The following is a 288,358-nucleotide window of genomic DNA, read 5'->3' on the forward strand; positions in this document are numbered from 1 at the left end:
GTGTGTGTGTGGGTGGGGGGGGGGGGATTAAGGATAGGCTTTGTCAAAGCGGTGGGGCTTCAGGATGGACTGAAAGATGGTGATGGACTTAGAACCACAGATTGCTGGAGGGAGGAGCGACCCTGGAGAAGGCCCTGCCGCCCAAGCTTAGCCCTGGAGCTTTGCCATGGGGATGACAAGGTGGCCTGCTGTGATTCACACAGGAGTGCACGTGTAGGTTGGTAGGGGAGAATCAAATCAAATGTTATTTGTCACATACACCTGGTTAGCCGATGTTAATGGGAGTGTAGCGAAATGCTTGTGCTTCTAGTTACGACCATGCAGTAATATCTAACAAGTAATCTAACCTTACAATTTCACAACAACTATATTATACACACAAGTGTAAAGGAATGAATATGAATATGTACATAAAAATATATGAATGAGTGATGGCCGAACGGCATAGGCAAGATGCAGTAGATGGTATAGCGTACAGTATATACATATGAGATGAGTAATGTAGGGTATGTAAACATATAAAGTGGCATTGTTTAAAGTGGCTAGTGATACATTTATTACATCAATTTTTCCATTATTAAAGTGGCTAGAGTTGAGTCAGTATGTTGGCAGCAGCCACTCAATGTTAGTGATGGCTGTTTAACAGTCTGATGGCCTTGAGATAGAAGCTGTTTTTCAGTCTCTCGGTCCCTGCTTTGATGCACCTGTACGGGCCTCGCCTTCTGGATGATAGCGGGGTGAACAGGCCGTGGCTCGGTTGGTTGTTGTCCTTGATGATCTTTTTGGCCTTCCTGTGACATCAGGTGGTGTAGGTGTCCTGGAGGGCAGGTAGTTTGCCCCTTGTGATGCGTTGTGCTGACCTCACTTCCCTCTGGAGAGCCTTACGGTTATCATCGGAGCAGCTGCCGTACCAGGCGGTGATACAGCCCGACAGGATGCTCTCGATTGTGCATCTGTAAAAGTTTGTGAGTGTTTTTGGTGACAAGCCAAATTCTTCAGCCTCCTGAGGTTGAAGAGGCGCTGTAATTTTCCTAAATCCCTCTTTGTGGCACCTGACCACACAACTGGACAGTAGTCCAGTTGCAACAAAACTAGGGCCTGTAGGACCTGCCTTGTTGATAGCGTTGATTAGAAGGCAGAGCTGCGCTTTATTATGGACAGACCGGTGCCCGTCTTAGCTACTGTTGCATCAATATGTTTTGACCATGACAGTTTAGAATCCATGGTTTAGTCTCCTCAACTTGCTCAATTACCACATTATTCGTTACAAGATTTTGTTGAGGTTTAGGTTTTAGTGAATGATTTGTCCCAAATATAATGCTTTCAGTTTTTGAAACAAACATATTTCTAACTTATTTCTTTCCACCCATTCTGAACCTGACTGCAGCTTAAGTGTTGCAGTGATTTCACTTGGTGTGGATTACAACAGCATGTTCCAGTTCCCACCAATATTCAGCAACTTCTCACAGCCATTGAAGAAGAGTAGGACAACATTCCACAGGCCACAATCAACAGTCTGATCAACTCTACGTGAAGGAGATGTGTCACGCTGCATGATGCATATGGTGGTCACACCAGATACTGACTGGTTTTCTGATCCACAACCCTACTGTACCTTTTTTTATTTTTAAATTTGCCCAATTTTGTGATTACGATCTTGTCTCATCGCTGCAACTCCTCGGAAGAGGCGAAGGCTGAGACTTGACAAGATCACAATTGGATATCACAAAATTCGGGAGACAGTCAGCTTTAATTTGCGGGTATTTTTTATCCATATTGTGTGAATAGTTTAGCAATTACAGCACATTTTGTACATAGTCTCCCCATTTTAAGGCAGCAAAAGTATTGGGACAAATTCACTTATACAGTATGTGTATTAAAGTAGTAAAAAGTTAAGTATTTGGGTCCCATATTCATTGCACGCAATGACTCTACAAATTTGTTGGATTTATTTGCTGTTTGTCTTGGTTGTGTTTCAGATTATTTTGTGCCCAATAGAAATGAATGGTAAATAATGTATTGTGTCATTTTAGAGTCACTTTTATTGTAAATAAGAGTAAAATGTTTCCAAACACTTCCACATTAATGTGAACGCTACCATGATTACAGAAGGTCCTGAATGAATCATTTATAATGATGAGTGAGAAAGTTACAGAAGCACAAATATCATACCCCCCCCAAAAAAACTTCCCCTGTTATTGTAATGGTGAGAGGTTAGCATGTCTTGGGGGTATGATATTTGTGCGTCTGTAACTTTCTCACTCATCATTATTCCCAATTCATTCAGGATTATCCGTAATCATGATAGCATCCACAGTAGTGAAGAAATATTTAGAAACATATTCTTATTTATAATAAAAGTGACTCCAAAATGACAGGTGAGACTCACGAACACGCACGTGTTTGTTGTTTTGCTGTAGGATGCTCACAGGCCTCACAAGACTGGTCTGAAGGTCCCCCAGTACCGGTTGAAAAATGAATGGAAGTATATATAGAGACTGTTAAGTGCCAAAAAGAAGAAGTTAAATACATGTAAAAAATAATAATTAAAAAGTGTTTCCTAATCGTTCTTATTTCTCTCAGATATAGAACAGACTCTTCCGAACAAACTTCCTTCAGATTTTTTTGGGGGGGACTATCTGTTGTTCCATGTAGTGAATCTGTTATTCAATGCGTTTGCATGGGCAGTAAGGCCAAAAATAATTTGTAATCAAACACATTTTTTATACAGTACATATATTTCTTAAAACAATTCCATATAGCTATGTAGTACCAGCCACCCATCCTTACAAACCCATGCTCCCACAAGCCAAGATTATCACCACCTCCCATCCTTGCCTTCTCTTACCCACCCAGGCCTAGTTTATCCCAACCTCCGCCCCCCCCCCTTCTTCTCAGACACATTTACACCCCTCTATACATTTACTTATACATTCTTCTTCAATCACACACAACATACACCCTATACCTCCGCACACCCATTCTCTCCCGCCCGCACTCCTACACATATTCATATTCACCCCCCTTCACTCTCCCATTCATATGCACATACATCACCTACACATACACCCACTCATACAAACACCCACTCACATATTGTCTCAATTTACGATAAGCTGGTCTTGGGAATCACTGTATGTAGCCTAGTATACTTATCGCTTTTTATGTGTTCCCTTTCATACCCATAGTACTGTCGTGAATCGGAGTTGAGACTTGATACCTTTTTCCTCCAGTGACTGTCTGATCAGAATGAATCTCTTGTGTTTTTTCCTCAGTTTAGCAGACAGGTCCTGGAGGAATCGAATGTACTGACCATGGATTTTGATTTCCTTTCCCTCCTGTGCCTTCAGAATGTTGACTTTGGTCTTATAGTTCCACAGCTTAAAGGTGACCATGCAAGGATATTTAGCGTTCTTCTGTTTGACGCTGATCCGATGGCATCGCTCCAGATCCTACGTTGATACATCAATGTCAAGCTCCTCCGATATCAGCATGATCACGTAGCTGGAAAGGTCTCATTTTTCCTCATCTTCCAGTAGGAACAATATTCTCATATTATTTTGTCTCATTCTGGTTTTAGAGAATTTGAAGTTAGGATAACCTGAACGTTTTAAAGTTGATCTTGTAGCTTGTAGGGGCAGGGCCATTTAGAATAGCAACCACTGTATTCCTATGATTCTCATTCAAACCCATGTTAATTTATGCCAATTTAAAATGTATAGTTCCAAAAGTATCATATATCCTTTGACAAGAAATCTAAGTTGGGCCAGTCTGAACATCTCAATGTCGGTTTGGTGTTGACAGCTTAAACCGTGTATGAGAAAGGTCTAGAATTGTAGCTTTTTTTTGACCATTCAAGTCTATAGGCCTTTTTATGCCATTGAAATGCATTGGGAGATAATTTAAATATTGTTATAGTTAAAAAAGTATAAATTCTATAATAAAATCCTCAAGCAATCTGAGTTGGGGCAGTCTTAAATATTTAAACTCCAGAGATTTAAGCTCTAGAGCTGGCTAAAGAAATCTAATAATGACTATGTAAGAAATCAAGAGTTGTGCTTTGTGTTCAGCAAGCACACCTAATGAGTAAACACTGTTTACTCATCAAGCATGATGCCAGCAGACACTCTTGCCCGGAAATGACTTTGCCTGTGACAATCTCAACTGTGAAGAACAGATCAGCTCCAATTGCTTGACTGTCTGAAGCTGCACCGATTGACAGCTTAAGATTTCAGGCAGGCAACCACCAATAATAAAGCATTGTAGAGGCATGCATGAGAACTATTCTGTATTGATGTTTCACAAGCACACAAGCACACAAGCCGTTGCAACCCGGACCCAGGGCCATGATACTGGTCTGTTCTGAAGGATATATGGTTGCCAGGCGATGGACATGAGTGTTGCTCCTGCCTGTGTCATCTACTTCTGTTGTGAGACTCACAGACAGTAACTGATGGCGATCAGAGAGAACACTATGGGCTACTCATGAAACATTTAGACAACATGTAGACAACATTTAGACACACCCACACCAATAAGATCAGAAAATATATTAATGTATTAAATCCTTCATTCATTACTCATTACTCTTACAAATGACAAAACCTCTATAGCAGGGGTATTCAACTCTTTCCCTACAAGGTTCCGAGCCTGCTGGTTTTCTGTCCCAGGTCTAAATCAGCCCCTGATAAGAAGCGAACAAATAAAAAGCGCAGTGGAACTGGCTTTGAGGTCCAGAGTTGAGTTTGAGGGCTCTATAGCATTGCGTTGCATACTGCATATGATTTGTGTGATCTAACTGTTGTTACACAGAAGTTGTGACAGTGTGGAGTCATAGCCTGTCATGGGTTAAAAAAAATTGTTCTGAATGAATGGTCTGTCAGCGCTTTCAAGCAGTGCTTCTGCGTCTTGAGTGCAGTGTTCCTAGGGATACTGTAGGGGCGTGTCGTGTGGATCATGATCATCTTTACGCGAATGTGTGCAGAGGGAAAACACGTACGTTTGTAAAAAATAATATGTACAATACGATTTGATGCTAAAGCTAATTGCCAGTGACGAACTCAACTGTGAAGAACAGATCAGCTCCGATTGTTTGACTGTTTGAAGCTGCACCAACCAATGGCACCGATTGACAGCGCGAAATAAACATAGAACAGTCGTGGCCCGTGGCTCGCCAAACTGCAAACGCACTATGCGACGAGATGGACAAAGAATGATTTCTATGTCTGATGAATTTTGGATTATCACGGTGTTTAGGTGAACAAGGCTACTGTCCGGTGTTGACATCTCGTGAATTATGGCAGTTCTGTGTGGAATCATATTTCTGTTTTGGTTAGTGGATGAGGTGAGTATCTGATATTTATAGTCAGTAATTCAATCAATATGAAAGTGAATAATTATTGCCCTCTTTTTGCTTCTGACTCGTTGGTCTCTCAAATATGAATTAAAGCCAATTAAATGTCAACATAACAATGTGCCTTGCTGCTGCAGAAATTGTAGGCTATTGAAAACTATTAAGGCGTATGAAAGTTAGGCAGTTATGTAAGGTTACATAAGTCAGTGGTATATCGAAGGCTATTCTGTAGTAATGTATTAAGATCTATTTTATGTTCTTGAAATTAAACATTCTTTTGAAAAATTCAGCATTCATAACAATCTTACTGGGCTCATATTTACATCAGCCTGGATCATATCATACCACAATATGAATTAGTTTGGCCTTGTCTTGCCGCTGATCATTTGGTTCCATCAAATAAGAGACAACACACACCAGTGGTGGTTGGTGACGTTTAAGATGAGGAAGGATGATTTTTGTTTTATGAACATGTCCTATTACAGCATATTGGATGACTGTCATTCATATTCCATTCACCCAGCTCAATGTAACATCGATAGGTTTAGGCTACTACATGATATTCGAATTTTCATGAGGTTGCTACAACCTAGCATATGAATGAAAGTTGACAATGTAGGTAATTCGGGTCGAGAGAATTTTGAGTAATCAAGGTGACAGACAGTGCCACATTCAATGCCGCCTTGCACACTCTTGCGTGCATCTAGCTGATCTAGGGTGTAATCAATAGTCCAACATCTGCAAACAAGTTTTGAGTGGACAAATTCAGATATGGTTATACATGTTTCGTTCCGTTTGCTTCCGTTTAAGAAAAGTTTTTCAACAGAAAAGGCACAATGAAAACACCCCTGATCACGCACAAATTCTTGTATATATAATTCCATCTATCTAGGTGAAGAAACCTTTCCAAGCCAAACCTTCATATCATGACCACTATCCACTACACACAGCCTACATCATTGTCACGTCATAGTCAACATAGCTACTAGAACAAACACTTTAGCACTTTAGCAGTTACACCGGTGGGCCCCGGTGGTAATAAATGAATAAAACCAAAACGTACCTTAACTTGGAAGAGTTCCAGTGTTGGATACCCATAGCCAGCTAGCTAACATAGCATCCGACCCTGTTTGAGCCGGGTGTTTGAGTAGGCTAAATTAGCTAGCTGCATTTGACGCTAGCTAAGTAAGTGAAAGTGAAAAAAATATATACTGTGAAATATAGTTAACTCTCTTTCGCTCTCTTGCTTCTCCTTAATTTTGAAAATTATTTATTTATTCAAAACTGTTCAACTATTGTATTTCTCTCTCATTTTATACACTGCAGTGCTATCTAGCTGTAGCTTATGCTTTCAGAACTAGATTAATTATCTGATCCTTTGATTGGGTGGACAACATGTCAGCTCATGCTGCAAGAGCTCTGATAGGTTGGAGGACGCCCTCCGGAAGTTGTCATAATTACTGTGTAAGTCTATGGAAGGGTTTGAGAACCATGAGCCTCCTAGGTTTTGTATTGAAGTCAATGTCCTCAGAGGAGGACAGAAGCTAGCTCTCCCCTGGCTACACCATTGTGCTAGCCTAAAGAGTGCTGCTGAGACTACTGTAGACCTTTATGGCAAAATAGTGTGTTTTAATAAATTATTTGGTGACATAAATATATTTAGTATAGATTTATCTAAAAACGATCACCTTTTTTAATGTTTCACAATGTTATTATTATGAAATTCGCTGAGTCGGATGGTCTTCCCTTTCCTCCTCTGAGGAGCCTCCACTGACACACACACACACACACACACACACACACACACACACACACACACACACACACACACACACACACACACACACACACACGAGGCAGCTCTTCCTCTGCTAACCATTGTTAATTGTCACTGAGCTGAAGCAGTGACAAACAGCTCTTTGTGGTCCTTTCCGTGACCACAAAGGCAGGCTCCAGTCCTGCTCAGGGGCTGCCTTTGTGTCCCCCTGCCATGACTGTATTTGGAAGGGACACCCTGCTAGCTGCAATTGACCGTGGACACAAACATCCACCTGGCAGGCTGGTGTGGAAAAAAGGCTGGAGTGTTTCCCACAATTACTCCCATTACACAAGGGCGAATGCTAGCTGGCTCGCCTCACAGGTCACACATGCTTTAAATGGTGATGGAAGGACATCAAACAGAGTGGACGTCTCATCATCATACAAGCCAGAGCCTCAGAAAAGAACACAGTGGAATAGCTTGTGATTATGCCCAGTGAGGGCAGTAATAGTGAGTCCACAGCCTGTTTTTCTCCAGTATCTCATTTAGAGGCTTGTTATACACAAAGCCCTGGGCCTGGTCTGACAGAGGCTGCATTGTATGTGTGCAGAGTGGGTTCTGGTCTCGTCTGGACTTTGCAGTCAGCGGTTCACAATCATCTTGAGTTGGCCTCTGAACACAGAGCATGAAATAGAAGCTTGGTTCATGAAATATGAACTTTGCTTAAGTAAGTGATATTTATAATACCAATGTTTATGACAAGACAACCAAGTCCTGTTTGGTGGTCACATTTGGCACATCACAGAGAAATTCAACTACAAGGAATTCCCATGGTTGACATGTTTACATGCCCAACACAATGGCCATTCAACATGTTCTCTCATTTCTTCTCTGCCTTTCAAGATTATTTTATCATGATGCTTCATTTTCCCTCTGAGATTGGTCTTTGATTTCCTACCAGCAACTATAAATCAATGACCAGTTTTCCTCTTCTCATATACAGTGCACAGCTTCCAAGAAGTACTGCTGGTATTTTGAAGGAGGCTACCCAATCTATTTCATGTAAGTATAGTGTACATATAGTGTAACATAATTCATCTGGGCACAGACAAAATTACATTGCAGCATACTGTATATTAATTGTTAATAGTAAGACATGAATATTTTATAAGACACATTTATTTGTTTTCAACCTTCTGCCATTCAGATTAAACTGTGAATTTAAAGAGTGCAGTCTATTGATTCCCTCTGGCTTGTTTGAAGGCCGGGTGGTGTTTGGTTAAAGAAAATGAATACAGAGAAATAACCCAGGTTGGTAACGTTATTATGAGTCAATACCAGCCTTTGACTCACTCCACTATCATAGCAGACTCATTTTGGCAGTCATTCAAAAAGCATGCTGTCGAAGCGGCGAAGGGAAATAATGAATAAGCTGTAGCTTTTCCAAATCCAATCATCAAATCCAACACAGCATCTAGTCTCGAGGACCTGACCCTAGGCATCACAGTGATTAGGGTTTGGCTTCTACGATGGACTCTTTTGGCATAGAATACCTACGTCACTGCCTACATTGATAAGGTGAAAAAAATCTGGGGACTCCCAACAAATTACCAGGCAGATATGCCAGAATGTCGGGATTCAAAACCAAAGTTTGCAGACAAAACCTTTGCAGTGGTTTTAGTTAAGGTAGTTGATGCAAACGAGCCACTTGCGAAATGCACTCATTAAAAATAAGCTTTGTGATCTCCATCTTGCTAGCTACTATTTCGTATTTTATTTAAGTGGAAAGGTAGTGACGTAGGCTGTGACGTAGTTCCTCTATGCCTAAAAACTCCATCAATGAAACCAGACCATAGTCACTGTGTTGCCGAGGGTCTGGTTTTTGAGACTACACAGCATCCACTGGGTTGAGAAATTACATTGGAGAAGCTCTTTGACTTCTATCTAAATCATTGAACTAATGGACTAATAATTAGTCTTCAGACAGAGTCTTTGCAATTATAAAAACATGTTAGCCACTAGGCTGGCTGCAGAATTCGAGCACTTGCTTTTTAGAAAGGCCTCATTTTCAATGTATGAGGAGCTTTTAAAAATGCACTACAGTGGTGGTGCATCAGTAGGAGTTATAAAAAATGTAAAGCGTAAGGATGGAGTTGGAGTTATGGTAGGAGAGAGAAGAGAGCATTACTGGGAGTTAGCATGCTGCAGTGACTGGGGGATTTGGATTGAATTGCCTCTGTGAAATAGTGCACACACAGATCTAATGAAATACAGTATATTGCAGGGCGACTGTGGAATTGAAATAGTGCACTATTAAGAGAATGCTGGCTCAGCTCTATGCCCTCTCCTAGCGGTGTGCTGCTAATGACTTGTGTAATGGATGGCCTTAATGCTGAAAGCCGGAAATTCAGCTCTCACACTTATAGTACTGCTGGTTTTAAAATGCAGTACAAAATACTGACAGAAGGAGAGGGAGTATTTCAAATGTTGTGGAGGATTTGTCATGGAAGTGGATTGCCGTTGATTTAGCCAGAGGATTTGGATGTTCAGTGCAGATCAGTGGATGATGAACATTTCTCTGAAATCTGTAATGATGCCATAGATCATATCTCTTCTATGTTTAAAACTGAAACTGCTATCTGCCCTTGAAAAACATCAGATACCGCGGCTCTCTGCGCATTGCAGATCTGAAGCCTGGAACTGCCAAATCACGTCTCTGCCTCATACAATAAGCACTGCCCCATCGACATAGAAAAAACTAGAAAAGTAATTTGTTAAAATCAATGAGTTTCTACTTACTTCAATGACTAAGTATGATTCATTCTTACCTAAAGGTTCCTATATTTGACATATAAAACATTTTGTGTGTGTGCGCGCGTGCGTGCGTGCCTGCGTGTGTGTGTGTGTGTAGAGTAGTCAAGTCACAATGAGAGCATGTAGCAAAAAAAGGAAGGGAAGTGCTGCCAGGGTAAACAATAGTAGGTCTTTGTAGATAGGTGTTCTTTGGTAAAATGGGTAAAAAAAATAATCAAAGAGAAAGGAGGACCAAGGCACTCTTCGTATCATTAATTAAAATGCCTTTATTTACATGGCATGTTCAATGGAACCAAGACTTGAAAACTCTTGGTTCCGTTGAACCTACCATACAAATAAAGGCATCACAATGAGAGCCATTCATCATCAGCTCTCCTGCATACAGATGCTGACAATTGATCAGCAGGGGGTTCAGATAGAGTTGAAGTCGGAAGTTTACATACACCTTAGCCAAATACATTTAAACTCAATTTTTCACAATTCCTGACATTTAATCCTAGTAAAAAATCCCTGTTTTAGGTCAATTAGGATCACCACTTTATTTTAAGAATGTGAAATATCAGAATAATAGTAGAGAGAATTATTTATTTCAGCTTTTATTTCTTTCATCACGTTCCCAGTGGGTCAGAAGTTTACATACACTCAATTAGTATTTGGTAGCATTGCCTTTAAAATGTTTTAACTTGGGTCAAACATGTCGGATAGCCTTCCACAAGCTTCCCACAATAAGTTGGGTGAATTTTGGCCCATTCCTCCTGACAGAGCTGGTGTAACTGAGTCAGATTTGTTGGCCTCCTTGCTCGTACAAGCTTTTTCATTTCTGCCCTCAAATCTTCTATGGGATTGAGGTAAGGGCTTTGTGATGGCCACTCCAATACCTTGACTTTGTTGTCCTTAAGCCATTTTGCCACAACTTTGGAAGTATGCTTGGGGTCAATGTCCATTTGGAAGACCCATTTACGACCAAGCTTTAACTTTCTGACTGATGTCTTGAGATGTTGCTTCAATATATCCACGTAATTTTCCTACAACATGATGCCATCTATTTTGTGAAGTGCACCAGTCCCTCCTGCAGCAAAGCACCCCCACAACATGATGCTGCCACCCCCGTGCTTCAAGGTTGGGATGGTGTTCTTCGGCTTGCAAGCCTCCCACTTTTTCCCCCAAACATAACGATGGTCATTATGGCCAAACAGTTCTATTTTTGTTTCATCAGACAAGAGGACATTTCTCCAAAAGTACGATCTTTGTCCCCATGTGCAGTTGCAAACCGTAGTCTGTCTTTTTTTTATGGCGGTTTTGGAGCAGTGGCTTCTTGCTTGCTGAGCGGCCTTTCAGTTTATGTCGACATAGGACTTGTTTTTACTGTGGATATAGATACTTTTGTACCTGTTTCCTCCAGCATCTTCACAAGGTCCTTTTCTGTTGTTCTGGGATTGATTTGCACTTTTCGCACCAAAGTATGTTCATCTCTAGGAGACAGAACGCGTCTCCTTCCTGAGCGGTATGACGGCTGCGTGGTCCCATGGTGTTTAGACTTGCGTACTGTTGTTTGTACAGATGAACGTTGTACCTTCAAGCATTTGGAATTTGCTCCCAAGGATGAACCAGACTTGTGGAGGTCTACAATTTTTTTTCTGTGGTCCTGGATGATTTCTTTAGATTTTTCCATTATTTCAAGCCAAGAGGCATAGAGCTTGAAGGTAGGCCTTGAAATACATCCACAGGTACACCTCCAATTGACTCAAATTATGTCAATTAGCCTATCAGAAGCTTCTAAAGCCATGACATCATTTTCTGGCATTTTCCAAGCTGTTTAAAGGCACAGTCAACTTAGTGTATGTAAACTTCTGACCCACTGGAATTGTGATACAGTGAATTATAAGTGAAATAATCTCTGTGTAAACAATTTTTGGAAAAATTACTTGTGTCATGCACAAAGTAGATGTCCTAACCGACTTGCCAAAACTATAGTTTGTTAACAAGGAATTAGTGGAGTGGTTGAAAAATAAGTTTTAATGACTCCAACCTAAGTGTATGTAAACTTCCGACTTCAACTGTAGATATCCAACTTCAGCTCAGGGACTCAAGACAAACTGAAATTAAATTGGAACAAATTCTAGTGCTCCCTCAATAGTTTACTTAATATTCACCTTAGACTGCAGAGCGTTTGTCATCTGCTTGATATGTCTATTCTCCTGGGCCTCTTGGTATTTGTCTCAGACATTTATCTCAGTACTGTGCATATGAGAACTGCCATTTGTCTGAATGTGTTTTGAGAGGGCTGTACTGTTTGTAGAAAAGCCTTCTCTCTCAGTTTTCTAGATGCTGGTGATTGTAAGGATTCCTCTCTCTCTCTCTCTCTGTGTGTGTGTGTGTGTGTGTGTGTGTGTGTGTGTGTGTGTGCGCGCGTGCGCGTGCACGTTGTAGATGCCGGTCGTATGAGGACTGTTGTGGGACGCGGTGCTGTGTCCGAGCTCTCTCCATCCAGAGACTATGGTACTTCTGGTGAGTTCCCCCAAGACTAGCTTGCCAGTCTAGCTTCTCATCCTACTCTATTTAATATACTCCCTCCTACTCCCCTCCCTGCTCTATCTCTCTCTTTTCTCTTTGTCTCTTTCGCTTTCTCTCTCTTACTCTTGATTTGATAGTGCTGGGCCAGGGTAAGACTTGCTGCGCTGTGTTAAAAAAAAAAACACGGGGTGACTGTGACTAGCATCCAGTTGTCTCTTTCTCCTTCCTCCTGCAGCGAACACCACAGAACATCAAAGTGTTTATTGCGCTGTCCATGTGGCTGAAGGTGCAACATAATTAAAGCTATTTCTGACTGAAAAGTTATGTTTCTGAAATCCCTAATTTGTTTAGGAAAAACATTCCCTATTCCCTCATCCCTTGCTCTCTTTAGACCAAAGACCTATTCTCACAGGACTAGTATTACTAGAGAACGTTGGTTATGTAACTATTAGTCCAGAATGTCAGTTATTCCAGAAGATGATTCGGACAGGATTATTATTTTTCAAACTGCTCCCTATAATTCTTTATTTTTTCCGAATAAATTGGCAGTTAGGATGCAAGCCTGGAGGTTTTTATTCTAGGCGTGAATATACAGTGGGGCAAAAAAGTATTTAGTCAGCCACCAATTGTGCAAGTTCTCCCACTTAAAAAGTTAAGAGAGGCCTGTAATTTTCATCATAGGTACACTTCAACTATGACAGACAAAATGAGAAAAGAAATCCAGAAAATCACATTGTAGGATTTTTAATGAATTTATTTGCAAATTATGGTGGAAAATAAGTATTTTGGGGCTGTTGCTGGGCAACACGGACTTTCAACTCCCTCCAAAGATTTTCTATGGGGTTGCGATCTGGAGAAAAAAAAAAACAAAAAAAAAAAGAGAGTCTATATACATTGTGTGCAAAAGGCATGAGGAGGTAGGCGAATAATTACAATTTTGCAGATTAACACTGGAGTGATAAATTATCAGATGGTCATGTACAGGTAGAGATACTGGTGTGCAAAAGAGCAGAAAGGTAAGTAAATATAAACAGCATGGGGATGATGTAGGTAAATTGGGTGGGCTATTTACCGATAGACTATGTACAGCTGCAGAGATCGGTTAGCTGCTCAGAATGCAGATGTTTGAAGTTGGTGAGGGAGATAAAAGTCTCCAACTTCAGCGATTTTTGCAATTCGTTCCAGTCACAGGCAGCAGAGAACTGGAACGAAAGGCAGCCAAATGAGGTGTTGGCTTTAGGGATGATCAGTGAGATACACCTGTTGGAGCGCGTGCTACGGGTGGGTGTTGCCATCGTGACCAGTGAACTGAGATAAGGCGGAGCTTTACCTAGCATGGACTTGTAGATGACCTGGAGCCAGTGGGTCTGGCGACGTATATGTAGCGAGGGCCAGCCGACTAGAGCATACAAGTCGCAGTGGTGGGTGGTATTAGGTGCTTTAGTAACAAAACGGATGGCACTGTGATAAACTGCATCCAGTTTGCTGAGTAGAGTATTGGAAGCTATTTTGTAGATGACATCGCCGAAGTCGAGGATCGGTAGGATAGTCAGTTTTACTAGGGTAAGTTTGGCGGCGTGAGTGAAGGAGGCTTTGTTGCGGAATAGAAAGAAGACTCTAGATTTGATTTTAGATTGGAGATGTTTGATATGAGTCTGGAAGGGTGAAAGGTATTTTCTGTATGTTCAAATGTATATTTTCTAGGACGCTGAAAATACTAATTTTCCAGATGTTGAAAATACATACTTTACAGACGGGGGTGTTGAAATCAGGCTCATATTTGGTTCTGAATGAAAGTTGAATACGTCATTTATAGATGTCTATATTTAGACCAAAAACCAATGTCAGTGGATGTGGAAATCAAGGCCGGTCTGGAACTGCACCAAGAAAATATGTCCAAAAGGCGTTGGTGTTGGTCCATGTTTATTGAGGTGTAGCCTACAGTGTTGCCTGAAATGTAATTTTATGAATGCCCATCTATGTGGTAAGCCTACCATTTGTAAAACACCAAAAAACAAAGTCCGGACAATATCAAAAAAAGACATCCAAAAGATGTCTGCTTGTGCTTACTTGGTTGTAGCCTACCATGTCGGCCCAAGGGCATTTTATGGATGCCCATCCATGTGGTAGGCCCACCATTTGTAAAACAGGCCATTGCGTTGGCTTTATTTGTCCTGATTCCTGTGACTAATCAATTTGGCTATTTATGCACTGAGTATCAGTTACCCAACTTTATAAGGATTTATAGTGAGCCTATTCGCAATGTGTTTACACAGCGGTTAATGCAGAAGCAATTTTTTCTTGCTGTAATCAGCTTGTCAAATTTTTTTACAGAAACAAACTTGAAACCACTGATCATGGCAATGGGGTGAAACACCTGGACAACAGTGATTGTCCATTCCATAATGTCCATTTTACTTTGGCCTGTTCTGATTTTAGGATATGTTGTTTGTTAACATGACAGTTCACATTTTATTTGATTGTGCCCATATAGGTTAGGCTGTTTGATCTGAGGAACCTGCATGATGTAAAAAGCGTCCTTCTCATTACATTGTCATACATTTTATCTCCAGCCTGTAGGCCACATACTCTTTATACCAAGCTGCTCTGACAGCTGACGCTTAAAGTTAGTGAGGGAGATATAAGTCTCCAACTTCAGCGATTTTTGCAATTTGTTCCAGTCATTGTCAGCAGAGAACTGTAAGGAAAGGTGGCCAAATGAGGTGTTGGCTTTGGGGATGACCAGTGAAATATACCTGCTGGAGCGCGTGGGTGTTGCTATGGTGACCAGTGAGCTGATATAAGGCGGAGCTTTACCTAGATGACCTGGAGCTTCGAATATGTAGCGAGGACCAGCCAACGAGAGCATACAGGTCGCAGTGGTGGGTAGTATATGGGGCTTTGGTGACAAAATGGATGGCACAGTGATAGACTGCATCCAATTTACTGAGTAGAGTGTTGGAGGCTATTTTGTAAATTACATCCCCAAAGTCAAGGATCGGTAGGATAGTCAGTTTTCGAGGGTATGTTTGGCAGCATGAGTGAAGGAGGCTTTGTTGCAAAATAGGAAGCCTATTCTAGATTTAATTGTGCATTGGAGATGCTTAATATGAGTCTGGAAGGAGAGTTTACAGTCTAGCCAGACACCTAGGTGTTTATATTTGTCCACATATTCTTAAGTCTGAACCGTCCAGAGTAGTGATGCTAGTAGGACGTTTGGGTGCGGGCAGCGATCGGTTGAAGAGCATGCATTTAGTTTTTACTAGCATTTAAAAGCAGTTGATGGCCACGGAAGTAGTGTTGTATGGCATTGAAGCTCGTTTGGAGTTTTGTTAACACAGTGTCCAAAGAAGGGCTACATGTATACAGAATGGTGTCGTCTGCGTAGAGGTGGATCAAAGAATCACCCACATCAAGAGCGACATCATTGATATACACTGCTCAAAAAAATAAAGGGAACACTAAAATAACACATCCTAGATCTGAATGAATGAAATATTCTTATTAAAAACTTTTTTCTTTACATAGTTGAATGTGCTGACAACAAAATCACACAAAAATTATCAATGGAAATCAAATTTATCAACCCATGAATATTTTGGATTTGGAGTCACACTCAAAATTAAAGTGGAAAACCACACTACAGGCTGATCCAACTTTGATGTAATGTCCTTAAAACAAGTCAAAATGAGGCTCAGTAGTGTGTATGACCTCCCTACAACGACTGGGCATGCTCCTGATGAGGTGGCGGATGGTCTCCTGAGGGATCTCCTCCCAGACCTGGACTAAAGCATCCGCCAACTCCTGGACAGTCTGTGGTGCGACGTGGCGTTGGTGGATGGAGTGAGACATGATGTCCCAGATGTGCTCAATTCGATTCAGGTCTGGGGAACGGGCGGGCCAGTCAATAGCATCAATGCCTTCCTCTTGCAGGAACTGCTGACACACTCCAGCCACATGAGGTCTAACATTGTCTTGCATTAGGAGGAACCCAGGGCCAACCGCACCAGCATATGGTCTCACAAGGGGTCTCGGTACCTAATGGCAGTCAGGCTACCTCTGGCGAGCACATGGAGGGCTGTGCGGCCCCCCAAAGAAATGCCACCCCACACCATGACTGACCCACCGCCAAACTGGTCATGCTGGAGGATGTTGCAGGCAGCAAAACGTTCTCCACGGCGTCTCCAGACTCTGTCACATGTGCTCAGATGAACCTGCTTTCATCTGTGAAGAGCACAGGGCGCCAGTGGCGAATTTGCCAATCTTGGTGTTCTCTGGCAAATGCCAAACGTCCTGCACGGTGTTGGGCTGTAAGCAAAACCGCCACCTGTGGACGTCGGACCCTCACACCACCCTCATGGAGTCTGTTTCTGACCGTTTGAGCAGACCCATGCACATTTGTGGCCTGCTGGAGGTCATTTTGCAGGGCTCTGGCAGTGCTCCTCCTTGCACAAAGGCGGAGGTAGCGGTCCTGCTGCTGGGTTGTTGCCCTCCTACGGCCTCCTCCACGTCTCCTGATGTACTTGCCTTTCTCCTGGTAGCGCCTCCATGCTCTGGACACTACGCTGACAGACACAGCAAACCTTCTTGCCACATCTTGCATTGATGTGCCATCCTGGATGAGCTGCACTACCTGAGCCACTTGTGTGGGTTGTAGACTCCGTCTCATGCTACCACTAGAGTGAAAGCACCGCCAGCATTCAAAAGTGACCAAAACATCAGCCGGGAAGCATAGGAACTGAGAAGTGGTCTGTGGTCCCCTCCTGCAGAACCACTCCTTTATTGGGGGTGTCTTGCTAAATGCCTATAATTTCCACCTGTTGTCTATTCCTTTTGCACAACAGCATGTGAAATTTATTGTCAATCAGTATTGCTTCCTAAGTGGACAGTTTGATTTCACAGAAGTGTGATTGACTTGGAGTTACATTGTGTTGTTTACCCTAGGAACCAAAGGTACACTACTGATGATGCGCTCCCCAAATTTCACCAGGCTCACTGTTCATTAACTCTTGGAAGTGCTTGCACAAAGGATAGTAACATCTCATCCTGTGTTCTTGGAATCTAAGTGTTCCCTTAATTTTTTTGAGCAGTGTATAACAGAGAAAAGATTCAGCCCGAGGATTGAACCCTGTGGCACCCCCAGAGGTCTGGACAACAGGCCCTCTGATTTGACACACTGAACTCTATCTGAGAAGTAGTTAGTGAACCAGGCGAGGCAGTCATTAAAGAAACAAAGTCTGCCGATAAGAGTCGAAAGCCTTGGCCAGGTTGATGAAGATGGCTGCACAGTACTGTCTTTTATCGATGGCGGTTATGATATTGTTTAGTACCTTGAGCGTGGCTGAGGTGCACCCGTGACCAGCTCGGCCGGCAGGGATATCCTTGTCTCATCGCGCACTAGTGACTCCTGTGGCGGGCCGGGTGCAGTGCCTGCTGACACGGTCGCCAGGTGTACGGTGTTTCTTCTGACACTTTGGTGCGGCTGGCTTCCGGGTTGGATGGGCATTGTGTCAAGAAGCAGTGTGGCTTGGTTGGGTTGTGTTTCGGAGGATGCATGGCTCTCGACCTTCACCTCTCCCGAGTCCGTACAGGAGTTGCAGCGATGAGACAAGACTGTAACTACTACTAATTTGATACCACAAAATTGGGGAGAAAAAAGGGGGTAAAAAAAAGAAATTCTCGATTATTGTGAACTTATCGGTGATGACAGTGTTTCCTAGCCTCAGTGCAGTGGGCAGCTGGGAGGAGGTGCTCTCATTCTCCATGGACTTTACAGTGTCGCAAAACGTTTTGGAATTAGTGCTGCAGGATGCAAATTTCTGTTTGAAAAGCTAGCCTTTGCTTTTCTGTATATTGGTTCCTGACTTGCCTGAAAAGTTGCATATCGCGGGGACTATTCGATGCTAGTGCAGTATGCCACAGGATGTTTTTGTGCTGGTCAAGGGCAGTCAAGTCTGGAGTGAACCAGACTTTACTTTTTTTTCAAGGGGCATGCATATTTAAGAAAGCACTTTTAAAGAACAACCAGGCATCCTCTACTGACGGGATGAGGTCAATATCCTTCATGGATACCCAGGCCAGGTCGTTTGACCATGGACCCATAACGGACGCAGGCAATGAGGCAGTGATCGCTGAGATCCTGGTTGAAAACAGCAGAGGTGTATTTAGAGGGCAAGTTGGTCAGGATGATATCTATGAGTGTGCCCATGTTTACGGATTTAGGGTTGTACCTGGTAGGTTTCTTGATCATTTGTGTGAGATTGAGGGCATCTAGTTCAGATTGTTGGACGGCCGGGTTGTTAAGCATATCCCAGTTTAGGTCACCTAACAGTATGAACTCTGAAGATAGATGGGGCAATCAATTCACATATGGTGTCCAGGGCACAGCTGGGAGCTGAGGGGGGTCTATAACAAGCGGCAACAGTGAGAGACTTATTTCTGGAGAGATGGATTTTTAAAAGTAGAAGCTCGAACTGTTTGCGCATATACCTGGATAGTATGACAGAACTCTGCAGGCTATCTCTGCAGTAGATTGCAACTCCTCCCCCTTTAGCAGTTCTATCTTGATGGAAAATGTTGTAGTTGTGGATGGAAATTTCAGAATTTTTGGTGGCCTTCCTAAGCCACGATTCAGACACGGCTAGGACATCAGGGTTGGCGGAGTGTGCTAAAGCAGTGAATAAAGCAAACTTAGGGAGGAGGCTTCTGATGTTAACATGCATGAACCCAAGGCTTTTACGGTTACAGAAGTCAACAAATGAGAGCGCCTGGGGACACACAGGGCCTGGGTTAACCTCTACATCACCAGAGGAACAGAGGAGGAGTAGGATGACGGTATGGCTAAAGACTATAAGAACTGGTTGTCTAGTGCGTTGGGAACAGAGAATTAAAGGAGCAGATTTCTGGCCGTTGTAGGATAGATTCAGTGCATAATGTACAGAGGTAGAGTGCGAGTACAGTGGAGATAAACCTAATCATTGAGTGACGATGAGAGAGGTTGCATTTCTGGAGGCACCAGTTAAGCTAAGTGAAGTCTTCACATGTGTGGGGCGTGGTACAAAGGAGCTATCTACGGCGTGTTGAGCGGGACTAGGGGCTCCGCAGTAAATAAAACAATGAGAGCTACCCTAAACAACAGTATACAAGGCATATTGACATTAGAGAGAGGCAGAAAGCAATCACAGGTTTTGATTGGGAGAGCTATGACAACAAGGGTTAAGACAACAACGGGAAAACAGCTAAGACAACAGCAACGATTAAAAGGCTGATGAATGGGCAGAGCGGGTCAGTTAGCTACACACAGGGCCTGAGTTCGAGGCTGGGGCCGACAGATAAACAAAATGAAGTACCGTGTTAATGAACAGTCCAGTAGGTGATGAAACAGGGAGCCGTTCGGTAGTCGTTACTACGCTAGGCGAGAGGGAGACACGGCGTTCAGAAAGCTAGCGGGCTGGGGCTAGCAGATGGGTCTTCACTGACATCCACGACGCAGAGGCCGGTTGAGAGCCAAATTACATCAGCAGACCAGTCGTGATGGATCGGCAGGGCTCTGTGTCGACAACGGGTCCAGGCCAATTGGCAAGAGAGATATTGTAGTTGGTTTACATTGTTGGCTAGCCGGGAGATGAGGCTAGCACAAGGCTAACTGGTCTTATTTCTGTATATACAGTGCCTTGCGAAAGTATTCGGCCCCCTTGAACTTTGCGACCTTTTGCCACATTTCAGGCTTCAAACATTTTTGTAAAGAATCAACAACAAGTGGGACACAATCATGAAGTGGAACGACATTTATTGGATATTTCAAACTTTTTTAACAAATCAAAAACTGAAAAATTGGGCGTGCAAAATTATTCAGCCCCCTTAAGTTAATACTTTGTAGCGCCACCTTTTGCTGCGATTACAGCTGTAAGTCGCTTGGGGTATGTCTCTATCAGTTTTGCACATCGAGAGACTGAAATGTTTTCCCATTCCTCCTTGCAAAACAGCTCGAGCTCAGTGAGGTTGGATGGAGAGCATTTGTGAACAGCAGTTTTCAGTTCTTTCCACAGATTCTCGATTGGATTCAGGTCTGGACTTTGACTTGGCCATTCTAACACCTGGATATGTTTATTTTTGAACCATTCCATTGTAGATTTTGCTTTATGTTTTGGATCATTGTCTTGTTGGAAGACAAATCTCCGTCCCAGTCTCAGGTCTTTTGCAGACTCCATCAGGTTTTCTTCCAGAATGGTCCTGTATTTGGCTCCATCCATCTTCCCATCAATTTTAACCATCTTCCCTGTCCCTGCTGAAGAAAAGCAGGCCCAAACCATGATGCTGCCACCACCATGTTTGACAGTGGGGATGGTGTGTTCAGCTGTGTTGCTTTTACGCCAAACATAACGTTTTGCATTGTTGCCAAAAAGTTACATTTTGGTTTCATCTGACCAGAGCACCTTCTTCCACATGTTTGGTGTCTCCCAGGTGGCTTGTGGCAAACTTTAAACGACACTTTTTATGGATATCTTTAAGAAATGGCTTTCTTCTTGCCACTCTTCCATAAAGGCCAGATTTGTGCAATATACGACTGATTGTTGTCCTATGGACAGAGTCTCCCACCTCAGCTGTAGATCTCTGCAGTTCATCCAGAGTGATCATGGGCCTCTTGGCTGCATCTCTGATCAGTCTTCTCCTTGTATGAGCTGAAAGTTTAGAGGGACGGCCAGGTCTTGGTAGATTTGCAGTGGTCTGATACTCCTTCCATTTCAATATTATCGCTTGCACAGTGCTCCTTGGGATGTTTAAAGCTTGGGAAATCTTTTTGTATCCAAATCCGGCTTTAAACTTCTTCACAACAGTATCTCGGACCTGCCTGGTGTGTTCCTTGTTCTTCATGATGCTCTCTGCGCTTTTAACGGACCTCTGAGACTATTACAGTGCAGGTGCATTTATACGGAGACTTGATTACACACAGGTGGATTGTATTTATCATCATTAGTCATTTAGGTTAACATTGGATCATTCAGAGATCCTCACTGAACTTCTGGAGAGAGTTTGCTGCACTGAAAGTAAAGGGGCTGAATATTTTTGCACGCCCAATTTTTCAGTTTTTGATTTGTTTAAAAAGTTTGAAATATCCAATAAATGTCGTTCCACTTCATGATTGTGTCCCACTTGTTGTTGATTCTTCACAAAAAAATACAGTTTTATATCTTTATGTTTGAAGCCTGAAATGTGGCAAAAGGTCGCAAAGTTCAAGGGGGCCGAATACTTTCGCAAGGCACTGCACATTGATGATTTATAAATCCAGGGACATTTAACAGTTAGGCTATTGATTACATGTTCAACTAAAGAAATCTTGGTCGACCAACAGCCTATCGACCAAACAATCGACTAGTCGACTAAATGGGGTCAGCCCTAGCATACATGCATGTTAGTGATGCGCAAGTTGACTCAAACTGCAGTCCCCGCAGTTATATCCACAGGTCAGGCGTGTTTAGGGTCATTAAATATTGTGTGTTTGAAGCGTGGGTTGAATAAAGAGGAAACAATAGCCTACCTACAAAAAGCCATTAATTTTTATTCATTATTCTAGGCTATCTGGCATTAGTGCGTAAGCCTAAGCTTTAGGGTCTAACTGTACGTTTGTCTACACGCCATGGCTAAATGGTTTTAGGAACAGGCAGAAAAAATTTACATCGATCCACTGAGGCAAAAAGGACAATGTCGGAGTTTAATTCAAATATAGAGTTGGAAATAAAGAGAAGGGAGGGCCAGAAAAGTAATGTTTGGGAAAGAGTATGTGTGATGATTATGAGGTGTTATACAAATTCGACAGTCACAAGAAGGTGACTTCAAGTAGGCATATGAGATGTCAAGGAAACTGTATGTAGCCTACTCTTCAGATCAGACACTGACTGTAGGGCCTATAACCTATTATTTTTTATTGATTAACCTTTATTTAACTAGGCAAGTCAGTTAAGAACAACATGTTGGGGCTAGGGGGCAGCATTTTCACTTTTGGATGAAAGGCGTGCCCAGAGTAAACTGCCTCCTACTCTTTCCCAGATAGGAATATATGCATATTATTATTACTGGTGGATAGAAAACACTCTGAAGTTTCTAAAACTGTTTGAATTTTTTCTGTGAGTATAACAGAACTCGTGTGGCAGACAAAAACCCGAGAAGAAATCCAAACAGGAAGTGAGAACTCGATTTTGAAAACAGTGCCATTTGATGTCCATTTTAGATATGGATGTGCATGCACTTCCTAGGGCTTCCACAAGATGTCACCGTCTTTAGATTCTGGTTGTATGATTCTACTATAAAGGAGGGGCTCATAACCCCCTAGGGGAACGCTAGCCATAACAAGCTAGAACACTTTCTTATTTACAATAACCTTTATATTAACTCCTTCAGAATTAAGCATTTCTCGCAGTAAAATTATACATTTTGGCTACATTTTGACTCTGGAACAGGAGTGGAGAAATATGATTTATTTCTTTCAGCATCCTGAGAGAATGCAAATGCACAATTAGATACCTTCTGTAAAAGGCATTATCTGTATCAGCATCATTAAAGCTGATACTATTTAATCCAAATAAAATATGCATTCAAGCCAAACTGAAATATTATCAGAAACATGGATTGTTTTCACAGCTTTCTATTTCCAATACAAGCCGGTCAAACTGGTGTCATTTGGAAAATTTGCACAGAAAATCTTTACATTTTTTTGGGTAGAGTTATTGCATTCTCTCCCCGGTCCCTAAACGCCTTTGCTCTGCGAAAGTAGAGATGACAGAGAAAAACTTTACTGATGTCAACTATATATACCGAACAAAAATATAAACGCAACATGTAAATTGTTGATCCCATGTTTCATGAGCTGAAATTAAAGATCCCAGAAATGTGAGCATTTTTCCTTTGCAAACATAATCCATCCACCTGACAGGTGTAGCATATCAAGAAGCTGATTAAACAGCATGATCATTATACAGGTGCTCTTGTGTTGTGGACAATAAAAGGCTACTCTAAAATGTGCAGTTTTGTCACGCAACACAATGTCACAGATGTCTCAAGTTTTGAGGGAGCAGGCAATTGGCATACTGACTGCAGGAATGTCCACCAGAGCTGTTGCCAGAGAATTGATGTCAATTTCTCTACCATAAACCGCCTCCAATGTCGTCTTAGAGAATTTAGCAGTAAGTCCAACCCGGGCAAAAATTCACAGACCATGTGTAACCAGGCAAGGCCAGGACCCCCAAACCGGCTTCTTCACCGGCGGGATTGTCTGAGACCAGCCGCACAAACAGCTGATGAAACTGAGGAATGTTTCTGACTGTAATAAATCCCATTAGTGGGGAAAAACACATTCTGATTGGCTGGACCTAGCTCCCATTCCAGGCCCACCCATGGCTTCCCCCCTTCCCAGCCATGTGAAATCCATAGATAACCATAGATTAGGGCCTAATGAATTTATTGCAATTGACTGATTTCCTTATACGAACTAAACTCAGTAAAATCTTGATAAATTTGCATGTTTCGTTTATATTTTTGTTCATCCTAGATTGAAGTCCAGGGGCAGGCAGAAGGTCATACACAGGGGGTCCAAAAAGGCAACAGTACATGCAGGGAAAAGGCTAGTAACGTCGTCTGGGAGATCAGGCAATAGGTTGATAACAGGAAATCCGATAGGCTAAAGTACAGGCAGGGAATAGGCAAAAGGTGTCTTAGTGAGGTATGCAAAAACAATCATACACGGGAGGATTAAATTACAGGAAAACCAGCGTGCCGACTAGAAGTGTGTCACAAAACAAACTATCTCACAATGATGGGGTGCAAAGAATTGAACTAAATACTGTGTGATAATGACATACAGGTGTGTGAACAGGTGATTAGAATTCAGGTGATTGGGATCTGGAGAGTGAGCTGCGTTCAGGGGATCTACGTTTTTGAGAGTGTTAGCTGGAAGCAGATGTACCAATATTCTGGTGAGCTAGGGTTTATTTAGTCTTCTTTTTTTTCCCCAAGATGGCATAGCAGTTCAGACGTATTTTTGTCCTCGTCCTGTCGTGTCCCGTATATATACAGTATATATTTACAACTTTTTTTTCACATACATTTTTAATTTTCCAAAAACTCATCTTCAGAACACTCTCCTGCAATCCGCTTCACCAATTTATATTTATATAAAAAAGTATTATTTACCTCAGATCTGTGATCCTCCGAGAGGCTAGCCAGAAATTAGCCAGAAGCTATCCGGGAGCTAGCCAGAAGCTGGTCCAGAAGCTACTCTGAAGCTGGTTCAGGGGCTAGTTCAGAAGCTAGTTAGCTTATTTACTGGCTAATCGTTGGTACTCAGCTGACCACGGTTTGTGGTCATCGGCTGTCCTTTGGCTCGAGAATCTATCGCCAGTTTTGTACGGCGCGGTGCAGCGCAGCGCGGCTCGGAGCGGAACATATCGGACCAATTTTTCTCTCCATGTCCCTGGATTTCGACCGCTGGCTCTGGACGTCCATGCCTGGATCTCGCAGCTAGCTAGCTGCTATCCGTGTGACTATCGGCTTTCGTCGATTCCGGAGCTAACATCAATTGTTCCGGAGCTAGCCAGCTGAAGAGTTCCATCAATCACTCCTGGGCTGCAGTCACCTATCCGGACCCGTTTTGCTGCCTACGCGGAACCCCACCGGGCCTTCACGGCTAGACTGCCGACGTTGTCTACCCGAGGGAATTGTCCGGCTGACTCCTCCGGCGCAACGTTGCCTGGGCGCCCATCTGCGGCCTGCTAGCCGTTGGCTATCTTATCGGCTGCTATCTGAATAGACAATCGGACAATTTTTATTTTATTTTATTTTAATTTATTTATTTATTTTTCTTCTTGGGCCTCTATAACTATATCTATTGTTTTTATTTTTGTTGTTGTTGTGTGATTTGGATTAATCCCCTCTACCACACGGAAACCCACTAATCTACTGACGGAATGCAAGAGTTGGCTAATAACAGACCTCCATCCTATGCTAGCTTGCTCCTATGCTAGCTTGCTACCGATTTAGCTGTCTAAATCGCCGTGACCCCCAACCAACCTCTCCACTCACTGGACCCTTTTGATCACTCGACTGAGCATGCCTCTCCTTAATGTCAATATGCCTTGTCCATTGCTGTTCTGGTTAGTGTTTATTGGCTTATTTCACTGTAGAGCCTCTAGTCCTGCTCATTATACCTTATCCAACCTATTAGTTCCACCACCCACACATGCAATGACATCTCCTGGTTTCAATTATGTTTCTAGAGACAATATCTCTCTCTTCATCACTCAATACCTAGGTTTACCTCCACTGTATTCACATCCTACCTTACCTTTGTCTGTACATTATACCTTGATGCTATTTTATCGCCCCCAGAAACCTCCTTTTACTCTCTGTTCCAGACGTTCTAAACGACCAATTCTTATTGCTTTTAGCCGCACCCTTATTCTACTCCTACTCTGTTCATCTGGCGATGTAGAGGTGAATCCAGGCCCTGCAGTGCCTAGCTCCACTCCTATTCCCCAGGCGCTCTCTTTTGACGACTTCTGTAACCGTAATAGCCTTGGTTTCATGCATGTTAACATTAGAAGCCTCCTCCCTAAGTTTGTTCTATTCACTGCTTTAGCACACTCTGCCAACCCGGATGTTCTAGCTGTGTCTGAATCCTGGCTTAGGAAGACCACCAAAAATTCAGACATTTTAATTCCAAACTACAACATTTTCAGACAAGACAGAACTGCCAAAGGGGGCGGTGTTGCAATCTACTGCAAAGATAGCCTGCAGAGTTCTGTCCTACTATCCAGGTCTGTACCCAAACAATTTGAACTTCTACTTTTAAAAATCCACCTCTCTAAAAACAAGTCTCTCACTGTTGCCGCCTGCTATAGACCACCCTCTGCCCCCAGCTGTGCTCTGGACACCATATGTGAACTGATTGCCCCCCATCTATCTTCAGAGCTTGTGCTGCTAGGCGATCTAAACTGGAACATGCTTAACACCCCAGCCATCCTACAATCTAAACTTGATGCCCTCAACCTCACACAAATTATCAATGAACCTACCAGGTACCTCCCCAAAGCCTTAAACACGGGCACCCTCATAGATATCATCCTAACCAACTTGCCCTCTAAATACACCTCTGCTGTTTTCAACCAAGATCTCAGCGATCACTGCCTCATTGCCTGCATCCGTAATGGGTCAGCGGTCAAACGACCTCCACTCATCACTGTAAAACGCTCCCTGAAACACTTCAGCGAGCAGGCCTTTCTAATCGACCTGGCCGGGGTATCCTGGAAGGATATTGATCTCATCCCGTCAGTAGAGGATGCCTGGATATTTTTTTTAAATGCCTTCCTAACCATCTTAAATAAACATGCCCCATTCAAGAAATTTAGAACCAGGAACAGATATAGCCCTTGGTTCTCCCCAGACCTGACTGCCCTTAACCAACACAAAAACATCCTATGGCGTTCTGCATTAGCATCGAACAGCCCCCGTGATATGCAGCTGTTCAGGGAAGCTAGAAACCATTATACACAGGCAGTTAGAAAAGCCAAGGATAGCTTTTTCAAGCAGAAATTTGCTTCCTGCAACACTAACTCAAAAAAGTTCTGGGACACTGTAAAGTCCATGGAGAATAAGAACACCTCCTCCCAGCTGCCCACTGCACTGAAGATAGGAAACACTGTCACCACTGATAAATCCACCATAATTGAGAATTTCAATAAGCATTTTTCTACGGCTGGCCATGCTTTCCACCTGGCTACTCCTACCCCGGTCAACAGCACTGCACCCCCCACAACAACTCGCCCAAGCCTTCCCCATTTCTCCTTCTCCCAAATCTGCTCAGCTGATGTTCTGAATGAGCTGCAAAATCTGGACCCCTACAAATCAGCCAGGCTAGACAATCTGGACCCTTTCTTTCTAAAATTATCTGCCAAAATTGTTGCCACCCCTATTACTAGCCTGTTCAACCTCTCTTTCTGAGATTCCCAAAGATTGGAAAGCAGCTGCGGTCAACCCCCTCTTCAAAGGGGGTGACACTCTTGACCCAAACTGCTACAGACCTATATCTATCCTACCATGCCTTTCTAAGGTCTTCGAAAGCCAAGTCAACAAACAGATTACCGACCATTTCGAATCTCACCATACCTTCTCTGCTATGCAATCTGGTTTCAGAGCTGGTCATGGGTGCACCTCAGCCACGCTCAAGGTCCTAAATGATATCTTAACCGCCATCGATAAGAAACATTACTGTGCAGCCGTATTCATTGATCTGGCCAAGGCTTTCGACTCTGTCAATCACCACATCCTCATCGGTAGACTCGACAGCCTTGGTTTCTCAAATGATTGCCTCGCCTGGTTCACCAACTACTTCTCTGATAGAGTTCAGTGTGTCAAATCGGAGGGTCTGCTGTCCGGACCTCTGGCAGTCTCTATGGGGGTGCCACAGGGTTCAATTCTTGGACCGACTCTCTTCTCTGTATACATCAATGAGGTCGCTCTTGCTGCTGGTGAGTCTCTGATCCACCTCTACGCAGACAACACCATTCTGTATACTTCTGGCCCTTCTTTGGACACTGTGTTAACAACCCTCCAGGCAAGCTTCAATGCCATACAACTCTCCTTCCGTGGCCTCCAATTGCTCTTAAATACAAGTAAAACTAAATGCATGCTCTTCAACCGATCGCTACCTGTACCTACCCGCCTGTCCAACATTACAACTCTGGACGGCTCTGACTTAGAATATGTGGACAACTACAAATACTTAGGTGTCTGGTTAGACTGTAAACTCTCCTTCCAGACCCATATCAAACATCTCCAATCCAAAGTTAAATCTAGAATTGGCTTCCTATTTCGCAACAAAGCATCCTTCACTCATGCTGCCAAACATAACCTTGTAAAACTGACCATCCTACCAATCCTCGACTTTGGCGATGTCATTTACAAAATAGCCTCCAATACCCTACTCAACAAATTGGATGCAGTCTATCACAGTGCAATCCGTTTTGTCACCAAAGCCCCATATACTACCCACCATTGCGACCTGTACGCTCTCGTTGGCTGGCCCTCGCTTCATACTCGTCGCCAAACCCACTGGCTCCATGTCATCTACAAGACCCTGCTAGGTAAAGTCCCCCCTTATCCCTGCTCGCTGGTCACCATTGCATCTCCCACCTGTAGCACACGCTCCAGCAGGTATATCTCTCTGGTCACCCCCAAAACCAATTATTTCTTTGGCCGCCTCTCCTTCCAGTTCTCTGCTGCCAATGACTGGAACAAACTACAAAAATCTCTGAAACTGGAAACACTTATCTCCCTCACTAGCTTTAAGCACCAACTGTCAGAGCAGCTCACAGATTACTGCACCTGTACATAGCCCACCTATAATTTAGCCCAAACAACTACCTCTTTCCCTACAGTATTTAATTTATTTATTTATTTTGCTCCTTTGCACCCCATTATTTGTATTTCTACTTTGCACATTCTCCCATTGCAAATCTACCATTCCAGTGTTTTACTTGCTATATTGTATTTACTTTGCCACCATGGCCTTTTTGCCTTTACCTCCCTTATCTCACCTCATTTGCTCACATCGTATATAGACTTGTTTATACTGGATTATTGACTGTATGTTTGTTTTACTCCATGTGTGACTCTGTGTCGTTGTATGTGTCGAACTGCTTTGCTTTATCTTGGCCAGGTCGCAATTGTAAATGAGAACTTGTTCTCAACTTGTCTACCTGGTTAAATAAAGGTGAAATAAATAAAAATAAATCAAATATGGAAACATAATGACAAGAAAAGCTACATGTATCTAATTATAGACAAGTTGACTAAGAAATAGCCTACCAAAATGTCTGGTTTTATAAGCAGAAACTTAGCAGATACTGATTGTACAAAACATTAGGAACACCTTCCTAATATTGGGTTGCACCCACTTTTGCCCTCAGAACAGTCTCAATTTTCGGACCATGGACGACAAGGTGTTGAAAGCATGCTGGCTCATGTTGACTCCAATGCTTCCCACAGTTGTGTCAAGTTCGCTGGATGTTCTTTGGGTGGTGGACCATTCTTAATATACACGGGAAACAGTTGATCATGAAAACCCCAGCAGAATTATAGTTCTTGATATACTCAAACTGGTTCGCCTGGCACCTACTATCATACCCCATTCAAAGGCACTTAAATCTATTGTCTTGCCCATTCAGGGATGGGTTATTAGCAATTACAAGCGGGTGTGGGTGGACAAACTAGTGCATGCATGACTGTTCATGCTTCAGCGTAGAGGTTCATCTTGACTTTGGTTGGTTCTTTAGTTCAGTACACCTGTTTGAGAGAAAGGTCCTTATACTATATTTTACAACAAATCCTTCACCTCAAATCAAATGTTATTGTCACGTAAAACAACAGGTGTAAACTAACAATGAAATGCTTACTTATGATATCTTCCCAACAATGCAGAGAGAAATAATAGAACAATTATAGCATGATAACTAAATACACAATGAGTGGGCTAACGATAACTTGGCTTTATACACTGAGGACCAGTACCAAGTCAATGTGCAGGAGTATGAGGTAATTGAGGTAGATACAGTACCTTCAGAAAGTATTCACACATTTTGCTGTTACAAATTGGGATTAAAATTGATTGACTTGACTTTTTATCAACCATCTACACAAAATACTATAACATTGAAGAGATTTCTAACATTTATAAAAAATGTATGAAAAATAAAACACTAATATATCTTGAGGAGATAAGTATTCACCCCCTTTAGACAATATATGTTAAACACCTTTGGCAGAGATTACAGCTGTGAGTCTTTTTGGGTAAGTGTCTAACAGCTTTGCACACCTACAATATTTGCCCATTACTCTTTTAAAAATTATTCAAGCTCTGTCCAGTTGGTTGTTGATCATTGCTAGAAAGCCATTTTCAAGTCTTGCCATAGATTTTCAAACCGATTTAGACAGAACTGTAATTAGGACACTCGGGAACATTAAACGCCATCTTGGTAAGCAACCCTAGTGTAGATTTGGCTTTGTGTTTTAGGTGATGGTCCTGCTGAAAGGTGAATTAGTCTCCCAGTGTCAGTTGGAAAGAAGACTGAACCAGATTTTCCTGTAGGATTTTGCCTTTTGCTTATCTGTATTCTGTTTATTTCTATCAACAACAACAAACTCCCTATTCCTTGCCGATGACGAGCATACCCATAACATGATGCAGCCACCACCATGCTTGAAAGTATGAAAAGTGGTAGTCAGTGATGGGTTGTGTGGGATTTTCCCCAAACATAATGCTTTGTATTCAGGACAAAACATTTTCTTTGCTGTATTACTTACAGTAAGTGCCTTGTAAACAGTATGCATGTTTTGAAATATTTTTTATTCTGTACAAGCTTCCTTCTTTTCACTCTGACATTTAGGTTAGTATTGTGGAGTAACCTCAATGGTGTTGATCCATCCTCAGCTTTCTCATTTCACAACCATCAAACTCTGTAACTGTTTTAAAATCACCGTTGGCCTCATGGGGAAAACCCTGAGCAGTTTCCTTTCTCTCCAGCAAATGAGTTAGGAAGGATGCCGGTATCTTTGTAGTGACTGGGTGTATTGATACACCATCCAAAGCCTAATTAATAATTTCACCATGCTCAATATTTTTTTAACACACATCTACCAAATTCACTACTTGATTGAGCGACCTTACAGATAATTGTGTGTGGTACAGAGATGGGGTAGTCATTAAAAAATCATATTAACCAATATTTTTGAACACAGAATGAGTCCATGCAACTAATGGGATTTTTTAAGCACATTTATTCTCCTGAATTTATTTAGGCTTGCCCTAACAAAGGGTTTGAATACTTATTGCCTCAAGACATTTTTATTTTTTAATTTTTTTTATGAATTTCCCCAAAATTCTACAAACAAAATTCCACTTTGACATTATGTGGTGCAGAGAAGTGACACAACATCTAAATGTAATCAATTTTAAATTCAGGCTGTAACCCCAAAAAATCTGGAAAAGTAAAGGGGTGTGAATACTTTCCGAAAGCACTGTATGTACATATACAGTGGATATTGTTAAGATAATTTTGTTCTCAATGTTCATAAACTGAACTTCAATTAAAATACTCTGTCTGTTACTAAGAATTTGTAAGGTTCTTATTAAAATGAAACAGACAGAGGCCAGTCTACCATAGTCAGCATGTTTATTTACAAGAGCTCTGCTTATCATTTCCTGTACATTGGTCTATATACCTCACATTTCGTCATAAATGTCCCTCCTCCTCTCAGAGACAATGACAATATAGTTCACAAGTCTTCTCCTACTCATACATTGTCTGCCACCTGTTATACAATCTACTACAAGCCCAAGGTCTTTCCCCTCCCTGGGTGGGGACAGAATGTCCTGTAAGGAACACAGTAGAACAGCTTGTCTGTCGATAGCTCTTCTTATCATTTGTTTCACACTTGCACCCTGCTTTCATATTAAAAAGGAACAAAAAGTCCTTGTTCTAATTCTGACTAGAACTACACACATCAGATTTAGATTTATGATTCTGATATATATTTCATACAATCATACAGTGACAGGGTAGAATTATGTTAGTTATAGTTCTATGTTATATTTATTTAGTCATTATTCATAAAATTCATAACAGGTATAGAAAGTCACCACCCCCTTTCAAAATGTTCACATTTTGTTGCCTTACAGCCTGAAATGAAACACATAAAAGCTTTATTTACACACAGTAACCCACAATCGCCTGGTAAATAATTATTTTATTTTTTTATCTGAAAATTAATTCAAATTAAAACAGCAAAATACCCTATTTGGATAAGTGAACACCACCCTGAGTTATTCTTGGTGGAACCACCTTTTGCTTGAATTACAGCCATGAGTCTCTTTGTTTTTGTCTCTACTAACTTTGCACACCTAGACTGTGCAATGTTTGTCCATTCTTCCTTGCAGAATTGTTCAAGCTCAGTCAAATTGCATGGTGACTGCACTCTTTAAGTCATTTATGTCGGGGCTCTGACTAGGCCACTCAAGGACATTCAAGGCTGCAGGTTCTCCTCAAGAATCTGTCGGTATTTTGCACTGTCCATTTTGCCTTTTATCCTGACAAGTGCTCCAGCCCCTGCTGAATAGAAACAACCCCACAACAGGATGCTGCCACCGCCTTGCTTTAGGCATGGTGTGTCAGGTGCGTGAATGAGGACCCAAAAGCGAATTAACAAAACAGAGTTTCTTTAATAACGAAACACACGTAGGCTCAGATGGACAGGCAGATTCCGACAGGACAGGACAAGGTTAGATGAACAGGCAGATTCCGACAGGACAGGACAAGGTTGCAGCAAACACGACGATAGTCTGGTTCAGGCATGAGTAACACAAACGAGAATCCGACAAAGACAGAAGCAGAAACAGAGAGAGATATAGAGACCTAATCAGAGGGAAAAAGGGAACAGGTGGGAAAAGGGGTGAACGAGGTAGTTAGAGAAGACAAGGAACAGCTGGGGGAAAGGGGGGAAGAAAAGGTAACCTAATACGACCAGCAGAGGGAGACAGGGTGAAGAGTAAGAACAGGAACAGGACACAACATGACAATACATGACATTACCCCCCCACTCACCGAGCGCCTCCTGGCGCACTCGAGGAGGAAACCTGGCGGCAACGGAGGAAATCATCGATCAGCGAACGGTCCAGCACGTCCCGAGAGGGAACCCAACTCCTTTCCTCAGGACCGTACCCCTCCCAATCCACTAGGTACTGGTGACCACGGCCCCGAGGACGCATGTCCAAAATCTTGCGGACCCTGTAGATAGGTGCGCCCTCGACAAGGATGGGGGGGGAGGGGGGGGGGGGGAAGACGAGCGGGGGCGCGAAGAACGGGCTTAACACAGGAGACATGGAAGACCGGGTGGACGCGACGAAGATATCGCGGAAGAAGAAGTCGCACTGCGACAGGATTAATGATCTGAGAAATACGGAACGGACCAATGAACCGTGGGGTCAACTTGCGAGAAGCTGTCTTAAGGGGAAGGTTCTGAGTGGAGAGCCAAACTCTCTGACCGCGACAATATCTAGGACTCTTAGTTCTACGCTTATTAGCAGCTCTCACAGTCTGCGCCCTATAACGGCAAAGTGCAGACCTGACCCTCTTCCAGGTGCGCTCGCAACGTTGGACAAAAGCCTGAGCGGAGGGGACGCTGGACTCGGCGAACTGAGATGAGAACAGCGGAGGCTGGTACCCGAGGCTACTCTGAAAAGGAGATAGCCCGGTCGCAGACGAAGGAAGCGAGTTGTGGGCGTATTCTGCCCAGGGGAGCTGTTCTGACCAAGACGCAGGGTTGCGAAAAGAAAGACTGCGTAAGATGCGACCAATAGTCTGATTGGCCCGTTCTGCTTGACCGTTAGACTGGGGGTGAAAGCCGGAAGAGAGACTGACGGAAGCCCCAATCAAACGGCAAAACTCCCTCCAAAATTGAGACGTGAATTGCGGACCTCTGTCCGAAACGACGTCTGACGGAAGGCCATGAATTCTGAAAACATTCTCGATGATGATTTGTGCCGTCTCTTTAGCAGAAGGAAGCTTAGCAAGGGGAATAAAATGAGCCGCCTTAGAGAACCTATCGACAACCGTAAGAATAACAGTCTTCCCCGCTGACGAAGGCAGTCCGGTGACAAAATCTAAGGCGATGTGAGACCACGGTCGAGAGGGAATGGGAAGCGGCCTGAGACGGCCGGCAGGAGGGGAGTTACCGGACTTAGTCTGCGCGCAGACCGAACAAGCAGCCACAAAACGACGCGTGTCATGCTCCCGGGTGGGCCACCAAAAACGCTGGCGAATGGAAGCAAGCGTACCCCGAACGCCAGGGTGGCCGGCTAACTTGGCAGAGTGAGCCCACTGAAGAACGGCCAGACGAGTAGGAACGGGAACGAAAAGAAGGTTCCTAGGACAAGCGCGCGGCGACGGAGTGTGAGTGAGTGCTTGCTTTACCTGCCTCTCAATTCCCCAGACAGTCAACCCGACAACACGCCCCTCAGGGAGAATCCCCTCGGGGTCAGTGGAGGCTACTGAAGAACTGAAGAGACGAGATAAAGCATCAGGCTTGGTGTTCTTAGAGCCCGGACGATAAGAAATCACGAACTCGAAACGAGCGAAAAACAGCGCCCAGCGCGCCTGACGCGCATTAAGTCGTTTGGCAGAACGGATGTACTCAAGGTTCCTATGGTCAGTCCAAACGACAAAAGGAACGGTCGCCCCCTCCAACCACTGTCGCCATTCGCCTAGGGCTAAGCGGATGGCGAGCAGTTCGCGGTTTCCCACATCATAGTTACGTTTCGACGGCGACAGGCGATGAGAAAAATACGCGCAAGGGTGGACCTTGTCGTCAGAGAGGGAGCGCTGAGAAAGAATGGCTCCCACGCCCACCTCTGACGCGTCAACCTCGACAACGAACTGTCTAGAGACGTCAGGTGTAACAAGGATAGGTGCGGATGTAAAACGATTCTTGAGGAGATCAAAAGCTCCCTGGGCGGAAACGGACCACTTAAAGCACGTCTTGACAGAAGTAAGGGCTGTGAGAGGAGCTGCCACCTGACCGAAATTACGGATGAAACGACGATAGAAGTTCGCGAAGCCGAGAAAGCGCTGCAGCTCGACGCGTGACTTAGGGACGGGCCAATCAATGACAGCTTGGACCTTAGCGGGATCCATCTTAATGCCTTCAGCGGAAATAACAGAACCGAGAAATGTGACGGAGGAGGCATGAAAAGTGCACTTCTCAGCCTTCACAAAAAGACAATTCTCTAAAAGGCGCTGGAGGACACGTCGAACGTGCTGAACATGAATCTGGAGTGACGGTGAAAAAATCAGGATATCGTCAAGGTAAACGAAAACAAAGATGTTCAGCATGTCTCTCAGGACATCATTGACTAATGCCTGAAAGACAGCTGGAGCGTTAGCGAGGCCGAAAGGAAGAACCCGGTATTCAAAGTGCCCTAACGGAGTGTTAAACGCTGTCTTCCACTCGTCCCCCTCCCTGATGCGCACGAGATGGTAAGCGTTACGAAGGTCCAACTTAGTGAAAAACCTGGCTCCCTGCAGGATCTCGAAGGCTGAAGACATAAGAGGAAGCGGATAACGATTCTTCACTGTTATGTCATTCAGCCCTCGATAATCTATGCAGGGGCGCAGGGACCCGTCCTTCTTCTTAACAAAAAAAAACCCCGCTCCGGCGGGAGAGGAGGAGGGGACTATGGTACCGGCGGCAAGAGCTACAGACAAATAATCTTCGAGAGCCTTACGTTCGGGAGCCGACAGAGAGTATAGTCCACCCCGGGGGGGAGTGGTTCCCGGAAGGAGATCAATACTACAATCATACGACCGGTGTGGAGGAAGAGAGGTGGCCCTGGACCGACTGAACACCGTGCGCAGATCGTGATATTCCTCCGGCACCCCTGTCAAATCACCAGGCTCCTCCTGTGAAGAAGAGACAGAGGAAACAGGAGGGATAGCAGACATTAAACATTTCACATGACAAGAGACGTTCCAGGAGAGGATAGAATTACTAGACCAATTAATAGAAGGATTATGACAAACTAGCCAGGGATGGCCCAAAACAACAGGTGTAAAAGGTGAACGAAAAATTTAAAAAGAAATGGTTTCGCTATGATTACCAGAGACAGTGAGGGTTAAAGGTAGCGTCTCACGCTGAATCCTGGGAAGAGGACTACCATCCAAGGCGAACAAGGCCGTGGGCTCCCTTAACTGTCTGAGAGGAATGTCATGTTCCCGAGCCCAGGTCTCGTCCATAAAACAGCCCTCCGCCCCAGAGTCTATCAAGGCACTGCAGGAAGCTGACGAACCGGTCCAGTGTAGATGGACCGACAAGGTAGTGCAGGATCTTGAAGGAGAGACAGGAGTAGTAGCGCTCACCAGTAGCCCTCCGCTTACTGATGAGCTCTGGCTTTTACTGGACACGAAGTGACAAAATGACCAGCGGAACCGCAATAGAGACAGAGGCGGTTGGTGATTCTCCGTTCCCTCTCTTTAGTCGAGATGCGGATACCTCCCAGCTGCATAGGCTCAGCACCCGAGCCGGCAGAGGAAGATGGTAGTGATGCGGAGAGGGAGGCAACGGAGAACGCGAGCTCCTTTCCACGAGCTCGGTGACGAAGATCAACCCGTCGCTCAATGCGAATAGCGAGTTCAATCAAGGAATCCACGCTGGAAGGAACCTCCCGGGAGAGAATCTCATCCTTTACCACTGCGCGGAGACCCTCCAGAAAACGAGCGAGCAAAGCCGGCTCGTTCCAGCCACTGGAGGCAGCAAGAGTGCGAAACTCAATAGAGTAGTCTGTTATGGATCGATTACCTTGACATAGGGAAGACAGGACCCTGGAAGCCTCCTCCCCAAAAACAGATCGATCAAAAACCCGTATCATCTCCTCCTTAAAGTCCTGATACTGGTTAGTACACTCAGCCCTTGCCTCCCAGATTGCCGTGCCCCACTCACGAGCCCGTCCAGTAAGGAGAGATATGACGTAGGCGATACGAGCAGTGCTCCTGGAGTAAGTGTTGGGCTGGAGAGAAAACACAATATCACACTGGGTGAGGAACGAGCGGCATTCAGTGGGCTCCCCAGAGTAACACGGCGGGTTATTGATTCTGGGCTCCGGAGATTCGAAAGCCCTGGAAGTGGCCGGTGGATCGAGGCGGAGATGGTGAACCTGTTCTGTGAGGTTGGAGACTTGGGTGGCCAGGGTCTCAACGGCATGTCGAGCAGCAGACAATTCCTGCTCGTGTCTGCCTAGCATCGCTCCCTGGATCTCGACGGCTGAGTGGAGAGGATCCGAAGTCGCTGGGTCCATTCTTGGTCGGATTCTTCTGTCAGGTGCGTGAATGAGGACCCAAAAGCGAATTAACAAAACAGAGTTTCTTTAATAACGAAACACACGTAGGCTCAGATGGACAGGCAGATTCCGACAGGACAGGACAAGGTTAGATGAACAGGCAGATTCCGACAGGACAGGACAAGGTTGCAGCAAACACGACGATAGTCTGGTTCAGGCATGAGTAACACAAACGAGAATCCGACAAAGACAGAAGCAGAAACAGAGAGAGATATAGAGACCTAATCAGAGGGAAAAAGGGAACAGGTGGGAAAAGGGGTGAACGAGGTAGTTAGAGAAGACAAGGAACAGCTGGGGGAAAGGGGGGAAGAAAAGGTAACCTAATACGACCAGCAGAGGGAGACAGGGTGAAGAGTAAGAACAGGAACAGGACACAACATGACAATACATGACATGGTGTTCTTTGGGTGGAAAGATGTATTGTGTTTTCACCAGACAAATCGTTTTGCGTTCAGGCCAAAAAGTTAAATTTTGGTCTCATTGTAACGGCCGTTGGTGGAAGAAGGTGAGGACCAAAGCGCAGCGTGGTACGTGTTCATAATTTTAATGGTAAAGCTGAACACTAAACAACAAGCAACAAAAGAACAACCGAAACAGCTCCGTCAGGTGCAAAACGCACTAAACAGAAAATAACTACCCACACCACACAGGTGGGAAAAGGCTACCTAAGTATGGTTCAACATCAACTGTTCAGAGGAGACTGCATGAATCAGGCCTTCATGGTCAAATTGCTGCAAAGAAACCACTACTTAAGGACACCAATAATAAGAAGAGATTGCTTGGGCCAAGAAACACGAGCAATGGACATTAGACCGGTGGAAATCTGTCCTTTGGTCTGATATTTTTAGTTCCAACCGCCGTGTCTTTGTGAGACGCAGAGGTCGCCTGTGTGGTTCCCATCGTGAAGCATGGAGGAGCTTTGCTGGTGACACTGTCAGTGTTTCTGCAGCGATACGCCACCCCATCTGGTTTGTGCTTGGTGGGACTGTCCTTTGTTTTTCAACAGGACAATGACCCAAAACACACCTCCAGGCTGTGTAAGGGCAATTTTACCAACAAGGAGAGTGATGCATCAGATGACCCGGCCTCCACAATCACCTAACCTCAACCCAATTGAGGTGGTTTGGGATGAGTTGGACCGCAGAGTAAAGGAAAAGCGGCAAACAAGTGCTCAGTATATGTTCTTCAAGACTGTTGGAAAAGCATTCCAGGTAACTACCTCATGAAGCTGGTTGAGAGAATGCCAAGAGTGTGCAAAGCTGTCATCAAGGCAAAGGGTGGCTACTTTGAAGAATCTCAAATATTAAATATATTTCGATTTGTCTTTTTTGATGTCTTCACTATTATTCTACAATGTAGAAAATAGTAAAAATAAAGTAAAACCCTTGAATGAGTAGGTGTGTCCAAGCTTTTGACTGGTACTGTACATGATTGTCCAATTTATATCGATACTGGGCTATTGGGATATTATTTTACTTGTGTAATAAGAGTCCAGACTGTCAAGGATGAACTCTCTAACTCCATTAAATTGAGCATGTAAGGTCTTTCAAAGACTACCATTGATGTCAGAGGACTCAATGCATGGAGGTCTCTTTCCCTCGTAAGGTCAGAAAATCTTCCAGCTCTCTCTTTCTTTCATGTATCCCATTCTGGCTGTAAGGCGATATACATATTACATTGGAGTTGACGATGCTCGTAGAAAGTTCTGAATAAACGTTCAAGTTTTGCTGTCTGTGTTTGCAGGCTCCTGCTGATGATGGGCGTATTGTTCTGCTGTGGGGCAGGGTTTTTCATCCGCAGACGCATGAACCCCTCCCCACTTCCTGAGGACACCTTCAATGTGTCATTCACCAGACACCCAATGACAGCTTCAGGTGAGTCACAGTCACACCAACCGCCTTGTGCCATGTCCTCTTCCTCCACTTCCTCCTCTTCATATCATACTTATACATCCAATCCCTCTCCCATTCTCCCTACCCTCACTATATATCCTATTTCTTTCCAAGTACACCTCCTTCATTTTCTCATTCAACTACCCACTCCCACATCCTCTCTCCAGATCTCCTTCACTTTATCTCCCACTCCACCCGTCTACTCATGTCCTTGTCTCCTTCTCATTTCATTGCTAACTATTCCACAGTAATTTATACACAGCAGTACAAAGGAACTTTTCTCAGTTTGCTCCAGTCCTCAGTAACTTCTGATATCGGGACAGATGGGACCTGTGTTTCTGATCTCATACAGTACAGTGATTGACTGTACTACTGATTCTGGATCTCCATCCCAAATGGCATCCTCTTCCCTTCTCCTCTCTCTCTCATACACACACACTCTCCTCCAAGACCCTGCAGTCACTGACCTGGAAATATTGGTATTAATATTTAATATTCTGGCTCCGGAGGGAATTGGAGTAAAACATAATGGTGCTAATATTCCATATGTTATCTGTGTTGAGGTGTAAAATGTAATATGTTCTAGTTCAGTCCTGCACCATGGTCCATCCTTGTCCCTGAGTGGACCAATGGAAACTGAGCTGTTGGAGAGAAATGCTGCTTATTCATATTCATGCCTGTAACACATACTCTCTAAACCCAAACATCACTCATCATCATCATCAGTTCAGCTTTCACTATAGCAGTCAGGAAATGTAGCAGTCACAATGCAGAAGTCTAGAGGATAGTGGTATTGTGTGTTGTGTGTGTTGTGATCTGCCCTGTATTGCTGGCCCCGTTATTTACGTCAACCTTACGAAATAAAACTTGACACAATACATAGTGCATAGATGGTGACCATGGTAAATTCCATTAATTTCTCTACTCTCTTTGTCCTCTAGGACTGCAGCAGCCCGGCATGCAAAACTATGGAGCCTCAGGAGGGATGATACTCACACCTACATACCCCATACAAGCCCATCCCCACCCAGTCCACCCCTCCCACATGGCAGCACCCTACCCACACCCTCCCCCTCCCGCCTACTGCAACCTCCCTCCTCCACCCTACGAACAGGTGCTGCAGACCTCGGAAAAGAGGTAACCAGGAGGAAAAAGACATTGGAATTAATTAAATGATTTCAAACCCTTTAGAGTTCTCAACCCTGCCACAACTGAGTGCAGAGATGGGTCACTGGCCCACGTTCGAGTAGAAAGCGAGTCTGGTATGGTAATGGAATAGCATCTCGGTGGTTAAAACGTCCATGCTCATTAAGGGCTGGTTTCCTGGACACAGAATAACCCTGATCCTGGACTAAAAAGCATGCATTGAAACATGTATTATAATAGCTTTTTAGTCCGGGACTAAGCTTAGTCTGTGTCTGAGAGCAGCCTCAGTTTGAATCACAATGGGTTTGTCTCAGTGTTTGTTTTCATGTCACCTCTAAGATGTCGACCAGAGGTGAGACCCAATGGTATAAAACAGACATGGATCCAAACAGTTTGTCTATTAACAACTAGCCTGCCTGCCTGCATGGTGCTCTGTCAACAACACTGTGTCAGCTGGAAGAGCAGCATCTATCTGAGCATAACTCAGATCACCCACTCAGGATACTGTATTATTGCCCACTATATGTTATGTTTTTAATATCACTGCTGTCAGAGCATTTAGTATCTCTAGTACAGATCAGTAGATTAGATCAGTAGCATTTAGTATCTCTAGTACAGATCAGCAGCCTAGTACAGATCAGTAGATTAGATCAGATTAGTAGCCTATAATACTGTGGACATACTGTAGAAATACCAACTCTGTTTCCCTTTGTGTCCCTCAAAATTAATTTTGTGTATGTCTTCCAGTGGAGGCTGCGGAGGGGAAAACGGAAATGGAATGGCATCAAACACATGGAAACCATGTTTGATGTATTTGATACCATTCCACTGATTCCACTCAAGTCATTACCACGAGCCCGTTCTCTCCAATTGAGGTGCCACCAACCTCCTGTGATGTCTTCTATATTTTATTAAAGTAGTGTTGCCAATAATCTATGCAATTTGCTAATGAATTCAGATGTAGATTGTGGTTGTTGTTTCTCACAATGTTTTCACGGTATCCTGAATTAGCATAGTACACAGTTAACATGTATCACCAGCTTGCCTAATAAAGTTTGGCTCTGGGGTAAGTGATTAATCTGGAAATGTATTGTGTTCCTTCCAAATGGTTCAAGATAATGTCACTACAATGCTCTGTACACAGATTCCAAATCTAATATTTCTCATCACAAGTTTCTGGTGTTCACTTTTCTCATTCAACAATAATCCTAATACATTACTTTAAACCACCAGGTGTCAGTCAACATCTGTGTAACATGTCTGATTTTCAAGCATGATCCAGCTCTTATATTCTGTACGTGAGGCAAGCTGTTGGGCTGTACTGATGTAGAACACAAACCATTGATTTCAGTATCCCATTAGTTCACTCATTTCCAATGGATTTTCATTTTAAATGGATGCCACACATCAAATCCTATAAATGGGTGTTTTGTACACGTCCTGCAGAGCTTTTTTTAATCGATTCATTTAAAAAGCTTAAAACATGTTAAATGAACCCTTTGTTTATTTCCAACAACTGTTAATACAGAACTAAATTAAATTACTGTAAGCCACACTCGTTACAGAAAACGGTTCTCTGAATGGAGAACTATAGTGAGTGTACACTATAGACATTGCAAGCACTGACAAGCTGACTTTCTAGAGATGTATTTTCCTGGTGTGAAGCAGCAGCACAGCAGCAGTCAGTGGCTCACAGGATTACTCTCTTCACTGAATACAAAACCCTGAGGATATTAGCATAACGTCCCCAATTGCTTAATGACGCGATTACATGCTATTTATCCAACATCCTAAATGTAATCCACCGACTCAAAATATTTGTTCACAGTAAGAGCTCTCTGTATCACAAGATACTGTTACACAATGATGCTCAGTAGTCCATACAACTTGTGTGTGTGTGCGCGCGTGTACCCGCACTACATGATTCACCTCATCCACTTTCAAACCTTACCTGAAAAATGTGCTCTGACTGAGGCACCTTCAATCTAGATATACTGGTTTGTTGCGAGTGCACTTTGTTCCGGGTCAATTCTCAGTTTTCTGAGAAAGCTATCGCTATACAGTGGCTTGCGAAAGTATTCACGCCCCTTGGCATTTTTCCTATGTTTGTATCATTTGATTTACACAACATGCCTACCACTTTGAAGATGCAAAATAGTTTTTATTGAAAAACAAACAAGAAATAAGACAAAAAAACAGAACTTGAGCGTGCATAACTATTCACCCCCCCAAAGTCAATACTTTGTAGAGGCACCTTTTACAGCAATTCTATAAGCTTGGCACATCTAGCCACTGGGATTTTTGCCCATTATTCAAGGCAAAACTGCTCCAGCTCCTTCAAGTTGGATGGGTTCCGCTGGTGTACAGCAATCTTTACCACAGATTCTCAATTGGATTGAGGTCTGGGCTTTGACTAGGTCATTCCAAGACTTAAATGTTTCCCCTTAAACCACTCAAGTGTTGCTTTAGCAGTATGCTTTGGGTCATTGTCCTGCTGGAAGGTGAACCTCCGTCCCATTCTCAAATCTCTGGAAGACTGAAACAGGTTTCCCTCAAGAATTCCCCTGTATTTAGCGGCATCCATCATTCCTTCAATTCTGACCAGTTTACCTGCTGATGAAAAACACCCCCACAGCATGATGCTGCCATCACCATGCTTCACTGTGAGGATGGTATTCCCGGGGTGATGAGAGGTGTTGGGTTTGTGCCAGACATAGTGTTTTCCTTGATGTTCCAATATGCTAAATTTTTGTCTCATCTGACCAGAGTACCTTCTTCCATATGTTTGGGGAGTCTCCCACATGCCTTTTGGCAAACACCAAACGAGCTTGCTTATTTTTTTCTTTGAGCAATGGCTTCTTTCTGGCCACTCTTCCGTAAAGCCCAGCTCTGTGGAGTGTACAGCTTAAAGTGGTCCTTTGGACAGATACTCCAATCTCCGCTGTGGAGCTTTGCAGCTCCTTCAGGGTTATCTTTGGTCTCTTTGTTGCCTCTCTGATTAATACCCTCCTTGCCTGGTCTGTGAGTTTTGGTGGGCGGCCCTCTCTTGGCAAGTTTGTTGTGGTGCCATATTCTTTCCATTTTTTAATAATGGATTTAATGGTGCTCGGTGGGATGTTCAAAGTTCCAGATATTTTTTTATAACCCAACCCTGATCTGTACTTATCCACAACTTTGTCCCTGACCTGTTTGGAGAGCTCCTTGGTCTTCATGTTGCCCCTTGCTTAGTGGTGTTGCAGACTCTGGGGCCTTTCAGAACAGGTGTATATATACTGAAATCATGTGACAGATCATGTGACACTTAAATAAAGTCCACCTGTGTGCAATCTAACTAATTGTGTGACTTCTGGAGGCAATTGGTTGCACGAGATCTTATTTAGGGACTTCATAGCAAAGGGGGGAACACATATGCACGCACCACTTTTTTTTGTTGTTGTTTGAAACAAGTAATTTTTTAATTTTCACTTCACCAATTTTCACTATTTTGTGTATGCCCATTACATGAAATCCAAACAAAAATCCATTTAAATTACAGGTTGTAATGCAACAAAATAGAAAAAACACCAAGGGGATTAATACTTTTGCAAGGCACTGTATTACTAGAGTATAAAAAGTGTATTTACTCATGCCTCAGGACAGCTGGCAGTGTAGTTTTGGGATGGCTATGTGTTTATTCATGTGTCATCCTGCATCCTCCACTACACATAATATTACCCAGGTTAAAAAGGGAGTGATAACATTTTACATAGCTTATATTTTTCACTCTTGATGTACTCATGCCTTTTGGTGAGTTGATCCACTGTTACATGATTGAACAGAGATGGGCAGTATTTCTGTTACCGTACATGTTTTTGAAATACAAAATACTCAAGAGCAATTGAAATGTGTATTTCACTGGCTTGAACTACAATGCAATGTATTTTGTAATTAGTTACAATTTAAATAAAACATACAGTACTTTTCTATAACATTTTAATAGTATCTCACAATTTTGTGGCCCTCTATCACCCCAAATTTACTGTGTGATGGAAGTGTGATGCCACTATGGTGTGATAAAAATGTCTGCTAAATGACAAATGTGTCAAACATTGGGTATTATTCTAATGATCTCCATCCCCAAAACAATATAAATGATACTGAACAAAAATATTAACGCAAGATGCAACAATTCATGATTTTACAGGAGTTATAATTCATATAAGCAAATAGTAAATTGAAATAAATAAATTAGGCCCTAATCTATGGATTCCATGGGTGGGCCTGGGAGGGCATATGCCCACCCACTGGGGAGCTAGGCCCAGCCAATTAGAAGGGCTTTATTACAGACAGAAATACTCATCTGTGGCATTGTCTTGTGACAAAACTGAACATTTTAGAGTAGCCTTTTATCATGCGGTTTAATCAGCTTCTTGATATGCCACGCCTGTCAGGTGGATGGATTATCTTGGCAAAGAAGAAATGCTAACAGGGATGTAAACAAATGTGCACAAAATTTGAGAAATAAGCTTTTTTGTGCATGTGGAAAATGTAAGGGATCTTTTATTTCAGATCATGAAACATGAGAGCAACATTTTACATGTTGCGTTGATATTTTTGTTTTTTGTGCCAATTTTGATTGAAATTGGTTCAGTGGGGACTGAGGGAGCACAGGGCCCAGGGAACATAGGGTGGACCCCGCTGGGGAAGAGCACATGATGTGATAGAATTGACTTGCAGTCGATCAATTTGTCAAGGAGAACAGAGACCATCTGTTTGGCTTTTTAAAAAAAACAAGGATTCTTGTTGCACAAAGTCTTATGAAAATGAAGTGCATTTGTGGTATACAGTGCCTTCGGAAATTATTCAGACCCCTTGACTTTTTCCACTTTATAACATTACAGCCTTATTCTAAAATTGATTAAATAAAAAAAATCCTCAGCAATCTACACACAATACCCAATTATGACAAAGCGAAAACAGGTTGAGAAATGTTAGCAAATGTATTACAAATAAAAAGCAGATACCTTATTTATATAAGTATTCAGACCCTTGAGCTCAGGTGCATCCCGTTTTCATTGATCATCCTTGAGATGTTTCTACAACTTGGAGTCCACCTATGGTACATTCAATTGATTGGACATGATTTGGAAAGGCACACACCTGTCTATATAAAAGGTTCCACAGTTGGCAGTGCATGTCAGAGCAAAAACCAAGCCATGAGGTCGAAGGAATTGTCCGTAGAGCTCCGAGACAGGATTGTTTTGAGACACATCTGGGGAAGGGTACCTAAACATGTCTGCAGCATTGAAGGTCCTAAAGAACATGGTGGCCTCCATCATTCTTAAATGGAACCACCAAGACTCTTCCTAGAGCTTGCCACCAGGCCAAATTGAGCAATCGGGGAGATGTCAGAGATGTGACCAAGAACCCAATGATCCCACTGACAGAGCTCCAGAGTTCCTCTGTGATGAGAGAAACTTCCAGAAGGACAACCTTGTCTACAGCACTCCACCAATCAGGCATTTATGGTAGAGTGACCAGATGGATGCCACTCCTAAAGAATCTCAGACCACGAGAAACAAGATTCTCTGGTCTGATGAAGCGAAGACTGAACTCTTTGGCCTGAATGCCAAGCATCATGTCTGGAGGAAATGGTGGTGGCAGCATCATGCTGTGGGGATGTTTTTCTGCGGCAGGGACTGGGAGACTAGTCAGGATCGAGGGAAAGATGAATTGAGCGAAGTACAGAGAGATGCTTGATGAAAACCTGCTCCAGAGTGCTCAGGACCTCAGACTGGGGTGATGGTTCACCTTCCAACAGGACAATGACCCTAAATAAACAGCCAAGACAACGCAGCCGTGGCTCTGGGACGAGTCTCTGAATGTCCTTGAGTGGCCCAGCCAGCAGTGGTGGAGAAAGTACCAGCCAAGACAACGCAGCCGTGGCTCTGGGACGAGTCTCTGAATGTCCTTGAGTGGCCCAGCCAGCAGTGGTGGAGAAAGTACCCAATTGTCATACTTGAGTAAAAGTATAGATAAAGTGAAGTAAAGTGTAAATCATTTCAAATTCCTTATATTAAGAAAAGCAGAGAGCAACATTTTCTTGTTTTTTAAATTTGCAGATAGCCAGGGGCACACTCCAACACTCAGACATTATTTACAAAAGCAAATGCATTTGTGTTAAGTGAGTCTACCAGACCATAGGCAGTAGGGGTGACCACGTGTTCTCTTGATAAGTGGTTTAGGCTGTATAACAACTGGCTGTGATTGGGAGTCCCATAGAGCGGAGCACAATTGTCCCAGCGTCATCCGGGTTTGGCCGGTGTAGGCCGTCATTGTAAATAAGAATTTGTTCTTAACTGACTTGCCTAGTTAAATAAAGGTTAAATTGAAAAATAAAAAAAATATATAATAAGTGCGTAAATTTCACAATGTCCCTGTCCTGCTAAGCATTCAAAATGTAGAGTACATTGGGTTGTCAGGGAAAATGTTTTCTTCAGGAATGTAGTAAAGTAAAAGTTGTCAAAAACATAAATTGTAAAGTAATGTACAGATACCCCCCAAAACTGCTTAAATAGTAGTACTTTATTTTTGACTTAAGTACTTTACACCAATGTCAGCCAGAGCCCGGACTTGAACCCGATCAAACATCTCTGGAGAGACCTGAAAATATCTGTGCAGCGACGCTCCCCATCCAACCTGACAGAGCTTGAGAGGATCTGCAGAGAAGAATGGGAGAAACTCCTCAAATACAGGTGTGCCAAACTTGTAGCATCATACCCAAGAAGAATTGAACCTGTAATCGCTGCCAAAGGTGCTTCAACAAAGTACTGAGTAAAAGGGTCTGAATACTTATGTAAATGTGATATAATTTTTTTTTCATAAATTTGCTAACATTTTCTAAAACGCTTTTTTTGCTTTGTCATAAAGGGTTATTGTGTGTACATAGATGTTTTTCCATTTTTCCCTCAATTTCAGAATATGGCTGTTACATGACTTTTTCCAACTATTAAGGGTTCTAAATACACTGCTCAAAAAAATAAAGGGAACACTTAAACAACACAATGTAACTCCAAGTCAATCACACTTCTGTGAAATCAAACTATCCACTTAGGAAGCAACACTGATTGACAATAAATTTCACATGCTGTTGTGCAAATGGAATAGACAACAGGTGGAAATTATAGGCAATTAGCAAGACACCCCCAATAAAGGAGTGGTTCTGCAGGTGGTGACCACAGACCACTTCTCAGTTCCTATGCTTCCTGGCTGATGTTTTGGTCACTTGAATGCTGGCGGTGCTTTCACTCTAGTGGTAGCATGAGACGGAGTCTACAACCCACACAAGTGGCTCAGGTAGTGCAGCTCATCCAGGATAGCACATCAATGCGAGCTGTGGCAAGAAGGTTTGCTGTGTCTGTCAGCGTAGTGTCCAGAGCATGGAGGCGCTACCAGGAGACAGGCCAGTACATCAGGAGACGTGGAGGAGGCCGTAGGAGGGCAACAACCTTGCAGCAGGACCGCTACCTCCGCCTTTGTGCAAGGAGGAGCAGGAGGAGCACTGAAAAATGACCTCCAGCAGGCCACAAATGTGCATGTGTCTGCTCAAACGGTCAGAAACAGACTGACTCCATGAGGATGGTATGAGGGCCCGACGTCCACAGGTGGGGGTTGTGCTTACAGGCCAACACCGTGCAGGACGTTTGGCATTTGCCAGAGAACACCAATATTGGCAAATTCGCCACTGGCGCCCTGTGCTCTTCACAGATGAAAGCAGGTTCACACTGAGCACGTGACAGACGTGACAGAGTCTGGAGACGCTGTGTAGAACGTTCTGCTGCCTGCAACATCCTCCAGCATGACCGGTTTGGCGGTGGGTCAGTCATGGTGCGGGGTGGCATTTCTTTGGGGGGTCACATCTGGGACATCATGTCTCGCTCCATCCACCAACGCCACGTTGCACCACAGACTGTCCAGGAGTTGGCGGATGCTTTAGTCCAGGTCTGGGAGGAGATCCCTCAGGAGACCATCCACCACCTCATCAGGAGCATGCCCAGGCGTTGTAGGGAGATCATACAGGCACATGGAGGCCACACACACTACTGAGCCTCATTTTGACTTGTTTTAAGGATATTACATCAAAGTTGGATCAGCCTGTAGTGTGGTTTTCCACTTTAATTTTGAGTGTAACTCCAAATCCAGATTTCCATTGATAATTTTTGTATGATTTTGTTGTCAGCACATTCAACTATGTAAAGAAAAGTATTTAATAAGAATATTTCATTCATTCAAATCTAGGATGTGTTATTTTAGTTTATTTTTTTGAGCAGTGTACTTCCCGAATGCACTGTTTGTAATAAAATCAGCGGAAGTAGGCCAAGCCAAGGCATGGAGAACTAGAACAAACCGGAAGGGAAATCAGACCAACTGTCAGAACATAACTTTTCCCAGAATGGAAATAATGCAGAAAATTTAATCCCAGAGTGAATTACCTCTGAGAACTATCATATCACCAGAGCATGTATAAGCACACATTTTTCAGATGGTAAATGTGTCTCCCTGTGCTCACTGTATTCCCACTGACCACCATTATCAAGCTTTCTAGAAATATAGCAATGTGGAAATGATGAATGGATGAAGTGAGGACAGAAGAGGGATAAAGAGATTAACTTGCCCAAATCCAGAAGGGTGATTTTATTTCATTCCAGACTTGATTTATTCTCTCCCGGTTTTGAAAATGTTCTTCCCTTTCAAATAGCATGTAGTCATTGTTAAATCTGTTACAATTAAAATGCTCAGCACCTATAGAAACCCATCATGCTCATGTCTTCCCCCTTCAAGAGTCCAATTACTGATTTTTCAAGTTTCACACTATAGAATTCCAGAACTCACCACCTTGGAACCCTCAAATTGGATTTGACAAATGAAGGAACACTGCATTGATGTCTGGATGAATTGTCAAGAGGTAAGAGATGGCTTGATGTTCTCAGTCTGGCTCCAATGGGTCAGAACAGAAGGATCTCCTACAGCCAGACAGGGTCTCCAGGGAATGTCTAGACTCTATAGACAGTCAGACCCTTCCTTATTTCCCCCTGAACACATTACTTATTTACATCCCAGACGTCATAAAAGTTTGAACACCTGATGGATTACATTGAGAAACAAGGAAACCCAACCCCCAATGCCATGGAAACCCAAACCCCTAATGTCATATCAAATGTTAGGAAATCAAAGTCAAATGGATGCATTTACAGTACTAGAATCTTTGAATGTGCTATCAGGTATGGGAGTAGTGTAAAGCTGGCAACTCATCACACTAGATGCAAGAATCCCTGTGGCCGTGTACTTTTAGGCAACACCACCATCTGTTGGTGGGAGCAGCATGGAAGGGGCAAATGTGGTCGACGTTACAATAATTTCATAACACATACACCACTTATATTAAAGCATTTATATTCAAACTGTTGGATACTTCTATATTGCAATACCAATTGAATGACTTGGCTGCAGTGCCTTATGAATTCACCAACAACAGAGCACCTTTGAAAGAGGGGGAAAAAAAGTCAGGTAATAAAATGTGTATATATTTATTCACAAAACATCTTACTTCACTATACATTATCTTCAAATAATAGTCAGTGTCCTCTGAATTCCTATGTCAAGCGCTCATTCTTTTAAACACTTTGTAAAAGGTAAATACAACATACTGTATCTTGAGGAGAAAATGCCGACCTCACAATTGGCACAAATCATCGATATACTGCCTTTCTATAAAACTCTGCAGAATTCTCAAGATGAAACATTCTCAGATTCTGGTTCAGGCAATAGGATTACTTCTTACACATATGGGACAAACAGTACACCGACTACCACTCTCAAATAAAGAAATATACTTTTTTGATTAGACATTTCATAAAAATAAAATGTAAAACGTGGTAGATAAAGTATTATGTACATTGAGGTAAATTATAATTGAAAAAAACATTGGTCTGTTGAGGTATAGTTAACATTTTTCGATTGTGTTTTTACTTTTTAGCCAAACTTCACTTTGTTCCATTTCCTCCCTTTTCAGCAGAATCATGGGAGCACATATGGTGTACTTTGAATATGGTTCCATATAATATTCTACATAAGTGAAAAGTAGGCATTGCTAGAAATAAGAAGGCTATTTTGTACTGGAGCCAGCATGTAGTAGCACATACTGCAGCTAATTGACACTTAAAAGCTACTGTAGAACATGTGATAAAGATGTCAAGGGAACTGTAGTGGAAATTCTAACCATAAGGGAAGAGAGACAAAATTGTTGTTTGAAGAATTTAATTATAAGATTTGCAAAAATGGAGCGGTCAACAATCCACTCAACAGTGCAGTTAAAAGCCCAACGAACAGTGGCTCTCATCTTTTAGAGAAATGTCCATCCTCTTTGTCTGTTGCAGTTAGCAGATGTGTGCAAACAGGGGTGGGGAACATGGTGTATAAGAGGCGTTTAGCTTGTCTGTGCAGATTAAGACAGCTGACGTTGCCACCATTGTCTGTTACTTCCTGCAAGTTTACACACAGAGGAGTTCTTGCAGATAGTACAAACGGGATGTCACATACTGCGGTTGCACCCAGCTCTTATCTGTACGCCCAGACTTATGACTAAGTCACACAAGACAAGGCTGCATCAGCAAGAAAAACACTAGCATTAAACACAAGAACAATTCTCTAAGTAAAACACAGGATAGCATGACTGATTTTGTCATTTTCCACAACAGAACTTTCAGCTTGGATCCCATTTATCAAATACTGTACGTTTCACAATGGCTTGCTTACCAGAAACATTTTTAAAATTCTTTCACAATCTGTACTACACAGCAGAGCTTAAATATCAATTTCCAATTTTGCGGTTGCATCAGAAGCCCACTACTAAATATGAATGCCTTGCTGCCTGCCTGCCTCACTGGTCGTTTTCCCCTTCTGCTAATCAGAGCATCTCATTCAGTACACAACTGCGGGGCACTTCCTCGTTTAGTGCTTGAGTTCAGGTCAGTGACAGCAGTAATCATGCCTGTATAATGATGGCTACATACTGTATCACTGGCAGAATGGGGAATTCAGTGACACACACTAGTTAAACTAAACTAATGGGGAATGGTACAGTATACAGGTATAAAGCACCATGCATGACATAAACAACACACCACATTTGTAGATTATAGAACAATTGGGAAAGGAAATATCGTAAAACATTGACATTGGAGGGGGTAAATACAAAGTTCCTGGTGAACACTACACTAGCAGATAGTGAGCATAGTTAGTGGAGTCCATAGTTAGTGGAGTCCTGCTGCTAGGGACTCAGAGGTGGTTGATGTTGCTGAGAGGAGTACCTGGATGTTTCTAGCTTCAGAAAAGTCAAATGCTGCTTCAGAAAGTGAAAGGCTGCTGGTGATTTGAGACAGAAGAATGCGGTAGAAAGTAACATTTTTTGATGAGTAAATGAGAACGGTTGCATCTTGTGTTCCACTGTAAAATAATAATACTTTTTTGGTTCAACACAAACAGTATATTATAGCAGCAATATTCTTCACCTCAAGTCTGATGAATGTGACCAAAAAACACAATCTATTGTTTTTCATCCACATGATGCCCGGTTGACCAGTTCCGCATTCATGTATGGCACAACATTTAAAGGGTGTTTTGGTTGGTTAAAGCAGGTTATGCTGTAAACGTGCTGAAAGACAAAAACCAACACAACACAGTAGCAGATATGAATACATGTGCCTTTGTCAAAAAATATATATTAAAAAATAGCACTACTCGTCAAACAAAATGCTATGGCACTTATTGAGGAGCATCCATCTGAACTCTCTTCATCGTACTGTAGCCTACTCCTATTTGGGATTTTTTTGGGGATCATGTAAGACAACAATGCCAAAAAGTGCATTCCTTACTGCTGAAGCGATACGAAACAATGTCTACAGAATTTCCTTTACTCGCTTAAATTCATGTTTACTGTGTTTTGTCCTATTGGAAAATAAAAAGTGAGGTCACATGATCAAATCTATAAGTTTAAAAGCATAAGGATATTACCAACTAATAAATTAACATTTCGTTTTTTCTTTCATGCCAACAACGAAAGATCCAACTACAGGACCTGTATAGGTCTCAAGGGGCTTTCTCACTGTCAAGGTAGAGCTGTACACATCTCTAAGATATACAAAATGTACATTCTTGTTTGAAATGTTATGCCCATAGATATGTGAAAACTCATTGACATAAAAGCAATAAAAGTATGCAGGAAATAAAAAAGCCTACATAATGTAGCTCCATCAATGCTTTCCCTTAAAACTGTACAGGATGCATTACTGCTGAGAAGAGTGACAGGTAAACTGGTATCATGGTGTTGCTTAGGCCTAATGGCAACCCTGGGTTTTATTCATTCGTGCACACCTTAGCAAAATGTTTAAAAACATTTATCTTATTAGATACATTTAGTCCAGGTAGACCCACCCTGTTTCAGTCCATTTCCTTCCGTTTGGTGCCTAATGAATATGACCCTGATCTCCACTGCTTCATTTCCTATGGCAGTGGGAGGAGCCATTTGTTCAGAGAACCTCCTACTACCACATTAACATATGATTGGATGACTGATTCAGAGAACTTCCTGGTTGTGGTTGAAATAACAAAAGAGCAGTTTGTATAAAATAGAGGTACATGTATATCTATCAGCGTAGATGTACTGCAAGTACACATGCATACAGAATGTACACCTGTATACACACACACACACACCAAATGCATTGGAATTGAGTACACCCATATACAACCACTCATATACAGTGCATTCAGAAAGTATTCAGACCCCTTGACTTTTTCCACATCTTGTTACGTTACAGCCTTATTTTAAAATGGATTAAATACATTTTCCACTAATCAATCTACACATAATACCTCATAACAACAAAGTGAACACAGCTTTTTCAAAAGTTTTGCACATTTATTAAAAATAAAAAACAGAAAAACCTTACTTACATAAGTATTCAGACCCTTTGCTATGAGAGTCGAAAATTGAGCTCCGGTGAATCCTGTTTCCATTGATCATCATTGAGATGTTTCTACAACTTGAACGGAGTCCACCTGCGATAAATTAAATTGATTGGAAATTATTTGGAAAGACACACACCTGTCTATATAAAGGTGACAGTGCACGTCAGAGCAAAAATGAGGTTGAAGAAATTGTCCGAGCAATCTGAGCAATCGGGAGAGAAGGGCCTTGATCATGGATGTGGCCAAGAACCCAATGGTCACTCTGACAGAGCTCCCGAGTGGTGCAGTGGTCTAAAGCTAGCTGTGCCACTAGAGATCCTGGTTCGAGTCCAGGCTCTGTCGCAGCCAGCCGCAACCGGGAGACCCATGGGGTGGCGCACAATTGGCCCAGCGTCGTCAGGGTTAGGCAAGGGTTTGACTGGCAGGGATGTTCTTGTCCGATGAGCCCTCTAGCAACTCCTGTGGCGGGCCAGGCGCAATGCACGCTGACACAGTCGCCAGGTGTATGGTGTTTCCTCCGACATATTGGTGTGGCTGGCTTCCGGGTTAAGTGGGCATTGTGTCAAGGGCAGCTTGGCTGGGTTGTGTTTCAGAGGACGTACAGCTCTCAACCTTCACCTCTTCCGAGTCTGTATGGGAATTGCAGCAATGAGATAAGACTAACTACCAATTGGATGCCATGAAATTGGGGAGAAAAAAGTTGTAAACTTTTAAATTATAAAAAAATATAGATATCTTTGCAGGAATCCACCAAATCAGGCCTTTATGGTAGAGTGGCCAGATGAAACCAAGATTGCGTCACATCTGGCGGAAACCTGGCACCATCCCTACGGTGAAGCATGGTGGTGGCAGTATCATGCTCTGGGGATGTTTTTCAGTGGCTAGGACTGGGAGACTTGTCACGATCAAGGTAAAGATGAACAGAGCAAAGTACAGACAAATCCTTGATGAAAATCCTTGATCCTTGATGCTCCAGAGTACTCAGGACCTCAAACTGGGGCGAAGGTTCACATTCCAACCGAACAAGGACCCTAAGCACAGAGCCAAGACAATGCAGGAGTGGCTTCGGGAAAAGTCTGTGAATATCCTTGAGTGGCCCAGCCAGAGCCCGGACTTGAACCCAATCAAACAATTCTGGAGAGACCTGAAAGTAGCTGTGCAGCAACACTCCCCATCCAAGTTTTTTTCCCCTATACATTTGCAAACATTCATACAAAAAATTGCTTCGTCATTATGGGTACTGTGTGTAGATTGATCAGTGGGGAAAAAATAATTTAATCAATTTTAGAATACGGCTGTAACGTAACAAATGTGGAATAAGTCAAGGGGTTTGAATACTGTCTGAATGCACTGTATACACTTTAAGGAACATATATATACATAGCAATGAACAAGATATTGCATATTTCACTGCATTTTGACAAAGCTTAATGAGGTCATGTTCTGTTTTGCTTGACAAAACACATAAAAAAATATGGATCTGGCATCTGTAAAATAAACATTTGAAGGTGAAAGATATTAAGTGAAATAAAGAAATTCATATAAGTAACACTTAATCATGTTTAAACAAAACACTTAAATAGACACTGACCTTGGTACTTTGAGAAATGACCAGAGAGAGGTATATCAAAATTTAGAATTTCTTTCAATGCATATTTTCTTTGATTCAGAATATTTGCAATGGAATTCCTACAGGAGGTCCCAATAAAGTCCAGCATTTCTTGCATGGGGTAAGAAAGAAGGGATGGATACAGTCAGGCAAAACAACGGGAGGGACAGGAGGTTGTGTCTCTGCATCCAGAGTCTAGAATGTTATTCAGAATCCACCCATGTCCTGATGCAATATCAGAGGAGAACAGAGAAGAGCAGAGAAGCAATCTCTCCAATCAGCCTTGAAGGAATGAGACATTGAAAGGTACACACACACACCTGAATTGTACTATCCCCTCCCTTCCTCTTCAGAGAAAGAGATGTCGAAGAGAACAGCACATAGCGATGGGGACAGAAAGAAAGTCCAGACAGACAGGTAGTCTTGACCCTCTAGTCTACATCTTGATGCCCTCTTGCTGGCTGAGCTGGGACAGGGACTTCTTGATGCGCAGCGCGGTGAGGCGGGCCGCCCCGTTGGAGTACCAGCACTCCCTCATGATCTTAGCCATCACTCGCAGCACCTAGGGAGGGGACAGAGGCAGGGGAGACAGTGGGTCAATATCACAAGCAGCAATAACACACCCACATTTTGTTTTGCAAGTTGTTGAGCACGGAGATAGTAGCTGCCCCCACCAATCGTTGAGTATACACCATGTCTGTAGCAATGTCACAATTAGAGTTACAAAGCTACTGGTAATTTACCAGAATCTTCAGTATTTTTGGTAATTAACAGAAGTTCTATGGCAACCTATCATAACTTGGTAATTTGTCATTTAAAAAAAAACAATGTTTTATTCATATTTGGTGTTAATTTTTTATATCTGTGTCCACATCGACTATGAATTTCTAGTAGATAGACCATATGGTTCCAGAGAAAATAGCCTAATTAATGAAAAAAAAAACATTAATTATAAATGGGATTATTTTCAATTACCTCTGAAACTTGTCCAACTATTTTCATAACTGCCACCAGTTTGAAACCAAAACATTGACAAATACATATTGACAACGTAAAATTAACAAGTGTCTAAAAATATTAAGCATATTTCATGCGGAATCTATCATATAAAACATAAATGGTATTCACTAAATGTATAGTTTTACAGCCTTTTCATTTTAATCATCTTGTTTAATTATTTCATATATTTTACCTGTGATAAAGCCACAGAGGGACAGAGATAATTACCTGTGATAATCTAAAGTACAACAAACAACCACTAGATGTCTTGTGATAGATTTCATAAAATCCTTGGAAGATACCAAAATGCTGGTAATTTATTGGTAAACTTCTGAATGTATACCCAGTAATATACCCTCCCTTTGCAACCAAAGTCAATGTCATTCTTTGAAGTAGAATCACTGTTGTTGTGCAAGAACTCATGAGCGTGAGAGAGATAAACAGTGACAGAGACTCAGAGGCATGGTGTTGAACCTGCAGCAGAAGTCTGAACTAAGACTTCAACCCATAGTGCGCACGTCTCAGCAATGACAACGTTACCCTGTAAGCAATGGAGACACAATGGAGCTCTGACGTGAAGAGGCTGGTCAGACTTACAACATCCAGGCCACAGCCACAAGCCTGAATACCAATCCACAACATCCCTATTTATCAATCCCCCGATCGCCGCCAAAGGTCCTGGCGGTCCTGTTGATGTGTCAGTGATTCTACGGTGTTGAATGCAGGGCTGTAATCAGCAGTATGCCCGGACACTGAACACCTACTGTGAAGCATGAGCCGAGGCAGCGGATCGGACAGTGACGACGGTGCAGGACGAATTGGCCAATAGACTTTGTGCAAAAAATAACAGACAGGGCATTGACATAACGATTTGGATAAATCAAATATATTCTCAGTAGCTAATAGACAGAGTTGATGCCTGAAAAGTTTATAACAAAACTTCAGTATGGCTCTACTATTGCCAACCTGTTACCTGCCCCACCTGCTCGCTCTCGGGAAAAGGCCAAATAAGCACCTAAGTAGGCCTAAGCAATAGCCCAAAATACATTTAAACCATAAACGCATCATTTTCCATGGAAATTTCAACACATCATAAACAACGTTATTCCTATCAACCAATACATATTCCTTGAAGACTCGCACATCACGCAAATGATTCTGCAATGGCACGTCAACAGGGATACAGTGCAGTGTTTCAAACAAACACATCTTTAAATTAAATAAACACTATAATTATTCTTCAATCAAGACTTTGATTGTTCTTCTAATAACATATTTCAGTTTGCTAGAGCATGTACTATTAAATGGGCAGCTTTAAACACAGTAGAAACATTGGCTGTGTGCTTAGGGTCGTTGTCCTGTTGGAAGGTGAACCGTCACCCCAGTTTGAGGTCCTGAGCACAACCTGGAGCAGGTTTTCATCAAGGATATTTCTGTACTTTGCTTCCTTCATCTTTGCCTCAATCCTGACTAGTCTCACTGCCGCTGAAAAACATCCCCAGAGCATGATGCTAGGCATTCAGGCCAAAGAGTTCAATCTTGGTTTCAACAGACCAGAGAATCTTGTTTATCATGGTCTGTGAGTCTTTCAGTGCCTTTTGGCAAAGCGGGCTGTCGTGTGCCATAAAGGCCTGATTGGTGGAGTGCTGCACAGATGGTTATCCTTCTGCAAGGTTCTCCCATCTAAACAGAAGAACTGCAGAGCTCTGTCAGAGTGTGACAGTCAGGTTCTTGGTCACCTCCCTGACCAAGGCCCTTCTCCCCCGCTTGCTCAGTTTAGCTGGGAGGCCAGCTCTAGGAAGAGTCTTGGTGGTTCCAAACTTCTTCCTTTTAAGAATGATGGGAGTGTTCTTTGGGACCTTCAATGCGGCAGAATATTTTTGGTTCCCTTTCCCAGATCTGTGTCTCGACACAATCCTGTCTCAGAGCTCTACAGAGAATTCCTTCGATCTCATGGCTTGCTTTTTGCTCTGACATGCACTGTCAACTGTGGGACTTTATATAGACAGGTGTGTGCCTTTCCAAATCATGTCCAATCAATTGAATTTACAACAAGTGGACTCCAATCAAGTTGTAGAAACATCTTAAGGATGATCAATGGAAACAGGATGCACCGGAGATCAATTTCGAGTCTCATAGCAAAGGGTCTGAATATTTAAGTTATCTGTTTTTTATTTTTAATACATTTGCAAATGTCAAAAAATTATGTTTTGGCTTTGTCATTATGGGATATTGTGTGTAGATTGCTGAGGAAAAATATGTATTTATCAACTTCATAATAAGGCTTTAACGTAACAAAATGTGGAAGAAGTCAAAGGGTCTGAATACTTTCCGAAGCCACCTTTAATGAACGGGAGTCGGCATTTAGCATTCAACTTCTTCTAAACTTGAAAAGGGACTACTTCTAAATGTTATGTAGCAAAAACAGCCAAATATCAAAATCTAACACTGGTAACCACATTGTGGGCCTGTTACAATACATCAATGGTGATGGATGACCAATAAACAGTTGTGTAAAGTACTTAAGTAAAAATACTTTAAAGTACCACTTAAGTCGTTTTTTGGGGTGTCTGTACTTTACTATTTATAAATTATTGACAACTTTTACTTTACACTACATTCCTAATGAAAATAATGTACTTTTTACTCCATACATTTTCCTTGACACCCAAAAGGTACTCGTTACATTGTAAATGCTTATCAGGACAGGGAAATGGTCCATTCACACACTTATCAAGAGAACATGTGGTCATCCCTACTGCCTCTGACCTGGCGACTCACTAAACACACAAGATTTGTTTGTAAATGATGGCTGAGTGTTGGAGTGTGCCCCTGGCTATCCGTACATTATAAAAACCAAGAAAATGGTGCCATTTGGTTTGCTTAATGTAAGGAATATGAAATTATTTATACTTTTACTTTTGGCACTTAAATATATTTTAGCAATTACATTTACTTTTGATATTTAAGTATATTTTACTCAAGTAGTATTTTACTGGGTGACTTTCACTTTAGTCATTTTCTATTCATCTTTATTTTGTACTCAAGTATGAAAATCGGACACTTTGTCCACCACTACCAATGTCCCATTTGTTAGATCAGATTTGTTGAATGTGCACCAATCCGACGTCTTTCTATCCCCACGGTCTCTGTTCCATTGACGTCTTTACCGCATCTTATAATAAACATAGTTCCTGAACCAACATTGCGTTTCATTGTCGAGATGTCACGGACATGTGCTCCGCCTCAGAACCAGCGGTCTGTGTGAATGCTTTGCTTATTAGAGGAGACCGCTAAACAACATGACCCTGGCTGGAACAGACCTGTCTAGACATCCAGATAAACTCATTCTCTTAACTAAAGGCTGCTGCTACGTGTATGTATGTATGCCGGCGGCTCACACCCACGCAGCCGAGCTGTGGAAATGTTTATGACTTTTAACATTGGCAACATTAGAGACAGAGAGAGAAAGCTCAGCACTGCTGAACGAACACCAGTCCATCTCCAGATTTAAAGTGACGAGCAGCATAGACAAGGGCAGAGAGATGGTCTCCTATTCATCTCTTTGAACGTGTCCCTGATGTGCTCTTCGTGTCAATTTAGCATATCAGCTTTGAGTGATTTAAAACCGCTCATATCTGCCTTGTTTCTCCAACTGCAGACAGAGTGAACAGAACAGACTGATGGGCCAGTTAGACTGATGGACTATAGACTGATGGGCCATTTAATATTCACAAGCTTGGCCATCAATCCAGTGGTTTGCTTTACAGCTGACCTGGGATGCTGATGCTCTGGCAGCAGCCATTGTAACCTTGCAGGGGATGATGATTTGATTAGGAAGCTTTATTACTGCAAATTGGATGTAATCTAATTGTCTGTTCTCCAGCAATACAAAGTGCATCAATAAAGACAGAGGAGAGGGAGAGTGGATCTAGTGATGATGAAGTGGGAAGGCTGTTTGCAGGAGACCGAAAGGAGAGTAGAGACAAAACAATGGAGAAAGATAGAGAGAGGGGGAGAAAGCAAGAGATGGAGACAGAGCAGAGGTAGACAGACCAACCGAGAAACAGAGAGTGGGAGCGAGAAACAAAATGGATGATATTCCTAAGGGCAGTGCCTAAAGGTAAGAAGTGCATGGTGTCATACCTCGCAGCTCTGCCACCTGTTGGGGATGTTGGCCCGTAGTTTCTGGTCACACACCACCCTCCTCATCTCCTCCACCGAGGGGTCTGGCTGGACCAGGTCATAGTAGGGCAGCTGGTAGTCCTCGTGGATACCTAGGGGGGCAAAAGACACAGGATTGGCTTAGACAAAGGCTTACACAGAATAAAGGCCAATGCCAATCTAAGAACACAAGCCAATGGCAATCTACGATACAATTCTGACAGAAAATGTTGAAAATATCAGAGAATGACAAATGTGATGACACCAAGCCTTAAAGGGACAGGTGAGAGAAGAGTCAGAGTCCCACAGATCCAAAGCCTTGTGTCAGTGGCTGGCTGCTCTGTGTAATGGACTTGATGCTTCAGAATTAGCCAAGGTCCTTGGGGCCAAAACAACTCGGAGCATAGTGTTAACTCACCTCCTATTGAGCATCTCCGTGCGATCTCCCAAAACACCAGGCCCATGGCGTAGATATCTGCCCGCTTGAATGACTCAAAATGCTTCATGTTTATGGAGTCATCCAGGACTTCAGGGGCCATGTACCTGAGGAGACATTCACCAGACAGTTCCCTTTAGCCTCTCAGACAGTGTGACAACATGATCTCATTATTCTCAGAGTATCTTGAGTGACCCATGTGTACACTCTCAAGTCTATTGTCCAATCCTTCACTACATGATGATCTGATCGAGGCGAGCCTTGCAGTGTTGTCAGGAGAGTGGGAGAGCAGGAGAGGGAAAGCGGGAGAGAGAGAGCGAGAAATAGCGCAAGAGAAATAGAGCGTGCGAGCAAGACCGAGCGAGAGAGAGGGGCTGTAGTAGGTTAGAGTTCACGGTCCATCACAGTGTACATGAAAGGACAGGAAGGGCAGAGTGTGGCAAGAATACAAAGCCAGGCGACACATTAGCACACTGTCACTGACTGCAGCGCCGCCTGGTGGGGGGAACATGTCGTTGGAGGCCCCAGGGGACAGTGGTGGTGAGATGGGGGGGGGGGGGGGAAGGGACGTTGTGTGTGTGTGTGTGTGTGTGTGTGTGTGTGTGTGGGTTCTTCTGTCCGTGTGGGGACCTAAAATCCTCAAAACAAGGAACATTTCCATGTCCCCATGAGGACAAAGGCTATTTTAAGCTTAGAGGTTAGGTTTAGGTTATGGGTTGTTAGGGTTAGTTTTGGGGTTAGGGAAAATAGGATTTTGAACAGAAATTTAATTTTAGGTCTCCACAAGGACAGGAGAACATAATGTGTGTTTGCACACGTCAGTGTGAGTGTGCATGTGCATGTGTGTATGTGTGTGTGTGAGCTTGTGTGTGTGTTGAAGTGGGGTTGACAGCACGCACAGAATGACCGCATCAGTGAGGCGGATTAGCTGCTGCCTGCTGGTGACCGCTGTGACCAGCCAAGCCCCCCAGCACTGCTCGACATGCCCCGCGCTGCAACACTTCAGCTTCAACCTTCCTCCCTCACACTCTTCCTTTCACACTTCCCCTCACACCCCCTTCTTCCATCCCTCTGTATAGCATTAGCCTGACACATTGTTGTACACGTAACCATTTTCACATCCTCATCTACTCTTTTACACATCCTTGTCCATTCCTTATATCATTGTGGGAACGACACTGGACACGGTCCTCTTAATTATGATACCTACAGTTGAAGTCGGAAGTTTACATGCACCTTATCCAAATACATTTAAACTCAGTTTTTCACAATTCCTGACATTTAATCCCAGTAAATATTCCCTGTTTTCGGTCAGTTAGGATCACCACTTTATTTTAAGAATGTGAAATGTCAGAATAATAGTAGAGGGAATTACTTATTTCAGCTTTTATTTATTTCATCACATTCCCAGTGGGTCAGAAGTTTACATACACTCAATTAGTATTTGGTAGCATTGCCTTTAAATTGTTTCACTTGTGTCAAACATTTCAAGTAGCCTTCCACAAGCATCCCACAATAAGTTGGGTGAATTTTGGCCCATACCTCCTGACAGAGCTGGTGTAACTGAGTCAGGTTTGTAGGCCTCCTTGCTTGCACAAGCTTTTTCAGTTCTGCCATCAACTTTTCTATGGGATTGAGGTTAGGGCTTTGTGATGGCCACTCCAATACCTTGACTTTGTTGTCCTTAAGCCATTTTGCCACAACTTTGGAAGTATGCTTGGGGTCAATGTCCATTTGGAGGACCCATTTGCGACCAAGCTTTAACTTCCTGATTGATGTCTTGAGATGTTGATTCAATATATCCACATAATTTTCATCCCTCATGATGCCATCTATTTTGTGAAGTGCACCAGTCCCTCCTGCAGCAAAGAACCCCCAAAACATGATGCTGCCACCCCCATGCTTAACGTTTGGGATGGTGTTCTTCGGCTTGCAATCCTCCCCATTTTTCATCCTAACATAACGATGGTCATTATAGCCAAACAGTTCTATTTTTGTTTCATCAGACCAGAGGACATTTCCCCAAAAAGTACAATCTTTGCCCCCATGTGCAGTTGCAAACCGTAGTCTGGCCTTTTTTAGGGAGGTTTTGAAGCAGTGGCTTCTTGCTTGCTGAGCGGCCTTTCAGGTTATGTTGATATTAGACTCGTTTTACTGTGGATATAGATACTTTTCTACCCGTTTCCTCCAGCATCTTCACAAGGTCCTTTGCTGTTGTTCTGGGATTGATTTGCACTTTTCGCACCAAAGTACATTAATTTCTAGGAGACCGAACGCATCTCCTTCCTGAGCGGTATGAGGGCTGCTTGGTCCGATGGTGTTTATACTTGCATACTATTTTTTGTTCAGATTAACTTGGTACCTTCAAGCATTTGGAAATTTCTCCCAAGGATGAAACAGACTTGTGAAGGTCTACAATTTGTTTTCTGAGGTCTTGGCTGATTTCTTTTGATTTTCCCATGATGTCACACAAAGAGGCACTGGGTGTGAAGGTAGGCCTTGAAATACATCCACAGGTACACCTCCAATTGACTCAAATTATGTCAATTAGCCTATCAGAAGCTTCTAAAGCCATGACATAATTTTCTGGAATTTTCCAAGCTGTTTAAAAGGCACAGTCAACTTAGTGTATACAAATGTATGACTCACTAGAATTGTGATACAGTGAATTATAAGTGAAATAAACTGTCATAACAATTGTTGAAAAGATGACTTGTGTCATGCACAAAGTAGATGTCTTGCCAAAACTATAGTTTGTTAACAATACATTTGTGGAGGGGTTGAAAAACTAGTTTTAATGACTCCAACCTAAGTGTATGTAAACTTCCGACTTAAACTGTAAACAATGAACATTAGTGATAAATGGCGATACTAACGCAAATAAAAGTAATGCAGGCGATACCTTAAAGCGGTAATCAGCAGTAGAAACAATAACAAAGGGGCCGTCTCACCCCTGGTTCAGTAAACAGCTGAGGGATGGGGCTGGAGAAATTGAATCACTCTCAAATTCATAGACCGAGCTATGGATGCAAGAATTCACCATTCATGATATCAAAATGATCGTTTTAACCATGTTTTACACTGTTACCCGAGAAGTGTAATGGATCAATCGGATCAGATAGCGATCCTTTGCCAACCCGCTCCTTCCACTGAGCGGATTAAGATTTCAGAGATAACGCTGTATCCACTCAGCAGTCTCTCTCGTCATCACTCCTCCGCTCTCTCTATCACTCACAGGCATCCAATGTCAACAGGCCCAATGACTCAGATGTCATTTTCCCTGAGCCTCAGCCCAAGACAGACTCAATACTGACAGCACTCCAATGAGGGCATACACAGCCGTGTGGATTAAGGGACCCGAGCAAAATAATGCAACCTAATTGAGTTCTACCTAATCTTAAGTAGTTGTCGCATTACGTGAGGTTTCTCTCTCTTTATCTGTCTGTGTGTGTGTCCATTTCTGTGTTTTCAGTGTATGTGTGTTTCTCCCTCTGTGTGTATTGCAGACACTTGTTTCTCTGGCCGTGCAGGCAGTCACCTCTTGGTTCCAACTCTGTGATTGGGGGCGATGTCGATGGTGTCAGTGGCAGAGTCATGCCGGACAGCCAAACCCAGGTCAGCGATGCAGCAAGTACCATTCTTCTTCACCAGGATGTTCTTAGACTTCAGGTCGCGGTGGGCGATGGCAGGTTTACCTGTGGGGAGGAGAACAGGGGGAAGTGGGTAAATGGAGAGAGAGCGCGAGAGCGAGCGGGGGAGAGAGAGAAGAGGAAAAGGAAGAGAGATGCAGAGAAAGGAATATCTGAGTGCAGAGTAAAACCACTACATTTCATAACTATGTACATGTTATGTGGATACATATGCTATACGAAGTACATTAAGAGCCACATTTTGATTGGTCCTCCTCACCTTGCGTGCCAACAATCTCCATGTGCAGGTGAGCCAGGCCGCTGGAGGTGGACAGGGACAGCTTGATCATGCCCTCCACTGTCACCGTGTACCTGTTCAGGTAGTCAAAAAGGGAGCCGTGCTCATGGTAATCTGATACCAGCCACAATTGGGTCCACGTGCCGTTATCTGAGAAGAAAGGAGAGAGAGAACAGTGAGAGAGAGAACAGTGAGTGAGAGAGATAAGTTAGGTGAGCTACACTTTACACAATGCCTGCATTTACAACAGATCATCAGAGAAACTCAATGAAACGCTAGTATCCTGACTATACTATCTTGGTCCCAAATACACAGTTCCAACTTCTTGTCAAATTAAGAGCATCATTGGTCATAGAAAATAGGATCAATACAGTCATGTGCAGTAGGGCACACTATCAAAACATTTTCCTACAGAAAATGAAAATCTGGGCTCTTAATTGGACAAGTACCTCCCTGTTTCAAAAATGTTTCTCCCTACTGAACACTACCCTGTTCCAATATTCCCTCGGACCTTTGTTGTCAGCGGCAATGAAGCCCAGGATGTTTTCGTGGCGAAGCATGACTGTCTGGTAGATCTCGGCCTCACGGAACCACGAGCGCTCCTCCCGGGATGAGAAGATCTTAACGGCCACCTCCTCTCCTCGCCAGCGGCCCCGCCACACCTCCCCGAACCTTCCCTTTCCGATGCTCTCCTGCAGGATGATGGTCCTGGCTATGGTCCTCTGCACCAATAGGGGCAGACCTGTGGAGGGGGGGGGGGGTGGGGGGTTGTATGGAGAGGGAGCCCAGTTATTAGGAGGCCAGGGTTTTAGGAGAAGTTTGAAAGCAGTTCTATACAGCAAGGTGAGAGGAACTTGCAACTGTGATGGTGGTTGTGTGGAAGAGACACTGAAGACACGGATTAAAAGCAGACCATTGGATCCAAAAATGGAATGACTCCTTCTGTCGACAAATCCAATGTATGCACAAGGCCAGAAGAACACTGAAGGAGACAGAGGTACAGTAGGAAGACTTCAACAGTCAGACCTGTAGCTACTCTCTGTTTCAAAGACGTCAAACAAAATATCTTCGGAAAATAGAGCAAATTAGTCACTGTCTGAAGAGTGTCTGTACCTTGGTCCTCTGTCTGTCTGGTTTCACCTGGTGTAGACCGTACATGTATATAAAACAGTCTAGAACCCTCAAACTCAACTCTGCTTTGAAGCCAGAGTTGGGGGGGGGGGGGGGGGGGGGGGGGGCAGGACAGTTTGGTTTCCCCCCCCCTAGTACTACACGGATTATTTAAATAACCAACTCATCATCAAACTTTGATTATCTGAATCAACAGTGTATTGCTAAGGCAAAAAAACAAAAGGTGCCTGTTAAGGGAATTTTTATCACTAATGACTAATTATGTATACATTTCAATCAGGACTGACTAATCAGAATACTATTATGTTACTGTATATGTACTAATCAGAATACTATTATGTTACTGTATATGTATGAATTTTCTTTTTAATCCTAGTACTGAATATAATGTGTGTAAATATAATCAAGAATTAGAACAATGACTGTCTGTTCCTTGGTAGAAATGAATGAACTATATCGCCAGACTGGCTAGAATGCTTATCTACACTGGCTGACCTTGGCTCTAGGCGAGGTGGGAAGGCTTGAGAACTATAGAGCCTTTCTACCAGTGTCAAGAAGAGACGGAACATTTAGAAAACGCTGACATCATTTTCAGTTTATAACCTGTGGTAAAATGTGTAAGGAGCAGTACTCTCGTGAATAAAATCTGCTGTTTGACTTTAAGACTGGGCTCTGTCCATTGTGTGTTTAATTTTAATTGGGTATTGAAACAGAGGAATTTAATTCCTGCAACAATTGGTCCTTCGAGCCGGATCTAAATATCCGTCCCTGCCATCTGGAGGTCGTACGCCGAATAAATCGTGCACGAGCGGGTCTGGTCCCGTTATTTAAGACCTGGCCTCTGAATTGAGGGAACGACTAGGCCGATGTACACCCCAGACCGACAGGAACGGTGACTAGATCCAACGAACAGTGCTTTTCCCAGTCGGCAGCAAGGTCAGTAGCCTTTATTCTCGAATTTGGGAGGGATTATTTGGGATATTTTTGATTGAATGTTCTAAAGGAGTTTGGATTTAATCAATGATAGGTGCTTGAATATTCTGAACAAATACAATGGGTTTCTACTTTGTGTTTTAACCAAAATCGATAGGAAGGAAACAGGTCTGAAATTGACCTGTGGTAAGGTGCACTACCATAAATAAACTAGAGCTTAATAAATCCTGGTTTTGCAAGCCGGAAGGTTATTAAGGAGAGATATAGTACGTATTGTTTGATGGGACGCTTGTTCTGTACAAATAGGATAGCCATTAATTCAAAAAACATACCTAAATAAAGTTTTAACCTGAGTAGTCTATCTGTATATGGGAAGTAGTCTGACTATGAAGAAGTAGCAGATAGATATATTAAAACAGGTGAGGATAAATTAGGCTTGGTGAGAAGGCAGGGTAATTCTAGGTGAACAGAATAATTGAACCTGTACAATGCTGAAAGAAATTAATATCTAAGGGGAGGAGAGGGAAACTTAGTCTAGAGTAGTGAGATATGAGATATTAACGTTGAAAGTCCCAAGGAGAATATCCTACGGGTAACGGTAAGGATTAAGTGTTTCATTTTAATTGGGTATTAAAACAGAGGAATTTAATTCCTGCAACAGTGCCCCTGGGGGGAGAGGCAAGAGAGGTGTTTGGAAAACCCTGTTCTAGAGCGTGCTTTTGCCCACGTTCCAGCTGCATGGGTGGTCTGAATTATTTTACCTTCTCTTCAACCTGGACATTAAACTCAATGAGCAAAGCGAATAACCAGTAAGTTGGTGCCAGGGCAGGGAAAAACCAAATACTGTCACGACCCCGCCATCAATAGAAGGCTGATATCAAGTTGCTGAATAACTTTTCATCTCCAGTTCTATGGACAGTTCATGTTAAAGCCATTATGGAATGATGGCCACAATTCTATTTTTCTGATTTAATTAGATTAATACGATTCTGTTTCCATGATTGAATGATGGTCCTTGACTGGTAGCTAGCTGTATGTCACAGTCTCACCGGCTGCTAAACGGATGTATTACTGATGAAACACTCAGGTCTCAATCATTCGCTGAAACATTCATAGCCAAGAACATTTCATTTACATCTTGCGGACCGCTCCATAGAAAACCACAGAATTGAAGAACTTCTTTAATACAACCCATTTAGTATGAGAAACTGTAAGCGTTCCCAAGGTCAGTATTGCAGCTCTATAGAAACAACTTCTAGGCATTTTCAGAACAACTTACATAACCCTGTCAGTAAATGTCATTTGAAAGTGCCTACAGTCAGACTTTGTGCATTGGGCTGATATAGCATCCCAATTTAAAATAGATGGAATAGGTAAATCTATCCTAAGGGAGATTCTAGCACCCCGAGGTGCTAAAACTGCATTGGTAGGGAGAAGGGACACTGTTATGTTAACTTTAGGAACATATGTACGAAGATAAAGCTTTGTACAAGATGTCCGGTTTTATCGGTACCATAGTAGAGCATGCTACACCTCCTCCATTAACCTCTTAGAGCTCTAGGGGCGCTATTTCATTTTTGGATAAAAAACGTTCCCGTTTTAAGCGCGATATTTTGTCACGAAAAGATGCTCGACTATGCATATTCTTGACAGTTTTGGAAAGAAAACACTCTGAAGTTTCAGAATCTGCAAAGATTTTGTCTGTAAGTGCCCCAGAACTCATTCTACAGGCGAAACCAAGATGATGCATCACCCAGGAATTAGCAGAATTTCTGAAGCTCTGTTTTCCATTCTCTCCTTATATGGCTGTGATTGCGCAAGGAATGAGCCTACACTTTCTGTCGTTCGCCCAAGGTCTTAGCAGCATTGTGACGTATTTGTAGGCATATCATTGGAAGATTGGCCATAAGAGACTACATTTTCCAGAGGTCCGCCCGGTGTCCTTTGTCTAAATTTGTGCGTAATCTTCAGGTGCGGTCATTTTCTCCTGGGATTCAGGAGAGAAAGCATGTGTCCAAGAACGATGTATCAATGAAGAGATATGTGAAAAACACCTTGAGGATTGATTCTAAACAACGTTTGCCATGTTTTCAGTCGATATTATGGAGTTAATTTGGAAAAAAGTTTGCGTTTTGAGGACTGAATTTATGGATTTTTTTTGGTAGCCAAATGTGATGTATAAAACGGAGCTATTTCTAATACACAAGGAATCTTTTTGGAAAAACTGAGCATCTGCTATCTAACTGAGAGTATCCTCATTGAAAACATCAGAAGTTCTTCAAAGGTAAATGATTTTATTTGAAGGCTTTTATGTTTTTGTTAATGTTGCGTGCTGGATGCTAACGCTAATGCTAACGCTAAATGCTAACGCGAAATGCTAACTCTAGCTAGCTACTTTTACACAAATGATTGTTTTCCTATGGTTGAGAAGCATATTTTGAAAATCTGAGATGACAGTGTTGTTTACAAAAGGCTAAGCTTGAGAGATGGCATATTTATTTCATTTCATTTGCGATTTTCATAAATAGTTAACGTTGTGTTATGCTAATGAGCTTGCTGATAGATTTACACAATCCTGGATACAGGGGTTTTTTCATAGCTAAACGTGACGCAGAAAACGGAGCGATTTGTCCTAAACAAATAATCTTTCAGGAAAAACTGAACATTTGCTATCTGAGAGTCTCCTCATTGAAAACATCTGAAGTTCTTCAAAGGTAAATGATTTTTTTGAATGCTTTTCTGTTTTTTTGTGTAAATGTTGCCAGCTGAATGCTAATGCTAAATGCTACGTTAGCCATCAATACTGTTACACAAATGCTTGTTTTGCAATGGTTGAGAAGCATATTTTGAAAATCTGAGATGACAGTGTTGTTAACAAAAGGCTAAGCTTGAGAGCTAGCATATTTATTTCATTTCATTTGCGATTTTCATGAATAGTTAACGTTGCGTTATGGTAATGAGCTTGAGTCTGTATTCACGAACCCGGATCCGGGATGGGGAGATCAGAAAGGTTAAACTCAATCTGTTTAAAACGTATCTCCCAAAGGGTGTGATGAATGTACAGTAGTACATAGAACTACAAAACCCACCTGATCCGGAGCCTGAGGTGGTCATGTCGTAGATGAGGTTTTTGAGGGTATGGCCGTCGGCCAGGAAGGGGTGGTCCATGGCAGGGTCTTCCTCGTTAGGCACGCGGTGGTGGATAATCGAGCGGCTGTGGCACACATAGAACACCAGCAGCAGCACGAAACACAGCATACACACCGGCCCCGCAATGACGGCCGCCAGGGTCACTGGGCTCATTGGAGGGGTACGGGCTGTGGGGACTGGAGGGGGGACGAGACTGGGGTTAGTGTTGTGCCATACTAACACACATGCATGGGACAGTGATAAAAAAAAAGCAGGAACTGATAAGAGTTCCTTCGAAAACATTGCAACGGTCCGGTTTAAATTCAAATGCATTTCCTGATACTGGCTAGACTTTCTCTAATTGATTTGGCTGAGAATCAGAGGAGTGTGATCTGAAACGTGAGGGTGATCAAATATTAATGGAACTTTAAGTCAGACACTTTCAGCTCTCAGAATAAGAGCTGTCGTGGAATTCCATTATGAAGCCTCAAAAGTCGCTTCTGGAGCTTTTCAAATCATCCAACTGCCTGGTGACTGCAACCTGTCAAATCTTTCCAATAGTCACAGCTGCACACAGAGGAAGGCTTAAGAACGGCCTTGCTATTACTGAATGACAGTATGGTGAGAGAGGATATCTGCTGACTACCATACTGAGAAGCACAGCATGGAGGCAGTTCCAGACCCATGATCAAGAATGGGAGCAGTGAGGTGCTTCTTTCTGACCACAAGAGCAGAACCCGACAGCGTGTCCAAGCAGAGACATTGCTTCAGATATATTCAGTGACATATAGTGCCAGTTTCCTGAACACAGATTAAGATGGTCTTAAACTAAAATGTTTGTTCAATGGAATGTGTGTCCGTGTCCAGGATACTGGGTTTCTAAATTGTAATTGTGACTCTCCCGCATGAGTGAGAGTGCTATAAAAGAAACAGGAAGAGCCTTGCGGGGAGAAAGTAAATAACTCATGAAGAAACATGGGTTGTTGCTGGGAGAATAGTATCACTAACAATCACCCCCTGTTCTTATAAAAATGACCTAACATCCAATAAATCAGAGCTGAAAAATGACTTGGGCCTGTATGTATGGGTTCATATTTAACAAAGCAGGTGACAGAAACTGAAAGAGGAGCAGAATGGGGGAAAAATTCAATTGTACTTATGCAGAGCGCGCACACACACAGTAACACAGACAATTCTGTGACATATTTCAAGGTCCATGGTCCTTGAAAGTACAGGGAATGCTTTGTGCAGGAGATATACCCTTATTCTATTGTAGAATAGTGAATGGAGGATCAAACATGCTTTAGAAATATATTGTCTCGCCATCAGTTCTCTGCTTTGCTGTTTAGATTGAGTCACCCAATACCACATATATACACCTAGCACCTACCCCCAAAACATGTTTTGTACATCTGAAATGATTAGGAAAGTATATGGTAATATGATGGGCAACATTTTCATATTATGACTTCCTCCTTTCAGATCTACACAGATGCAGTGCACATTAGGTAATTGCCTATGAGCTAGTAGCCAATTTAGGACATGTCATGCATGTGAAAGATGATAGAGACCTGAGACATATCAGACACTTACATGTCTCTGAGTAGTCTTCTGGGTTGAGGTCTTTGTTACACATGTCTCTGTTGCAGCAGACAGGGACAACACCGGTGTTCTCCTTCTTGGAAGGGGCGCAGAAGAACGGCCTGTCTTTAGGGATGAGGTCTGCTTCCAGTAAACACCTGCTCCCCTGTGCCACCATCTTACTGCCCGACTTGACGAAGGACACAAAGCACAGGCCATCCGTGTAGCAGGTACTGTTACTACACCACTGGCAGTCGCACTGCAACGCTGAGAGAGGAGAAAGGGGATGGGTTTTAGTGAATATACAGAATATAGAAACAAAATCTGATAAAAAGAAAGAAGTGCTTGTTCTGATAAAAGGAAGAAGTACATCTGATAAAAAAGAAACGCATAGCCAAGTCAACACATTAACATTTTCAATATGTCTGGAATATACACCAGTTCTGTCATATGAAAATTGTCACTCTTAGTGCACAACAGGTAGGGATGTTTTTTCAGAACAGTAATTGCAGGATAAATGTGATAAGAGCGGATGTGGTTTGTAAGTACACGATGTGGTTGATACTGGGTTGCAACTGAAGACACCATAGAACACAGTAAGGGCTCAGACACACCAATAGCGGTTTCTGGCCAAGAGGAATTAGCACCTCAGGTCTTCTGAACATAATGTGCGGCGAGTGAGCAACAATTTTACATGTAGAATCAGGTGAAAAATGGCATCAGTCAGACGTCTACAGAGGGGTGTCACTAAAACACTGAACAATCGGCAGATGAAGGCTCGATCAAAATTCTGTGCGTTGTGTGTGACCCTTAAGTAGAAGGAAAGACTTGCTAATGCCTTCACAGCAACAGGAGAATCCAGACTAGAGGGTTGTTATTGGTCAGCCTTTGGCCCCATAGCTCAGGTTACACAGGGATGGCTGGGGGAGGGGTGTGTATAGTTGTGCATGTGCACAAACGTGCCATCATGCAGAGCAGCAGCCAACACAAGCCAGATGTAGTGGGCCTGCCAGATGTAGTGGGCATGTAAATTCTGCCCAAGTGAATGTGTTTGAATGAGCCACATCAGACCTGCAAGTCACAATATGCTGGCTATAATTAAATGTATAATATATATAGTCAAAGAGTTAACGGAAATGAACTCAACACAGTCGAGTAACACCACCATGCAGAGGTGATTCCACTGGGATTCAAATAACGTGTACATTTCAATCTCACTGATGTTAACCAGTTAGAGCTCTAGGGGCGCTATTTCATTTTTGGATAAAAAACGTTCCCGTTTTAAGCGCGATATTTTGTCACGAAAAGATGCTCGACTATGCATATTCTTGACAGTTTTGGAAAGAAAACACTCTGAAGTTTCAGAATCTGCAAAGATTTTGTCTGTAAGTGCCCCAGAACTCATTCTACAGGCGAAACCAAGATGATGCATCACCCAGGAATTAGCAGAATTTCTGAAGCTCTGTTTTCCATTCTCTCCTTATATGGCTGTGATTGCGCAAGGAATGAGCCTACACTTTCTGTCGTTCGCCCAAGGTCTTAGCAGCATTGTGACGTATTTGTAGGCATATCATTGGAAGATTGGCCATAAGAGACTACATTTTCCAGAGGTCCGCCCGGTGTCCTTTGTCTAAATTTGTGCGTAATCTTCAGGTGCAGGCATTTTCTCCTGGGATTCAGGAGAGAAAGCATGTTTCCAAGAACGATGTATCAATGAAGAGATATGTGAAAAACACCTTGAGGATTGATTCTAAACAACGTTTGCCATGTTTTCAGTCGATATTATGGAGTTAATTTGGGAAAAAGTTTGCGTTTTGAGGACTGAATTTATGGATTTTTTTTGGTAGCCAAATGTGATGTATAAAACGGAGCTATTTCTAATACACAAGGAATCTTTTTGGAAAAACTGAGCATCTGCTATCTAACTGAGAGTATCCTCATTGAAAACATCAGAAGTTCTTCAAAGGTAAATGATTTTATTTGAAGGCTTTTATGTTTTTGTTAATGTTGCGTGCTGGATGCTAACGCTAATGCTAACGCTAAATGCTAACGCGAAATGCTAACTCTAGCTAGCTACTTTTACACAAATGATTGTTTTCCTATGGTTGAGAAGCATATTTTGAAAATCTGAGATGACAGTGTTGTTTACAAAAGGCTAAGCTTGAGAGATGGCATATTTATTTCATTTCATTTGCGATTTTCATAAATAGTTAACGTTGTGTTATGCTAATGAGCTTGCTGATAGATTTACACAATCCTGGATACAGGGGTTTTTTCATAGCTAAACGTGACGCAGAAAACGGAGCGATTTGTCCTAAACAAATAATCTTTCAGGAAAAACTGAACATTTGCTATCTGAGAGTCTCCTCATTGAAAACATCTGAAGTTCTTCAAAGGTAAATGATTTTTTTGAATGCTTTTCTGTTTTTTTGTGTAAATGTTGCCAGCTGAATGCTAATGCTAAATGCTACGTTAGCCATCAATACTGTTACACAAATGATTGTTTTGCAATGGTTGAGAAGCATATTTTGAAAATCTGAGATGACAGTGTTGTTAACAAAAGGCTAAGCTTGAGAGCTAGCATATTTATTTCATTTCATTTGCGATTTTCATGAATAGTTAACGTTGCGTTATGGTAATGAGCTTGAGTCTGTATTCACGAACCCGGATCCGGGATGGGGAGATCAGAAAGGTTAACCCCACTAGAATCACTCAGAACACTTACTGTATCTTAAAACCAAGACTGACACTTGCAAATTTACTGTGTAGGCTAGACACACTAAACACACCGCAAAGGCACGCACAAAACACACACACACACACACACACACACTGGATGCCCAACCTAGAATGGCCTCTCACCAAACCACAGGCTACAATTAAAGCAGTGTGGGACAGCAGGAAGTCTAGACGGACCTCTAGACCTCTGGCTTGAAACGAGCCCAGGAAGGGAGAGAGAGGGTGGCCATTAAAGGAACACTATCCGTAAATGAACTCTGCTGCATTCATAGAGAGAGGATCTGGGGTAGGGACTTGAGAGGGAGTTGTAATGGCAGGAGTACTGCAGAGAGAGTCAGGAGAGGAGAGTTGTTTGTGAGAGAAAATTGGCAGGGGCAGTCTAATCATTTATCCTGTAGCACTGACTGAAGCATCCATCTATCTACTGCTCTCTCCATCTGCTTGGCAGAGACTGCTGAAAACATAAAAACAAAAGTATCGACCTAAATCTCCAAGCCCAAAAGAGAAAAGTTAGGATAAGTTGTTTTTTTCTTCAAAATTGCTTTTTTCGATCCATTTATCAAACGCTTAACATTGTGTCATTATATGAAAGAGATGCACAGTGGAGTTGGGTTTCAATAAATATTGGGTTCTGTACTAGACCTTCAACTATTTAACAAAGGAGCTTTCTGAGGATCACGCATAGCCTTCAACATCTAATTGAAACACAGGCCTAGAGCATGCAACAGAATTTATCCAGCACAGCCAACTCCGCTTGATTTGGCCTGCATGCATGTCCTACACATGCCATGTAGCCTCTAAATTGGTTTGATCATTATCACACATCACACCGCCCTGGGTGTGAGGAATGAGGATGAACCCTGCATGGCTCGCTGAGTCCCACTTCATCCTAAAATGGCTCGATATTCCCTCATACGGGCCCTGGTCAAAAGTTGTGGACTACGGAGAAATATTGTACCATTTGGGATGCAACCAGTCCACTGGAACAGGCAGGCACCCAGGAGACCGATACGAGGTGGCAGGTACTCCGAGTCGCTCAAAGTATCGCTGCCTAGAGTGCTTGCCTAATTCATTCGTGAATCACCAGCCAGCTTCTCCTCCCTTCCTCAGACTCCTTCCTTCCACTCTGCACTCCTTGCCTTGGTTCTTTCACTCCCCCACAACCACCTTACTTACCCAATCTCTAGGGGTTATTAGACAAATCAGTCAAAAACTACTTATTCTCTCCCACAGCTTGTCCTCTATCTGTATTTCTGGCCAATCAATTCTCTATCAGCAGTGACAGGAGCTTCAACCTGGCTGGCCAATCAATAGATGGAAAGGCACCACTAATGTTTTGACACCCCTGATGTCAGCGCTGATCAAAACGAGTTACACTTCAAAGCAAGCAGCTGAAAAGCACCAAAAGATCTGAAAAAGGTGACTAGCATCAAAATATCTTTACGGAGCTGCTTTCTAGCTTCAAAGTAGCCCATCTTTCCTACTGTTTACAAAAAGGTAGCTGGCATTGGAGATTCACATATGTAACAGTCAGACAGTGGGCTTGGCAGACAGAGTGAGTTGCTCCATATAACCGAATGGCATAGAATTGAAGCCCCCACTGTGCCATCCAATCATCATAGAATAAGAACACCCTATTTATATCTCAATGGTGGAATGAAAAGAAACCCAAGGTAGAACTAGACATTTACAATCTAGAGACCAGCAGACGGAGAGAAAACGTCTACTGGACACACTGTACATGGGGATGTGTACAGGTTACAGGGGAGGCTACAGCAGAATAGAGCCAGGACAATAAATAAAGAACAGGAGGACAAAGAAACAACGATTCTCTAGGAGGTGTTCTCATAGGACTCAGAGCATTGGAAAAGCTCATCAGTATGGTCGCTGTAATACTGTGATCAGCAGAAGAAACCGGAGAGAGATCAGAGCTAAAGGGAATGAGAGGAGTGAATGATTGCCTGTTCCTTTCCCCCCAGGCACCTGCAGCCTTGATGGTCTTACAATCGCTCTCCTGCTCCCCTCATATTCTGGAGGCATACCTGAGGCTGTGGGTGGCGTGACATGGCTTGGGAGCAGGATGACTGACAGACAGACGGCCATAAGGCCTAACAGTATCAGACAGCACCACTGGCAACACCCGGCACCCACTACCCTGCCCCCAAGCCAGAAAGAGCAAGGCCTGCCAATAGGCGGGAACAGAATCTTAGAGAATGATGATTGACAGCCTCACTGGAACAGGATAATCACTACAACTCAGCTACAGCATCACTAAAAATTCTTTAACTCCAAAACACACAATGAACAAAACCCAATACCAGCAGGATTCCTCAAAAAAATGACAACCCAATTCATCCACTGCATGCTTTTATCACTAAAAAGTCATTCAAGGACACATTTTTTTTTCCACAAAATTGTATCCATAGAATGGTCCTTTGAAGGAAGAATTGTTGACATACCTAAAATCATAATAGAGAAATAATTCATCAAAGTTGGCATATTTATGACACTTTGGCCTTACCCAGGCCTGTAAGACTCCATAATGCTTCATCTGTAGGTGCTAAAAAGCTCAAATGTGGCATATGAAGCTTTACTGCATGCTCCGTTTGAGATCAGTAAAACAAAATATTTTACATTCAATTTATGAATATAGAAAATTAGAAACATGAAGAACAAAATATGTCAAATCAAAATTGTTTTTATCTTAATATACCTCCACACTCATATCAAAGTTCCAGGTTGGAATATCTGCACATGTTTTTGTTACATCCCATTTCATACAGAAAACATTTGTGTGTATGTGTGCAGAAATTGCTCTGCCATTTCCTTGTTGCTAAAATTCTAACAGTTCGCTTAATTTCAGTTTGTGACAAAACAAGCACGTATAGTGTAAAGAATAATTGTAAAACGCTGTGAAATATATTTTCCATAAGCGAAAATATTGAACTTCCAGCTGTTTTAAGCTGGTGTACAAAACAGAAAGTAAAAGATGCAGAAACAAAAATTCAGCAATGGAAGTGTAGAAATAAATATTGCACATAGAACAGATCTACAACTTCTTAGAGAATTCATTGAGAATGACAGATCTATAATTCACATTTCTAAGCGAATTTGGTCAGGTCACCCTCAAAGTTATATATTGCAGCTTAAAAAAGGAAGCCTGAGTAAGGCCAAAAATATAAATATGCCAAATATAAATATGCAAACTTTGATAACCATTTTCATCCTATGGGTACAATTTTGTGAAAATTCTCAAAATCATAGTATTTTTTTGTTGTGCTGGTTTCATATGGAATCACTAAAAGGCTTTAAGAGAGAAAATAAAATTGATTGTGAGCAGCAGCAGGTTGGAGCACAGAGAGACAGATGGAAATGCCTGGGTCTAAGCACACAGCCAGAGGAAATTATGGAGTGGGGAGCGGTAGAGAGCGGGAGTGAAAGGAAAGGTATGCGAGACGTCTCCACCAGCTGAAGGGTGAGGTAGGGCCTGTAGAGCCAAGGGCCCTGTTGCTGCAGAAGCTCTACCTCTAGTGACTCCCCGTCCCGCATGAGGGGGCGTAATCATCGACTGACACTAATTAGCATAACGCAACGGGCATAAATATTCATAGAAAATATTCCTATTCATGAAAATCACAAGTAAAATATATTGAGACACAGTTTAGCCTTTTGTTAATCACCCTGTCATCTCAGATTTTCTAAATATGCTTTATAGCCAAAGCTAGACAAGCATTTGTGTAAGTTTATCGATAGCCTAGCATAGTATTTTGTCCAGCTAGCAGCAGGTAACTTGGTCACGGAAATCAGAAAAGCAATCAAATTAAATAGTTTACCTTTGATGAGCTTCGGATGTTTTCACTCACGAGACTCCCAGTTAGATAGCCAATGTTCCTTTTTTTCCAAAAAGATTATATTTGTAGGCGAAATAGCTCCGTTTGTTCTTCACATTTGGCTAAGAAATCGCCCGGAAATTGCAGTCACGAAAACGTCGAAAAATATTCCAAATTAGCTCCATAATATCGACAGAAACATGGCAAACGTTGTTTATAATCAATACTCAAGGTGTTTTTCAAATATCTATTTGATAATATATCCACCAATTGGTTTTTCAGTAGGACGGATTGGAATAATGGCTACCTCTGTATTTTATGCGAGAATCACTCTGGGAGCATCAGGTGACCACTTGCGCAATGTAGCCACTTACGGGTATTCTTCACCATAAATGCGTAAAACTACGTCACAATGCTGTAGACACCTTGGGGAATATGGAGAAAAAGTAATCTGGTTGATAGCCCATTCACTGGTCAATAGGGACGCATTGGAACGCAGCGCTTTCAAAACATGAGGCACTTCCTGATTGGATTTTTCTCAGGCTTTCGCCTGCAATATCAGTTCTGTTATACTCACAGACAATATTTTTACAGTTTTGGAAACTTTAGAGTGTTTTCTATCCCAAGCTGTCAATTATATGCATATTCTAGCATCTTGTCCTGACAAAATATCCCGTTTACTACGGGAACGTTATTTTTCCAAAAATGAAAATAATGCCCCCTAGTCACAAAAGGTTGTAATAGTCATTGGCCTCGCTGGAAAAGGCTTCTCTCAGGTCCAAGAGAACACTTCGGGGGCCCTAAACAGTGGACAACGGTCACACTAAGGACACTAGCCAGCTACCACCAGATACTCTACCTTGCACCTTAGAGACTGCTGTCCTATGTACAGTGCCGTGAAAAAGTATTTGCCCCCCTTTCTGATTTTCTCTATTTATGCATATTTTTGATACTGAATCAGATCTTCAACCAAAACCTAATATTAGAAAAAGGGAACTTGAGTTTACAAATAACCTATTTTATTTATTAAATTAACAGAAGTTAAGCAACACTCAATTCCCCTGTGTGAAAAAGCAATTACCCCCTTACACTCAATAACTGGTTGTGCCACATTTTTTTTTTTAATTGAACCTTTACTGAACTAGGCAAGCCAGTTAAGAACTAATTCTTATTTACAATGACGGCCTACTAAGGCCAAACCCTAACGATGCTGGGCCAATTACGCGCCGCCCTATGGGACTCCCAATCACGGCTGGTTGTGATACAGCCTGGAATCAAACCAGGGTCTGTAGTGACGCCTCTAGCACTCAGATGCAGTGACTTAGACCGCTGCACCACTTGGGAGCTGCAATGACTATGGAGGAATTTTGGCCCACTCTTGCATGCACAACTGCTTTAACTCAGCGACATTTGTGGGTTTTCAAGCATGAAATGCCACAACATCTCAATTGGAATTAGGTCAGGACTTTGACTAGGCCATTCCAAAAGGTAAAATGAGCTGCTTTTTAGCCAATTTCATGTAGACTTGATTGTGTGTTTTGGATTATTGTCTTGCTGCATGACCCAGCTGTGCTTCAGGTTCAGCTCACAGACGGATGGCCTGACATTCTCCTGTAGAATTCTCTGATGCAGAGCAGAATTCATGGTTCCTTTTATTAAGGTAAGTCATCCAGATCCTGAGGCAGCAAAGCATCCCCACACATGAGGGGACCCATGTCATCCAAAAAGTTGACTCAAGTTTACCTAAAAGCACCTGGAAGAACATCAAGACTCTTGAAAGAATGTTCTATGGACAGATTATTCAAAAGTATCATTTTTGGGTCACGGGTCACGGCACTATACAGTCATTGAACACTCGTCACTTTAATAAACTTTTTTACCACTTTATATATATAAACTATATTCTAGTCATGGCTCATCCTATACAGCTTAGTGTTTTCCACAAGTACATAGAGTGAAACTGCTACTGCTGAAAACATAAAAACAAAAGTATCGACCTAAATCTCCAAGCCCAAAAGAGAAAAGTTAGGATAAGTTGTTTTTTTCTTCAAAATTGCTTTTTTCGATCCATTTATCAAACGCTTAACATTGTGTCATTATATGAAAGAGATGCACAGTGGAGTTGGGTTTCAATAAATATTGGGTTCTGTACTAGACCTTCAACTATTTAACAAAGGAGCTTTCTGAGGATCACGCATAGCCTTCAACATCTAATTGAAACACAGGCCTAGAGCATGCAACAGAATTTATCCAGCACAGCCAACTCCGCTTGATTTGGCCTGCATGCATGTCCTACACATGCCATGTAGCCTCTAAATTGGTTTGATCATTATCACACATCACACCGCCCTGGGTGTGAGGAATGAGGATGAACCCTGCATGGCTCGCTGAGTCCCACTTCATCCTAAAATGGCTCGATATTCCCTCATACGGGCCCTGGTCAAAAGTTGTGGACTACGGAGAAATATTGTACCATTTGGGATGCAACCAGTCCACTGGAACAGGCAGGCACCCAGGAGACCGATACGAGGTGGCAGGTACTCCGAGTCGCTCAAAGTATCGCTGCCTAGAGTGCTTGCCTAATTCATTCGTGAATCACCAGCCAGCTTCTCCTCCCTTCCTCAGACTCCTTCCTTCCACTCTGCACTCCTTGCCTTGGTTCTTTCACTCCCCCACAACCACCTTACTTACCCAATCTCTAGGGGTTATTAGACAAATCAGTCAAAAACTACTTATTCTCTCCCACAGCTTGTCCTCTATCTGTATTTCTGGCCAATCAATTCTCTATCAGCAGTGACAGGAGCTTCAACCTGGCTGGCCAATCAATAGATGGAAAGGCACCACTAATGTTTTGACACCCCTGATGTCAGCGCTGATCAAAACGAGTTACACTTCAAAGCAAGCAGCTGAAAAGCACCAAAAGATCTGAAAAAGGTGACTAGCATCAAAATATCTTTACGGAGCTGCTTTCTAGCTTCAAAGTAGCCCATCTTTCCTACTGTTTACAAAAAGGTAGCTGGCATTGGAGATTCACATATGTAACAGTCAGACAGTGGGCTTGGCAGACAGAGTGAGTTGCTCCATATAACCGAATGGCATAGAATTGAAGCCCCCACTGTGCCATCCAATCATCATAGAATAAGAACACCCTATTTATATCTCAATGGTGGAATGAAAAGAAACCCAAGGTAGAACTAGACATTTACAATCTAGAGACCAGCAGACGGAGAGAAAACGTCTACTGGACACACTGTACATGGGGATGTGTACAGGTTACAGGGGAGGCTACAGCAGAATAGAGCCAGGACAATAAATAAAGAACAGGAGGACAAAGAAACAACGATTCTCTAGGAGGTGTTCTCATAGGACTCAGAGCATTGGAAAAGCTCATCAGTATGGTCGCTGTAATACTGTGATCAGCAGAAGAAACCGGAGAGAGATCAGAGCTAAAGGGAATGAGAGGAGTGAATGATTGCCTGTTCCTTTCCCCCCAGGCACCTGCAGCCTTGATGGTCTTACAATCGCTCTCCTGCTCCCCTCATATTCTGGAGGCATACCTGAGGCTGTGGGTGGCGTGACATGGCTTGGGAGCAGGATGACTGACAGACAGACGGCCATAAGGCCTAACAGTATCAGACAGCACCACTGGCAACACCCGGCACCCACTACCCTGCCCCCAAGCCAGAAAGAGCAAGGCCTGCCAATAGGCGGGAACAGAATCTTAGAGAATGATGATTGACAGCCTCACTGGAACAGGATAATCACTACAACTCAGCTACAGCATCACTAAAAATTCTTTAACTCCAAAACACACAATGAACAAAACCCAATACCAGCAGGATTCCTCAAAAAAATGACAACCCAATTCATCCACTGCATGCTTTTATCACTAAAAAGTCATTCAAGGACACATTTTTTTTTCCACAAAATTGTATCCATAGAATGGTCCTTTGAAGGAAGAATTGTTGACATACCTAAAATCATAATAGAGAAATAATTCATCAAAGTTGGCATATTTATGACACTTTGGCCTTACCCAGGCCTGTAAGACTCCATAATGCTTCATCTGTAGGTGCTAAAAAGCTCAAATGTGGCATATGAAGCTTTACTGCATGCTCCGTTTGAGATCAGTAAAACAAAATATTTTACATTCAATTTATGAATATAGAAAATTAGAAACATGAAGAACAAAATATGTCAAATCAAAATTGTTTTTATCTTAATATACCTCCACACTCATATCAAAGTTCCAGGTTGGAATATCTGCACATGTTTTTGTTACATCCCATTTCATACAGAAAACATTTGTGTGTATGTGTGCAGAAATTGCTCTGCCATTTCCTTGTTGCTAAAATTCTAACAGTTCGCTTAATTTCAGTTTGTGACAAAACAAGCACGTATAGTGTAAAGAATAATTGTAAAACGCTGTGAAATATATTTTCCATAAGCGAAAATATTGAACTTCCAGCTGTTTTAAGCTGGTGTACAAAACAGAAAGTAAAAGATGCAGAAACAAAAATTCAGCAATGGAAGTGTAGAAATAAATATTGCACATAGAACAGATCTACAACTTCTTAGAGAATTCATTGAGAATGACAGATCTATAATTCACATTTCTAAGCGAATTTGGTCAGGTCACCCTCAAAGTTATATATTGCAGCTTAAAAAAGGAAGCCTGAGTAAGGCCAAAAATATAAATATGCCAAATATAAATATGCAAACTTTGATAACCATTTTCATCCTATGGGTACAATTTTGTGAAAATTCTCAAAATCATAGTATTTTTTTGTTGTGCTGGTTTCATATGGAATCACTAAAAGGCTTTAAGAGAGAAAATAAAATTGATTGTGAGCAGCAGCAGGTTGGAGCACAGAGAGACAGATGGAAATGCCTGGGTCTAAGCACACAGCCAGAGGAAATTATGGAGTGGGGAGCGGTAGAGAGCGGGAGTGAAAGGAAAGGTATGCGAGACGTCTCCACCAGCTGAAGGGTGAGGTAGGGCCTGTAGAGCCAAGGGCCCTGTTGCTGCAGAAGCTCTACCTCTAGTGACTCCCCGTCCCGCATGAGGGGGCGTAATCATCGACTGACACTAATTAGCATAACGCAACGGGCATAAATATTCATAGAAAATATTCCTATTCATGAAAATCACAAGTAAAATATATTGAGACACAGTTTAGCCTTTTGTTAATCACCCTGTCATCTCAGATTTTCTAAATATGCTTTATAGCCAAAGCTAGACAAGCATTTGTGTAAGTTTATCGATAGCCTAGCATAGTATTTTGTCCAGCTAGCAGCAGGTAACTTGGTCACGGAAATCAGAAAAGCAATCAAATTAAATAGTTTACCTTTGATGAGCTTCGGATGTTTTCACTCACGAGACTCCCAGTTAGATAGCCAATGTTCCTTTTTTTCCAAAAAGATTATATTTGTAGGCGAAATAGCTCCGTTTGTTCTTCACATTTGGCTAAGAAATCGCCCGGAAATTGCAGTCACGAAAACGTCGAAAAATATTCCAAATTAGCTCCATAATATCGACAGAAACATGGCAAACGTTGTTTATAATCAATACTCAAGGTGTTTTTCAAATATCTATTTGATAATATATCCACCAATTGGTTTTTCAGTAGGACGGATTGGAATAATGGCTACCTCTGTATTTTATGCGAGAATCACTCTGGGAGCATCAGGTGACCACTTGCGCAATGTAGCCACTTACGGGTATTCTTCACCATAAATGCGTAAAACTACGTCACAATGCTGTAGACACCTTGGGGAATATGGAGAAAAAGTAATCTGGTTGATAGCCCATTCACTGGTCAATAGGGACGCATTGGAACGCAGCGCTTTCAAAACATGAGGCACTTCCTGATTGGATTTTTCTCAGGCTTTCGCCTGCAATATCAGTTCTGTTATACTCACAGACAATATTTTTACAGTTTTGGAAACTTTAGAGTGTTTTCTATCCCAAGCTGTCAATTATATGCATATTCTAGCATCTTGTCCTGACAAAATATCCCGTTTACTACGGGAACGTTATTTTTCCAAAAATGAAAATAATGCCCCCTAGTCACAAAAGGTTGTAATAGTCATTGGCCTCGCTGGAAAAGGCTTCTCTCAGGTCCAAGAGAACACTTCGGGGGCCCTAAACAGTGGACAACGGTCACACTAAGGACACTAGCCAGCTACCACCAGATACTCTACCTTGCACCTTAGAGACTGCTGTCCTATGTACAGTGCCGTGAAAAAGTATTTGCCCCCCTTTCTGATTTTCTCTATTTATGCATATTTTTGATACTGAATCAGATCTTCAACCAAAACCTAATATTAGAAAAAGGGAACTTGAGTTTACAAATAACCTATTTTATTTATTAAATTAACAGAAGTTAAGCAACACTCAATTCCCCTGTGTGAAAAAGCAATTACCCCCTTACACTCAATAACTGGTTGTGCCACATTTTTTTTTTTAATTGAACCTTTACTGAACTAGGCAAGCCAGTTAAGAACTAATTCTTATTTACAATGACGGCCTACTAAGGCCAAACCCTAACGATGCTGGGCCAATTACGCGCCGCCCTATGGGACTCCCAATCACGGCTGGTTGTGATACAGCCTGGAATCAAACCAGGGTCTGTAGTGACGCCTCTAGCACTCAGATGCAGTGACTTAGACCGCTGCACCACTTGGGAGCTGCAATGACTATGGAGGAATTTTGGCCCACTCTTGCATGCACAACTGCTTTAACTCAGCGACATTTGTGGGTTTTCAAGCATGAAATGCCACAACATCTCAATTGGAATTAGGTCAGGACTTTGACTAGGCCATTCCAAAAGGTAAAATGAGCTGCTTTTTAGCCAATTTCATGTAGACTTGATTGTGTGTTTTGGATTATTGTCTTGCTGCATGACCCAGCTGTGCTTCAGGTTCAGCTCACAGACGGATGGCCTGACATTCTCCTGTAGAATTCTCTGATGCAGAGCAGAATTCATGGTTCCTTTTATTAAGGTAAGTCATCCAGATCCTGAGGCAGCAAAGCATCCCCACACATGAGGGGACCCATGTCATCCAAAAAGTTGACTCAAGTTTACCTAAAAGCACCTGGAAGAACATCAAGACTCTTGAAAGAATGTTCTATGGACAGATTATTCAAAAGTATCATTTTTGGGTCACGGGTCACGGCACTATACAGTCATTGAACACTCGTCACTTTAATAAACTTTTTTACCACTTTATATATATAAACTATATTCTAGTCATGGCTCATCCTATACAGCTTAGTGTTTTCCACAAGTACATAGAGTAGCCCCCCCCCCCCCCCCCCCCCCCCCCCAAAAAAAGTAGACAGCCAGGCATCCCCTGTTAAACCTTTAACATGTCTTCTCTTGAAACCAAAGTCTTATTTACAGCTTTACTGCAAGATATGAATTACCACCATGGTTTGTTATTCAAATTATAAAACAGATAAATGAAGTAAATAGCCCACATTATCTTTATTTTTTTATGTTTATTTTTTTTCCAGTTAAATAACAAAACATGTATAGAATTTCATAATAATTGAAAGAACATCCAATTTTGTTGTTTAAGTCCCCAACAATGTTTACACAATCAGATGACCACTGAGGTCTGGAAAAATCTAAGACATTTGGATTTTTGGATGTAGTTAGCCTTAAAATGCACACCTAGCAAGAGGCTGTTGTTTAGCTGTGTTTTTGTAGTGCACGTCATGGTAGAGTCTGCAAAACAAATACCCACTGGATTCATGAAAATAATCATGATATCATTCTGCCAGGTAAGCATAGGCTACTTTGAAGTTAAGGCCCACCTCAGAGGAAGTTGCCGCACAAATTTCAAGCAATTCCTGTCAGAGCAGAAATTCTCATTTAGGTTCAACCTCAAAGACTGATGCAGGCTGTTAATACATTTTTTTAAATTATTAAACATACCTTCCGGCAAACCGCCTCACCCAATGTGAAACGGATCTGCTATTTTTAAACGTCATAGCCAGAACCTCCATCAGGAGCTAGCCATAAGAAGCTAACCTGCTACTAGCTATTTAGTCATTGTTTGCCACTGCTAGCGGCCTTTACCTTTTGCACAGACACCAGCCACTTTTGGAAGCCAGCCTGGAAAATACTGGACAGCCTGCCAGTATCGGGGTGTTTTCTCCACTACAACACCAGATTCCTGCCGTAAGCCCTGGACCATTACCCCTGATCTTCACAGCTAGCTAGCTGGCACCGAGAGGCCCAGCCCTGAAGCTAGCTTTGAGCCAGGTCCACCTGCCGGCATGCTCAGTGATCACTCAGCTACACAGCTGAGCTCTTCACTAACACGACTAGAATCCACTACGCCACTGGATTCTTGCCGTAAGCTCTGGACCTTAGCACCGAATCATAGCTGCTACCGAGTGGCTATAGTGGCTAACGCCCATGTCCTGAAGCTAGCACCAGTTAACCGCGAGCCAGGCATATCTCCCGGCTAGCAAACTAAATTACTCTGGCTACAATACCTAGTTTGCCAACTGGCCTGGACCCTTTGTCAACACGGAGCCCCACCGTTCCATCACGACTGGTCTGCCGACGTAATTCCATCCGTTGTGCCCTCAACCGGCCTTTGCCGGACATCGGAGCAGAGGCTTCTACTCGCCTCGGCCTGCTAACTCTTTTTTTTTCAACGCTGTGTCATTCGCTTGCTAGCGTAGTAAAAACTACCCAGCGGCTTCCCTGCTTCATCTATTGCTGTCACTGGAACCTATGATACCTTGGCTACATAGCTGAAGCCTGCTGGACTAATTCATTAATCACGGTAATACATTTCGTTTATTTTTGTTTTCTGTCGGCCCCAGCCTCGAACTCAGGCCCTGTGTGTAGTTAACTGACCCTCTCTGCCAATTCATCGCCATTTTACCTGTTGTTGTTGTCTTAGCTGATTAGCTGTTGTTATCGTACCCATTGTCTTAGCTAGCTCTCCCAATCAACACCTGTGATTGCTTTATGCCTCTCTCTAATGTCAATATGCGTTGTATACTGTTGTTTAGGATAGTTAGCATTGTTTTAGTGTACTGCGGAGCCCCTAGTTCCACTCAACATGCCTCAGATACCTCTTTTGTCCCACCTCCCACACATGCGGTGACCTCACCCAGCATAACTAGTGCATCCAGAGATGCAACCTCTCTTATCGTCACTCAATGCCTAGGTTTACCTCCACTGTACCCGCACCCTACTATACCAGTCTGTACATTATGCCCTGAATCGATCCTACCACGCCCAGAAATCTGCTACTTTTATTCTCTGTCCCCAACGCATTAGACGACCAGTTTTGATAGCCTTTATCCATACCCTCATCCTACTCCTCCCTCTGTTCCTCGGGTGATGTGGAGGTTAACCCAGGCCCTGCGTGTCCCCAGGCACTCTCTTTTATTGACTTCTGTAACCTTAAAAGCCTTGGGTTCATTTTTTATTTTTATTTTATTTTTTATTTTACCTTTATTTAACCAGGTAGGCTAGTTGAGAACAAGTTCTCATTTGCAACTGCAACCTGGCCAAGATAAGGCATAGCAGTGTGAACAGACAACACAGAGTTACACATGGAGTAAACAATTAACAAGTCAATAACACAGTAGAAAAAAGGGGAGTCTATATATACACATTGTGTGCAAAAGGCATGAGAAGGTAGGCAAATAATTACAATTATGCAGATTAACACTGGAGTGATAAATGATCAGATAGTTATGTACAGGTAGAGATATTGGTGTGCAAAAGAGCAGAAAAATAAATAAATAAAAACAGTATGGGGATGAGGTAGGTGAATATGGGTGGGCTATTTACCAATAGACTATGTACAGCTGCAGCGATCGGTTAGCTGCTCAGATAGCAGATGTTTGAAGTTGGTGAGGGAGATAAAAGTCTCCAACTTCAGCGATTTTTGCAATTCGTTCCAGTCACAGGCAGCAGAGAACTGGAACGAAAGGCGGCCAAATGAGGTGTTGGCTTTAGGGATGATCAGTGAGATACACCTGCTGGAGCGCGTGCTACGGATGGGTGTTGCCATCGTAACCAGTGAACTGAGATAAGGCGGAGCTTTACCTAGCATGGACTTGTAGATGACCTGGAGCCAGTGGGTCTGGCGACGTATATGTAGCGAGGGCCAGCCGACTAGAGCATACAAGTCGCAGTGGTGGGTGGTATAAGGTGCTTTAGTGACAAAACGGATGGCACTGTGATAAACTGCATCCAGTTTGCTGAGTAGAGTGTTGGAAGCAATTTTGTAGATGACATCGCCGAAGTCGAGGATCGGTAGGATAGTCAGTTTTACTAGGGTAAGTTTGGCGGCGTGAGTGAAGGAGGCTTTGTTGCGGAATAGAAAGCCGACTCTTGATTTGATTTTCGATTGGAGATGTTTGATATGGGTCTGGAAGGAGAGTTTAGAGTCTAGCCAGACACCTAGGTACTTATAGATGTCCACATATTCAAGGTCGGAACCATCCAGGGTGGTGATGCTGGTCAGGCGTGCGGGTGCAGGCAGCGAACGGTTGAAAAGCATGCATTTGGTTTTACTAGCGTTTAAGAGCAGTTGGAGGCCACGGAAGGAGTGCTGTATGGCATTGAAGCTCGTTTGGAGGTTAGATAGCACAGTGTCCAAGGACGGGCCGGAAGTATATAGAATGGTGTCGTCTGCGTAGAGGTGGATCAGGGAATCGCCCGCAGCATGAGAAACATCATTGATATATACAGAGAAAAGAGTCGGCCCGAGAATTGAACCCTGTGGCACCCCCATAGAGACTGCCAGAGGACCGGACAGCATGCCCTCCGATTTGACACACTGAACTCTGTCTGCAAAGTAATTGGTGAACCAGGCAAGGCAGTCATCCGAAAAACCGAGGCTACTGAGTCTGCCGATAAGAATACGGTGATTGACAGAGTCGAAAGCCTTGGCAAGGTCTATGAAGACGGCTGCACAGTACTGTCTTTTATCGATGGCGGTTATGATATCGTTTAGTACCTTGAGCGTGGCTGAGGTACACCCGTGACCGGCTCGGAAACCAGATTGCACAGCGGAGAAGGTACGGTGGGATTCAAGATGGTCAGTGACCTGTTTGTTGACTTGGCTTTCGAAGACCTTAGATAGGCAGGGCAGGATGGATATAGGTCTGTAACAGTTTGGCTCCAGGGTGTCGCCCCCTTTGAAGAGGGGGATGACTGCGGCAGCTTTCCAATCCTTGGGGATCTCAGACGATATGAAAGAGAGGTTGAACAGGCTGGTAATAGTGGTTGCGACAATGGCGGCGGATAGTTTCAGGAATAGAGGGTCCAGATTGTCAAGCCCAGCTGATTTGTACGGGTCCAGGTTTTGCAGCTCTTTCAGAACATCTGCTATCTGGATTTGGGTAAAGGAGAACCTGGAGAGGCTTGGGCGAGTAGCTGCGGGGGGGGGGGGAGCTGTTGGCCGAGGTTGGAGTAGCCAGGCGGAAGGCATGGCCAGCCGTTGAGAAATGCTTGTTGAAGTTTTTGATAATCATGGATTTATCGGTGGTGACCGTGTTACCTAGCCTCAGTGCAGTGGGCAGCTGGGAGGAGGTGCTCTTGTTCTCCATGGACTTCACAGTGTCCCAGAACTTTTTGGAGTTGGAGCTACAGGATGCAAACTTCTGCCTGAAGAAGTTGGCTTTAGCTTTCCTGACTGACTGTGTGTATTGGTTCCTGACTTCCCTGAACAGTTGCATATCGCGGGGACTATTCGATGTTAGTGCAGTCCGCCACAGGATGTTTTTGTGCTGGTCGAGGGCAGTCAGGTCTGGAGTGAACCAGGGGCTATATCTGTTCTTAGTTCTGCATTTTTTGAACGGAGCATGCTTATCTAAAATGGTGAGGAAGTTACTTTTAAAGAAAGACCAGGCATCCTCAACTGACGGGATGAGGTCAATGTCCTTCCAGGATACCCGGGCCAGGTCGATTAGAAAGGCCTGCTCACAGAAGTGTTTTAGGGAGCGTTTGACAGTGATGAGGGGTGGTCGTTTGACTGCGGCTTCGTAGCGGATACAGGCAATGAGGCAGTGATCGCTGAGATCCTGGTTGTAGACAGCGGAAGTGTATTTGGAGGGCCAGTTGGGCAGGATGACGTCAATGAGGGTGCCCTTGTTTACAGAGTTAGGGTTGTACCTGGTGGGTTCCTTGATGATTTGAGTGAGATTGAGGGCATCTAGCTTAGATTGTAGGACTGCCGGGGTGTTAAGCATATCCCAGTTTAGGTCACCTAACAGAACAAACTCTGAAGCTAGATGGGGGGCGATCAATTCACAAATGGTGTCCAGGGCACAGCTGGGAGCTGAGGGGGGTCGGTAGCAGGCGGCAACAGTGAGAGACTTATTTCTGGAGAGAGTAATTTTCAAAATTAGTAGTTCGAACTGTTTGGGTATGGACCTGGAAAGTATGACATTACTTTGCAGGCTATCTCTGCAGTAGACTGCAACTCCTCCCCCTTTGGCAGTTCTATCTTGACGGAAGATGTTATAGTTGGGTATGGAAATCTCAGAATTTTTGGTGGCCTTCCTGAGCCAGGATTCAGACACGGCAAGGACATCAGGGTTAGCAGAGTGTGCTAGAGCAGTGAGTAAGACACACTTAGGGAGGAGGCTTCTGATGTTGACATGCATGAAACCAAGGCTTTTTCGATCACAGAAGTCAACAAATGAGGGTGCCTGGGGACATGCAGGGCCTGGGTTTACCTCCACATCACCCGCGGAACAGAGAAGGAGTAGTATGAGGGTGCGGCTGAAGGCTATCAAAACTGGTCGCCTAGGGCGTTGGGGACAGAGAATAAGAGGAGCAGGTTTCTGGGCATGGTAGAATATATTCAGGGCATAATGCGCAAACAGGGGTATGGTGGGGTGCGGGTACAGCGGAGGTAAGCCCAGGCACTGGGTGATGATGAGAGAGGTTGTATCTCTGGACATGCTGGTTGTAATGGGTGAGGTCACCGCATGTGTGGGGGGGGTGGGACAAAGGAGGTATCAGGGGTATAAAGAGTGGAACTAGGGGCTCCATTGTAAACTAAAACAATGATAACTAACCTGCACAACAGTATACAAGGCATATTGACATTTGAGAGAGACATACAGCGAGGCATACAGTAATCACAGGTGTTGAATTGGGAGAGCTAGCTAAAACAGTAGGTGAGACAACAACAGCTAATCAGCTAGCACAACAACAGCAGGTAGAATGGCGATTGATTAGGCAGAGAGGGTCGGATTAACTACACACAGAGCCTAAGTGCGGCTGGGGCCGACAGATAAAACATAAACAAGCAGAATGGATTACTGTGATTAATGGACAGTCCAGCATGCATCAGCTATGTAGCCAAGTGATCAGTGTCCAAGGGGCAGCGGTGGATGGGGCAGGGAAGCTGGACTGGCGAGTGTTATCCAGGTTAGAAAACTAACAATGACTAAATAGCTTGTAGCCAGTTAGCTGGTTAGCTTCTGGAGGTTCTTGAGTGTGTTCTAAAAATGTAAAGATAATAGCGGTTCCGTATCACATTGGGTGAGGCAGGTTACCGGAAGGTATAAACAAATTAAAAATCGAAAAGGGATAGAAAGTAAATATGCATGTTAACATCAGAAGCCTCCTCCCTAAGTTTGTTTTACTCACTGCTTTAGCAGTCCATCATCCCTGATGTCCTTGCCGTGTCTGGCTTAGGAAGGCCACCAAAAATTCTGAGATTTCCATCCCAAACTACAACATTTTCTGTCAAGATAGAACTGCCAAAAGGGGGAGGAGTTGCAAGCTACTGCAGAGATTGACAGAACTTTGCAGGCTTACTTTCCAGGACTATGCCCAAACAGTTCGAGCTTCTAATTTTAAAAATGAATCTTTCCAGAAATAAGTCTCCCTGTTGCCACCTGTTATAGGCCCCCCTCAGCTCCCAGCTGTGCCCTGGACACCATATGTGAATTGATTGCCCCCCATCGATCTTCAGAGTTTGTTCTGTTAGGTGACCTAAACTGGACATGCTTAACAATCCGGCAGTCCTACAATCTAAGCTAGATGCCCTCAATCTCACTGAAATGATCATGGAACCCACCAGGTACAACCCTAAATCCGTAAACATGGGCACTCTTAGATATTATCCTGACCAACTTGCCCTCCAAATACACCTCTGCTGTTTTCAAATCAGGATCTCAGCGATCACTACCTCATTGCCTGCATTCGCTATGGATCCGCAGTCAAACGGCCACCCCTCATCACTGTCAAACGCTCCTTAAAACACTTCTGCGAGCAGGCCTTTCTAAATCGACATGACCCGGGTATCCTGGAAGGATATTGACCTCATCCCATTGGTAGAGGATGCCTGGTCGTTCTTTAAAAGTAATTCCTGACTGACTGCGTGTATTGGTTCCTGACTTCCCTGAAAAGTTGCTAGTGCAGTCCACCACAGGATGATTTTGTGCTGGTCGAGGGCAGTCAGGTCTGAAGTGAACCAAGGGCTGTATGAGGACACCATCTTAAATGAGCATGCCCCTTTCAAAAAAATATAGAACTAAGAACAGATACAGCCCTTGGTTCACTTCAGACCTGACTGCCCTCGACCAGCACAAAATCATCCTGTGGCGGACTGCACTAGCAACTTTTCAGGGAAGTCAGGAACCAATACACACAGTCAGTCAGGAAAGCAAAGGCTAGCTTTTCAAACAGAAATTTGCATCCTGTAGCTCGAACTCCAAAAAGGTCTGCCCACTGCAGCTGGGAGGCTAGGAAACACTGTTACCACTGATAAATCCACGATAATCGCAAATTTCAATAAGCATTTTTCTATAGTTGGCCATGCTTTCAACCTGGCTACCCCGACCCTGGCCAACAGCTCCGCACCCCCATAGCTACTTGCCCAAGCCTCCCCAGATTCTTCTTCACCCAAATCCAGATAGCAGATGTTCTGAAAGAGCTGCAAAATCTGGACCCTTACAAATCAGCTGGGCTAGACAATCTGGACCCTCTCATTCATAAATTATCCGCCGCCATTGTTGCAACCCCTATTACCAGTCTGTTCAACCTTTTTTGTATCGTCTGAGATCCCTAAAATTGGAAAGCTGCCGCGGTCATCCCCCTCTTCAAAGGGGAAGACACTCTAGACCCAAACTGTTATACTCCTATATCCATCCTGCCCTGCCTTTCCAAAGAATTCAAAAGCCAAGTTAATAAACAGATCACTGACCATTTTGAATCCCACCGTACCTCTCCGCTGTGCAATCTGGTTTCTGAGCTGATCACGGGTATACCTCAGCCACGCTCAAGATACTAAACGATATCACTAAACGATAAAAGACAGTACTGTTCAGCCGTCTTCATCGACCAGGCTTTCGACTCTGTCAATCACTGTGTTCTTAACGGCAGACTGAACAGCCTTGGTTTCTCAAATGACTGCCTCGGCTGGTTTACCAACTACTTCTAAGACAGAGTTCAGTGTGTCAAATCGGAGGGCCTGTTGTCCGGACCTCTGGCAGACTCTATGAGGGTGCCACGGGGTTCAATTCTCGGGCCGAATCTTTTCTCTGTATACAGTGCCTTGCGAAAGTATTCGGCCCCCTTGAACTTTGCGACCTTTTGCCACATTTCAGGCTTCAAACATAAAGATATAAAACTGTATTTTTTTGTGAAGAATCAACAACAAGTGGGACACAATCATGAAGTGGAATGACATTTATTGGATATTTCAAACTTTTTTAACAAATCAAAAACTGAAAAATTCGACGTGCAAAATTATTCAGCCCCTTTACTTTCAGTGCAGCAAACTCTCTCCAGAACTTCAGTGAGGATCTCTGAATGATCCAATGTTGACCTAAATGACTAATGATGATAAATACAATCCACCTGTGTGTAATCAAGTCTCCGTAGAAATGCACCTGCACTGTGATAGTCTCAGAGGTCCGTTAAAAGTGCAGAGAGCATCATGAAGAACAAGGAACACACCAGGCAGGTCCGAGATACTGTTGTGAAGAAGTTTAAAGCCGGATTTGGATACAAAAAGATTTCCCAAGCTTTAAACATCCCAAGGAGCACTGTGCAAGCGATAATATTGAAATGGAAGGAGTATCAGACCACTGCAAATCTACCAAGACCTGGCCGTCCCTCTAAACTTTCAGCTCATACAAGGAGAAGACTGATCAGAGATGCAGCCAAGAGGCCCATGATCACTCTGGATGAACTGCAGAGATCTACAGCTGAGGTGGGAGACTCTGTCCATAGGACAACAATCAGTCGTATATTGCACAAATCTGGCCTTTATGGAAGAGTGGCAAGAAGAAAGCCATTTCTTAAAGATATCCATAAAAAAGTGTCATTTAAAGTTTGCCACAAGCCACCTGGGAGACACACCAAACATGTGGACGAAGGTGCTCTGGTCAGATGAAACCAAAATTGAACTTTTTGGCAACAATGCAAAACGTTATGTTTGGCGTAAAAGCAACACAGCTGAACACACCATCCCCACTGTCAAACATGGTGGTGGCAGCATCATGGTTTGGGCCTGCTTTTCTTCAGCAGGGACAGGGAAGATGGTTAAAATTGATGGGAAGATGGATGGAGCCAAATACAGGACCATTCTGGAAGAAAACCTGATGGAGTCTGCAAAAGACCTGAGACTGGGACGGAGATTTGTCTTCCAACAAGACAATGATCCAAAACATAAAGCAAAATCTACAATGGAATGGTTCAAAAATAAACATATCCAGGTGTTAGAATGGCCAAGTCAAAGTCCAGACCTGAATCCAATCGAGAATCTGTGTAAAGAACTGAAAACTGCTGTTCACAAATGCTCTCCATCCAACCTCACTGAGCTCGAGCTGTTTTGCAAGGAGGAATGGGAAACAATTTCAGTCTCTCGATGTGCAAAACTGATAGAGACATACCCCAAGCGACTTACAGCTGTAATCGCAGCAAAAGGTGGCGCCACAAAGTATTAACTTAAGGGGGCTGAATAATTTTGCACGCCCAATTTTTCAGTTTTTGATTTGTTAAAAAAGTTTGAAATATCCAATAAATGTCGTTCCACTTCATGATTGTGTCCCACTTGTTGTTGATTCTTCACAAAAAAAATACAGTTTTATATCTTTATGTTTGAAGCCTGAAATGTGGCAAAAGGTCGCAAAGTTCAAGGGGGCCGAATACTTTCGCAAGGCACTGTATATCCATGATATCGCTTCTTTGGACACTGTTAACTAACCCCCAGAAGAGCTTCAATGCCATACAACTCTCCTTCCGTGGCCTCCAACATCTCTTAAATGCTAGTAAAACTAAATTCATGCTCTTCAACTGTTCCCTACCCGCAACCGCCCACCCGACTAGCATCACTACTCTGGACGGTTCTGACTAATAATATGTGGACAACTACAAATACCTAGGTATCTGGCTTGACTGTAAACTCTCCTTCCAGACTCATATTAAGCATCTCCAATCCAAAATAAAATCTAGAATCAGCTTCCTATTTCACAACAAAGCCTCCTTCACTCACGCCGCCAAACATACCCTCGTAAAACTGACTATCCTACCGATCCTCGACTTCAGCGATGTCATTTACAAAATAGTCTCCAACACATTACTCAGCAAACTGGATGAGGTCTATCACAGTGCCATCCATGTCACCAAAGCCCCATGTACCACCCACCACTGCGACCTGTATGGTCTAGTCGGCTGGCCCTTGCTACATATTCGTCGCCAGACCCACTGGCTCTAGGTCATCTATAAGTCTATGCTAGGTAAAGCTCCGCCTTATCTCAGTTCACTGGTCACGATAACACCCACCGTAACACGCACTCCAGCAGGTATATCTCACTGGTCATCCCCAAAGCCAACACCTCCTATGGCCGCCTTTCCTTCCAGTTCTCTGCTGCCAATGACTGGAACAAATTGCAAAAATCGCTGAAGCTGGAGACTTATATTTCCCTCACTAACTTTAAACATCAGCTATCTGAGCAGCTAATCGATCGCTGCAGCTGTACATAGCCCATCCAATCTACCTACCCTTATCCCCATATTGTTTTTATTTACTTTTATGCTCTTTTGCACACCAGTATTTCGACTTGCACAGACTCATCTGCACATCTATCACTCCAGTGTTAATTTCCTAAATTGTAATTACTTTGCCTATTTATTGCCTTAGCTCCTCACGCCATTTGCACACACTGTATATAGACTTTTTGTGTTATTGACTGTACGCTTGTTTATTCCATGTGTAACTCTGTGTTGTTGTTTGTGTCGCACTGCTTTGCTTTATCTTGGCCAGGTTGCAGTTGTAAGTGAGAACTTGTTCTCTCCTGGACTACCTGGTTAAATAAAGGTGGGAAAAAATGGGGGTGGAAATGTTGTGGTGAATTCCATGTGTGGCAGAGAACTGGGGCACTGACTGACAGCTGTCAGTGTAACTAGCTAGCATGCTAACCTTAGCCAGCTAATGAAAGTTATGGGAGCACCACTTCAGTTTAAAAAAACTTGTTAGGGCTAGGGTCCTCTTTACTCAATTTCCGCCTGACTGACGTACTCAAAGTAAACTGCTTTTGCTCCGGACCTGAAGCCAGGATATGCATATAATTGGTACCATTGGAAAGAAGACAAAATAATGTAGGAGACTATAACACAATAGATATGGTAGGAGAAAATCCAAAGAAAAGCCCATGCTTTACAATGGAAAGTATAGGGGCATTCTGAAATCTAGCTCTCAGGATGCAATTCCTATGGCTTCCACTGGGTGTCAGTACTCAATGTTCAAGGTTTCAGGCTTCTTCTAAAACGAGGAAGAATATTGAGTTTTAGTACAGGGACACAGACTTGGAAATGTGTGCATGTTCGCGTGAGGAAGAGGACACACCTGCTAATATCGTTTTCCTATTGAACATACTTCTTTCCGTATAAAATATTATAGTTGAATTACATTTTATAGTATCTGAGGATTTATTAGAAACGTATTTTTACTTGTTGAAACAAAGTTTAGGGGAAGATTTTCAGAATCCTATCTTGGCATGTTGAACGAGTGGATTACTCAAATTGATTGCCATACCTAAACAGACTTTTTGGGATGTAAAAATGATTTTATCTAACAAAATGACACTACATGTTATAGCTGGGACCCTTTGGATAACAAATCGGAGGAAGATTTTCAAAAAGTAAGTGAATATCTAATTGCTATTTGTGAATTTATGAAACCTGTGCCCGGTGGAAAAATATTTTGATGTGAGGTGACGTCCTCAAACAATTACATGGCATGCTTTCGCTGTAAAGCCTACTGTAAATCGGAGAGTGCAGTTAGATTAACAAAAAGTAAATATTTTAACCTATATAAGACACTTGTATGTTCCTAAATGTTTAATATCCATAACTTTAATGATTATTTATTTGAATTACACGCCCTCCAGTTTCACCGGAGGTTGCCTAGCCTGAAGAAGCTTTTAGTGTGCAAAGCTGTCATTGAGGCAAAGGATGGCAACTTTTTTGGTTACTATATGATTCCATGTGTTATTTCATAGTTTATGTCTTCACTATTCTACATGTAGAAAATAGTAAAAATAAGGAAATATGAATGCATTATCGAAATAGGGCAGCGAAATTTCATTGCATTATCAAAATTGCGGCCGCAAATCTGCCATAGAAATAAAAATTATATAAGCTCCGGTAAAATGGATAGTATAACCACTAAACGGTTTGGAGCATGTATTGAAATAATGGGCGAGTTTGTTTTGCATGGACTGGTCCCCCGGATGGGTGGAGATTTTTCTTTAAGATCAATGGAATGAGCCAACTCTGCACACCCGGCCATGCAAAAGGAATTTGCCTAAAACATTATTGGTCAAAACCATTCATCTTGGGGTGACAGGGGGAGCGGCATTCTAAAATGCAGTCAGATCACACAATTTTACCATTTATAAAAATAAAAATATGCAGACTTCCTAAAAACAAAGTGAAATTTGATGGATCATGAATTATGATAATTTGCATGTAAAAAAGGAGGTGCCAAAACAGTTTGCACACCCTATTTTAATTGGCTCCATGGCAAGGTGGCAGACACAAAGTAATACACTTCTACATTTTCTCTTAAAAATTGGATTTTAAACCTAACTCAACCGCACTGCTAACCTTAGCACAACCTTTTTCTTTTCATAAAATGTGTATGATATAGCGAATTTTGACTTTGTGGTTGTTTTAAATTAAGGCTACAGATGACTTGCGAATAGGAAGAACTTTGCAGCAGGTGTTTCTGATTAATATATAAAACCCAACCCTGAAACATGGGCTGAAAATAATTTGCACATCTCATTGAAAAAGACAGGCAAGACTCCCGGAAACATCCGAAGTCACATATTTGGATTTAGCACTTCAAGCCTGAATATATCACACTTTTACTAAAACTATGACTTACTGAATTACATCGTTGTGCAACATTATGGGTAAGCTCTGGCCATCGTCTTTCAGCTCGAAAAAGTACTGCACTGTCAACTGTGGAACCTTATCTAGACAGGTGTTTATTTTAGGACTGTCCCTGAAAAAAATATATATTGCTCAACCGAAAGTCGCCTGCTCTTTCGACCAATCGTTTGGTAGATAAAAATGGTATGTGTATTTTTCCATATATTGACACACCTTGTGTTTTAATAAAATCAACTATATGCATTGAGCTTATCTGATGCTTTAGGCTTACTGTTTGATGAAATAAGATTAAAGCCAGAGATCTAGATAACCAGAAGAGAAAAAAAAAACTTAACCTGACCAACCTGACCAAAACAAACAAACAAACAAACAAACATTCTCCTCCCTCTCCTGCTGGATTTCACAGATTCTGTCACTACTCTCCTGAAGTTACCGGTAATAGGCTACAAGAGGAGTCGGCAAACTTTCTCATGTGGAATACCAATTTATGTTACCATTTTTACCAATCTGCGTGCCAGATATAGTTTTAATATGCACATTTATAATAGTCTTCATATCTCAAAATCATTGTCATGTGGTTAATCAAAATTCTATCCAAATCTAAATTAAAATGATAAACCTAAAAAGCAACTTCTATTGCCAAATGTGTAAAATTAGCCTACATAAAGCCAACAAATAAAAACAGCAGCTTGCAGGTATCCTATAAATCACATTGGCTTTGCATGGCCTGAACTTGAAACATTGTATCAACTATTAACTTGAGTCCCTAAAGCTTGCGAGAATTTGCAACATTGTATAAAATATTGCTGAACTTGCAAAATTGTATAAAATATTCTGGGCCCTCAGTTTCCCACACCAGTGAGCTCGGGCCAGACACAGCTGTAGGCTATTTGTGCAAGGGATAAGAAGCAGTGCTTGACTTGGACAGGAGCTCACCGGAGCAGAGTACCAACACCTCAAATGTTCTACTGTTTGAGCTCCAGTTCCTCTTATATAATATTAGCTTAAAAGTATTGTGGAACTCCTGCACCTAAATAGAAACATTACCAGCACCCAAAATGAGTACCAGAACCTATTTCTCTCCAAGTTAAGCACTAATAAGAAATAGTCAGGTAGGCTTATTTTATTAAATTTCCACTGGATCAGAGTATGACATTTTTCCCTTTCACACTGAGTGGTTATAGAAAGGGGGAGAGCTGGAAAGATTTTACAACTACATTGAGGAGCTATTGTCAATCTCAATGGATGTAAAAACAGACTTAGTTTGTTTGCCGTTTGAGGTGAAGAAAACATTACTTTGAGAAGCTCCACAGCTCATTAGTGGTGGTGTGTTAAGTCAATCAGAAATACTATCAGATCCCCAAATTGGCACACGTATATGCCCACAATGGCACGCATGCCAGGTAGCCTATAGGCCTACTTCTAAGCGTTATCAGGTGAGCGTCCTTACTCAACATTGACAGGAGCGCTCCAAACAAAATAAAATGACAAAACTCGTCAAATGGAATTAAATAAACCGAGAGAGAGAGAGAGAGAGATTTAATCTTAATCTGACGCTGTTGTTGTGTTGGTCACACTGATCAGCTGCTTCTCCCTCCCTGTGTGTCTGACTCCGCTGAGCTGACAGCTCTACATTCATTTCCATAGTCAGGTCACAGCCCTGCTGCTCTGCTCCATCACCCTGATTGAAGCTCTTTTGTCCTCACGAGTGTGTGTGTGTGGTGTGGCAAGGCCTGATTTCAGCAGATGTCTGGTCGTGGCCTGTTCCTTGCCCATTCATGACTTTAGGGACCTCAGAGTAATTCAGTAGGTGTGAGCCTATTCGGACTAGCTGATGACAGTACACTGAGATTACCTAATTTAACACAAACCTAAATCGATTTTAGAGCTGGAACACAAAGCCAAGTGTATAGCTTTTGACTTGATGAACTTCAATGGAATCTGTTGGGCTTCTGCAGAATGTGTTTTCTGCTGAAGCATTATTCAATATGCCTGCTCTGCCTGTAGGGGAAGTGACAGACAGCAAAGTCTGGAGAAAATAAAATAAAAAGTCAGCCTGGTACAGCAACTGGTCTTCTCCAAATCCACCCTGTGAGTCACACTGAACTGGAAGACAGCCACACGTATGGAGAAGCCACTCCAAAACAAGCGTTCAAAAACACATGTTCCTCCATACACCCTCTAGACAGTGGTTTCGGGAAAAAACAATGTTTTTATAAGTATTATTGGGTGTTTGTCAATATGCATACTTCTGTCATGACTGTCCTGATCAGGTCAGGTTACAGGAGAACACAACAACCACAACAATTATCTCTCATTTCCAACAGAGGAGGAGAGATCTAGGGGTCTGAAGATGTGGGGGTTTCATGACCCCTCACACTCCTGGTAAATCTCAGGCCACAGACAAATTCCTTTGTCGTGGAGAACCAGCCTCAGAACATTACACATGAAATAAAGGGACTTTGGAACAATGGTTTCCGTCAGCCACAATGGTGGTCATGACGATAAATGGAATATGAAAATGTATGTCATTTTTGTTTTGTTATGAAAAGGTTAATAGATGACGTTATTACGAAAACATTGTAACGTGTAGAGTTTTCCTAGTATATGTTTGATGTTTATACATTGTACGTTGTATGGAAAAATGTCCAAATCAAAGAGAATGTTTTGGGGAAGATGAAATGTGAAGTTAGTTGTCTAAAATTGGATTTGAGTCAAATCTAGACCTTAACTTGGTTAACTTGGTACGCCCAGAGAATTGCCCTAAAGGCGGTTATGCCCACTTCTGACCAAGGATATAAAACCTGTGAGTAAAGAATTTCCAGAGAAGACTACGTAACCCAAGCTGCAGCCAAGGTCTAAAAAGTCAACAAACCCAAAACGCAATGCAAGTTTGAAGACAAAGAAATATTTTTCTACCCAAGCTATGGATAAGTAGCTGTGTCTAAGCGGGTGAATTCAAGTCGAACCACCTAGCCTTCATCTCCCATCGAATTGTGGTCTCTACACTGTTTCATTCCTACGCTGTGAGCTCTGAGCTGTCTGTCCTCAGAAGACCCCTTCCATAGCAAGGGTGAGGGAACAGACTCCTAAGCCAAAAGGACACTGACATCGTGAGGACGACCAGAAAGGCGCGCCGGAGAAGTGCATCATCGAGCAGCTGAACGGTCCCTTGAACGGTCCACGCAGAGAATCCTCGGAGACCTCCCCCACGTAATTACATCATTATATTCTGACCCATAAGAGCGGCAGTTTGGGGCAAGGCTAGGGTCAGAATAGTGTAGCTGACAAATTCACCCAAATGTATATTTCTCTCGTGTACTTTCTTTTTTGAAATCCCCATTTTGGGTAACACGCGCCATAGTGTGTTGGCCCGTTATACTAAGTTCTAATCAATAGCCTAAAATGTGTTTTGTCTATGTGTATCTTTTATCATCATTTTAGCTTTTTAGTAAATAAATATTCAACTAAGATTGGTGTGGTACGAACTCATCGGTGAGACCCGGGTCCGTGTAGATTCGGGTCCGTGTAGATGGAGTTAATGAAATGGTATCAACCACATCTTTGATACCTATCCATTGACACCATTCCAACCATTACTATGAGCCGTCCTCCTCTCAGCAGCCTCCACTGTTTGAGCAGCACCTACCATATTACCTCACACTGATCCTCCCAATTACTGAACCTTCTTATAGCCAAGACAATGGCAACAATGGAGATGAAACAAGATATATGCAAAACAAAAGTTCTACTGACCTAAAGCTAAGGTTATGCAAGGTAGATGTCAATTTTTTGTAGGTAGCTAGCTAACTAGCTAGTTAGCACTGTTGAGTTACTACGGACTTACACATTCACTGAACCTTCTTCCAGCCAGGAAAATGTCAATAAAGACTAAACATGATATACAATACACAAAGCAAACATTTTACTTCATAACTATCAGTTAGCTACAATATGACAATTAAAATATAGCTAACCAGATAGTTCAACAGGCAAAAATGACCTAAAACTAATGTTAGGCATGTCAAATCTTTGTGGGTAGCTAGCTAAGAATTATTCATGGTCATCTGGCTAGCTAACAGTAGGAGCTAGCCAGTTAGCCCTATAGACCTACTATGATTTGGACTCATACTCCGACTCTGCTGTACTCCAATTTGCGTGCTCGGAATACGGTAGTATGCATTTCGAGAAACACCAAATGTTTTGCCCTTAGCTTAGTGACTAATTGTGTTGTCAGTCTCTAAAGAGCAGTCTTTGCTCCTCTATAATTATTTTATATTAATCGATAATTCATATAAAATTGCTTTGCTCTAGGGTAAAAGGATATTTGAATATTGTGGAAACCTACAATGCCAACAATGTACTTCTGAGATCACGTTTGTGTTTTCACTTTCCCCTGTCTTGGCAAACCATATTGTCCTTATAGCACACCAACCAACACAACCAATTTCAGAGGAAACATTTCCCGAGTTGGTCCAAGTACAATAAAAACCCTAACCTGCTTAGTTTAATTCATTTTTTTGCGAGCGGAGAAATGCTGAGCTGTAAGGTACTTGTACACTTGTTTGGAAATGTGAAAATAAATAACATTTGTCAGTTTAACTTGTTATAGTTGTTGGCAGTGCACAGACGGACGGTCTCGATTCACAGGCACCACTTATGAATAAATCTGGAATAACATGATTAAATAGTTATCCAGCTGAAAAACTATGGCTACATTCCACTATCAAATGACACCATATTTCCTATAAGGAATAGGGTGCAATTTGGAATCTGCCTGCACACTCAGGTGAGCATTTCAACTGAGAACAAGAACAGGTCTTTGTAAATCAAAGACTATTACTGAGCTCAATGTAGATCTACACACAGAGAATTACCCTGAATATGGAATGTCCTGCCAGCTAGTCTTTTTCCTCAAGAGACAAAAGCTATTGAACAGAGAGAAACTAGATGAAAAGTAACTCCAGGCTGGGAGCAGTGTCAAACTATCCTGTCCTCTCTATTTGAATATTTAGAGACAGGGAAAGTCAATTTAAGGTTTTATCCAGAACAGGGATAGAGTATTAAAATGTCATGATGTGGAAAGCGAACGTTGAGTTGGGAACACAGGAGTTCTTCTCAGCCCACCGTTCTCTCCCCGGCTTTCTCATTTGCGTAACAATAAACATTCCTGGCAGCTCGGTTCCCCGTGACCTGCGCCATGTTTGAAAACACAATTCTTGAAAACAAAAACCAAGTGTGAAAATCTAACTAAGAGAATCACAATTCTGTGTCTAAAGCCATATACGGCAGTGACTGGATCACTTAGCGATGGATATGTGAATTGCTGCGTCAAGAAACAGCGCATTGTATCCATTGTCATTCCAAATTACTCTGGGCAATCAATCACGCTCAACTTCGTTAGTCTTTTGCGTTGAGGAAAAATAAAATGTCAGATTGGCCATCAACACAAATATACCCCACCCACATGGAACACCCCTAACCGCTCAGTCATACCAAACCCCTTCTCACTCACACTGGGTGTTCAAGCGGGCTGACTGTAGTTGAAAGTCGGTGAATATAGTCAGGGGAAGGGCATCTGCGACAGCCGAAAGTGAGAGACTGTAGTGGTTTTCTAATAGCAAGGCTCAGATCAACATATACTACATGATCAAAAGTATGTGAACACCTGCTCGTTTAACATCTCATTCCAAAATCATGGGCATTAATATAGAGTCGGTCCCCCCTTTGCAGACATAACAGCCTCAACTCTTCTGGGAAGGTTTTCCAATAGATGTTGGAACATTGCAGTGGGGACTTCCTTCCATTCAGCCACAAGAAAATCAGTAAGGTTGGGCACTCATGTTGGGCGATTAGGCCTGGCTTGCAGTCGGTGTTCCAATTCATCCCAAAAGGTGTTCAAGTTCTTACACACTGATCTCGACAAACTATTTCTGTCTGGACCTCGCTTTGTGCACGGGGACATTGTCATGCTGAAACAGGAAAAGACCTTCCCCAAACTGTTGCCACGAAGTTGGAAACACAGAATTTTCTAGAATGTCACTGCACGCTGTAGTGTTATGATTTCCCACCAAACTTTACAGTTGGCATTATGCATTGGGGCGGGTAGCGTTCTCCTGGCATCCTCCAAACTCAGATTCGTCCTTCAAGATGGTGAAGTGTGATTCATCACATTTCCACTGGTCCAGAGTCCAATAGCGGCGAGCATTACACTACTCCAGCCGACTCTTGGCATTGTGCATGGTGATCTTAGGCTTGTGTGCGAGTGCTCGGCCACAGAAACCCATTTTATGAAGCGCCTGATGAACAGTTATTGTGCTGACGTTGCTTCCAGAAGCAGTTTGGAACTCGGTAGTGAGTGTTGCAACCGAGGACAGAAGATTTTCAGCACTTGGCAGTCCTGTTCTGTGAGCTAGTGTGGCCTACCACTTCGCTGCTGAGCTGTTATTGCTCCTAGACGTTTCCACTTCATAATAACAACACTTACAGTTGACCGGGGCAGATTAGCAGGACAGAAATATGACAAACTGAAAGGTAGCATCCTATGACGTTGCCACGTTAAAAGTCTCTGAGCTCTTCAGTAAGGCCATTCTACTGCCAATGTTTGTCTACGAAGATTGCATGGCCGTGTGCTCGATTTTATACACCTGTCAGCAACGGTGTGGCTGAAATAGCCGAATCCACTAATTTCAAGGGGTGTCCACATACACTACAGTGTGTGTGTGTATATCTAGCAACAATGACAAGAAGCTGCCACGTGGGGAATGTAGGTGGCTCGTTTTCAGCTAGTTTCATCTTGTTCTTGATACCATGTCTTGTTTTGACTGATGTCACGTCTATGGTAATATGGCTCACATTTGCTGGCTAGCGAACCAAAAACTAACAATGTATTTGAGAGACAAGTGCTCATTGTGCAAATGTATTTATGTTTTCAATAAACATTAGAGATTAAATATTGTCAACACTAAGCCAACCTAGACAGTTTTGCCCCATAGTTGAGCATGCGCCTGTTTGTTGCTAAACAACAAACCCGTCTATAGCCTGTCATGAAAATGATAAGCACTACAGCGTAATCAAAACCTAGTCATGAACACACCCAACAGAAACCAAGGCTACAAGTGTTTCTGCCAACAGTTAGACCCAACAACATAATTCTGTCAGATAGTGGGATAAGCTTTTTATGTGGTCGGTCTGCATATGCCTAGTGCCTGTGCAGAATCCGAAGGCTTTACCCAGTCATATAGAATATCCATCTAGCCTATGGCTCTTGCTTAACCCATTGCCTGTCACCAAGGACATTGAACACTTACATAATGAATGTAGAGGTTAGCAGCACTCACAAATATAGTGCAGTGGCTATTTCTTATGTTTAGGCTATTTCATAACAGCAGTGTCAAGGATAGAACAGCCCAGACAATTCACAAAAAAAAGTTGGCTGAAATATTCTAGCTTTGTGGACAGCTAACAAAGCCTTTGTGACCAAAATATGTGTCCTTGAGGCTGATGTTACGAAATAAAATGTAAGAAATTCTATAAATTTGTGCTGGCCCGACCATTTTTATTCAATATGTGGAGCAGAAGCATTCATTAACAAAGCCTTTGTTGATGAGAAATATTGGTTGACAAAGTAGCTAAACGATGGTTGTGTCAATTGATGTGAAATCTGTGACGTTTTATCTGAAAAAAAACAAAAGAAAGGATTGACACCCACCATCTCATAGTTTATTATTATTTTGTAGACATTTACTGCATTGTTTACTAGGAAAATAAGCATTGCGCTGCACCTGCCACAAAACCTCCTAAATTATGTACACAACCAATAAAATTGTATTAGATCTCAGATTGTACTGAAATAATTTCTGTAAGAAATATAAGGTTAGCATTCTTGCAACATTATTTTGTTGAAATATAATTTCTCTCTGGTAAATGAAGCTAAATGATTGCACCCAAACTGGCCATTTTAAATTAAAGGATTCATATAATATTCAATAAATATTAAAGTACATAATATCTGATTTGGATCAACAAAAATGTCTAACAATAGATATGTTTCCATCCAGTTGACGACAGATTGATGTGAATATTCTAAAATCCGTATAAAGAATTTTACTGACACAAAAAGATCTCACCATGTAGAATCTGTCTGCATTACCGAAAATTCCTGTTTCCATCACAGCTGTTGTTTTTTTTAAATACAGTATGACGTGGATGGAAACGTGGTTAATCAAATCAAACTTTGTCACATGCGCCAAATACAACAAGTTTGGACTTAACAGTGAAATGGTTACTTACAAGCCCTTTACCAATAGTGCAGTTCAAGAAGAGTTAATAAAATATTTACCAAATAAAGCAAAATAACGAGGCTATATACAGGGGGTACCAGTACGGAGTCAGTGTGCGGGGCTACAGGTTAGAGGTAAGTTGTAAATGTAGGTAGGGGTGAAGTGACTATGTATAGATAATAAAACAGCGAGTAGCAGCAGTGTACAAAACAAATGGAGGGGGGGTAATAGTCCGGTGGCCATTTGATTAGTTGTTCAGCAGTCTTATGGCTTGGGGGTAGAAGCTGTTAAAGAGCCTTTTGGTCCTAGACTTGGCGCTCCGGTACCGCTTGCCGTGCGGGTGACTGGACTTTTATGGGCTTTCCTCTGACATCGCCTATTATATAGTTCCTGGATTGCTGGAAGCTTGGCCCCAGTTATGTACTGGGCCGTATGTAGTACCCTCTGTAGTGCCTTACGGTCAGATGCCGAGCAGTTGCCATACCAGGCAGTGATGCAACCGGTCAGGATGCTCTTGATGGTGCGGCAGTAGAACTTTGAGGATTTGGGGACCCATGCCAAATCTTGTGTCTCCTGAGTGGGAAAAAGTTTTGTTGTGCCCTCTTCACGACTGTCTTGATGTGTTTGGACCATGATAGATCATTGGTGATGTGGACACCAAGGAACTTGAAACTCTCAACCAGCTCACTACAGCCCCGTTGGTGTTAATGGGGGCCTGTTCGGACCGTCTTTTCCTGTAGTCCACGATTAGTTTCTTTGTCTTGCTCACATTGAGGGAGAGGTTGTTGTCCTGGCACCACACTGCCAGTTCTCTGACCTCCTCCTTATAGGCTGTCTCATTGTTGTTGGTGATCAGGCCTACCACCGTTGTGTCGTCAGCTGCCTTCTGGGTCTAAAAACTGGTGGATTTGGTTCCACATCATCTTCTAACACAGAGTGCCAATGACCCTCTGGCCCTCTTTCTGCAGGTTTCTCTCTTCCCCACCTCCTCTTCTTTGTCACAGACTTCACATCTCTAGATGGCCAGGTAGGTGAGGAGCAGTAAACAGCGGAGGTCCGGCTGGATGAACCAGCTTCAGAGGGAGATGGACACCTAGACAGTGGCGGCTCATAATCAGAATCACTGCCACTGTGAAAGATTACAAAAATCAGTAACAATACTTTCACGTATGAGCCCTGTATCAACACGTAAAATAAACAGATATATATATATCTGAGTACAGGGAACATAATCACTATGGTGAAGAGCTGTTCCATTCCATATTTTGTACATTTATTTTACATAAACATATCACACACACACAGTATTGCCAATGTGTACTTTACACATTTCATTACAGATGATATTTTTATATTGCAAATAAAATAAGAAAAACTAAAAAAATCTCAAATGAATAATATTTCATATTAATTTCAAACAATGACATTAGCATTAGAACTTACCAATCCAGCATGGCATCCTCGCCGTGCAGAAACATTTCTTCCGTCTGGGAGTCGAAACTAGCAAAACTAGCTTCGCTGAAAGATTCATCTTTCTGAAGATTTCCTCTATAATTTGGGTTAAATCTGTATACCTAGACTTTGTTTTAGCTTTTCCTGATTTACTCACCATAATTTAAATATATAAACTTGTTGAAAATGTTATTGAATATGTACTGCTATGCATAACACTCATAGCTCCGTCAAGTAGGATTTGCAATGGCGAATGAACCTCTTTTACGCCAGAGTTTACGACAAATGCTGGTCTTCGAACATATAACCATTACATATTGCCGTTTACCTTAGCTCATTGGCTATCTTCCAAGCTAGATTTCAAGATGATCAGTGGTCATTGGGCCAAAATACAGTCAATCAACAATAGACTGGTCCTACCATTGGTGCGCAATGAGGTCATTGATTGGTGTCTTCAAATCGGTTTGTTTCGGTCAATACATCCTGGGAAAAGAATCATCATGTATGGTTGTGTTAGTAATAACCAGAGGATTGCGTTAGTAACAACCAGAGGATTGCAATGAAACCAACCATGACTGGATAAACGTTTGTTTAGTGTGTGTAATTACCACGAATGCTTCGTCCAAAGTTGAATGAGACGGAAATCAAGACGCAACCGGTTTACAAATGTTTTGTGTTAGGCTATAATTTATTTTATCAAACAAAACAAACATTCACTGTGTAGTTAGGACACTTGGCATTGCCACCAGAGGAAGATCTTCAATGGTAAGCAATGTATTTTATTGTTATTTCTGACTTTCGTGACGCTAAGGCTTGGTTGGAACATGCTAATAATACTTGTGTGTGTGTGTGTGGGGCGCCGTCCTCAGAAAATCGCATGTTTGCTTTTGCAGTAAACCATTTTGAAATCTGACACAGCGGCTGGATTAATAAGACGTTCATCTTTTAAATGATGTAAGATACATGTATTTACAAGAATGTTTAATACAACGAATGGTGTATTTAAAATGTTAGCTCTCTGCAGTTTCACCGGATGTGGGGCCCTAAGAAATCAGAAAAATGCTCACCCAGAGGCACCGCTTCTAGAAGCCGAGGACTTTAACGCAGGGAAACTTAAATCTGTTTTACCTCATTTCTGCCAGCATGTATAATGTGCAACCAGGGGGGGGGGCTGGACCACCTTTACTCCACACACAGAGACAGCTACAAAGCTCTACCTCGCCCTCCATTTGGCAAATCTGACCATAACAAATCTGATTCCTGCTTATGGGGCGGCAGGTAGCCTGGTGGTTAGAGCGTTGGACTAATAACCGAGAGGTTGTAAGATCAAATCCCCGAGCTGACAAGGTAAAAATCTGTCGTTCTGCCCCTGAACAAGGCAGTTAACCCACTGTTCCTAGGCCATCATTGAAAATAAGAATTTGTTCTTAACTGACTTGCATAGTTAAATAAAGGTAAATTACAAGCAAAAACTAAAGCAGTGATTCGCTCAATAAGGAAGTGGTCAGAGGACACAGATGCTAAGCTAAAGGACTGTTTTGCTAGCACAGACATGTGCATCGATAAGTGCATCGATGACGTCGTCCCGACAGTGACCGTACATACCCCAACCAGAAGCCATGGATTACAGGCAACATCCACATTGAGCTAAAGGGTAGAGCTTCCGGTTTCAAGGAGCGGGACTCTAACCCGGACGCTTATAAGAAATCCTGCTATTCCTGCCAACGAACCATCAGTCAAAGCGTCAATACAGGCCTAAGATTGAATCGTACTACACCGGCTCAGATGTGGCATGGCTGTCGGGTCGGTATTTGCATACCGTCCCGATAGATCCACAGATGATGCAATCTCTATTGCACTCCACACTGCCCTTTCCCATCTGGACAAAAGGAACACCTACATGAGAATGCTATTTATTGACTACAGCTCAGCATTCAACACCATAGTGCCCTCAAAGCGTATCACTAAGCTAAGGATCCTGGGACTAAACACCTCCCTCTGCAACTGGATTCTGGACCTGGACTTCGACGGGCCGCCCCCGGGTGGTATGGGTAGGTAACAACACATATGCCACGCTGATCCTCAACACAGGAGCCAGTCAGGGGTGTGTGCGCTGTCCCCTCCTGTACTCCCTGTTCACCCATGACTGCATGGCCAAGTACGACTCCAACACAATCATTAAGTTTGCTGACGGCACAACAGTGGTAGGCCTGATCACTGACAATGATGAGACTGACCTCCTCCCTATAGGCTGAGACCTGGCAGTGTGGTGCCAGGATAACAACCTCTCCCTCAACGTGATCAAGACAAAAGAAATGATTGTGGACTACAAAAAAAGGAGGGCCGAGCACACCCCCATTCTCATTGACAGGCTGTAGTGGAGTAGGTTGAAAGCTTCAAGTTCCTTGGTGTCCACATCACCAACAAACTATCATGGTCCAAACACACCAAGACAGTTGTGAAGAGGGCACGATAACGCCTATTCCCCCTCCGAAGACTGAAAAGATTTGGCACGGGTCCTCACATGCTCAAAAAGTTATACAGCTGCACCATCGAGAGCATCCTGACTGGTTGCATCACCGCCTGGTATGGCAACTGCTCGGCCTCTGACCGAAAGGCACTACAGAGGGTTGTGTGTACGGCCCAGTACACCAAGCTTCCTGCCATCCAGGACCTCTATACCAGTCGGTGTCATAGGAAGGCCCAAGAAATTGCCAAGGACTCCAACCACCCTAGTCATAGATTGTTCTCTCTACTACCGCACGGCAAGCGGTACCGGAGCGCCTAGTTTAGGTCAAAAAGGCTTCTTAACAGATTCAACCCCCAAGCGATAAGACTCTTGAACAGTTATTCAAATGACTACCCTGACTATTTGCATTGTCCCCACACCCCATTTTTACACTGCTGCTACTCTGTTTATTATCCATGCATAGTCACTTTACCTCGACCTACATGTACATATTACCTCGCCTAACCGGTGCCCCGACACATTGACTCTGTACCGGTACCCCCTGTATATTAGCCTCGCTACTATTATTTTTTTGTTGCTCCTTAATTATTTGTTATATTTCTATTTTTCTTAACTGCATTGTTGGTTAAGAGCTTGTAAGTAAGCATTTCATTGTAAGGTCCACACCTGCTGTATTTGGCACGTGACATCAAATTGATTTATTCTAAAGTGGATTAAATATTAGGTCTGGTCTGGGCCAATTGAGGAAAGTCTCTGAATTAGCATATGAATCCTATAATTTAAAAATGGCCAATTTGTGTGGAATCAATTACCTTAATTTATCAGAGATGAAATTATATTTCAACCAAATTTAGCAGGAATGCTAATCTTGTCTCTTTCTAACTACAGATACAATCTGAGATGGTGGGCTTTGTGGATGGCTGAAATGACATGGAAAGACCCATCTTCAATTGGTTCACAGAACTCCATCCCTCTGTGCACATTGTGGAATGTGCTCTGAGGAGGGTTTATTCCCTATGGTAGACTATAGGTTCGTAAATCACATTATGGAAATTACATATAGACCTATTCACATCTCAGCACAGTACACTGATAGGCATTGACCAGATGAGATCTAACCATGCAAAATAACATTACTCATTTATGAACCTATGACATATTACAGCAGAAAACGAGATCATGTTTCTGATCATGTCCCTGCTTTTCTCTCCTCTAGTCATCCATTACAAGATGCTTGTGCTGGAACATTTGTGCTCTCTGTACATTGAAGGTATGTGTGGATGAGCCGTTCTCAGCTCTGCCCATCAGTGGACAAATGGAGCCAATCACCATTCCTCATACAGATGGGATGCTTTGTTTCCACGAGCCTACTCCGTAAATTGGATCGCGATTAAGATTAAACACGCTATGGCTTCGTTAACTATAACCTTCTCATCTCTAGACTACATCTCCTATCCATCCGTTATAAAAAATAAAATAAACTCACTGCACAATTTTAGAATTGGAACTCGAGATAATGACTATACTGTGAAAAGGTAATTTTGCTATAGCAAAGCTTCAATTGAGAAGCTGAAAAATATATAAATTGATGCCTCAGGCAACTACTCGTGGGTAACAATGTCAACGTAGGCTACATGCGCCCCCAGTATCCATGGATGCATCAGCAGGCACGTAGAGTATGTTTGGTAGGCTAAGTAATCATTCCTTGTTAGTCAATTATCAGAAACACCACGTATTGAATCGATACGTCTCCAATATTATGTAACAAATCGTATGCTTTGAATCTGGTAAACGGGTCATTCGGTAGTCAGTTATTTGCAACAGTGTATCTAACGTTAAATAGCCTAGGGGCTTAGCCTAGGCTACATATTGATATTCCTACGTGAGTCCTTATCAATAATCGACTATTTAGACATTTTAGATGATAATGTGCTCTTTGGACTAATGTCTTCAGATAACTTATTTTGTTGTATTCGACAAGTGCTATGACGAGCTTTTTAGATCTCTAGAGACACTACACATCCTCAGCAACGAAGCGGGAGCATTGTATGATCCAATGTCGCCACCCTATCACGCTTCCATGATAATTATCTGGACATTGTATCAAGTATAAAACTGTCACCTTTTCAACAGCTCATATGTGCCGATCCTATTCATTCGGTTCGGTTTGCTCGTTCTATGACTCAAACAACTGGTTACAAAAAATATATACAGGACACATCGACTTCACCAAGTACAGAAAGAGCAATTGTCGAGTCTCTCTTTTGCTAGACAACATATCAGCCACTTCAACACAACGGGATATAAATGTCTGGCCATGGCAATTCCTAGTCCTAAACTATAGGCAACTGAGGCCATTTTCGTGCAAGTGACTTTTTATTCGTTCTCTCACCCGCCTGGTCATTTGCTTGACAATAAACATTCTGTTTCACTTACCGATTGATATGTGAATTCCTGCTCCAAGAAACGTGACCAAAAATATGAAATAATAGCGTATTGTATCCATTGTCATAACAAATTACTCTGGGCAATTTCTCACCAACTTCTGTATTCTTTGCTTGGAGGAAAAAAAATGGTCTGATTGCCAACAACGCGAAAATACCCCGCCCACATGGAACTCCCCCAACCGCCCTTAACCTCTCTCTCATACCCAACCCCTTCTCACACTGGGCGTGTTCAAGCATGCAGACGGTAGTCGAAAATCAGTGAATGAAGTCGGGGGAGGTGCATCTGCGACAGCCGAAAGTCGGACACTGTAGTGGTTTCCCAACAGCAAAACTCAGATTAACATGGCAGCGTCAACATACGCTACATGACCAAACGTATGTGGACACCTGCTCATCTAACACATCATTCCAAAATCATGGGCATTAATATGGAGTTGGTCCCCCCCTTTGCTGCTATAATATCCTACACTATTCTGGGAAGGCTTTCCACTAGAATGTTCCACTGGAACAGTGTTGTGGGGATTTGCCTCCATTCAGCCACAAGAGCATTAGTGAAGTTGGGCACTGATGTTGGGCGATTAGGCCTGGCTCGCAGTCGGTGTTCCAATTCATGTTCGATGGAGTTAAGGTCAGGGCTCTATGCAGGCAGTCAAGTTCTTCCACAACGATCTCGACTAAACCATTTCTGTATGGATCTCGCTTTGTGTACAGGCACCACTTCTAAATAAATAATCTGGAAATAACAAGATTAAATATTTATCCAGCTGACAAAATATGGCTGCATCCCACTCCTAAATGAAACCCTATTTCCTATATAGTTCAAGTCCTTTGACCAGGGCCCATAGGGCTCAGGCAGTACATCTGCCTGCACTCCCAGGTGAGCAATTCAGCTGAGAACAAGAATAAGGTATTTGTAAATCAAAACACTATTACTGAGCTCAATGTAGAGAGAGAATAAAACCTGAATACAGAATGTCCTGACAGCTTGCCTTCTTCCTCAAGAGACAAAAGCTATTGAACAGAGAGAAACTAGAGTACAGAACATGATGAAAAGTAACACCAAGCAGAGAGCAGTCAAATTATTCTGTCCTTCACTCTATTTTAATATTTAGAGACAAGGAAAGTTATTCTCAGCCCACCATTGAAGTGAAGGGGGAGGGGGAGAAGGCCAGATGCATTACATGACCAAAGGTATGTGGACACCAGCTTGTAGTGTTCAATGGGGTTCAGGTCAGGGCTCTTTGCAGGCCAGTCAAGTTATTCCTCACCGATCTTGACAAACCATTTATTTTTGGAGCTTGCATTGTGCACGGGGGCATTGTAATGCTGAAACAGGAAAGGGCCTTCCCCAAACTGTTGCCACAAAGTTGGAAGCACAGAATCGTCTAGAATGTCATTGTATGCTGTAGTGTTAAGATTTCCCTTAAATGGAACTAAGGGTTTTAGCCCAAACCATGAAAAACAGCCCCAGACAATTATTCCTCCTCCACCAAACTTTACAGCTGGCACTATGCCTTGGGACAGGTAACGTTATCCTGGCATCCGCCAAACACAGATTTGTCCGTTGGACTGCCAGATGGTGAAGCGTGATTCATGCCTCCAGAGAACACATTTCCACTGCTCCAGAGTCCAATGGCGGCGAGCTTTTACTCCCCTCCAGCCAACACTTGGCATTGCGCACAGCTCTAAAGAAATTTGACAACCTGACTTGTTGGAAGTCATTGAGAAAGTCACTGAGCTGAGAAAGTCACTACTGCCAATGTTTGTCTATGGTGTGTGCTCGATTTTATACACCTGTAAGCAACGAGTGTGTCTGAAATAGCGGAATCCACTAGTTCAAAGGGGTGTCCAAATACTTTTGTATACGGTGTATTGTTTGTAAAAGTTTCTGTATAAACGTCTAAATAAACTTTTCTATACCCCATATCACAAACTGAAAACATATGTGCAAAAAAAAAATTTTTTTACCCCCCTTTTCAAGATATTCAATTGTTAGTAATTACTATCTTGTCGCTACAACATGGACTCCGAAACACAGCCCAACCAAGCCGCACTGACTGCGCTAGGCCAATTGTGCGTCGCCCCACGGACCTCCCGGTCGCGGCCGGCTGCGACAGAGCCTGGAGAACCCAGAGTCTCTTGTGGCACAGCTGGCGCTGCGATGCAGTGCCCTAGACCCCTGCACCACCCCGGAGACCCAATATGTGCACAACTAATTGGTTAGAAAGAGGTCTCAAATATAATTTTCAATTCTATCCCGATCATGTTTCAGTCCCATCTATGTTCATGTTCGAGTGGGTCAAACAAAAACACCCTAATGATTGGTTGACAAATATTGCCTCCAACAATGCAAGTGAGGGCTGCATTCATGGTGCAGTTAGTGAGAATAGAGGAAGAGGTGAAGCGAGAGGGATAACTGGGCCCAAAATCTGTCTTCTCCAGCAGGTGGCGATTTTTCATATTTTTTTATGGAGGTCAATGAGAGAGAGCGTCTAATTTGGTTAATGGGGAATTTCAATCTGGAGGAATCTGGGCATGTTTTCATCATGTCTGAGGCGTGCCTACGTCAGTGAGATGTGTTTCACACATAATTGCCCAGAAGTAGGGAAGTACTGGGCTTCGCGCGCTGAATGATACACCCTATGACGGCTTCTAGTCTATTGATATGGGGGTGTGATCTGAAAATAAATGTAGTCCTGCTTTGTGGCATTGCGCAAAGCCTGAGACAACCAAGTGTGGATAGTTCAAATCAAATTTTATTGGTCACATACACATATTTTGCAGATGCTAGTGTGGGTGTAGCAAACTTAATTATTATTAATTAGTGACCTTAAGTCATCAATCAAGAACAAGGGAGGAGTGAAAACCCGCAGACACACTGCCCTCCGTAGAATGAGTTTGACACCTGTGCTCTATGTGGTATTGATAACGCTATACGTTTTTGTGTGGGTAGATATGTTGTCCTAGTTCAGTAGAGCCATTGGACGTCTTTCAGCAATGTTTCTATCCCTGAATTCATTGCTAAATATACAAGCAGACACATTATTTCCAGTCTCTGAGACTACAACTCGTGTGGGGCGGTGCTTGGTGCTCTGGCCACATCCTCCCCCGAGGCAGGCTTTTTAAAAAGGGAGGCAGACATTAATTAACAACACAATCCTTTGGGCAAAACTGAAAGAACTGACGCAATGGCGTCAAGTGATTCCACCCAACGAATTTGACGATATACCATTTTTTGATGTTCTATTAGCTACATGGTGACATTCAACCATTGATGTTTCAACTGGAATATAGGAAAGAGGATTAGAAAGAAATACTTGGATTTAGCTATATCCGATGCCAGCACCAAGAGGGCAGATGACAAATACGGAGGCTAGCTAAGTAAGTAATTTTTCCTGCAAGCCACCTAGCTAGTTAGATCACTTTAGTTTATCTACTGAAACCTATTTTGTGTATTGCTGGCTAACAGACTGTTTCAGTGGAGGGAAATCAAAAAACAATTGTTTGCTAACTTAGATAGCTAGCTAAGTTAGCTAAACAACTACAGGTCTACAGTCTTAGATATGGCTACTAAACAGCAAGCTACAAAGTTACAACCAGCTACCTAAAGCTAGGTTTACCAACAAACATTAGCACATGACTGGAGTTGGCTGGTTGGTTAGCCTGGCGCCTGCTAATTTATGTGCCATGCCTCACGTTTAACTTGTTAGCAAACGTTTAACATCAGCAACTGTAAATCTACTAGCTAGTTATGTAACATAATTGCCGAGTTTTGAGATTGATTATGACAGTGGATGCATTTCAATCTCACAAAATTATAGGCATGACACAAGATAAGACTCCAAACAGATGTAAATAACAATTATTGCATATCCAGTAAACTAGCTAGCTAAGTTTACTAGCTAATAGTGATAAGATACAATAACAATTTACGGTTGTAAATCTCTAAAACTGATAAGCTGGTTTTACTATAAAAATATGTGCCTAAGCATGCCTGATAGACATGGCTGTAGCTAAAAACTAATTTTACTAAACTAAATTAATTTTAGTAAACTAAAATGTATTCTATATTTTTGGTGGTGGCAGCATCATGCAGTGGGGATGTTTTTCAGTGGCAGGGACTGGGAGACTAGTCCTAGTGCACTGGGTGCGTTGAGGAGTCCAAACGGCATGACCAGGTACTCAGTGTCCACTGGCAGGGTCGCAGGGTCTTGAGCTTCCCCACAAAGAAAAATCCTGCACTAGCAGGAGAGGCAGAAGGACGAACACTCCCAACAGCCAGAGAGTCCTCGATGTACTCCTCCATGGCCTTGGTCTCAGGACCAGACATGGAATTTAGCCGGCCTCGAGGCAGTGTGGTGCCCGGGAGGAGGTAAATAGCACAATCGGCAGGACGATGTGGAGGAAGGGAGGTAGCACGAGCCTTGCTGAAAGCCTCCAGGAGGTCATGGTATTCTGCGCGAATGGCAGAGCGATCTGAGGCTGTACTCAATCCTGGAGGCAGACATTCTGGGGAAGGCTGTGCCGCCTTCAGGCAATGTGAATGGCAGAATGGGCTCCAACTCAGGATTGAACCCGTGGTCCAGTCAATATCCGGGTTGTGCTTCTGGAGCCAAGAAAAGCCCAAAACAATAGTGATGTGTGGAGACTCAATGAGAAGCTGTATTGACTCACTGTGGTTTCCAGATATCCGCATATTAATGGGAACTGTGCTGTGTGTAACTCTTCCAATGGAGTGGCCGTCCAGTGCCCTGGCATCCATGGGAACGGAGAGGAGTTGAGGAGAGATACTTAGTTCCGATAGAAGGGTAGCGTCCATGAAACGCATCTGCACCAGAGTCAATGAGCACCCGGAGAGACTTAGGCTGGTCTCCCCACAGCAAGATCACATAAAAATCGAGTTTGGGTAATGGGAATTAAAGGGTTCCCAGTCAGGCTCACCAGTGTACTTGTACCTACTAAGGATTCAGGTCTCTTCACTGGGCAGGTGGCTATGTAATGCCCTACAGCACCACAATACGGACAACAATTAGAGCTTAGCCTGCGTGAACGTTCCCTAGGCGATAATCTCTCTTCCCAGTTGCATAGGTTCCGGTGTATCCGACTCACCTGTCATCGATGATTCTCAAGAGAGCTCGGGTGGCCTCGGATCCTCTCGGAAAAACAGCTTTTGGGGACTTCCGGATTCCTTCGGAGGTAAGCGAGCCGCAGCAAATGGATGAGTGTGACCTAGGCCAGACCTCGCACTCCTGCGTTCCCGTAGACATCCATCAATCCTAATGGTGAGGGCGATGAGGGAATCGAGGTCCACCAGAAACTCCCAAGCAGCTAGCTCATCTTTATCACCTCTGATAATCCGTGAAGGAAGGTATCGAATAGGGACTCCGGATTCCAGACACTCTCGGCGGCCAACGTGCGAAAGTCTTGCCGTAATTCAAGTAGTTCAGGCCACCTCTCTCCCGGATACCGGAGAATTGGAAACCTTCCTCACCTCTGTCATGAAGTCTTCCAAATCACAACAAATAGCGGATTGATGCTCCCAAACTGCTGTAGCCCAGGGGAGCGCCCTTCCCGACATTAGCGTAATAATATACACTATCTTCAACCAATCCAAAGGGAACGAAGATCGCTGCAGCTCAAAAATGAGGAAAGAAAACCCTGGGTTCCGGGATCCCTAGAATATCGCTCCGGAGGAGGTAAGCGGGGTTCTCGGGGAGCCGAGGTAGGCTGTTCAAACCCACCACTAATAGTGAAAAGCTCACTGGGTGTTTGGGGGGGGTGTGTCTCGGAGGTGGCAGACTGTCTATGAGCTAACTCCCTGATTTGCGCCATAATAGCCTTGAACCCTTTGTCGTGGCGAAGCCCTTCCAAAAGGTCTAGCAGTAGCTCCTCATGTCTCCCAATGGTGGCTCCCTATAGGGAGACAGCGTGGCGGAGCTGATCCAAGTCTGCTGGATCTGTCATGTCCAGTTCATACTATAAGGGCACAGGGCGAGACCCAGATGCAGACACGGGAGGCAGATGATTCGAGTCTATGATATTTATTATAACCCAATGGGCAGACAAGAGAATGGTCGTGGACAGGCAAAATATCATAAACACGGTCAGAGTCCAGGAGGTACAGAGTGGCAGGTAGGCTTGAGGTCAATGCAAGGCAGTATGGTCAAGCAGGCTGCTTCAGAGTCAAGGCAGGCAAGGGTCAAAACCGGGAGAACTAGTAAAAGAGAGATAAGAAAAAGCAGAAGCACGGAAAAACACGCTGGTTGACTTGACAGACAAGACAAACTGGCAACAGACAAACGGAACACCTGAATAAATACCCAGGGACTAATGGGAAAAACAAGTGACACCTGGAGGTGGGTGGAGACAATCAAAGACAGGTGAAACAGATCAGTGCGTGGCAGTTTTAGATTCAGGGAAACAATGACACATTCAGAGAACACTGTTCACAAGAAGAACGTCTATATAATAAAATGACTGTGGTCAATGAATAATTCAAAACAGAAACATAGAAGTCTTCCATTTGCACTGAGGTGGTACTGTATCATTGCACATGTAAGAAACACCTAGTCAGTCATCCAGTAAGACCGATTTGATAACCCGTTGAGCCACAAACCAGAAATATGTTTAAATGTCACCACCCAGATTTATAAAGCTGTATCAGCGCTCATATCAAATTATGCTGAGGTGTTTTATTTGAGGTTCACGTCCCAATCCCACTTTCAACAACACTATCGGTAAAGTGAGATGGTGTGCTACCATCTAGTGCACATTTGGTGTAAATGCATTTATTGACACAAATTAAATTAAGCTCCACATTAAATTAATAGCCAAGACTTTTTAAAAAAAACATTTATTCACTGAGCACCAGTCAATGAGTACATAGTTTCTCTGAATCACTGTAACAGCTATTCAAATATCTAGTTCTCAATCATAGATTTGTTTAAAGTACATCTACAGTAAGTCAATTAGTGGAATACCGTACAAAAACAACTATTTCATGGTGATAGCGCAGGCAGATTGAACATATATATATATATATATATATATATATATATATATATATATATATATATATATATTTTGTTCAATTTAATTTTCAAAGTGAACCTATGTGCTGCCACATTTTAAGATTATGTGCTGTTACAGTATAAATAAAATACGAAACTTAGAATTCAACTTAAATACTAAGACAAAGTCGCTCGCAACAGAAAAACCCTTAATTTTCACAGACAAAAAGCCTTCATGGATATGGAAACCCCAAACTATTCAAATAAACTCAGTGCATCTAAATGACTTCAAGGCTTGAGGGAGCAACACATGGTTCCCTTGTCTGAATAGATCCTGGCATTTCATTATTCTTTTTTATCACGGAAAACAGAAAAATCAGTCGTCCTAATTTCATCATATTGTTTGTTTTGGGGTCTGATACAGTAAACCACAAAAGGTTAGAATGGTTGCTGTCTCTATGCAAACTACTCTACTAGGCACTTAAGAATAAGACTCGAATGAGCAAACCAACAAAAATAAACCGTGTTAAAGGCTACTCCTGCAGAAACAATGTGGGTTAGTCGGTTGGTTGCTGATCACCAGTTCTTTGGCATTCCTTCAGTCAAATTGAAACACAATGAATTGGAGTGATGCAGTGCTTTTGACAGGAAGTAATTTACATTATATTTACACCTTTCTTAAAGAAACAGTAAACATACATTAGTGACCAGTGCAATGTAGTGATGCTGTGTTGATGAGAGTTTAATATTGAGAGGTGAATGAACAGAGGGAGTTTCATCTGTGGTCAGTATGAAGCTGCTCTGTCTTTTTGTGGTAGAGATGTGAGTGCTGTGGTGTGTGATAGCGCCTCATGTTGTCCAGCACATAGCTGCTCTATGTTAATAGGAGACGTATGTGTGTGTGTTTGTGAGAGAGTATACTAGATGTATGTGTGTTGATGTTAATTAGACCTCCTGTGGTCAATGTAGCTGTTCTCGATACACAGCACTATGAAATGGTTGGAGCAGCTGCGGGTGTGTTGGCCCAGAAGTCTGCCTGTCTGGAGGAGCGAAGCCTGGCCCGTCACCGCCATGTCACCCGCCCGCCACGCCTCACAGTAGTTAGTGGTCATACGGATGCCCACCGTACTGGAGCCATGCCACACCAGCTTCTGAGGCCTGCATTCACAGAAAACACACACTGAGAGTTACACACAGACCTATGCCATTTTACATTTACAGACACTCCTATCCAGAGTGACTTGCATCAGTGTTCACCTAAATATCCCAATCTGTGATTGTTTTCTGTGTGTGTTTTAAGGGGTCAGCCAAAGCTGGTCACTCACCAAGTAGGGTCCGTCATGACGTTCCGTCCTTCAAAGGAGTAGATGGGGATGGATGGGTCAAACACGCCTCCGTTCCCAGAGAATATGTTCATCCAGCTGCTATAGATCACCTCTCCCTGTGGAAAAGATGTGGTTAAAGCCACATTTACAGTCACATACTTCCTGTAGTTCAGAAAGGAAACACCACGTATAAATATATTTAACTATTTATTAAAGAATGAATAATGCAAATCTTGGTAATATAGGCTCTGCTCCTTCAGGGTAGCTCACTGTGCAAGCAAAGTATCAATATTTAAAATGACCTACAAGCAGGGATGGCTATACCAATTCCCTAGCAGGAAAACAGAATCTAACATGTGGAGGCTGGGGTGGTGGGAGCAAAAGAAGCATATGCAGACTAGCAGCAAGCGGCAGCAGGATGTGTGAGCAGAACCGGTCAGATGAAATAGACCGCCAAATAAGGTAAGCGTGATTGTTACTAGCATCTAATTGGTGCAATCTCAGCTGACGCATCAGCTAGCCGGTTTTCGGTTTCCCTTTCTGAACTGGCTTCGCTTTAATTTCAACAACCGCATCATAACCAAAAAAACTCAGGACCTATCAGTCCATTGTTTATGTTTTAGTTGTCATAAGAGACAACAGCTGTACCTTGAGGTTGATGACGGGCATGTTGTAGCGGTCTCCCTTCTTGACGATGGTGGCCAGGTCCTGGAGGTGTGAGGACAAGAAGGCTCTGTAGGTGGCAGTGAGACCCATGGCTCGGGCCTGCTGGTAGCACTGGAAGTCTGCTCCCCGGATGCCACGCATGTCCCCAGAGAACGGAGCATTCAGGGCCACCAGGTGCAGCTGAGGGGGGCAAAAGTCAATGGAAGTAACCATTGCCAACAGCTCAAGCTAGTCCACGGTGACTGCAACTGAGAGGTATAAATGCGCAACTGAGAGGTATAAATTCCACCTTACCGCTGGTACTGAGTGTACTGTATGAGGTAGGACATTATAGTTGGGCACGTAGCTAGTTCCAACTAGTTCCTAAAAAAACAAGCGCAGATTGACACTGAATGAATAATGAAATCATAAATGAAATATTCATAACAAACTGAAGAGAGCAGATATAATGCGCAGTGTAACCACAGTACCTGGCTGTGTGGCCTGTGGGGTATGGTGCGATCTCCTGGTCTGCTCAGGGCCTGGGACACTGCAGAGGATGGGCTCTCTGCTGGGACGAGGATGAGCTCACCAAGCTGGGGAGACAGGACACACCACACTGAATAAGCACAGGCAACATCACATTTTATATTTTTTTGCTACATTTAGCCATATCAAAGGCTCTAATTAACTGGAGACATCACTGTGGGACTGTAAAGGCATGCAGTACCTGAACCTTGCGCCAGCCATCTCTAGTTCTAACGTAGAGTTCTCCCTTGTCTGAGACATATGCCATCGAGCCCTCTGCAGCACGGTGGCTCTCCCTTATCAAACTGTTGGTGTTCCTGTATGTGGACACCTGGTGCGAGAAGAGAGGAAGTTCACACTGAATCCTCTGGACATAGACAACGCTGCTCAAGCCAATCCATGGTGACAATGTGAGAACTAGTGCACACGCAAACCCACACACACAAGTCGGTAAACACATACACACATTTCTTTATGTTGACTTGGTGAGTATATAAGGAAGTACCCTACTGGTTGCCTTACCGGGTTTTCATAGCCAGTAATCCCAGGAGGACCGGGAGGCCCAGGTGGGCCGGGAATACTCACAGCTGAAAAATAGAACAGTCATACAAAGGTATCGCAGTGTACTGTAGGTCGACTAAACATACATTTGTGCTTTTCAAATGCATACATATGGAACTTGACAGCAACGCTAAGTTTAAGATGTTGTATTTTAGCGAGCACACCATGCACAGTTACCTGAACCATAGACAGGGGGTGGTCCAGGGGGTCCGGCAGGGCCAGGGGGCCCCCGAGAGCCTGGTCGTCCAATGCCAAGAACCCCTGGTTCACCAGGAGCTCCAGGATGACCAACGGTGCCAATGACGGACTCACCTTTTGGCCCCTACATAAGCATATACAAAATGTACATTTGACAGTGTCTCTGACCATTACTGAAATGTCTAAGTAATAGGTGTATCATGTATTTACATTGACTATAGTTTGTAAAATGTATACTGTACTTTTGAGTATTTTGAGCCTGGAATTACTCACCACAAGGCCTGATCTCCCAGGAAGACCTGGAGGGCCAGGCAACCCAGGTTCACCCTGGTCTCCTTTCATTCCTTCATAGCCCATGTCTCCTTTTTCTCCCTGAGGAACAAACAGTTTGGTTGAATCAGACTGTTAATGTATTATCACATGCATAAGATTTACATAACATACATTTCCACTACTTATACAGTGAGTTTTGAACTGGTAAATGTTCTTCAAAGAAGTTAAGGTAAAATACTCACTACAAAGCCTTCTGGTAGAATATCATCTGATGAGGGAGAACACACATCTTATATGTCATCTTGTATGTCGGTTGCAAACACGTCTGAGGACGCTCATGGAAACAGTTTCGGTTCTAATCAAGTGCGATTATTGCCAACAAACAAGTTAAATGGAGGAGAAACTGCACCCCTGGCTGCACATGCATACCTGGTTCTCCAGGCATTCCAGGAAGTCCAACATCTCCCTTTTCCCCTTTAGCACCTCCGTTTCTTCTCCTGCCACCTTCACAGAAATACAGTACAGGTGTATGAGACCACTGAGCTCATCTGTATGTATATGTTGAAAATATTTGTCCATAGACTAGTGATCATACGGTTATGATGATCACCCTGTATGCTCAGATTCATTTTCACAAGAGTATAATGTATGCCTTGCGCACAATGGAATATCTGATGACTTACCTTGTGACGACCCTTTGCTGCCATTAACCTACAAGTCAAAATGGTATGGTTATTGTGGAAGGATTTTACGGTTAAAATATGAAATTATACCCACAACCAGATCCACCACCAAATAATCAACAATAAAACAGCTTTACATCCTATACACAACAGGTATAGTTGTTTTGTTTCAGTCAAGATGGCCATTCAAAAATGTCTGAAAATCAAAAGACATGTTATAGGAGAGAGATTTGTAATTACATCCAAACATCCATGCCAGCCTAATTGGCATCCAAACATCCATGCCAGCCTAATTGGCATCCAAACATCCATGCCAGCCTAATTGGCATCCAAACATCCATGCCAGCCTTGCACACAAAAGTTAAACATAGAATGAGGACAAGGATGGCAAGAGGTAGTAAGGAACTCGGTTTAATGTTCTTATTTTGGTTGGTCACCTTGAATCACAGGAGTTAGCCTTAACATTTTAGCACTGTAAAGCTAAAAAACAACAACAGATAAAACCACATGCAACAGCAACATGCCGGGGGTAGAAACCTTCCACCCCGCCAAACCAGGGCTCAGAGTTAAGGAACAAGAACACTCGAGGGGAATTTTTACACCGTCAGCATAAAGCAGGCAGAAAATTGATTTTTTTCTTCTTCATAGATTCTAAAATGTATGTATTGAAGTCAATATGGCTAGTTAGTGTGGTTGAGATATATAAATATATGTAAAGTGACTATGATGTCACATGACCTTCTGACCTGCGGAGAAGCAGGAGCCAGCTTTATGCTATCGTGAGGACCACCACAAACCCAGGAAACACGGAGGGAGACAGCACGGCTGCAGACAGGAGGGGAGGGAAGGGAGGGGCTGCCTGTTAGGGGTAAGAGCCCACGGACTTACATGCGCCGCCACACCCAAAGAGCCTTAAAGGGGCTCAAACACAAACTTACTGGTGTTTTGCAGAACGGTCTGGGACGGACCGGAAAAACTGTCTTTAAGATTCAGAGGAAAATTATGACATCAGCATTGATATTGACGACATCTGGATATCCAATGAAAGCGAGTTCTTCATGTGTTGACATTAGATCATTACTGGAGACAAACTACCATTTTGTTGTTCTGTTTTGTTTGTCTCCGGTGTGTCTTGTTGCTTCTATATGAACATTGCTACTAAATCAAAGGACCAATCTCTTCCATAGCGCATACTAATTATAGTAGAGAAACAGCAATGACATCAATGTGTACTTATACAGCAATGACATCAATGTGTACTTATACAGCAATGACATCAATGTGTACTTATACAGGCATACTGTACTTACTCCATTGAGCCCTGTTACTGGTCCTGGGGGTCCGGGAGGGCCAGGAGGACCAGGAAGTCCCTACAAACACAATCACACAGATCAATCAATCACAGTCAATGACACCTCACTTTTCTGTCACTTAGTTGATTGTACTGTACTCGCATAAAATCATGTTTTAAGATGGCGATTCTTACTGGTTGACCAATGGCATCTCCCTGGTCTCCCTTCTTCCCTGCCATTCCAGGTCGCCCCTGCGGAGGTAAGAAGGCCAACACTTAAACAGGGAAAGTTACATTGACTCATCTTTTACTCAACCAAATTAAAACAGCAGAGGGTTGACAAAAAGCACTGACCGGTCGACCAGGGAACCCGTATTCTCCCTTTTGTCCAGTTGGTCCAATTGGTCCCTGAAAAATAACATGCTTTTCTATAATTTCACGTTCACCCACTACTAGACAGTAGATGTTTACAGTTGTTACAGATACCAATATGTATAATACAAGTGTACATTTCTATAGAGCATTATTTTATGCTTTTACAAGGCATCATTGACTTACCATGACACCATAAGCTCCAGGGAAGCCACGCTCACCCTGTGAAAAGCACACCGACATGGTCAGAGCACCTAATCATCAGAAAACCACTACCATACAGTGACCTTTAACCCTAGAGGTAGAGAGAGGAGTCACCTTGATTCCTTTTGGTCCCCGAGGCCCCCTGACACTTGTCAACACAGTTCCATCGGCAGCGATAGTGACACCAGCTTCCCCTTTCGCACCCTATGAGGAGGAAATACATAGCAGACACATAGACATGATCATCAGGTCTTGGTTAGGTTGTTAAAGTCCTATCTGATGTAAGATCCATGAAGTAGTACTTATCTGGCATGGAGGGACAGTAAACATTAACAGAGCTTCTGATCCTTACCTTCATTCCTGGTGGACCTTGAAAACCAGGAAGCCCACTGTCACCCTTTGGTCCTCTTGGGCCCTGGGCAAAGACCACAATAATAATTATGGACAGAGAAGATAAGCATATTAGAGCATATTTACTTATAGTGGCTGAGTCAAAATATGTTATATTCAGAACTACAGACTCTTATCATTATGATAAGGAACCTACCCAATTCCTTCCCATGGAAGCAAAGACAAAATTAAATCAGCATGGTATTTACAGTAGTACATAAATATACAATCCATCCTGAATGTTATATATGGGGTTGGGTTGTTCCACTAATTCGGTGCCTTTTGAGAAGTGTACCTTGGTCAAATTATTTTTTTGATTTCACCTAATTTGAACATTCTGTCATAAAGACCACATGTCTAATTTCATAAAAAACATGTTTTCCCATCTTAAGAGGTTAATAAAAAATAAAGTAACAGGGTTGACCGTTGACGATTTCTTCTTAAAGCAGCCATAAATCGCATTGTGACAGGGGGAATGGAAGCTTGTTGTGTGCAGCAGGGATTGGCAATTGAATGCAAGCTTCACCCCAAAAATCTAATTGTTAAATCATGTTATGCTCGACCCACTCAGTTTTCCACCACAAAACACCAGAAAATTGCCAAAAATAGTAGAACCAGCTCACCTGCTTTTACTCTATGATTTGAATATTAGATGTTCAATGTTTCTTTTGAAAAAAAAACTGTTTCACCATATTACGAGTTCAGTTCACGTAACAGCTTTGACCTTGAGGGACAGACGTACTGTAAATGAATCACTTGTCACATCAAATAAATAATAATCATCAGAAATGACTTTGTCAAAGCAACAAAATAACTAGGGTTTTACAATGCAGGTGAAACTTGGACGTTTTGGGATTAAGTGGGTTACAGGGTTGATGGAGGGACATGTCAAAATGCTGAATATTGGCACTTCAGCAAGACTTTATTCATATAAAAAAAACAGATTTATTGAATTCTCCATGTGGTCCATATTAAACAGCACAGACTTTTAAAATGCAATATTAGTGCACAATTTTTACTTAAAATATCAAAGAAAGGGCACTCTTTTCGTGGAACAACCCAGTAATCACATATTAAGTATGGAGTTGCTCTTACAGGGAATCCTGCTCTGCCAGGCTCGCCTTCAGGGCCCTGTGACATGCAACAAAACACACACAGGCAGGCAGCAGGACTGGGTCAGCATAGCTGTCAATCACATGCAATAATAAAGTAGCATGCAGCGTCTTTGCAGAATATACTAGCATGATAGCATCCATCTCACAAAATACAGCAGAAACATTTCCAAGGCTGTAATGTAAGAACAAGCTTTTAAAACTGATAACATCATAGTTAAGTGTATGTGTATGCATTATGTAAGTAGGCGAAGCATATGCATTGTATAAGTAGCCTGTGTTATGGATCAAGTATGCATTATGGTTGTTTGGGTGGTTAGGTTGACCCTTAGCTGAGTATCTCTAGTAAATAGGCATGGCAATTGAAAACAGGCCATTCTGGCTTCATACATGACAGATGTGAATGAATAATTAGCATCATTGCCCATGCATGAAATAGCAATAAATGCAAACTGCCCTGAGGCATATTGATATGTGCCATGCTCCAGCATCCAGACTATTTCATGTAAAGCATAATGGATATTGCCATTTAAATATAATGGGCGAGTTTCAGAAATACATCAAATTAACATTGTGCTACTTACCATTGGGCCAGGGGGCCCACGTATCTCAGTGATGTTAAACATGCCCTCTGTATTGTTCAGGAGGAGCTGAGGATAAACATATGACATATTGATTACAGTAGCAAATCTAATGTAGCTATACTAGCTGTAAGCTTTACATACTGTACAAACTATGAATATATTAAAACCATGTGGATGGTGACAGGCAACTCAAGTTACTTCCTGTTATGAATGCTCATGAAGTTAATAACCCTTAATAAACGACAACAGCTCTATTCCTGTTCAATGTGTGTGTGTGATTTGTGAAACAGCACTCAGACAGGGGATGAGAGGTGTGTGGGGTGGACGTACCTCCTGCAGATTGATAATTGGTCCTGGAGGGCCGGGAGGACCAGGAGGACCAGGTACATTGTGTCCATCAGGACCACACTCCCCCTGTAAGACACCGCACACAGGAGAGTTAGGACAAAGAACCCCCATGAACTCAACAAGCCATTTGAATGACACAACCAAAGATGGTCTATAATGTTGTAACAGGCTTTGATACAACCACAAGTATTATATGATGAACATATGATGAACAGAAGAACAGCCCACATCAGGGTTAGTTTGGAGTCGTTCTGCTGTCTAACACTAACATACCTTTGGTCCTGGATCACCTTTGTCTCCTTTCAATCCCTGCAGAGACAAGCACACACAACACAGTTAAAAATATTAGACAGGTAGTAGTTGAGGTTTAGCTAGCTACAAACTTTAAATTCATGGTTACTGCAGATGATGCTATACTTTCTGGTTCAATACTGACCCTGGCGCCTGGTAACCCAGCTAGCCCTTGGAGTCCCTCAGGTCCAGAAGCACCAGGCTCACCCTGAAAAGAGACAGAACAAAGGTGAAGACACATCCACCAATGTCCACTAATAATATTGTAGAAGATGGTGTAAGAGAGATGCAACCAACCTTCACTGACAACCCAGGAGCCCCATCCTTCCCATCTTCACCCTGTAGAAAACAGACAGGATATAAAACTGATCAGATTTCCATGTGAACCTAGTTTTTTCCACAGCCTAGTTATTTTCCTCGTTTGTAATCCTACCTTTGGTCCTGCAGGGCCAGGGAGACCAGGAGGTCCCTACAGAAGAGAGTAGATAACAACAGTTATTCCCATGGATCTCAAGGTGAAATACAATGTAAAATGACTTCAAAACTACAGGAGACACACACATATACCAATCTCAATCACCTGAGGGCCTTTGAGTTCTGTGCCAAGGACCATGTCATTCTTCCCAGACCCCTCCACATCCTGCAAGCACCAACACACAACATTATTGCATTCAGAATTAATAGAGACAAAACAAGACAACAGTATGATGGGAAACTGACTCAACAGTAAAATCAACAAAACAGCACCTCGACAAAAAATCCTCCTCCTGGGGGTCCGGGGGGGCCAGGCAGCCCCCGAGGTCCAGGGTCGCCCGTCTTCCCCTCTGGTCCCATTGGTCCTGTAGCTCCTGTCAGCCCTGGGTCACCTGATACACCCTGCGAGGAAGAACAGACCCATTTAACTGACTATGAAGAACAAAGTATAGTTTTGACTTAAAATGACAACACCTAAAGTAGATGCTTCTGCATGTCAACAGCATGATTAGGAACAAAGCTCTCATTGGTTGATTTATGCATTTTATAATTGATAACTGAGTTGTCAGATGGTTAAAATACCATTGGTCCGTTTGGTCCAGCTAGTCCTTGTTCACCCTATGTGAGGAAAATAGATAGATTTGAGCAAGCATTTGCAATGGACATGGTAATATGGGATCTAGCCAGCTAATTTCCCTTGTAAAATACAAACAATAGCCTCCTGAGTTACTGTCATCTTACCTTCAGACCTGTAGGCCCTGTCAACCCAGCATCCCCATCCAGACCAGTAGGACCCTTAAATCAACAGCAGAGAGATGTGATGTCACAACCGTCGCTCTCTGAATCTCCTACACATAAAGGTCACACAAGTGACTAGTCAACCATGACCAAGACTGTCTTGCTTTTCTTAGTGTCATAGTATCTACCATATGTACCATTGCAAAGATAACTTCCAAGTCATTTAAAAGGTTTCTCATAATTATTCATGATGAGATTATTTTTTCAATTACTTTAATCCAACAGAATTAGTTACTTTTCATCATAAAATATGATATTCTACTTTCTCAATAGGTTGAACAACATTTTTAATACATCTTAGCCAGCCGGTGCCACCATTTTCCCTTTGCCATTCCTGAAGGAACAACATGGCTCATCGACTGTAAAAAATAAAAGTGCAAGCTCCATCAATGCAGTTAGTGAAAGCACGCACGCAACAGACTTATATAAAAAGGAAGGTTCTCTCCAATGTAGCTGGACCATGTTTGATGTATGAAACACATACTGTAGCTCAAGCTCAATGTCCATCAAGGCAGTTAAAGTCAAACCTGGGTTGTTTCTCATTTAATGAGAGGATGGGGGATGAGCATAGAGCCTTGATGGTTTCATAGATGGGTAAACAACTATAAGCAGAAGCCAATAAGCGCGCGCGCACACACACACACACACACACACACACACACACACACAGTAAGTTAAATGGGCCAGGCTGTTAGAAAACATGGTTGGAGAGTACAGTCTTCCTTTTCAAGCCTACTGGTTCAGTAACGGAACCAGGGCAATACCTCGCCAGACCCAAGCCCAGAGCCGAACAACCCTGAGCCAAACTCAGAGCCAAATGCAGAGCCCGAACCAGAACCACTAAACCAATCCTCAATCACCTGAAACAATAAAGGCCAGGGACAGCCAGGTCAATAACAACAGAGAGTAGAGAGGAAACCACTGTCAGCTACAATGCATGCATACACATATAGACTATAAAATAACATTTACAATACAAAACAAAAGTGGGAACATCAACAGTTGGTAACCGGTGGAAACGGGGAACCATCCATAATGGATCTTAATAAGGATAACGTGGGACAGAGAGAGATCTCACCGGTGGTCCAGGTTTCCCAACAAGGCCGTCTCTGCCAGGTGGCCCTGGAGAACCTGGTTGTCCAGGGAATGAGCCCTCGGAGGCTTCGAAGAAACGGGTGGGACCAGGCGGGCCAGGTTGACCTGGAGGGCCGGGAGGACCAGGGGAACCCTAGGAGAGAGAGGACACCTCACTAAAATCACCACATCACTATAGTGGAGTGGTCTCAACTCTATGTGATCAGATGAAACACCCCTATCTGCTGGATATGGGATGCCATAGCACACATTTAACACAGAGAGGTAAATATGCTTAGCCTCTTACTACCAGCCTGATATCGCAAGTTTATTTAAATATGTGATTCCATGTAGTGAAACATATTTATGAGAGCTTGCGAGATCAGGCTGGTAATACGAGGCTCAAATACTCATCCTAGAGACGTTTTATTAGAGAGAAAAAACATAACAGATTGTGGAAGGACCACCAGAGGGCAGGCTGAGCTCACTGATAGTAGCCCAACAAGGCATGTGAGACAAGGTAACCAGAAGCAATTAAGCACAGCTGACAGTACTAATGACATATTCTCTTTCCCCTATAAGAGAGAGGAGGGAACCAGCAGGAAAGGGGAAGAAGATAAACTATCTAGAATGGCTACCAAGAGAGGGGAGCTATCCAAGAAGAGCCATTAAGACGGTGACAAATCTGTGATTGTTGTTATAGTTGAAAGATAATCGTCTCTTGTGTTCCTGTGTCATCTAAAGAAGAATGTGTATGTTGTTCCTTGGGAGACTCTCATTGATTGTGTTGGAGTGTTTGTATTGACAGAAATCTCTCAATAGAGAACTGTGTTCAATCAAGAGAACCTACTCCTGACTCGTTTATTCCACCTTTCCGCTTTAGAGTGACACCAAATGACTTGGTCCGCTCACAAGATAGACTGACAGCAGAATGACAGATTAGAAGAATGTTCTTACTCTGATAAATTCTGTATCGTCAAGGTCCCCAAAGCCAGAGCCGAGTGCATCTTCTCCATACTGTAATTCAAAGGAAAACAAGCAATTAAACAAATCCCCAGTTCAATCCAATGTTTCCAGGATGTTACACTGACACCCACCGGTACACTGTGAGATTTGAGTGGTCCGGGAGGGCCTGGAGGCCCCGGTAAGCCTACTCCTGTGTCCCCCTGTACAGAAGAGAACATGGTAAGACTAACTGCCTATCTCATACACAAATATATATAATTATTTAGTTGTAATTATTGTACCTTATCTCCTTTGACTCCAACCTCTCCTGCCAACCCTGGGAATCCATAAGGTCCTCTTTGTCCCTGTGGGGATTAACATAGGTCATATTTACATCATAGGTCATACAGTATATTTCTATAATAACATAACAAAACCATACACATTTGACACAAGACCAGATGTACTCACTGGGTCTCCATCTTCACCCTTGCTTCCCTGAAATGAGAACAGTCCTTAGATGTATCTGTTCAATCTTATCAAGTAAAGATAATAGAAAACATAATCAAACATGTACTAGTATCACAGAGTAATGGGAGATTATAATGAGGTAAAGCTTACAGGCTGTCCGTCCTTCCCTGGCACCCCAGGGGCCCCTGAAGGCCCCTGAGGGCCCCTTGGTCCTAGGTGGCCGTGTCCAGACCTATCCTCAGAGGGATTGGAAGGGCCAGGGGGGCCACGGGGGCCAGCAGGACCCATAGGCCCAGGCTCTCCTCGCTCTCCTTTCTGTCCGTAGCTAAGAGGCCTGCCCTGAGGATCAGCAGGAGAACATTGTGTAGAATCTATTAAATACTGAATAACTTAAGCTGAATAACTTAAGCATTTAAAGCAGATCAGGGTTTGAGGCACGTTACTTGTAATAATCTTAGCTATTACTTACATCCCCTGACCTCTCCCCTGGCTCCTCTGTTTGGTGGGGTCCTGAGAGGAAAAAGCGACACCAATAGGATTCACCAATGAGGCTTCAATTAATGCTAACCATTGAGGGATATTTGATATTTTCAAACAACAAACGCTCTAGCCACTAGACTACCTGGGGTGGCAGGTAGCCTAGTGGTTAGAGCGTTGGACTAGTAACTGAAAGGTTGCAAGATCGAATCCTGAGCTGACAAGGTAATAATCTGTTATTGTGCCACAGTTAACCCACTGTTCCTAGGCTGTTATTGAAAAAAATAAACATTGTCTTAACTGACTTGTCTAGTTAAATAAATGTAACCTTTAAAAAAAACTAGAATAGCCAATGAGAGACAAATAAGATTGATCAATGCAAAGGGAAAATCTAATAATTTACAGTCACCAGGTGAGTTAAATCAAGCTTGCCAATCAAGTTATTTGAAAGTGCCCTGTAATGCCATGACATGATTGGTTAAGATCAGAGTATGGTGAACCTGCCTTCCCCACCTTCGAGCAGCATCTCCTGATGTGCTTTGTTTGTGGGGGTCAGGTGAACAGTGTACTCATCTAGCTCCAACTCTGGAGACTCTGTGGGTGGAGCTCGCACTGGCACGCTTAGCATGTCCTCTGGCTGGAGGGAAAGAAAATCAGGGAGGGAGATATTGTAAAAAGAGGGAGGGAAGCAGGAATGAACAGTAAGTAAACTGATAAAACAATGTCAAATTTATTTGAAATAAATTATAATTGTCCAATTGTCCAATGAAATATCTAGCTAATTAAAACATCTGGACAAGATTCAAATAAGAACAGGCAGCTTATGTAATATATTTATTTGTAGGAATTGGGGTCAGGGCAGATTGTGCGTTTATTTAGGGGCAGAGTGAGATGACAAGTACAGTGTGTTACACGGCTAGTGATAGGAGGATGAAAGTGAATTTAGCAAACACACAGCCAGAATCTGGAGCAATCCAGCAAAGGAAGAGAAACGGACAACAACCAAGGGGTGTTCACTAGGTACATAAACAACCACTGCTACCCATAGCCATAACACACATGAAAGGCCAGTGTAGAGACTTATCTCTGGGTAGAGATGGAGGTACTGAATCTTCTTACTTGAACTTGAATATATCCCCCAGTGTTCACTTTTACATACTTGTGTTTTGTACCAGGACAAATTTCAACTGATGATACAGAAAAGCTGTTCTGCTACATGTAAGAGACGTCCAATGAAGTCTATCAGGGAGTGTTGCTCAGACAACAATGTGCCTTGTGCCCAAGCCAATCTTAGCTGTGCGGACGTTCCTTGTCTCACCAACGCTCACCCAACGTCTGCTGACATTCTGTTTCACCGAACACATTCCTCTCTTACACCCCGTGCTCACACCTCCCACTTTTACTTACCTGTGCTGTTTCCTTTTTTCGTTCCATGTTCATCAACTTGTCATCTGTTTCACGGTCATGCAACGTGTCATCCCCACTCCCATCCCCAGAAGCCTGGAATACAGGAGACATTACCACACATCTCTATTCAAAGAAGCAGGTATATCTCACTGGTCACCCCCCAAAGCCAATTCCTACTTTGGCCGCCTCTTCTTCCAGTTCTCTGCTGCCAATGACTGGAACGAACTGAAAAAATCACTGAAGCTGGAGACCCATTTCTCCCTCACTAGCTTTAAGCAACAGCTGTCAGAGCAGCTCACAGATCACTTCACCTGTACATAGCCCATCTGTAAACAGCCCATCCAACTACCTCATTCCCATACTGTTATTTATTTATCTTGCTCCTTTGCACCCCAGTATCTCTACTTGCACATGCATCTTCTGCACATCTACCATTCCAGTGTCTAATTGTAATTATTTTGCCACCATGGCCTATTTATTGCCTTACCTCCCTTATCTTACCTCATTTGCACTCACTGTATATAGATTTTTATTTTTGTCTACGGTATTATTGACTATGTTTGTTTATTCCATGTGTAACTCTGTGTTGTTGTATGTGTCGAACTGCTGTGCTTTTTCTTGGCCAGGTCGCAGTTTTAAATGAGAACTTGTTCTCAACTAGCTTACCTGGTTAAATAAAGGTGAAATAAAAATAAAATAAAAAAGAAGAGATTGACACCAGTAGTCTAGAAGTAGCATTTCTCTCACTAACCATTAGAGGAAACTAACTCTTCATTCCATCATTTAGGCACAGAAGGCCAGAGTAGTGGCAGCTTTGTACAGGCAAATGTTGTTACATAGTGAGTGATATGAGTGAGAGCCAGTGAAGCAATCAACCAGAAACAGTACTTCATATTTTAAACACAAGAGGGAGCCACCAGTATGCTCTATGCAGAGTCAAGTCATGTATAAATTAGTCTTGAGAGCCAGAAGCTTAACACGTATTAAAGAATCTGTACTGGCAAGGCCTTTAGAATATCAGGAGCTCAAGGCTATGGATGAATACATATCTATGGAACAGGCTGTGGTGTAGACACTCACATAGGGATCATCCTCTTCACACTGCTCCACTGCAGCCCTGGGGTCCGGCTTGATCACCAGCTGCTGGATAGAGCCCTGTACAGAGGGAAAGAGAGATGTGATAATGCTTTGGTGATGTATAATAGGGAGTTATTGTGCTGATATAGCTAATTGAATTGGCTAAATTGAGACGAGAGAGAGAAGCAAAAAGAGTCACACAGCAGGAACGTTTATTCTGAAGGCTTTCCTATACAGGTAGAAAATGCTTACATTTAGAGGCAAGAGGCCCTTTCTACAAGCAACACATGGTTACACACATTTTAATCTGTGAGCAGTATTTGACAGGGCTGGGCACCCACTCATTAACTGTCATTGTCACAAGCATTCCTTCCGCGTTATTAACCTAAAGCGTGTAATGTGCAACACGATGACGTCATTGGAGGACATTATAGAGAATACCAGTGATCATGAAAGAGTGTGGCAACAAAAGCATTGGCTAAGGCCCATGGACTAGAAGCCGACAGGATGAGTAGATTAACATCACGTACAGTAGCAGATTATGATCAGTAAAATACAGAGTACAGAACACAGCAAACTGCTGACTGAAACACATTTACTGTGAAATCATAAAATCATACCATAGGAGATAGAGAGAAACAGAGGCAGAACACAAGTCCAAAGACACAAAGACAGAGGGAGCGAGTGAAACTAATGAAGGCTGCATCAGAACAAAACCCAGAGCTTTGTCCAGGCTGGTTTTGAAGGGTGAGAGCCATCTCTTGGCAAGGCATTTGGCCCATCAGTATTGTATCTCCCAGCAAGACAGTCCACTGTGTTCTGTTGGCTGTGGGATCTCTTTCCCCCTGATTCTCCCCCTTTCACTCACCCCTCTACCCATCTCCCTCCTCCTCTCTCTGCCTCTCTCCTCTTCCTTCTCCCACCTACTCTCACCCCCCTCCACCTCTCTGCTTCCACTCCTCTCCTCTTCCCTCTCTCTCCCCCTTATTCCTCCCTCCCTCCCTCCCTCCCTCCCTCCCTCCCTCCCTCCCTCCCTCCCTCCCTCCCTCCCTCCCTCCACTCCTCTCCTCTTCCCTCTCTCTCCCCCTTATTTCCCCCTCTCCTCCCTCCCTCTCTGGCCCCTCTGCTCTGACTGACTGACACTGTCTTTACCCCTCCTGGACCGCTCAGGCCCCTGGCCGGCACCAAAGTGCCTCACAACAACAAAAGGAAAAGCTACCCACTTTGCTGCCATCGCCATGGAAACTACTTTCCCAAACACACACCACTACCACCACCGTCAGCACCACTCTTAAAGCACAGCCGCATGCTAATAAAGAACATTGCAGGACGGTTCATTTGGAGAATAAAGTCCCATTCACATTCACTCCATCATCAGTGTTTGTTGGACCATATTGAAGTGGCCAGGCTTTAAGGGAACTTTTGCTCTTATTGGGCTTGAAGTATGATATTAATATTTTCATTGACTATATTGAAACAGCCGTACAGTTGTCTCCATAGATAATCTAGATGAAATATCTCAATGGTCTCACTCTCTGTAACGTCACTGAAAGACAGTCAATGTGGGGGTAGAAGGGGAAGACACTGTTTAATAAATGGATCACTAGTCACTTTAATAATGTTTACATATCTTAAATTACTCATCTCATATGTATATACTGTATTTTATACCATCTATTGCATCTTGCCTATGACGCTCTGCCTTCGCTCATCCATATATTTATATGTATATATTCTTATTCCATCCCTTTACTTATATTTGTGTGCATTAGGGAGTTGTTGTGGAATTGTTAGATTACTTGTTAGATATTACTGCACTGTCGGAACTAGAAGCACAAGCATTTCCCTACATTCGCAATAACACCTGCTAAGCATGTGTATATAACCAATAAAAATTGATTTGATTTGAGTGAACCTCAGTCTCTCCTCTCAGGGAAGACTGGAACAGAGATCATAGGATACATTAACGTGAGGCCTTGAGCTGAGCTGAGTTGACCATGCAGAGGTGGTTCTGTTTATTAAACAAGGCTTACTGATATCTCTCCCTTCCTCTCTGAGAGACCGCCAAGACCTCCCGTTAGCCTTGAATCAGGTCTGTGTCCTATCGATGGCTGTCAAATACCAGAATGTTTGGAGCTGAGTTATACAACCATATATGAGCTGATTCTGAAAAACTGTGATCAACTGACTATAATCCATGACTGAGCACATTCATACAGTAATCACTATACATGATATAGCTAAACATTCTTGTTAGAATAGGATATTGTATGCTAAACAAGTGGTGCACAGCCAGGTGGAAGAATACCCATCTGTGGAGCTTTTAGTACAGTTGTTCAGAATAATTCTACACAGACGATCTTGTTATTGGAGTAATGTTCATGCTAACACAGACTGGGCAAACAGTAGGACTCACACTACACAGCGCAGAGACACACACACACACACACACACACACACACACCAACACAGACACACTATGCAACATGGTCAAATGAAACAGAAAACCAATAAGTGGTAGACATTACTTACCACAAACTTCTCCAGGCCAGTTCCTCCAGCATTGCCCACAAAGATGCCTGAGCTGGGTTCAAAGCTGAGCTGGCGGCTGCTCCTGTGGAAGGTCTCTGCTTGGAAGTCATCACAGTCCATATAGAGGCGTACCTCCTGGTCCTGCACCGACAGAGTGAAGCGCGTCCACTTATTCCTCATATCAGGCAACTTGAAGGACGCCACCTGTTGGCTGTGTGAGGACTCCTCGCCCCCCTCGGTGTAGTACAGCTGAATCCTCTGGGTCTCGTCCTCCACGGGCGTCAGTGCCAACCCCAGCTGCACCACCTTCTGCTGGGCATCAGTGATGGCGAACAGCACCCCTCCCTGTTTGCTGCTGGGCCTGATGGTGACAATGATGGCAAAGTCCCTGAAGAAAGGATCGGGCATGAAGGTCTTGGTGAGACGTCCGATGTTGGCGTCAGGCCCGAAGCCGTAGGCCGGGAAGCCCTCATAGCCGGTGATGAAGGAGACAGATGGAGGGAGTGGCACTCCGATCAACTCGGTCAGGTCTAGGTGTCCCGTAGAGCCACGGTCTGTAAGGAGGAGGAAACAACATATTCATGAGATCTAAACAAAATGAACAGAATCACATGTATGTGTCATGCCCTGAGAGCCATTGTTTCACTATGGTGAAGTGGGTCAGGGCGTGACTGGGGGTGATCTAGTTTATTTATTTCTATGTAGTGTTCTAGTTTATTTTCTACGTTGATGATTTGTATGATTCCCAATTAGAGGCAGCTGATTTTCCCACCTGTGTCCCACCTGTGTGTATGGGATATTGTTTTGAGTTAGTGCACGTAGCATCTCAGTAGTCACGGTTCGTTGTTAGTTTATTGTTTATTTGTTTTTGTCTTTGCTAAGTTCCTCATGATTTAATAATAAAGTGAAACTCAACATCCGCTGCGCCTTGGTCTGATATTTATTCCAGCGAACGTGACAGTGTGAGCCTAAAGCTGTATAGAAAACTCTATATTTAAATATTTCAAACTCTATATTAATTTATTTAATTTTATTTCACCTTTATTTAACCAGGTAGGCTAGTTGAGAAAAAGTTCTCATTTGCAACTGTGACCTGGCCAACATAAATACAGCATATAATACAACATATAAATACAGTATTGTGATGAGGTAGATTGGATGGGCTATTTACAGATGAGCTATGTACAGGTACAGTGATCTGTGAGCTGCTCTGACAACTGGTGCTTAAAGCTGGTGAGGGAGGTAAGAGTCTCCAGCTTCAGAGATTTTTGCAGTTAGTTCCAGTCATTGGCAGCAGAGAACTGGAAGGAGAGGCAGCCAAAGGAAGAATTGGCTTTGGGGGTGACCAGTGAGATATACCTGCTGGTGCGCGTGCTACGGGTGGATGCTGCTATGGTGACCAGTGAGCTAAGATGAGGCGGGGCTTTACCAAGCAAAGACTTATAGATGACCTGGAGCCAGTGGGTTACGAGTATGACGCGAGGGCCAGCCAACAAGATCATACAGGTCGCAGTGGTGGGTAGTATATGGGGCTTTGGTGACAAAACGGATGGCACTGTGATAGACTGCATCCAATTTGTTGAGTAGAGTGTTGGAGGCTATTTTGTAAATGACATCGCCAAAGTCGAGGATCGGTAGAATAGTCAGTTTTACGAGGGTATGTTTGGCAGCATGAGTGAAGGATGCTTTGTTGCGAAATAGGAAGCCGATTCTAGATTTAATTTTGGATTGGAGATGTTTAATGTGAGTCTGGAAGGAGAGTTTACAGTCTAACCAGACACCTAGTTATTTGTAGTTGTCCACATATTCTAAGTCCGAACCGTCCAGAGTAGTGATGCTGGACGGGCGGGCAGGTGTGGGCAGCGATCGGTTGAAGAGCATGCATTAAGTTTTACCTGCATTTATGAGCAGTTGGATGCCACGGAAGGAGAGTTGTATGGCATTGAAGCTCATCTGGAGGTTAGTTAACAAAGGGCCAGTGGTATACAGAATGGTGTCGTCTGCGTAGAGGTGGATCAAAGAATCACCAGCAGCGAGAGCGACATCATTGATGTATAAAGAGAAGCGAGTCGGCCCGAGAATTGAACCCTGTGGCACCCCCATAGAGACTGCCAAAGGTCCGGACAACAGGCCCTCCGATTTGACATACTGAACTCTATCGGAGAAGTAGTTGGTGAACCAAGCGAGGCAATCATTTGAGAAACCAAGGCTGTTGAGTCTGCCAACAAGAGTGTTGTAATTGACAGAGTCGAAAGCCTTAGCCAGGTCGATGAATACGGCTGCACAGTATTGCCTTTTATCGATGGCGGTTATGATATCATTTAGGACCTTGAGCGTGGCTGAGGTGCACCCATGACCAGCTCTGAAGCCAGATTGCATAGCGGAGAAGGTACGGTGAGATTCGAAATGGTCGGCAATCTGTTTGTTAACTTGGCTTTCAAAGACCTTAGAAAGGCAGGGTAGAATAGATATAAGTCTGTAGCAGTTGGGTCTAGAGTGTCTCCCCCTTTGAATAGGGGGATGACCGCGGCAGCTTTCCAATCTATGGGAATCTCAGACGATACGAAAGAGAGGTTGAACAGGCTAGTAATAGGGGATGCAATAATTTTGGCAGATAATTTTAGAAAGAGAGGGTCCAGATTGTCTAGCCCGGCTGATTTGTAGGGGTCCAGATTTTGCAGCTCTTTCAGATCATCAGCTATCTTGATTTGGGTGAAGGAGAAGCTGGGGAGGTTTGGGCGAGTCTCTGTGGGGAGCGCAGGGCTGTTGATCGGGGTAGGGGTAGCCAGGTGGAAAGCATGGCCAGCCGCAGAAAAATGCTTATTGAAATTCTCAATTATTTTGGATTTACCGGTGGTGGCAGTGTTTCCTAGCCTCAGTGCAGTGGGCAGCTGGGAGGAGGTGCTCTTATTTTCCATGGACTTTACAGTGTCCCAGAACTTTTTTGAGTTTGTACTACAGGATGCAAATTTCTGTTTGAAAATGCTAGCCTTAGCTTTCCTAACTGGCTGTGTATATTGGTTCCTAACTTCCCTAAAAAGCTGCATATCACGGGGGCTATTCGATGCTAATGCAGAACGCCACAGGATGTTTTTGTGCTGGTCAAGGGCAGGCAGGTCTGGAGTGAACCAAGGGCTATATCTATTCCTAGTTCTAAATGTTTTGAATGGAGCATGCTCATTTAAGATGGTGAGGAAGGCACTTTTAAAGAATAACCAGACATCCTCTACTGACGGGATGAGGTCAATGTCATTCCAGGGTACCCCGGCCAGGTCAATTAGAAAGGCCTGTTCACAGATGTGTTTTAGGAAGCGGTTGACAGTGATGAGGGGTGGTCGTTTGACCCCCAGACCCATTACGGACGCAGGCAATGTGCAGTGATCGCTGAGATCTTGGTTGAAAACAGCAGAGGTGTATTTGGAGGGAGAGTTAGTTAGGATGATATTTATGAGGGTGTCTGTGTTTATGGATTTGGGGTTGTACCTTGCAGGTTCATTGATAATTTGTGTGAGATTGAGGGCATCAAGCTTAGATTGTAGGATGGCCGGGGTGTTAACCTCTTGAAGCTAGGGGGCACTATTTTTATGTTTGGAGAAAAAAAAGTTAACGGCCTATTTCTCAGGACCAGATGCTACAATATGCATATAATTGACAGATTAGGATAGAAAACACTCTAAAGTTTCCAAAACTGTCAAAATATTGTCTGTGAGTATAACAGAACTGATATTGCAGGCGAAACCCTTAGAAAAATCAAACCAGGAAGTGGCTTCTATTTTGAAAACTCCATGTTCCATAGCCTCCCATTGCTCCATTTAAAGGCATAGACATAGTTTCAGGCTTTTATTTTGAAAAATGAGCCGGAAAGATAACATCTCGTCAGGTGGTCACATGGGTTTTGCTCGCACAACAGAGTTCGGACAGCCATTTCCTTTCCCTCTCCTACTGAACAAGACCGTTGCGGTTGATATATTATTGATTAGATATTTTAAAAACAACCCGAGGATTGATTATAAAAAACATTTGACATGTTTCTGTGGACATTACATATATTATTTGGAATTTTCGTCTGCGTTGTCGTGACCGCTCTTTCCTGTGGATTTCTGAACATAACGCGACAAACAAACAGAGGTATTTTGGATATAAAAATTATCTTTATGGAACAAAAGGAACATTTGTTGTGTAACTGGGAGTCTCGTGAGTGAAAACATCTGAAGATCATCAAAGGTAAACGATTAATTTGATTGCTTTTCAGATTTTTGTGACCAAGCTACCTGATGCTAAGTGTAGAGAGAGGAAAAGGGGGGGAAGAGGTATTTATGACTGTTATAAACCTTCCCCCAGGCCAACGTCATGACAGAAGGGTACGGTACTATTATAGATATCAGCAACATTTCTGATTTCAGCATTGCATAACTGTACAACGATAACATCCAATGCTCTCGTCAAGATATGTCACCATACGTCATAAAGATATGCCATTTCACCACTGAACATTTATGGATCTCCTCCAATGTATCTAATCCATTAGCAGATGTACTTCTGTGCTATCACCTGACTATCATCACAATCACTATTACATCATTGTTTGCATGAGAACACACAAAGCATAAGCACAGATGTAGAGAATATCTCATCTTGCGGTAACTGATGTGTCCATGGTCTATAGTTCTTTCACAAATTAATCTATCCCCATCACTGACAGTAACAAAACCCTAATGAGTTAGACATTCACCTATGGATCATTGCTCTCCCTCTTCTTCCTCTTCCCCTCTTCAGACCCTAATTCCCCCCAAATAACTCCAGAAACTAGGTGAAAAGCCTTTCATTGGCGTTGGTGGGCTTATCATCGTGGTGTAGGGAGAGTGCTTAGTGGAGAAAGATCGATCACATTCTCTCCATTCTCTCCCACATGGAGCTCGTCTCCCGTGACGACCACTCTCACCCCAACATTCCACTGAGGTAACCTCTTGGCCGTTAGTTTCACCTCAGTCTTGTCAAGTATTAACCCTCCTCTACACATCAGTGGACCTCGGATCTCTGCCACTAGGCTAGACAGGGTCTCTGATTGGGTCTGTAATTCATCAAATTAGCGAAGTGGAAAAATACATGACAATTAGGGAGGAGGGTCGTAGTGTTTGAACATCCTCTACTCGGAATGAATGCCTCCCACAATATGCTGCCTCACACAAACACTGACTGAGTCACACAACCCAGACTGCCACAGAGAAGCCAATCTATAAGTGGGATCAGAGAGAGAGAGAGAGAGAGATCCATTAGAATTTCATGTATAACATTTGGTCGAAACATGCACATCCAATGTCCTCAATGAGGACCCTGCCTTAGTATATCAACATAGTAATGCTAATAACATACAGGTGAAGGGTGTGAACCTGTGTAAAGTTCTTTAAGTAGCTTGTCATACTGAGTGAGCGGATATCTGGGAGCAGAGCTACTGTTTATGGAGGCTGGAGCGACAGACAGCTGTTGTACATTACCATGGTGGATAAAGCTCAGACAGAAGAATAGACATGAGAGCCTTCATCATGAAGCTCATGTTTTTACTATAAATGCGAACATCACATTTTGTTCTGAGAGAGTTTGTCCTCTTTGACTTGTGATTTACTTAAGAGTCTACTGGACGATCATTTAGCACCCAATTCTTCTAGTCAGTTAAGACATCAGACATATAAACCCAGCAAAAAAAACAAATGTCCTTTTTTCAGGACCCTGTCTTTCAAAGATAATTCATAAGAAATCCAAATAACTTCATAGATCTTCATTGTAAAGGGTTTAAACACTATTTCCCATGCTTGTTCAATGAACCATAAACAATGAATGAACATGCACCTGTGGAATGGTCGTTAAGACACTAACAGCTTACAGACAGTAGGCAATTAAGGTCACAGTTATGAAAACACGAAAGAGACCTTTCTACTGACTCTGAAAAACACCAAAATAAAGATGCCCAGGGTCCCTGCTCATCTGCGTGAACGTGCCTTAGACATGCTGCAAGGAGGTATGAGGACTGCAGATGTGGCCAGGGCAATACATTGCAATGTGAGACGCATAAGACAGCGCTACAGGGAGACAGGACGGACAGCTGATCGTCCTCGCAGTGGCAGACCACGTGTAACAACACCTGCACAGGATCGGTACATCGGAACATCACACCTGCGGGACAAGTACAGGATGGCAACAACAACTGCCCGAGTTACACCAGGAACGCACAATCTCTCCATCATTGCTCAGACTGTCCGCAATAGGCTGAGAGAGGCCTGTTGTTAGCCAGGTCCTCACCAGACATCACCGGCAACAATGTCGTCTATGGGCACAAACCCTCTTCACTGACCAGTTGAAGTTTTGTCTCACTAGGGGTGATGGTCGGATTCGCGTTTATCGTCAAAGGAATGAGCGTTACACCGAGGCCTGTACTCTGGAGCGGGAGCGATTTGGAGGTGGAGGGTCCGTCGTGGTCTGGGACGGTGTGTCACAACATCATCTGACTGAGCTTGTTGTCATCCTCCTCCCTCATGTGGTACCCTTCTTGCAGGCTCATCCTGACATGACCCTCCAGCCTGTCAATGCCACCAGCCATACTGCTCGTTCTGTGAGTGATTTCCTGCAAGACAAGAATGTCAGTGTTCTGCCATGGCCAGCGAAGAGCCCGGATCTCAATCCTATTGAGCACATCTGGGACCTGTTGTATCAGAGGGTGAGGCTAGGGCCATTCCCCCCAGAAATGTCTGGGAACCTGCAGGTGCCTTGGGGGAAAAGCGGGGTAACATCTTACAGCAAGAACTGGCTAATCTGGTGCAGTCCATGAGGAGGAGATGCACTGCAGTACTTAATGCAGCTGGTGGCCACACCAGATACTGACTGTTACTTTTCATTTTGACCCTCCCTTTGTTCAGGGACACATTATTCAATTTCTGTTAGTCACATGTCTGTGGAACTTGTTCAGTTTATGTCTTAGTTGTTGAATTTTGTTATGTTCATATAAATATTTACACATGTTAAGTTTGCTGAAAATAAACACAGTTTATTGTGAGAGGACGTTTATTCTTCTGCTTTGTTTAGTATGTTGGTAACTGATTTACACTATAACTGGTGCACCATCTATCTCAATGATAAACATGTTGTATCTCCTCCCTCCCATCCCTCACCCATTCGTCCCTGATTCCCCCTCTCTCTCTCACCCCACAACCCAGCGGAACCATCATCCTGTGGTACACATAACTCTGGATCCCGTATCCCAGCCCTCCCATCCCTCAACCGTCTGTCCCCCACTTCCCTCTTTCTCTCACCCCACAATCCAGCCAAGCCCAGCGGGAGGCTCTGAAACAATGCTCACGCTCAGACCCCAATTTCTCCAGGTTCCAGGAAGGCCCCTGGCCCTAATCCTATTATTATAATATCATGTGATAGGGATTAACATTGGAAACCAAGGGGCTAGCAGGAAACCACAAGCCTACTCCCCTCGACAACGCACAGCCTCAATTAGACAAGCTAAAAAAGCGTAGCCGCACTCAAGCTGTGGGGGAACACACTAACTAATCCCTGTCATGATCCCACTACAAGTATCAGTTTGAGACTACTTTAACAAAAATAATGAACCACCATGAGTCCACAGATCCACAGCTGCCACGTGTCAGTGTCTTCAGATTCCTTCAGGAAAGAGTTTTCAGAGCATTATGCTAAATCGTTACTGCATTGGTTCTCTTTCATTGAAATTGCAAACACTAATGTACAGAACCAGTAACAGAACTGATTGTTATTTAACCACAACATAAAGACAACTTTTTGGTCAGAATCCCACCACGGAAATAAAACTGAAACAACTACATCACCCAGCATACTCCAGACTAACTCACCACGACTCTTCCACATTTTCAGAGATATTTTCTTAGCCTTGGGCTTGATCTCTGTGGTTCCATCACCAGCAGGCTCCTGTATGCTCTGTAGCGGGGTACTCTGAACAGGTGCAGTGGTGAAGACCTCCGTCTGAGTCCCCACCTGGCCCACCTCTGTCCCTTCTGTGGTCCACAATACCTGGGTGGTTGTGGGGATGGTGGTGAGGGGCTGTGTGGTCATCTCCTGTGCTCTCCCCAGGAAAGCACTCCACCACTGGCCATGAACAGGAGCCATGAGCAGCAGCAGACTGTAAAGACGCAGGAGAGCCATCCTGTCCTGATGCTCCAAGTACTGACTCAAAACTTCAACAAGATGTATGTTCTCAGCAGAACAGTTCAGCTCTTAGCCTCCCCTCTCTTCCCTCCTTCTATCTATGTTAACTCTCTCACTTTATGCTCTCTCTCGCTCTCTCTCTCTTTCTCTTTGTGTGTGTGTTTGTGAGCCACTCTCTCCTCTCGCTCTCTCTCTCCTCTCGCTCTCCCTTCCTGGTCCTCCTCTGCTCTGCTCAGTGTCTAGCAGTGACCCCTGCTCCTCAGCACCATGCAGACTTAGGTATTTCACAGGCGGCACAGCAGCAGCAGCTCTACTATACATCCAGCACAGCAGTAGCTCTACACTATGTCCGGCTCGCATCACAGTGGGTGTGTTAAGAGCATGTAAGTCACAGCCCTCTTGAGTAATGCTATCCCCCTCCGTATACCACTATCACCAACTCTACTACAGCTTACTGAACATGAAGGAACTGTCTATCACTGGTCTTTGCTTACAAAACAAATGGTGGTCAGTTGGAAGAATGTTCAATAATGGGCACTGCGACATTGGCTAGGCTCCTGGAAGAGATATTTCGTGCTTATAAGGACATGGTGAGTACTGCACATATTTTTCAATCCCCCAGGGACAGAAATCAGGACTACAAGATCTCAAAAGTATTCTGTAAAAAAGGCACCACAAACGAACAAATAATTAAATTGAACATTAACGGTTTCTACAACATTTGGCATTTAACATATTACCTATCCTCAGTCAGTTGCATTCATGTCCATTAATAAACTCAATAGAAGTACAGGTGTAGAGGTACATCTCCACAGTTTTTTAAATTATTGACAGAAACGCTCAACTAGGGCAAATAGTACAGGGCCAGGAATCTGCCAATCAGTGGCTGTCTGACTTTGAGGGGCCATGGGCACTGATTTGACATGGGAGAGTGTAAAGCTGGACTGTGACAAAAGAGGGGAGGAGAAACAAGGCACGGAGGAGAGGAGGAGAGGAGATGGGTTTGTGCCAAGCCTGCACAGTTCAGTGATCAGAGGTGCTGGGCAGACAGGCAGGCAGGCATAGTGACAAAGAGAAGCCTCTTCCGCTACTCAATACTCATGGCTCTGACAGCCCTGCCAGCAGCGCGCGCACACACGCACGCGCGCGCGCGCGCACGCACGCACGCACGCACGCACGCACGCACGCACGCACGCACGCACGCACGCACGCACGCACGCACGCACGCACGCACGCACGCACGCACGCACGCACGCACGCACGCACGCACGCACGCACGCACGCACGCACGCACGCACGCACGCACGCACGCACGCACGCACGCACGCACGCACGCACGCACGCACGCACGCACGCACGCACGCACGCACGCACGCACGCACGCACGCACGCACGCACGCACGCACGCACGCACGCACGCACACACACACACACACACACACACACACACACACACACACACACACACACACACACACACACACACACACACACACACACACACACACACACACACACACACACACACAGAGGAGGATGAGCCCACCCCTGACCAATCATTTATATGTAACAGAGGAACACACTGTTCAGATATTGCGTCAGTAACAGTAACCCATTAAAATGCACAGTAAGATTACCTATACACAATCATCCATTGAACACTAACTGTTACTGTGATCTGCATGTTTGTATATTTCAACCGGGACTTGGAATAGACAGTGCATTATCATTTCACAGCAATCCACAGAGGTGCTATGGATGGACTCCATACTAAAGAGACTGGACACTGGGGCTACCGTGGTCCTAATGAGGGACTGGAAGTTTACTAAATGGACCAGATGATGGATTTACTGTAATCTGGAGAAAAGCAGAGAGGAAGAAAGGAAGCCCTGGTTTGCCTGCCCCCTGGTGGTAGTATTTTTTGTAAGGGTGTTCTGGGGATCCATGTTGCACCCCTCTCTAATTCCAGTCTTACCCAGGGGGACTAGGGGCCAGGGGGCAGGGAGCTAGGAGGCCAGGGAAGGTAACCACTAACCTCAGTCTCACTTCAATGCCCCCACAACATCCATTAATTGGTTTATTGTCACGAGCCATCAGCTGAAGCATGTTGTGAATCTATTCACACAGAGATGAGACTAATTTTCCAAAGGGAAACAGCACACAAGACCTTTGACAATATAGTAATATAGTAACACCTGCAACTTCATCACATGTATAGAAGAGCTTTGGCCCAAAGTGATTTAAATGCCCATTGCAATGAACAATGAGGACTGATGTATTGCCTGCTCAACATTGCCTGCTCCCTAACGTTCTCACTACTTAGAGAACAGTTATATTGTTTGGCTTCCCTTATGCCCCTTTTCCTCTCCAACACCAAATAGCCTGAAGCCACAGGGCTCTTCTTGCAGGCTCTATTTCTCTACGTTGGAGCATTTCGAACCGTAGGTCAGAATTTTTGACCTGTCTACATGTACATTGAACAACACCATAGCTGTGTTTTCTACGTTTTGTTATTTCTGTATAACAAAAAAATCAACGACGATGTTGCCTCTTTTACAGTGGGGGTCAATAGGAAAGAATGTTTTCCCCAATTTGTGGGCGTGGTCAAGGGGAATTCCTTAATATTACATGAACACCAACTGGGACTGCCTATAGCTTACAGCACAGTCGTAAATTCATACAACCCACAGCTAATCACAGCAGTCTCTGCCACTTTAGATTGACCAATGTGATGTCAGTAGGGTTCAGGTCTCACTAAAGAGAAGAGCCAACCTGTCAGCCAACCTTGACAAGAGGTCAGTTCTCACTAATCATTTAGCAAAGCAAAGGAGGCTTCACGGGTGAAGAAAAACAGAGCTTCGCCACATTAAATCACCATCACTGGGAAGCTCTCTCATCAAGAGCTCCTCAAATATTGTATCATTATTATGGGCAGCAGATCAAAAGCAGTCTGGTTTAATTGGGGTGATTTAGTCAGACACGTGGGCCCACCGGCCTCTAGTTCAGTGGGGTGATTTAGTCAGAAACATGGGCCCACCGGCCTCTAGTTCAGTCTGGATTTATTGGGGTGATTTAGTCAGACACGTGGGCCCACCGGCCTCTAGTTCAGTCTGGATTTATTGGGGTGATTTAGTCAGACATGTGGGCCCACCGGCCTCTAGTTCAGTCCGGATTTATTGGGGTGATTTAGTCAGACACGTGGGCCCACCGGCCTCTAGTTCAGTCTGGATTTATTGGGGTGATTTAGTCAGACACGTGGGCCCACTTTGCCTCTAGTTCAGTCTGGATTTATTGAAGTGATTTAGTCAGACACGTGGGCCCACTTTGCCTCTAGTTCAGTCCGGATTTATTGGGGTGATTTAGTCAGACACGTGGGCCCACCGGCCTCTAGTTCAGTCTGGATTTATTGGGGTGATTTAGTCAGACACGTGGGCCCACTTTGCCTCTAGTTCAGTCTGGATTTATTGAAGTGATTTAGTCAGACACGTGGGCCCACCGGCCTCTAGTTCAGTCTGGATTTATTGGGGTGATTTAGTCAGATACGTGGGCCCACCGGCCTCTAGTTCAGTCTGGATTTATTGGGGTGATTTAGTCAGACACGTGGGCCCACTTTGCCTCTAGTTCAGTCTGGATTTATTGAAGTGATTTAGTCAGACACGTGGGCCCACCGGCCTCTAGTTCAGTCCGGATTTATTGGGGTGATTTAGTCAGACACGTGGGCCCACCGGCCTCTAGTTCAGTCTGGATTTATTGGGGTGATTTAGTCAGACACGTGGGCCCACTTTGCCTCTAGTTCAGTCTGGATTTATTGAAGTGATTTAGTCAGACACGTGGGCCCACTTTGCCTCTAGTTCAGTCTGGATTTATTGAAGTGATTTAGTCAGACACGTGGGCCCACCGGCCTCTAGTTCAGTCCGGATTTATTGGGGTGATTTAGTCAGACACGGGGCCCACCGGCCTCTAGTTCAGTCTGGATTTATTGAAGTGATTTAGTCAGACACGGGGCCCACCGGCCTCTAGTTCAGTCTGGATTTATTGGGGTGATTTAGTCAGACACGTGGGCCCACCGGCCTCTAGTTCAGTATGATCTCAGTCTCTTTCTCAAAAAAAGATTTGTCCCATCATGTAGCAAGACCAACATTCTGATGTTCTATTCTTCTTTGAATATTATTTTCCTTGATAAATAATACATTTTTAGTATGCCACCAGACGTTAGGATATTCAGGAGATCCCTTCTCCAGTAACTATCCTCACCAGTTGTTTACAGTAAGGAAAGTATTCAGACCCCTTGACTTTTCCCACATTTTGTTACGTTACAGCCTTATCCTAAAATGGATTTAATAAAAACATTTCCACGTCAATCTACACACAATTGAAAAATTTAAAGTGAAAACAGGTCTTTAGAATATTTTGCAAATGTATCACAAATAAAAAACAGAAATCCCTTTTTTAAATACTAAGGTAGCCACTCCTCAGTAAGGCTGGACAGCCCGCTTGAAGTTTGCCAAAAGGCACCTAAAGGACTCTCGTACCATGAGAAACAAGATTATTTGGTCTGATGAAACCAAGATTAAACTCTTTGGCCTGAATGCCAAGCGTCAAGTCCAGAGGAAACCTAGCACCATCCCTACAGTGAAGCATGGTGGTGGCAGCATCATGCTGTTGGGAATGTTTTCCAGCAGCAGGGACTGGGAGACTAGTCAGGATGGCGGGAAAGATGAAAGTACAGAGAGATCCTTGATGAAAACCTGCTCCAGAGCACTCAAGACCTCAGACTGGGGCAAAGGTTCACCTTCCATCAGGACAACGACCCTAAGCACACAGCCAAGACAACGCATGAGTGGCTTCGGGGCAAGATTGAATCGTACTACACTCGTCGGATGTGGCAGGGTTTGCAAACTATTACAGGGAAGCTGAATAAAGTAACAAAATGTGGAAAAGGTCAATGGGTCTGAATACTTTCTGAATGCACTGTATACATTCAGTTTAGCCTAAATTTTATCTGAGGGCTGGCCAATGTCTTTAATAAAACTACATCAAATCTCAACGGCATAAAACTGCCACATGACATTAAAATAAAAGGGCGTTACTATGGACAAAATGCCAACTTGACATAAAAAGCATAAAACATTCCTTTGAATTTACAGTTGGACCAATCCAATTTGAGGACAGAGTATGTAGCATGTCCATACAGTAGCCAATGTATTGATTGTGTCAGAGGAACATAAAATCCCAATCCCTGTCTAGATATAAGAGCTAGGTATGGAGACCAGTGGAGAGGTAGACAGCGTGTGACTGTTCTCCACTCTCGGACAGGTAATAATAGAACATGTCACCTTTAAACTCTCCCTCCACACATAGATACATAAGTTCCCTCTCCCTCCTAGCGATCCAACTCAATGCAGCCACGATTGCAGGTCTGTTTTCCTATTGCTAGGAAAACAGCAATAGGAAAAAATCCTAGATGCCAAAGTCCTGCCCTTGAGCAAGGCACTTAACCCCTACAAGAACTCCTAGTGCGGCAGTTCACCTCGCCAAAACCTATGTATGTGGGGTTGGATTAAAAGTGGAAGTAGAGCGATTTACATGGTTAACTGCCTTGCTCAAGGGTACATTGGCAGATCCCCCCCAGACCCCCCCCCCCCCCCCCCCCCCCCCCCCCCCCCCCCCCAGTCGGTTCAGGGATTCGAACCAGCAACCTTTCAGTTACTGGCCCAATGCTCTTTTGCACTAGGCTACCTGCCACCCCATGTGTGTAAACCAGTCCTAGGGGGTTTTGACATAGGCTTTGTTTGTGATTAGGTAGGACTAAGGCCTGCCCATCCTTATTGTGATGCAGACCGCCTCCCTCAGGGAAGGTGAAATCCAGAGAATGTAAAGAATGCTAGAGCTGAAGACACCTCCTGTCTCCCCAACACCCAGCTAAAGACACAGTGACCACCTGCAGGTCAGAGCTGAAAAGGGGGGGAGAAGAGAGTGAATGCATTTTCTTTAATCAATTATTTTAGAACTAGGGAGCTCCTCTATTGTCACTCAGGGATCAATCACACAGTTAACCTGGGCTGGGAAGAGAGGAGGGGTCCCAGGAGACAGACTAAGTATGGTGGGAAAAGCCCCAAAACAGAGAGAAGATAGAGCCTATGAGTGGGTGTGTTGTTACCTAACCTGGGGGTGGCCAGAAAGCTGACCTCACAATAAGAATGCCTGTTCTAGAATGTCCTCAGAGAAAGAATGAAAAGCCAAAAAGCCAACAAAGGATTATTAAGGCACAGCAATATCTGACCCTTGTGAGACATCAACCTAACCCAACCCAACCTTGAGATACAAAACTGTATTTCCAAAATACTACGCCTGGGTGGTGACCCTGCCATTTTGTGTAAACCACAGAGTGCAGATTGAGTATAGCAATAGACTAAACCTGATGTTGATGTTACTGATAGACAATCAATGTCCTTGAGTGAGTATGTTCACTAATCGAACGGCTTACTTACAGGTCTTCAGTTGACAGTGGGTAACGTATACAGAAAAGTACTTTGCACTTCGGCTTACCGACTTTCACAACCTTGAAGAGCAGTAACGTGGCTCAGCAGCAAATTAAAATATCCCAAAGGCGCCTTGTATTTGAGGATATGCCTCTATGCCATGAATCCAGAGTTTGGCTTTGGCTCTAGATAACCTTGAGTGAACTTAGTGGATAAAGCGACACAGCTCTCCACAGAGTGAGTACAGAGAGGGTCTCTTTTGACCAAAGTGGTTGTGATGTTCAGGGCAGGTCGTCCAGCCAATTCTATTAGCTTTAAAGAAAGTCATGAGAGGAGAATTACCCAACCTCAGACATTCTCCTCTCCTCAGATACAGACAGTGGCCTAAAGCGTGTGGCTGTGTGCTGTGACAGCCATGTAGGAATGGTGGACAGCAGTTGCCTGCAGCCATTGGTAATTGAGTAAAGAAGATACACCGTGTCTGGCATTGGCTGATTGAGTGGAATGACTTGTATTAAATGCATTACAGTGAGGTCAATAATATAAACCTATGTTAAATGCAAGTTATTTTGGAAGTTATCAGAGCACATAACACATGAACACCTCCAACTCGATCGTCAAGTTTGCAAATAACACTACAGTGGTAGGCTTGATTACCAACAACGACGAGACAGCCTACGGGGAGGAGGTGAGGGCCCTCGGAGTGTGGTGTCAGGAAAATAACCTCTCACTCAACGTCAACAAAATGAAGGAGATGATCGTGGACTTCAGGAAACAGCAGAGGGAGCACCCCCCCTATCCACATCGACGGGACAGTAGTGGAGAAGGTGGAACGTTTTAAGTTCCTCTGCATACACATCACGGACAAACTGAAATGGTCCACCCACACAGACAGCGTGGTGAAGAAGGTGCAACAGCGCCTCTTCAACCTCAGGAGGCTGAAGAAATGTGGCTTGTCACCGAAAACACTCACAAACCTTTACAGATGCACAATCGAGAGCATCCTGTCCTGCTGTATCACCGCCTGGTACGGCAACTGCTCCGCCCACAACCGTAAGGCTCTCCAGAGGGTAGTGCGGTCTGCACAACGCATCACCGGGGGCAAACTACCTGCCCTCCAGGACACCTACAGCACCCGATGTCACAGGAAGGCCAAAAAGATCATCAAGGACAACAACCACCCGAGCCACTGCCTGTTCACCCCGATATCATCCAGAAGGTGAGGTCAGTACAGGTGCATCAAAGCTGGGACTGAGAGACTAAAAAACAGCTTATATCTCAAGACCATCAGACTGTTAAACAGCCATCACTAACATTGAGTTGCTGCTGCCAACATACTGACTCAAATCTCTAGCCACTTTAATAATTACAAATTAGATGTAATAAATGTTTCACTGGTCACTTTAAACAATGCCACTTTATATAATTTGTACATACTCTACATTACTCATCTCATATGTATATACTGTACTCTATACCATCTACTTCATCTTGCCTATGCCGCATGGCCATCGTTTATCCATATATTTACATGTACATATTCTTATTCATTCCTTTACACTTGTGTGTATAAGGTATTTGTGAAATTGTTACATTACTTGTTAGATATTACTGCACGGTCGGAACTAGAAGCACAAGCATTTCGCTACACTCGCATTAACATCTGCTAACCATGTGTATGTGACCAATAAAATGTGATATTGATCAGGAATCCTTCAGTTGTACGATGTGTACACTAATGTCCACAGATTGAATAATACAAGGCATGAAACGTTCCAGCAACGTTTTAGTATTAACTTCAATTAACTCTTGAATGTCAAAGTCTCTTTCAGCAGCTGTGTGTCCTCTGACAATACTAAGCCTGGCATGCGGGGCTAAGCCTTGGTCAATCTTGACATCTGGCCCACTGAAAAAGTGTCCCCCGACCTTACCCTAACCCCCACCCTTATCCCCACCCTCACCCCAAGCCCACCATCGCCTGAAGACAAGCGTAGTAGGGGACAGAGGAGGGCCATGTGCTCATTGATGTGGTTTTTCCATTGGGTAATGCGTGCCCCAGATAATTGGGAGAGCTGAATAGGCGAGTCAATGTGGTAAGTCCTATAGACAAGTGGTCTCTCATGGTTGATCTACCCTTTATGAGCTCATTTGGTCCGTGGTGGCCTTGTAGGTTCACTCCCATTGTCAATTGTGTAATTGTTTGAACTAGCTCAAACGCCCCAAATATGTGGGATTTTACATGAGTTTGAATGGGAGAATTCTATTGAATCTCCAATCAACACATTGTATTATATGAGTATCATGAGGTTTCTTGTCTATGGACATTTGTGAAGGTTGGCTAGGAGACACTTCTGTGGCCAGTCCTCTTGTTGGCCCAGCTGTAAGCCACTACCTAAACACAACTTCTCAGCCTGAAAAATCTTGAAACTTCTAATCTCTTGAGCACAAGTGTAAATCCTCAGATCCCATTCTCACTGGAGGAGGGGGGGGGGGGGTGATGGATGGGGGGTCAGGTGCTAGTAGCTGACATTTTCTTGGTTTCAGGATGTTCACAGAGTACTATTAGTACTGAAATTCTGAAATGTTTCATGCCACTTTCAACTGTAAATAGTGCCACTTTTTGGTCTTCCGAGCATAACATCAAATCGTGGCATTCTTAAACACAGACAAAAATAGACACATTAGACCACAACTTTTATGAGACCACCCTCTCATTTTCTGATTTCCTGTCTACAATCTAAGTGATTGCATTTAAATGCCCCCCAGTCCTATTCATCTCTTAAACACCTCTACATCATGTTTCAGTTGAGAATAGTTCATTCATGGCCATGTCTTCCTGTGCTTGGGTGTAACTATTTACATTTGGGCTATCACAGGCTGTATAGAGAGGCTGGGCTGACCTGAACACAGGTCTACAGTACAGTAGCACTACAAGGGCTAACACGGCCATATTTCATTTCGTGCCCTCATTGGAAGCAATAACAAACAGAGCTCAGGGTCAGCCTTAAGGGCACACCTTTAAAGATCAATGTAATTAACATGAACATTTTCTGAAACATCACCTGTCTTGCTGGGTAATGAGCATCAGATTAGTTTATTTATCTAATTCTATATGAATACCTTCTAACCTGGGGTAAAGGTGAGTGGGAGGTCAGGCCAGCTAAAGTACTACATTACCATTAATGCAATAAATTGTTTAAGAACTAGATTCCTAATAACATCTGGGAGTACAGTACAGTTCACTAGGGACGTTTCTGCTGCAACGCTGTTCCCACAATTAGTAGGAATGGCTGGGCAGAGAGACCTGTTGAGATGCATTGTGTGGTCTGCCACTCATGCTTATTTGGGTCAGACAGAGGAGGGCCTGCGCCGTCTCTCTGGGTCTGCCAAGGGTCCCTTCACAACACAACAGGACAGAAGAGTTAGCAGTGTATCAGGGTTCAGACAAGCAAGCCCTTTCCAAAAACAAGAAGTACACAAATGCATGCGCACACACACAGACACACACACACATACTTTGGTAGGTAAAAAGAACACAATGCCTCTGGGTCTTGTTTTGTCTTTCAGTCCGCTCTATAAAGACTATCTAGCCATTTCACTGACTCACTCAACCAATCGGAAATCATACAGCACTGGTGGCATCACGTCACAACAAAATGTGGCAACATTATGTCCACACAGGAAAACAGTCCAGTAAAACAAACCTCTTTAGATTATTGTTCAGACTGAGACAGATTTGTTACAGTGACTGAGCAGTGATTCAGCACCAGCAGAGTTCATTCATAAATCTCCCTTTGTAGGGAGTGAAAGAGGTCAAATGTACAGGAGTGAAAGAGGTCAAATGTACAAGTGAGATAACTTAGTAACGTGCCCTCAAACTATGAACTGTCACTGTGATCATCACTGTCTAGTGTCGACTGGTATCTCAATGATTTGTAGCCCCCAAGTCACACTCTCCTCTAATTATGGTCTCACAGGAGAAGACTGGAGTCATTTGGTGTAAATATACCCATATGCCAGCAGCATTTATGATCTTACAAGTTCATTTTGAGCTCATGTTCACCTCTAACTAGCCTCTGTAGAGTCCCCAACAACCGAATGTTCAAGTTTTCAGGGGAAATGGAAAGAGAGCCTCTGACACGACTTCTGCTTTTTAACATTAACCAGGTGACATCTTAACTCCTGCTCCTGGATTGGTTGAACAGTGCAGAAGAGAACCTCCCCTGACAGGTTTTAATTTATTTTACACATGCTACGTTTGGTTAACCTCTACCTAACATTGAGAACAGTGTAGAGTTTGAACACACCTGGGATGTTAAATGTGTCACCTGGTCTAGTTCATTCAATGGTTCTCATGAGACAGCACTTTGATGAGGTGTTGAGATGCTGCTATAATCTAACAATATGTGATCTATGCAGCACAAACACAAGCAGACCAATCAGAGCAAGAGTTCACAGATGAGAGAGAAGACACCACCCAGCAGGAATAACACTCTCCTAGTCAAAAGTAGTGCACTATAAAGGGAATAGGGTGCCATTTGGGATGTTGCAACCTAAATGTGAGGTGTTGACAGGAGGTACATCTAGTCATTCATTCTCCATGCCAGTGTAATCTCTCTATGAATCTGTGTCAGGTCGTCCCCAACACAGCTGCATAATGGCCAGGGTTCCCTTTCACTGGGCGTGTTTCCACAACTTTACAGGACGGAGCAGCAGCAGACAGAGAGAGAGAGAGAGAGGGAGAGTGCTGAGTGCCCCCCATGGAGCCTCCAGGAACACTATACTTTATGTTCCCCTTCATTTGAACTCCTCCTCATTGGACATGATTTTAATGAATTCTAGTGAATTTAAAGCTTCATGTGTTGTTTGTCTAAAAACACATTTCCCTCTAAGATTGCTCTAAGATTGTAATCAGATAAGATTCTCGTATGAACTCATGTCACTTACAGTTTTCTAAGGCAGACACAAGATTGCCTTCACATTCAAATGTGGATCATCTTTAGATGAGGATTGTACTTACTAGCCTTTTCAACAGATGTAACCAAGGAGGAAACCTCACGTCTACAAAATAAAAACATTTGAGCACATGGAAAATATTGTATTCACGTCAACGTCCCAAAAAGGAAAATAACTTTCCATTGAGTGGCTTTTCTCCTCAAAACTAAAGCTAACCATTACATTATAGCTCAGTGACAACTTTTACAGTTGGTCTTTAAACACAATTCTGTTTTTCATGGCAATATACTGTAAATGGAGCTCACTGGGACCCTTTCCAAGAAGTGGAGGGAATTTCTTAGCCCATAAATCTTTGAATAAGGTTAATACTGTGAATTGTTCAACATATTAACTGGGCTTCGAAAGAAAACTCCCACTGGGGGTCACTTCACTGTACTTTATTGACCAAACATGAGTTCCTTCGTGAGGAACTGCACTAAACTAATATCAAATGTGAAAGGCAGTAATATTCGGCCCCAATAAAACATTTAAAAATCTGTGAAATAGACTTGACTGTAAAATGATGAAGTCCTCAGTCATATTTTTTTTTATACCTCAGTTAGCAGTGTATTTTGTGGGAAGACGACACAATCCCTGTTGCCTTTCACGTCTTAATTACCAGATGTTTTGGCAATCGAGTGATGATTATTTTTAGAATTACGACATTCCTACACATACATATATACATTCCGATGTTTTAACGCAGACATCTCAAAACTGCACATTGCGAATCAGAATTATGTTATTATACAGGCTTTTGGTATTCTTTATTCTAATTTGACTCGAGGCATAGTTAACATGATATTCTCCAGAGCCACTCCATTAGACAGCAGATTGAAAATGAAATATGTATTTCTGAATAGCACTTCAGCGATTAACTTAAGTCTGTGTTCAACAGATGGTACTGTGCAGAGTCAGGTTGATGATAAAGTAACAACCTTAGATAACAGCACAGTTATATCTCTATGGTAATAACAATGTCCTAGTGAACCTTACTTCATAAGGTTCCACAATAGTGCACTTGTCTGAGATGGCAAGCTGAAGCATAAATGGATAATATCTGCTCACCAACTCAATCAACATTAGTCTGTAGCCAGAGGGGATGTTTTTGGCTTTCTTGGTTTGACTTAAACCCAGTGAATGTGCAGCTCTGTAAACACAGAAACCGTATTTAAACCCTGTCACACAGGGTTGGAGAAACACCCCAATATCATCCCTCCCTCTCACGTCCCTGTCTAAAACCCATCGAGAGAATGGGCTGGGAGTGTTTTCCTCCTCTCCCACTTCAAAGTCACTTTTCCACACGGGCATGGTCAGCATTACAAGCATGTGGACAAGAGGGAAGACCTAATTTACATAAGAAGTGACCACACCAGTTCACACCCAGGTGCTGTGTTTAACCAGACCACTGCTTCCAGGTCCACTGTGCACACATGAGGATGGGGAGGAGACCATGTCCCATCAAACAAGCAATAGAACCACATCCTATAGCACAGTATATGAGGACCCATTGAAACAAATTCAATCGATTAGACATGCTAAATTGGAAGGGGGGATATCTATACACTCTAAAAAGTGTTCATTTATACGTATTGTACTGTATATGACTCACATATTATTTTGAATACATATGCAAAAAATGCAGGTCCACATAAGGACGTCATATGATCATATAACTCAGACTAGCTCTGAATCTGTTTATCAAATAGTTGCCTTCAGCTATTCATACAATACAATAGTTGCATTCAACTTTCAGTGTGGAGGTAACATTTTCAGCTGACGGGTCATTTGAAAAGCATCTGAAGCCTGGGTGGTCCAATGTAATGTACACTAAAATAAAACTAAATAGGCTTACATCTCACAACTTAATGCCAGAGTCCTTAAAGGCCCAATGCAGACGTTTTTATATTCAACATCAAATCATTTCATTTCTGGGTAACAATTAAGTACAGTACTGTAATATAATTCCATTAAAATGGGCAAAAGGAGGTTTTTAGCAAATGTCTGGGAGTGGTCTGAGTGGGGAGGGAAAAAACAAAAAAATCGCTGTTATTGGTATCGAGATTTGGTACTCTCTTTGTTATTGGTCTATTAACCAATTTACAGCATGGTGATGTCACCATTCAAAGCTAAAACTGAATTGAAAAATTATTAAACTGATTTCTTTTCTCACCAGTCTGCACTCAATTACCCATAATGACAAAGTGAAAACATGCTTGTAGAAATGTTTGCACATTTATTGAAAATAAAATACAGAAATATCTCATTAACATTTATTTATTTGTATTTTTTATTTCACCTTTATTTAACCAGGTAGGCAAGTTGAGAACAAGTTCTCATTTACAACTGCGACCTGGCCAAGATAAAGCATAGCAGTGTGAACAGACAAAACACAGAGTTGCATAAGTATTCACACCAATGAGTCAATACTATTTAGAAGCACCTTTATCAGTGATTACAGCTGTGAGTCTTTCTGGGTAAGTCTCTAAATAGCTTTCCACACCTGGATTGTGCAACATTTGCCCATTATTCTTTTCAAAATTATTTCAAATTGGTTGTTGATCATTGTTAGACAACCATTTTCAGGTCTTGCCATAGATTTTCAAGTAGATTTATGTCAAAACTATTACTCTGCCACTCAGGAACATGCACTGTCTTCTTGGTAAGAAACTATTGTGTATATTTGGCCTTGTGTTTTAGGTTATTGTCCTGCTGAAAGGTGAATTCATCTCCCATTGTCTGGTGGAAAGCAGACTGAAGCAGGTTTTTCTCTAGGATTTTGCCTATGCTAAGCTCCATTCCATTTATTTTATATCTTGAAAAACTCCCCAGTCCTTAGCAATAACAAGCATACCCATAACATGAAGCAGCCACTATGCTTGAACATATGGAGAGTGGTACTCAGTAATGTGTTATAATGGGTTTTCCCCAAACATAACACTTTGTATTCAGGACAAAAAGTAAATTGCTGTGCCACGTTTTTTGCAGTATTACTTTAGTGCCTTGTTGCAAACAGGATGCATGTTTTGGAATATTTGTACTCTGAACAGGCTTCCTTATTTTCACTCTGTCAATTATGTTAGTGGAATGGAGTAACTACAATGCTTTGATCCATCCTTAGTTCTCCTATCACAGCCATTTAACTCTATAACCCGTTTTAAAGTCACCATTGGCTTCATGGTGAAGTCCCTGAATGGTTTCCTTCCCTTCGGCAACTGAATTAGGAAGGACGTCTGTAGCTTTGTAGTGTCTGGGTGTTTTGATACACCATCTAAAGTGTAATAATAACTTCACCATGCTCAAAGGGATATTCAATGTCAGATTTTTTTTACTCATCTACCAATAAGAGCCCTTCATGGCGAGGCATTGGAAAACCTCCCTGATCGTTGTGGTTGAATCTGTGTTTGAAATTCACTGCTTGACTGAGGGACCTTACAGATAATTGGATGTGTGGAGTATAGAGATGAGGTAGTCATCAAAAAATCATGTTAAACTGTAGTATTGCACACAGTCCATGCAACTTATGGACTTGTTGGGGGGGGGGGGGGGGGGGGGCAGACTCACATAGACTTGTTAAGCACTTATTTAAGCTTGCCACAACAAAGGGGCTGAGTACTTATTGACTCAAGACATTTCAGCTTTTCATTTTTAATTCATTTGGATGAACATAGTCCACTTTGACATTATGGGGCATTGTGTGTAGGCCAGTGAAAAAAAATCTAAATTGTATCCACATTTAATACAGGCTGTAACACAACAACATGTGGAAAAATCAAGGGGTGTGAATACTTTCGGAAAGCATGTATAAGGAAATAACACTGATTACATTTTTTCACACTTTTGCAGTTAGTTTCATCACCTGTTGTACAATATGATATAAAACACAGGAATAACGTAATTATGACCGGCACTGTGGCTTTAATTGAAACAATAACAAAGCAGTTGCCCAGCCTCTGTTTTAGTAAAAAGCCGAGGGATGGCCTGGAGAAACGTAACCACTCTCAACTTCATAGACAGAGCTATAGATGCAAGGACTGGCCATCCAAATTAGAGTTTGAATCATGTTTTGAGGATATACAGTGTGTGTTTACATTTACATAGTTTACAAACATTGGAGTAAAACAAGCTTATATGATTGGTTCTGATGGGGTAGAACAGTTGAACTAAGCTCACAAGGCATTTATACGTTATATTTTTCAACAATCAATGGGTATAGAGTATAACATTCATTTATAGGTCCAAAAATCGATTTAGCAGCTAAGGATTCAAGCTTTAAATCAACTTCCTCGCAAAGTGATCATGTAGCCTTTAGCAATTTGACATACTGTATGTAACCAATTTCACATAATGAAGGTTATTTGAAAATAAGATACTTTTGTCTTTCAATTAGCCCATGTTCATTCCAAGAGTAGTCAGAGTCAAGACATTCTTTACCGCGGAACACGTAGCAGGTCAATAGCCTAGGCTTTGAGAATCACATACAGCACTTCCAAGTAGCCTATCTCCCCGAAAAAAAAAACATCAAATAGACCTATATTAATTATGAATACTTACATTTCAAAACGTCTTACCTTCAATGACCTCAACCGCAGTAGAAAAGTGATACAGCAGGACGAGATGAATAACCAGAGACCACCTGGACATGCTGGAGATAAGCAAATGATGTTAGGTGAGTTAGCCCGAAACTTTTTTGGTCTTCAAAATTAAGCACAAAACATTCAAATAAACACCCTTACCGAATAATCATTTTGGGCTCGATTTGCAAAATCCAATCATTCAAAATGGTCCTTAACGTGCTTAGAGTTGGAATCTGCTCTCTCACGCGCTCTGTCTCCTGCGGACCTTTGCATCTCCTGCGGCTGAGTGCACTCTCAAGCTCTCTCCCGCGCGCGCGCTCTCTCTTTCTCTCTTTCTCTCTTTCTCTCTCTCTCTCTCTCTCTCTCTCTCTCTCTCAGCCTGGAGTAAACCCACCAATCGAACAAAGACATTCTCAGTTCTTCAGTGAGTCACTGGCCCATGGACATGGAAATCTGACTCCTTAAAATCCCTCACTGAACCGCTGCGTTAAACTTCTTATCCTCGCAATTTTAATGGCGACTAGCTGAACTGCCATAGACTTTTCCAGTAGCACTGTTTATTTTTATTTTTATTAGAGCTACTGAATATGATGGCATGTCAACTATATTGCAATCATTTTATCAAGCTGGCTGGGGATAGCTCCTCTACATACTGTAAAAAAATAAAAGTTTGTATAACCAATTCCACAAGTGTTTCATTTAGAGTGTTGCAATAAATTGTCATTTTTGAGTTAGCCTTAATTTTGTTCTGACTCAATGAGACAAGTTGGGGAAAATTGGAAAAAAAAATCAGTGTGTTAACTGCCTTGGACATGTAACCGAACGGTTGCAAGATCAAGATCAAATCCCTGAGCTGACAAGTTCGTTCTCCCCTTGAACAAGGCAGTTAACCCACTGTTCCTAGGTCGTCATTAAAAATAAGAATGTGTTCTTAACTGACTCGCCTAATTAAATAAAGGAAATAAATATTTATAAAATATTGCAAAACGAATGGTAAACATCCTTTCATGGCTGATACCTAACAATAGGTAGTGGCACTGTGACAGTGAAGTTTAGTAATAAGGTCATAGGTGAATACCTTGCAAGTCTGTTTGATGTTTAGCTGTCATCAACCACTGGGGTCTGTTAAGGCCTTTCCATAGACCCTGTATCACATTACTCTCAGCACCCTGTCTAGATGCTAATCTGTGGCAGACTTCATGAACTGGGCCTGCTGGAGACAAGGGTAGCGCTAGCAAGGTGTACCCTGTTGGCATGTTGACCATGCCAGACATCCCCACAAATACCTGACACAATATGCTATTATGAGCTGATATCAGTTGAAATGCAACTGCACCATATTCCTCCAGAACAGAGTTTGAAATTGGATGTGGTTTCTTTAAAGGATCATGGAGATGTTAACATCAATCTTGGATGGTCATTGGTCAATCTAATATGATTTAATAATTGTTCATCAACTGATTTATTACATCAAAGTTTATGACATGATGTTTCCAAGAACACTGGGAGAGGGAAAGAAAGCTCTAATGAAAGCAATCCTGATGAAGATTTATGTTGTTAATTTACTTGCACCGACTTGAAAATAATTTACTCAGACAATTTGCCTAATTGTTATTTTAGCTGAAGCCCTCTAATCAGTCAGCCACACTTTCCTCTGTCTCACAAAACACATCATGACAAAACCATTACATACCCAACCCAAAATGATTACATACCCAAACTAACATGATTACATACCCAAACCAAAACCATTACATACCCAAACCAACATGATTACATACCCAAACCAAAATGATTACATACCCAAACTAACATGATTACATACCCAAACCAAAACCATTACATACCCAAACCAACATGATTACATACCCAAACCAAAACCCTTACTTACCCAAATCAAAGCCATTACATACCCAAACCAAAATTATTACATACCCAAACCAACATGATTACATACCCAAACCAAAACCATTACATACCCAAACCAAAACCATTACATACCCAAACCAAAACTATTACATTCCCAAACCAAAACCATTACATTCCCAAACCAAAATCATTACATTCCCAAACCAAAATCATTACATTCCCAAACCAAAATCATTACATTCCCAAACCAAAATCATTACATAACCAAACCAAAATCATTACATAACCAAACCAAAACCATTACATTCCCAAACCAAAATCATTACATTCCCAAACCAAAATCATTACATTCCCAAACCAAAATCATTACATAACCAAACCAAAACCATTACATTCCCAAACCAAAACCATTACATAACCAAACCAAAACCATTACATTCCCAAACCAAAACCATTACATTCCCAAACCAAAATCATTACATTCCCAAACCAAAATCATTACATTCCCAAACCAAAACCATTACATACCCAAACCAAAACTATTACATTCCCAAACCAAAATCATTACATTCCCAAACCAAAATCATTACATTCCCAAACCAAAATCATTACATAACCAAACCAAAACCATTACATTCCCAAACCAAAATCATTACATACCCAAACCAAAACCATTTAATTCTGTAATAAAGAAACTAGTGGCATAGTCACGCACTGACAAAGTAAGCCGTGTTATGGCAAACCATTGCACTATAACATAAGAACATTGTAAGAACATTGTAAGAATCATACTGCCCCAAAGCTGCATTCACAGCTATCTGCATGTATCAATCTTTCCCTCACCAAGAACACAGAAGAGGCTGGTTTCAGTGAAAATAGTTGGGTTGGGATGTTAACACAGTTAGTAGGTGTCAGAATGATAATGGTTTTCTGGTAAAGGTTCCCTACTCTACATTTAAACTGTGGAGAATTCAGACATGATTGTTTCTCCCTGATGATTGGAGTTTACATGCTCTTCTAAACTCCCAAGGACAATACTTACAGGGTCAGATCCTATCTATCGTACATAACTGATTTGTTGTTGTCATGACAATGAAGATGTTCTGCTGGAACTTGCAAAGAGCTTTGGTTTCACTATAGAGACGGCATTGTTCCATCATATAATTCTGTGCCATGTAATTCTTACAATATGTTTAAAAATGTACAACTCATCTGATTTCTAGTATTTACAGTAATTCAAGGCCTAGATTCATTAACAGATATTACTAGTTTAGCCTATTTATTTTTGGAACCACAAATACCACCCCTCTCCATTGTTTTTTGGAGGGGTGGGGGGGGGGGGGGGGTTCCTCTCATTAGGCTTTAAGGCTTGTGAGTAGTGACATCTGCGTGAGGTATTATTTTCTAGCAGGAGCACCTGTCTCCTCAACCTCTGTATCCCCCCTGCAATATAATGATAATTTGGCTGTTCTGGACCCTGCTTTAACAAGCCAGGTCACTGAGCCTTTTCTTAACGAAGCCACTCAACAGAAATCATTTGTTATCAACAAGGTCTGGTGTCAGCCGACCTCCGACCCCTGGGGTTAAGTGTAGCGGCCAGGGCCTTAAGTTGAGACAAGACACAGCTAGCTAATGACCCAGCAGTGTTATTGCCCTTGGTCAGCTATTGGCTGTCTCTCACAAGTTACAAATCCTGACCTGTAGAGTTAACCCATTACTCCGTTGGCAGATTGTGAATGAATTGTTGGCAATTAATGTTATCGCCAGTAGAGTAATCTGATAGAAAGATTGCAGTCACAGCATGCTTCTTTATCTTTTTGCTCCAAACTATCCCAGTTTGAATCTAGTAACCCCAACGGAATCTAAAGTAACACCCATTCCTCAGTCTGCACTGAGTGTACATTCTTCACATCACTTGCACCTTCGACAAGCATTCTGATGATAACTAAGCACTGAGAACATTACTTTACATCCCAGGGCTTAGTTGAATTCCACTCTCAGCAAGATGCAGCTGATACGTTATTAAAGCCTAAGTAATTTTGTTCTCCACTGAAACCTAGCGAACAACAACCTCTCTTTATTCATAAAACAAAATGTTCACATTCTTGATCTGAGATTCAGTATTCTGTCCTAGACACCAATAGAGATGTTACAAAGAGGCACTCAACAAGTTTAGTTAGATTGGCTAAATTTGGAACGAGGGTCAAATCAACTTTAATGTTAATGTCCCGCAAATGACTTAAAGTGATTTGGCTAGGGCACGCATGGCTCATGTGGCTGGTGGTGAAAGAGGCTCTGGGGAAGGGCAGGTGATATTCTTGTGCGATGTCAGATTGTGCGATGTCAGGCCGCGGGTCTGCATCCTCTTGGACAATTCACATGGTTCCAAACCTAACTGTTCGAGGCAGTGGAAAGGAATGGGAGTTTCAATGGGCAATCAGGACACTGTCTGTTCATTCACTGTTCATTTGATCTCCAAGGATTCCATTCATAGTGTACTCTTAATCGCCAATCTGCCCATGATGACAAACCTGTATGTTGTGGTTAAATTAAACTGTGGCTAAGGAAGGCACAAACCGTGGCCATCAAAAGCATCAATATCTGTATATGAGACCACTATCATCCTTTTCAGAGGTAGATTTTAAAAAAGCCTTTCCTTTTTATGTTGTAAGCCTATTCAACTCACAGTTTTATCATACTCGTTTCAGTAGAATGAGTTTGAATTGGTCATTTTAGGCTTAAAAGTGGAGAGTGGATGAATATTTTCCCAATGCCTGCTTTGTTTCTGAGTCGGCCTACATGGTGAGTTTAGATCTGAGAAGTGAGACTTGCTTTCTTTTACATGATGGGAGGCCAGATCCCCTGCTGTGTCCCTACTGTTGTTATAGGTTGTTGACTGATTGCTTTGGTAACCGCGGTAATGGCTTACGTACTGAAAGTGGATTTTCCCCAAGAACAGCCTTAGTATTCACAGTGCTCAAAAAAAATTGAAATGTGACTTGTGTGGAATGCCATTTGTGGGATGTGACTGGGTTAGCTAGCAGCTTACAGAGGAGGGCTAAATCAGGACAGTGTATGTCATTCTGATCTTTCAAACCATGGGTCAGCAATTGCCATTACCAATCTTAATCAATTTAATTAGTTCAATTCTGATTGAGCACAAGATGATTTCAAAGAAGCTTTCAAATATATAGAAAATGGAGCCACAAAATGTACATTTGCCATGAACATTCTGCACACACACAGCCCCCCACAAATACACACTTTAGCACACTTTAGCCCCCAGTATTTGATACAATCTCTGGTAGTACCACAGTTTGTGATAAACATATTTCAATTTATGAGGTGTGATGTACTGTATGATAAACAGCTAAACTTCTTTTCATTTCAGTCATTTAGCAGACACTCTTATCCAGAGTGACATAGAGGAGCAATTAGGGTTAAGTGCCTTGCTCAAGGGCCTTTTTCACCTAGTCATAGTCGGCCTGGGGATTCGAACTAGCAGTTTCTGGCCAAACACTCTTAACCACTAAGCTACTCCACACTGTCTTAAGTGTCCTCCTGCATACAATAATGCCTTACCATAATGCCTGTAGGGAAATGTCTATAATGTGAGTGAGAAAAAACATTTCCATAGAGGTTTGCCTCCTCCACCCCAATGTCTCTGAAGCAACCTCTTATAGACTGGGCTCTGGGATTGGGGTGTGTACAATGGTTGAAAATGGGACCCATTATTTTACAATTCTGTCAGGCTTTGAACAGGTTGATATCTGTGGGGTACCCAGGGTGACACTGAGCTGAAAGGGCCACAGTCTGCTCTCTTTAGTCACAGACCATCAAACATCCAGGAGAGGAGAGGTGGGGCATGGATTTGGGATGGGGACTTCCTACATTAAATGTTTCAAGATAACAACAGTGAAACTACATCTTGGCAAAGTGCATACAAAAGCTGAGAAGTTTGATATCTGGGTAACTGTTTTGAGTGTGACATAAAGCTCTCCAATGTAACTGTATAATCTCAAAACCCATGTCACCCTTCTGTACCCCCAATACTAAATCAGTCTGTTCAGTTCAGTTCTCATAGTATTATTTCTCTAAGGATACTAAAAGCAGCCTGTGAACAAAAACAGAGGTTTCCCCTTCCCCAGTCAGACTCTAAAAAGAGAACAAGACATGTAGTGCAAGGCTCTAGTTGTCCCAGGGAAATATGGCTAATATGGTACAGCATGGTACAACACCCCCATCATGCCATTTATAAGTGGGCCAAGTAAGTGGAAAATAATTGAATAACATCCTATGATAATAGTTAACCCATAAAGGGAAACAAAACATCATGGAGATCTTAGTTTTTCTGGAAGTTCCTGGCCGATCCTCCTTTCCTAATTTGTCTGGTTTGCTCACGCATCACGGCACACATGTATTTGAAAACTGTCTGTGAGGGAGGAACGTTTTAGTGAGGGCTTCTCCGATAAGTAATGGGTGGGTGTACTGTCCTAAATGGGAAAACACTAATCACAAACAACATTAACATCAATAAACATGGCTCACTTGAATTAAATTATCATGTGCTTTGGGATACAAATGCATGTTGTTAGAGGCATTATACTTATTTCTAGAACATTAGTTAGCATTGTGTCTGTGACCCTTTAGTCTGGAAGGACTTACATAAGTTGGTTTAACACAGTAGCTGTTTGTGCTGGGCTGTTGGGACAGTTTCAGAGGTTGTTAGGCGTTGATTCCCAGCCACATGATAATAATCCTTGCCAGTGGAAAGCGGCCAAGCAGCAAATAAGACAATATCATGGGAAATGTCATAGGATATTCTTCAGCATGTTGGAAAGTGTTTTCAAATGTATATCATGCTGTTTTTATGGTAGGCTATGATAGTGGATGTTGGATAAAAGTTCAAACTTTGAGTGCAGTACAGTTTTCCAGTCCCAATGTAATGAAAGCCTTTCAATTGCTACTGATAACTGACTGGCCCAGTTTAGTTCTCACTGTCACGAGTGCTAAACCTTTGCAAGTTATTGACAGTGGGAAGTTTTCACATGATTCTGATTGCCAACAAGACCTCTCCAGTAAAATGTTTTGAGCCATTTTTCTATTGTATGCAATGTCCTCTGAAACATAAAAACAAGAACTTGGTACAACTTCTATATGGCCCCAGTTGTTATTCAGATTATATTCACATTATTCACACAGTCTCTTAAATATGTAGGCTGTAGCTTGTTTATTCCTAAACAGTGGAATCACACGTTACGAAATGGTAAGGACAATTTTCTCAAACGCCAACAGTCAAGTTTCAGCAAATTCATACATTTTCTCAAACTCCAACAGTCAAGTCTTCTCAAACAGTGTATTTTCTCAATTTCTCAATTGTCTCAATTTACAAAAAAGGAAGAAAAAAAAATCTAAAGAGTTACAGGAGATGAAAGGAAACAGTAAATATTATGCTGCCTACCGATTGTTGATGTAGAGGGAAAACCATACTTACATTTCTCATTTTAGTTTTCAATAAACACTTACTATGGACGAGTAAATGAGTCTTAAGAGTTTACTTAGAGATATCAGATATTACATACTCTATACTATTATGATATGCTGTTAACTTTAAATTGAAATACGTTAACTCAGTCATTCATTAATTCAAAATATCTTTGGCACATCTGAACCTATAGGGTTCGTATCAGTACATATCATATGAGGAGAATCAGCTGACATGTTTGTACTTTATCTCCCACTGTATTTCTATAAGGTGGATTACAGAATATAATAGGACAGCAATATATAATACCGTCAAATAAATCTATAGTTTAATACAAAATAGTGCAACACAATCTTTGCATTCATCTACCATCTGTCTTAAATGATGGATTTAGACACCATGTCATAGAGCAGGTCATAGTCGTATAGTTCTTGCATATTCAGCTGACACTTATTGTTAAAAACAACATCAGCTAAATCTTAGTGACAAATAACATACAGTATGTCTTGCATAATTTCATATGGTGCAGACCGCAGACACATACAGGCTCCCTCAAAACACAGTATAACCTCACGAGATTGGATTCAAACAAACATATAGGTAGGTACTGTAGACAGCATAAGCTTTGGTGGAGTGTACAATAATGTCGACCCCATAGTCCTATGTTTACCTGCAATACTCTATGGGGACATAAATAAATGTTTACAGTATCCCACAGGAAGCACATGAATTCACATCCAACATCTGTTGACAGAGTGCAGACAGTCACTGTACATTAAATAAATCAATACAAGAAACATGAATGATCTCAATATCGACACACAATGGCTGCTTTCCTATTTAAGTGTACATGTACTGTTGGAATCTGACGTTTTGCTGCTACACAGTTGGTGAGCACAGTACACAGCAACACAGACAATTAAATAAGGTACTATGTTTCCTAATACACTGTGATATGTAAACAGCAGAAGTAGTCAGTCACCTGATTTAGTGAATTGAAAAAGGAATCAATAATGCATACAGTGCAGTAAGTCTAATGTTGCACTAGACAACACACACACATGTCATGCTGTGCAGCAAAATGTGACATGACATGGATACTATGTCACTCAGTTATACACTATTCAGTATAACCCAATGTACTGTACAGTTCATTCCCCATATAACACCTAAATGATAGGCTGCCTCCCAAATTGCACTCTATTTCATATATAGTGCCTTACTTTTGACCAGAGCTGATACAGATGTAGGATCTTCATTTGATGACTCTGTTGCAGGAGAACTTTCATACAATGCAGGAAATGTAAAAGTGTATTTAAGGTTTAAAAAGGCTTCTAAAGTTTGTAATTTACACTTTGAAATTTCAGACCTGATTTTCCATTCTGAAAAATGTATCAACCCCTACAAAAATGTCCATTAATTATAAGCCACATAATAATTCACATTTCCTGTTGCTGCAGGACTATTTTCCTGTTGTAGCAAACTGGCTCAAATTAAGATCCCTCAACTGTAGGCTCTGGTCAAAAGTAGTGCACTAAATAGGGAATAGGGTGCCATTTGGGACGCACTCATAGACATTCGAGGATCAGAATGTACAGTTTGACTTCTGTTCTGCCTCATCTCTGACACAGAATCCAAACCATAAAGGCCCGTCATTTGATTAGATCAAATGAAGCCTGGTGATTATCTTAATGTACAGTATATTAAGTTTGGTCACCACAATGGACCACAAAAATCTCAAGAGTTTTGCTTTGGTGAGAACTGTTTCAAATACAAAACTATTGTGTATAGCATATCCATATCTCCTGGCTATGACTTTATTTTAAAGCTGTTTGATCAGGTATTTACACAGACATTCTATGGGAAAAAAAGTAGTTACATAACAGTTACTTAATAATTACCTTAAATAGTACTGTAAAATAAAACATAACCTATCTAATTTAGTGTAACAAAACTACATATTTGTATTGTGGCCTACTGCAGTAGGCTGCCCAACCTGCTATTTAAACACCTGTCTACCATCTGAACTTACAAGCTACATCCCATATCAGCTAAAGGCTAGACCAGGGGTTCCCAAACCTTTTCATTCCAGCATTGGGAAACATCCTGCACGCGTGCCAAGTCTATTTCTATGGGCAAAAGCTAAAAACCATTAGCTGCCATGGGCTAGTTGATCTGGACATTTATGACAAGTTATAAATAGCTCTCTAAGGTATGCAATGACAAGAGGAAAAATACCCAATGCATTACTACTCAATGAAATTGCAATTTGGGCATTCTACTATTACAACTTTCAAGAGTAAGTTGAAAGCCGGACAGAGTGGGGGGCTATGTCAACAGAGACATCCTCTGCTCATAGCTCAGGGCACTAATGCAGTATAGTTTACTGCGCCCCCCTCCCCCGCTGACTCCTCGCTCGCACTACAATTTGGGAATCACTGGACTAGACCATACTGCATTAGTGCCCTGAGCTATGTCATCAGAGGACGTCTCTATCTAATCTAATATCATTACTCATGCACTTTGTTCTACTGAAACAACTCCTATTCATAACGACTGACATGGAAAACCTGAAAGGAATATGACAAGAAATAAAAAGGGAGGATGATCCAGAGTGCCCTCTGATGTCCTCCACCAGTCAGCAGCGGTGTGTGCTCAGCCTGCTCTAAGAGTGGAGGTAGCCCCCTACTGTCCTCCCATACTGTAGGGGGCGCCCAGCTCCTCTCCTGGCACTGTGGCAGAGGCTGAGGCCCAGCCACTTGGCTGGCCGGCCACACCGGAGGCTCCGAGGCTGCACCATGCCCGCCTTGTGTCTGCTGGCGCTAAGAATAGATGGTGATCACCTCCCTGCCTCCGCCACGCACCAGCAGCACCCGGTCCAGCCCATCCATAAGAACCTCCAGGAACTCCATGTCTATAGGCCATGGGGTAAAGGAGAAACAACTGCAGTCTGGATATAAACATTGATGTGGAAGAGTACTAATGGCATCTATGGTACAGTCATTTGAAATGTCAAAAGTAAAAATAATGAGGGCAATAACAGCTGGAGATACCCAAACTACTTTATGGTGTTCAAAACAGCGTATAGCTTCCATCCATGTCAGTTGATATTACTGTAAGATGATACTGACTAAGTGGACACTCAGTTGTCCAGTTCAGAGTATACTAGTGGTTTAAAAAAGGATACAATTCTCATCTCCTCCCTTGGTTTTGGGCGGCCCAGGCATGTTCAGCAGCACCAGCTGAGCACCTTGGGACTTGTTGACCACAACCTCATTCAACTTGACCGCGGTGTGCATCCTCCGCACATTAGACTGGTTCCTATGAGAGTACAGGTTGAACTCAGGAGGAACAATTCTTACATGTTTTCTACTTGGGCTGTGTCCCAAATGGCACCCTATTCATTTTATAATGCATTACTGTTGGCCAGAGCCGTATGAGCCCAATGGGCCCTGTCAAAAGTAGTGGACTATATAGGGAATTGGTTGCCATTAGAGACACAACCTTAGACTATGCCTTATATCCTACTACAGAATGCTATTATAAACATGATATCACACCTGTCATATGCATTCATTATAAGTGACCTGACGGCGTCATGGCTCATGACTCAAATTTAGTAACACGCTTACCAAGAATTGACAGTAAACCAATTAGCTACCCTAAGTCATTGTATATTGAAGGCCTCAATAGACATGCTACGGTATAGACATACCATAAACTGTATTATATTGTTCTGACAGTGTTCATGACTGACCTTGTCAGGAGTTATGTCATGTTGATACTACAGAAGCATAGAGATCAGGTTCATGTCATGGTTACAGTAGCATTGTATTAGTAGGCTTAAAATAATCTAATTAAGGAGTATTGTAGGTGGAGATAATTTCATGACAAAATAACTTTGTCTTTAGTAATAATATCACGCCTTACTAACTGATACATCAAGGCAAATATGTTATATATAATATGCTCATGGTTATAGCAAACAGTCTCTGCAAGTTAGGCAAGGTCATGCATGCAGAGAGAACGTTATCCTTTCCATGCAGATCAACTGTGAGGAGGAGGAGGAGAGAAGTGAAGAAAGACTTCACACAACCCTCGCTTCTCCAATAAAAACTGTAAGGTCATGACATGGAAAGGGAAGGATCACACATACCATCACACAGTTGAGACAAAGGGAAACTTGACTTACAGACTCTCCCACTCGCTAGAAGGAAGGAAACAAAACATATATATCGGTTAATCACATTCTTTCATATACAAATAGGGACAACTATTTGTCAATGATGGATTACAGACTGATGCCAGGTTATTCACTATGTAACGTCCTAAGAACAAAGACTAGTTCAAGTAATGGTACATGACACACTCTCTAATTCAAATAACAGTAGCTATTGTTGCTATGATTCAGTATCTGTGCAGTAGACAGGTGCATCTATGGAATTCCCAGTACCAATACAAGACCAGTACAGAACAGCAAGGCTTGGCTAGACTGAGTAGTGTGAAAGGGATACTTCTGGTCCAACAGCATGCTGCAGTGTGAGCCTGGAGCCTCTAGGGGGAGATACCTACGGTTTCATATTAAACAGGTCCTTCACGCCCACGTTGGGTTCGCTGCGGTTACGGTTCCTCTCGGTGATCAGCTTGTCTTTGGTCCAGGTCATGTGGACGCGGTGGTCGGGCGTGGCGGGAGCGTTGTCGTTGAGGTTGCCGTGCGACTTAGTGCCCAGTTTAGTGATCAGCTGAGCCTGGGGAATAACAACACTGGTTTTACTACAGACCCAGGCAGCACGCTAAACAAAGTGGTGCCTCCCATCAGACAGGATCAGCAGGCCGGCCCAAGTGTAGAATGGAGATTATCCTTCTTTTGCATTACCGACAAGAATGATAATGTTACTCCTAACAAAAGATCCACATTGTATTAGGGATGATATTCTCATTACTTAATTTGTCTCCTCCACGGAAAAGTAATGAAATACATTTCAATGACTCAACATGAAAATAACAAAGTGACATAAAAACAATGCATTACATAGGAACAAAATGAAGTGTACTACAGCAAACAATAATAAAAACATAATGCAAATAAATTGTAGTGAAGTTGAAAATGGTAAATACTGGAAAGATGAGAACTGGGACTATATTTCTAGTTGAAGGGTTGCGGTTGGCAGTTTTCTAAAACGCTCTAAGTTCTGAGTTCTAAAAAGATCTAAGTCTAATAGCTGCTACAAAGCCGATAACTCTCAGGTAAGTTAATCGAGGAGTGTGGTGACAATGACGTGGAGAGGGCCACAGCAATAGACATCCTATAATTCAGTTCCAGTTAATTATTTTGCCACAGACATATTCCCTCAGAGCAATGCTTCCCAGCACTGCTTCCAGAAACACATACAGCATTGGAGTACGCTGCTACTTGAACATCTCTGTCATTCCTTAAGAGTTCCTCAAGAATTCACAAATTACAGCCATTTTTGGGGTATTTAATAGCTGTGGCTCTGTCCATGTCAGATACAGGTATGAGGACGGGCTAGAGGGTGGCGAAGGAGAGGGGAGGGAGATGCTTATGGGATGTTTATGTGACATCACATGGCTGCTTGGCTACCTCCTCATCCATGTCCCTGGAAATGGACAGGCTTGGGACCTGTAGTGTGTTTGGGGCCTTTAGTGTCTCCACCACTGATGACTTCTTCCTCTTGATGGAGATACGCGACTCGTCTGTGATGCTCTGAATCTGAAGCCCAACCCAATGCGAGCCCAGAACATCCAACACAATAGCAGGAAATCAGGACAGGCCAAAATGTCACAACAGTTGGCCAATATTACGAGCCCCACACGACAAGGATGTAAATAACTACTGTAACAGGAAGGAACACAGATATAATCTGTCCCGTGCGTGAAGTGCAATCGCTGTCTTTGTTTTAAACACTTTGCAAAGGCCTACAGTTAACATTGAAAGCAGTGATCATGTGTTTGCCTGTCAATATAAACAATGCTTTATTCACTATTGAACCACCTGGTTATAGTGATAGAGTTAAACAGAGCCAGACAGAGTAGAGCACCACGTTACCTCTCTCTCCCTTTCGTTCCTGGACAGCTGCATCTGTTTCAGCATCTGAGAGCGCTGCTCCATCACCAGGGTCTTCTCATAGGTGAAGGCTGCAATGTCACTATCGTGCTGAGGACATGAATACAAAGCAATATTTTGGGCAAAACAATGACAAATGGTTTCTTATTGATCCTATTTAACACATATGATTGAGTGAGTGCAGCTACTTACCATCTCCACCACCTCCACTACAGCATTGAGACGGAGGTGGTAAAGGAACATCTGCAGGTCCTTCTTCATCTGAATACTGTTGTCATCCATCTGAGCCACGGTGAAGATACGCATCTTACACTTCCTCCACACCTGGCACGGAGAAGGAAATTGTTTAATGGCCCCCTGCAATTCACTTTGTGAACATCTGGCCTCCATTAGAAAGCAGTTTATTTTATAAATATAAAGTGCCTTGCGAAAGTATTCGGCCCCCTTGAACTTTGCGACCTTTTGCCACATTTCAGGCTTCAAACATAAAGATATAAAACTGTATTTTTTTGTGAAGAATCAACAACAAGTGGGACACAATCATGAAGTGGAACGACATTTATTGGATATTTCAAAAAATTGTAACAAATCAAAAACTGAAAAATTGGGCGTGCAAAATTATTCAGCCCCTTTACTTTCAGTGCAGCAAACTCTCTCCAGAAGTTCAGTGAGGATCTCTGAATGATCCAATGTTGACCTAAATGACTAATGATGATAAATACAATCCACCTGTGTGTAATCAAGTCTCCATATAAATGCACCTGCACTGTGATAGTCTCAGAGGTCCGTTAAAAGCGCAGAGAGCATCATGAAGAACAAGGAACACACCAGGCAGGTCCGAGATACTGTTGTGAAGAAGTTTAAAGCCGGATTTGGATACAAAAATATTTCCCAAGCTTTAAACATCCCAAGGAGCACTGTGCAAGCGCTAATATTGAAATGGAAGGAGTATCAGACCACTGCAAATCTACCAAGACCTGGCCGTCCCTCTAAACTTTCAGCTCATACAAGGAGAAGACTGATCAGAGATGCAGCCAAGAGGCCCATGATCACTCTGGATGAACTGCAGAGATCTACAGCTGAGGTGGGAGACTCTGTCCATAGGACAACAATCAGTCGTATATTGCACAAATCTGACCTTTATGGAAGAGTGGCAAGAAGAAAGCCATTTCTTAAATATATCCATAAAAAGTGACATTTAAAGTTTGCCACAAGCCACCTGGGAGACACACCAAACATGTGGAAGAAGGTGCTCTGGTCAGATGAAACCAAAATTGAACTTTTTGGCAACAATGCAAAACGTTATGTTTGGCGTAAAAGCAACACAGCTCATCACCCTGAACACACCATGCCCACTGTCAAACATGGTGGTGGCAGCATCATGGTTTGGGCCTGCTTTTCTTCAGCAGGGACAGGGAAGATGGTTAAAATTGATGGGAAGATGGATGGAGCCAAATACAGGGCCATTCTGGAAGAAAACCTGATGGAGTCTGCAAAAGACCTGAGACTGGGACGGAGATTTGTCTTCCAACAAGACAATGATCCAAAACATAAAGCAAAATCTACAATGGAATGGTTCAAAAATAAACATATCCAGGTGTTAGAATGGCCAAGTCAAAGTCCAGACCTGAATCCAATCGAGAATCTGTGGAAAGAACTGAAAACTGCTGTTCACAAATGCTCTCCATCCAACCTCACTGAGCTCGAGCTGTTTTGCAAGGAGGAATGGGAAAAAATTTCAGTCTCTCGATGTGCAAAACTGATAGAGACATACCCCAAGCGACTTACAGCTGTAATCGCAGCAAAAGGTGGCGCTACAAAGTATTAACTTAAGGGGGCTGAATAATTTTGCACGCCCAATTTTTCAGTTTTTGATTTGTTACAATTTTTTGAAATATCCAATAAATGTCGTTCCACTTCATGATTGTGTCCCACTTGTTGTTGATTCTTCACAAAAAAATACAGTTTTATATCTTTATGTTTGAAGCCTGAAATGTGGCAAAAGGTCGCAAAGTTCAAGGGGGCCGAATACTTTCGCAAGGCACTGTATATATATTTTTTACAAAGCAACAGTACCCATGGGTATATGGTGCCCCTGTCAGAGTACCTTGTGTTGGCGCAGTAAGAAAGGCAGCAGCATGAGAAGGCCTCCATCATGGACGATCCACCACACATCTATGGTGCCCTCCCCCAGACGGTCCTCAGAGCTGGGGAACTTGTCAATGTTCTTAGCAACCAGCAGGGCCTGATGGGCTGACGTTGTCTCTCTCACCGTCTCTGTGGGATAAGGACCCACATAACAAGAAACCCATATAATTAGGTCCCACAGTTTTGACAGACTCTGGTCAGGTCATTTGGTCAGGAAAAACACTTGACTCGACCATAAGACATTCACTTGCTTGACATTCTCGGAACCCAAAACCAAATCTCACTCAAGGTATAATATATGGCCAAAAGTATGTGGAGTTTTGTGGACACCTGCTCATCGAACATCTCGTTCCAAAATCATAGGCATTAATATGAAGTTGGTCGCCACTTTGCTTCTATAACAACCTCCACTCTTCTGGAAAGGCTTTCCACTAGATTTTGGAACATTGCTGCGGGGGACTTGCTTCCATTCAGCCGCACGAGCATTAGTGAGGTCTGGCACTGATGTTGGACGATTAGGCCTGGCTCGCAGTCGGCGTTCCAATTCATCCCAAAAGTGTTTGATGGGGTTGAGGTCAGGACTCTGTGTAGGCCAGTTAAGTTCTTCCACACCAATCTCGACAAACCATTTCTGAATGGACCTCGCTTTGTGCACAGGGGCATTGTCATTCTGAAACAGGAAGGGGCCTTCCCCAAACTGTTGCCACAAAGTTGGAAGCACAGAATCATCTAGAATGTCAATGTATGCTGTAGCGTTGAGATATCAATTCAGTGGAAAAAAGTGGCCTCAACCATGAAAAACAGCCCCAGACCATTATTCCTCCTCAATCAAACTTTACAGTTGGCACTATGCATTCGGGCAGGTAGCGTTCTCCTGGCATCCTCCAAACCCAGATTCATCCGTCGGACTGCCAGATGGTGAAGCATGATTCATCACTCCAGAGAATGCGTTTCCACTGCTCCAGAGTATAACGGCGATGAGCTTTACACCCCTCCAGCCAACACTTGGCATTGCGCATTGTGATCTTAGGCTTGTGTGCGGCTGCTCGGCCATGAAAACCGATTTCATGAAGCTCCCGGCGAACAGTTCTTGTGATGATGTTGCTTCCAAAGGACAGTTTGGAACTCGGTAGTGAGTGTTGCAACCGAGGACAGATGATTGCTACGCACTTCAGCAATCGGCGGTCCTGTTCTGTGAGCTTGTGTGGCCTACCACTTCGCGGCTGAGCCGTTGTTGCTCCTAGATGTTTCCACTTCACAAAAACAGCACTTACAGTTGACCGGGGAAGCTTTAGCAGGGCAGAAATTTGAAGAAGTGATTTGATGATGCAGCGTTGAAAGTCACTGAGCTCTTCAGTACGGGCCATTCTAATACCAATGTTTGTCTATGAAAATTGCATTGCCGTGTGCTCGATTTTCTACACCTGTCAGCAACGGTTGTGGCTGAAATAGCCGAATCCACTAATTTGAAAGGGTGTCCACATACTTATGGCCCTGTTGTGTAACTAGCTAGGTTAATTTTTCAAATGTATGTGAATGTCTTCTGGAGAAACTACTTTAGTCAGACATACTTGATGATGCTACTTAAAGGTACTGTAGACTATTATAGTAAAGTATAGTAGAGTATGAAATTACTGCTGACCAATGAAGTTCTTCCAGGGGTAGGAGTCCTCAGCCTGTTTCCAGGCCCCTGGCCAGGCCATGAGGACGGCGTTGTGTTTCATGCCCCCCAGCCCTGCCGACTGGATCAGGTGGGAGAAACCATCCCTCAGGTTAGAGGACACCACCACGTGGCAGAAACCTTTGGTACGTTCTGCGTGCATGGCCGACTTGACATTCTGCACCAAGTGAAGAGGAACAGCCAGGAGGAAAGAGAATGAAAGAGGAAAATGGATTAATGGAGGACAGAGTGAATATAAATAGTTTCCATGAATGCTATTTTTACACTTGCAAGCCGCTCATAGTAGATTAAACATTTTGATGCAAGTATACTACAGAAATTATGCAGAAAGTATGAAGGAGGCTTTTTTGGAGTTGTAAGCTTTATGAATTCTTTCTAAACTTGGACATGAAGTCAAGAGTGAGTGACCAAAATCATGTTTTAACATGTGTGGCTAATAAATGGAAACATCTATATAGCTGACTACAGGAACTTCTACAGAGCCATTGGCGTTTGTCCTCGCATAGCGTTTTATTGACCTCTTTGTGCTTGAATTAGACCAGTCAGAATGTATCATTGACCATGGCTGGAGGGTAGCATGACAGAGCAAAAACGGAAAGGCAGCTTTCATCAGATTGTAATCTGGGATGAGGAAGAGGACAGAGTGAGGTAAACAGATATAATAATGTATTTCTCTTCACCAGTTTGATTGTAAATTAATATTGTAACTTACTGAGTATATTATTAATCTCTAACGGTTTGCCTCTATGATATTTTAGCACACCCATCTGACCTCCCAGCAGGTGGCAGAATTCTCTTTTATGGGATAATGAATTGAGAACTCCATAGCCCCCAATGTGGTGACCGCACAGGAGTAAGAATGTCAGAGTCAGGGATAATATTACTTACTCTTTACTATTTGAGTGGGTGGCTAAATTACACCTGCTTCCAGCGAGCACAAAACACTAGTAATGCAGTTCTATTTATCATATTGGACGGGTCTGAGAATCAGTAGCCAAGGGTGATTCTGTTCCAACTGCGGCTGTTCTGCACATCTTACCTTGTCTGAACACTGATTCTCTGCCACCCTGGTCATGTGATATTAGTGTCTCTCACCTGCTCTGCGCTCTTGGCCTCAGCCCCCAGGGTCATGTAGGTGCCCTCCAACACAGAGCTGACGATGGTCAGACCTTTCCCTGCCTTCAGCTGGGTGGTAAAGGACAGCAGACGAGGGTGTTTCACCCCCAAGTCTGAATCCAGCTTCAGTAACACCAGTAACTGAGGCCTGGGGGGAGAGATACAGTACAGTCAGTGTATGTTCAGATAAATAGACATCAAGGCAAGCCACTAAACTAGGTCATCAGGCAGGACAGCAAGACAACCAAATGTCAGTCATCATCCTTCGTTTTTTAGAGTGACAGCTCTACATTTCAAACCTAAAGTACAGAAACATTAGACCAAGGAAGGACATATCATTCATGTACCCACATTATGGGTCTCAAACGTCAAATACATGTTCTTCATATTTAAAAGTTAATGTACAATGTGTCTAAGTGGAAAAGTGGAAAATTACATAACTGAGTATGACTCTGGCCCTCAGGAGTCACCCTCTCACCCTCCTCACCCTACGCTCTACACTGCTCTCAGCCTCTCACCTCCAGTTCTTAGTGTGTGGCTGCACTTCCTCCAGGCGGATCAGAGCGTACCGGGCAGCGTTCAGGGAGAGACCTCTGATCCCGTCTCCCCACTCCTTCTCTGCCCTGAGAGGAAAGAGATCAGAGAGAGGGTTAAAAAAGGCAGGAGCACTACATAAAACCTGTTAGGATTACAGAAATCTCACACATTTAGATATCAATGCCAATACACCAAACTGTAACCAAACTGTATAATTACAAAACACTGTCCAGAAAATGGGTTAAAGAAAGGCATGGACTCTAGAGATATAATACTGTGTTATATTTAATTCCGTGGGGACATCTCCCTGAGGAAACAACATCTCCACGCCGCTGATCCTCAACACTGGGGCTCCACAATGGTGCATTCTCAGCCCTCTCCCATACTTCCTGTTCACCCATGACTGCGTGGTCATGCACTCCTCCAACTCAATCATCAAGTTTTCTGACGACACTGCAGTGGTAGGCTTGATTACCAACAACAACGAGACAGCTTACAGGGAGGGGTTGAGGGCCCTCAGAGTGTGGTGTCAGGAAAATAACCTCTCACTCAACGTCAACAAAATTAAGGAGATGATTGTGGACTTCAGGAAACAGCAGAGGGAGCACCCCCTTATCCACATCGACAGGACAGTAGTGGAGAAGGTGGAACATTTTAAGTTCCTCGGTGAACATTTTAAGTTCCTCAAATCACTGGCCACTTTAATAAATTTATTTAATAAAGGTATCACTAGTCACTTTAAATGATGCCACTTTAACAATGTTTACATATCCTACATTACTAATCTCATATGTATATACTGTATTTAATACCATCTACTGCATCTTGCCTATGCCGCTCTGCCATCACGCATCCATATATTTATATGTACATTTCCTTACTCCATCCCCTTACATTACTTGTTAAATATTATAGCACTGTCGGAACTGGAAACACAAGCATTTCTCTACACTCACATTAACATCTGCTAACCATGTGTACATGACCAATAACATTTGATTTGATTTGAGTGGGGACATTACCAATGCAATTGCAGTAGTTGAATTAATGTTATTGAGCTGTTATTAGAAAACCAAAATCTTACCCTCTGTACTCAATGTACTTATAGATGCATCCAGCGATGGACATGGCTACCAGAGCGTAGTACCAGGAGGAGATGAACATGAGGGAGACACACAGGCTCATCCCCAGGAATGACAGCGTCCTGCAGGGACCAGAGAACAGGACAACAGTTTATTGAATGGGCTTATTGGTTGGATAGGCATTAGGTCAGAGTTACTACATCCTGATCTTGGGCACGTTTGAGCAGTGCAGGCTTTCGTTCTAGCCCAGCACTGACACACCTGATTTAACTTATCAAGTGTGTGATGATGTGGATTTATGCCCACTTGTCACGAACACGCACACTGTCTAATCGGCTCTATATCCAAATAGCACTTTCTATTTCCCATGTGCATTTTGCCATTTATTTCAAGAAGCATTATACTCAACACTGCACATGACTATAATATAAGTATTTAGCTCCTTTGTTAGCAATAAGCTACTGTTTAAGGTTAATTCCCAGTTCTGTAGTAAAATGTTTGTATGGAAAGGTATTTTTCGTATAATCGGTTCCAAACATAAATGCAGTGATTTACTTGTCTCTAGCCTACGAGAGTGGAACATTGTTTCAGTGCACAGAATCATTGCAACACTCACGAGTTAGAGACTCTGTTTCATTCTGTTAATGCTTTCCTTTGTTCATACTTCCCACGTTGTGTCGGAGCACTGTGAGTCATGTCTTGTCTGTGTCATTTGAGTTGTGCGCCTTTGCGCACCACTATACTGTACTGAGTTGCGGTCATTCGCAGGTTCTATTCATGTAAGAATTCATGATTAATGTTTAACGTGTGCCCAATTGAAAGTGCACATGGAAGTGGTCACATCTGTTTTAGACAGAATGTACAGTATGCATTTGGGTAATTATGAGGAAGCCAGTTACATTTGTATACCAATTATGTGGTTACTTGTCATTGGACATGGGTATGTACCAGAGAGGGGCTTAGAGGGTATAAGCGCCTGTTTTAGGTTTCTAGGTAGATTGGGTTTGTTGATCGAGGGGAGGCTGCTTGAGCCATGTACACATGTAAGAGCTATGGAAGCTACAGAGTGAGCCTGTTTTAGGCTTAGTGCAGTTCGGTATTTTGTGTGAGAAGTAAATTCATTGTCTACCCATTTGTCTTGTAAATATTTAACGCAGGCTATCACTGTTAAGAAATATGGACACCTTTGCACCAGAACCTTCTGCCTCCTTCTGAATATTTGCTCTTAAGACTGCATATGACCTATTTCACAAAGTGCTTCATGATTAGTTGATTGGATGTGTTCGGTGTGTTAGTGCTGGGCTGTAACTTAATATTGGTCCAGAGTCGAAGATCCCTGAATTGACACTTTTGGCATGGGAAATATTAACTCACCAATGGTAGAACTTAAACCTGGGCCTCCAGTTGGGAGTGCGGAGCAGTGTCTGGACGGCACAGGCCAGGTTGACAAACAGGTAGCACATCAGGAAAAACCTGCAACCCAGCCCCACGGAGAAGACGAATAGAAGGGACTTATAGGCTTCCAAAAGGACAATGAGCTAATACTGTACACAACTGACAGGATAAAACATCCCATTACTATAGAGAGAACGTATAGAGAGAAAGACACAAGCTCACATTTGCAGTATCACCATCTACACACATACTGAACACACTCACATTGAGAGAATGGGGGCAACAGCATCCAGTGATGCAATAAGGATTCCAATCTCACAGATCCCAGCGGTCATCAAGAGGGCCCAGGTAGGTTCCCCATTGGCTTTACCATGACCAAACACCTGGAGGAGGGGAGAGAGAGAGAGATGGAGAAGGAGAGAGAAAAATAAAGAGATAGAGAAACTAGCTGAAGTGTTTATGTTATTGAGATGCAATAGCAAGGGGCATAGCAAAGACTTTAGGACCTTCTTACCTGCAGAAAGGGGACAATCCCGTCACGTGCTATGGCCTGCAGCAGACGAGGGGCACCAGTAAGACTCTGCAGCCCTGCCCCACAGCAGGAGAAGAAGGAGCCAATCACGATCACCCATGGAGAAGGCCATGCCAGAGTTCCAATCACCAAGTTCTTCTTGACAGAGTCCCCAAATCTGTAGCGGAAACAGACACAGTTGAATGGTATACAAACACAGGTACTGTAACCCATAATGAAAAAGTGGAAAGAAGTTTTTAGAAAGTTTTGCAAATTGATTGAAAATGAAATCTAATAACATAAGTATTCACACCCATGAGTCAATACTGATCTTTGTGGTTGAAACTGGGCTTGAAATCCATTCCTCGATTGAGAGACATTACAGATAATTATATATATGTGGTACAGAGAGGGTCCATTCAACTTATTATGCAATTTGTTAAGCACATTTTTACTCCTGAACTTATTTAGGCTTGCCATAACAAAGGGGTTGAATACTTATTGACTAAAGACATTTCAGCTTTACATTTTTTATTGATTTAAAAAACGTTCTACAAACAAAATTCCACTTTGAGAGTATGGGGTATCATGTGTAGATCAGTGACAAAAATGTGGCTGTATCACAACAAAATGTGGAAAATGTCAAAAGGTGTAAATACTTTCTGAAGGCACTGTTTGAATGACACAAAGGTCTTTAAATATACAAGTTATACACAGCAGGGATGGCTTCTGCATCAATGCTACTGTACATAATGTCATAACAGCTATTGCCATGTCGTAAATAATAACTGTGGAATAGTAGTTACTTGTCTCTCAAAACAACACCCTCGATACAGGCCCCAAATAGCACAACACAGGTCATGTCTGGGAGTTGGGGTTAAGAAAGAAATAGTGCTGTCAAAGTTAACAAATGCACAACACATACACTCTCCCACACTAAAACACACATGCCAGCACTCCATGCATGCATGCACACCACTCCACACATGCACGTCATCAACTCCATGGTTTCTCCAAGGATACAAATGAAAGAAGTGGTTGCTATGGCCAGGATGGTGCCGAAAGGAATAGACCTCTGGGCATCTCGGAGGTCTCCAGATCTGTTGGAGCCCGCCATGATTCCTGTGATGGGACACACATAGATTCTTCAGAAGCTGAAATTCAGGAAATCACCAACATACTTAAATCTCCGCAGCAGAAAACAACACCAAAACTAAAAACACAAAAACGTAAGTTACAGTAACTCTTCCAAAGCACAAGTTACAGTAACACCCTTACAATCAGCGTGAGGATGACAAACAATACATTATGTCATATGGAGGTAGCTACAATATGACAATATGGCTACTATACCAACCTGTGACGGAGGGGAAGTAGATTCCCACCAGCAGAGTGAAGAAGGTGGAGATGTCGTTGAAGACGTAAGGCATGTAGATATCTCTGGAGTTATCCTGGGCTGGAACAGATGACTGCCTCTTCTTCTCTACCAGCATCCCACTGGGCCCGTAGTCCCCCCACATGTTGTCTAACAGGAGACACAGAGGAGACGCATTATAGTAGACTATAATCTGAGTGTACAAAACATTAAGGACACCTGCTCTTTCCATGACAGGTGAATCCAGGTGAAAGCTGTGATCCTTTATTGATGTCACTTGTTAAATCCACTTCAATCAGTGTAGATGAAGGGGAGGAGACGGGTTAAAGAAGTGTATATGGATTGTGTACATGTGCCATTCAAGAGAAAATATTTCAGTCCCTTCCAATGGGGTATGGTAGTAGGTGCCAGGCGCACCAGTTTGTATCAATAATGGTCCACCAACCAAAGGACATCCAGCCAACTTGACACAACTGTGGGAAGCATTGCACTCAAAATGGGCTAGCATCCCTGAGGAACACTTTTGACGCCTTGTAGAGTCCATGACCCGACTAGTTTGACTTCCTTATTGCGCCCCAGGTTGATCAAACCAGATGATACGGCTTTGATAAAATATGCCAATAATCATTTGGTAAGTGAGTAAGTAGTAGTAGTGCCAATAAGTGTCCTCTGACACAGAATCAGATAACTTTATTACCACGCAACAATTGTTTGAGAAATTTGTCTTGTTGCTCCACTGACCTTTGATGACCCCACTGAGCAGGCCTGGGATGCCCTGGATCTCAGTGACGTTGTTCAGGGTGAAGTACTCATCACAGGTGGCGTTGAGGTGGCGGCTGTCACAGAACAGCTCCCACAGCTTAGTGGTGTACGTCACGTTCTTGATCACCTCTGTCTTCACACACTTCTCAAAGTTGTGGTTCTGTAAGGAACGGTTCCCCAGGAGACAGATTCTGTGGGAAATATATACATATATTCATCAGGATATTTTCTTGTATAAAGAACTAAGAATCTTTTCCTTTTGGCCACTGTAACCACTCTAAAGCGTCTATAAATATCTGTCTCACTGATATCGATGTGTGATCACTTTAGTATTCATCCCTGTAGATCAGATGACTGATGATGGCCCTTTAAAGTGTGAATATGAATCTGACCAGACAAACATAGACACAAGCATCTCCTTTGCCTATAGATTAACTATCTAACTCACGGGAAGTCTGGTGGTTCTATGACGGTCTTGATGACTCCGGCGTAGATGGCCATGATGGAGAGCACCACACAGGCCAGGAAGACCAGGGCCAGCTTGTTGACATATTTGACTCCCACAAACACCACCAGAGCCATGAGAGCCAGGCAGCAAGTCCCGTACACACGCATGTTATTCAGCATGGCCTCCGCCTCGCCCTCCTTCTTCTCCGCCACAAACACTGCAGCGTTCGGCACGATGTACGTCTGGAACAAGAATAGGAGAAAGCTCGGACACTACCTTCATGAAACATTGTTTGGGCCAACAGTTTTCCCGGCCCATGTGACATGTCCAGGAAAAAGTCTAAGCTATTGTTATAGGCTGTTACAAGGTACCAACTCCTGGAAGAGTCATGTGGTAATGAAAAACTCCTGCCTCTAAACATTGTGTATTTCCTATATCACGACCAGGCAATGTTTTATCCTTACCAGAAGGATCTCAATGGTACCCAGGATGTACATGGAGCCAGCGAATGTGGTTCCCAGGTAAAAACACAAGCCCACAGCCCCACCAAACTCTGGTCCCAAAGACCTGGAGATCATGTAGTAGGAGCCTCCGGCTGCATGGGGCAAGAGAACAGATACGGGTAAAAGGACTGGAAAGGAAAAGAAGTCAGCCACAGACTATAGCTCCAATGCAATAGTGATAAAGTGCTAAATAACCATAAAAGCAGAGGTTGAGGTTTCTTATTCAAGGTGGAAAATAAGTTGAACTGACATTACCTGGCACTACCCCATTTGTTGCAATAGCACTCATGGATATCGCTGTCAGCATGGTCTGTAAGAGAGTAAAAAAAATACAAAAGAGTAGCATTGGTGGGTGTATGGTTACAATGTCCTCAGGGACCAAAATGAGACCGCTTCATTCATGGCAGAGAGAACTAAGATTGGCAGAGAATTCCACAGTTTAGTACCTGAACTCCCCAAAACGAAGTGTTTGTATATAAGTAGTTAAGCCCAATAGTACTCACACCTTAGTACTCCATTTGTATTACTACATAGTACTCACACAGGTGCAACACATGACGACGATGGCGAAAGACTCCAAAATGCCGGCGGTGCCAACGATCCAGGTGAGACGCAGGAAGAGGATGACTCCCAGGATGTTCTGCATGCAGGGCAGGTACACGCCGATGAATGTGCCCATCTGAGGACTCTGGAGGAGCCAACGTAGAGGGCCAGGGAAGAAAAGAGGTACAGTAGGATTACCATGAGTCAGCTTATGGTACAGCAGGGCCTATAAGATGTACTGTCATGCCACAATACAGCATACAATACAATATTGTACAATCCTGTAAAATACAGCTGAGAATACAAGGTCAATTGTCTGTAATAAAGAGATGCTCTGCTTTTTTTGACACCACACTCCACAAAGCAAGTCCTCCATGCTCTAGTTCTCTTATCTTGATTATTGTCCAGTCATATGGTCAAGTGCTGTGAGGAAAGACCTAGTTAAGCTGCAGCTGGCCCAGAACAGAGCGGCACGTCTTACTCTTCATTGTAATCAGAGGGCTGATATTAATACTATGCATGCCTGTCTCTCTTGGCTTGGCTAAAAGTTGAGGAAAGACTGACTACATCACTTCTTGTTTTTATAAAAGAGGCATTAATGTGTTGGAAATTCCATATTGTTTGCATAGCCAACTTACACACAGCACTGACACACACACACACTTAGTCCATGGAACTTCCTTCCATCTTATATAGGGCAAGTGTACAGCAAGCCTGGTTTCAAAAAACAAATAAAGCAACACCTCATGGCACAACACCATTCCCCCATGTGACCAACTTGTTGTGTGTACACTACATGACCAAAAGTATGTGGACAACTGCTCGTCAAACATCTCATTCCAAAATCATGGGCATTAATGTGGAGTTGGTCCCCACTTTGCTGCCAATAGAGCCTCCACTCTTCTGGGAAGGCTTTCCACTAGATGCTGGAACATTGCTGTGGGGACTTGCCTCCATTCAGCCACAAGAGAGGGAGGTCGGGCACTGAGAGGGAGGTCGGGCACTGATGTTGGGCGATTAGGCCTGGCTCGCAATCGGCGTTCCAATTCATCCCAAAGGTGTTCGATGGGGTTGAGGTCAGGGTTCTGTGCAGGCCAGTCAAGTTCTTCCACTCCGATCTGACAAACTATTTCTGTATGGACCTTGCCTTGTGCAAGGGGGCATTGTCATACTGAAACAGGAAAGGGCCTTCCCCAAACTATTGCCACAAAGTTGGAAGCAAGGAATCCTCCTCCACCAAACCTTACAGTTGGCACTATTCATTGGGGCATGTAGCGTTCTCCTTGCATCCTCCAAACCCCGATTTGTCAGTCGCACTACTAGATGGTGAAGCATGATTCATGACTCCAGAGAACGTGTTTTCACTGCTCCAGAGTCCAATGGCGGCGAGCTTTACACCACTCCAACCGAATCTTGGCATTGCGATCTTAGGCTACTCTGCTATGGAAACCCATTCCATGAAGCTCCCGATGACCAGTTCAGCAATCGGCGGTCCCGTTCTGTGAGCTTGTGTGTCCGACCACTTCGCGGCTGAGACGTTATTGCTCCTAGACGTTTCCACTTCACAATAACAGCACTTACAGTTGACCGTGGTAGCTCTAGCAGGGCAAATATTTGAGAAGCTGACTTGTTGGAAAGGTGGCATCCTATGACAGTGCCACGTTGAAAGTCACTGAGCTCTTCGGTAAGTCCGTTCTACTGCCAATGTTTCACTATGAAGATCGCATGGCTGTGTGCTCGATTTTATAAACGTGTCAGCAATGGATGTGGCTGAAATAACTGAATCTGCTAAAGGGGTGAAGGGGTGTTCACATATTTTTATATATACAGTATATTGTATGTACTGACATGTATGTGTAACTGATGCACACACACGCACAATACATGTTCATGTTTTTAAATGTATGTAAACTCTAAAGTATTTTGCCTGTAATGTCTCTCATGTAATGTGTCAGACCCCAGTAAGTCTAGCTAGTGGGGATCCTAATAAATCAAATAAAATCAGCCACAGTAAATACTGAGATAATTTTTGGTCTTCAATTGTATTGTGGGCAAAAAGACTTGCGCTGACAGACTATTATCAGAGCCGTACACTATTTAGAAAATGTTTATTTTACAATTGGCTCATTAGCAACCATCAAAACCATTTCAGTCAGAATCCGGTCACTGGCAGCATAAAAAACAATGGTGAAGTCACTGGTCTGAAGTCAGCTGCTTAACTGTGCCCTGTAGCGACACGATTACAAATATTTTCTCACGACTACAAACATAATTTAGCAGGGTTACTCTCATAAAACTCTCATTACTCTCTCTACACATACTCAACACTGTCACATGCCAACCATATCACCCCAATCCTCCTGAAACAATTCCATCACATACGTTGTTTTGGTTTAGCCTGTTCCATCCCACATCCATCCTCCTGTGTTGCCAAATGAAGTTTGGCAAATATTGTCTGATAAAATTATGTAAACACAACTGATAAATTGTTTGCAGTATAAACGTGTGTCATAGTTTAGAATTTAGAACGTAAATAATTATTTTTATGGGGGTCTAGGGAGAGAGTGGCATTAGGATACAGTTTGCATTGGCTTTTCAGACAATGAGTAGTCAGATGTAATGCTAAAAGACATAGCAATGTCCTTTGAACAAAACATCAATAACAAAACATCAGTAACAAATCATCAGTAACAAATCATCAGTAACTAGACATCAGTAACTAGACGTCAGTAACAAATCATCAGTAACAAATCGTCTGTAACTAGACATCAGTAACAAGACGTCAGTAACAAAGCATCAGAAACAAGACATCAGTAACAAGACGTCAGTAACAAATCATCAGTAACAAATCGTCTGTAACTAGACATCAGTAACAAGACGTCAGTAACAAATCATCAGTAACAAATCGTCTGTAACTAGACATCAGTAACAAGACGTCAGTAACAAATCATCAGTAACAAATCGTCTGTAACTAGACATCAGTAACAAGACGTCAGTAACAAATCATCAGTAACAAATCGTCTGTAACTAGACATCAGTAACAAGACGTCAGTAACAAAGCATCAGAAACAAGACATCAGTAACAAGACGTCAGTAACAAATCATCAGTAACAAATCGTCTGTAACTAGACATCAGTAACAAGACGTCAGTAACAAATCATCAGTAACAAATCGTCTGTAACTAGACATCAGTAACAAGACGTCAGTAACAAGACATCAGTAACAAGACATCAGAAACAAGACATCAGTAACAAGACATCAGAAACAAGACATCAGTAACAAGACATCAGTAACAAGACATCAGAAACAAGACATCAGTAACAAGACATCAGTAACAAGACATCAGTAACAAGACATCAGTAAGAAGACGTCAGAAACAAGACATCAGTAACAAAGCATCAGAAACAAGACATCAGTAACAAGACATCAGAAACAAGACATCAGAAACAAGACATCAGTAACAAGACATCAGTAACAAGACGTCAGTAACAAGACATCAGTAACAAGACATCAGAAACAAGACATCAGTAACAAAGCATCAGAAACAAGACATCAGTAACAAGACATCAGAAACAAGACATCAGAAACAAGACATCAGTAACAAGACATCAGTAACAAAGCATCAGAAACAAGACATCAGTAACAAGACATCAGAAACAAGACATCAGAAACAAGACATCAGTAACAAGACATCAGTAACAAGACATCAGTAAGAAGACATCAGTAAGAAGACGTCAGTAACAAGACGTCAGTAACAAGACATCAGTAACAAGACATCAGTAACAAGACATCAGTAACAAGACATCAGAAACAAGACATCAGTAACAAGACGTCAGTAACAAAGCATCAGAAACAAGACATCAGTAACAAGACATCAGTAACAAAGCATCAGAAACAAGACATCAGAAACAAGACATCAGTAACAAGACATCAGAAACAAGACATCAGAAACAAGACATCAGTAACAAGACATCAGTAACAAGACATCAGTAACAAGACATCAGTAACAAGACATCAGTAACAAGACATCAGTAACAAAGCATCAGAAACAAGACATCAGTAACACGACATCAGAAACAAGACATCAGTAACAAAGCATCAGAAACAAGACATCAGTAACAAAGCATCAGAAACAAGACATCAGTAACACGACATCAGAAACAAGACATCAGAAACAAGACATCAGTAACACGACATCAGAAACAAGACATCAGAAACAAGACATCAGTAACACGACATCAGAAACAAGACATCAGAAACAAGACATCAGAAACAAGACATCAGTAACAAGACATCAGTAACAAGACATCAGTAACAAGACATCAGTAACAAGACATCAGAAACAAGACATCAGTAACAAGACATCAGTAACAAGACATCACAAACAAGACATCAGTAACAAGACATCAGAAACAAGACATCAGAAACAAGACATCAGTAACAAGACATCAGTAACAAGACATCAGTAACAAGACATCAGAAACAAGACATCAGAAACAAGACATCAGTAACAAGACGTCACAAACAAGACATCAGTAACAAGACATCAGAAACAAGACATCAGAAACAAGACATCACAAACAAGACATCAGTAACAAGACATCACAAACAAGACATCAGTAACAAGACATCAGAAACAAGACATCACAAACAAGACATCAGTAACAAGACATCAGTAACAAGACATCAGAAACAAGACATCAGAAACAAGACATCAGTAACAAGACATCACAAACAAGACATCAGTAACAAGACATCAGAAACAAGACATCACAAACAAGACATCAGTAACAAGACATCAGTAACAAGACATCAGAAACAAGACATCAGAAACAAGACATCAGTAACAAAGCATCAGAAACAAGACATCAGTAACAAGACATCAGAAACAAGACATCAGTAACAAGACATCAGAAACAAGACGTCAGTAACAAGACATCAGAAACAAGACGTCAGTAACAAAGCATCAGTAGAGAATCCTTCCACAGTGCCCAGCCTATTTTCCACATGCCCAACTCATGCTCATATGTCATAACAGTAATGTATTTGAAGTCCTTTGCAGTTCTCCAGAGAAATAAACAACAGAACTATTCAGTGAAATTATACTGTATTTGCTCTGTGTGCTTTTACAGTTTGGAAAGCATGAATAGCCAAATATAACAGTCAAACATAATGCTACACAGTGTACAGTAACAGGCTACCTTAACAATGATCTGCTGAACTTCATTACAGCCATACAATCCATGCCCCGATCACCACAGGATAAATGAACAACTCTAATGTGTCATCCACCGCCTGATGACATAAGCACCCCCTGTTATACTCCAAAGGTGCAATGGCCCCCACTCTTTCAAGATCAGAGAACCCCCCCCCCCCACACACACACACACGTCATATCGACAGCCCCCCCCCCCCCCCCCCACACAAAGACACTGCAATGAATACAGTACATACCATATATCCCATAACACAACACAGCCCTCTCTCAATACTGCTGTTGGTTCTCCTATACGCCTTTTTACCAGGGTCAATGTGGCCCTTGTTCATAGACCGTTCACAACCTGGAGTGGCATCCTCACTATCCACTCTGTCTCCACAACCTCCCCCCCCCTGAGCCAATCAGATCTCCAGCAGGGAGAGGTACTGGGGTAATTGTCAGGGGACAGAGGCATGGTTAGTTTCTGCGGCCTCGTGTTGGTGCTGTGACGCTGAATAGCAACAGTAGGAGTATTTCTTTGGTTGGTTGGTCAGAAGAATGCTGCTTTATATTCTCACATGCGCTCTGCTCTCAGAAGTGCTGTTGCATAGCTACCACACTAACCTAGTCAACTCATGTTGGTTTGCACAATAATATAGATGTTATTGTGATCCAACAACAACGTCATTGTCAAGTGGATTGACAGTTAATACAATGTCTGTCTACTACTGTACCTCTTTAGCGAGGTCTCCCACAAAGTACCCACCAGGAGAAATTCTTAATAATGCACAATGGTAATGTGGTCCGTACCTTGACTCTAATCTTTGTAACCCCCTCCTCATTTTCATACTCCTCATGCTCAGTGACCCCCTGGGTGAGGTTGGTGTAGTTAGCCAGCTTGTTGAGGAGGGAGGACACCATGGGGTTGCTCTCAATCTCTTCCTGTCAATAAGGATACAACGACATTGAATCGGGACATCATGGCATTGAAGACATCCAAGTACAGAACAAACAAAAGCAACAAATGTTTGGATGATATGTACTCTACAATATAATCCATGTAAGCACATAGCTCTCACTTTAGATTAAAGTGGCATAAAACCCATGTGGTAATGAATTACATTATGATATCAAAAGCCTTGACATGTGGATTACCTCAAAGAGAGCCATGTTTTTGCCATCGTAGTAGTTTTCTTGGTCTTGGTCAGTGTTGTTGATGAAAGGGCTGCTCTCTCTGGGAGTGACATCTCCTGGGAGACAACAGACAAGGAGAAAGAAAACACCTCTACTATATTTGTCTGTCCAATCACTATTGATTTCATGGTATCTTATTGATTACATGGTACCAAAATATTGCAATTCTTTTTAAACTACATTTCTTATGAAACAACACAAACACCACTTTCCTCTGCAATCGATAAAGAAAACCTCTACAGTCCAGACAAAGTCATGTTGATTGTCATTTCTGTAGTAATGTCCTATGGGGTTATGCTGTGACGAGAGAAATCAATGCGATCATGTGCATCTGATGAGGCTGCTAGTGACACTGGTCAATGAGAATGACACTGTAGATCTCCTGTACAGTATGATGAACAAGGACAAACTACCCTGAACAAAACTTTCTCTTTTTGTGATACTGTAATACAATGTTATTTTCTCATGATTGCTCTCCACTTGGTGTAAAATAAGAGGTGAGATGCAGTGATAAGGAACATTTCAATGTTGTCATCTCATTATGAAGTGTAGTATTCAGGCCTATAACAGCAGACAGAGTTCCATAAAAGGTGTTTCGCCAATCTGCTATTAATCATCACAACAGATCAACCATTTCCATTACAGAGACTTCCTTGTAAATGAGATGGGATGTTACTTCCCAAGAGGGTTTCAATGAAAAGTGCACAATTTCTCAAGCATCAGATTTCTTTGCAATACATATTTAGTTTGCCCTACAGTACACACTGGATATACCACGTAATTCCAACATGGAAATTGGGTAATATTTGATTGAGACGTTGATCAATGAGATTTCAACCTTTATTCATCCACTCAAAAAGACAGCCAGAAGTTTGTTGAATTCTCAAATGTGTTATCACTGCACTTTCAACCATTTAAAACACAGCAAAGTTCAAATGGGAATACAATTTCAGATATTTATACAGCAACTTAAATGCAGTGTTTCCCAAACCCCAAGGGGTGCACATCTTTGTTTTTGCCCTAACACTACACAGCTGATTCAAAGCTTGATGATTAGTTGATTATTTGAATCAGCTGTGTTTTGCTAGGGCAAAAACCAAAACGTCCACCCCTTGGGGCCCCGCAGACTGAGCTTGGGAAACCCTGACTTAATGTGTTATCACTGTGCTTCAGCTAATAGCACAACTGTCACGCCTACTCCTGCTCCAGTGCTAGACGTCACCAGTCTACTAACCACCAGTCCTGGCAACTATCATAACGCACACCTGGCAACCATCATTAAGCACACCTGCTCCCCATCGTTATGCACACCTGGATCTTATCACCTTGTTACGGTTTTCTTCTGGTGAAAGAGAGGAGGACCAAAATGCAGCGTGGCTATCTTTATACATCTTTAATAAAAGATGAAAAATGAACAATACACAAAAACAATAAACGTGAAAAACCAAAACAGCCCTATCTGGTGCAACAAACACAGAGACAGGAACAATCACCCACGAAACACTCAAAGAATATGGCTGCCTAAATATGGTTCCCAGTCAGAGACAACGATAAACACCTGCCTCTGATTGAGAACCACTCTAGGCAACCATAGACTTTCCTAGACTACTTAACTAAACACAATCCCATAAACTACAAAACCCCTAGACAAAACACACCACATAAATCACCCATTTCACACCCTGGCCTAACCAAAATAATAAAGAGAACACAAAATACTAAGACCAGGGCGTGACACACCTTGACTCTCCCTTTAGTTAACCCTCAGTAGCCTCAGTCATCAGGCCGTGTTGGTTTTGGTCAGTATGAGTCTCCTGTTTTGTTTATCTGCCGTCTCTCATCATTAAACTCACCTTCGGCACTTTCTTCCTGACTCCAAGCGCATACGTTACAACAACCAAATGACCTGGATTGCAGTTGAGATTATATAAAAATTACCTAGTGCAAGTGATCAATGCTGTTCGAGATTCTGCACAGATTATTATAGCAATTGTGAAGATCTCCACAGATATGCACGGTTTCTATGATTGCATAAGAAGACATTTATAGTTACAGTAGACAACCCTTCAAATTAGTGGATTCGGCTATTTCAGCCACATCCATTGCTGCCACGTGTATAAAATCGAGCACAAAGCCATGCGATCTTCATAGTGAAACATTGGCAGTAGAACCGCCTTACCGAAGAACTCCATGACTTTCAACGTGGCACCGTCATAGGATGCCACCTTTCCAACAAGTCAGTTTGTCAAATTTCGGCCCCGCTAGAGCTGCCGCGGTCAACTGTAAGTGCTGTTATTGTGAAGTGGAAATATATAGGAGCAACAAAGGCTCAGCCGCAAAGTGGTCGGCCACACAAGCTCATAAAACAGGACTGTCGAGTGCTGAAGAGCATAAAAATCATCTGTCCTCGGTAGCAACACTCACTAGGAGTCAGCGCAATAACTGATCGTCAGGAGCTTCATGAAATGTCTTTCCATGGCTGAGCAGCCGCACACAAGCCTAAGTTCACCATGCGCAATGACAAGCGTCGGCTGGAGTGGTGTAAAGCTCCCTGCCATAGGACTCTGGAGCAGAGGAAACGCGTTCTCTGGAGTGATGAATCACGCTTCACCATCTGGCAGTCCGACGGACAAATTTGGGTTTGGCGGATGCCAGGAGAACGCTACCTGCCCGAATGCATTATTCCAACTGTAAAGTTTTGTGGAGGAGGAATAATGGTCTGGGGCTGTTTTTTATGATTCAGGCTAGGGCCCTTAGTTCCAGTAAAGGGAAATGTTAATACTGCAGCATACAATGACATTCTAGACGATTATGTTCTTCCAACTTTGTGGTAACAGTTTGGGGAAGGCCCTTTCCAATGTTCCATCATCGAGTGGAAAGCCTTCTCAGAACAGTGCAGGCTGTTATAGCAGCAAAGGGGAAACCAATTCCATATTAATGCCCATGATGTTGGAATGAGATGTTGTCCACATACTTTTGGTCATACCATGTATAATGCTTGGATAATTTAATCTGAGCCAATGGCTTAATCCTATTCTTTAACTTTTATTTTGGGTTTAGTTGGAGACGTGAATCCAACATAATTTGTTAACGTGACGACAAGTTATTAGGCTATTTACTGTATAGCAAAAGTGATGATATACATATTGTGGATATAATGTTGAAGATCTGACATTGTTTCAAAGGTTAAAATTCAACATATTTTACAAGGTTTGTCCATGCTAAAGATTGGTTACAATGATGACATAATCCTGTGGTTCGAATCCAATATATTTTTTCCAGGTAGAGATTCCACATCACAATACGTTGACAAATTACGTTGAAACAATGTTGATTCAAACAGTTTGTTTCCAGTGGGTAGTCTCTTTCCACAGTCGCTGTTTCTAATGACATGAGTTTGGCAAACCAAAACTAGCACACTAAATACAATTGACAGACAGCCAGGACATTTTACAGTAGGCTAAGGAAAGCCAGCCAGTCTTCCGAAGATAAGACGAGGGCATTTGTAGAACCATCCATCTCCATCTGCTCTGTTCATTCCAGACACAGGGAAGGCACAGGTACCAGTTCTATCAGGCTACATCAATAAATTAGAGGGGAGCTGACACTGTGTCAATCTAGGGAGGTGGATAGGTTCAGGTTTATGCATTAATTCTGGGAGATAATCCTATTGATTTACAGTATGTTTGTTCTGTTGACAGAGATGAACAGAGCTGAACACACAGTAGAAGCACTTGCCAAATTGTATGACAATAACACATTTTGCCGTTGGCTTAAGTGAATAACTTCAAGGTAAGAATCTCAGACACTAGGAATATCTTAATTTAACTCCAATGTAGACAAAATCTCTCTCGCTCAAATATTAACCATTTGGCTGATTTAACAGACATTTTCACTATTTAAAGCCACCCAAATGTTGAAAAATCTGTCCACACAACGACACAATCTCATCAGGTAGTGTGAAGTGAAGTGGTGCGGCCTCTATGATAATAAATGACAATGAGAGCTGTTTATAACTCGTTAAGCCTCCACAGTGGCAGATTCATAAGCTGCCTAGCCTAGCACACCTGAGCCTGAAGGTAAGACGCACAGACACAGAGACAGAGAGATATCAAATCCCTATATTTAACCCTCGGTCCCCCCAGCACTAATGCAAACGCAGATATACGTATCACAGACTAACAACTACAGTACAATACACAAGGACAGACCTAACAAACACATACATGATGATGGCATAACCAAAGCTTCCACAACAAGACAAACAGCTGTGGTCATGAGCAAAATTCTTACTACAGACCAGATTGTGAAAATGCAAATATGTCTAGCCTGATTATTTCATAGGGTTTATCACACAAATGAGCTCACCTGATCGTCGTGAACCCTCCCCACGCTCCATACCAGGGGGGAGGTGCAGCTGGGGTCCACAACACTCTTCCAGTATGCTACTGGAAACCTCAGTAGTTACAGACCTCAGTCTGCTCTGCCTAGCCCCCCTTCAACTGAGTTGACTTGAATCTGTGTAACACAGTTCTCTATGAATGTCTGTCTGTTCTGCGCTAGGTAGCTTTCTGTAGCAGATTTGATTAACGTGTCTTTGGTGCCCTGGGAATCAGCTGCTCCAGAGTTGTGGACATCCTTTCTTTGTCCTGTCTGGAGGCAGTGGAGCAGCATCAGCCCTTGCGCTCCTGACCCCTCATCCACTCACTGGAGGGAGGGGTAGAGGAGGGAGAGGTGTAGAGAGGGGAAGGGAGGGGGAGGGTGCAGCTTTAGCTACTTTAATTATGTGCCCTGAAACACAGCTCAATGAGCTTACAGAGCATGACCCTACACACGCGCGCGCGCGCACACACGCACAATTGAGAGAATCCTGTCATGTTGTATCACCGCTTGGTACAGCAACTGCACCACCCGCAACCGCAGGGCTCTCCAGAGGGTAGTGTGGTCTGCCCAATGCATCACCGGGGGCACACTACCTGCCCGCCAGGACACCTACAGCCCCCAATGTCACAGGAAGGCCAAAAAGATAATCAAGGACAACAACCATGTGAGCCACGGCCTGTTCACCCAGCTATCATCCACAAGACGAGGTCAGGACAGGTGCATCCAAAACTGGAACCGAGAGACAGAAAAACAGCTTCTATCTCAAGGTCATCAGACTGTTCAATTCTGTTAAATAGCCATAACTAGCACATTAGAGGCTGCTGACCTATATACATAGACTTGGAATCACTGGCCACTTTAATAATGGAACACTAGTCACTTTAATAATGTTTACATATTTTGCATTACTCATCTCATATATACTGTATGTATGTACTGTATTCTATCCTATTCTACTGTATCTTAGTCTATTCCGCTCTGACATTGCTCGCCCAATATTTAAATACCCTTAATTCCATTCCTTTACTTTAGATGTGTGTATTGTTGTGAAATTGTTAGATATTACTGTTAGATATTACTGCACTGTTAGAGCTAGAGACAGTAATTTCGCTACATCCGCAATAACATCTGCTAAACACGTGTGACAAATACAATTTGATTTGACACATTTATTCCACTCCGCTATTAGCTTAGCATAAAAAGTGTGTAAACAGTATACAGGCCGCAAAAATCCTCAAACATAATCCGAGTCTTCTGTACTTTTTACATTTAACAGCTCAAATGGAAATCATTATGGAGTAGCTGAGACAGAGGACGTGGAGAAATAATCCATCCATGTGTACCCGATCCTCTGGGAAGTGAAAAGTGCAAGCCACACCAAAGTCAATAGACTGCTGAGTTGTTGTCTGGCACATAAATAACATGGACCTGAAAGGGCGTCTGACAGTGACATTGAAAGGTCTGCTGTGGTGATGACTAGCACATCTGATGCCATATTTCAAATGACACAGCACACTATCAGATGAGGTACTACTTATGTTTCAATGAAAAGCTCTATCCCACACGCCACGCTATGAAAAGCCTTGCCAAAAGAGGTCCCCGTTTCACCAGAGCTCTGATTCAAGCGTTCAGAATTAAAGCTTATTGACACTCTTTGCAGCTACAGTAACTTTATCAGACACACTTTCATTAGCAAGGGCAATTCCACAGTAACGGAATGACGCTGAGACTCAGATATTTTACTTTAAAATGTATGCCACAACAAAACCAATGATTGTAAAGTTAAACCAACCATACAACTATATGCATAAACCCTACTGTCACGACTTCTACCGAAGGTATCTCCTCTCCCTGTTCAGGCGGCGCTCGGCGGTTTACTAGCCGCCACCAATCCCTTTTTCCTTTTCTGTTTGTTTTGTCTGTGATCCTTTCACACCTGGTTTCATTTGTGTTTAATTCTGTGTTGTATAAAGGTAACCTGTTGCCGGTCTTAGTTCGTGCGGGATTAGACTTGTGGTTATTGTTGCTCATTCGTATTTGAATGTTTTCACAGTTATGCACATATATTTAGTGTCGGTACTGTGTTTTGTTCCTCCGTGCGGTTGCACGAGTTTCTGAGTATGTGGAGCATAGTTTTGGGATTTGTCTGTACCGTTTTGTATTTGTGGACTATATTATTAATAGTGGAGCGCGTTCAACACCACACAGCAGTGTTACACCGGCTGGGTACCGCAATGGATCAGGTGATGGCGACGATGGAAAGATGGGAGAGAGGTGGCCTTCCCACGCCTCCATCAGCCACAACCCAACCAGTACCACTACCCTCTCCTTCATTGCCTGGGCCCAGTGGGATTCAACTCGCACTCCGGAGGGAGGCCTCCTGCTCGGTGTGCGCTCAGTGCAAGGCTCCTAGGCACCTGCCCAGAGGGAAGTTACCCCTTCCCGTTCCACAGCGGCCTTCGTCTCGCCTGTCGGTTGACTTCTTGACCGATCTGCCACCGTCACAGGGCAACACCACGATCCTGGTCGTTGTGGATTGGTTTTCTAAGTCTTGTCATCTCCTCCCTTTGCCCGGTCTCCCTACGACCCTACAGACGGCTACGGGGTGCCTGAGGACATTGTTTCTGATCGGGGTCCCCAGTTCACGTCCAGGGTGTGGAAGGCATTCATGGAACGTTTGGGGGTCTCGGTCAGCCTTACTTCAGGTTTTCACCCTGAGAGTAATGGGCAGGTGGAGAGAGTGAACCAGGATGGTGGGTAGGTTTCTGCGGTCGTATTGCCAGGGGAGTACATCCGGCGTATGCAGTTCGGTCCATACTGGACTCGAGGCGTCGGGTGGGGGGCCTTCAGTACCTCGTGGATTAGGAGGGGTACGGTCCGAAGGAGAGATGCTGGGTGCCGGTGGAGGACATACTGGATCCACTTATGCTAAGAGTTTCACCGCCTCCATCCGGATCGCTCTGCGCCTCGTCGTCCTCGAGGCCGGCGTCGGCGCGCTGCGGGAGCTGCGCGTCAGGGGGGGTGCTGTCACGACTTCTACCGAAGGTATCTCCTCTCCCTGTTCAGGCGGCGCTCGGCGGTTTACTAGCCGCCACCAATCCCTTTTTCCTTTTCTGTTTGTTTTGTCTGTGATCCTTTCACACCTGGTTTCATTTGTGTTTAATTCTGTGTTGTGTAAGGGTAACCTGTTGCCTGTCTTAGTTCGTGCGGGATTAGACTTGTGGTTTTTGTTGCTCGTTCGTATTTTGATGTTTTCAGTTACGCACCTGTATTTAGTGTCGGTACTGTGTTTTGTTCCTCTAGACATGATCGACTCAGCTGTACCTAATAGCTGTATGTCAGGAGTTTCTGAGTATGTGGAGCGTAGTTGGAGCGTATGTTGGGGATTTTTGTCTGTACCGTTTTGTATTGGTGGACTATATTAAATGACGCTTCTTAGACATACCTGCTCTCCTGCGCCTGACTCCTACACCTCTCACCGAGAAGCACATCATAACAACTACTTTTAACAATTTACACACACACACACAAAACATTTACTGAAATAACAGTGCAGATGCTAAATTCGGTAACAGAATTAGGGGTAAAGTAAAAAAAAAATGAACAGTTGGTGAAAAAGTCATAGAGAACGTGTGACAATGTGGACTGCAGCCAGCTGGCACCTTCACTTGGGCTTCTAGTTCTCAAACACGTAATTCTCCTCTAGGCCTATATCCACCAGTAAGATTGTTAAATAAAGGTCATAAATACATATTGAAACCACTCATATTAGCCTACAATGTCCTTTCTGATTCCGTTTCATTCACGCATATTAATCAATGGACCTTATATTGGAATACATGTTATGCCCACCTGTGGTATTGTTGTGACATTGACTGCCATTGCCTTACATGCTGAAGAAGGGTTCATACCTGAAACGTTTGGGCAGCAATAAAAATATGTCAATTTCAGTTTCTTGACTAGAGTGCTGTCCTATTTCGGTCACACCCTGACCTGTTTCACTTTGTGCTTGTCTCCACCCCCTCCCGGTGTCGCCCATCTTCCCCAGCTTATTTATACCGGAGTTCTCTGTTGCCAGTTTGTCTCTTCAAGCATACTTGCATGTTTTTTTGCTGTGCTCTTGTTTTTCCTAGTCTCTGTTTTTTAGCCCTCCCGGTTCCGACCTTTTCTGCTTGTTCTGACACTTAGCCCGGCTGCCTGACCATTCATCCTGCCCTGACCTCGAGCCTGCCTGCCGCCCTGTACCTTTCGGACTCTGGCATTCTGCCTGTCCTCGACCTGCCTATTGCCTGCCCCATAATAAATATCAGACTCGAACCATCTGTCTCCTGTGTCACATATGCTCTCTCTCTTTCAGGTGCTCTAGGTCGTCATCATGCTCCTGCGCCTCAGCCAGTTCGATAGGTTCCCACACGGTAACCGGTCAGCTCCTGATCCCCTGGATCATCATCATGGTCGGAGACCCGCTCGTTGGGTTTATGTAACCATTGTTACGCGCATTTGCGCATAATTTTTAAAATTTATTTTACCTTTATTTAACCAGGCAAGTCAGTTAAGAACAAATTCTTATTTTCAATGACGGCCTGGGAACAGTGGGTTAACTGCCTGTTCAGGGGCAGAACGACAGACCTTGTCAGCTCGGGGGTTTGAACTCGCAACCTAGTCCAACACTCTAACCACTAGGCTACCCTGGACTCCATCACCTCCTGGACTCACTCACCTGGACTCCATCACCTCCTTGATTCCCTGCCCTATATGTCACTCCCTTTGGTTTTTTCCACAGTCGTCATTGTTTCTGTTCCTGTTTCATGTCGGTGCGCTGCTTGTGTTTTTTGTTTTGTTCATTTATTTATTAAAAGTATTCACTCCCTGAACTTGCTTCCTGACTCTCAGCGTACATCGTTACACTGTGTCTGCATCTGGGTCTCACCCTGTGTCTTTATAATTTATGTTTTTTGGAATACATGTTAAGGCCTCATGACCAAACTCTTTGACAAAGTGCAATTGATAAATGGAAAAAAGGGATGACTGTCTCTTGACACTGAGTCTGTTTTTCCTGAATGGAAGAACAATGTGGGAAACATACTGTACGTTTAATAGAGAGCTTTCAAGCATCACAAACAAACATCCTTTTCCTGAAAGGAGGACTATTTCCACACAAAAAGGGCTCCAACAGTCCACTTGCGTCATAACCTTTTGACATCCTGTACGCCACTAAATATCTGGGATAGGAACCTGGAGGGGAAGGGGATTATAAGGGGATTGTGGGAAATGGAACACTAGGGCCTAGGAAACAAACGTTGTCTCAATTTACTCCCATTCTCTCTGGTTCCTTTCTCAGAATAACCTAGATAACTTAATAATAACTATGTTGTTATCTGCTCCGATCACATGACATACAGCTATTAGGTACAGCTGAGTAGACCATGTCTACAGTAAAGACAGATATTCGCTTATCTGACATATGACAACAGTATCATGTAACACCATGCAGAACACCATAAGAATATATCATAACAACTACCAGTATGTTCAATTACTGTAAACAAGATATCCAACATAATGTAGGTTCACTGAGAATAAAATACTGCATATCTTCAACCCAGATCTTCATAACACAACAGTTGAATGCCCCAAGGGTATAGGCTAATTATTGAGTGTTAAGCTCAATTCACACACTACAGAGACGGAGGGCACGGAGCGTAGCATAGCATTGCAATGTTGTTTTTTATCACAAAAGGGGCGACTCCTTGTAATACGCTCCTTTGAGGTCGCTTCGGACTGCGTATTTGATTTTGGACACTGACATTTTTTGCATTTTGTGTTGGATCATAACATTCGGTTTCGAAAGTGAACGCAGTAATGCGTTTGGTTGGTGGATGTGCATAGCTGTACTGAGAATGAAGCAGCCATGGCAGGTAGCTCAGATGGGAGTAAGTCTGACATGGATGATGGAAGTAGGATCAGTGATGAATCTATCTACACAACTGTACAAGGAAAAAAAATGCATTTTAAGGTTATAGTTTATTGAGATGCATGAATACACCACGCCAAAGACAGTCCTGAAGAGGGCACGACAAAACCTATTCCCGCTCAGGAGACTGAAAATATTTGGCATGGGTCAGATCATGCCTCAGATCCTCAAAAGGGTCTACAACTGCACCATCAAGAGCATCGTGATGGGTTGCATCACAGCCTGGTATGGCAACTGCTCGGCCTCCGACCACAAGGCACTACAGAGTGTAGTACGTACGGCCCTGTACATCACTGGGGCCAAGCTTCCTGCCATCCAGGACCTCTATACCAGGCGGTGTTAGAGGAAGGCCCTAAAAATTGTTCAAGACTCCAGCCACCCTAGTAATAGACTGTTCTCTCTGCTACTGCATGGCAAACGGTACCGGAGCGCCAAGTCTAGTTCCAAGAGGCTTATAAACAGCTTCTATCCCCAAGCCATAAGACTCCTGAACATCTAATCAAATGGCCATCCAGACTATTTGCATTGCCCCCCCCCCACCATCAGGAGTTACAGAAACTGGCAGCAGTGTCCAGAAAAGGACATCTATGACATAGTGCCATGGGTGGTATTCCTTCTGATAAATGTCTCCCGTTTGTTTGGGACATGATGTATATGATATGATGTGATATGATATGATATGATATGATATGATGTATATGACATGATGTATACTGAACAAAAATATAAACGCAACTGAGTTACGGTTCATAGAAGGAAATCAGTCAATTGAAATATATTCATTAGGCCCTAATCTATGGATTTCACATGACTGGGCAGGGGCGCAGCCATGGGTGGGCTTTGGAACCAGGCCTAACCAATCAGAATACGTTTTTCCACACAAAAGGGCTTTATTACAGACAGAAATACTCCTGAGCATCCCCACTCCATTTGTTCTCGAGTGAGACAGAGCACCCTACCCCTCAAAAGCTTTTTTCTTATTTACACTTTAGGTGGTGGGTAATTTACTGGGGTTATTTTGCATGTTTTTTTTATATTTACTTATTTTCTCATTCACATGTTAAGGTGTTAGGTAATTTATTGCTGTTTACTTTGTGTTTTTTTCTCTTATTTCCCCTTTCATCATACTTTTCACCTGTGTATTACATTGTGTTTTATATTGGACCATTTTCCTCCTGATATTTCCGCTTATGATTGTAAAAAAAAATCTAAAAGGTCTGCAAATGTCTTTGTCTGGTTATTTGAACTTGTAGCAGAACATATTACTGTTCTGAATCAGTCACTCAGTAAACTTGAACTGCTTTGTACATGAGCTGTGTACAGTTTAAGTCAGAAGTTACCATACACTTAGGTTGGAGTCATTAAAACTCGTTTTCCAACCACTCCACAAATTTCTTGTGAACAAACTATAGTTTTGGGAGTTGGTTAGGACATCTACTTTGTGCATGACACAAGTATTTTTTCCAACAATTGTTTACACAGAGATTATATCACTTATAATTCACTGTATCACAATTCCATTGGGTCAGAAGTTTACATACACTAAGTTGACTGTGCCTTTAAACAGCTTGGAAAATTCCAGAAAATTATGTCATGGCTTTATAAGCTTCTGATAGGCTAATTGACATCATTTGAGTCAATTGGAGGTGTACCTGTGGATGTATTTCAAGGCCTACCGTCTAACTCAGTGCCTCTTTGCTTGACATCATGGGAAAATTCAAAGAAAACAGCCCAAAATAGTCTGGTTCATCCTTAGCAATTTCCAATCACCTGAAGGTACCACCCATGTTCATCTGTACAAACAATAGCACGCAAGTAATAACACCATGGGACCATGCAGCCGTCATACCGCTCAGGAAGGAGACACGTTCTGTCTCCTAGAGATGGACGTACCTAGGTGCAAAAAGTGCAAATCAATCCCAGAACAACAGCAAATTACCTTGTGAAGATGCTGGAGGAAACAAAAGTATCTATATTCACAGTAAAACATGTCCAATATCGACATAACCTGAAAGGCCGCTCAGCAAGGAAGAAGCCACTGCTCCAAAACCGTCATAAAAAAGCCAGACTACGGTTTGCAATTGCACATGGGGACAAAGATTGTACTTTTTTGGACAAATGCCCTCTGGTCTGATGAAACAAAAATAGAACTGTTTGTTTGGCCATAATGACCATTGTTGTGTTAGGAGGAAAAATGATTATGCTTGCAAGCTGAAGAACACCATCCCAAGCGTGAAGCACGGGGGTAGCATCATCATCTTGTGGGGGTGCTTTGCTGCAGGAGGGACTGGTGCACTTCACAAAATAGATGGCTTCATGAGGTATGAAAATTATGTGGATATATTGAAGCAACATTTCAAGACATCAGTCAGGAAGTTAAAGCTTGATCGCAAATGGGTCTTCCAAATGAACAATGACCCCAAGCATACTTCCAAAGTTATGGCAAAATGGCTTAAGGACAACAAAGTCAATGTATTGGAGTGGCCATCACAAAGCCCTGACCTCAATCATATAGATAATTTGTGGGCAGAACTGAAAAGGCATCTGAGAGCAAGGAGGCCTACAAACCTGACTCAGTTACACCAGCTCTGTCAGGAGGAATGGGCCAAAATTCACCCAACTTATTGTGGAAAGCTTGTGGAAGGCTACCTGAAACGTTTGACCCAAGTAAACAGTTTTTGGCTAGGTGTATGTAAACTTCCGACTTCAACTGTAGATGAGGTTCAAGTCTTGGGGGTCCTATTGTCTACAGCTGAACAGCCATTCATTGAAAGGCCACTACACATAACACAAGGTTAGGTAAATTTCACAAGGGTCTAGCCTCCAAAAAATATATTACAAACTAAAACACAAGGATAAAGTAACTGTCATTATGGTAGACTATGTGATTTGTAAAGTGTGAATAAGTAAAACAGCCAAATCCAACTGCAAACCAAAGTGTGGAGCTCACAACATGACATATAAAACAGTAATCAACCAGAGGAAGAGAACATATGTGTACATGTTTTGCAAAACACACTCCAACATTTACTGTAGGGTGCCACGCGTGATCGCAGAATCCTAGAAAGACACTTGACCAGCTGGTGTGAGGAATTAGTTCTCTAGGTTGTTGCGCAAGTCTATAGCAACACTGGTTGCCCTGTCTGCCGACATGTTTCTTGGTAGCTGGTGTCCCCTTCTACCACCTGTCGCCACTCTCCTTGACCCAGTCGTTGTGGAGTGGTCAACAAACGTGGGGTGGATGTACAGTGTTGTCAGTGTCTGTAGTGTCTGTGGTGCAAAGGTAGTTGTGGAGGGCCATGCAGGCCTTCACAATGGCCTCAGCTTTCTCTGAGGCAAGCTCAAGAGCTTGTCCCAGGACCCTCCATATTCCAGCAAGGATCCCAAAACCATTCTCTGAAATTCGTCTGGTTCTTGAGTGGCGGTAGTTGTCGATCTTCTTGGCGTCATCAAGGCCTGAAGAAACTTTGAATAAAAGAAACATACTCCATTAGTATTGAACAGGAAGATGAAAGCTATCAAATGTGTACTGTAACAACTGTGTAGCCTATGCTTTGGACATACTGTAGGCCCCCATCCTCTTACTCTTTTCACATCATATGTATAGTCATATGTATTTAGTGTATCTTACCTGGATATGGTCGCATCAGGTTTGCCCTCAGAGAGAATGCCTCATCTACCACAAAGACATATGGGCTCTGTGTTTGGGTCCCCAGCAAGCACTCTGGTCTTGGTAGCGGCAGCTGGAATGCAATGAGTTGGGACTTTCTTTGTGAGAAGATTCCCACATCTCCCTTCCGACCATGTCGATCATGGTGAAGCGCTACCTTGCTTTGCAGACTGCCATCAGGACTATTGAGGAAAAGCTCTTGTCGTTGTAGTACTCGCTGCCCGAGTTCGCTGGAGCTCGCATCCGAATATGTTTTCCGTCGACAGCTCCTGCACAAAACGGATAATTCCAACGATCCCCAAACTCTCTGACGATTTCTGCCCATTTTTCCACGGAAGGATAAGCAACAAAATCCTCCTTCAGGACATACCAGATAGCCTGGCACACTTCCGTGAAGATGGTACAACCTGTAAAGATTCCTAGCTTATATCTTGCAGCAAGACACAGACAGCCATTCTGCAGCACTTACGGGGCAAGTTGTGAATTTCTCGTGTGAGATAAGGGGCAAGCCGCTGAAGCAAGTTGTCAAATCTGGCAACCGACATCCGAAAGTATTGAAAAGGTCTTTCCTCGTCAATGTTTCACATAGGTTGGACAAGAGACATGTATTCTCCATCGTCCTCTCTTAGTAAGAGCAGTTCAACTCGCTGTTCAAGCTCTAGCAATTGCAATTCTTAGAGAGACATGTTTGCATGTAGCTAGCTAAATAGTATTCGTCAACAAAAAGGCATATAACACCGGATCCGGAAGTTTAAATGTTGTTGCTAGCTACAGTTAGAGTGCCTCGGACCCTCTTGCTTGGTAAGCTATTCTGGCTCCCCCTAGTGGATATACACTACACAAGGGCCCTCTTGCTTTGTAAGCTACTCTGGCTCCCCCTAGTGCACATACACCACACAAGGACCCTCTTGCTTGGTAAACTACTCTGGCTCCCCAAGCCCCCTAGTAGATATGTACTACACAAGACAGACTTCCTCTCTGGTTGGAACGCAACGACGATGTGGACAAAAGTGAGCGCTGCCCCCAAAAACCTGGTTCTGCCCTTACACATGCGTGCACGTCTATTGACAGAGTGGAGCTTGTAGCCACATTTAAGGAGCTTCAGGATGACTGTGTGTTGGCCAGCAGTGTCCTGTGAACAGGATTTCAACAGCCTCAGTAATCAATTTATGTTGAATGCCTTACTCTTATTTCTGTCTATGTACAGTCGTGGCCAAAAGTTTTGAGAATGACAAAAACATTCATTTCCAAAGTTTGCTGCCTCAGTGTCTTTAGATATTTTTGACAGAAGTTACTATGGAATACTGAAGTATGATTACAAGCATTTCATAAGTCTCAAAAGCTTTTATTGACAATTACATGACGTTGATGCAAAGAGTCAATATTTCCAGTGTTGACCCGTCTTTTTCAAGACCTCTGCAATCCACCCTGGCATGCTGTCAATTAACTTCTGGGCCACATCCTGACTGATGGCAGCCCATTCTTGCTTAATCAATGCTTGGAGTTTGTCAGAATTTGTGGGTTTTTGTTTGTCCACCTGCCTCTTGAGGATTGACCACAGGTTCTCAATGGGATTAAAGTCTGGGGAGTTTCCTGGCCATGGAACCAAAATATCGATGTTTTGTTCCCCGAGCCACTTAGTTATCACTTTTTCCTTATGGCAAGGTGCTCCATCATGCTGGAAAAGGCATTGTTCGTCACCAAACTGTTCCTGGATGGTTGGGAGAAGTTGCTCTCGGAGGATGTGTTGGTACCATTCTTTATTCATGGCTGTGTTCTTAGGCAAAATTGTGAGTGAGCCCACTCCCTTGGCTGAGAAGCTACCCCACACATGTACGGTCTCAGGATGCTTTACTGTTGGCATGACACAGGACTGATGGTAGCGCTCACCTTGTCTTCTCCGGACAAGCTTTCTTCCGGATGCCCCAAACAATAGGAAAGGGGATTTATCAGAGAATGACTTTACCCCAGTCCTCAGCAGTCCAATCCCTGTACCTTTTGCAGAATATCAGTCTGTCCCTGATGTTTTTCCTGGAGAGAAGCTCCAGCTTCTTTGTTGCCTTTCTTGACCCCAGGCCATCCTCCAAAAGTCTTCACCTCACTGTGCGTGCAGATGCACTCACACCTGCCTGCTGCCATTCCTGAGCAATCTCTGTACTGGTGGTGCCCCAATCCCGCAGCTGAATCAACTTTAGGAGAAGGTCCTGGTGCTTGCTGGACTTTTTTGGGCGCCCTGAAGCCTTCTGAACAACAATTGAACCGCTCTCCTTGAAGTTCTTGATGATCCGATAAATAGTTGATTTAGGTGCAATCTTACTGGCAGCAATATCCTTGCCCGTGAAGCCCTTTTTGTGCAACGCAATGATGACGGCATGTGTTTCCTTGCAGGTAACCATGGTTGACAGAGGATGAACAATGATTCCAAGCACCACCCTCCTTTTGAAGCTTCCACTCTGTTATTCGAACTCAATCAGCATGACAGAGTGATTTCCAGCCTTGTCCTCGTCTACACTCACACCTGTGTTAACGAGAGAATCACTGACTTGATGTCAGCTGGTCCTTTTGTGGCAGGGCTGATATGCTGTGGAAATGTTTTTGGGGGATTCAGTTCATTTGCATGGCAAAGAGGGACTTTGCAATTAATTGCAATTCATCTGATCACTCTTCATAACATTCTGGAGTATATGCAAATTGCCATCATACAACCTAAGGCAGCAGACTTTGTGAAAATGTATATTTCTCAAAACGTTTGGCTATGACTGTAGGATAAGAACCTACAGTAAGTCAGTGCAGAGACAACATTTCTGACAGAAATTGATTGGAAGATCACATTGTAAACAAACAGTGTGGTTAGCCTGACTGTAACCACAGAGCCCCTCTGTCTTCTCTAGGAACACAGACACAGAAAAACAGATATGTCCAACAGATGGTAATCTCATCCTCATCCCAAGACTGAAATTGTCTGAAATTGTCTGATGTTTAATTGGCATGTCAATGGAGGTAGTTTTCAGAACAGGAAGCAAAGTTAAGTCAAAATAATTAGCATGTAGCCTACCGTGGTTCTGTAGCTCAATTGGCATCCTAAATTTCCAAAAAGGAAGTAGGCCCAACTCTTCCTCATTGATAAACACAATTATGAATGACAGGGATAACTGTCCTGTCTTGTCCAGACAAGCCACACACACTGCCTCAGACTCAGGCTCAGGCTCACTGAATGAAATCAACAGAGAATCAAATATGTTCGGCAATCCACATACTGGATTAGAAAGACAGGCTCGATTGCAACCAACAGGCAGAATTTTACACGCTCCTGCAAGGTTACTACTGCACTTCTTAAAACGAAAGATTACATGCACCTGCAGGGTAAACTAAGCATGATTGCAACAATAAGAGTAGAACATTAGTTTTCCATTCACACAATGTGTTTGGTAAATTGCTTCAGTTGCTGTGGTACATGAGGAAATACTTCATTTCAGTTGAATGGGATGATTGTCAAATAGATAAATCGCCCCTAGAATGCTCATAAAGTAGGACTAAATTGTTCTGATGATAATATTAACCAGAGAGCGAAATTGTCTTACATTATTTTTGGCTGCAATCAAGACTAAAAGACATCCCCGACATCTGCGTTAGGAATGGTAAATTCCTGGCTAATGTTGGTTGAAATTGAGATCAGCTTTGCGGGTGATTTTAGAGCATATTGATGGTTTAAGTAGAGATCAGCTGGCGATAATCTGGTGGCTTTCAATAGTTGCAATTGGCCCACAGGTTTTATGACTTTGGTGAAGTAAAGTTTTATGACAACACAAAAAAAGCACTTATGGACAGTATACAGTATTTAGTGCATTTCAGGGAGAGACCCATAATGTCAGTTAAAGAAAAACAATTCTGTGAAGCTTTACCCTGAGGCAGCCCATTTGGAAAAAAAAGTTGTTTATACTGGATGTATTTTGTGGAGACAGCACTGTGTAAAGGTACTGTTGGCGTGAGAACATAGAGGAGAGCACATGATGTAACACAGATAGAGCTGGTAATCTGGAACTGAGTGGAGCATTCCTACTGCTGACTACAGCCAATGTGACCATAGCCCATAGCCTTCCCTTACATGTATCCTGTGTGACTCATACTGTACTGCCTTTACAAACAGCAGTCAGAAAGGTTAAGAGCTCCACTCTCAGTGACACTGGAAATGTTAATCTGCAGCTAGATTTAAATGAAAGCACCATTTCTTAGTAGTAAAGAAAGGTTTGTGTTTGACTTTACTCAATTGGGCACTACAATTGCCAAACACCAAGTACTGTAAATCCCATAGCATTTTACTCCAAAAATGATCAAACACAAGCGCTAGTTCTACCTTCCTCGATTATCTTTTGTACTGCTCCTGACCTCTGACCCCTCCTTACCACTTTGTGAGGCCAATATTGTATTCTAATATCTCATATCCCCCCTCAGGCAGCAGTGGTGGCACCTGGAAGCTAAACTCACTTAACTGAACTGGCCAGAGGGAAAGTAACAAATCACTACTTGCTCAATCATAAAGTAGGATGGCCCTCTTTGACGTTGCGTAAAACGAAACACTGCCTTTAATTCATTTATAAAGCCCATAGAAGTACGGGTTACCATACCCGATCACAGGGATGGCTAACTCTGGAAATTCCATCTGTTGCTACAGACTTTTAGTCTCTTCCCACCCAATGTATGGAACAATCTTCAGAGTTCCCTACAACTGGATGTTCTGGTGCCTTTCGGGCAGTTCAGTGTTGATTGAGGACCTCTTTGTTGATGAATGTGATTGTTTTTCTTGAGTGTTTTATATTTGATATAATTTTATAACGTACTGTAAAATACTATATTAAATACTAAAATGTTATCCGCAAAAAAAACACTGTAGTAAATACTACAGGACTTTCACTAAGGACTTTAGTGATGTCTCTTGCACCGAGATGCAGTGCCTTAGACCTCTGCGCCACTCGGGAGAAGAGCAGAAGCTCTGAACTATCCGTTCAGACTCCAGACTCTTATCTTCCTATAGGTTATGGAAATGTGCTCTTTTACTATTGTCCAGTAGGTTTCCTCAAGGAGAAAGCCCCCACTTCTATGTCAAAGATGATAAAATAAAACACTATAGTAAATACTACAGTTATGTCCACAAAAACATAAAAAACTCTAGTATATACTATAGTATTTATCTATAGTAATACTAGAGTATTTATACTATAGTACAGTCATGTAAGCAAAACACTACAGTAAATACCACAGTCATGTCCCAAACACGACAGTAAATACTAAACACTACAGTAAATACTACAGTTTTTTTAATGTGGGAAGAGTTTGTTCAGAAAAACACAGGCAGACACCCACGCAAGCACAAACACATCCACACACTCCAACAAACAAACATCTGGGGTATATAATCCCCCCCCCCCCAAGTGAAAAAACACCTCAGAATCTGAGATTACTACGGTTTTACAAGAATGCCATGTGCAAATACTAAAATAGTTTCGTTACAGTAGTAAAGAGCAGACAGTCAGCCTGTGACATTTAAAAAAACTAACCCTAACCCACTCTCCCTTCCAACAAGAAGAGAACAGTGGAGCTCTACTGGTTTACAGCAAGTTAATACTTGACAGACAAGTGGCATTTTGGCAGTGACTTCCACTGTGGAATGTAAGGCTGAGAAACCTTGGAAGAGAACAGACTACTATCCATATAGATTTCACATTAAGAGGAAGAAAGATGTGTGAATGAGTGAGTGAAAGAGTGAGAGGTAGAAAGAGAGAGAGCGAAAGGCAAGGAAGATCTCAGAAAGCCCTCACTTGTTTTTGGTTCATTTCAGGAATTGATTTCTTGTCAAAATGACAAAAAGTTCAAAAGTTCGCTCTTGTCATAAAAGGTATGTTCGTCTCCTTAGGACAGAGAAAAATAAACAAACAAACAAAGCCATATATCATATCAGAATTCTGTAAGTCAAGGGCCAGTTAGATTTGGGACACAACATTGGGAGTCTGTGTATTGTTTGGACTCCCTGAGGAATGTTGTGTTCCAAAGCTAAGTTAAAGTCAACATGTTCAGCTGTTCTACAGATTCTACACTGCTTGTCTGAGCCTGTCCTGAAAACGTCAACATAGTGTGCCCTCACCTGAGTAGGGCCGTCGTGGAGAAACGTCTTCTTCATCTTCCTCACTAAACACACCTTCGAGAGTTGACTTCCCGGCCCCGCCATCCTCTACAGGAACCACAGTGAAGTTGGTGGGCATTTTATCCCCTCACCGCATTGGCTCTATTCTGAGAAAGTATACTACTCTAGTCCCTCTCACCTTTTCGAGGCACAGTTCGAAGTGCTATCTACTTCTGTCTCTCTCACCTATATTGCTTAGATTCTGTCCCCATGTGACCAGGCTCTCTCCAAATAAGGAGTGTTCTACAACTCCTCCCCCAGAGAAAGTCCTCCTTCCTTACTCCACTCAACCTCATCCCCATCTAGGCTATAGCACCTACAATAGACAAGACTCCTAATGTCACAGGGGGCACCTCTTCCTGAACAACTCTCCCTTTACTGAAAAAAGCCCTTTATTTGTAACTTACATTGTAGAACTATGGTACAGTGACACAGGATTTTGTCTTCCTTCCTATATTTTACCCCCCTTTGTAGGCCAGTAGACTACTACATATTAGCACTGGTAAACACAGTGTAGTTTCCTTTCACACAGAGCAAAGCCTGCTGGATAATTCAGAGGTGTTGAATGCTAAACTGACCCTGCCAGTCGAGAGCGAGGGAGAGTGGCCCCCTGGGGTAAACGGCAATAAACACAAAAGGCCCTATAGGCAACACATGGAAATCACATCAGCCTGAGTGTGCCCCAGAGAAAACATATGGAACAATTGGAAAAGATAAGGATTTAAAAGACCAAAGGCTATTAATGACAATGAAGATTCTGGAAAAACCATACGAATAACATTAAATGCCACAAAATAGTAATAATCTCAAATCTACTACTGGGTGATTTAACTGAAATGTTAAAATACATCTTCCAGTAATCATTGCTGAGCCATTTTTTTGTTGAGACAATTTTTACATTCAGCATTACTCCATCAAGGGAAATATAGTATTCTTTCTAAGAAAGATATGTACATATATTTCAGGGTGTTATGCATCCCTGGAAATAATCAGAATTCATTTCAACATTACAGTTTTGAAAACATACTGTAGCTTGTCCTAAAAAAGTGTCCTCTAAGTTAAGCTAAGTTGAGCCACAGGACAGGGTAAGTTAAGCACCTACAAATTCATGTACTGAATTTTAATTTTTTACCAGGTAAGTTGACTGCAAACACATTCTCATTTACAGCAACAACCTGGGGAATAGTTACAGGGGAGACGAGGGGGATGAATGAGCCAAATGTAAGCTGGGGATGATCAGGTGATCATGATAGCTTGGGAATTTAGCCAGGACACCAGGGTTAACACCCCTACTCTTACAATAAGTGGATATTTAGTGACCACGGAGAGTCAGGACACCCATTTAACATTCCGTCCATAAGATGGAACCCTACACAGGGTAGTGTCCCCAATCACTGCCCTGGGGTATTGGGATACTCTTAAAACCTTTTTTTTTTTAGACCTGTGAGAAGAGTGCCTACTGGCCCTCCAAGACCACTTCCAGCAGCATCTGGTCCCCCATCTAGGGACAAACCCTGCTTAGCTTCAGAAGCAAGCCACTAGTGGGATGCAGGGTGGTATGCTGCTGAATGAAATGTTACCACTATTTAAAACCAGGTCTATCTTTATTTCCCAAACACAATCATAATCACGTTTTGTCATTTAATCATTTTAAGCATCTTTTAACTCAGTCTTAAACACCTTAGAAAAACGTTGTACTTTTTTCTAACACGGGACAGGCCTTGTTGTTTCTTCATACCTCAGCGACAATGCCCTGCATTATGCCTGTTAAGAAAACCCTTCAATAGAGGAGGTGCATAAAGATGGTGTCCCCCATGCACTTACCACAAATTCCTCGTTTTTCTAAGTTCGCCATATTGTACATTGCTCTCCGTTACTTTTTTTTATGGTATTGTCATTAGCAGAGTATACATTATCCCAATTTTAGCTTCAAGACTGAACAAAAAAAGTAGATTGTGCTGATTTATTGGCACATTAAACCATATTGCGTGATGTAGTTTAAAAACTGAGTGGATAGTGCTAATGACGTCAGATAGTATGAATTCTGCCAACTTTATGCACATTCGCCATTTGCTCAACTTGCCATTGGCTCAACTTACCCTAAGTCTGTAAATCAAACTGTGTTCTAGGTATGTGCTAGAAGTATGGTCATAAACTTTGTCACGGGAAGATAAGATAAGAGGTTAAATACTTTGTAAGACTGTGAGGCTCATTAAGTGTTCCTTTGGCAGTTCGTAGGTAGTTTATTGTCAAAGCTCATACAGTATTGACAAAAACAACTGTACTTCAATTGAAAAGCAAATGTCAACAGGACAGATAAACTATTTGGAAAATGCTGTAGTATAGTCCAATTTGTCATGTTGTCAATCATCTGTAGTCTTACCAGTTGGATAATTTTATAGTTTGGATAGAACAAAGTAGCATTGGAATACAAAAAAAAAACGTTGTTAAATTTGACTGGCTTGTCAATGGGCAGTGTTTTGACATAGAAGCATATCCTTCACAATTTAGTTAGGGACTAGACCTACAGTCAGAAAGCAACAGGCAAAGCATACGGAAATCTTTGCTAAGAGCACATTATACCAAACGTTCCAAGACGGCTGAAAACCCATCCTTGCGGACATAACAAGGGCTATAAAGGAAATATGAACTTCAACCTGGGTGCAAGCTTGTCTCTCGAGGCCCAGGTTCGAGAGACAAGCTTGCACACAGGTAGAGTTTCATATTTCCCTTATAGCCATTGTTAAGTGTAATGAACATAATGGCTGAATCAAATGCCAAAGTAGAACCTGTAGACAGTGGAACATAAACAGACAAGGTTAATTGCATATGAGAGCAAAATCCTAAAATGTTTAGCATTCAAACCTGGCCATTTATAACCTGCTGTTGCCACCTGCTGGTCATACGGTCATACTGTAACCTACCACAAACCCTCTAGTAATGTGCTTTCTGTGTCTCTAGATGGCAATCACACCCTTCATTATTCAGTCTGGAATGATGGCACATGGTCCAATGTGAATGAGCATAGCCCAGGTGGTGAATAAATTATGCTATAAGATGGTAGGCTATTTAATAGCATATATTTTTAAATAATTAGCAAAGCATGAATCTCCTTGATCTAGGCCTATATGTAGAAGTTTTACCCTTTGCAATATCACAATCAATTTTTAACACACAGAAAGGAAATATCCTGTTCAATAAAGTAATTTCTTAAATTGTCAACCTGAGTTTGACTGTATAACAACAAGACAAAAACACTCCTTGGAGAACGGACAGAGACAAAAATCCTATGGGGCACAAAGTACATTAAATTAGGGGGAGAACAATATACATGACATTGGCCAGGGTGGAGGTCAGGAGGGGTGAAAGTTGGAGAATTTTGCCTTTTCAAAACACCTGAAACAGCAGGTTTCCTGCAACCTAGAGCCATCATCAGTATGCTTAATTCTATGCAAAATATTTGTAAAATATTTTTCTACATATCTAAGCATACCAGTTGAGCTGTCTGTATCCTGACTTAAAAAAATAATGCTTCTCTGCATCTCTGCAAAAACAATTGTGTAAATGTTTGAAAATAATTGGAGTATTATTCAGGACATTTAGTTATTGCTTTCTTTTCTAAAAACAACCAACCTTGCCAGCAGGCATGCCAGCTAAGATAGTTAGACAAGCTAGCCGAAATGGCTTCTTGGTAGCTAGTAATGAGGTTGAGAGTTTGGGAACCTATCTGGGCTAGCTGAAGCCAACTTCATACAATTGCTAGGTGGCTAGTAGTATTACAGAGACGCATCTGACAGAGATGCAGGGGTACTTATATTTCTCCTGTTGTCCTTTGTCCTGTTACAGTAACGGAAATTAGTTTCTTGCACATCCCAACTCTCCCTCCCCCAAATTATTATTATTATTTTCCTGAGAACTCCATCCATTACTTGATAGACCATCGTCATTTCAAAAGCAAAGGTTGCAGCCACGGTCTGACAGTGAAACAGGATAATAGAGCAGTAATGTCAAAGATGTTCTAATTATCCGCAGCACAGTCCTGTAGGCACCTGTGATTTGGAATTGCAGTTTTCACTGAAGAGGCGTTGCTACTTCCAAGCAGGGAAGAAAAGGATGGATACATCATCCGTAAACATCAAAGCAGGTCGGTTGATACACGGCCAAATATACTACTTGTTTGGGTAATGTATAAATACAATCGTCGGAGTGTCTGCTTTAGAAAGTGATTAAAAAAGTAGTTGACACGTCACGTCGCAGGACTTGGTGGTGGCTGTGACATGTTTTCAGCTACTTTGGGATTTTTATAGGGGCCACATAGGCTACAGCGGTGCAGAGTGCGAGATCTAGACAAGAGCCTGCGGTCCAACTTTCCAAACCGAGGGAAATACCGCCCAAAAGATGCCTGTTCGGCGGGGACACGTGGCTCCTCAGAACACTTTTCTGGATACAATCATCCGAAAATTCGAAGGACAGAGTAAGAACTTTTTTTCTTCAATATTGAGTCATTTTGGGGAACCATGCTGTGATTTGGAATGTAACGCAAACCGTGTCTTTCGATTTGCAAAATGCGTCTTAATTGCAATTTGTCCCGATTAAAATGAAAATACTAGGCTATCATTGTAGGTAATCTGCCCGTGTTCATTAAAGTTAATAGGTTTCATGAGATGTGACCACTTTCTATTATATAGTGTTATGATTGTCTTGTAAAAAGGAGCGTATTGTCTCTGCAAAATGTTGCCTTGATATGACTTAGCAAATATTGAACCAAATAATATAGGTGAAGATTAAATATGTACAGTATGCCACACATTTGATTGTGTAGTCTCTGGGTTAATTCTATGTTTACCCTCTTGCTATTTGAATTTTACACACATAGTCTAATGATAAAGGCATGGCTACATTTCTACCTGACATTTACTGGGAGACCAACATTTCAAGTGGATATAAATAGGGCAGCAGTGTCTGTCAGAGCATAAATATGGCTTATATCACAGCAGGACCTGAAGAACCCGAGCTGCATTTCTAAGCAGGATGGGAGAGAGTAAAGCAGCTACATTTCAATAACTAAAATCCATCACTGAATGTTTCCTTCTGGGGACATATTTTGATACCAAAACGTCATCTACTTGTTTTTCTAAGGCTCTAAACAGTTTATAGTTTTGATATAAACAGCAAGTTTAGTAGTTGAATGTGAAAACAGACTTGCACCGTACAGATTCTCCCATCTTAGTTCTCATGCAAGGTTACATGCCTTAGTGTCACTGATATGGCATGTTTGGTCAAGTAGAATAACCAATTTAAATTGTATTTTAGTTTACGAAAGGTTCAATCAGTAAGGCTGGAAAGAATGCTTGCTTTAAATGTATCCAGTAAGCATAGGGTAATGTGGGGTAACTAGCCCCCCCTAAGAACAATGTCCAATTGCTGACACAAAAAAAGCAAAGTTTGGTTAAAATGAGGTATGTGGATGATGGATGGTCATGCTTAGGCAAGCAAACTATGAAGGGAAATACAGTGCATTCAGAAAGTATTCAGACCCCTGGACTTTTTCCACATTTTGTTATGTTACAGCCTTATTCTAAAATAGATTAAATAAAACATTTTCCTCAACAATCTACACACAATAACCACAATGACAAAGCAAAAACATGTTTTTAGAAATGTTTACAAATGTATAAAAAATTAAAAACAGAAGTATTCAGACCCTTTGATATGAGAATCGGAATTGAGCTCAGGTGCATTCTGTTTCCATTGGTTATCCTTGAGATGTTTCTACAACTTGGTTGGAGTCCACATGTGGTAAATTCAATTGATTGGACATGATTTGGAAAGGCACACACCTGTCTATATAAAGTACCACAGTTGACAGTGCATGTCAGAGCAAAAACCAAGCCATGAGTTTGAAGGAATTGTCCATAGAGCTTTGAAACAGGATTGTGTCGAGGCACAGATCTGGGGAAGGGTAACAAAACATTTTTGAACATTTAAAGGTCCCGAAGAACACAGTGGCCTCCATCATTCTTAAATGGAAGATGTTTCGAGCCACCAAGACTCTTCCTAGGGCTGGCCTCCTGGCCAAACTGAGCAATCGGGGGAGAAGGGCCTTGGTCAGGGATGTGACAAAGAACCTGATTGTCACTCTGACAAAGCTCCAGAGTTCCTCTGTGGAGATGGGAGAACCTTCCAGAAGGACAACCACCTCTGCAGCACTCCACCAATCAGGCCTCCACCGAGCCACCTCAGTAAAAGGCAAATGGCGGCCCACTTGGAGTTTGCCAAAAGGCACCTAAAGGACTCTCAAACCACAAGAAACAAGATTTTCTGGTCTGAGGAAACCAAGATTGAACTCTTTGGCCTGAATGCCAAGCGTCTCGTCTGGAGGAAACCTGGCACAATCCCTACGGTGAAGCATGGTCAAATCAAATCAAATTGTATTTGTCACATACACATGGTTAGCAGATGTTAATGCGAGTGTAGCGAAATGCTTGTGCTTCTAGTTCCGACCATGCAGTCATATCTAACAAGTAAGTAGCAGCATCATGATGTGGGGATGTTTTTCAGCAGCAGGGACTGGGAGACTAGTCAGGATCGAGGAAAAGATGAACAGAGCAAAGTACAGAGAGATCCTTGATGAAAACCTCTTCCAGAGCGCTCAGGACTTCCGACTGGAGCCAAGGTTCACCTTCTATCAGGACAAAGACCCTAAGCACACAGCCAAGCCCATGCAGGAGTGGCTTCGGGACAAATCTCTGAATGTCCTTGAGTGGCCCAGCCAGAGCCCTCGAACCCGATCGAACATCTCTGGAGAGACCTTAAAATAGCTGTGCAGCGACAGTCCCCATCCAACATGACAGAGCTTGAGAGGATATGCAGAGAAGAATGGGAGAAGCTCCCCAAAGATAGGTGTGCCAAGCTTGTAGTGTCATACCCAAGAAGACTCTAGGCTGTAATCGCTGCCAAAGGTGCTTCAACAAAGTACTGAGTAGGGGTCTGAATACTTATGTGAATGTGAGTTTTTTTGTTTTGTATTTTTAATACATTTGCAAACATTCCTAAAAACCTGTTTCAGCTTTGTCATTATGGGGTATTGTATGTAGATTGATGAGGGGGGTGGAAAAACTATCCATTTTAGAATAAGGATGTAACATAAAAAAATTTGGAAAAAGTCAAGGGGTCTGAATACTTTCCGAATGCATTAGTTATTTAATGAAATCTTAATTTTACAAAAGGGCAGTTTTTCCCAAGTGCTGTGGGTAACTGCCCCCCTGAAGATTAGTGTTTAAAATCTATTTTTTAAATGTATAATTAACTCTTAAAGGCTAAAGTCTATGTGTCTTATTTTAATTAAATAAATCAAATATTTAAACAAAATGGTATTGCATATTTCACTATTAATAATTTTCGCACCATCTCATGTCCAAATCATCGTAAAGTATCTGAAAAAATGACTTTGTAATTCAATGATGTTACTTGAAAATGATTTGGACATAATTTGGAAAATGCTAATTTAGGTACCATTAACTTACATTAGATTGCCAGGGGGACAAGTTGCCCCATCTGGATCCGATGATCACTCCTCAAACTATTTAATAAAATGTCTGATTGTATTCTGACTCATTCACTGAAGCCTGTACTAGATTGAACTGTAGTAGACTGTATTATATGTGATGACAAATTGCAATGACTCTTTAGATTAAAACAATATTGATCTATTACTCCCTCCCTCTTCAGATCGCAAGTTCATCATCGCCAATGCTCGCGTGGAGAACTGCGCCATCATCTTCTGTAACGACGCCTTCTGTGGCATGTGCGGCTACACGCGCGCTGAGGTCATGCAGAAGCCGTGCACCTGCAGCTTCCTGTATGGGCCGCACACCAAGAGGCCTGCCGTGGCCCAAATGGCCAAGGCTCTGCTGGGCTCCGAGGAGAGGAAAGTGGAGATCTCCCTCTACGCCAAAGATGGTACGACCCGACCCGGCACAGCCCGCCAGGGCTTCAGCATGGCTCTCATTTGATTTTTAAACATAAAAAACACAAAGGAATAGTGGTTATAAAGTATTTCATTCATCAGTGTTTGGGTGATTTTTTTTTTGGTAATGCCAGAGGCTTTTATTGAGATAATGAGATCCTTATAAAGGCTTTGGGTATTGGGTAATCCTAGTTTAGTAACACTTTACTTGAATGCTCTGTCATAAGGACCACATAACACTGTCTTGACGATGGTACAGAAATTAATGATGTTTTTTGGACCATATAGCTGGAGAATGAGATGTGCATATTGAACATTCTATTTCCCCTCACAATGTCCAAATGGTCCATGCGTTTTTGTGAATCTATGATTTCTCTCATAGGTTCCAGCACACAGCTGTGCCAATTACAAGAAGAGATAGGAAAGCAATGAACTATAGATAGTGTTTTTATGACATCTTGATTGCTCTCTTCAGTGCCTGCCTCATGCCTCTCCACTGTACTCTAAATGGACATGATGCTTCCTACACTCAGAAACACAGCACACACACACATACACACACACACACACACACACACACACACACATACACACAGGGCAGGTGGGAATAGCGTAATCAAAACAATAGTAACAAAAGACAATGAGTTGTGACCCAGCTCACTCATAACATTCAGTGAACCATATGTTTCTTAGAGCTTGGTGGGAGCATGGTTGTCCTATGGTGCAGGATAGTTGCTTGTCTTTGGGACATTCTCATCACCTTTAAGGAACTTGACAAAATAATGTTTTTTTTAACTTTAAACAGAACGTTTCCTAAAAGTTCAAACATAGTAACATTTTTTGTAATGTTCTAGGAACGTTCTCCAAATGGTTTGACATGGGGAATGTTCTCCAATAGCTCAGAGAATGTTATGAAACAACGTTCTTCTGTGGGAATTTCAATACTTCAGCATAACGTTTCCTACAGGTTTATTCATGGTTCTATTTAAAGTAATGTTCTCAAATTGTTCTGACAATGTTATGAAAAAACGTTCTTCTGTGAGAATACAATGTCATCTCACTAGCTCCTCCTCTGGAGAGCTCTAATTGGCTGTTGCTGATCACCGTTCTCAAATCTTGTCGCTGCATATCTCACACTACAAGAGCATTGCAGATTTAGTGCAGATAAAATCAAGTGTTTGAAAATATCTGGACGTCTGGGACTGCTCAAAGACCGGATTGGTAGCCCTCAGATTGCGTCTCTGATCCGCTCACATTAAACAAGCGTTGGGAACGGCTGCTTACCCCGAGTAGGCAACGACATGGGGATTTTGTTTCCGATCTCCAAAACCTGTCTGGCACAGCTAAATCGGGGCCAAACTCGTGAACACCCAGCTTAAGCAAATTCATTTCCATGTGTCCTATCTGTGCTTGGAGTTCAAAAAAGTTAACCCAAACTAAGCTAACAGTGTTATTAAAAGTCTTATTGAAACATTCAGTGAAAGTTTTAAGGAAGTTATTCAACAACCTCCAAATAACCTTTACATTTTATTCCCAACATTCCCAACATTTAGAATGTTCTCAGAACATTATTTAATTACCATTAAATAACCTATCATTTCCATTCTGAGAACGTTAATAAAACCTCCCAGGAAAACTTTCAGGGAACCATAGTAAAACATTCTCAGAACCTCCCTGCAACCTAAAAATTAATGTTTGCGGAACAGGCAATATTTTCACATCTGTTGTCAGAACGTTTAAAAAACGTTCACTTTTAACATATGGCTTTGTTCCCAGACCCATGTGAAACCAAAAACTTCCAAGGAACCAAATGTGCTAGCTGGGGATGGCTTGAAGGACGATTACTCACTATGGCTCTCAAATCCCAAAGGTAACCCCTGGATTTTCGAATGGTTGCATAAGAGTCTAAAACACACAATGCCCTCTGTCTGTTTCAAGGCTAGGAGGAGCAGAGCAGGGGGCGGGAGACAGTATTGTATCATGTAAAGGGCAGATGTAACTTTTTGTGTGCTGGAGACTTATACCGTACGTAGGTGTTCATTTTTTACGAGAGATTAATACATTCATAATTATAAATCCTTTTGCATAACAGTCTGTGTCAATGTAGACTGAGGTAAATTGAATAACAGTGGCACAGCATGCATAGGCATTGGATTCAGTCATTCGTTAGTTAAGATCAGGGAGTTCATAGCCAGAAAAGCTCTCATGCAGGCAGGTGAATTGATGATCTCATCATATACACAGTGAGAGACCCTACTAATATACCTAAACTCCCACTAGATTGAAATGGTCTTTGTAAACAAGAAACAATTTGGCACAGTGTGTCTCAGTCCTCACAGTTCATCTCTCATGAGAGGTCATTAAAGCACAGGTGAATTGCCCACCAGAGTATTAATTCATTCCAGGAACTCAAATATACTGACGACAAACATTTTTATTTAACTAGGCAAGTTAGTTAAGAACAAATGCTTATTTACAATGATGGCCTGGGAACAGTGGGTTAACTGCCTTGTTCAGGGGCAGCTCAGGGATTCAATCTAGCAACCTTTCAGTTACTGGCCCAATGCTCTAACCACTAGGCTACCTGCCGCAAATCAGTAAACATATTCTCAGAAATGAGCAGCAATCCCCGGAAATCAGTGTCAAACCTGGTAACGCTGCAATGTGTTTACATTTAAAAGTTGCAGGCAGCTGATGTATTTTACACCTTTGAGCCATATAATGTTGAGGATCAGAATACAGTGCCCATTTAGTGAGTTCCTGAGTGACTGAGATCTCCTTAAGGGGATTGGAGTAATGACCTCGCTAAAGGTGTAGATAATACTGTAGAATATAGCTGGAATACCCTAATGGCTATGGAGATAACCTTGGTGTTCACTACATCCTCAGTTTAATCCTAGTTAACCCCCTGAGAGTATGCTCCGTAAATGATAGATGTACCGGGTGGGGGTGCTAATTGGATTGTTATTTTCTGTAAAGAATGTCGCAGCAGCTTAATGTTGAATTTGTTGTGAATTACATTGCGGAGGACTAACAGGGGAATTATTCCAAAATGTATCCGGATTTTGTGAATGCTGTCTTCTGGGCCCAGTTCAAGCACAACAAAGCTCAGGTTAGCATCTCCCTGCTGCCTAAATCTCTTTGGATTGTAGAACAAGCCCAATTTAATCTGCTTTGAAATATGATAGTGTAAAGCTTTCTTCCAGGATGATTGAGGCTCAAGGTAACTTTGGATATGATGACATCTCATCTCGCTGTATTGGGATTGGTATTTTTAAGAAAGCAATCTGCAAAATTATTGGATGTATTGTCCTTTCAAACTGGGCTCAAAGTCAAAACAGCTGTGTATAGTATATTGTGTACAGTTGAAGTCAGAAATTTACATACACTTAGGTTGGAGTCATTAAAACTTGTTTTTCAACCACTCCACAAGTTTATTGTTAATAAACTATAGAACATTATGTCATGGGTTTAGAAGCTTCTGATAGGCTAATTGACATCATTTGAGTCAATTGGAGGTGTACCTGTGGATGTATTTCAAGGCCTATCTTCATGGGAAAATCAAAAGAAATCAGATAAGACCTCAGAAAAAAATTGTAGACCTCCACAAGTCTGGTTCATCCTTGGGAGCAATTTCCAAACGCCTTAAGGTACCACGTTCATCTGTACAAACCATAGTACGCAAGTATAAACACCATGGGACCATGCAGCCGTCATACCACTCAGGAAGGAGACGCATTCTGTCTCCTAGAGATGAATGTACTTTGGTGTAAAAAGTGCAAATCAATCCCAGAACAACAGCAAATGACCCTGTCAAGATGCTGGAGGAAACAGGTACAAAAGTATCTATATTATCCACAGTAAAACAAGTCCAATATCGACATAACCTGAACTGCCGCTCAGCAAGGAAGAAGCCACTGCTCCAAAACCCCCATACAAAAGCCAGAATACGGTTTGCAACTGCACCTGGGGACAAAGATCGTACTTTTTGGAGAAATGTCCTCTGGTTTGATGAAACAAAAATAGAACTGTTTGGCCATAATGACCATCGTTATGTTTGGAGGAAAAAGGGGGAGGCTTGCAAGCCGAAGAACACCATCCCAACTGTGAAGCATGGGGGTGGCAGCATCGTGTTGTGGGAGTTCTTTGCTGCAGGAGGGACTGGTGCACTTCCCAACATAGATGGCTGGAAAATTACGTGGAAATATTGAAGCAACATCTCAAGACATCAGTCAGGAAGTTAAAGCTTGGTCGCAAATGGGTCTTCCAAATGGACAATGACCCCAAGCATACTTCCAAAGTTGTGTTAAAATGGCATAAGGACAACAAAGTCAAGGTATTGGAGTGGCCATCTCAACGCTCTGACCTCAATCCTATAGAAAATGTGTGGGCAGAACTGAAAAAGGGTGTGCGAGAAAGGAGGCCTACAAACCTGACTCCGTTACACCAGCTCTGTCAGGAGGAATGGGCCAGAATTCACCCAACTTATTGTGGGAAGCTTGTGGAAGGCTACCCAAATGCTTCCAAATACTAATTGAGTGTATGTAAACTTCTGACCCACTGGGAATGTGATGAAAGAAATAAAAGCTGAAATAAATAATTCTCTCTACTATTATTCTGACATTTCACATTCTTGAAATAAAGTGGTGATCCAAACTGACCTAAAACAGGGAATTTTTACTAGGATTAAATGTCAGGAATTGTAAAAAACTGAGTTTAAATGTATTTGGCTAAGGTGTATGTAAACTTCTGACTTCAAATGTACATAGAGAGAGGATAAATCATTTCCGTTGACATCCTATGTTGAGTCAATATTTAGTGTCTCGTTAGCTGTACTGAAGTGTAACTATAGTTGGGTTTCAGTGCCTACACAACCCCCCCCCCCCAGCTAAAGCACATTGATATGGTAGTAATGCCTCCCTAGTTGCTTCTCTGTGTGAGGCACCACATGAAACACAAGGACACACTGGCACATTACACTCGCCGTCTATCTCTCCTGTGGTTTGTGTGTAATTGGCTTTTCAATTTGGGAGCAGCGTGTTTTCGCACCATGTCTTTTGGCTGCCTTCCATCCACGAGACAGAGATTTGGGACTGGAACTCCTGAAGATTCCATCCTCTCATCATTAGCATTAGAGTAGAAGACTTGGAAGAGAGTAATGAATTCTATTTGGGTCATTATTATGGCACCTTAATCTGGTTTAGGAGTGGAAGATAAATGCTAAATCCTGTTAAATGGGGATAGGGCCAAGCCAAGCTGGTGATTATTACAGGAAATTAGTTACTGTGGCTCTTTCACTCTTTTCCTGTAGGATCACCATAGTCAATAATCCATATTTAAAGACTTGGTTATCATGATGTCCTGTACTAAAACCAGATCATTCAACCCATTAAGTAATTTATGATTTTTATAAGGATCCCCATTAGCTGACGACAATGGCGACAGCTAGTCTTCCTGGGGTCCGTGACATAATGAAAAAGACCACAGACAAACATACATTACAATGTACATATATCTAAAACATTAGCATGGACATTAGAGACACATAATCTTAAAATTAAAACTATAGTTATGCTAAGAGTAGCACACTTGTCTTGGAAAAGTCTATTGGCTATACAGTACAGAGAGAGCATTTGCCTGAATTGATATTATGTGTGTTGAGATATATGATATACTGGATTTTCTTCATGAGAATTTTCTTTAGAAACATTCCTATCACCCTCCTTCACATCAGACTGTACATTTCTCTGTCATATACAGTAATATTAAAACTGTTCTGCATTAATATCTTATTACATTTTTTTGCCCTCCTATCACTTTTGTTATAGTTTTTTCCTACATATATTGTTTCAGCTGACCAACTCAGTGGACTTGTGGCTGGAGTGTCAGTGACAGGTAGCCTAGCGGTTAATTAAGAGTGTTGGGCCAGTAACTGGAAGGTTGCTGGTTTGAACCCCAAAGCTGGTGGAAAGTCTGTCCATGTTCCCTTGAGCAAGGCACTTAACCCTGCTTGCTCTGGATAAAAATATGTTTTTTTTTAAAGTTGTGAGTTCAATCCCTCGACGAGTCATATGAAAGACATAAAAAAAATGGGACCTGATGCATATCCGCTTGGCACTCAGCATTAAGGAGATAGATTTGGGGTAAGGCCCTGCGATAGACTAGGGTCCATGCTACAGAAACAGGAGATAGGCTCCTGCCCTATTAGTTGTTCTGGCTCGCACAAGCTAAGGCTACTTACTTACGATTTCTTTAGCTACTGTATGAGATGGAAGCCCCCATGAGGATAATAACGTGTGTCATATAAACATATGACCACAACTAAACAGAACTTAATGAGATCCTGTTTCGGGTCTAAATCAGAATGCTATGGACATATTACACGTCCCACGTCCCTCCCGGGTGGCGCAGTAGTCTAGGGCACTGCATTGCAGCTGTGCCACCAGGGACTCTGGGTTCAAGCCCAGGCTCTGTTGCAGCAGGTGCACAGTGTTTCCTCTGACACATTGGTGTGGCTGGCTTCCGGGTTGGATGCGTGCTGTGTTAAGAAGCACTGCGGCTTGGTTGGCTTGACCTTTGTCTCTCCCGAGCCCGTATGAGAGTTGTAACTACTAACAATTGAATACCATGAAAAGGGGGTAAAATAAATTTTGCAAAATTGAAAAAAGGATGTTGTTGTATCTCATGGAGTGAGTTCTTCATGCTATGTGTGAATTGGTGTATTGGTATGCATTTTATTAGTTGAAAATATTTAGAAGTTTCCAGACATACTGTAGCCTACAGCCTTCCTGAAGTTCTCCTTCAAAACAAGTCACGATTCAGTGATATTTCTTTGACGTCATACGTTGACAGATGCATACACTAGGAGCAGAACAGGATATATTATAAATCTGCAGTGCAATTTCTGCCACAGGCCGCAGTGTAAGTCGTTTATTACTACGTCTGGGCATGGGGTAATGAAATTGTCCCTCTGTAATGGGAAAAACAGTATCTACTCTAAACTGGGGTTCTGTTATGCTAGCTTGTCACTGAAATAAACCAATCTCGGAAGTCCGATTTGGGAAACGACTGTTTTTTACTACTATGGCTAATGTCACAGTTCAACGTACTGCAATATCAAAACTACTTTTAGTGTTAAGTGTACAGTTATTTTCTTCTTGAAAAGAGTGTAGTTTGAATGACTATTTCTTCTTAACTCTAAGGTTAGCTATTAGAAAGACCATTATTTTGTAACGATCAGAGGGGTTCTCACTATGGTTGAATACCGGTGACTGATATACCGAATTAGAGGTTGACACAGGAGTGAAAATTCATTCCTGTCTTGTCCTGTCAAATTTTTTCTGTGCTGTCTTGATCCTGCAACAGTGCTATAACCCCAGAACTTTCCTGTCCCGTCCCGATTAAAATCAGCCCTGTCCCATGCCCATGTGTACTTGTAATAATCTGAAATAACTTCCTCTGTTAAGTGCTCCTCTGTTTGTCCCCTGCTCAGGGTGTTTCCACTAGCCAAACCGGCTGGCTGGTGACACTATTATTCCTATTATGTCATCTGTGTCCAACTGGACTGTATTTTGATATGTTTTATTTAACCTTTATTTAACTAGGCAAGTCAGTTAAGAACAAATTCTTATTTACAATGACGGCCTACCAAAGGCCTCCTCATTAAAAATGAAGGACAAAACACACATCACGACAAGAGAGGCAACACTACATAAAGAGAGACCGAAGACAAGTATGCAGCTGGCTATACACTACTGAGGTATAATAAGAACTGGAGACTGCATCCAAGATGTCTACCCGTTGTTCTATTCACATTCGCATACGGCGATTCATGGACAGTCTATATTCGGGTTGCATCCGGTTTATACAGACCAACATCACATGCACACTAGCACACAGTGTGCACCGGGAGCAGCTCGAGCAGCGACTACATCATCACATCATCCAAAAACATGGCAGACATTGGATGAATAATACAAATGTAAAAGAATCTGCCGCTGCAACAATTATTTGAATAATTGAATGGACATTTTGTGCACAAAGTTGATGTCTTATTAGGAATTTTCTAATCTGACTTCTCTATGTGGCAGTGCATGTGTAACCGATGTGAAATGGCTAGCTAGTTAGCGAGGTGCGTGCTAATAGCGTTTCAATTGGTGACGTCACTCGCTCTGAGACCTTGAAGTAGTTGTTCCCCTTGCTCTTCAAGGGCCGCGGCTTTTGTGGCGCGATGGGTAATTATGCTTCGAGTGGTGGCTGTTGTCGTTGTGTGCAGAGAGTCCCTGGTTTGAGCCCAGGTAGGGGCGAGGAGAGGGATGGAAGCTATACTGTTACATATGGAAATTGTCTTTCTGGTCTGTTATTAAACTGCAGTACAAAGACTGCTTTCCACCCTAGCGTGGTGGAAAATGTGTTTTATTAAAGTGTGTTTTATGCAGATTTGTATTTTTATTAAGTAAACTATATTAGGCCAACACACAGTTTTGTTTTGGTTGCATATTTCTAACCCCTCTGCCCCCTCAGTTTATAACTATTCCTATGCTGCCCATTCCTGTGGACTGTCGATTTTGTCCCATCCTGTCCCGAACTTGACTCTAGAACCTCACTCCCATTCCAAGACCTGCGGAAGGGAGGGAGAGCGGGGGAGAGAGAGAGAGAGGCCTGGGAGACCTTTTTAGATTTAGGTCTGATGATGAGCTGAGCTCCCCAGTCTCTCCCCTTAATTACTCTCTTTGGTTCACTTGACCGTTTTGACATTCAGCTTCATAATAAACACGCTGAATGCCGTGGAGGGTGTTTTTAAACGTTTGAGACCATTTTGTGTAAAAACAAAATAAAGTTGCATAGACATATAGGGAGTAGTGATTAATATTTTCCCGAAAATCCACCAAGTTTCAATACCGAAAATAATTCATATTTATCCCGCAATAATCGGAAGTGCCCATTTAAAACCAATATGGTCACAATGCCAGGGTTCTCCCCAAACAAATCACGGCTCTGCTACACTACAGCCAAGGGGGCATCCGGCATTGCCATCAGACAGGGAGGGAATGCGGTTGTGTTGAGTCATGTCCAATGGCAGCGTCGAAGCTCAAAAAATGCAGAGGTTCAATCCTCGATGGCTATAAAGACACACGCCCAAATCTATATTTCATTTCAGAATTTATAAAATTAGGGTCAGGGTTGAGGGTTTGGTTAAGGAAATGGTCAGTATTAGGTTTTTACTAATCGGTTTAAGCGTCAGCTCTCTCGAGATGGGTGCTGTGCCACCTTCCTTGAGACAGGAATCTGCATTTTGGGTTTCAGTAGTATTGGGATTGGATAGGGAAATAGCCTTGAATCAAGGACAGGAGAGCTGGCTCTCCTCACAGACTTCATGTCTGTGACTTAGATGCCTATGAAGTGAATTGTGCATTGTCCTATAAAATGTGTGACTGTCTGAAGAGTCACAATAACAGCTCAAAGAGGTACATGTTATTTTATAGGCTATACTGTAGAGGTTTATTGTAGAGTTTATTAACTGCATTAAGGCTTCTATGCGACAACCTGTTTGGATAATGTGCTATTACATTTTTTGCTAATCTGCTGCTATGCATGTTGTATATTTTGTGGAATTGCATTAGTGCGAAATTGGGGCTGTCCTGTACTGTGAGCTTGTGTTGCCTATCCTCGCGGCTGAACAGTTGTTGCTCCTAGACATTTCACCTTCACAATAACAACACTTACAGTTAACTGGGGCAGTTCTAGCAGGGCAGAAATTTGAAGGAAAGTGGAAGACGATCAAACTTGACTATCTAGAGGAAGTAAAAGTCGTAACAAGGTTTCGGTAGGTGAACCTGCGGAAGGATCATTAATTCGCGTGGCCATTCTACGGACAATGTTTGTCTATGGAGATTGCATTGCTTGGTGCTCAATTTTATACATTAGGAAATAATTCAGACCCCTTCACTTTTTCCACATTTTGTTATGTTACTGCCTTATTCTAAAATTGATTAAATTGTTTTTTCCCCTCATCAATCTTCATACAATAACCCATAATGACAATGCAAAAACAGTTTTTTGGATTTTTTTTTGCAAATGTATAAAAAAATCTAAAACTGAAACATCATATTTACAAAAGTTTTCAGACACTTTACTCAGTACTTTGTTGAAGCACCTTGGCAGCGATTACAGCCGCGAGTCTTCTTGGGTATAACGCTACAAGCTTGGCACAACTGTATTTGGGGAGTTTCTCCCATTCTTCTCTGCAGATCCTCTCAAGCTCTGTCAGGTTGGAGGGAGAGTGTCGCTGCACAGCTATTCTCAGGTCTCTCTAGAGATGTTCAAGTCCGGGCTCTGGCTAGGCCACTCAAGGACATTCAGAGACTTGTCCCGAAGCCGCTCCTGCGTTGTCTTGGCTGTGTGCTTAGGGTCTTTGTCCCGTTGAAAGGTGAACCTTCGCTCCAGTCGGAGGTCCTAACCGCTCTGGAGCAGGGATCAAGGATCTCTCTGTACTTTGATCCGTTCATCTTTCCCTTGATCCCATCCCTTGATCCCATCTAGTCTCCCAGTCCGCATCTCTTGTTCCCATCTAGTCTCCCAGTCCACTGAAAAACATTCCCACAGTATGATGCTACCACCATGCTTCACCGTAGGGATGGTATTGGCCAGGTGATGAACGGTGCCTGGTTTCCTCCAGATGTGACGCTTGGCATTCAGGCCAAAGAGTTCAATCTTGGTTTCATCAGAGAATCTTGTTTTTCATGGTCTGAGAGTCCTTTAGGTGCCTTTTGGCAAACTCCAAGCAGGCTGTCATGTGCCTTTTACTAAGGGCTGGCTTCCGTCTGGCTACTCTACCGTAAAGGCCTGATTGGTGGAGTGCTGCAGAGATGGTTGTCCTTCTGGAAGGTTCTCCGATCTCCACAGTGGAACTCTGGAGCTCTGTCAGCTGCATTCGACGCTAGCTAAGTAAGAGAAAGTAAAAAAATATATACTATTAAATATCTCTCTTGCTTCTCTTTCATTTTGAAAGAAATGAATTTGTTCAAAACTATTCAACTATTGTCTTTCGCTCTCTTTGAGTCAACTACTCACCACATTTTATACACTGCAGTGTTAGCTAGCTGTAGTTTATGCTTTCACGACTAGATTCATTCTCTGATCGTTTGATTAGGTGGACAACATGTCAATTGATGCTGCAAGAGCTCTGATAGGTTGGAGGACATCCTCCGGAAGTTGTCATAATTACTGTGCAAGTCTATGGAAAGGGGGTGAGAACCATGAGCCTCCTAGGTTTTGTATTGAAGTCAATGTACCCAGAGGAGGACAGAAGCTAGCTATCCTCCGGTTACACTATGGCGCTACCTTACAGAGTGATTCTGAGGCTGCTATAGACCTTCATTGCAAACAGTGTGTTTTAATAAATTATTTGGTGACGTGAATATATTTAGTATAGTTTTATCTAAAAAGGATCACTTTTTTTTTTTTTTTTAACAGTATTTTTATTGGAATTTCACAATTTTCACCCATATTAAGAGATACAACAACAGAGACAAAGCACACCGAAAAAAAGAAGAAAAACAGCACCCACTTACACATATCTACGCGTATATACAGTACGTACACCATTTTCCTCTTCCCGCTCGGTGCTTCTCTCACCCCATCACCATCATTGCGTCTCTCAATACATACATTTTAAACAAACCTACAAACAGAAATTAAACAAAAAAGCTGAGTTTAAACCAAGAGGTTAGGTTCCACACATGGAACGTACAGTGTAGTTCTGAAATACATACATCCCCGTCATTCTACGAGAATCCTTGCAGCATAATAGCTGATACCTCAGGTTCTAGGTAATTTAGATAAGGTTCCCATACTTTGTAGAACTGGTCTGTTTTAGAATGCAATGTACATGTCAGATATTCCAGAGGCACCCATTCAAATAGTATCTTATGCCAATCTTTAATAGAAGGAACCTTATCACTAATCCACTGTAAAAGGATGTTTTTCCTCGCTGCGAAGGTAAGGATGTTGTAAAGCCTCCTTTTACCCACAGAAGTAACCTGCCTACTAGGGAGACCTAACAGTAAAGAAACTGGGTCCAATTCTAGATCAACCCCTAGGATCTTTTCAATTTCTTGCAGAACACCAGACCAGTATCTTTGTATTTTGGTACATGACCATAAACAATCTGTTAGAGTGCCTGTATCAGTTTTGCATTTAAGACACTGAGGGGAAGAGGAAGTGGGGCTAAAAGCATGTCTGCGATTTGGGGATATATGCAATCTGTGTATTATTCTTAATTGGATTGCTCTAGTACGATTACATATAGATATTGTTTTTGCATATCTCCAAATGTCCTCCCATATCTCTTCGTCAATAGTAACAGACAAATCTTTCTCCCACACTTGTTTCACCCTATGTGTGTTGACAGCAGAAAGGGACCTTAAAGTATCATAAAACAGACTTACAGACATTTTCCTTTGTGGGAAAAAAAGCATTCTTTCAATGACAGACACATCAGGGTTACCAATTAAGGTGGTGCTCTTCAGGATATAATGTCTTACTTGCAGGAAGCGGAAAAAGTCCTGCTTTGGGAGTCGATATTTCTCGACCATCTGCTCAAATGACAACAAAATCTTATCAACAAATAAGTCATTTAGCCTGCGTATGCCCTTATTAAGCCAAAAGTTAAAGCCGGCATCCAGCAATCCTGGACTGAAATCTGGATTGTTAAGAATTGGGGTAAGAGCAGAGGTTAGTTTGGACCTTCCCAGGAAGCGTTGAACTGACCTCCATACTTTGAGTGTGTTAAGTGTAACGGGATTATTGCTGTGATCTTCTACAGACTTGAAACTTCGGAAAAATAAAAGATCCTGTAAGGGGTATTTTGAAAGATAAAAAAAAAGTTTCAATGTCTAACCAAATAGAGGAGTCATCATTTGTGATCCAGTCAGAAATATAACAAAGGTGGGCACACCATTGATAGAACCTGATATTGGGCAGGTCCAAGCCGCCCATAGAACTTGGCAGCTGCAATATTGCCATCTTAAGTCTTGGCTTGCGTTTACTCCATATAAAGGAACTTAGCCATCCATTTACATCCTTTATTACCTTATTGGAGAGTAATACTGGGATCATTTGGATTGGGTAAAGTAGTCTAGGTAAAATGTTCATTTTCAAGAGGGATATTCTACCCAACCAAGAAATCGGGAGAGAGTTCCAGCGCTCCAGATCCTGTCTTATTATATCAAACAAGGGAACAAAATTGGCTTTGTACATTTGCTGGAATTTAGGAGTGACAAATATACCCAGATACATGAAACCTGAGGGAGACCATTTAAAAGGGAAGGGGGAGAAGTATTAGGTACAGAGTGCAGGCTACCAAGTGGCATAGCCTCTGACTTAGTTAGGTTAATCTTGTAGCCTGAGAATTCGCTGAATAATTCAATAATATTAATAAGAGCTGTAATTGAAGTCTCGGGACTAGAGATGAATATCAGGACATCATCAGCATACAAGCTTATTTTATGGTGAACATCACCAATGAGCAGCCCTTGTATAGCAGGCGTTACCCTGATGGCCTCGGCCAGTGGTTCCATAACGAGTGCAAAGAGGAGGGGGGATAAAGGACAGCCCTGTCTGGTACCTCTGTGTATAGAGAAGCTATTTGACCATAGCCCATTAGTAAGGACAGCAGCCTGAGGATCATCATATAAAACTTTCACCCATTTTATAAAGTTGTCACCCAAACCAAATTTATTTAGAGCAAATAATAGGTAAGACCACTCCACACGATCAAATGCTTTCTCAGCATCTAGGGAGAGCACAAGACCAACCACAGCACTTTGTTGGTAAGCTTGAATTACATTAAGAAGCCGCCTGACATTGTTGCAAGACTTACGGCCCTTAATGAAGCCAGTTTGGTCTCCTTTCACAATTAGTGGCAGTGAGTCATCTAATCTTGTGGCTAGAATTTTAGAAAGCAATTTTCTATCCACATTCAGAAGGGAAATTGGTCTGTACGAGGAACAAGACTCTGGGCATTTTCCCTTTTTGAGAATAAGTGAAATGTTGGCTTCGCTCAGCGTTTGAGGGAGTTGGTCATTTGAAAATGAGTGATTAAACATATCACGCAATGGCTCAAGGATCAGGCCATGGAACTCTTTATAGAACTCACTACAAAACCCGTCTGGTCCTGGGGCCTTACCATTTTGCAGATTCTTAATTGCGAACATTATCTCTTCCTTGGTAATAGGGGCATTAAGGAGGGACCGCTGCTCTTCGGAGATAGTAGGGAGCTCAATCTTACAAAATAAGTTCTCCATTAATTTGGGTGCATCATTTGGCAGTTCTGAGGCATAAAGATTTGTATAAAATTTCTTAAATGAGTCACTTATCAATTTATTTTCATATAAATGATTACCATCAGAGTCAGTAATAGTAGCAATTGACTGAGAGTCAGCTCTCTTTTTAGCTAGGTATGCCAAGTACTTTCCTAGCTTATCGCCATGTTCATATAGCTTTTGCCTGACAAATCTAATGTTCTTTTCAGCGTCCTGTGTTAGGAGAGAGTCTAACGTTGATCTAATGACTGATATTTCCTTTAATAGGGCAGGAGTGGGCGTTTTAATGTAGTCCTTCTCTTTAGTTCCTAATTCACCCTCTAACATTTTTTGCTTTTCACGCTTTTTCCGTCTCTTAGTAGCTGTGTATGACATAATCAGACCCCTGGCATACGCTTTACAGGTCTCCCAAAGGAGCGAGGGGTTATCTGTTGATTGAGAGTTAATAGAGAAAATTGCTTTAAACTCTGTAATGAAATATGATGTGAATGTATGGTCTTTAAGAATGGTTGTGTTTAACCTCCAATGTCTTGACCGATTGAATGCCCCGTTGAGTTTTATGTCCAGGATCACCTCAGCATGATCAGATATGACTATGCTTCCTATCCTATCGGATAGAACAGACTGCAGAGACGTCCTGGGCACAAAAAAATAATCTATTCTAGTCTGACATCCATGAGGTGCAGATAAAAAAGTGAACTCTCTGTTGGAGGGATGAAAAGCTCTCCAGACATCCGCATACCCCAGATCATCACAAATAGCTTTAAGTGACTTAGCTTGAGGAGAGAGTGAAGCTATACCGCTGGGGAACCTATCAATAAGGGGGTTCAACAAGCAGTTAAAATCTCCTCCAACCACTGCAGTGTCCGAGTTTAATTCTGAAAAGTCTAGAAAAACCTTAGTGAGGAAATCAGGGGGGTGAGCAGGGGGGAAGTAAATATTCATTATAGAAATGTTCTGCCCTTGTAAAGTACCATTAATTATAACAAAGCAACCAAATGTATCTTTCACACAATTCAAGACCTTAAGTGGTAAGTTATTTTTCACCAGAATTGCTACCCCTCTACTTCTGGATGTAAATGATGAGAAAAACACTTGACCAAACCCCCCTTGTTGTAATTTCAGGTGCTCCTTATCATCCAAATGAGTTTCTTGCAACAGGGCAATATCAATATTTTCTTTTTTCAAAAAAGATAGTACCTTCTTCCTCTTAATGGGGTTATGGCTCCCTCTAATGTTCCATGTACATACACGCAGTCCGTTACCTGCCATTGTATCTTGACCATTCAATATCCAGGCTGGATCCCACTGTAAAAGTGGGGTGGTACCTTTTTCCATGTGTTGAACTCTCCTCTATCTCACCGAGCATAAACAAACAATATGAACCCTGAACTCGAACTATACTAAACCCAAAAATTAAACATGTAAAGATCCAAAAGGGGGTTTTCCCACTAGCTAACATGCAGGGGATTTCAACTCTCCAATGTAGACTCTTAAGTCTGCATCGCCGCTCCATAGCCTCATCCTTTATATGTATGGAAAAGAAAATCAATAGGAGAATATTGAGGCTCTTCCACCTAAAACCAAACCTGGGCACCAATATGGATTCACACATATCTCAGCCTGAGCTATAGCGGCTATTACTTTAGCAAGAAAAATAATAAAGATACGAATATTACTGAGCCGGAGTACGTGAGGACTCACGTCACTGTTTCATGATCAGATTCAACCAAAAATAAACAAAGTTATCCAATGCTGCTGAGGTGCAGCTTGAAAGTTATTTACCCGAGAGAGTCAATAAACGCAGCAGCCTCTTCAGGTGTGTAGAGCTTTTTAGGTGATCCGTTGACCATAATCTTCAATGTGGCCGGGTACAACAGTGCGTAGTCCATCTTCATTCTCCTGAGTCGAGCCTTCGCCTCATCAAACGCTTTGCGTCTTCGTACAACCGCAGTGGAATAATCATTGAAGAATGAGACCTTAGGACTTTTACGTTGACTACCATCAGAGCCGATGTTTCTAGCCGCGTCCATGACGCGCTGCTTGTCGGTGAAGTTGTGGAACTTTATAACCACCGGCCGTGGGCACTGATTGGGACCGGGTATCGGTGCTTGAGAGCGATGGGCTCTGTCCAGCTTCACACGGCCAGCCTTAGTGTCAATTTGTAGGTAGCCAGGGATCCATTCCTCAAAGAATTTTACTGAACGTGTCCCTTCAGAATTTTCCGGGAGTCCCACAACACGAATATTGTATCTGCGTCCTCGATTATCCATGTCGTCAATGTGCTCCGCCATTTCGCGCACCTGTTTCTCAAGTGCTTTTATCTTAGCGTCCATAGATGTAGTTGAAGTTTCCACTGCATCAATTCTTCCTTCCGCCTCAACAACACGTTCCACAACCCTCTGTAGTTCAGCTGAATGGCCTGCTATTGCTTCCAATACCGTTCTTATCTTAGCATCGATCACTTTAGTAATGTTATCAGTCATCTTTTGAATCACCAGGTCCATTGTGCCTGGATCCGCAATGGTGCTAGCCTCGCTAACGTTAGCTAGCTCCTCATGCACATCCATAGGGGTGGTGGTTTTGGTCGACTTCTTAGTAGTTCTGTTGGGCATGTTGTCGGAGATTTTTGCGAAAAAGCCGTCAAAACTCATTATATGGTAACTTATTTAGCCAATTCTACCACTTTTTCAAGCTAGGAGATTAATGTAAAAATATAAATTTACGAATGCTACGAGAGCTCGCTGAAACACCGTGTTCTCTCTACGGTGCCATTTTCATCCTCCAAAAAGGATCACTTTTTATGTTTTACTATTTACATTTTTCTGAAATTCACTGAGTAGGATGGTCCTCCCCTTCCTCCTCTGAGGAGCCTCCACTGATTTAAACGGTTATGACAGTTATGACAATCCATAACCGTTGGTTACATGGTTATCTGGTAATTCTGCCATCCCCAGCCCTGAATTGATGTTGTGTGTAGTAAAATATAATGCAGATCAATAACATCAGAGATGTGTAAAGTGTGATGTTAGAAAGATACTGTGGAAGGCTAAACGTAAGACACTCACACCAACCAGATTAATATTCTCTGAGTGAGGAATGACCCCACACACTGTAAATCTCACTGATCTATTATTGGCTGACTCCTAAGGTTATTATTAGGTAGAGTGATGATGACTTACAGGGCGTTGTGAATGGCTATTATGAGTGTACATTAGTCATGTCTAACTTTTCATAGATGTGTGTTCACTTGACACATAAAGCCAAATTTCGATGGTGGGATTATTTTTGGGCTCTAAAATAACTGTATATTTCTGAATGAATGATTGGCTCAGTGGTCATTGGTGCTTTATTTTTAGCAGGTCAAAGGTATCCTCGGAATCGAAACTAAATCTAACTGTTTGACTATTGTTGAAGTGAAACAGTGTTTCAGTGGGATTGTGTGGATGTGCCAAAGGTGGATCTGTCTTAAAATCTGTTTTAGAGGAATTCTTGTTTTCCTTTTCTTAGGTGTTGAATAGAGAACCTCACACAAAGTAATTGTTGTTTTAGGGGCTTCACATTGATGAGGACTTCTTATTTCCAATAGGGCCCACGTCCTAGTGTCTATCTCTAATTCTCCTCAGTGAGAACAATGATGACTTCCTTCCACAGATAATAAGGTGATTCTCCCCTGAGAGCAGAATCAGTGTTTTATTAGCATTAATTGTCCAATTATCCCCAAGGCTCATTAACTCTAATAGATAGGATATATCCCAAATGGCATCCTATGCCCTAGATAGTGCATTACTTTTGACCAGGACCACAGCCAGCTCTATTCTGGCAAATCCTTAAAGTCCTACTCTCATTTTCACCTCATTTAACACTTGTTTACTTAACAAAAGGCACAAGTGGCATTTCAATAGGTGGTCCAGGTGCCTCATGACATGGGGGGGAGGGGTTCCTCTTTTGCTCTCTATTGCTCCTCTAGTGTTCCTCAAGCAAGACCGGAGGCCGATGACATCAGCAGGCACCAACAGACCAACTCCTTGAATGCTCTACTCCTTGAAGTTTGCAGTTGTCTAAAAAACATTATTTTTCTCAAAACAAATTTTTGATACCCTTTAATGTGTGTGTGCTTTACTGTATTTATACTTGGTTTATCGCTTTTCAACAGGAAAAGTTCAAATATCACTGGAGGTCTTTAAGTGTCATCTTCATGAACAGTATCCACACCTAGTATCAATCATTAGTACCCAGTCAATGATCCAATCCAGTGTCCACATTTGTGATGAATTTGGTTTTGTGAATATTTAATATATTATTTGTCTTTGCAACTCTGTCTAGAAGGCCAGCATCCCGGAGTCACTTCTTCACTGCTGACGTTGAGACTGGTGTTTTGCGGGTACCATTTAATGCAGCTGCCAGTTGAGGACTTGTGAGGCGTCTGTTTCCAAACTAGACACTCTAATGTACTTGTCCTCTTGCTCAGTTGTGCGCCGGGACCTTCCACTCCTCTTTCTGTTCTGGTTAGAGCCAGTTTGCGCTGTTCTGTGAAGATATACAACGTTGAACGAGATATTGGTAGTTTCTCACGTTAGAATAACCTTCATTTCGCAGAACAAGAATAGACTGACGAGTTTCAGTAGAAAGTCTTTGTTTCTGGCCATTTTGAGCCTGTAATCGAACCCACAAATGCTGATGCTCCAGATACTCAACTAGTCTAAAGAAGGCCAGTTGTATTGCTTCTTTAATCAGACCAACAGTAAGCTGTGCTAACATAATTGCAAAAGGGTTTTCTAATGATCAATTAGCCTTTTAAAATTCTGAACTTGGATTAGCTAACATAACGTGCCATTGGAAAACAGGAGTGATGGTTGCTGATAATGGACCTCTGTATGCCTATGTAGATATTCCATTAAAAATCTGCTGTTTTCAGCTACAATAGTCACTTACAACATTAACAATGTCTACACTGTATTTCTGATCAATTTACTGTTATTTTAATGGACCAAAAACATGCTTTTCTTTCAAACACAAGGGAATTTCTAAGTGACCCCAAACTTTTGAACGGTAGTGTATATCAGACAGACTCATTCTCAGCTGCTTATCTGAGTTGGGCACTGCTGGAATGCAAGAGCTGTCTGTCATTGATTTGTCATTGTTCCTCATCACTTAATGATATGCATTCATGCAGGCTAGATGAGCAGTATTATTGGCTGAGTCTAACATAGGGTGCCGTCTTTCGGATGGCACGTTAATCGGGTGTCCTGACTCTCTGAGGTCATTAAAAGATCCCATGGCACTTATCGTAAGAGTAGGGGTGTTAACCCCGGTGTCCTGGCTAAATTCCCAAATCTAGCCCTCAAACCATCACGGTCACCTAATAATCCCCAGTTTAGAATTGGCTAATTCATCCCCCTCCTCTCCCCTGTAACTATTCCCCAGGTCGTTGCTGCAAATGAGAATGTGTTCTCAGTCAACTTACCTGGTAAAAGAACAGCTAAATTAAGAACATGTATGTCCATCATTGTGTCAGGCATCTCTCATCTCTGGTCTTGGCGAAGTTTTAAACGGTTTGAACAACTCTGCTGTCCACTGCCTGCCTGTGTTATTGCAGACAGAGATGAAATAGTGGAGGAACAGACAGATCAATAGTTCAGCTCTCTCCTCGGGCTAATATGTAAATATTTCATGAAGAGAACGAGAGAGAGAAATCTCCAATGAGTAATTCAGAGTTTGTGATGAGGGAGAGGTAGGGTGGAAAGAAGAAAGAGAAGGGGGAGACTGACGGGGAGAAAAGAAAACAGATGTAGAGAGAAAAAGAGAGATGGGGAGGGGGGATATAATCATATCATTTATTTTGGTTTATATGGTGCTTGTGGTCTTCATGAGAAGTATGATCCAGTTTCCATATTGCCCCTGATAATTGTCCTTGGCTCTTTGTAAAATACTGATCCCCTGCAGGTACAGAACATTTGACATACATTATTCTAATGTTTATTTAAAAATGTTTTACCAGTAGTCTTAAAAATGTATTTAGGTCATTTTTTTCTACATGGACACTTATAATTCCAACAAATGATTTCAATAAAGTCCTTTGTAGACCTTCACTCAGTTTTGGATAGAGTCACTATTGTTATTATATCTAGCAATTGAAGTGTTCTCAGGTGTGCTCCACATGTAAAAGGTGACTAAACCAATGTGCATATAAATCTGTATAGATTTAGGATGTGGTGCGTCCCGGAACAAAGTGTTCAGTAGCAGATGGTTTTTGCAGTGCAGTAGATGACTGTGTGATTTCAATGAGATGAATTAGGCAGAATAAGGGGCCATGTTAGAGCTCTAATCCGGGAGGGGATGATGATACAGTATATTCCTACTGTCCCTGTCAGGCCTGTCCTATGTGTCCTTCCTGCTAACCTGTTATCTGGCTACCTCCTCCCCATCCCTCCACAGTCAGTCAGTGACCTCTCTCTCTCTCATTCTCCAAGGGGAAGCCGGATTGATTTGGCTCCTGGCATAGCAGTAGCTCTCTGCCAGGTGGATGATGTGGAGGAGTCAGTGCCTATCTCTCTCTGCAAATTACATCAAAAGCCTGTGTTTATGTTATTATGGAGCCTATTACAATACTATCCTGAATATTGAATGATAACAGCAGATCATTCATTTTTGTTGAATTCAATGTGAAATCAACAAAATATATAATCATCTCATTGAATTTAGGTTCAAAGTTGTAGGACAAAAATACGAAATGCCCTTAAGTTGATGACTTTTTGCAAATCCAATCAGTTTTCCACATTGATTCAACGCCCAGTTGGCCACTCCCTGGCTGATCTCTGCAGCTTTCCTCTGCTGTTGTGTGTCTCTCTCTAGAGGAGAACTTTGGTATGCATTCATGTGCTTTAAAATACAGGTGTTTTCTCACTTTGGTGGTGATGTGTCTCTGTGTTCAGGTATGTGTTTCTCCTGTAAAATTGATGTGGTGCCAGTGAAGAATGAGGATGGCTTGGTGATCATGTTCATCCTCAACTTTGAGCTGCCCACTGATCCGCCTATTCCCAGCTCCCCGACCAGAGAGCTCAACAAGCTGCCCATCCCCTGGCTTCCCCTAGGTAAACAAAGAGGATCCTCTGTGTGGAAAACCTTAAAAAATCTAGTTATAGTAAGTCAGAAAGAGATTGAGGTGATGAATGGGGTCCAGAGTTTTTAGGGTACAGTATTTTTCTCTTGGGTACAAGAAGATAGAAATACATATCATGCACCTCCAGAGGTACACATACAGTGGGGCAAAAAAGTATTTAGTCAGCCACCAATTGTGCAAGTTTTCCCACTTAAAAAGATGAGAGAGGCCTGTAATTTTCATCATAGGTACACTTCAACTATGACAGACAAAATGAGAAAAAAAATCCAGAAAATCACATTGTAGGATTTTTAATGAATTTATTAGCAAATTTATGGTGGAAAATAAGTATTTGGTCACCTACAAACAAGCAAGATTTCTGGCTCTCACAGACCTGTAACTTCTTCTTTAAGAGGCTCCTCTGTCCTCCACTCGTTACCTGTATTAATGGCATCTGTTTTAACTTGGTATCAGTATAAAAGACACCTGTCCACAACCTCAAACAGTCACACTCCAAACTCCATTATGGCCAAGACCAAAGAGCTGTCAAAGGACACCAGAAACAAAATTGTAGACCTGCACCAGGCTGGGAAGACTGAATCTGCAATAGGTAAGCAGCTTGGTTTGAAGAAATCAACTGTGGGAGCAATTATTAGGAAATGGAAGACATACAAGACTACTGATAATCTCCCTCGATCTGTGGCTCCACGCAAGATCTCACCCCGTGGGGTCAAAATGATCACAAGAACGATGAGCAAAAATCCCAGAACCACACGGGGGGACCTAGTGAATGACCTGCAGAGAGCTGGGACCAAAGTAACAAAGCCTACCATCAGTAACACACTACGCTGCCAGGTACTCAAATCCTGCAGTGCCAGACGTGTCCCCCCTGCTTAAGCCAGTACATGTCCAGGCCCGTCTGAAGTTTTCTAGAGAGCATTTGGATGATCCAGAAGAAGATTGGGAGAATGTCATATGGTCAGATGAAACCAAAATATAACTTTTTGGTAAAAACTCGTCGTGTTTGGAGGACAAAGAATGCTGAGTTGCATCCAAAGAACACCATACCTACTGTGAAGCATGGGGGTGGAAACATCATGCTTTGGGGCTGTTTTTCTGCAAGGGGACCAGGACGACTGATCCATGTAAAGGAAAGAATGAATGGGGCCATGTATCGTGAGATTTTGAGTGAAAACCTTCTATCAGCAAGGGCATTGAAGATGAAACGTGGCTGGGTCTTTCAGCATGACAATGATCCCAAACACACTGCCCGGGCAACGAAGGAGTGGCTTCATAAGAAGCATTTCAAGGTCCTGGAGTTGTTCTAGCCAGTCTCCAGAACTCAACCCCATAGAAAATCTTTGGAGGGAGTTGAAAGTCCGTGTTGCCCAGCAACAGCCCCAAAACATCACTGCTCTAGAGGAGATCTGCATGGAGGAAAACGTTTGACCTCTGTCATTGCCAACAAAGGGTATATAACAAAGTATTGAGATAAACTTTTGTTATTGACCAAATACTTATTTTCCACCATAATTTGCAAATGAATTCATTAAAAATCCTACAATGTTATTTGCTGGATTTTTTTTCTCATTTTGTCTGTCATAGTTGAAGTGTACCTATGATGCAAATTACAGGCCTCTCTCATCTTTTTAAGTGGGAGAACTTGCACAATTGGTGGCTGACTAAATACTTATTTGCCCCACTGTATGATCTCACATGGTACTGTTCGGTACCAATTCCGGTATGTGTGGATAATGTACTGTGTAAAATGGTACATTTTTGTACAATCATTGGAGGCGTGGCTTAGTTTGTTTGTGGCGTGGCTTAGTTTGGCTTATTTTCAGTTAGTTCTTTTTGGCCACCTGTGAGTGGAAGTGTTTAAGTGGTCTCTGTTTATGTTAATTAAAAGTTGAGCTTTTTGGCTTTCAGTTCTGAAGTATTTATAAAGGCTTACATAAGAGACAACAATGAGCTCTAATTAATATTGTAGTGACCTTAAAACCTCTTAAGGATCTGACCCTTTTTTTTAAAATTTTGCCAGAAATTACATACCCAAATATAACTGTCTGTAGCTCAGGACCTGAAGCAAGGATATGCATATTCATGATACATTTTTAAGGAAACACTTTGACATTTGTGGAGATGTGAAATTAATGTAGGAGAATTTAACACATTAGATCTGATAAAAGATCGTATAAAGAAAAAAACGTGTTTATTATTATTTGAAATTCAAGAGAAAGGCCATAATGTATTATTCCAGCCCAAGGACAATTTATATTTTGGCCACTAGATGGCAGCAGTGTATGTGCCAAGTTTTTTATTGATCCAATGAACCATTGTATATCTGTTCAAAATGTTGTACACGATTAATACAATTTCAAGTTCATAATTGTGCACTCTCCTCAAACAATAGCATGGTATTATTTCACTATAATAGCTCCTGTAAATTGGACAGTGCAGTTAGATTAACAAGAATTTAAGCTTTCTGCCTGTTTCAGATATGTCTATGTCCTGGGAATTATTTTGTTACTTACAACCTCATTTTAATCACATTAGCATACATTAGCTCAACCGTCCCACCGATCCCGATCCCATAGAGGAAGGACAAATCCACAAAAAATATATATATAGTTATTATTTTAAAAATAATATAGGAACATACTTTTAACCTCAAACTGGGTACAATTATGTACCTATAACTAATGGCACAATGGACACAGGGTACCACTACAGTCACATGCATTTGTACCCCTTTAAGTACAATTCAGTACTTTTTTTTCTAAGAGTGTAGTAATTAATTATGTCATTGCTTTACTAATGATGTTGGTGCGGTGTGTAACGTAGTCAGAAACCTATCTCCGTTTCCCTCTGACATTTCCCCTCTGACCTGCAGCACGTCGGCATAGGTTCCGTCTGCCCTCCGCCCTGCTCCGCTCCCTCAGCAGCAGTAAACATTCCCTGGAGGATGACACCGAGCTGGGCCACCAGCGCGACTTCTCTGCCCTGGGGCATGAGTCTGTAGCCCTGGACAAGCTGTTGTCCCTGCCAGAGCGCCGGCGGCTGGGGGGCACCGGGGTACTACTCTGGGACGAAGACCAGAGGGCCTTGCTGGGAGGTGAGTAGTCCTGTATGGCTCAGTTGGTAAAAGCATCATGCTAGCAACAACATGCTTGTGGGCTTGATTCTCACTGCGGTCAAATACAAAAATATATGCACTCATTGTAAGTTGCTTTGGATAAAAATGTCTGCTAAATGGCATGTTTATAGGTGACCCTGTCTCTCCCACCGGGGACCCCTCGGATGCCCCTCAAGCCCTGTCCCTGGCCATGGGCTTCTCCCAGTCCTCCCCCAGGCTGCACTGCCTCTGGGTGGACGAGGAGTGTGGCTCCAACTGCAGCGTGATGCCCAGCCGCTCCTATGAGAGCCTCTGCAGCCCGCTGCACGCCTCATCTGTGGACGGCATCAAGACTCGCAGGGGACGGTCCAGCTGGCACGGGAAGCTCCAGACGCGGCCCAGCAGCACAGGTAGAGGGCAAGATGGGGACAGGGGATAGGGGTCATGGGCAGGAGACAGAAATACGGATGTGGATGGTGGCAAGGACAGGGACAGGGGCAAGTAGAGGACATGTATGGGACACACGAAGGGGGTTTGCATAACGAAATTTGAGGATCAAAGAACATGTAATTGATTAATGCTTGTCTTACATTTATGTTCCATCTGTTGAATATCTCCTTATACTGTATCTTGCACTCAGCACATTCAACTCTTAATTCACAGGCAATGAAATATCCATCTATATTTATTCCTTCTCAGGCGGAATGAAGTCCAGTCTGCATAATGTTACATCTGACTCCACGTCTGACCCCAACCTCATCCGCTTCCGGACCTTAAGTCACGTGACCCAGCTCAACCCACTGGACAACAGGCCAGACCCCCTGGTGGCCCTCCCATCTGCGGAGATTGACATCATCGCCCCCTGTAAACTAATGGACCGCACACACGGGGTCACTGAGAAAGTCACTCAGGTTGGTCGCTGCTCTTCTCTTATGGATGGGTTGACACTATTTCATGACAACCTGCAGTATCGAGAGGCTTTCACAGACACCTTGCTCCTTATGTAGTCTGCCATTGCAGTATCTGTCCTGAGGGTGGCAGCACTATCCAGATAGTTTTGCTCTAAATTCAGTTGCTGCTGGTGAACTTGTCACTGTAGAGTACAGAGGTTGACGGAAATAACTGCATGGTTATATTGCAAAACATGGAGTCGGTTGTTTTTGTATTGTGCCTCAATCAGCTTTCTCCTTTGAGAAAACAGTAGCTGATTCAGAGGGTGTGGCAGATTTCCAAACTTTTCGGTGAAGCTCTCAGGTAGCATACACTTGCAGTGGTGTAAAGTACTTAAGTACTACTCAAGTCGTTTTGGGGGAATCTGTAGTTTACTATTTATATATTTGACTACTTTTACTTTTACTTCACTACATTCCTAAAGAAAATATTGTACTTTTTACTCCATAAATTTTCTTTGACACCCAAAAGTACTTGTTACATTTTGAATGCATAGCAGGACAGGAAAATAGTCAAATTCACTCACTTATCAACTGAACTGGTCATCCCTATTGCCTCTGATCTGGCGGACTCACTAAACTCAAATGCTTTGTTTGTAAATGATGTCTTAGTTGGAGTGTGCACCTGGCTTTCCGTAAATTAAAAAAACAAGAAAATGGTGCCATTTGGTTTGCTTAAAATAAGGAATTTGACATTATTTATACTTTTACTTTTGATACTTAAGTATATTTTAAACCAAATATTTTTTTACTTTTACTCAAGTAGAATTTTACTGGGTTGACTTTTACTTGAGTCCTTTTCTATTAAGGTATCTTTACTTTTTTTATTCAAGTATGACAGTTGGGTATATTTTCCACCACTGTACAATTGTACTTCCTCGCCAAAAGGAGGCTATCGATGAGGGGAGGACCGTCAAACGTTTGCCTACTAACGAATTGGCACTATCCTCGACCACTCGACCACGTATTGTTTTCCAGGTCACAGAGGAGAAAGGATGGAGGAGAGATGGCGGAGGACAGACTTGTCGAAATGAGAAAAGGCCCTCCGCTCCTCAAAAGCCACTTTTCATCGAGGACGGTCATGTATACCCTACCTGGGTCCTTCGCGGAAGTGTTTTGAAATCTGCCACACCCCCTTTGATTCAGCTTTTGTTTTGTCGGAGGAGAAAGCATGCACACGTTTAAAACAATAAGTAGCATATTGTTTTTATCTATAAAGTGTTGTGCACAACTAACTTCATTTGTTTTAAGCACTTTACACATTTATTTTGGGATCCACACCTACAAACGACATTTGCCTGATACGTGCGAGTGGAGAAGCAGAATCTCATTTCATACAAGCATTTTCGTCCATGTTCCCTCTCCTCACAGCTGATTACCCGTGACTGTTTTCAAAAGGAGGCGAGAGAGGACAGAGGATGGAGGAGTTGAGCAAATCTAATTGAGAATAGGCCCTGTGTGTATTGCTTAATACATCAGAGTGTTACAATGGTTGCCCCATGGATATTAATTCAAGTCACGCTGACCTCTCACTATTATGATCTTTGACCCTCTGTAACTTTCATCATTATTCACGATTAATTCAGGATTATCCATCATCATGGTAGCGTCGACATTAATGTAGAAGTGCTTAGAAACATATTCTGTTATTATTTACAATAGAAGTGTCTCCAAAATGACACAATATATTATTTACCATTCATTTCTATTGGGCACAAAATAATCTGAAAACACAACCAAAACAAACTGAAAATGCATCCAACAAGTTTGTAGAGTCACAAGCTTGATGTGATCATTGAATATGGGACCAAATACTAAACTTTTGGCTATTTCAGTTATAATAAATCTTTAGGGGTGTCAATGATTTTCACCCCTACTCTTTTGAGAAAAATGTTCCTTGTTGATCAAAATCTCTTTCTCGGAGCAATTGTTTTAGTATAAAATAATATAATTTTCACCCCAGAAAATTGCGTAGAATATTGCTCAGTATTTGAATTATTTACATTGTATATAAAAAAGTATGTGGACAAGCATTCAAATTAGTGGATTTGTCTATATCCAGATAATGTTCCTCCCTCATGATGCCATCTATGTTGTGAAGTGCAACAGTCCCTCCTGCAGCAAAGCACCCCCACAACATGATGCTGCAACCCCCGTGCTTCACGGTTGGGATGGTGTTCTTCGGCTTCCAAGCCTCCCCCTTTTTACTCCAAACATAACGATGGTCATTTTGCCAAACAGTTCTATTTGTGTTTCATTAGACCAGAGTAGAGGTCGACCGATTAATCGGAATGGTCGATTAATTAGGGCCGATTTCAAGTTTTCATAACAATTGGAAATAGGTATTTTTAAATATTTTTTATACCTTTATTTAACTAGACAAGTCAGTTAAGAACACATTCTTATTTTCAATGACGGCCTAGGAACGGTGGGTTAACTGCCTTGTTCAGGGGCAAAACGACATATTTTCACCTTGTCAGCTCGGGGGATCCAGTCTTGCAACCTTACAGTTAACTTGTCCAACGCAATAACGACCGGCCTCTCTCTCATTGCACTCCACAAGGAGACTGCCTGCTACGCAAATGCAGTAAGCCAAGGTAAGTTGCTAGCTAGCATTAAACTTATCTTGTAAAAAACAATCAATCATAATCACTAGTTAACTACACATGGTTGATGATATTACTAGATATTATCTAGCGTGTCCTGCGTTGCATATAATCTGACAAGCATACAAGTATCTAAGTATCTGACTGAGCGGTGGTAGGCAGAAGCAGGTGCGTAAACATTCATTCAAACAGCACTTTCAGACGTTTTGCCAGCAGCTCTTCGTTGTGCGTCAAGCATTGCGCTGTTTATGACTTCAAGCCTATCAACTCCAGAGTTGAGGCTGGTGTAACCGATGTGAAATGGCTTGCTAGTTAGCGCGCGCTAATAGCGTTTCAAATGTCACTCGCTCTGATCCTTCTAGTAGTTGTTCCCCTTGCTCTGCAAGGGTAACGCTGCTTCGATGGTGGCTGTTGTCGTTGTGTTGCTGGTTCGAGGCCAGGGAGGAGTGAGGAGAGGGACGGAAGCTATACTGTTACACTGGCAATACTAAAGTGCCCATAAGAACATCCAAGAGTCAAAGATTAATGAAATACAAATGGTATAGAGGGAAATAGTCCTATAATTCCTATAATAACTACAACCTAAAACTTCTTACCTGGGAATATTGAAGACTCATCTTAAAAGGAACCACCAGCTTTCACATGTTCTCATGTTCTGAGCAAGGAACTGAAACGTTAGCTTTCTTACATAGCACATATTGCACTTTTACTTTCTTCTCCAACACTTTGTTTTTGCATTATTTAAACCAAATTTAACATGTTTCATTATTTACTTGAAGCTAAATTGATTTTATTGTATATTAAGTTAAAATAAGTGTTCATTCAGTATTGTTGTAATTGTCATTATTACAAATAAATAAAAAAATTGTCCGATTAATCGGTATCGGCTTTTTTGGTCCTCCAATAATCGGTATTGGTGTTGAAAAATCATAATCGGTCGACCTCTAGACCAGAGGACATCTCTCCAAAAAGTATGATCTTTGTCCCCATGTGCAGTTGCAAACCATAGTCATTTTTTTATGGCGGTTTTGGAGCAGTGACTTCTTCCTTGCTGAGCGGCCTTTCAGGTTGTGTCGATATAGGACTCGTTTTACTGTGGATATAGATAATTTTGTACCTGTTTCCTTCATTATCTTCACAAGGTCCTTTGCTGTTTTTCTGTGATTGAGTTGCACTATTTGCACCAATGTACGTTCATCTCTAGGAGACAGAAAGCGTCTCCTTCCTGAGCGGTATGACGGCTATGTGGTCCCATGGTGTTTATACTTGCATACCATTGTTTGTACAGATGAACGTGATACCTTCAGGCGTTTGGAAATTGCTCCCAAGGATGAACCAGACTTGTGGAGGTCTACAATTTTGTTTCTGAGGTCTTGGCTGATTTCTTTTGATTTTCCCATAATGTCAAGCCAAGAGGCACTGAGTTTGAAGGTAGGCCTTGAAATACATCCACAGGTACACCTCCAATTGACTCAAATTATGTCAATTAGCCTATCAGAAGCTTCTAAAGCCATGACATCATTTTCTGGAATTTTCCAAGCTGTTTAAAGGCACAGTCAACTTAGTGTATGTAAACTTCTGACCCACTGGAATTGTGATACAGTGAATTATAAGTGAAATAATATGTCTGTAAACAATTGTTGGAAAAACTACTGGTGTCATGCACGAAGTAGATGTCCTAATTGACTTGCCAAACTATAGTTTGTTAACAAGAAATTTGTGAAGAGTGTTTGAAAAACGAGTTTTAATGACTCCAACCTAAGTGTATGTAAAATTCCAACTTCAACTGTAAGCACCTTCTTATTAATGGTTTCTGTTGCTTTTATACATGTCTTACTACTTGAATGTCGTCTTAATTTTTTATCAAAAAACTCCCGTGGCTGATTTTTCCAATTGGCATGTTTTGTTTCTAAAAGTTTGCACAAGAGTGAAGTTTTCATTGAGTTGTGAGATAGTACTTTTGCACATATAACACACTGTGGATGAGGAAAACACCACTCCCAATATAAGTGAACCCCAAATCAATGTAGTTCTCATCGTATTTGCGCCCTTTGAGCTCTTCGGCTGCATCAGATTCACAACTGTCAGTGTCCATGCTAGCTGGGCTAACAACACATTTAGAATGACTGATGCTGGCATTGGATGTGCTCGTGGAAGCAGAACAACTTCTGTCGCCGACAGGTGCAGTACTGCTGGAAGTAGCAGTACTACCAGTAGAGCTGTTGTGTCTCTTTGGACGCGGGGCTTACTTTTTTTAATCATTTATCCATTTTCGAGAAAACGGAATGAGCAGCAGCTACGTTTGGCTACATACTCAGTGGAATTCCCGCGAAAGAGTAACGGTTAATGGGATTGGATGTTCATTATTTGATTAGGTTACCTGTATTTGACATTGTGTTGTTATTTCGTTAAACACTAGATGGTTTAATTTTATTTTTGGCAGTGAAAAGAGAATACTCAGGCAAGGAAAAAAAACTCACCCAAATGTATAGCCCCGTTGGAAAATATGGACCGTTTGAAAATGTGAAGAATTAAAAAAAAATCTAAACATTTTTACAAGTCAATCACATTCTTATTTGGCATACCCCAAACGGCATTGCGCGTACCCCAGTTTGGGAATACCTGGCCTAGTAAAAGTCCAGACCTAATCCCAATTGAGATGTGCCAGGATTTGAAATGAGCAGTTCATGCTAGAAAACCCACAAATGTTGCTGAGTTAAAGCAGTTCTGCATGCAAGAGTGGCCCAACATTACTCCACAATGATGATTTGAGAGACTGATCAACAACTACAGGAAGCGTTTGGTTGCAGTCATTGCAGCTAAAGGTGGCACAACCAGTTATTGAGTGTAAGCGGGCAATTTGTTTTTCACACAGGGGAATTGGTTGTTGCGTAACTGTTAATTAAATAAATAAAATAAGTATCAATTTTTTTGTTCTTTGCCAACTTAGCTTCCCTTTACCTGAAGACCTGTTAACATTCAGTGTCAACAATATTCTATCAGCAAATACTGTAAGTATCTTAGCTTGTTCCTTTGATCTTAAGGTTGTCTCTTGTGACAACCGAGCAGCTGATTTGGTTCTGAGTTCTAATTTGAGTCTGTAGGAAATGTTATAGAACCATATTGTTTTGGCTGGAGCTTGTTATTTGTCACACAGTGTCCTCAGCCCTGGGAGCAGTGTTCTGGGATGTATGAGTAACTGAGGTGTTAGGACACCTGGGACACACAAATACAACCTCCAATCACACAGCGCTCCAATCAAAGTCACTGTGAGTCACCTATCTGTCTGGAGTTCACTGATTGTTCTGCCGACTTCAGTCTGAACTACAGCTTTGCAATGGTTGAAAGAAATTTGAAAGGACTTTGCAAACTAAAATGGAAACCTCCAGGTTTTCAGGGATGTTTAGCAGGGCATCAGCAGGACAGTAGTTCACGTTTACCTCAAGCTCATGAATATATATTATTTTTTTACTGTACTAAATAAAAGACACAATAACAGTGTCGACTGGAGTTGAATACACTTAATCTCAACATATAGTAAATCTTTTTAAAGGCAGTGAAACACTGCCAGTAAAACTAAGCTGGTGACATTACTGTTGCATAGACACAGAAACACCGGGAATCCCTCTCTATAGCCCCAGAGTCACATTTACTATAACAGCTCCCATTACATCAACAGTGAGCTAGATCTAGCATACCTATGCAGGCCATCTTCAATTAATTGTTATCATCATTCACTAACCCAACCCTCACCCATCCTCAATTAATCGTTAGCATCATACGCTTACCCAGTTCTCCTCTCCCATCCATATTCAGAGTGTGGCTTATTATCCCTTGAGGCAGAACAGAACAGCCTGGCTGGAGTTATAAGTCAGTGAGACAGTCCATGGTCATACAGATTAGTTATACTGTACTGCAGGAGGGCCTGGGTAGTCAAATTAATCTGTGTGCTGGGAGCTTGTTTACTACAGCAAACTTTAATTAGGTCTGAGACATATGCATGCATAGAATGTATTTACACCCTGTACAGTGCACTGCAATGCTCTGGTGTGTTACTGTGGATGGAGAGATTTACTGTACATGGCACAGAAATGTGAGGTGATTGGAATTGATTGTTGGCTAAGAGACACTATAACTCTGCAAGTATTTGTTTTACTTGATGAAAACTCAAGGCAATGGTCAAATTATCAATATATACAGTTGAAGTTGGAAGTTTACATACACTTAGGTTGGAGTCATTAAAACTTGTTTTTCAACCACTTCACAAATTTCTTGTTAACAAACTATAGTTTTGGCAATTCGTTTAGGACATCTACTTTGTGCACGACACAAGTAGTTTCCCAACAATTGTTTACAGACATATTATTTCACTTATAATTCACTGTATCACAATTCCAGTGGGTCAGAAGTTTACATACACTAAGTTGACTGTGCCTTTAAACAGCTTGGAAAATTCCAGAAAATGATGTCATGGCTTTAGAAGCTTCTGATAGGCTAATTGACATCATTTGAGTCAATTGGAGGTGTACCTGTGGATGTATTTCAAGGCCTACCTTCAAACTCAGTGCGTCTTTGCTTGACATCATGGGAAAATCAAAAGAAATCAGCCAAGACCTCAGAAACAAAATTGTAGACCTCCACAAGTCTGGTTCATCCTTGGGAGCAATTTCCAAACGCCTGAAGGTACCATGTTCATCTGTACAAACAATGGTATGCAAGTATAAACACCATGGGACCACGGAGCCGTCATACCGCTCAGGAAGGAGACGCGTCCTAGAAATTAACATATTTTGGTGCGAAATGTGCAAATCAATCCGAGAATAACAGCAAAGGACCTTGTGAAGATGCTGGAGGAAACAGCTACAAAAGTATCTATATCCACAGTAAAAGCGAGTCCTATATCAACATAACCTGAAAGGCCGCTCAGCAAGGAAGAAGCCACTGCTCCAAAACCGCCATACAAAAGCCAGACTGCGGTTTGCAACTGCACCTGGGGACAAAGATCGTACTTTTTGGAGAAATGTCCTCTGGTCTGATGAAACGAAAATAGAACTGTTTGGCCATAATGACCATCGTTATGTTTGGAGGAAAATGGGGGAGGCTTGCAAGCCGAAGAACATGGGGGTGGCAGCATCATGTTGTGGGGGTGCTTTGCTGCAGGAGGGACTGGTGCAGGAGGGGAAATTATGTGGCTATATTGAAGCAACATCTCAAGACATCAGTCAGGAAGTTAAAGCTTGGTCGCAAATGGGTCTTCCAAATGGACAATGACTCCAAGCATGCTTCCAAATAAAAATGGCTTAAGGACAACAAAGTCAAGGTATTGGAGTGGCCATCACAAAGCCCTGACCTCAATCGTATATACAATTTGTGGGCAGAATTGAAAAAGGGTGTGCGAGCAAGGAGGCCTACAAACCTGACTAAGTTACACCAGCTCTGTCAGGAGGAATGGGCCAGAATTCACCCAACTTATGGTGGGAAGCTTGTTGAAGGCTACTCGGAAAGTTTGACCCAAGTTAAACAATTTAAAGGCACTGCTACCAAATACTAATTGAGTGTATGTAAACTTCTGACTCACTGGGAATGTGATGAAAGAAATAAAAGCTGAAATAAATCATTCTCTCTACTATTATTCTGACATGTCACATTCTTAAAATAAAGTGGTAATCGTAACTGACCTAAGACGGAATTTTTGTTAGTATTAAATGTCAGGAATTGTGAAAAACTGAGTTTAAAGGCTAAGGTCTTGCTGATGGTCAGACACATTTGGATACAGGTAATGGATGGAGGACGCACATATACAGTGGGGTCCATAATTATTGGGACCCTTGATAAGGATGAGCAAAAATGACTGTATAAAATAAATACAAATACTGAGCTATATTGTGTTTTTAAAAATGCAATGGGGTTTAAGTCCAGAGACTGAGATGGCCATTGCAAAATTTTGATTTTGTGCACAATTAACCATTTCTTTGTGGATTTTGATGTGTGCTTGGGGTTATTGTTTTGCTGGAAGATCCACTTGCCGCAAAGTTTCAGCTTCCTGGCACATGCAACCAGGTTTTTGGCTAAAATGTCCTGGTACTTGATAACGTTCATGATGCAATTGACCTTAAGAAGGGCCACCAGGCTGGTCTCCTAGACTAGACGTAACATAGTAAATGAAAATCAGGGACACTCAGCAAGAAAATAACCGCAAGAACACATTCAAATCCACAAAGAAATTGCTAATACATTTTTTGGAGCATGCAAAATAGCTCTGTATTTTAATTATTTATTTTATACTGTCATTTTTCCTCATCTGTATCAAGGCTGTCTATAATTTTAGACCCCACTGTATCTGTTTTACCTTTTAGAAATGAAACAACTTTATGTACAGTATGACTTCCTCAAATGTTTTATTTATTTTATTTATTTAACCTTTATTTAACCAGGTAGGCAAGTTCAGAACAAGTTCTCATTTACAATTGCGACCTGGCCAAGATAAAGCAAAGCAGTTCGACACATACAACAACAAAGTTACACATGGAGTAAAACAAACATAGAGTCAATAATACAATAGTAAAATAAGTATATATACAATGTGAGCAAATGAGGCGAGATAAGGGAGGTAAAGGCAAAAAAAGGCCATGGTGGCGAAGTAAATACAGTATAGCAAGTAAAACACTGGAATGGTAGATTTGCAGTGGAAGAATGTGCAAAGTAGAAATAGAAGTAATCGGTGGACTAAATACAGTACCTTCAGAAAATATTCACACCTCTTGACTTTTTCCACATGTTGTGTTACGAAGTGGGATTCAAAAGGATTTAAATGTTATTTTTTGTCAACGATCTACACAAATACTCAGTTCCTATTGGGCAAAACATAACCCAAAACAAACTTCAAATCCATCCAATGAGTTTGTAAAGTCACAAGCTTGATGTAGTCATTGTGTGCAAGGAATATGTGACCAAGTACACAACTTTTGACTACTTTAATACACTATAAGTGAATTTGTCAAAATACTTATGACTTCCTCAAATGGTGGGACTAGATACATAAAGTGTTTACATAAAACAGATACACTATCTGACCAAAAGTATGTGGACACCTGCTCGTTGAAAAACATCTCATTCCAAAATCATGGGCATTAATATGGAGTTGGTCCCCCCTTTGCTGCTATAACAGCCTCCATTCATCATGAAGACTTTCCACTAGACTTGCGTCCATTCAGCCACAACGAGCAATAATGAGATCCGGCTATGATGTTGGGCGATTAGGCTTGGCTCGCAGTCTGCGTTTCAAATCATCCCAAAGATGTTCGATGGGATTGAGGTCAGGGCTCTGTGCAGGACAGTCAAGTTCTTCCACACTGATCTCGACAAACCATTTCTGTATGGACCTTGCTTTGTGCACGCAGGTATTGTCATGCTGAAACAGGAAGGGGCCTTCCCCAAACTGTTGCCACAAAGTTGGAAGTACAGAATTGTCTAGAATGTCATTGTATGCTGTAGCATTACGATTTCCCTTCACTTGAACTAAGGGGCCTAGCCTGAATCATGAAAAACAGCCTCAGATCATTATTACTCCACCAAACTTTACAGTTGGCACTATGCATTGGGGCAGGTAGCAATCTCCTGGTATCCGCCAAACCCAGATTCGTCCCTCAGACTTGCCAGATGGTGAAGTGTGATTCATCACTCCAGAGAACGCGTTTCCACTGCTCCAGAGTCCAATGGCGGAGAGCTTTACACCCCTCCAGCCGATGCTTGGCATTGCACATGGTGACATCTTAGGCTTGTGTGCGGCTGCGGCTTATCATGTTTCTACTCGAGGGAATCACTCAAATAATAGTTCCAGTTATAGCAAGCAGAAGCAAAATTGAGAGCACTGTGTGTGTACTGCAGACTCAATGCCTAACACTGATATTTTACTATAATACATTTGGCATATAGGACATAGCTTATGTTTTATCTGTGAAAGTACAGCTCTGACTAACAACTTTAGTTATTTAGCAGACACTTTTATCCAGAGCGACTTACAGGAGCAATTAGGGTTAAGTGCCTTGCTCAAGGGCACATCGACATATTTTTCCCCTAGTCAACTCGGGGATTCAAACCAGTGATCTTTTCCCAACACTCTTAACTGCTAGGCTACCTGCCGCATGTCACCTATTTAATGTGTGTGTATTTTGGTGGGCTTTATTGTGATCCATTTCCTGACAGTAATAGTACTTTTATTGGTTACTCAGCTGACCAATAGTTCAAATACTCAGTACTTATGAGAAAAAGTTGAGTATTTTTTAAAAGATATTAGAGCTTACAACACTGTTGAAATGCCAGCATATTAGTTTAAACCACTCTCTTAATTAAAAAGCTTTGCCATTGAATGCGGAGGCTCAGCTCAAACCTGTTGATTTTTAACGCCTACTGACTGTGTAGCCTTTTAGAGAATCCTGGCTTATTATCAGTTTTGCTCAAATAACTTAACTCCCCTAGGCAAGGTAATAAATGACATTGCTCCCAGTTACTCTCTGGTAGACCATAGATTCTTCTTCACATCGATAGTGCCCTTGGGTAAGGCTGAATGGACTGGTGGTAACACAAATGCAAGGTGAGCTCCTGGCTTATGGAAGGTTATACATGGGATGGAAAGATAACGAAGCATGGGTTCTCCTTACACACCTACTGGATCTTCTTTCACATTATCAACTGAATTGATTGTTTAATCCCAATACTATACTTCCCAGTTGAGATTAGGTTGATATAAATGCCTTACGAACTGACTGCCATCTATACTTTGGCGAGCTGCTATTCTTCACACAAGTGCGTTATAAAATGTATGAGAATTGGAGGGCGAAGATGTGGCAAAGTTATGGTGATTGATCATCTCTGTGTTGATAATCTATATTCCTATTCAAAGTGGTTGAAATGGAATGTATTTTCTCAGCCCAATAATATTTTGTCAGCATCAATAAAAGATGAGATTAGTTTAGAGTAACTATGTATGCCCCAAGGTCATGCCTAAGTTAGCCAAGATGTGGAAAACAGTACTCGTTTAAATACTAGAGGAGAATCAGTCTGTAGTCATTGGCCTGTTGAGAAGGTCTCTATTGACTACACTACAGTGTCTGGCGTATCGGAGTCAAAAATGATTTAACATTATTTAACATACAACATCAGCTTAGATTTAACACACGTTAGCAGCTGGAGGGTCAGTGCAGTGAAAGGATAGCTACTACCTGGTGTCCGTGGGGGAATTATCCTTGCTGCTGTTGCTGCTTCAACCGCAGCAATCTTCAATTAAAAAATATTAACACCGTTTACTTGCATTTTTTAAAGAGCATTAACATACAGTATGTGGCTTGTGTGTGACTAAGGGAGACAACGAAGGAGAGAGGGAGAGAAGGTTTATGGATGCCTGTTGGTGTTCATTTGGGGAAATCAATCAAGTACTGCAGCTGGCCTGAGGATGGAGTGGAGAGGAGGAGGAGGAGGAGCTGATCCTGAGTGGTCCAGTGCTTCTACAGAGGCTGGAAAGAGAAAGAGGGAGAGATAATTTGGGAATGAAGAGGGAAAAAGAGAGAGGGGGAGAGAAGGGTAAGTGGGACCTCATAGATACAGCGAAGCAACTAAAAAGTAGAGTGGAGACTACTCAGAGAGAGAGACCTCTGGCTCTGGACATTACATAACTGATACTCTGATCCTGAACAAGGCAGAGAATGGAGTGGAGGATGCGTTATAGAAGAAAATTATGGGAAAGGACCATGAAGATCACAACGATGCTCATTAGGTGGAACCACACTGGTGCACCTCTTGTCCCGTGACCTGTCAGATTGTTAAGAGAAGGAACATTAGCATTTTGCTTCTAGACCTAAACTGAAATGAGTGACAGGACTCACCCACAAAAGAATAACATAGATAGACAAAACTAATGGTCCATCTCTCTTTGTAGCTGGACAGAATCCTAAACAGTCCTGTATGGATTCACATCACAGAGAATCACAGGGAGAGCCTGTGAGTGTGAGCTCTCCCAGGGGGAGGGGATGGGGGTGTGAGGTTGGGGAGATGAGTCTGGGAGGATAGGAGGCAGTCGCGTGGAGGAGAAAGAGATAGAGGGAAGAGGAGGACACTGCCATCATGTCCCTCAGGGGAAGGGGCAGTATATCTCAGTACGGGGTACCAGTGGTCAGTAACGAGCGCAGGAACACGCGGGTGAAGGGGGCTGTCCACATCTCCAGCATTGTGGCTCAGGAGGTGAGTAGTGGGACTGAGACCTTATCTGTTAGACTTTATGGGACCTATGGGCACTCTTGGGAGAGATGAAGGACATCCAAATAAATCCTTAATTTTAGGATTGTTTTTATTTTAACATTTGGTCTGTCAAGGATTATTGTTCAGTTAAACAGAGGCAAATTAATTGCTGTTGAAGGAGTTTCACAACTGTTATTTTGCTATGTGCTTTTGCCTACATTATCTATGTATTACCTTAATAGCGTATAGAGCCCATTACCTTATTTTTTACAGTTGTTTGGGTCATTGGTTCTCTAACTCACCTGCACAGGGTGCTTGAACAATTTGTGTCATACCTGAGACTTATTCAAAGAAGATTCATATGGTTCCAGACAGTGTACTTACATCAGTATGAAGCCTATTCAGTTTGCTTCAGTCTGTATAGGTTAGTTTAAAACCAGACAAGTTGTTGTTCCTTGGTGTGTTGTACTGTAATTAAGGCCATTTTGTGTTAATTTGATCCATGAAAGTTTATTTATGCTAACTCCAGTCAGTGTTGTTCCAACTCGAGGTGTCAAAACAATGGACCCCCTTCCCAATGTAAAAACAGGGTTGGGGAGTAACAGATGACATGTAATCCGTTACATGTAAGGAATAACAAAATAAACAGCAACTGTAATCCATTACCAGCAAAAATGTTGTAATCAGATTACTGATACTTTTGAAAAACTAGATGATTACTTCAAGGATTACTTGTAAATTCAGAAAGTATGTTTGTCAAAAAAAATCTGACACTTCTGTTTTCTCAATGACATTCAGCATTGAAAAAAGGCGCAAGTTTAAGTCTGTTCCACCTGAGCGAGTCTGACCACAAGTCAAAGACCACTATGATGACACACCAAATGTGTTTGATGGATCTCGGGAAAAGAGCAGGAATAGGCTTTTATAGGCTACAGTCCAAGCTATGTCTTCCAATGGTGTGACTGCTGTCGGCATCCAAAGATTATCCCATTTGAATACACGCTTGGAGGTGAGAATGACAGTAGTGGTGTAGTCTACGGCGAAACGGATATCACTTATTATTGATACCTACATACAGTAGCGCATTGATGTGAATCACACTGCTGCTCTTTCATTTAGCTATTTGCGTCTTACGAATTGTGGTTGGTGAGGATGGCTGTTCACAAATCTAAATGTGTATTTGAACCCAATAATGGTTGAAATCAAGAAGTTTAAGCTGCCTATCAATCATTGTTTTTGAAACCAGTGTACAACCAGTGAAAAATGCGCTCTTGCAACAGCTGCATAGTACGGATTCAAGCCTATGGAATAAAAGTGTGGCTTTTATTGCTCAATCTAATTCATGCTGTTAAAAAACAATCCATAGGCCTAATGGACACATGCTCAAACTTGCACACTTTTGATAGATTTAAAGGGTCAATCTGTAGTTGCTACATCAATTTTTTTACTTTTAAATTATATATACAATAGCAGTCAAACGTTTGGACACACCGACTCATTCAATTAAAAAAAAAAAAAATGTGTACTATTTTATACATTGTAGAATAATAGTGAAGATATCAGAACTATGAAATAACACATAAGGAACATGGTTGCATCACTGCCTGGTACGGAATTGCTCGGCCTCCGACCGCAAGGCACTACAGAGGGTAGTGCATACGGCCCGGTACATCACTGGGGCTAATCTGCCAGCCATCCAGGACCTCGACACCAGGCGGTGTCAGAGGAAGGCCCTAAAAATGGTCAAAGGCCCCAGCCACCCCAGTCATAGACTGTTCTCTCTACTACCACATGGCAAGCGGTACGTTTAGGACAAAAAGTCTTCTCAACAGTTTTTACCCCCAAGCCATAAGACTCCTGAACAGGTAATCAAATGGCTACCCGGACTATTTGCACTGCGTTCCCCCCCCCACCCCCCAACCCCTCTTTTACACTGCCGCTACTCTGTTGATCATATATGAATAGTCACTTTAACTGCACACTCATGTACATACTACCTCATTGACCTGACCAACCAGTGCTCCTGCACATTGGATAACTGGGCTATCTGAATTGTGTCCCGCCACTGACCACCTGCCAACTCCTCTTTTACACTACTGCTACTCTGTTCATCATATATGCATAGTCACTTTAACCATATCTACATGTACAGTCGTGGCCAAAAGTTTTGAGAATTACACAAATATTCATTTTCACATAGTTTGCTTCAGTGTCTTTAGATATTTTTGTCAGATGTTACTATGGAATACTGAAGTATAATTACAAACATTTCATAAGTGTCAAAGGCTTTTATTGACAATTACATGAAGTTGATGCAAAGAGTCGATATTTGCCGTGTTGACCCTTCTTTTTCAAGACCTCTGCAATCCGCCCTGGCATGCTGTCAATTAACTTCTGGCAGCCCATTCTTGCTTAATCAAAGCTTGGAGTTTGTCAGGATTTGTGGGTTTTTGTTTGTCCACCCGCCTCTTGAGGATTGCCCACAAGTTCTCAATGGGATTAAGGTCTTGGGAGTTTCCTGTCCATGGACCCAAAATATTGATGTTTTGTTCCCCACGCCACTTTAGTTATCACATTTGCCTTATGGCAACGTGCTCCATCATGCTGGAAAAGGCATTGTTTGTCACCAAACTGTTCCTGGATGGTTGGGAGAAGTTGCTCTCGGAGGATGTGTTGGTACCATTCTTTATTCATGGTTGTGTTCTTAGGCAAAATTGTGAGTGAGCCCACTCCCTTGGCTGAGAAGCAACCCCACACATGAATGGTCTCAAGATGCTTTACTGTTGGCATGACACAGGACTGATGGTAGCGCTAACCTTGTCTTCTCTGGACAAGCTTTTTTCCGGATGCCCCAAACAATTGGAAAGGGGATTCATCAGAGAAAATGACTTTACCCCAGTCCTCAGCAGTCCAATCCCTGTACCTTTTGCAGAATACCAGTCTGTCCCTGATGTTTTTCCTGGAGAGAAGTGGCTTCTTTGCTGCCCTTCTTGACACCAGGCCATCCTCCAAAAGTCTTCACCTCACTGTGCGTGCAGATGCACTCACACCTGCCTGCTGCCATTCCTGAGCAAGCTCTGTACTGGTGGTGCCCCGATCCTGCAGCTGAATCAACTTTAGGAGAAGGTCCTGGCGCATGCTGGACTTTCTTATGTGCCCTGAAGCCTTCTTCACAACAATTGAACCGCTCTCCTTGATGATCCAATAAGTGGTTGATTTAGGTGCAAACTTACTGGCAGCAATATCCTTGCCTGTGAAGCCCTTTTTGTGCAAAGCAATGATGACGGCACATGTTTCCTTGCAGGTAACCATGGTTGACAGAGGAAGAACAATGATTCCAAGCACCACCCTCCTTTTGAAGCTTCCAGTCTGAGTTTGAATAACGAGAGAATCACTGACAGATGGTCCTTTTGTTGCAGGGATGAAATGCAGTGGAAATGTTTTTTGGGGATTCAGTTAATTTGCATGGCAAAACTTTTGGCCACGACTGTACATACTACCTCAATCAGCCCGATTAACCGGTGTCTGTGTGTAGCCTCACTACTTTTCACTGTCTTTTTACTGTTGTTTTTATTTCTTTACTTACCGATTGTTCACCTAATACATTTTGCGCCATTGGTTAGAGCCTGTAAGTAAGCATTTCACTGTAAGGTGAAATATACCTGTTGTATTTGGCGCACATGACAAATAATGCATTGTATTATTATATGTAGTAGAAAGCGATGAGTTAGAAGAAGCCTACATAACCAACCCATAAAGTAAAATTGAACATCAATATATGTCCAGCTATGTAAACTTTAACATTTATGTATCCTGCAATAGATGTCTTTCAATTTATAACAAACATTTTTGTCTTCTTCTAATGCCTCTTAAGGGGAAAATAATCTAAAAGTAATGGAATGTAATCAGATTACATTACTGAGTTTGGGTAATCCAAAAGTTACCTTACTGGTTACAATTTTGGATAGGTAACTTGTAACTTTAACGGATTACACTTAGAAAGTAACCTACCCAACCCTGCGTCATAAATATTCACACAACCCTCCCCTTGTACTGTAAAAAAGGTGCACACCCTCCCCTCACCCTAGATTTAATTCAAAATAATCTTTACGACCACATATAATAACTGTAGGGACCCTGTGTTTATAAACATGGATATCAACTTTGCCACTTCAGCATGCTTTTGTGGCACAGTAGATGCCATAGACCAGAATGCTGAGGGTTTGCCGACTACCATGGACAAGTTATGCTGAGGGTGCTTCAACATCATGGTTTACGTTTTCAATACCATAATCTGCAGTTTGGATGCCTAAATTATATTTTGGACTAATGTGTGCCAGGTAGCCTAGAGGAGACATTTGAATAACTGGGCCTGCTAAGAGCATATGTGGCCACATTATTATAGGACAACTTGGGAAAATTATGATCTGCAACAGACAGCGCATCTCAGTACTTAAAATACAGCCAGACTGGCCTGCTACTGTGGCTTTCTAGACCTTATAAACTGTCGGGAGTAGACCCACGACTGATCCAAATGGAAGTTAATATTCAAATCACAGGGCTTTTTCTCAATTATTCAAATGACATTTTAACTACAGTTTACAGCCTAGAGTATAATTTTGTACTCGCTTGAAAACAATGCAATTATTCATTGCATTGTGGTGCTATAGGCAAGTCTAGGTAGGATAATTCTATTGTCTCTAAACAAGATCAATAGGGGAGCTTTTTGAGCTGCGTGTCTCATGTCTTCAATGTTCTTTCATGCGCAATGACACAGAAGTCCTCTCCGCTTACATTTAAAATTGGTGCAGCTTTGAATGATTTTATATGTGGTATGATTGCTAGTTAGCATATTGCAGATCTGGACAAACAATCCACCTACCACTATTGTCACTTTGAAAGGTGGATAGAGGGCAGGATAGACAGTTAGACTGGTATATGATACTGGCCTGTAGTATAGTTAGTGTTTGGAAAAGTGTAGTGCATAATGGAACCTCCAAAACACCTTGATATAGGGGAGGTGCATGCAAGCAGATGAGGACATTTGTCTACAATGGAAGAAATTATATAGTAAAACCTGAAAAGGGGTGAATCCAAAAATGGATTACCCTCCCCTGTGCCCAATTTTAAAAAAATAAACACTTCCAAAAGGACCAATATAAAGTAGGAAGGAGTTGGAGCACTCAACAAAAAAGGAGCGATTGATTTCTTTTAGCTCACTTTAATCCATTATACACGATGCAAACGGGTGACTGAAGTGTCAACGTCAAGCTGAAGTTGTCAGCGATTAGGTGCAGAGATGTAGCAGAGTCAGTCAGACGCAGGACACAGGTTTTGAGCAACACAAGTGAGTTTACTCAAAAAAGCTAAATTCCAAATAGGAACATACATACACACTAGCACAATCAACAACCACTAAAGACACCAACAATCACGGACAGAACAGAAATGTATGCCAGAGGGTTAAATAAGGAACATGATATGGGAATTGAAACCAGGTGTGTGTAATACAGACAAAACGAAACTGAAACATGGATCGGTGGTGACTAGAAAGCCGGTGACGTCGACCGCCGAACACCACCCAAACAAGGAGAAGGACCGACTTCGGCGGAAGTCGTGACAGAAGTCTTCCTCAGAGTGGTTTGGAACTCTTTCATTTTGGTCTATTAACTAATTTACCGCCTGGTGAAACTCCATCCCACCAAAACAGGCAGAAATTTCAGGCGGTCTTTTCAAACAGCTCTTACACTAAAAGGGCATTGTCAGCATTTTCACAATTGCCCATTATTATTCCAACCTCATAGTGTGGAAATATATACATATATATAATGAAATTGGGATGAATCTGATGTTGTTGAACAGATACTGCTAGCATTACATGCTGGAATTGAGTGTCGTAAGTCTGCGAGAGTCAGTGTTTAGTTGTATCTCCTGCATACCATTAATCTATCCAAAGTGTTAACATAAAGAATTACAAGCCTCTTGCTGCAAAGCTTGGTGAATTTAAAACAAATCTAGCAATGTGTCGCAAAGGTGAAAAAATATAAATGTTTACCTGCTGGGTCTCATGATATTAGTTATAGTAATGGTTCATCATAGTAAACTCCATACTTTGAGACACAGATTGGTTATGGTGTTGATAACCAAGGAGCTCATCTAACTAAGTATATGTAGCACCAACATTCATCTTGGCAGAACAGTGCCCTTGAACACTGTACTCCATCAGGCAAATGTCAAATGGCATCCCATGTCCCAGGGGCACTTGTGCAGGGAGATTAATTTCAGGCTGGGTAAGTGGGCTTCCCTTGTGTTGTGCGGTAAAGCAGAGGTGCTTGCTTGTTACTGTGACTAGAAGTTTCTACAACAAAAGGACATATAGAAGTTTGGATGTTGGAAGTATTCCCTCATTTACAATAGCCTGTTCATCATCTACTGTATGTCAGTAATGTTATGTTAATCCACTAGTACTTGGAATAATATAATTGAGTAATTATATTGTCTTGCGGACAGATGTAGGATCTTAATTTGAGCCAGTTTGCTCAATGCAGGGAAACTTAAATCTGTTTTACCTCATTTCTACCAGCATGTTACATGTACAACCAGAGGAAAACAACTCTGGACCACCTTTACTCCACACACAGAGACGTCTACAAAGCTCTCCCTCACTCTCCATTTGGCAAATCTGACCATAACTCTATCCTCCTGATTCCTGCTTACAAGCAAAAACTAAAACAGGAAGTACCCGTGACTCGCTCAATAAGGAAGTGGTCAGATGACGCAGATGCTAAACTACAGGACTGTTTTGCTTGCACAAACTGGAATATGTTCCGGGTACACCACGTCAGTCACTGACTTCATCAATAAGTGCATCTATGACGTCGTCTCCACAGTGACCGTACGTACACAACCAGAAGCCATGGATAACAGGCAACATCCACACTGAGCAAAAGGGTAAAGCTGCCACTTTCAAGGAGCGGGGCTCTAACCCGGACGCTTATAAGAAATCCCGCTATGCCCTCAGACAAACCATCAAGCAAGACTAAGATTGAATCGTACTACACCGGCTCCGATGCTCGTTGGATGTGGCAGGGTTTGCAAACTATAACGGACTGCAAAGGGAAGCATAGCCGCGAGCTGGCCAGTGACAAGCCTACCAGATGAGCTAAATAACTTATGCTTGCATCGAAGCAAGCAACACTGAAGCATCCATGAGCTGTTCCGGACGACTGTGTAATCACGCTCTCCGTGGCCGATGTGAGTAAGACCTTTAAACAGGTCAACATTCACAAGGCTGCAGGGCCTGACGGATTACCAGGACGTGTACTGACATGTGTCTTCACTGACACTTTCAACCTGTCCCTGACCGAGTCTGTAATACCAACATGTTTCATGCAGAACACCATAGTCCCTGTGCCCAAGAACACCAAGGGAACCTGCCTAAATGACTACCGATGTGTAGCACTCATTTCTGTAGCCATGAAGTGCTTTGAAAGGCTGGTCATGGCTCACATCAACACCATCATCCCAGAAACCCTAGACCCACTCCAATTTGCATACCACCCCAACAGATCCACAGATGATGCAATTTCTATTGCACTCCACACTGCCCTTCCCACCTGGACAAAAGGAACACCTACGTGAGAATGCTATTCATTGACTACAGCTCAGCGTTCAACACCGTAGTGCCCTTAAAGCTCATCACTAAGCTAAGGACCCTTGGACTAGACACCTCCCTTTGCAAATGGATCCTGGTCTTCCTGACGGGCCGCCCCCAGGTGGTAAAGTTAGGTAACAACACATCGCCACTCTGATCCTCAAAATGGGGCCCCTCAGGGGTGCATGCTCAGTCCCCTCCTATATTCCCTGTTCACCCATGACTGCATGGCCAAGCACGACTCCAACACCATCATTAAGTTTGCCGACGACACAACAATGGTATGCCTGATCACTGACAACGAGGAGACAGCCTATAGAGAGGAGGTCAGAGACCTGGCAGTGTGGTGTCAGCATAACATTCTCTCAATGTGATCAAGACAAAGGAGCTGATTGTGGACTACAGGAAAAGGCGGGCCAAACAGGCCCCTATTAACATCGACGTGGCTGTAGTGGAGCGGGTTGAGAGTTTCAAGTTCCTTGGTGTCCAAATCACCAACGAACTATCAAAGTCCAAACACACCAAGACAGTCTTGAAGAGGGCACGACAATGCCTATTTCCCCACAGGAGACTGAAAAGATTTGGCATGTGTCCCCAGATCCTAAAAAAGTTTTACAGCTGCGCTATCGAGAGCATCCTGACTGGTTGCATCACCGCCTGGTATGGCAACTGCTCGGCCTCCAACTGCAAGGCACTACAGAGGGTAGTGCATACCGCAAAGTACATCATGGGGCCATGCTTCCTGCCATCCAGGACCACTATACCAGGCGGTGTCAGAGGAAGGCCCTAAAAATTGCCAAAGACTCCAACCACAATAGTTATTGACTGTTCTCTTTGCTACCGCATGGCAAGCGGTACCGGAGTGCCAAGTCTAGGTCCAAAAGGGTTCTTACCAGCTTTTACCCCCATGCTATAAGACTCCTGAACAGCTAATCAAATGGCTACCTGGGCTATTTGCATTGTCACCCCCCCCCCCCCCCCATTTTTACGTTGTCGCTACTCTCTGTTTATTACCCATGCACATACTCAGTCACCTTACATGTACCTATTACCTCAACTAACCTGTGCCCCCGCACATTGACTCTGTACCAGTACCCCTGTATGTAGCCTCCCTACTGTTATTTTGTTGTTGCTCTTTAATTATTTGTTATTTTTCAGTTATTTATTTATTTATTATTTTTTTACTTGTTGATTTTAGTAAGTACTTTCTTGACACTTATTTTTCTTAAAACTGCATTGTTTGTTAAGGGCTTGCAAGTTGCTATTTCACTGTAAAATCTACACCTGTTGTATTTGGCGCATGTGACAAATACAATTTGATTTGTTTATCAGAAACCTAGAGTGCAGATACTGAACATTTTATAGAACAGAATAGAATAACACCTCAGTCTCCCACATCTGAAGTCACTCATAAAATCTGCCCAATAACAGAGTGGCTAAAGCTAACTTGTTGTATTACTGTTATTGCTCTGTGAGTCTGAATAAACCCAGTCCACTGTTGCCTCCCTCTGGTCATAAATTATGACTCATAATGATATGGGCTTTGTAAAGGAGAATGGGAGAAGATATTTTCACACGAGTAGTGCTGTTCACGAGAACCCAAGTCAGGTATTTGCTGACATAGAATGTTGAAGTAGAATGTGGGGTCATCTGTTTCAGGGTGCATTCCAAATGTCACCCTATGCCTTTAGTGCACTACTTTTGACCAGGGCCCATAAGGCTGTGGTCAAAAGTAGTGCACTACACTGAGTGTACCACACATGAGGAACTCAACAGTTTCCCCTTTGAATCATGAATGGTCCACCACCCAATGGACATCCAGCCAACTTGACACAACTGTGGGAAGTAGAGGTCGACTGATTATGATATTTCAGCACCGATACCAATTATTTGAGGACCAAAAAAAGCAGATACCGATTAATTTGCCGATTTAAAAAAAAACAACATTTGTAATAATGACAATTACAATAATACTGAATGAACACTTATTTGAACTTGATATAACACATCAATAAAATCAATTTAGCCTCAAATAAATAATGAAACATGTTTAAATAATGAAAAAAAAGTGTTGGAGAAGAAAGTAAGAGTGCAATATGTGCCATGTAAGAAAGCTAACGTTTAAGTTCCTTGCTCAGAACATGAGAACATGTGAAAGCTGGTGGTTCCTTTTAAGATGAGTCTTCAATATTCCCAGGTAAGAAGTTTTAGGTTGTAGTTATTATAGGAATTATAGGACCATTTCTCTCTAAACCATTTGTATTTCATATACCTTTGACTATTGGATGTTCTTATAGACACTTTAGTATTGCCAGTGTAACAGTATAGCTTCCGTCCCTCTCCTCGCTCCTACCTGGGCTCCAACCAGGAACACATCGACAACAGCCATCCTCAAAGCATCGTAAGCCCACACTCCACAAAAGCCACGGCCCTTGCAGAGCAAGGGGAACAACTACTCCAAGTCTCAGAGCGAGTGACGTCACCGATTGAAACGCTATTAGAGCGCACCCCGCTAACTAGCTAGCCATTTCACATCGGTTACACCAGCCTAATCTCGGGAGTTTATAGGCTTGAAGTCAAAAACAGCTGAATGCTTGAAGCACAGCGAAGAGCTGCTGGCAAAACGCACGAAAGTGCTGTTTGAATGAATGATTACGAGCCTGCTGGTGCCTACCATCACTCAGTCACACTGCTCTATCAAATCATAGACTTAATTATAACATAATAATACACAGAAATACGAGCCTTAGGTCGTTAATATGGTCGAATCCGGAAACTATCATTTCGGAAACAAAACGTTTATTCTTTCAGTGAAATACGGAACCTTCAATGTTATGTCATAATTACATAAAATTCTGGAAAATTTGTTCACAATGAGCCAGGCGGCCCAAACTGTTGCATATACCCTGACTCTGCGTGCAATGAACGCAAGAGAAGGGACACAATTTAACCTGGTTAATATTGCCTGCTAACCTGGATTTCTTTTAGCTAAATATGCAGATTTAAAAATAAATACTTCTGTGTATTGATTTTAAGAAAGGCATTGATGTTTATGGTTAGGTACACGTTGGAGCAACGACAGTCCTTTTTCGCAACTGCGCACTGCATCGATTGTATGCAACGCAGGACATGCTAGATAAACTAGTAATATCAACCATAACTAGTGATTATGATTGATTGTTTTTTTATAAGATAAGTTTAATGCTAGCTAGCAACTTACCTTGGCTTCTTACTGCATTTGTGTAACAGTCAGGGTCCTTGTGAGGCAGGTGGTTAGAGTGTTGTACTAGTTAACCGAAAGGTTGCAAGATTGAATCCCTGAGCTGACAAGGTAAAAATCTGTCGTTCTGCCCCTGAACAAGGCAGTTTACCCACCGTTCCTAGGCCATCATTGAAAATAAGAATTTGTTCTTAACTGACTTGCCTAGTTAAATAAAGGTGTAAAAAAAATGTTTTTTTAAATCGGCAAAATCGGCGTTTAAAATACAGATTTCCGATTGTTATGAAAACTTGAAATCGGCCCTAATTATTCGGCCATTCCGATTAATCGGTCAACCTCTAGTGGGAAGCATTGGAGTCAACGTTGGCCAGCATACCTGTAGAACGCTTTCGACACCTTGTAGTCCATGTCCTGACAAATTGAGTCTGTTCTGAGGGCAAAACAGGGTGCAGCTCAATATTAGGAAAGTGTTCCTAATGTTTTGTTACACTCAGTGTATATAGGGAATAGGATTGGCATTTGGTACACAGACTTTGGGTGCAGTTTAGGTCATGCACTGTTATTGCTGGTTGGACTAATCTAGAGTGTTGATGAGGTTGGAGGCAGATGAAGGCCCTATCCCTCTTGCTATTGGATGGCTTCCAAGGACTCTGACCTGCTTCAAGGGGAGAGTCAGGGTTTGACTCATCTGGCCTGGAGATGCTTAAGGACAGAGAGAGGTGGTGTCGAGCTGTGATTAATAAGGCATGGTGACAGGAATCCGGTTGACTGGTGGTTCCATTCTCGGAACCATCAGTCAATCAGAATGACAAATCTCTGTAGAGATGCTGATTGAATCCATCTCCCAAACCCCCAAAGTCCACAAATTACTTCAGGACGAAATCAACAGAGAGCAAAATAATCCATCAAAATCTACTGTAGGAAGAGCATTGGAGAGGTATAGCTAGATGCAGTCTGAACTGAAATGTTAGTTTTCAGTTTGCAATTGTGGGTAGGAACCAGATACTGACAACATATCCACTTGTTACTCATTTGTGTAGTGCGCAAACAAACATATGAGAAGAGGAGAGTCAGTGGACAAGATACAGTCAAGCATCCAGCATTTAAGGCTGCTGTACTTTGCTGGAGGGAACTTTACACATGGTTTCCTCTAATAGTGCGATGTGCATATTATTATTATTATTAAGTTCTCTCGTCATTTACTCAGGTGTTTGACAAGACTCAACAAAGTTATGAGAACTCTGCTCTGAAGACATGTCTAATTATGAGTAATTACTGAAGAATAACACAAACATTACCATCAACACAATAAGTACTAGTAGTAAAAGATGGCGCCGGAGAACATGGCCAACGTTTTACATTCTCCCAACCAATTTTTTTTTTTGCGTTTTGTGTTTTTTTTACTTATTGTGTACATAATGTTGCTGCTACTGTCTCTTATGACCGAAAATAACTTCTGGGCATCAGAAAAGTGATTACTCACTGTGGATTGGAAGAAGCTTTTTCCTTTAACGAGTCCGACGAGAATGATATCCTGCTTTCACTGGAACAGGCCCAGATCCACGCCTTTTGCGTGAAGAAAAGACGCCGGAAAGTGGACGCAGATCGGGGATCCATCTGAGAATCCGGAGGAGAGCAAGTAAACTCCCAATGCCTTCCATTCTCTTTGCTAACGTGCAATTGTTAGAAAATAAAATTGATAACATGCTATTAAGATTATCTTACCAACGGGACATTAAAAACTAACATCTTATGTTTCACCGAGACGTGGCTGAACGAAGAAACGGACCATATAGAGCTGGCGGGATTTTCCATGCACCGGCAGAACAGAGACGCTACCTCTGGTAAAATGAGGAGTGGGGGTGTGTGTCTTTTTGTCAATAACAGCTGGTGCGATGTCTAATATTAAAGATGTCTCGAGGTATTGTATTGCTCGCCTGAGGTAGAGTACCTTATGATAAGCTGGCGACCACACTATCTACCAAGTGAGTTCTCATCTGTATTATTCATCGCCGTCTATTTACCACCACAAAGCAAAGCTAGCACTAAGACCGCTTTCAACCAACTCTAAGGCCATAAGCAAAGAAGAAAATGCTGACCCAGAAGCGGCGCTCCTAGTGGCCGGGGACTTTAATGCAGGAAAACTTAAATCAGTTTTACCAATTTTTTTGCCAGCATGTGCAACCAGGGAAAATAAAATCCTAGGCCACCTTTACTCCACACACAGAGATGCATACAAAGCTCTCCTCCACCCTGTCACATTCATCGTAACGATGAGACCAAGGTGCAGCATGATTTGAATACATTCTTCTTTATTTACGAAGAACACTAAACAAACTAACAAAATAACAAAACGAATGTGACGCTAATAATAACGAGTGCTGACATGCAACTACACATAGACAATAACCCACAAAACCAAAATGGAAAATGGCAACCTAAATAGGATCCCCAATCAGAGACAACGATAAACAGCTCTCTGATTGGGGAACAATTCAGGCCACCATAGACCTACATTTACCTAGACAACACCAAAACCCCATAGATATACAAAAAACCCTAGACAGGACAAAAACACACATACCAGCATCGTCACACCCTGACCTAACCAAAATCATAAAGAAAACAAAGATAACTAAGAACAGGGTGTGACACACCCTCCATTTGGCAAATCTGGCCCCAATTCTATCCTCCTGATTCCTGCTTACAAGCAAAAACTAAAGCAGGAAATACCAGTGACTTGCTCAATACGGAAGTGGTCAGATGAAGCGGATGCGACACTACAGGACTGTTTTGCTAGCGCAGACTGGAATATGTTCTGGGATTCTTCCAATGGCATTGAGGAACACACCACCTCAGTAATCAGCTTCATCAATAAGTGCATCAATGACGTCGTCCCCAAAGTGACTGTAAGTGAATATCCCAACCAGAAGCCATGGATTACAGGCAACATCTGCATCGAGCTAAAGGCTAGAGCTGCTTTCAAGGAGCGGAAAACTAATCCGGACGCTTATAAGAAATCACGCTATGCCCTCAGACAAACCATCAAACAAGAAAAGTATCAATACAGGATTAAGATTGAATCATACTACCCCGGCTCTGACACTCGTCGGAGGTGGCAGGGCTTGAAAGCTATTACTGGACTACAAAGGGAAACCCAGACGCGAGCTGCCCAGTGACGCGAGCCTACCAGACGAGCTAAATGCCTTTTATGCTCGTTTCGAGGCAAGCAGCACTGAAGCATGCATGAGAGCACCAGCTGTTCTGGATGACTGTGTGATAACGCTCTCGGTAGCCGATGTGAACAAAACCTTTAAACAGGTCAACATTCACAAAGCCGCTGGGCCAGACGGATTACCGGAACGCGTACTCAAAGCATGCACGGACCAACTGGCAAGTGTCTTCACTGACATTTTCAAACTCTCCCTGACCGAGTCTGTAATACCTACATGGTTCAAGCAGACCACCATAGTCCCTGTGCCCAAGGAAGCAAAGGTAACCTGCCTAAATGATTACTGCCCCGTGGCACTCACGTCGATAGCCATGAAGTGCTTTGAAAGGCTGGTCATGGCTCACATCAACAGCATCCTCCCGGACACTCTAGACCAACTCCAATTTGCAAACCGCCCCAACAGATCCACAGATGACGCAATAACAATCGCACTCCACACTGCCCTTTCTCACCTGGACAAAAGGACACCTATGTGAGAATGCTGTTCATCAACTACAGCTCAGCGTTCAACACCACATTGCCCACAAAGCTCATCACTAAGCTAAGGACTCTGGGACTAAACACCTCCCTCTGAAACTAGATCCTGTACTTCCTGAAGGGCCGCTGATCTGCCACGCTGACCCTTAACACTGGGGCCCCTCAAGGGTGTGTACTTGGGCCCCTCAAGGGTGTGTACTTAGTCCCCTCCTGTATTCCCTGTTCACCCACGACTACGTGGCCAAACACGACTCCAACACTATCATTAAGTTTGCTGACGACACAACAGTGGAAGGCCTGACAACAATGAGACGGCCTATAGAGAGGAGGTCAGTGAACTGGCAGTGTGGTGCCAGGACAACAACCTCTCCCTCAATGTAAGTAAGACAAAGGAGCTGATCGTGGACTAAAGGAAAAGGCCAAACAGGCCCCCATTAACATCGACGGGCTGTAGTGGAGCTGGTCGAGAGTTTCAAGTTCCTTGGTGTCCACATCACCAACGAACTATCATGGTCCAAACATACGAAGACAGTCGTGAAGAGGGCACGACAAAACCCCCTCAGGAGACTGAAAAGATTTTTCATGGGTCCCCAGATCCTCAAAAGGTTCTACATCTGCACCATCGAGAGCATCCTGACATGTTGCATCACCGCCTGGTATGGTAACTGCTCGGCATCTGACCGTAAGGCGCTACAGAGGGTAGTGCGAACGACCCAGTACATCACTGGGGCCAAGCTTTCTGCCATCCAGGACCTATGTAATAGGCAGTGTCAGAGGAAAGCCCATACAATTGTCAGACTCCAGTCACCCAAGCTATAGACTTTTTTCTCTGCTAGTTGTTTTCGGCGCATGTAGCAAATAAAGTTTGATTTGATTAGTAAGACAACAGCAAGAAGTACAGGTGTAATTTAAATCAAATCAAATCAAATTTATTTATATAGCCCTTCGTACATCAGCTGATATCTCAAAGTGCTGTACAGAAACCCAGCCTAAAACCCCAAACAGCAAGCAATGCAGGTGTAGAAGCACGGTTTACAACTGTCATTGCAGTAGTATATTGTAGTTAAATTAGGCAGGGTGGCCCTCTGTTTCTGCTCTCTTGCCAACTGCTTATGGAATTGCCTTTGGCTCGACAATGACAGCAATGGAGTTGACAAAAGCACAAACAGATCTGGGACCAGGCTAACAATAATATAATAGGCTGTAGTAACAATACTTCAATACTCCAATGCTGTAGCGCAGTACCAGGGGTTAGTAATACAGTAGTAGCAGTAGCCTTAGTAACAGGCTTATTTGGGTCCCATGTCATTTGCCTGACAGTATAACTTGTACCCACATTAGTTCCAGCTGTGCAGAGTACTTAGCAGTATCCCTGGACAGATGTAATGAGCTGAGGGATAATAGTTTCTGCCCCAATAAATACCCAGAAATTAGAGTATGTTATTTGCTCCTCTGCTGCATCAAAGTTGGTATCGAGAGACAGCATCAATCTCCAGGCCATCAGACTGTTAAGTAGCCATAACCACCCGAGTTACTGTCCTATATACTTAGACATGGAATCACTGGTCACTTTAATAATGGAACACCAATAAAACGTGATTTGATTTGCTCTGACATCATGCTCTACTTCTCCTCTATTCTCTTTCTCTTAGTCCCTCCTTCCTTTTCCACATGACACTTGTGGCGTCACTTGCGGCTGTGTTCCATTCCTCTGTATCATATTATGTTCACCTCAGCCTGTTGTTTTTCTTTTAGAAGGTGAGCCCCGGCACACTCTCTCACTCTTTTTCTTTCTCCTTCTCTCTATCGCTCTCCCTCACACTCTCTCTCTTGATCGCTCGTTTTTGCACCCTCTCTCTCCACGGTTCTCTTTTAGAGGCAGAAGGGGTCCTACCTTTTCCATTCTGCATCAGACCGTATCTAGACCTAACATAAGAAACACACCTGTGCACTTACTGGGCACCCTGTAGTTTACTAATACCCCGTGTTCACTAGCAAGCAGTGCTGCGCAGTGAAACACTGCTTCCCATTCAGTTTCAATGGAAGGAAAGAGGTGAGAAGCGGAGAGGGACCTTTGGGCGGCGTGAAGATGGTGTGGGAGACGGTGAAAAAGTTCAACTTTTCTCAACTTTATCTGACTAGCTAACATTAACCAGCTAGCTGGCTAGCTTTAGGGGTGAGTATGAAATTGAAATTTTGGTTGTTTAATGTTTTAGGGACTCCTGAAACAGGCAAACTAGGCTGTCGTCATAAGGAAGACATCATCCTCCCTTATGTGGTAGCCTTCCTGCAGGCTCATCTTGACATGACCCTCCAGCTTTACAATGCCACCAGCCATACTGCTCGTTCTGTGCGTGATTTCTTGTAAGACAGGAATGTCAGTGTTCTGCCATGGTCAGTGAAGAGCCCGTATCTCAATCCCATTGAGCATGTCTGGGACCTGTTGTATCGGAGGGTGAGGTCTAGGGCCATTCCCCCCCAGAAATGTCCGGGAACTTGCAGGTGCCTTGGTGGAACAGTGGGGTAAAATGTCACAGCAAGAACTGGCACATCTGGTACAGTCCATGAGGAGAAGATGAACTACAGTACTTAATGCAGCTGGTGGCCACACCAGATACCCTCTATGTAGCCAGTTCAGATGCGGGAGGGGTTTACCAATACAGCTGATATAACCGATAGGATTTAGGGAGAAGGAGAGAGAGGGATGAAGTGAAGGAGAAAATTTAGAAATGTATTGAGAAAATAAGGTAGTTAAAGAGACAGTGTTGACTACGAAAAGCCAACTGACATTTACTCCTGAGGTGCTGACCTGTTTCACCCTCGACAACCACTGTGATTATTATTATTATTATTATTTTCTGATCAATTTTCTGTTATTTTAATGGAGAAAAAAATGTACTTTTCTTTCAAAAACAAGGACATTTCTAAGTGACCCCAAACTTTTGGATGGCAGTGTAATTGTCCATGACTGCAGCTTGACGGGTCAAGAGTGAGTAAAGATGGTCCCGGGGAGGGGTGGAGCTAGGTAGGAGTTCTGTGGCGAACCCCAACCTGCAGTAGAATGGGTTTGGTCTGATATTCCACCTGGCTGGAACCAAGGGGGCATCCATCGAGGGCTTGAATCTGCAGAGGGATAGGACATTTCACGCAGGGGATTTGTAATTATCTGGTGAAGTCTTGATCAAATAAATCATCTGAGGCCCCGGAGTCCACAAAGGCTTGAATCTCGTGCTGATGGTTGTCCCAGTGGAGGTTTGCGGGTAGTGACAGATGGTGACTGGGTAGCCGAGGGTTAACTGCACAGCCCATCATGGTCTCCCCTTGTCCTGGCAAGCCCTGGCAATTCCCGTCAGCTCTGGCCATGTAGTACGGAGATGGCTGAGACCACCTTTCACCCTCCTGTGGGCTCAGACGTGTGCGTCCCAGCTGCATGGGCTCCTCAATGCTGGGTTTGCGGGGCTTGGGGTGTTCAGGAAACCAGGATACTGGAGTGGTGTCAAAAAAGCGCTGTCTCATGCGTTCTTGGAGGCAGTTGTTGATCCTGATTGCCAGCATTATAAGGGACGCGCGGTCCTCTCCCAGTTCATCCTTTATGGAGTTACACAAACCCTGGTGCATTGAGAGTGCGGAACTCAATGGCAAAGTCAGCCACTGGTCAGGCCACTTGGCGGATATTGAACAGTCGGCTGGCCACTTCTCGTCCACCGCCTGGGTGGTCGAAGACTTGTCGCAGCTCGGCAGTGAAGGCTAATAATGAGCTGCAGGATGGTGGCTACTGTTTCCACACTGCCGTTGCCCGTGCCAGGGCCTTGCCCGAGGGTAGAGAGATGATATAGGCGATCATGGCCCAATCGGTGTGGAATGAGGACTGTAGCTCGAACACCAGAGAACACGGAGTGAGGAAGCCCTTGCAACTTCCCAGGTGGCCGTCATACCGCTTGGGGCCTGGGATCTTGGGTTCCTGGTGCAGGTTCCCTGGAGACACCTGTAGCACTGGGCGATGAGACTTGGGCATTTACTCCACCTGGGTTGAGGTTGGACTGTGGTTGGAGGGAGTCAGTAAGTGCCCGGAGGATCTCTGATATTTGGGAGAGTTGTTCTTGCTGCCGCACCAACAGTGCTTCTTGGTGGGTTACAACATTCTTAATCTGGGTGATCTCTGCTGGGTCCATGTTAAGGCAAAAGCTTGCTGTGACGTGATGAGGTTGGACCCAGGTGCAGAGAAGAGACCAGATGAGGAATCAGTGGTTAAGGTTAAACACTTTACTGAGAAACCGTAGCCACAGGATCACAGTACACTAGACCAATAACAACCATTAAGTCTGGAAACCTCACTCAGGAAACGACCACGCACACAGTAACCAATTCAAGCTTCTGCAAAGATAACAGAAAAGACTCCTTTTTTAACAGGGAAATCATAATGAGTAAATAGGACAATGTCTCTAGAACGATCTCTGCCGCCCTTTGGTGACAGGTGGAACCATGACAATTACTCTTTACCCATTTAATAACCAGACCTTCATACAAACTTGTTATGCTGAATTCTTGACGCACAATCGAACGTGCTGCAATATGCTACCATATGCTGCCAGAACGCCCACGAGCGAGCCACTATGGGCAGCCTAAGTGGCACGCTGCAATTTACCATGTGCTAGTGAACACGACCCGTAACAAATCAATTGTCCCAGTTGCAATGCATTTAGTACATGTCCCAATTGCAAAATTCCCTGGAGGATCCCAGGAGCGTTTGTCCTCCTTGGAGTACAAAGTAGAATATTCAAACTATTCACAAGGAGGGAGAGCTGATTTCAGCTGAACACCAAGACACCAGAGAGTAACCAGAGATCTGAAGAGAGCTGATGGTGGTGGAACAAAAGAAAACATCTCAGGGAGACCTGCCACCAGGTACCTGGGTATTTGTTAACGGTGACACTTCTGGAAGAGAGGATCACATCAGTGTACTGTCAGGACGACGGGACCAGGAGGCTTGGGAGGGATACAGGTTTGGTGCTGGGCTGAGGTCGGGGAGCCTTGTTGCTGCCTGTCCCGTGGCCTGATGTCTCTGACAATGTTTGCTGGTGTGAGGGGTTCCTTTGAAGGGAACGAGGGGAAATGACTGCCTGGTCTTGAAGCTGCTGAACAAGTTTCTTTGCTTTACTCTTCCTCCTGCTGGTTCTCCACACCTGGCCTATTGGATGGAAATAGTCCGCCACACTCAGAAAGGGCAGAGAGGTGAAGGGGGGGTGGGGAGGAGGTTAGAGAGAGGGAGTTTGTGGCACGTTGGGAGGCTGTGAAATGAGGGAGACAGGGTAAGCCCTATGGTTTATGCTAGGGGGACACTGGAGTGAAAATAGAACTGATCAAATATCAGTATATTAACATATCAATGTTTTATGAAAATCCTGTAGAATTAGCTTTTTCTCACAACTGATAATTAACATGGACATCATTTTGGAGACCTAAAAAGTTCCCCATATTCCTGTAAATCACACTCCCAGTCATGAAAGGATACGTCATAGCCCAGATACATAAATAGAAACAAGAATAAAAAATGGTCTTACTTCTCAACTGGGTTGTCGATAGCAAGAGCCTTAGTGCTGCTGTTATGTTAGCTAGCTATGTGCTGCCTGTTCCGGATGTGCTGTAGTTTCTCATTCCGACTGATACGTAATGAGCAGGAGAAATATCTAATGATAATGTAAGTTAATCATGTTTGCGTGTTTCTGGCTTTCAGAGTCTTTTTGCATGTGTACACTATGTGTGAAGCAGTCTGTAGGCCTACAGTGGATTAATAGACTTTAAAGGAATGATTGAAATCACTTTCTATCATGGGAAATAATACACTTGGCAGTTAGGACCTTGACGGATTTACAGTTCTGTAATAGACAGTGGAATCATTAGTTTTGGCCAGCAGTTTCCCAGACAGGGCCAACCATCAGCTATACTTGAGTGAGTTCTGATTCGGTGTTGACGGGTGATTGAGAGGCCGGAGAGAGTTTGGTGAGAGGAACAACAGAACAGCAGCGGTTTGATTGGAAGTATTAAGCACTTTCTGACTGTCTCACTGTTTCATTTTTCCCAGACAGGAATGCACTGTACTGTACACTGTGTTGTGTGTTGGACAGGCGAGTACTATGTGATGTTCTATACCTGCTTTTGACATCACACAAGGAGACGAGCCACAAATCATAGGGCTAATGCCGGTCACGTGATTCAAGATGCTTTAGCTGAAGATACAAGAACAAAAAAAATGTGAACGTAAGAACACATGGAGTAGCAGAGGATGTAGGCATATCTTAGTCATTTCTTTCCATTCATATTTTGGTGCAAGCAGGAGGTTTGATATTTATAAGAAACTTGATTGTACAGTTCTTAGATTTTGTCTGTCATATTCTCTTTGGTGAAGTGGCCTAAAGGCTGGAGCCACCTGCTCCTCTTCACCAGTCACTGGTTACACACTGACTAGGGCCCTCACTGTCACGCCTGCTCCCGCTCTTCCCCCCTGGCGCTTGAGGGTGCCAGGTTGCCCTGCATTACGCACTCCTGTCACCATCATTACACACACCTCTTTCCTTCGTCATATGCATCAGCGATCATTTGGACTCACCTGGACTCAATCACCTGTGTTATTTCCTTCCCTATATCTATCTGTCCCCCAGCTCTATTCCCCACTTCCTCATTAATGTTCCTATGTCATTTTGTTACCTGTTTCTGACACTGGTCCTGTCCTGTTCCATGTCTCTCTTATATTAAATGTTCCACTCCCTGTACCTGCTTCTCATCTCCAGCGTCGGTTCTTACACTCACAGGTCAGACACTCTCTCATCTTGATTTCAATATGTAACAAGTGTGATTTATAAACCATACTACACAAGAAACTGACTTTCTCAGTCCCACATACACAACATGCTGTATTCCTACTCAAACACATTCAGGAAGTTTAGTCTAAAATGGCCACAATCAATCATATGAAAATTAGATCCTACCAGACCATGACCAAATTGTTGGAATTTAGTTTTCATACAGTTTTTCATTAGCTCCATTAGCCTAATGGCTACTCTCAATCATCTACTGTTTATGTATGGAGGCTCCCATTATATTCATACGACATTCATCTCATGTGGGCTTTAAATTTGAAAACCAAGTTCAAATTGTCCAAAATAAAACAAATAATGACATTCACAACCTGTTTAGAGGACAGGTTCCTCTCTTGGTCATCAAATTCAAAAGAATTTCACCTTTGGATCTTCAGTTTCATTACACATCTCCTCTCTCTCCTTCCCAAGGTCCTCTCACTAGGCCCAGATGTCCTACCAGAGTACAAGCTCCAGACCCCCCGTATCCATAAATGGACCATCCTGCACTACAGCCCCTTCAAGGCAGTGTGGGACTGGGTCATCCTGCTCCTGGTCATCTACACAGCCATCTTCACACCCTACTCCGCGGCCTTTCTCCTCAGTGACCAGGAGGAGGCAGCCATGCAGACCTGTGGTTACTGCTCTCCACTGAACGTGGTGGACCTCATCGTGGACATCATGTTCATCGTTGACATCGTCATCAACTTCAGGACGACATACGTAAACACCAACGACGAGGTGGTCAGCCAGTCGCAGCGGATTGCCGTGCACTACTTCAAAGGCTGGTTCCTCATAGACATGGTGGCGGCTATCCCCTTTGACCTGCTCATATACCGCTCTGGAGAAGAGGTGAGGAGACCTGGGTGGAGGGGTTTTTATGCCCTAAAAGTATCATTGTTGTACCAAAGTGCTGCTACGAGCGTCTGTTTTAAGAGCCTGTGCAATATTTTCCTGTAAAAAAAACCCATTTCTTTCTTCTTTCCTAAGTAAACTGACACATAGTGATTATAATCAAAAGAGCTTGGTTGTATGGCTGGGTGTTCTGCATGTGTGAATGACCTGTGTTGAACATATTTCTTACCTGTACCCTTTAAGACAACAACCCTGATTGGCCTGTTAAAGACTGCTCGGCTACTGCGATTGGTGCGTGTAGCTCGGAAGCTGGACAGATACTCTGAGTACGGAGCGGCCGTCCTCTTTCTACTCATGTGCACCTTTGCCCTCATCGCTCATTGGCTGGCCTGCATCTGGTACGCAATTGGTAACGTGGAGCGTGCAGGAGCGGCCCGGATTGGCTGGTTGGACTCTCTGGGGGACCAGCTTGGAAAGCCCTACAATCAGACTGTACCAGGGTCAGGTCCCTCCATCAGGGACAAATATGTCACAGCACTCTACTTTACCTTTAGTAGTCTGACCAGCGTGGGCTTCGGGAACATCTCCCCTAATACCAACTCTGAGAAGATCTTCTCTATCTGTGTAATGCTCATCGGCTGTAAGTCCCAATTATAAGCCCTCAATACACAAATAAATATTGCTTAATACACATGTTATGTTACTGTTAACACATGATTGGAAATTGTACATCACATGGATGGGGAATGTAAGTATTATGTGTATTGGACCTATTGGACAGCCACATCTCGTGTTTACTGTCCAAGGCAATTCTTCCCCAGGGAAGATTATGTCCATTTTATTGTATCTTATTTAATAATATAAAACACTACATTTTGATTACAGGCACAAAATCTTCATGTTTTTCTAGCATTATAATTTTACATGCTTATTTTTGGGGAATATGCTCAGTCCTCTCTATTCTCTCTGTGTGCCTACAGCTCTCATGTATGCTAGCATTTTTGGTAATGTGTCAGCCATCATCCAGCGGCTGTACTCCGGCACGGCTCGCTACCACACCCAGATGCTGCGGGTTCGAGAGTTCATCCGCTTCCACCAGATCCCCAACCCACTGAGGCAGCGGCTGGAGGAGTACTTCCAACATGCCTGGTCCTACACTAACGGCATTGATATGAATGCTGTGAGTCATAAACACACTTGTGCGAACACATGCACACACACACTGCTACTTGTTTTGGTTGAAATTTGTGGCGAAATGGACACATTTAAGTAGTAAAAAGGCAACACACTGTGGTCGACACAAAGACAAACCAGCTGATGTGTCTCCACTCCTCTATGTTGTCCAGGTGCTGAAGGGCTTCCCAGAGTGCTTACAGGCTGATATCTGCCTGCACCTCAACCGCACCCTGCTGCAGAACTGTAAGGCCTTCAAAGGCTCCACTAAGGGCTGCCTGCGGGCCCTGGCCATGAGGTTTAAGACCACCCATGCCCCGCCAGGCGACACCCTGGTCCATGCCGGTGACGTCATCTCAGCCCTCTACTTCATTTCCCGTGGCTCCATAGAGATCCTGAGAGGGGATGTGGTGGTGGCCATCCTGGGTAGGATATCATCTCAACTCCATTTCCATATGGCACAATAAAGATTTACTTGATTTTAATTGACTTGGCTTGCAGTGGCTTTCAACCTGTACCGTATATATATACTTGTACATATTGCTATTGTTATTTTACTACTGCTGTTTAATTATTTGTTACTTACATTATTTATTTTCAATTTTTTTACTTAACACTTATTTACCTTAACTTCTAAAAGCATTGTTGGTTAAGGGCTTGTAAGTAAGCATTTCACTGTATTCGGCGCATGTGACAAATCATTTTTTATCGTATTTGATATATTGATGCAGAGGCTTTTATCACAGTCTCTCTCATCTCCTCCACTCCTTGAGATATGTCCTCATAGCCCTCCACAATGTTTAGTCGAATAGCCTCACCTGGTGGTTGCTATGGGTTAGTTACAAGAATATGTGAGAGCACATTCACTCAGAAACCTTGTAAATCGCTATAAATGAACACAGAAAAAGTAAATTAGATATGAATTATTAACACATTGTCTCTGAATATCCACAATATCAGAAGCACATAATGTATCCATGTTGTATCCATAGATATGCTATCATCAATGTACCTTCTCCTGTGCATCCAGTAAACAATCTCTTCTTTCCCCCTGCAGGTAAGAATGACATCTTTGGAGAGCCCATTAACCTGTATGCCTGTCCAGGGAAGTGCAATGCAGACGTGAGGGCTCTGACCTACTGTGACCTCCATAAGATCCACAGGGAGGACATGCTGGAGGTGCTAGATATGTATCCCGAGTTCTCTGACTACTTCTGGGGGAACCTGGAGATCACGTTTAACCTCCGGGATGTGAGTTGGCTTTTTTAGTTTTGTCTCTAATGCCTTGCTAGAAACATGTCATTCAGGGGAATTTACTGTATCTTATCTTAGAGTTTGATTGTTTGAATTTAAGGTATTTGACTCCATGAATCATTCTATAACTTCTCACTTTAATATTTTTTTCAGGTTGCCACGGTAGCTGGTTCAATGAGCAGTGAGGACTCTGATCATTGTGGAGTCAGCTGTCGTATTCACAGAACAAAACTGTCCCTCAGTTGCAGCTCGGACAGAGGTGTGGTACCCTGTTAGTCAAGTACTCTGGGTAGCACACGGCTAGATTAGATAATTCTGTGTATTTCAGTTTGATTTTAGTAAACCCATTCAATTTGCATTAATCACACTTGCTTCAATTAGACAAGTCTGTTCTATCCACTCTATATGTGCGTTCCAAAGTGCACCCTATTCCCTGTATAGTGTATTACCCTATGGGCCATGGTCAGAAGGACAAACCCTATTTCTGCATTCTATGCCTCTCGTTCACAGAGGCAGAGGAAACCAATCCATCCCAGAGACATGTCCGCAGGGCCAGAGGCCAGAGCTCCAGAGCACAGGGAGATGGGCAGAACACAGAGTCTCAGGGCCTGATGAGCTCAGCCTATTCTCCTTTTTACTCCAGTGAAGATGAGGAGTCAGTGTTAACCAGCCCTGTACAACCAACTTCACTAGTAGGGATCCCCCATAGCCAGACCACCAACATCAGCAGTGCGGTGGAGGATGAGATGAACCAGAAGACTGGCAATACCTGCAATCCTCTCTCAGGTAGACCAAGTCTCCATCAGCACTATTTAAAAAAAAAACTTTGTCTCTGTGTTAGATCTGAGTGGTGTTATTTTTCTCAATTTGTTGCACCACAATAATAGCCGAGCATGCTGCTATTCATGTCAGTGCTGTTACAGGCTTTGGTATTTCCATGTAATATTTCAAGGTTGGACGTTAGAATGTGGGGCGCATCGATTGGTGTCACCTCGTTAGTCAGTCTGTATTACACGTGTGCTGTTTGGTCATCACGTTAGAGGGATGCTATTTAAGAGTGGCTGGCCCAGTGCTCCAGTTGTCTTGAGAGACAACACATTTAGTTGGCACTACCTATATCAGGTCTAGACAAACAATCCTCTATCTGATCTTCCCTGTTTTTCTTTGCTCCACTTTTTTGGTTTGCTTCCTGTCTTTAATTTTGGTGTGGGTTTTTATTTTGTTTGCCTCTTCTTGGACAAATTTAGTGGGCACTCATGGTGGGTGTCTTTTAGGTTCCAGTTGTTGTTGCTCGTCACCTTTCAGTGGACACCCCCATGAGTGTCTTTCAGAACCCCTCCTAGAACCCCACCTGTTTCGTTTTGGTTGTTAAAGTGATTTTTCTTTGTTAGTTCCCTTTGTTGTGAGCGACTGAGTTTCTTGTGGGAACGTAACAGTATAGTATACTGTTTGTTTCTGACAGATGCTATATGAGTTGGACTAGCTGTCTGTCTAACCTCCCTTGTTCTCCCCTGTATCAGGGGCTTTCTCAGGCGTCTCCAACATCTTCAGTTTCTGGGAGGAGAGCCGAGAACAGCAGCAGTATCAAGAGGTGACCTGCCACTGCCTGCCCTCCACTCCCCCTCCTCCCCCTCTCCACACTGTCCTGAGCAACATCAGCCGACGGCAGCGCAGCGAGCTGGAGAACAGGCTGGAACTGCTGCAGAGACAGCTCAACAGGTCGGAGAATGTTTGGTCAATGTTGTGTGAACCCTTGGGTTGTGTATTCTTGGATGTATCCCAAATGGCACACTACTCCATATATAGTTCACTACTTTTGACCAGGGCCCATAGTGCAGTGATTTGACCAGAGCCCTACAGGATGTAGGGAATAGGGATTCCATTTGGGTTGCAACCAATGACTTGCCAAACTTTTGGTGTTGGGAGGCTGTCTCCCTTTAACTGCGGGATAATGAGATGACCCAAATAACCATTTACTGTTGTGACCTATGCTACTTTAGCTGTGGTTGTTGTCTGACTATTCTACTGTGATCACTCAGGATGGAGTCACGGATGTCCACAGACATCGGGGCCATAATGCAGCTGCTCCAGAGACAGATGGTGCTGGTGCCCCCGGCCTACAGCACAGTGTCCTCTCCCCCTGAACCGTCCCCCTCCCTTACCCTGAGGCCTGCAGAGAGGCTGGTGCAGCCCGTCTCACCGCTGGACTCGGAGACCCTGGCCTCCCTCTCACAGGTACTGTATGTATACCACATATTGCAACGGGGCACACCATCCAAGCAAAGGTGCTTCTTGACTGATGGACACATCTTCCAAATGTGTGTATTTATACTGAACAAAAAATATAAATGCAACATGTAAAGTGTTCCCTTGTTTCATGAGTTGAAATAAAAACTCCCAAACATTTTACATATGCATAAAAAGTGTATTTCTCTCAAAGGGTGTATTTCTGTCGGTAATAAAGGCCTTTTGTGAGGAAAAACTTGTTCTAATTGGCTGGGCCTGGCTCCCCAGTGTGTGTGCCTGGCTGCCAAGTGGGTGGGCCAGGCTGCCAAGTAGGTGGGCCAGGCTGCTAAGTGGGTGGGCCTATGCTCACCCATAGCTGCATCAATGCCCAGTCGTGTACTCCATAGATTTGGGCCTAATTTTATTTCAATTGACTGATTTACTTATGAACTGTAACTCAGTAAAATCTTTGAAATTGTTGCATTTATATTTATGTTCCGTGTAGATTTAACCTGGTTATTGATTTAGGGTAGTTGATTTACTGACCTTTGTAGATAGTAAGGTCACAAAGTGTAGTTGAGGTCGTGTCATCAGTGTGATAGCAGCACATTGGTTGGACAGAATACTTTTTTTTGTGAAAGCATTGGGTTAAAGATGCCAATACTGTAGCATTTGAATGTTGAGTGGAAATCTACTAAGCCCAAGGGTCTGTC

At 42.7% G+C, this 288,358-nt stretch overlaps 5 protein-coding genes across 17 annotated transcripts in view; 2 read left to right on the plus strand and 3 right to left on the minus strand.

Annotated features, from left to right (window-relative positions):
* Positions 1-4,848: 4,848 nt before the first annotated feature.
* On the plus strand, positions 4,849-41,486 carry LOC110530387 (vesicular, overexpressed in cancer, prosurvival protein 1). 2 transcript variants are annotated; one of them, XM_021613386.2, is made up of 5 exons: positions 4,857-5,344; positions 8,116-8,174; positions 12,357-12,434; positions 39,118-39,248; positions 40,208-41,486. In XM_021613386.2, the coding sequence occupies exons 1-5, from the start codon at positions 5,297-5,299 to the stop codon at positions 40,405-40,407; spliced, it is 516 nt and encodes a 171-aa protein (XP_021469061.2). In that variant the 5' UTR covers positions 4,857-5,296; the 3' UTR covers positions 40,408-41,486. The 2 variants fall into 2 exon arrangements, with proteins under 2 accessions (XP_021469062.1, XP_021469061.2); XM_021613387.2 differs by lacking the exon at positions 8,116-8,174 and having other exon boundaries at positions 4,849-5,344; positions 40,208-40,674.
* Positions 41,487-54,654: 13,168 nt separating this feature from the next.
* On the minus strand, positions 54,655-113,128 carry LOC110530388 (TGF-beta receptor type-1). Of its 2 annotated transcripts, XM_036986007.1 has the most exons (10): positions 112,947-113,128; positions 108,461-108,523; positions 71,342-71,596; positions 69,709-69,945; positions 65,067-65,297; positions 64,538-64,705; positions 64,167-64,323; positions 60,611-60,735; positions 60,175-60,305; positions 54,655-55,591 (listed from the first exon to the last, which is right to left on the minus strand). In XM_036986007.1, the coding sequence occupies exons 2-10, from the start codon at positions 108,480-108,482 to the stop codon at positions 55,466-55,468; spliced, it is 1,452 nt and encodes a 483-aa protein (XP_036841902.1). In that variant the 5' UTR covers positions 108,483-108,523; positions 112,947-113,128; the 3' UTR covers positions 54,655-55,465. The 2 variants fall into 2 exon arrangements, with proteins under 2 accessions (XP_036841902.1, XP_021469063.2); XM_021613388.2 differs by lacking the exon at positions 108,461-108,523 and having other exon boundaries at positions 112,947-113,127.
* Positions 113,129-119,136: 6,008 nt separating this feature from the next.
* On the minus strand, positions 119,137-162,597 carry LOC110530389 (collagen alpha-1(XV) chain). Of its 7 annotated transcripts, XM_021613394.2 has the most exons (44): positions 162,425-162,597; positions 162,260-162,333; positions 138,028-138,581; positions 135,499-135,573; positions 134,419-134,511; positions 133,516-133,648; positions 133,004-133,044; positions 132,685-132,873; positions 132,535-132,561; positions 132,366-132,428; positions 132,216-132,284; positions 132,076-132,135; positions 131,123-131,272; positions 130,809-130,904; positions 129,988-130,041; positions 129,829-129,864; positions 129,520-129,648; positions 129,353-129,412; positions 129,206-129,241; positions 129,070-129,111; positions 128,918-128,980; positions 128,755-128,790; positions 128,464-128,547; positions 128,134-128,199; positions 127,533-127,568; positions 126,400-126,462; positions 126,162-126,251; positions 126,030-126,065; positions 125,826-125,879; positions 125,667-125,723; positions 125,491-125,550; positions 125,119-125,160; positions 124,181-124,208; positions 123,927-124,001; positions 123,740-123,765; positions 123,498-123,596; positions 123,204-123,348; positions 122,988-123,052; positions 122,668-122,796; positions 122,429-122,533; positions 122,253-122,321; positions 121,941-122,138; positions 121,293-121,408; positions 119,137-121,125 (listed from the first exon to the last, which is right to left on the minus strand). In XM_021613394.2, the coding sequence occupies exons 1-44, from the start codon at positions 162,433-162,435 to the stop codon at positions 120,909-120,911; spliced, it is 3,951 nt and encodes a 1,316-aa protein (XP_021469069.2). In that variant the 5' UTR covers positions 162,436-162,597; the 3' UTR covers positions 119,137-120,908. The 7 variants fall into 7 exon arrangements, with proteins under 7 accessions (XP_021469069.2, XP_036841903.1, XP_021469064.2 ...); XM_036986008.1 differs by lacking the exon at positions 162,425-162,597 and having other exon boundaries at positions 162,243-162,263; XM_021613389.2 differs by lacking the exons at positions 162,260-162,333; positions 162,425-162,597 and adding an exon at positions 145,899-146,655.
* An 8,473-nt stretch (positions 162,598-171,070) lies between these two features.
* Positions 171,071-214,592, minus strand: LOC110530391 (solute carrier family 12 member 7). 4 transcript variants are annotated; one of them, XM_021613396.2, is made up of 26 exons: positions 214,363-214,592; positions 194,158-194,249; positions 193,813-193,944; positions 187,804-187,950; positions 187,518-187,572; positions 187,224-187,354; positions 186,760-187,001; positions 186,291-186,502; positions 185,532-185,699; positions 185,198-185,296; positions 184,981-185,038; positions 184,178-184,352; positions 183,928-184,046; positions 183,643-183,741; positions 182,271-182,390; positions 181,168-181,272; positions 180,629-180,797; positions 179,495-179,690; positions 177,812-177,981; positions 175,897-176,028; positions 175,687-175,794; positions 175,222-175,350; positions 174,192-174,367; positions 173,812-173,826; positions 172,807-172,940; positions 171,071-172,533 (listed from the first exon to the last, which is right to left on the minus strand). In XM_021613396.2, exons 1-26 carry the CDS (start codon positions 214,478-214,480, stop codon positions 172,442-172,444), a joined length of 3,393 nt encoding a protein of 1,130 aa, XP_021469071.2. In that variant the 5' UTR covers positions 214,481-214,592; the 3' UTR covers positions 171,071-172,441. The 4 variants fall into 4 exon arrangements, with proteins under 4 accessions (XP_021469071.2, XP_021469070.2, XP_021469072.2 ...); XM_021613395.2 differs by having other exon boundaries at positions 194,158-194,252; positions 214,363-214,591; XM_021613397.2 differs by lacking the exon at positions 214,363-214,592 and adding an exon at positions 198,565-198,874 and having other exon boundaries at positions 194,158-194,252.
* A 3,655-nt stretch (positions 214,593-218,247) lies between these two features.
* LOC110530392 (potassium voltage-gated channel subfamily H member 6) overlaps positions 218,248-288,358 on the plus strand; it is a 71,999-nt gene continuing 1,888 nt past the window's right edge. Inside the window, exons 1-16 of one of the 2 annotated variants that reach the window (XM_021613401.2) lie at positions 218,248-218,545; positions 218,709-218,875; positions 222,133-222,363; positions 243,630-243,788; positions 246,690-246,911; positions 247,064-247,321; positions 247,611-247,822; positions 282,570-282,989; positions 283,236-283,632; positions 283,973-284,172; positions 284,339-284,591; positions 285,223-285,416; positions 285,573-285,678; positions 285,930-286,205; positions 286,940-287,138; positions 287,459-287,654. In XM_021613401.2, coding sequence (XP_021469076.2) covers positions 218,800-218,875; positions 222,133-222,363; positions 243,630-243,788; positions 246,690-246,911; positions 247,064-247,321; positions 247,611-247,822; positions 282,570-282,989; positions 283,236-283,632; positions 283,973-284,172; positions 284,339-284,591; positions 285,223-285,416; positions 285,573-285,678; positions 285,930-286,205; positions 286,940-287,138; positions 287,459-287,654 — 3,399 coding nt within the window. In that variant the 5' untranslated portion in view covers positions 218,248-218,545; positions 218,709-218,799. The other variant, XM_021613402.2, reaches the window with a different exon arrangement.

This window comes from Oncorhynchus mykiss, chromosome 8 (assembly GCF_013265735.2).
Source record: "Oncorhynchus mykiss isolate Arlee chromosome 8, USDA_OmykA_1.1, whole genome shotgun sequence".
NCBI classification, from domain to species: Eukaryota; Metazoa; Chordata; class Actinopteri; order Salmoniformes; family Salmonidae; genus Oncorhynchus; species Oncorhynchus mykiss.

Excerpts from the sequence above, each read along its gene's own strand:
- LOC110530387 (XM_021613386.2), top strand. The coding sequence starts at position 5,297 with ATGGCAGTTCTGTGTGGAATCATATTTCTGTTTTGGTTAGTGGATGAG. Across the intron at positions 8,175-12,356 it reads GGCTACCCAATCTATTTCAT|ATGCCGGTCGTATGAGGACT; the intron begins GTAAGTATAGTG and ends TGCACGTTGTAG. Across the intron at positions 39,249-40,207 it reads ACACCCAATGACAGCTTCAG|GACTGCAGCAGCCCGGCATG; the intron begins GTGAGTCACAGT and ends TTTGTCCTCTAG.
- LOC110530388 (XM_021613388.2), bottom strand. The coding sequence starts at position 113,022 with ATGACAATGGATACAATACGCTATTATTTCATATTTTTGGTCACGTTT. Across the intron at positions 69,946-71,341 it reads AGAAGACTACTCAGAGACAT|TCCCCACAGCCCGTACCCCT; the intron begins GTAAGTGTCTGA and ends TCCCCCCTCCAG. Across the intron at positions 60,736-64,166 it reads CACAGAGTTGGAACCAAGAG|GTACATGGCCCCTGAAGTCC; the intron begins GTGACTGCCTGC and ends ATGTCTCCTCAG.
- LOC110530389 (XM_021613389.2), bottom strand. The coding sequence starts at position 146,208 with ATGGCTCTCCTGCGTCTTTACAGTCTGCTGCTGCTCATGGCTCCTGTT. Across the intron at positions 134,512-135,498 it reads GTGAAGAGGATGATCCCTAT|GCTTCTGGGGATGGGAGTGG; the intron begins GTGAGTGTCTAC and ends CCTGTATTCCAG. Across the intron at positions 125,551-125,666 it reads GAGATGCCATTGGTCAACCA|GGACTTCCTGGTCCTCCTGG; the intron begins GTAAGAATCGCC and ends TTGTGTTTGTAG.
- LOC110530391 (XM_021613395.2), bottom strand. The coding sequence starts at position 214,480 with ATGCCCACCAACTTCACTGTGGTTCCTGTAGAGGATGGCGGGGCCGGG. Across the intron at positions 183,742-183,927 it reads GTTGCCCCCATTCTCTCAAT|GTTTTTCCTGATGTGCTACC; the intron begins GTGAGTGTGTTC and ends GCTGGGTTGCAG. Across the intron at positions 179,691-180,628 it reads AGGCCAAGAGCGCAGAGCAG|AATGTCAAGTCGGCCATGCA; the intron begins GTGAGAGACACT and ends CACTTGGTGCAG.